This window comes from Streptopelia decaocto (assembly GCF_964273445.1).
Source record: "Streptopelia decaocto genome assembly, chromosome: 21".
Lineage (NCBI taxonomy): Eukaryota > Metazoa > Chordata > Aves > Columbiformes > Columbidae > Streptopelia > Streptopelia decaocto.
The window spans coordinates 1,150,009-1,434,458 of NC_138676.1; the positions used below are offsets into that span (position 1 = coordinate 1,150,009).

Genomic DNA, 284,450 nt, shown 5'->3' on the forward strand with positions numbered 1-284,450 from the left:
CTGTAAAACAGATACTGTCTGGGCTACAAAACAAACAAGCAGCTCCTTTCAACAAGAGCTGAAAGCTCTTTCATGTTTTCCTGAAAGATGGAGGTAGGGTGGGATTCAAGCTTTGGAATGAACAAGGGGAACAGCTTCCTGCATCCTGTGCTGGAATCACTAGGAAGCCTCTTTGTGGGTGATAAAACTTAGCGCTTCAGCAGACTTAAAGTGTCAAGATGCTGACGATACTAAACTCTAAATTTACCAAACATCCTGGGGTTTCATGATGCATAATAATGTCGTCATTCTTTGACGCGCTAACATACAATAAGGATATTACAACCTAAGCTTGCTTTATTATACTGTATAAAACAAAGAACAAAAGGATTACAAAAGGCAATATAAGCATTTTGGACTGGTTTGCAGTAGTGTGCACGCTTGCAGGTTGGTTGTTTTTCCTGGCAGAGGCGGCGCATTGGAACTGCAAACCTTTCCGAAGCCGGGAGTGACCCGGACCGTGTGCGACTTTCCAGCTCTGCTGTGTATGTCGAAGCAGTACAGAAAGGAGTAAGCTGCCTATAAGGTAAGCTCTGCGACCACGACCTGTCCTAGCACTTAATTAATGTCAGAGAGAAGCAGCACTAATGAAACTGCACCGCTGCCAGGACCTATAGCGGTATCTCCGTCAGGGGCTGCACAGTGTTATGCAGACCTGGTTGCTTGGAAACATCTATAGAGCTCAAGCTGACAGCCCTGGGCAACACCAGACAGTGTGGGAAAAGCACCGGAGCAAAGAGAAGTGCAGCCAGCAGAGCACATATAGAAACCCAGGCCGTGTTAGCTGTCATGCATTTTTTTGATAGCCACAAATCTCCTTGGCAGTAGACAGTCTATTCATCCTGCAGCTGTTGCAGGAACTGCGTAACGGTTCAAGATGCTGCTCCTGTGAGTTTAATCCCCCTCTCTCCTTTTCCTCTTCCCTGTGATGTAGGTTTCCGCCAGCCCCCGGGTGTTCTCAGGTGCTTGGTAGCATATCAGACATGCCCCCTCCTTTCCTCTGTGCCCTCCCGTGGGGTGGACCCCCTGAAAATACCCCCAACGTGCCCTGCTGTGGGCGTTCTGTGCTAGCCCGCCTGACGTCAGCCTGCGCACCATAGGGCTGGCAATAATAACTGCCTGCTGGTGGACGGGAGGCTGCTCGAACCAAGAAAAGGAGTAGATAACATACACAGGAGAGAGGGGGAAATGGGGGCACTCGCAGTTACTCTGCCTCTAACAGCAGTATGACTTGGAGAAGTTCTGCTATTCTAGAGGCCACAAATCAATCACAACTGCTCTGCTCAACTCACTCTCTTTATAATAGAAATCAAACACATCCAGGAGCTTTGGGATCAAGTCACCATGGCAACCCAAGCCTAGAATGGCTGCAAATGGTCCACCTTACCTTTCCCATTGATCTTTATCTTTTGTGAACGTGGTTTACCTTCTGCTTTGTGACAGATGAAAACCTGAACATATTGTACTTTCCCTTGATGAGTGTACTTGTTTGCCTTGTGGCAAATATAAATATGCACGAGTGCATGTTACCTTTGTGGTTTGGCTGAGCACTTTGTTTGGTGTGACATTATTATTCAACATCTGGATTAAAAATATGCAGTCAAGATTTACACTTTTATAGCCCCTTTGATGTAACCGCCATGAAGTTGTTGAGACATATGTATGAATACAGGTGGATGGAAGCCGGAATTCCCTTGTCCATGGCAACTCCACAATATTAAAATACTACTAATTCCAGCTGGAAGCAAAAACTTACTACTTTTCAAAGAAGTGAACACAGAATATTAATGAAATGCAAGTCTTCCAAACACCTATGTGTCCTTAGAAGCCAATTCCGAACCAGTAAAATCCTCCAAAGCTTCTTGCTTTGATATAACTTAATGAAAGCAAGACTTGCTGTACTGATTCAGGTGAAATGGAATTGTATTCCGTAGTTTCATCAGAGGGGAGTAAGACAATGTCAAGCTTAAGTAAGCACATCTGAATCTGATCCTAAATGACCAGGGAATCAATTGTTTTGGTGATAACATGTAGTCTTTTGGAATGAGCTCATGTGGAGGTTTGCAACCAAATCTGCTTTTGCATCTTATCATTTACAGCACCTCCTGATTTCATTCAAGATGGGAAGTAGAAGTCGTACTATCAGCAGAAGCTGGAAAAACCCAGAACTCACTATAGAGGCTCGTCTAACGTGATCTAAGCTTCAAGAATCCCAAACCCACGACAAGGTATTACCCCTCACAAATTGTCTGATACATGCTGCTTAACCCGTGCCCTCCTGTTTCCCCTGGAGAGCTCCTCAGAGCCAAACCACAGCTGTGTCATTTGAGGATGTGTGTAATAGGAGCTGGATGGGCTTTATGAGTCCGGCTGTGGCAGCTACAGCAACTTTTAGAGATTTTCTGATCTCTAACCAAAGAATTTGAGGTAGATACAGCAAAGCATCCGCATTGTTGCAAATCTAAAGGTGGACTGAAATCAGTTCCGAGCTTTTGCTATAGACGGTCCCATCCGCAGCCTGACATTATTCTGGCAAGTGGAAATGCTCTAAGAGGCAAGAATGTTAACAAGCCTAACTTCTTATGTTGGTTTTTTTCTTCTTTTCCTCTATCCTGCACCTCAAGTACAAAGCGAACCTTGGCCTATGTTCACAGGTAGGCCCTTTCCAAGAGGCTCTCAACTATCATAAGTTTTCCTGAAAAGCTCTTAGCTAGTAAACTCTATTAAGAGCTTCAGGCTGAGCCCATAAAATACTGGAAAGATAGCTCCTTGCTTCAGAGAGGCCAGATCCCTAAGACCATATATAGCAGTAGTGTGGGATGATTACAGCTTTAGTTTATGAGATGGTATTTAGCCAAAACGACCTTTTTGAGTCATTTCTGTGAATGACTGTCTCCAGCAGTGCCTTTCTGGGAAGCTCCTTCCCCAGTGGGGACACACTCATCAACAGTCTGATCCGTTACAGATGAACAAGCACTCAGTCAAACAGCTTGAGCTGAACTGTGAACTCCAACTGGAAAGTTACCAAGAAAAAGAACAGAGGAAAAAGTTCTCCTCTTGATTCTAGCCTGCTGTTTTTCTGTAAAATGCACTAAATGAGGAGTTGATAACAACATTCTGCAGCCTTAATGAAATTACAATGAGTGATCTACATGTGTGTCTCCAAGCATAACAGCCAAGGTTTTCTCCGAGGCAGAGCAAGAAGGTGACTTGGCAGCTTTTCAGACCACAAGTTTATTTGTACGAAGTGGTCAGCATGGGTCAGCAGCACGCATGCAGACTGGAACAACAGGAATAATAGGATAAGTTGCTTCTATTTTGAAGGAGAACTGGATAAACATGTTCTTATTTCCAGTATTGTCTCCTGCACGCTACTCTTTACATGCAGTAGCAACAGATGCACGCTGCTTATCAGCTGAGCAAAACTTTTCCATTCTGCTCACCTTCCATAAGCCATTATATAGGCATCATTTCTGCAACTGATTTGTAGCTTCAACAGCACAAGGGAAAAGACAAGCTTTAGCGAAAAAAGAGATAAAGAATCCTGCATTTAATGTATTGGCTAGAGTAGGATTGTTGTCTTCCTGACTGTGAGATACAACCAGGAGTGTTGCTGCAAGAGGGCTTGAGAGCAAAATCTACCGTGCTCAGCAGCCCTTAGACAGGAATCCAAACGATGGAGAGGTGTCACGTTTTGTTCTAGAGGTCAGTGACCTCCAAAATTTATTACAGCATTCCATCAGTTACTATAAAGTTGCTATGTCGTTTCAACAGGCAAAAGATTCAGTCTTACCTATTTGGAATCCTATACTCATTTATTAATAGTTTTATGAAATCTTGTTCAGTTTGCTCAATTATCCTAATTTCTAGAAAAACTGAACGAGATCACAGGAGCCGCAATGATACCATTAACAAAAAAAGACCCTTATTTTGCAGCAAGATCCAAGAACAAAATTCCCCAGCTGAAGCTTTGCCTATAGCGCTGCCTTTAATTTTGCTGTCTGAGTGCAGATCGGCAGCACCTTCCTGAAGCGCATGTCCTCATTGTCACCAGCTGAGCAGCCTGGGCTCCTTCAGAAGGAACGGAATGGGAGAACGTGCTCTGGGGGCTCCCGTGGTGTGTGGCAGCGCCTACTGGGCATTCAGTTAATGTGACTGCGGAAAGTCCGTCAAAGCTTGTAACATGGATATTGGGTCCTCACCACCAGTTGTTTCATGCTCTGTCACTAGGCTGCACTACTTGCTAAAGGAGTCATAGCCACAGCCTCTTCCTTACCTCAGGTTCTTCTAAGTACATTCCTTTAACGGTTCTCAGGCTGGCAACAATTAGCTAGGGATGCTTACACAAGTGTGTGTGTGTTCAGGCAGCTTCCTATCACCTACTGTTCCCCTCTGAAGGACAGTCAAGTGAAACCTTCCATATGTACACCCTAAATACAGCCATCATGAAAAGAACAGTCTCTCTAACTATCGTCACAATAACATGGATTTCAGCTCCTCCCAACTCATCATTTGTATTTAAGTCTTTCTGATGTATATTCCTATCCCACCCACGAGCACATACATTGATTCTGGAAATCAATGCTTTAAACTGGAAAGACGTCATTTATCTCAGCAGAATTGTGGCATATCCCTTGTAAAGATTCCAATAGATCTGTAAGCCCTAGACTTTATTGGTATAGATGGCCACATAACTGAAGTATTATCTTAGCAGAAACTGCTTCAGGGATATAGATGGATTTTTGCGCAATGAAATTGTATGATCAATCATAGGATTCAGCTGCAGAAAGCAAAGCCTTGTTGATGTATTTCTGCCTGTAGAAAGACATTTTAAGCAGTTGCTTTCTGTCTGGAGTGTCATGAGTTTGGAAATCCTGATGCAAGGATTATACTTTCCTAGTTCAGCCAGATGAGGCTGATTCTGATGAGGACCCCATTTTTGTAGGTGGTGTAGGGCTCCTTGTAATAAAAAAGCTTCATTTTGACAATATGTCCAGAGCAGCCACATTAGAGGCAATCTGAAAGAGAATACCCTGCCATCTAGCACTAATATTCCAGAAAAGAATAACAGCTCTTCCTTTGAATGACTGGCACTTGATTTTAATAGGCCCAGAGCACATAAAAGCTCCCACTGAGATAAGGCAGACATATTTAAATCAGTCAAACGGAATACTTTCCCATCCCTTCTCCCAACCCTATAGGAGTACATTTATGATCTAATATATTATTGACGAGGCTGACTTTTATAAAAGTGCTCTGGCATAAGTGGTTATAAATGTGTATCGTCTGCTCTGTATAATACATTAACTCATTAAAATAATTGTCTTAATTTGATTGTTAAAGTGATTAATAGGACAAGTGTTAAAGGAAATTAATACTCCAAACTGAAGCATAACTGCAGCTGAAAAGTAACCCTGCTGAATTGATGTGGCAACAAGGTACGGGCTAGTGGTTAATGAGCCTTGGGAAGCTAAATATAGAATGGTATAGAATGGAAGGCAGGAAGAAGACAGTTCCTGTGTGGAGCATGTCTGGAATGGCTTTGTGACCTGAACCCGGGGTCCTCCATCCAGCTCAAACGCTTGCCCAAGGACAACCAGCCCATGGCCTCTGCTGCTGTGCCCATCAGTCTCGCCAGCTAGGGAGGAAACGCCAAGACTGACTTTATCTCCTCTAACGTGGTGGAGTAACAAGCTAGGAACTATTTAGAGAAACTGGATGTATTCAAATTCACGGGGCCGGGCGGGAGGCTCCAAGGGTGCTGAGAAAAGCGGCCAACACGACAGTAAGGCTAAAGGAAGAGGCAAAGATGCAGTTTGGTGAGGTTTTTACAGCCTCTCCTGCAGCACTCGTGTTTAGAAGCCAAGGGTGGACCTCAGGAATGGGCTATGAGGTGGGTTAAGAATAGGCTGGTTCACCAGGCTCAAAGGGTAATGGTCAACAACCAACATCTGGGAATCCACATCAGGGCCCAGTAAAGCATCCTCTGCTTTCAGCTCAGGATCTACCGTACTCTTCCAGTAAATTCTGCTCCTCTTCCACAGGCTAACAACAGCAGTGACTCTATACTTGGCGTTCTATTTGATCCACGTAAAATGAGAAAATATTACATGTATACTCCTTTAAAAATCCCCCCTAGATAACTGGTTGCCAATCGGTTTCTTCAGCAAATCTGTGACAGTGAGAGAGATGAGTTCCTTGCAGAAATCTCCCTTTCTCGTATATTAGATTTTGGAAGGATACCACAGCCTCTTGGACTGAGTAACTGAGTTATACAGTGTGTACGGTAATATCCAACCATATATAGTAACACTGAAGAATGTCAAACAGCCATTTATTACCGAGATAATAGAAATCAGAGCTGTTTTCTCCCTGTGTGAGATACCCATTTACTGCCCTCTCTCCTCCACTACCATTACGCTCACACATGCCTTTCCAGCTAAGCAATAATTTGTATTAAGGCTTATTATGTGCCATCTTTATTTGGAAATAGTTCATATTCAAGTATAGAAAATAAGGGAACTTCAGCCATTTATGTAACAGGTGTTGGAGAAGTCCCTTTCAATGGTCAAAGCAAAACTGCAGCACAGAGGGAAGGAGCAATGGGAGAGGCTGGATTATTGAGCTTTAGCGAGCAGATGGGAATCACCTTCTCATAAGAGAGTCTCCCTTCAGTAGGTCCTTGTTAGCTCCCGGGTACCATGTAGACTGGTCTGATTGCCCATATCTAAGGGAACACTCCTCGTCGCAGCTGAGGCCCCAGCAGTGCAGTGCAGAGCTAGCGCAGCTCCTTGTTCCTACTCCCCTCTCCTCCTCAGCTCACGAGGGACAGCCAGGGGCAGCTTGAGCTGAAATTCGGCTGCAAAGCATTCCACTGTCCCAGAGAAGAGCAGAGTGCAGGACAAACCCTGGGCTACCCAGTCAGGAGAGCCAAGAAGCACCTAAGCTCAATGACCTTGCACCAGCTGCAGGCTTCTCTATGTTAGACTGATTTCCACTTGGATGGTTAAAGCCAAGCCCTAATCTGTTTACAGCTTAAAGAGGCCGGGAAGGGGTAGTGTAGCAAAGCTGGATCGGCTAAAAAATTTGCAGCTCTGTGTGTTCATGTCTGGGTCAGGTTTGGCACTGACTCCGGGGAGGAAATGTTTGTCTCTGGAAAACCATCCACAACTGCCTTTTGCAAACTGTTTAGTACCTTCCTCCCCAGCAGCGAGTCCGGGCTGGGGATGGAGCAGCGGACTGGATGGTGTTCTTGTCTGTCCCACTCTCATAACTCCTTGGTCCTGAAGGACACAAAAGTATTTTTCTATGCCACTGCCTGAAAACTGGGGAATCTTACGCTGGCGAACCTCAGTCACTGTGCCCCCGGCTTAGGAAGCGTGGAGCAGGGGCATCATTAACATGAGATGTACCGTGTGTGAAATCACCCGAGTCTGCCAGCAATGTGAGATTCACGTGTGAAAATGTTTTTTATCATTTAGTTATTTAATTATGGATGCAATTGGCCAATTTTTTTTGCCCCTTTCAAAGCTTTGGAAGAAAGCACTTTCCCCCTTGGCAGAACTACAAATCTGCATTGAAAAGTCACTCCCCATTTTTCATAGCAGAGCCATGCGGTGTTTTTGCAGTTACGTGAACTCCGACATTTGTGTCTGCAGGGAGAAAACTCTTTGCTGGAATGCAAATCACGGTTCCTGTCTTCAGTGAGGGGTTTCCTCTCCCTCACTGTCCCGCTCCTCTGATGCCACATCCCACCTTTCATCACTTAAACAATCGAGAAACTGTCATTCTGTTCATCCCAGCATTGGTATATCAGATGGCGACAAGAGGAAGGTTTCATACCTGCTCTTGGTTAATTTTCAGCAGCTATGGAAATGAACACACAAATGCCTATGATTGAAGGACCACTGAATATTACCACAAGCCATAAATCCTTAGGAAAGCAGGTATGAATACTGATCACATTGCAGCTGCAGGAGATAGAGTTTCTGGAATAGAAAGCAAAGCCTCACTCTGGAGCTTTATGCAGCTTGCTTTTAATTCCATTTACAGTTATTTCTTGGTTTTATACCCTGTTTTATTGAAATCAATTTTTACTTTAATGTTTTTTGACTTGGGGATAGATTCTTTTGCCTTGAGCACATGAGTGAAATGCTACACTGTAAAGCCCCAGTTAAAATTATCAAGGCAAAGACTGCAGTGATGGTTTTACGAGTCTCTTGGCATTCCTCCCCTAAGTGTTTCTGGGCTAAGAGTATTTATTTTGCTTAGTTCAAATGGAAACTCATGCCTCATAATTTGATTAGTGTGTCAAAAAGCAGTTCCTGCCTTTGCACCTGTCTCAGTACCGTTCTGCTGTTTACCTGCTCCTTGGGTTTTCTCTCATTAGCACATTTTCAGAGAGTTTTGTGATGGATTAATCAGCGTCAGACACTAAACTGCTCTGCGTGGTCTCTGGATAAGAGGGATGTAGGCAGAAGCAGGGCGTATTTCTCCTGGGCACGTAGACCATGACACCAGGCTGGTGGAGCTGCTCTGATGGCAGGTTTTGCCTTCAGCAGAGGAAGCTTTAAATCACAGAATCGACTGGGTTGGAAAAGACTTCAAAGATCATCAAGTCCAACCCTTGGTCTAACTTTACTAGATCATGGCACTAAGTGCCATGTCCAATCTCAGTTTACAAACCTCCAGGGACGGCGAGTCCAGCACCTCCCTGGGCAGCCATTCCAATGCCTGACCACTCTCTCTGCAATAATAAACTGAAAGGTACAGCTCTAATAACAAGAAGAAAGCAGGAGAGGTTTCTTGAAAAGGAATTTTAAAAGCTTCGGATCGATAGATGATTTACTTTGGAATGCAACTGCACGTGTTTCAGAGACGATCCCCCACGGCTCATGATGTGGCTGCAGTCTTTCATCACCGGCCTTTTCCAAATAACTGCAACAGGATGCAGAAAGTATGTATTTCTTGTTAACCACCTTGCTACCTAGTGTTTAAACAGGCAGAACCACAAGGGCATGGAAATAAATATTGGATTAATGTAATATTTTGAGACTGCTCTGCACAGATAAGTTCTAACCGGGTAGACCACGGTTTCGCAGCCCTTGGCAAATGGAGCAGAAAACATTGCACAGCTCATAGCCTACAAACACTTGTGAACCCTAAAGCCATTGAAGATTTTATAACTCAGTTTAGACAAGCCCATTTGAACAAGTATATTGAATTTGAAAGGAAAAAAGTCAGAATAAGAGTAGCAAACCATGGGCAAAAACAGAAGACGACAAAAAGGAACAACTCTTTTTGCTTCTCATTCATGTGAGGTCCAAATTAGACATCAAGATCCTCTTGCTATAAACTTTATGTAACCATATAGACAGAGCATGGGTGAATTACAGCATTATAATGTTTACAGGCCTTTTCTGCAGCTAATCAAAACAGTGCCTTGATGGAACACACGCTGGAGAGACAGAACAGTGCGGGGGGAGAGGGGAAAAGAGCACAGTGCTGAGCTCTTCGGCGCCTAAATGCTTCAATGAGGGCCTGATAGGAGAGAAACTAAAACTAACAAAACCAAACGAACAAAATTCCAACAACAATGAAACCCACCGCACACTGAAGGCAGGTATTGCCTGTTTCCCATACGTGTAAGTAAAACTGATACGTTCTTGGCCCAAATCCAAAGTGTGGGCAAGAAGCAAAGTCTGTTTCTTCTTTTGTTCCACTCTCCATCCCCCCCGTCCCCGCCTGTCAGTGCAGATACCCCTGGAAGTCCAGGCAGGCAGGACTTGTTCCAGAAAACCTGCAGGAGTGGTCACTAAATATATGTTAGTTCCTCAGAACTTTTACATGAAAATCAACTATTTCAATTGTTATGTTTTTTCTTTTTGCAAATGTAGCCTGTTCGATGAAAACATCCGATGATCAAATCAAAACAAAGCAGATTTTGACTAACAAAAATAACTATTACTTTATATGCGGTGGGGATGAAGGTTGTCTCCCCCTTGGGTAGATCTATCTACTCGCCAGCCTTGCTGGCCAAGCTCCAACGTTCCATCCTCACTTGCTCCCTCATTTTCATTCACGTCTTTTGTGGGTTGTTTCTCCTGATGCATTTGAGCTCTTTGGCTCGCTGGGGCTTCCTCAGCGTGTCTGCACTCTTTTTCCAGAGTATGCTGGAAGATACATCACACCAACATAGCTATTCTTAGGTAGACAGCTGCAACATTTATTTCAAGCATTGGTTTATGGAGCTGAACTGGCTAGCCCACAGTGCTCTGATGAAATAAGTTTCTTATCGGCAGTGAATAAACCAAACCCAAGATATGGGAAAGGAATTCCCTGGCTAACACACTTCCCCGGGTACTGCAGCATCTCCTTTAGCTAAAGTGAGGCCAAGCGCTCCTCCTTGTGACCGAGACAGATGTTACCGGCAGCGAGCTGCTGCGGGACAGGCGGGGGCACTTGGCGCACCCGTCACACTGCTGACCCCGCACTGCCCGCGTCCCTGCGGCAAAACCAGGATTTAGGACTTTCCTAGAACGTCCTGCTATGCTGATGAGAAAACTGTGTGTCCGCACGGGCATGTGTGTGCATGGTCGCTATCTGCTCACCTTCCACTCCAGCTTCAGCTCTTCTTGTAGGCAACTCTGTAAAACCGTTCACGGAGCAACTATGTGAAACAGATTACAACGTGTAAATTGGTTTTCCTCCTTAATCTTAAAGGATTGCTTCTGGGATAAAAGAGAAGGGCGGTATAACAACCTTTCCCAAAAAAACTCAGCTTGCGCAGCTTGGAGAAGCTTTCTAAATAGCTGCCTGTGGTATGACATGGAAGACTATGGGAAAGTGATGGCTGGAAACGTTCTTGTTAAAGTTTTATATAGCAAGAACTTCATTTTTCAACATGTATTTCATTACATCCAGAGTGGTGGCATCGCAGAGAAGAGGCAGCAACCAAAATGCATTAAGCAACAGCAGACAGACATTGAGGAGGCGGCAGAAATGGGTGAGCTGCCGTCTGTAGCAGCGTGGCCTCCTGACTCCTGTGACATTGAATTTGCAGCACGTGCATCCGGTCACACATTTTATTGGCAGTTTCCCTGCTCTATCAATTTAATTCTGGTGGTCTTCAGCATCTACGCTTTAGATAGCACTACTTCCACATGTATTCCCCCAAATGCAACCAGGCCGTTCACAGTAAAGGATGTAAAGAAACTGCATTGTCCTGATATTCGGAATCCAGAAAAAGGAAAAATAACGATTAAGCGGTCTAAGAGTGGCAGCTGAGATGTGTGAACATCAAAGGCGACAAAGCCTCTTCTCTCCGTCTCTAACGAGCTGCTCTGCGGTGCAGCAGGGACACGGTACCGAGCATGGAGCTGGGGTGAGCGAGCTCATGTTCAATTGGGCAGCCCCTAGGGGATCAGGGATTCCCAGGTGCTGAAAATGCACCTGGTTTCTTTGCACAGATCCCAAAGCAGCATCTGTTTTCCCTCCTAACACAACAAGAGAAGGGAGAAAAACGTCGATCTCAAAAAAGATCAAGTATTAAGGATTCCCTGGTACGGATGACAGGAGTGGAAGCGAAGTAGGGACGTCTGATTCGGCTTCAGAGAGTGGCACATACACTGTGCATGCAACAATCTTCATAAGTGCCCCCACCCTGAGAAACAAAACGTTCCAGGAGAGAAGTGCTAAACTCCAACTTGCAGTAACTAAAATGACCATTGATTATAATCAAGGGTGTCTAATCAGCCCTGAAAGCACCTAGAGGTTGAAAAACCAGGCTCCTTATTTCTGTTCCAGGGCAGGACAGTTTTAGACAGACAAACCTGCAAGTGTTTTGATTATGCTGCAAGACCTCAGAACCACCCTGAGGGAGTCTCTGAAAGGTCTCACCCTATCCTACCCAAAACAGAGATAAACAAGAGGTGTCCGCAGCCTTCACTCATGTTTGCAGGAGCGCTTTGGAGCGCGCGGTGCACTGTACTGCAGGGAGGTTGACGCTACAGGAAAGCCGTTCATTGCCATGGGTGCCAGCACAAACCCTTCCCAGCACAGCCCGTTGCGCTGGTTCTAGCCCAGCTTCCCAGCTGCTCCTCGCGGGCCTGGGGGCAGCAGATCGGTGCTGCGGCTCCATCTCTGACACACACATTCATTTTGCACCTTTGCTGTGCAACCAGAGCTCATTCTACAGAAAGGTGTTTAATCAGGTTTGATGCTGCTGGCTTCTGTTGCTCTTGGACACCCAGCTGGAGACTGGGATTTAAATTTCTAAAAGCAAGTGCTGCAGCCTCGGCACCAGAGAGTCCTTGGTGATGGGAATACGGCCAACAGCAAAGAAAACGGATAAATCCAGCGAGGCAGCTGCTCGGCTGCAGTCATTTGCACCTGGCTGCTGTGCCCGTAAGCAATATCTCTTGCATAGAACTGAAGGCAGCCAGATGGGTAAAGGGCCAAAGCGATGAGGAGTCAGGAGACATGGGCATGCAGCAGACATATAACAATAAAATCTGGGTGCCCAGATGTGTGATGAAGAAGAGAGGGAGGCAATAGGCTATTAGTGGAACTGCAAATTCTAGTGGTAGCTGAGACAGATTTTAAACAGACTCCGGGCTTCTAGAGGACCGCGTGAAGTAGGTGCAGGCACAGCACAACCTGCATGAAATCTGTGAGAACAGACTTTGGCTGTATCTCGCTGGGGTGCTGGATCACCTGGAGTGGAGCAGTTTGCACTGGCTCTTTTAAAATGGTGTGGCTTTTCTATTTTTATTTTTCCAACGAGCAAATACACATTAAATGAGTTACGGTGGGTGTTTAAGGACTGTACACCTCTACTATGCAGGCCTTCTGTTAACTGGACTGCTATAATCTGCAGCCATCAGCTCTGATAAAACAAGCCTGAGTACACGTGACAGAGGGGGAATCATGGACCAGGACCCAGTTAGGGAGAGGGAGCGTGTGAGCAGTGAATATGTGCTAATTGTAACCCAAACCTGTTTTGCTTTGGTGTTTGAAAGCCTGTGTGCCTGATGCAAGGTGATGGTTTTTTGCAGATTCCAGAGGAAAGGGGGGAGGAAAAATTGTCTTTTACTTCAAGAAGCATCGTTATATCAGTAATAACGTTACATCAGTAATAACATCATGGAGCTTTCAAGCATAACTTGGTTAGAACCTTATCTTCTGTATAACAACTACAGTCACAGACTGCGTCATAGTGAGATTTGATTAAGGGGTGATGTCAGTCCATTTACTAGGAACAACCTGGATTTGGGGTGCAGATAAGAGGTTTTAAACTGCTTCTGCGTGGCTTGAAGAATTACATTTGCCAAAGCACGACTGTGTCTGTGTCCCTTTGGGAGTTTTGGGTTAACTGCACTGCACTGGCACCCTTCTCCCTTTGCCCCTTCTCCCCAGGGAAAGCAGCCTGACCACCAAACCATTTTTCTGGCTAGAGTACTACAAACCTCCCCTGAAACCATCACTCAGCTGTGACTTCCCTCAGCCAGCCAGGCTCTTCAGAGAAGACACAGTTCTACCTCCTACCGTCCCATTGTTTCCTTCTGTCCTTCCGTACTGAACTCCCTGTGCTCCAGCCCTTGCCCAGGTTGTGTGTGTTTTATTAATCACAACAGCCTTTCTGCGCAAACTGCTTCATCCTTTTAGGCAAACGCTTTGAAGTTGTTTGCAGCCGCCTTCAGCTTGAAAAAGCGAACCAAACAAACGAAAAACAGAGTGATGACTTGGCTCCTGCCTGACGTGAACGTACACGCAACTTCCCTGCTAATGTTATTTTCTATTAAATGGGACCTACCATCTGTATAATATGTGACGATCTCCTAATTTGATACAGAAGCATGCCATCAAAATTATACCCTTTCTATTTGCAGGCACCACATGTTTTTTCTTCTTCATATTTCCCTCCAAGAGCACAACCCGCGTGCTGCCCTCAGCCACCGCAAACCCGCCAACGCGAGCGCCCGGGAGAAAGTTCCTACCAGGCACGAATAGAAAAGAACCTTTCGCTTATTTTTGTTTCTACCTTCAGATGTTCTTTATTATCCCGGTGTATTTGCAGCCTCCCTAGGGGCCGTTGCTGGAGTGACAGTAAATGAGTTTACTCAGATACTGCTGTCTGTGATACACTCTAATTTTAGACTTTGTCTCCTTGGATTCTGTATTCAGATGGAAAAAGAAAAAAGTGACAAGCATTTCTCTCTCTTTTCTGTATAATCTACATTCAGAGGGTGGGAGCAGCTCAGGTTTTTGACAGAAAAGGGAGGAAGATGGGGAAAACTGCATCCTAGAGTCACAGTGGCAGCTGGAACAGCCAGGCTCTGCTCCAGGTGCTGCAGCAGGAAGCCAATAGAGCTACTCCCTTTCACTCTCAGGAAACGGAGCCACCACCAGGCTGCTCCCCAGGGACAGAATCATCATAAACAGAGATATTATTAAAAGGCTGAGCACGGGAGGATGAAAACAGGCTAGTGAGGAAAGATAACTGGAACAGCAGCATGAATGGCTGGCAGGGGAAGAGCGTGGAGGAAGCAGAGCGACACCGAACCCCGGTTCCAACACCTCCAGCAACCACAGGCACAGCTCGACTTCCCTCGAGCCGTCTGGGCCCGAATCACGCCCCTGAGGAACATATCAGAGCTGAAGAAAGTGCATCCCCACCGCAGTAAAAGGGCACGAGCTTGGGAACTGGGACCTGAGGGCAGTGAGAGCGAGACTGGTATCAGGAGGTATTTGGGCACATCTCAGACACTGGCAGCTGCTGAGACCCTGAAGACATCCCTCCCTACACCTCAGCTGTTTTAATGAAGAGCTGATTCTTACCGAGTCAGAGGCGTCTATTTCAGTTTCACTTCCATTTTTCATTTAGGGAAAAGACAGACCCACCACGGATTTCCTTTAATGGCCTTTTCCAGGTGAAGCGATCACAAGCTTATCTTTCCTTAGGAAAGATAAGCCTGTGATTGCTTCCTCTTGCGGCAATCCAAGCTGGGCTGCATCTACAACAAATGCCACCGAGATAACCGTGTATTTGCTCAGTGTTCTTGTGCGGGTGGCTAAAGCAAAAACACAGCCATGGTGACAAACAGCCCAGCTGACAGCAATAGTCATATAGCTGGTTTTCAGTAAAGACCAACTACCCTGTCACCACCTTTTTCAGAATAATACCGAATTGCCTCTTAGTTTGTCACTGTATACCTGGGATTTCTGCCCATTTCCTTCCAGAAGGCTGCGTAAACCTTGGGAAATAGCAAATATCATTAGGAACAATCACACCAGGTGCAAATTTCTATTAGGTTCATTGCAAAATAACCAGGTTGGACCCTGTGGGAATTGCAGCTGGTAAGCAGAGCCTGTTCCCCAGGTCTGTCTGTTCCACTTAATGTGTGTTTCCAATAACGTTATTCCATTACAGGAAACTGGAGTTAGAAGCCGTTTTGTTTAGTGTGTTATACAAATTCAATTTGTTATAGAGCCGGGTGTATAAATTAGAAATGAGGAATGTTGGCAAAATTAAATGCTAAGGCCTATGCCAGCTCCCGGTGCAGCTAAGGTTGGTCTGAGAAATTTCAGCCACCAAGCAATATTTGGTAAACTAAAGTAAAGCCACAATATAAATACATAAATAAGTCAGTAATAGACAGCGTGTAGATAGACGTGAATATCTTGGATCTCCTTCCCTCGCCTTGTGTTACAGAAAACTGGGAGGAAAGCGTTAAGAAATCAGGATTTGCTCCTTTGGGGAACAGTTTCCAGCCTGATCAGCTGCACAAGAGGCAGCAAAGCAACCTCACCCCACAGTCACCCCTTTAGTCTTGTCTGCCCCCCACATATAGCACTATAGCTTTATTAACCTGTGACACAGAGAATGCACGCTTAAAAGTCTCTTTTTCTGTCCAAAGAGCAGCGACATAGTGCTTGATTTTCCATTACTCCGGGTAGGATCTTACTCTGTGGTTTCTTGCTCAGAAGAGCATCCCGACAGTAAGACTGGGTGGCAACTCTCTGTAGCTTCATCCCGTGTTTTGGGAGCAGACTGGTGCAACTACAACACGACAACACCTAATCACTGTTTCTTTCCTAGGGGAAATGCTGAAATGCTGCATGTTTGGGTAGAACAGCTAATCCCACCAGGGAGGGACTGTTCAGAGCATGGGGAACGCAAGGAAATAAGCTTAGATCTGTAACACAAGAAGCCATGTAGAATGAATTCCTTACAACAAGAGGCAGTGGGCAAGAGCTTGCAAAGCAGGACTTGAGTCCTGAAGCTCTCCGCCATGTACGTTAATGACTCCCAGACACGCTCTATAATGCAAAGCAGAGGCTGGCTCCTGGAGCTGGACGTTGTGCCTTTGTACGTTGCAGGATAAAAGTTGAGCTAAAAATTCCAGTGTAATCTCTTCTTCCATAAAAATATTTCATCCCTTTCTTACCAAGCTCTCGGACTGTAGGTGAATACAGACAAAGAAGCACAACGTTCTGTTTAGCTCTCTGTGGCAGATTAATGGAAACTGCAGAAGCATTTACATGTGTCTGACTGTTGTATCCTGTATGGACTTGATTCTCACACGTCAGTGCTTTGCTGACCCACACATTTTTGAACCTGGATGTACCCGGCTCATGGGAGCTTAATTTCTTGCTTTAACATGCTTTGTCCTTCCTTGAAAAAACTACAGCTTTTCTTGCTTTAGCTTTGTTCCCAACTATTTCCATCACAAAAAGGAACAAACTTGCCTTCAGTACTGGAGTCACTGGAATCTGAGTACCTTTGCTTTTGTTCCTATAGCATCTCTTGCAACTGTTGTATCTCCTAGGTCATGGGGTTCTTTTGAGGAGGAAAGAGTCTTTATATGCTTCTCTGTAAAGAAAGAGGATTGGGAAGGGGAGGGAGTCGGAGGATGTACCTTTGTTCGATAGCCTACAGATAAATTCAGGAAGCTCACCAAGCTGTGAAAGCTACACGGATTAAGGAAGGGCTCTGCATGTAACCAGCACCACAGGGCAAGGAAAAGATTTGGGACAACACTGCAGTCGTGCAGAGGAAAGATATTAAGATGTCCATGCCTGAGATAGCTTGCTGGGAAAACTAACACAAGGCAGATGCTTGGCAGGAGAGAGACCAGCGGCTGCACCAGAGCTCTGACTGCAACGAGCAGGAGGGGGTAGATCAAAATATTAAGGCAAAATAAAGAGGCTAAAGCTATGTAGGTGAGAAAGAAGCCTGTCCTTGACCTATCCAAGCTGCAGCTTGGCCCAGGAATTTAGAAGTTGTTGTTGTTGTTGCATAATATTAAAACTGTGCAGCAAGATCACGCCAAGATCCTATGCTTTTTTTTTTTTGCTACAGGGCTGAAAAATAGGTTATCGATGGGTTTGTTTTGGTCCTGAAATCTCCCCCTGTATAACCAGCATTTCTACTTCTTGCACTAGAGAACAAAGGGACTAGAATGGCCCCCTTGGGGACCAAACAGTTGGCATCCAAACAAAGGCTGTGACATTGCCAATTAATGGTGTATATCCATTTATCTACATTTTTGCTGCCTATTTGTTATTTTTTTGCTTTGTCGGTGGCTTTTTGATTGACTTTTTTAAAACCCTACACCAGTACCAGTAACAAGAACAGATCCTTGAGTACGCAGTGCAGTTCATTCAGAGCTCCTTTGTAAGCTGCCTTGTTTTAAAGCAGCCTCGTTAAACCTCTTCAAGTCAGCCCCATGTTAAAACACCTTTGCTAAGCTGAGGACCTAATCACCTCGGGCTCCTCGGGTTCTCCCAAGCCGTGTGATGCAAATTCTACCTTGCTTGGGTGATGTTGCAATACGCTCATTAAATTAATAGTTACAAAGCGCCATCTATCTCCCTGCAAATCGAGGATGTGCTTTGGAGGGGAAACTCCTCTAGATGAGCAGGTGGAGCAACTCTAATTCAAGGAAATAAAGCACTTCTCTGCTTAATAGTCTAGATGTGCCAGCTGCATAACAAAGAGGGTTAGATGAGCATGGGGAGTTCTGAAGTGACTGGCTGGAGTGGAACTGGAGAGGGCAGGACTCTGGTACGTGGATATAGTACTTATCTGGCAGGTCTGCATGCTTTATTAATCAGGCTAATTATTTTAAAAGCTATTACCTTTTACTTCTCTCACTGAACCTGGAGTTAAGTGTGATTCAACTGGCACCGCATTCTGAGATTCATATCCTAAAACGGTGTTTTTCCAAAGAGCCCAAGACACAAGCAGAGTTCCTTATACTGTTTGCTTGCAGTACCAACGGAGTTTATAAATCCTTAAAGATGTTCCAGCCAAAGTTCTCAGGGGCAAGAAGCACAGTATTTTGCTATGTGCTTACATGCACCAATGGCAATTTTCTTCCTGTTGTAGCTGTACCACAACCATGCTTTTTAGGGAGCAGAGTAGCTCTGTATTTTGCTGTGCATGCCAATTGAGAAGTTGGTTTTGTAAGCTAGAGGCATCTAGAATTTCTGTAATGTGATTTATCCATAGGGATGTAAGATTTGGGTCTTGCTGGTTATGTGACAGCAGCAACTGGAGCCTGCGGAGCCACCAGCGCTGTCCCAGCCTGCGTCTCTGGCCCTCAGGGAGCTCCAGTTACACACATGGTCATTTCTGCCTGCGGTTTTTAAAATAAATGTGCAGATTTTATTTATTATTCAGCACCCGCAGACTGCAGTGGCCAGATGGCCAGGAAGCTGAGCGAGCGCCACGTCCAAAGGGGCCCTGGACGGAGTGGTATTTCATAAAGAATTAGAATTCCCCGCGGTGACATGAAGTGTGCCGCATTTAATTCCGGGTGTAGCTGCTGGCCTGGCTTGAACTCCATTAGGGAGCATAAAACAAATGAAGTGTAGTGCAGAACCTGGAGAGCTCGGCCCACTGAATCGTGCGGCCGCTCGGCAGACGGGCAAGCCCGGACCCTGATGGTGTTTGTTCCAGAGAACGCTGGCGGGGAGGGCGATAGGGCCAGAACTGGGACAGGCAAGGCGTTTAAGAATAGGAAAAAGGGCGATGAGAAGATGGTAGATCTTTCTCAGCCATCAGCTCTATCACTTATCTCCTCCGCTTGCCTCCGTACCCGGAGCAATGGATCCCAGCTCAGCCCACATCACCGTGGACAAACCGAGGCTTCTTCACTCATCCTTAAAAGCAGCCTCTGGCATAACATCTGCAAAACACTGACAGCACTTCCTCCCTTGGTTCCGCCTTTTTTTGGATTCACAGCTTTGCTAATGCCCAATACACTTGTAGGTTCAGATTACCTCAAAGCACCTTTCTTCTGTCACTGACTTTTGAGGTCTCTATCAACACATCTAAACACACAAAACAGAAGGCTGCAAGGCAGTTTTTACCCAAGTATCTTTGGATATGCACATATAATGTCTATAGCTTGTTATATTTTGTCTCTTTATATGGAGGAAGGAAGTGCACGTATTTTCCTCATACAGTGCACTCTCAGGTCAGAGCTGCCGTTGGGGGGTCCTACTGCATAGGAAATACCTAAATTAGCAAATAAAGTGCTTTGCTCAACTTCCATTCTTTCTAAACATAGGGAATTTTGAGGATTGCAAGGTGTCTCTGCTATCAGACTCTGTGTACATACTCTAATTTAAGACATTCACAAAAGCAAATAGGAAAAGCCCTGTGTAGATTCACCTGGGGTGTCAGAATCCACCTTTCTTCCTCCAGTGCAGAGACCCTCCAGGGCGCTGCCATTGCAGAGCCAGCTGCTGTTGTACAGGATACTGCAGCTCTGCCAGCCCTCATGGTTAAACCATGAGCTACCTGATTTATGCTTTTAATTTGACTTTTTCATGATCTCGATACTTTCTATGCAAATTGCTGAGTTTCTGCCTGCCCTTCACCACCTTGTTAAAACAACTCATCAATTGTGTGGGCTTCCCGCACGCCCGGTGGGAGCAGAGGAGGATGTTACTGACAGCCGGTTACTCACAGCTGTTTACAGCTCTCTCCGGCTCACTTGCAAAGCAGAGATCAGATACGGTCTGGGTTCGTAGTTTTCCCTAAGAGCCTTTGGCTATACAGGGCAACGGTGATCACTTTATTCTGATCTCTTGACTTGCAGTAGCAGAGGCCAGAATATTTCACCTGATGATTTTTCCAGACAGGGTTCAGCAACATGTGGTTAAATGAAGCGATGAAGTTACTCTTCGGCAGGGACTCTTTCTAACCTAGATGTGTGCAGCACCTTTCCTGCCTCCTGCTGTCTTTCACTTGGAAAAAAGGATCTGGCAACACAAATCTTCGCAAGTGCAAGGGTTTAAGCAAGTATCAAGGGTGCCGTGCATAATAGAACAGCCTGAAGAGCAGTAACCACAAGGCTGTACCCAGGGCGCTCCTCCTCTCTGGATGTACTTAAAGCATTTACTACCAGGGTTTTGCCAGCTCGGCCCATTTTGACCAGCGTGGCTTGGGCAGCACTCACTGCTAATCCCTTGGCAGAGGAACAGGAGATAAGATAAGCAACAACCAGTGCTTTGGAAAGCCTGTAATTGCCACAGTTGTGTGCAGATTGCCTGGTTACTATAGTCATTACTATAGTTTGCAGTAATTTAGCTGCGTTGCTACAAAGCTCGGATGAGGACGGTAGCTGTGACTTACCTACTGGGTCACTAAAGATACTGATTCAGTGGCAGAGCTGTAGGCACAGCTACTACTGTACCAACCAAGGGCCACCCTAATAGACATGATAAAAGTACTAGAGATATACAAAACTACTCTGTTCTCTTTTGCTCTTCGCTGTTGTGCCTAAGAGCTCCTCCTCTGCCCGTTGCTAGCGTGATATGTCATTAGGGATTAGAATAAGGCTTTTGGAGCTGTGCTTGTGTCTTGTCCTTCCCTGTTAAGCACTTGATGGGGAAGAAAAAGTTATTTACCAGTCTGACTTTTTTCCCCACATTTTTTGCCTGTGTGCATGTTTTCAGAAAAGTTTAAACCCTGCAAGCTGACCCAGAGCAACAAGATACACTCCAGGACTAAAAGCTCTCTGGTCGTCTGGGTCATCCAGCCCATCCACTGACACAGGAAACTAAATGGCTCTGAAAGGGCTTTTCATTGAGACGCTGGGAAAGGCCAGCATCTTGCTGCCCCACACTAATTCCTCTCCACATTGTTTTCTTAACCCACTGAAGCCTCTGCTGAGCTGTCTATAAACGAGCCACTTCCCATTCATATTAGTATCCCATGAACAGCAAGGGAGGTGGCACTGGAGCTGATAGGAGCTGACCCAAAGACAAGGGAGGCGAAAGCAGATTAAAGTTGATGGGCAGGAGTGGACTAAACAACAGAGAAATTAAGGGAATTTAGTCTGATCAGTCTGAATGGATTAATACTAACAGAACAGGCACAGAAGTCTGGTTGTGGTTTTAACTTTTCCATCAGAAATCAGGCTGTCTGCAGGATCTTACTGTAGGCTGTGCAGATAGACTTATTCCAACTCTTAGCTTATTTAAAATAATGAAAACTGAGCTTGTTTTCCATTTTCCTCACTTCCTAGTAAGAGGGGTTCAAAGGGCATTAGACTTCGTTCTTCTAACTGTGTGAGAAGGGGAGAGCCAAGGGCTAACAAGGGAAAGACTCACTGACATGCCTTCTGGATGTGTCTCTCAGCTCTTATATGGAACATAATGTCATGAAGCCCATACAGAAAAGAGTCATGTACATAATTTATATGCATTCAAGAAAAATATGACTCCTCCCTTCTGTTTCCTGACTCAGCTACAAGCATTTCCTAACAACCAAGGCCAAGGAAAAGCATCAGAGCACCAGCAAGCTTTACACTCAGCATCAGGTGAAACCACAAGGGTTAAAATCCAGGTCTGCTCTCCACATGGCAGCGCTGCACACCTCTGCTGTCACACTCCCAGTTTTATGGGCTCTGCTTTATAGATGTTTAGCACATTTTTATATATAGCTTTTCCTCTAAATTTAAAGACAAGGGTATTTTTCACAGCAGCCCAGCTCCCATTTCTTGAACTTCTGCAGGAGCTGCAAGGAAGGAGAACCTCTAAATCACTAGGAAGCCCTGACAATGCAGACCCTACTGTGCAAAACCGCTTTTAAAAAGCACTTACTTTTTATGGTCTAATTTAGAGCGACATTGAACATTCTCAAGAATACCTTCCAGTTCTTTCAAGTGTTCTGCCCTGTTAAAGTGTCTGAAATTCCTTTTCTGCATTAATTCCAAGCCAAATGTACTGTGTGCCTCTTGGAACTGCACCAAATTGCCAAACTTCAAGTCATCATTTCTAGGATAAATTACCTCTTCATCAGGCTGGATATGAAATGAATTCTGTAGGGACACTGGGATCAGGATTGCTTTTGTTTCGCATGTACTAATGCTGCACTTACTGTTTGACCTGTAACTGCTACAGGAAGCATTATCACGGTGGGGGAATTATGTGGAACTAAATGCTTTTAAGATCCAAAATTCAGCCAAGAAGCCACAACGGTGACAAGGTTTTCTGCAGCTTGTTTAAACAGAAAACATTTACACAAACAGTTCTTCATAGAATTGTTCAGGTTGGGAAAGACCCTTAAGATTGGACTGTAACCAGTCCTTCCGCACAGCGCTGCTCTCACACTGTTCTTCTGTATCAGTTGGAGCACATTAAATCCTCCTTTTTCTTTCTCAAAGAACTTCCCCTTCCTTGATTTATTTCTCTGGCAATCTACTTAGCGGTGCAGACCGACTGGGGATTTGGGAGCTGACAGCCTCTATTTACCCACTGGCCGAAGCGCCACCTCTTTGGCATTTCTCCAGCAGCGCATTTCAGCTCCTGCTGGTAGCAAACCAGCAATACCAGGTCAAGCGCCTGCATGTGAAGGGGAAGGGAGGAGGAACCAGATTTCATTTTGTAGCTTTTAAGGAAGTTTTATAAACTGTAGCTAGTAATAATGTTTTGAAAATGCACGAAGAGTCCCCAGCTAGTGCCTCAGTGAACCTGCAGTAATGTTTTGCCTCTAAAGCATTTAGAAATGTATGAAAAGTGTTATTCAAATGAATAAATAATAGGTCTTAGACTGTTTTGCCTGAAGAGTCACATAGACTCTGCATAAGCCGTTGCATCCACAGCCCTGTGTTCCAAGCCCCTCCTCAGCAAGCGAGGGACAGAAGGGCGGTGGGGAAAGGACTCATTAGCAACGCTTCGAGCCAGGAGTCCAGATAGGATCTGAAGCTGAGCAATGCGGGGACATGGCTTAAGGTTCAGTCTGCATGAAGAGCACATCTGTTTTTGTCCTGAGAGCCCACCTTGGCTTCACCTGCCAGCTGCACGCGTCGCAAACCAACTGAGCTTCCCCTTTTCCAAGCACAATGTATCCAAGTGTTCAGTCCAAGTAAGACTTCACACAGGGAAGGAGACATCTGCTGAGCGTTTGCACACGTGGTGAAAAGGGAAGGCAGCATTTTTCTGCCATCCGAAAGCAAATTCAGTATAGCTGAAGGGCGAAGCACACAGTAAAACAGGAGGGAAGCAGCAACGCCAGGCAGCAATAAGCAGGGATACGCATGTTTGCCATTAATACTGTTGCAGCTAGGAAAGACGCCCACATCTTTCTAGCACTGACAGCAATAAATCAGCTTAAGAAGGGCGGCTGCAGAGACCCCGTCCCTTTCTGCCTTGTAAAAAAACTGCTTCAGTTCAACCTAATGCAGAGTTCTGCAAGACACAAAATCCCATTGTGTTCTATAGAAGGTCATGGGTATCGTAAGTCCTTCCAGCATTGAAGCAGCTCCTCTCCCCAGACTCGCATCATGTTCTGTTGGTTCCCTTATCTAGCTGAGGTTGAAGGGAAAGCGGTTGTTCACCACAACAGCAAAACTGGTTATGTAAAGCTTAGAAATTCCCCCCCATTTTCTCTGGCTCATACAGCAACAGCACATGCCAATGCCTGACGCCACACAGCTTTTGGGGTGCTGCATTTGGATATTTTTAGAAACATACAATAATACTACATGATACATTATTAATCAAAAGGGATAGTCCGGAGCTCTTCCAGACAAAAGTGAGAAGATTGACTTTTCTTATCTGTAATATATAACGTATATAATGTATAATATAATAGAATGCACAACGTATGGTACGGTGTCTCTATAACACATTCCCCTGCAGAAGCTGAGATTGATTTCTGGAAGTACAGTCTCATTCCCCGTGCAGCTCAGACATTCGGTAGCTCTTTTCTAGAATGCCCTTACAGTCCCACTGCTGGAGCAGCTCCTTCAAGCACCCAAGAGCAAAGCATGTAGTGTCAGACTATATATGCACTAAGACCCAACATCTGATTACATTTATGCAAATGCCTATATTTAGTAGCATAACAGGAAGATCACTCTACTGCCTGCAAAGAACTGAGCCCCTTTATTCAAACAGATGTGTCAGTGCTGAGCAGCTAATAAGATCTCTTTGTAATCCGGAGGTATGCAGGATAAAATCAGGGTACTTAGCACTTCTGTTGGCACAGGAACTGCTTGGTATATTAGTAGCAGGCAACTTAGTGCAGTTGGCAACAGAAATATTTAAGTACTCTTCAGAGTAACTCTTGATCGTGGCAAAGGAACAAAAACGTACTCAAAGTCTCAGTCTAGTTACAGCTGCCAATGCTGTTTATTGTAGGACCCAGCGGGACAGCAACGTACCTGCAAGGTGTTCAGCCAGGGTCAACCCAGCACACCAGATGAGATCCATAGGGTGCTGAGGAAGGGAGAGCTTGGCAACAGAGAAAGCACCATCATCATCTGCCTCCCTAGGAACAGAGCCTGGGGGACCTTTTAAGGCTAAATGCAGCTGTCACCTCCGTTTAGGGACTTGAGAGCATTCCAAACTTGCATAAAAGTTTGGTTAGATACAAGATCAGCTGCAGGCTCCCATTTGCAGGGGCTTTCTCAAGGCTTTAGGTGTATTTAACTTAGTTTTTGTCAGCCTGAGAGAGGACTGCACTGAGACAGGGAAATCTCACTCTGATTTACCTCGTACAGGAGAGAGAGCTGGGCAGTCATATGGATCAGCACAATTCCTGACAACTAGTCTAGGGAGGAACCAGGAACATCAAATATACGTAATATAATAATATACAATACTTCACTACCTCCCACCATGCCTGGGGAAGCGTCTGGGATTCTATGGTGGACACTAGAATTGCTGTTTTCATTTTTCCCTAATTAGCTATGAAATTGTGTTTGCAACCTGCTAAAATGCCCACTTAGACTGATGGGCAGCAAACATTTGCCCATCTGCCAAGCGGTTTTCCGGTTGACATTTATTTAAATGGAAAAAAATCAGACTGCTATTCACATCTGATTAACAAATACAGACTCTAATTAGCCCATGTGATTAAGAATCATTTGAGAACTTGCTCCAACACATGTATAAAACCATCGCTCCTTTACCCAGTGATGATGAGGATGAGAAAGAATAGCAGTCCTATCTCCAGCTCTACAAAAGAAAAGCATAGATGTTTAAGGGCACATTCAGAGCAAAGGGTCAAGCCACTGCTAAGTATAATCCACTGATAACCTGTGTGATTTTCCCCACCAATGTATTTTTTGCGTGAGAGCCAGAAAACAGGCAGCCAGGGTTGGGGTGAGAAAACTCACCATTTCTGACCAGCCCACTGATACCATCTGCCCGTGTTCCCTTAAGATTTGTAATTACAGAACGAGAGATGGGTCTCATATCTGGTGTTCGGGATTTAACTTCCCTGAGAGAATACGGCTGAGATTCAGCATCTGGTTCTTCCTGCGCAATGAAAAAGCTGCTTAAATTTTACCGTAATAGTATCTTCTTTTGGCATTGTGCTACGGACCATTGCAGTTCTCCCAAGAGACCTGAGCGTTGGGGAAAGTGTTCGTTCAGTGTTGCTAAATAACACCTTGCCTATTGTTCATATGATTCGATGCAACTATTATTACAATCAATTTGATTTGTAATGTGTCCTGTCTCATGAATCACTTAGTTATTAACCTTAACAATGTCAATGAGCTGCTAGTGTGATTGAGGCTCAGCAAATTAAGGTTTGGGGTAATTATTAAGAGCTCCTTTGTACACAGGAATATATTAATACATTATTGATGCCAAGTGATTATACTCTTGCAATGAGTGAAGAATTCAGAGTGACTGTAGCAGAAGATATAAACCCAGTCTGAGCAGCCTCAAATGACAGCAGGTACATTGGCATATTGATTACAATTTCCTTATATTGCTCTTGTCATATTTATATAGCACTAAGCAATTTCACATGGTGATGCAGAACTCCCATTTAGCCGTCTGTTTTCCTCCCAGATAGAGTGACATAGGCTGCAACGAAGGCTGCTTATCCCAGTCCTGTGCTTCTAAAACCTGCACTTTTTTAAGGGGCTTTGCAAGAGCCAGCAAGTGGTTTTGAACAGACCTAGAGAGATGCCTCGCTGGAGTGAGAGATGGCGATGCTTTCTAATTGGGAAGAAAAGGAATTGTTTTCTACGAGTTCTCCTCTGTGATCTCATCCCTTCCGAAGCAGCCAAAAATATTAAGGCATCCTTACTTAGAAAGGAGCACATTGTTCCTTGCGTCTCTTGGTAAAGAGAGAGTTGAGGAAGAGGTCAAGCAGGAAAACACGCTGTAACATCCACATGCCCCAGCAGGCTCCCTCGAGGGCAGAGCACGTCTGTCCAAATCCACCACCCAGCCCAGGGCTACAGCTCCAGGTGAACCCCAGCTTCTCCGGTTGTTGGCTGGGACCTTCTCAGGCTCACTCTTGTCCTCTCTAGCGGTGAGGAAATGAGCTGTCCCTAATAAGTGGTGACACGACAATTTTCTCCATCATGTCAGTTGTCAAGGGGGCCAACAGATTCCCCTCACAACTTAGGACTTCACCGCGAGCCTCCATGAGGCATGCTGAGGAGAAATAAATCAATTATGGAGCCCAGCATCTGCGATCTGCTTCACGGCAGCTGCCCAAAACAGATGACGGGCTCTTACCCATCCACTGTGCTGCAGGTCAGGGCTGGGAGAGCTGCAGAGGGCAAGGGAAAGATCTGGCAGGGTGATGTTGGTGATTACAAGGCTTTACTAACACTTGTGGCTCGGTGTTGACAGCCTCCCTCGGAACAGAAAGCTCCGGTGATGCATGGCTGAGCAACGTGGTGGTGTCACTCCACTGCAAATGGCACTCGGCCCCTGTCCCTGCTGGGGCTGCCGGTGGAGGGTATGGGGGCTGCACTGCTCAACAAAACCTACGGGTTGCCCACTGTCAAAACTGATAGTTCCTACCCACGCCAAGTACCTGGTTTCTAACCGTTACACTATGGACACGCAGCATATGTTCCTGTTTAATTAAAGAAGACGAAGCTGAAAGCAAGCACCAGGGAAATGGTCTTGTGGGATACAGAATCAGCTCAGTCATGGAGTGATTCTCAGTTCTGAGCACATGGGCCAAGGGATCCCACACAGAAATTTGCTCTTCATCCTCAGAGGCCCACTCACTGAAACAGCTTTCCCTCCCTCTTTGTATTCTTCGCTTGCATCTGTTGTTTTCACAAGAAAAAGTGCTTTTACAAAAATTTCACAGCTTAGAAACCCCTCCTGAAATTAACCATCTAGAGGATTGAATCTCTCATTTCTGGGGACGTGTGTTGTGGCCCGATGCAGGGGAGCTGGTGCTGATGTCATAAATTAGTGACTGTCATTGGAGTTACGGGCTTTAATTTTCTCTATTCCACTTATCATTCATTTACTGATGCCACTAGCTGCTTGCAACCTTTATTAGCGCAGTCAGTGGGCAACTTTCCCAATCAATTAATGTTATTGTTTTATTTCTTGGGGCTGTAAAATCACAGAATTTACAAGAAATACATAAGGCTATGAAGTACCCCACAGAAGTATGGCAGAGATGAAGAGCAATTAGATCAGCTAGAGCCACCGAAATCCCATCCGCTGAGCACGCTCCACTAGAATACCTCTCTCTTTGCTTCGAGAAATATTATTAGCTTAAATATCACAGGAAGGGGGGAGCAAAACGTGATGGTTCTTCATATTAATTCCTCTCAGATACATTTGAAAGGGAAATTGCAACGAGCTTTTCTATATCAGGGTAGCTTTCCTAGGTTACTTCCCTAGTCTGTTGTCTGCTTTTAAAGGGGGGTTACAAGTGGCAGCTGCTGGGACAGATCAGAAGTGATAGTATTTTGCAGTCAGCAAGTTTTCTTCCTCAATGTCCAATGCTTGAAGGTTTTGGGATTGTCAGATTCCAATCAGATTCCAGGTAAAACTGGAAGAGTGGCAAAACTTTTGCCTTGTATGGAGTGAATGTAGAACTGGGCAGTTTAGAGGCAGGAGATTGAATCCCAGTAACTGCTGTTCAGTGCTGAAGGTGCTTGAGTAGAAGAAAGGAAATCTCTTCCTGTACAGTCCCTCTGCGTGTATTTTCCTAAGGTACATATATGTTGATGCTGCCTCCACCCTACTAGACCTTATGTGAGCGGACATCCTCACCAGACAGCAGTGTCCCAGTGTCTGTCTGCTTGATGGATGCCCCTATGATGAGCACCAGTGGCTTCCTTGCCCTGCCAACCGCTGCAACACCCCCGGGTTCACCTGAGGCAGCCCCTGACACAGAGCCAGGTATAAAACCCGTTAGCGACCTCATGAGAGGTTAAAGCAGCATGGAAATCTGTCAATAATTTGTTTTCTGCGGCTTTTCTGAACCAGTCCTTCTCTCCCCTCTTTCATTCTCCTCCCTCCACAGGAACAAGGGGGTTTTCTCCTTCCTCAGGCTTCTCCCAAGTTTTCCTCATTCCCATCTTTTTCTAAATTGGGACCACACCAAGATGCTTTACATGGTGAGCATTGACTCGGCATTCAATAGCAAACGTGTTCTGATTTTCTCCCCTTGATTAATTTTGTTAGGGAGGTGATGAACTCCACCTCTGACCTCCCCTCCCTGCCTGTCAGTCGCCTTTCACTGGTGCAGGCAGCTTTTAAGCCACTCGAGTAACTCAATCATCCCTGCAGAGCTTTTTGTGGTTGGGAATAGAACATCTTTTGTCCACAATGGGGAAGTGAGATTAATGTCTCTGAGTGGCCCCAGTGATTTCAATATTCATGTTGGGGGCAGATGTGCGAATACTGATAGAAAGACCTACAGTGTCACACTGCAACATTGGCAATTAACTTCACCTGTGGTCCTTGAAGCCTCCCCTGGGTAAGCTCAACCACATGGGAAGGGTAAAACTGCTTTGCTTTTATTCATTCCCCCCATTTCTCACAGATAGCATCACCTTAGTGTTCCAGCAACCACGCGCAGAGCCCTGATGGGGTGGTGTAGGCACAGACTGGTACCTCTTCTCCTAGTGCTTAAGAAACCCATGAGGACCACCTTTCTGAGGTACTGAGGGCCAGGGGTACATGAGTGAACGTGACTTCAAGAAGCCACATGTAAGCTCAGGTAGGATTTCTCATGTATTCTTGTCTGGAAGCAAGAGGCCCTCACCACATACCCATCTCGTTTATTCCTATCCAGTTCTCTGTCTATCACCATCAGCGTGGGCAGAGCTCCACATTTCTCTGGCTTTTAGTAATTTTGCTGCCAAGGCTGCAGGCCCTCCAGGCACCCATAAATGAGCAGAGCTCCCCCCTTCCACCTTTCCTAACACACATCCTTCCTGCTCCACCACCTGTCAGGATTTTTACCTTTCCTCTAGCTCCCTGGTGATGATTCTGTAATGTTTTCCTGAACCGATTAACTCTTTGCTACCTGAACACTGGAATTAATTCATTCAGGTGCCCAGCAGCAGCACCTGGAATCCCTCGATGTGCCTAGAAATGCTTCTCTCAAGCACTGTGCAAATAAGGACTATACAGACAGCTGTGTCACATCATGCAGCCAGCAGGGGAATTGCTGCTGGCTACTGCTAAGAATATTTATAATTTGATGCCTTTCAATCTTGCTTAAGTAAAGGCAATACTATTAAAGCCACAAGTGACAAGCCTTTTCCCCCAAAAACAAAGTGCTGTATCTGTGGGAATGAGAGGAAAGCCGCTTCTGCACCAACCCAGAGACCTGAGCTATGGATCTTTTCTGCTGTTCAATGAGGAATGGACAGGCTCTACCCACAAAAAAAGAATTGCCTGTCAACAGAATGTCACTGGAGGAAGAGAGAGAGCACTTCAGAGACCTGCGCTTTCCCTGGGTTGTTCTATATCAGGTTTTACAGACATGAGGAATAGTGGGGAAGCACTGATTTAAGACAGACTTGGCTCACGTTCCCACACGTCTACATGCAGAGCGCCTGGGGACCTCAGCAACAAAGTTCTGCTAGTTCTTGTGTTACAGAAGCTGACTCTCACAGATGGAAAGGCTGCTGAATGGCCTCAAGAGCGTTTCCTTTTGATGGTTCTGTATGCAGAGGTATTTCCTATGCAATAGGACACAAAACTGGTTCCTAGTAGAAGGAATGAAACTGGGACACTGAAGTAGTACTGGCCACAGATATAAGACACTTAAACACACGAGTGGCAAGTCGCATCCTCAGCTTTTCTCTCTCTTTTTCCTGGGAAGGGTTCCAAGGTAAATATTTATATTCCTATCAAGAGGTTTTCTGAACACCACTTATCATTAACAGCTAAAATCTGCCCACCTAAAAGGCTACAAGGCAATTTGTTGTCTGCCTCTCTCAGAGCTCCTTTCGCAAGGCTGCAGGTCAGAGGCTGCCTGGGGTGTGCATGAATGCACCCGAGCTCCGTGCAGGAATTGATAGAGTTTTCGGTGATGCTGCAGTGTGGCCATTTCCCTCCATGGGTTACTCTGGGAGGCAATACTCCAAATGCAGATGCTGTATACAGCATCATTTGCTCACATTGTAGGCGTACCTTGTTACAGTAATTTTCTAGACTAAGGAATGGGCTCTGCATACCTTACACCAGTATGAATTACACATGAACAATATGTTTTCCAAAAATACCTGCACAAGTGACCCTCAGGATCTTGACACCGCATAGCAGGGAATACACAGAAGTGTATATCATGCTTGAGTTTTCTAGCAACTGCTGGTTTATGAGGATGAAATTGGTACAGCTTGTTAGTTTCAAAGCCAACCTCATTTGGGCTGAATATACACATTCACAGAACCACAGAATGTTAGGGATTGGAAGGGACCTCGAATGATCATCTAGTCCACTCCCAGATTTGATATGTATTTATGACACACATGCCATACTCCGCTGGGGGCATTTAATTAGAAAGGGCTTCCTGAATTTCCCACTGGAAATGAGTGTTAGAGGTGTGCTGGAGCACACTGACCACAGGGCACGCCGGTGCTGTGCCCTGGGGAACGGGCACGCCAGGACAGACAGACACGGCCCTGTAACTGGGGGGAAATACACTGCAGGACGAAAGCAGAAAGCCCTGCGGCTTTGCCTCTGAGGATCACTGCTTGGAACACAGACACAACCGAGAACAAAGATCTGATGTTTACAGTATCACAAACCTCAGCGGGATCAGATTTTCCTCCTCTGCAAATGTGGTGGTTATTAATAGGAACAGCCTGCGCACTCTGGGAGCGGCTCTTGCAGAGATGATGTCTCTGGCTTTAGCTGATTTTTAGTACTTGCTTAAGCCCTCAGATTCTCTCCTGACAAGTTCTCCCCGCTCGTTTGCCTCCCTGAACCGACACAATGCCACCTCAGCCTTGTGTCCTCACTGGAAGCCGAGCACAGGGGTGGCCTTAGCAGGGAACAACCCAAAAGACACAGTGCCATGTCTGCAGAGAAAATATCCCAGTCGTGACAGTGCCCAGTCCTTCCAGGTGCCTGTGCCCCAGCTGTCCTCACTGCAATCAGATCACCCTTCCCAAGAGTGCTACATGGATAATGGGAACAAAAGGCCCTTCTTGTAGGTAGGACAAGGGACACCAGACGTTAATGTGAGGAGCCCCAGCCCCTGCATTTCCCTGCAGAGCTCCCGCCGCTGCAGCGTGTCACTGCAAAACACTGCATTCAGGACACAGATCAGTAAGGGTGAAGATCTGGCACTTCCCACCTAGTTTTATGAAATCCTGTAGCACGTATCCTGGAAGACAACAGTATTATTTGATAATGAAGCAGTAAACAGTCTTTTCCTGATTCTGTGGATGTTTATCTCTCCCCTTCTTTAACACCTGAAGAAGTCTTATAAATCAAACACACGCTATTTCAATTTATTATCATTCTGATTTAATCAGGACAGCTCTACAGAAACTACACCATGATCAAAGCAAAGGCACTGTGTGCTGTCCTCATTTATTTGGGGTTTTTTAATACATATATATGCACAAAGCAAAACAACTTTGCATCAACAGCAGGAAAGCAAAGCAACAAATAAGAAAAATAGCATAGCACTCAATGCTGACAAGGTGCTAAAATGCACACTGCATACAGTCCTGTTTTGTGCTGGAAAGGGATGAGCAGCAAACATCCAGAGGGGCTGAAGACAGGGAAAGCATTGTTTGCATCAATTCATTCTGAAGCGTTTCAAGAAATCAGAACTTCTCACTCTAACTGCTTATAAAATGTGACTATATTTTATCACTATTTGGACACTCAGCTTAAGTAGGAAGGCACAGCATCAGACACAACTCAGATGGAATATTGGCTATGTGAATAAAGCACGGATGAGACTGATGATGTAAGGAACCCTCAGACTGAACAAGCATTCTCACTGCCTGGGTGCACCAGCAGCTGGCACTAAATTCACTGCTATCTGCGCGAAGCTCTGGCTGAAGGTACCATCTGGAGATCAAGCACAACATGAGCAGCCATTGGCAAAGCAGAGGAAGACAGCTGGAACCAAGGTCTGAGGAGGCCTTCAGTGGGCACAATAAGTCTTCAAATTGTTTGTAGGGACAGGGTCTACCATAACCGTGAAACAGCTATCTGCTCTCCTGGCAGGCTGAATCCAGCAATATACATAAAGCACAAGCATGGATGATCTCTGATGGTGGGACTGAGCCTCAACAGCTCACGCTGTTTATTCTGGTTGGCTTGTCAATAGGCACGGGCATGTTCCCAGCAATGCATGGTTCACCCTTGCCTCATCTAATGTGACAGATCCACCGGAGTTGAAAACTGGCAAACAACAGACAGGGAGACCATAACCTGTGGGTATAACGGTGGCTTTGGGCATGATCATTGGCTGGTGTTTAAAAAATAAAAAGGTAATTTCTAGTCTCAGCATAGAAGATGTCATTACAACCGCTTTAATGTGGCCATGAAACACAGACAAGCTTTGAAAGCTCATAATTCTTTCATAGAGATATTGTTTAAATATTTAATGCCCACATTAATGATATTCTAATCCTTTTGGAATATGTGAATTTGCACTCATTTGCATTAATTTTGACTTGCTGGCAGTTTCCTTCAATCTCCTTATAAAGATACCATAGACAATGGCTTGTTGTCAATGGGGGTGTTTACCAATTCCCACCACAACGCCTTGCCAACAACACCAGCGCTTTGACAGCAGCCTCTAGTGCAGTGAGATAAAGTTCATAAATGAGGCTGGTGTTGCCTTTTAATAGAGAGCAGGAACGCCTTTTTTTGTTGTTTTGGGTTTTTTCAACACTGTGCTGTTCAAGATCCCAGCTCATTAACAGTGTCAGCCCCCGGGCAGGCGGCTGACAACAAAACATTGCAAGAACCAGAACCCTCCTTCCGAGAGAGGGCAAAAGCTGGGCTGGGACGTGCTGCTTCGAGTCCCCTCAGCCCTCGCCATGCTGGGGTGTCCCCTTGCCTACAGGTGGCCCTACGGGTGGCCCTACGGGTGGCCCTACGGGTGGCCCTACGGGTGGCCCTACGGGTGGCCCTACGGGTGGCCCTACGGGTGGCCCTACGGGTGGCCCTACGGGTGGCCCTACGGGTGGCCTGTTATGCGGGCAGGAGGGGTTCGGTGTCCAGCAGCACGCCGCTCAGCCACCTTTCCACCCTAAAATACACGAGTGCGTATCCACGTCAAAGGAAAAGTGGAATGCAATTTAGGGGAAAGCCCTCAGGATTCTCCCTGGATTGCGTTTCATTTTGTTTTAATCTTGTTTTCTGAACAGCCAATGTATTCTATCTAGAGATCCAGGGCCTTTAAAGTTGACATGCCAGATGCTCCAGAATTCCCAAAGCCTCAAAAATTGACATGATGTAGAAACCAGCAGGATGTTTGTATGAAGTCCTCTTCTCAATATACCACACACCTCTGTTCTTGCTAAGGGAAATTCTCTCACCTCAGAAAGACACTTAAATGAGGAAGAACATAAAATACCCAAGTTCTTTCTTGTTCTCCTGATGCAGTGATCAAATGTGATGGATGCTATCTAACCTCTTTTCCTTGCAAATTGCTCAGAACTGTTGCAACTACCTTTAGGAAAATTAATTTATCATTGCTCTACCCTGCTGGCTTCAGCTGGAAAATCAATGAGCTCAATAGAAAAGCTTGTGCTGGTTTTATGATTCAAGCCCCACTTAGGGTCTCCTGCTCTCCTACTGCAAAGCAAAATACAAATCAAGAAGTCTCATGTTTTTTAAAACAAGTTTATATGGATCTCTTATCTCTGCTAAGCCTATTGACAGCGACAAACGGCTGCAAAACAAGCACAATAGTTTGTGTGTGTGTGCGTGCACGCGTGCAAATACTTTTTGGAAATTGAAAATCATTTGGAATAGCAAGAAACATCAAGGATGTTTTTTCTCCGATACAGAACACAGTAGGATCAGGAGCTCAGTTTGCACTGACACGAATATGGAGATGATGTGCAAAGGTGATGGCATAGACAGGATCAAGACTCAGCCTTCGACGATACACAAGGAGCTACTCCAAGTCTTTGTGATTTGTGTCTTCTCTGGTAAATATACCCCAGAAGAAGGTGTTATCTAGAGGTACTCTTGTGTTTCACACATTTACTGGGGCTTCACAGCCACATATTCCTTATTAAGTGCCAGCAAGCAGTGAGTTAATAGGAAGAGTTCTCTGCAGACTCACTCACCACCGCATAGGAGAAAAGCACTCTAGGAATTACAGACCGAGCTGCATGAATTATGTCTGATTACCAAAATAACACAAGTATTGTTGGCACGCAGGGAGCTGGGTAAGGGCTCAGAATGATGCTCTAATACCATTAACAAGGAGCCGGCACACTTCCCCTGGGGATCTTTGACTACTGATCTTCCTGCCCTTATCCTTCCTTCCCTGGCAACAACAGAACATTACGAATTCAAGCTGCTGAGGATGTCGATCAGAAGTTAAGGGGTTAAACAGCCCAGCAATAGGGTGACATCCCACTCAGATTTCAATTCATTTACTTGATGCAATTCACATTGCAGCAATAGTCATTTGCCCTGTTGCCATTCCCAAATCCCATTATTCTGTATTTAGTTATTGCAAATGTGACTACAATGGAGGGAAACAAAACTCTTTCCTTTTGCCAGATCCCGTTGCCCATAATTTCACCAGATGCGCTGAGCCAGATGTGATTTGGACTGCTCTTCTAGAGTCTGAGTCACTCATAAAAGTGATAGATACGTTATTTACCTATAGCACTACCTCCTAATTACACAGAGATCCAAAACCGCCCTGAAAAGTGAAACCATCTTATATTGCCAAGTTGTCTGTCCCTCCAAGGACTGATCTGCCTTTTTTCTTCTTCCAGGGTTTGGCCTCAACACAGACAGTGCTTGTTTACTACTTTATTACAAGAAAGAACGTGAAAAGGAGGATGCAAGGAATAAAGATAATTTCTATTTAGCCCAGCTCCACGCTTTGAAGCCAGTGATGCACAATTGGTGCCCTGCGGGATACCCGACTGTCCTGCTGTGTCCCGCAAGGGTCTCGGGCTGGCAGAAATTGGGTTTGCCTTCTCATTTATCAGTTTAAGGCAGAGGTGAGATGTACAAACCTGAGTCCTCTTACCTACACCTGCCTTTTGCATCAACAGCTTTAAGATCTCTACTTGGATACTCTCTTTTCTGTTGTTGGTTGTTTGGTGGTGTTGGGGGGAGTGTGGGAGGTTCTGCTTTTCCCAAAACCTGCTGGGTTCTGTGTTGCAGGTGCCCTTTTCCTTCTCTTTGGTAAATATCACATTGTATTCTATGTCCTACCCATGGCAGGCAATTTAACCATCACCACTCTCAGGCTTGTTAGCAACATGTCATGGCTATATTCACCTGCCCCAATTTCCTGCACACTTACTGTCTAAGTAGAAATTATTTACCAGAACCCCATTCTGTTGCTGCTCTGTGACACATCCAAGCTCACCTGCCATTGTGACAGATGTGCTGAATGTGCTTAACCAAAGGATGCAATGGGTACATGACTACGATATAAGTCATTAAAGAGAAGTGGCCTGTTCTCATTGCAGCACTACTAACTGGAAGCTGGTCCTCTGCTTCCACAGCACATTTAACCACATCTTTATGCATAATGTAAATGGGATTTCCTAATTCCTTTGCTTGCAATCACTGGAGGTTCATGGTCTGCGCTTTACTGGGGAATTGGCAGCACCAAACATCTGCATGGGCTTGTGACTGTCAGCTTCCAAGGCAGCCGACTGACATGAGCCTGTCCCATGGGCACTACACCTGATTCCCTTGTGTTGTTAAAACTGAAGCAAGACCCTATGATAACAGAGAATGCACCCAGTTACCATAGGAACCACAGAAGATTACTCAGCCTGTTTCAAATAGTGTCTTCTCTGTTATGACAAGTGATGTTTCAAAGGAACTGTAGATGAAAGCCTTAGTAACATGAGCCGAAGCTAGCAGGAGCCTCAAAAGCAAATGCACATGCATATTACAGCACGTCATGTAGATGTGTTGGCGCATCCTTGGAGGATCTCTTCCAGACATTTCCAAGTGTTTTGCCCATTTTGCCTTTGAATAAACCCAGCACATCGCTGTGTTTGGTGGATGCAGGGGGAGCCTGCTTGCATACAGCTGCATTTATATAACCGGACAACAAAAGTGCACTCCGGGCCCCACTGGAGCCAGACTAGATTTAAAACACTGGGAGTAACAAAGTACAGCAAACCAGCACATTTGCAGGTGGCCTAACATTTCCCTGAGGGTGAGAGCACAGTTCAAAAACAGAATGAAGTTGGTCAGAAGAGCATCACCTTGAAGAAGCTACCCTGTGCCCAGGGCTCTCATTGTACAGCAAGGAAGCCAGGCGTTGGCATGATCACAGGTGCCACTGACCACAGCTATCAGCATACCAAGCCTCATCTAGTCCTGCAAATCCACCAAAGTTGCTAAAGCAATGGTGGCATTTGGACTAATTAAAGGGATTCTTACCACTGCTTCACTGTGGGTATTAAATATTTATGTGCAAGGGCTGCAGAAAAAGCAGCCGCACATGCTCAAAGGCTGTGTAGTACAGTACTGCAGGAGCTTAATAGACTGCAGACCCAACGGCACAGCCAACAGAGGAGGGATTTTCTTCCTTGTCCCTAATTAACCCAGGGAAAAAAAAAGTACTGAGTCAAGGTAAAGACTCACAGTGTGGGAATATCCACACCATCTGCTTAGTCTGGGGACACAACTCACCCCACCTGCTGCTCACAAGCAGCACAGCACAGCAAGATAGATGGAGAATAAGCAGGAGGGTGCTTTTCCTAACGCCTCGGTCCCTGCTGCAGAGATCAGCGGGTTTAAAGGCGCCCAGCTCCAGGCTCTTACTCCAGGTTCTTCCTTCGGATCCTCCCGTATTCGCTTTGCCAGAGGGAGCATCTGCCAAACACTCAGCTGTCCAAATCCCTTACACAGGAAAGGAATTCCCCTGGCCCTTTTGAGTTGGAAAGGTATTTTCAGTCTGCTTTTGTTCATACAAATAAGTCACGCCACCATTCATCCATGTGGCAGCCTGTGTGTCACAAATGCTCCAGCTCCGGGGAAACAGCGAGCACCTCGGGTGAGGAATCAGGCCATCCTCCTACTCATTTAAGCACCTCGAGTACTCAAAATTTATACACAACATCCACCTATATTCTCCTCTCCATCTCCTGTACCACAGCTATGCTAGAAAGAAGCAGCAAACCAGAACACAACAGTACTAGTAGGATCACTGAAATAGCTCCCCATTTCATTATAAGATAACACTGGGACTTTATTTAATTGTTTCTAGGTTAATATACCATTCTAAAACTCAGCTAGGAAACAGAAAGAGAAGCCTGGATTGGCACGCCTAGAGCAAACTTGAATTTAACATGCTAGAGTAAGGGGAAAAAAAGACAGATAATATGATAAGTGTCTTTTAGCCTGTTTTTTCCAGGGCCATCGCACTAAGTGGTAGGCTGGCCCCCTGCCAACGCTTGATGTGTCAAGGGTCACGGTGGCTTCGGAACAGCCATCATTTTTTATGCTGAGCTTCCATAATTTGATTGTTAAAGTTCGTAGATTTACATCGTATCGGAGCAGGGGATGCTAAGCTGCTGACTATCAATTTATAGGGCATAGCATTTTATATGCAGAGAAACACTTTGAAGTGCAGACTTGGAAATATTGAAGGTTTGCTTTTCCTTCCAGATCAACAAGCATTACGGACCATGAGACGTGGAGCAAAGGAAGAGACACCCGAGATGTGACATTTTGGGAGGGCAGAGAATGAGGGACTGAAAGTACCTGAGCTTGATCAAAGCCAAACATTTTATCAGCTTTCTTGGGGGAGGGTTTATGAGTTTAAAATATTGCTCCCTGCCTTGCCTGACAATGTGTATCAGCTTCCAGCAAAAGCCGCATGCCCACAGGAGATGCTTCTAAGCCCCTCTTTAAGATACAAGCTAATTATTTGGGGTTTGGAGCTCTGCAGCCTCCCTGTTGCTTTGTAGTAACCTCCACAACATGCCGAGGGGTCCTAATCCTGCAGAGTGACAAACCTCAGCCATGTTCTTCTTTCTATCTTAAGTAAAATGAGCTTCTGCAAACCGGAGTGGACTGCGTCACCTTGGCTGGGGGCGGCTCCGGACGGCAGATGCTCAGGGACATTCTCAGCTCTGCTAGTTTTAAACATTCAGGAGCTGGTTGCCTCAGTCCCTTGTAAAACCGTCTCTTGCCGGAGCTCAGGCTTTAACTAACAGAAGAGCCCCAGAGCTGGCCCAGGAGGCTGCTCCGCAGCACAGGTGCACTGGCATTGTCTATCCCCCACAGCTGTGTAAGCAGCACAGGAGGTTTCAAGCTCCAGCAGATATGTTAATTTAGGTTTAAGTCACAGCTGTGGCCTATTCTTTAGTGTTTATGAGCTACCTTGTCAACTGAGCACCTTGGAACACTTTATTTAGTGCCAGGTTCCCCCAGGTAAAAGTTATTTCAGTGACTGAACTATTGAAGTGCCTTTATCTGAAATGTCTACTAAGTGGATGTGGCTGGATAAAGATGATGTAAAACAGACACGTGCTTTGTCCTCACAGACTCGTACAGTGACTCAAGAGGTGCTGTGAATTTCACCAAGATGCAGACTCACTGCGATCTAGAGGCTCCTTGAGAAACTCCATGACCCCTCTCCAAAGGGAAAAGCATTGTATCCATCGCTATTAAACCCATTGTTGCTCACTGAGAGCATTTTGTGTTAGTTCATGACTGATTAAAATACTCAAATGATCAGGAACAATAAAAATGCATGTTTCCCCAGTGCCAGGGCAGTCACACTGTGAGCACAGTGACAATAGGAAGACAATACATTTGTTGATTATGTCAACTATAATTCCACTGAAATGCATCAATTTTCCTGCTATCCCTTCATCTCTCTTTTGTGCATCGCTATCTGCCTTGTCATTTTTAAAGTAACAGTTTTGCACTCTTGGGAACAGTCTTTGCACTGGCTCAAGATGAGCATCCTCAGAGTGAATGGCTGAGGATGGCAAGGTGAATGTCACCATCCATGTTGATGGTCTTTGAACACAGACTTCAGTTTCCCTGTGCTTCACTCCTGTATTCATTAACTAGTAGTATTAATCTCTTCTTATCTGGATATTTACTATAGTTGTGCTGCTCGTGAGCTCCAGGGCTATAACCGTGGTGTCTGAAAGAACAGTGGCTGAGCATCATTCCACTCTGTTAGCAGTAGAATTCCCCTCAGCCTCATCACTCTTCCCCTCAGAGAAAGGCAGGGCCAGGCTAAGTGAGATAAAATACAGTATGAACTCAACTCGACAGAATTAACGTGGAAAAGGGGGCGACTTGAAACAAGAGAGGAAGCCACAAAGATAAAACTGGGAAAGAACTCCCACCCTGCAGGCATGCAATCCCGCATCCGGCCAGCCTGCTGCTCCGGTTTATTGAGGGCTTTCCAAAGATGGGGGCACTCCACGCTGAGAACTGTTTTCCTACAGCTTTAAGCTGAATTTCATTGAATTAAAAATACATAAAGCCTAAAACCTTGTTTTCTTTCCATTTTAGTGTTCAAAGAAGTAGAAAGAATTGCTACATCAGTAACAGCAGACTGGTGAGAGAATTTATGACTGTAGAAATGCTGAGGCACTGCAATGGAAAGAAACATTTAAGCCTTTCTATTAAAGTTACTCATATTAAAAAGTAATAGAGGTTTTAGGTTCTTCAAGGCTTTACTTATTTCATCAGGGTGATACAAGTAAGTAGCAATTTGTCATAACCAGAAACCTGAACCAATCATCCTGCCCTCGCTGAGCAAGTCTGAGACAGCGTGTAAACATCAAAGTGGGAGAGATGCAGACGCTTTGTGTGGTTCGAGTGGGAGCATCTCTTGGTGCAGGAAGACACGGTGCTCCCCTTGTGGTCCTCCTGCGATCTCTCTCTGCCTCTCAACCAGCACTGAAAGGCTGGTTCTAACCTCTGAGACAGCACGGATGGGGTGAGCCCAGGTGAAATCCTGCTGCCCAAGGCTTCTTAGCACCAGAAAACGAAAGCCAGCAACTGCTCCAGTGATGAGGGCAGCTGCTTTTGATTAGACTAAACTTGCAGAGCACCCAACAAATAACAATGAAGGGGCAAACCTGATAGAAGTGGATGATCTGCACACCAAAAGGAAAATAAATGGGTTTGGACAGGGCACAAGATAAAGCACAAGGGAATGGAATTAAGCATTGGAAAACATTAGGGTGGATGACACTCGAGCATGCTGATGAGCCACCTCAACATAGTATATCCAGAACTAAATCATGGACTGTCTGGTTGTGCTCCAAGAGTCACATTTAGGCTTACAGAAGCACTTCAAAAAGGTTTCTGTGGATGTCAAATTAGGAATTATACAGCCTGGAGCTCAGCCTGTATATGAGAAAAGCATTCAGAAAACAAAATTGATCTGTTCCCTCAAATGAAATGTTAGGAAGAACAGCTATTGCCTGAGATGCTGAGGAAAGTTCGCTGCAAACACATCCTCAGAGGTATAAATAAGTGGGCCTAACAACACTTTCGACTCTCATTTCTATGCTCCAGTCCCCTGCTGACCTGTTCCTGCTCCACCATAACAGCTTCAGTGTTAAAAGAACTGAAAAGGAGGAATGATGGAACTGAGCTTCCCTGGCACCGCATTTAACGCTTTCTAAAGGACACGTGCCATTTACCCTTTGGATGCCTCAGCGTATTGACATTTGGCCTTGTGACCAAATATCATTTTCTTAGGGAGAATGAACTCTAAGATGGATTTATCAGGGAATTTCCCTGTACCTTCTTCTAGGAGGTGTTGGAAATAAGAAAACCCTGTAAGTTAAGTTTCTTTCTCCAAATGGCTAATGGGTGGTCACGTCTCAGCCAAAGCAATCCAGCACTTCTTTCAAAACGCTTTAGGAAGCCTGAGCATTCTCCAACTCTGATGCACACTAGTAGACATTTTTTGCCTATTTTGCTTGTGCTGTGTGATCGGTACACACAGGCAGTTCTGCAGATACAGGGTGAACCCTGAATGCTGGCAAGGGGAGGGCGTTTGCTTCATCCAAGGTCAGAAGTGCCGGAGAACTCTTAATGATGAGACATTGCCATTTGCCCTGCCGATGCACTTGAAGTTGGACTTGTCAGCTCTAATTGATTTGCAGTCCTTTTGGTCAGAGGGTAAGCTAAACTTAAATACCAGAGGGGAAGGTTAGTTCAATATGTTTCTCTGTTATCAGGTCTCTCTCACAGCTCTGAGAGAAAGATGCTTCCTCAACCCATTTGCATTTCAAGACTTGGCCTCTCCTAATAAGTTTGAGCTAGTTTTCATTTGCTATATTTGTGTCAGAATGAACAAGTTTCTCATGACAACATGGGGATTACCAACCCCTGTTTGATGAATGGACAAGCAGAAGTACACTAGTAACTCCTAAAAGTGGCTTCTGAATGGATCCAACCTCACTATTAGTTACTTCTACCATATTTCAACTTTATTTTTAGCAGTTTCCATTCGCTCACCATGTTGCCAAGCACACAGTTCCATTAAGCACTGCCAGAAAAGCAAAATTGGCTAATGTGGGGAAAAAAGGAATGAAAAAATTAGAAGATCCAAGGGCTTGCACGGCACCGTTGCCACCTGATGCTGAGTGTCCCTCAACTGTCTCTATTGCAATGATTAGGATGACTCTCAACTTATTGGAGCTTTAAAACATGATATCTGAATTGCTGTAATTACTTCAATTGCACAATCCTTTCTGGCTTCTTCCTAGGTTATTTTTGGTCTTGGGTCCATGTTTCCAGATTCAAGTGTTTGCAAGGGGGGAAGAACAGATCACTGAAACAATAGGATTTTCACACCCTCACCTGTTTTACAGTTCAGCATCCCTGACCCCCTTCGGTCTATTGGCGTTCGCTCCATCTTTGCTCCTTTTGGCCTTTCTCCTTATTTTTGTTCTCCTGCTTCTTCAGCTTTTTCTTACAGATGTCAGCTCCCATTTTCCTTGTTTCTACTCTTCAATCTCTTGCTTTTTAGACAGATAGTGTTCCAGACACTGTAATTATCAGGTCTCCTTGTCAAGTCATTACATGTGGCTGCCTGAGATAATAAATCCTTCCAGGAGCCATGACAGTTAAGTCCAGTTAGGGCAAGGCATGACTTACTCTACAACCTCTGCTAAGACACAATGCAAACCCATCAGTGAAGAGGCCGGTCCATGCAGGAATCATGCAGCTCATCAGTTAGAGACTATATGCTCCTGCACTGCTGAGCTTTTTGGGGCTCAGTCCCCATAATATTCACCCTTCTCACTGAAAAAATAGCTTAGAAAACTGAGATTTCTCCTGTCTGTGCAAGTAGGACAAGTCTCCAGAGAAGGGGATGCTCTCACACAGCCCCTGCACATTTCCATCATCGCCACAAAAACTGCACATCCATCCTACCTTGCCAAATGCTAATTGCTTTCTTAAAGCATTGTGGTTTTTGCCACTCCCACAGCTTTACACACTAAAAGCTCTTTCGTGTAAAAATAAAACCTGCTTTTGCTTTTGGGTGGGTTTTAATTGGGGGGTGGGGAGGAGGAATCACTTAATATTCCATGCTCTGCTCAGCCTTCCCTGCCCAGCTGAGGACAGGATGGAGTTTCCTGTGGTCACACAAAGTACCACACAAGCAACCGCTGCAAACAGAGCCCGCAGCCCTAAGATAATCTGCATGATGGCAAAGGGGACACGACACGCGTGCACAGCGCTCTGAAAACGCACCTCCTCTGAGACATCAGCCTTTTCTCCCATCAATAAATGTATCTGGGGGATTGGACTAGATGATCTTTTGAGGTCCCTTCCAATCCCAAACATACTGTGATACTGTGATACTGTGATCTCAGTCTTCTTTCTGCAAATACCCAGCTTTCCATCGTGCCACCCCACCACTATAATCCCAACTTGCAGCCCTCTCTTCCATCGCATTGCTATCTACAGCACCATTCTTCGGTTGACACCGGCTGAAATGGAGCTTGCGACATTTTGGTGGGAGAGAGTTGTTGATAAGATGCTGTACAAATACCCTGGTTAAGAGTGATGATACTCAATTTGAAAACATCTTACCTGACTCACCATTCTTAAACCTCAGAATACTACATTTTTTATTCTGGGCTGAGGTAATAACATGTCATTGATTTTTACAGTGAGTCAGCAACACTTTTTCAATGCGACATAACTCGGGTCTTTCCTAAACAGACACATTAGTTACCGCATTTATATCTGTCTCTGTTGCATCCAGGGAATCTGTTCCTTCCCGTTCTACTTTGAACAAAGCCCTGTGTCTGAAACTGTTTGTTGGAAAGGCCGGGGCTCAGTGATGTTGCGGGAACAGTTTGCATTCTCCTTTCATCAGTGCAGTTAATGACAGAGGCTGTAAGAACAGTCAGCACTGGGCCCCTTTGTTTTCAAACAGATTTTTTGCCTGTGTACACCAAAAGATCTAAATTAATCTTTCCTCTTCAAGAATCAAAAATAGCTGCGATAGCCTTTCCCAGTTCTTGCCTCCTCCAAGTCTTTCAGTTACCCTTTTTCTGCGTGACCTGATTGCAGCCTGCCTCCATCTGGCTCTTTGGCAGCGGACAGAAGGGCTGGTTGTGCTGGTAGGACAATCTTTACTCGTTAGCACTTCCAAGAGGCCGAAAAAGGTAGTTTCCTTTGGGGAAATGATCCACGCAACAGCGGCCCTAGCAGCCCATCGGAATATGAATCAGGCTGTAAAAACCAACCGGCAAACCCGAGCTGCAGAGTGCCAACAACTGAATTTGTTCCAGGGATCAGCGGAGACAAAACCCACATTTAACATTTTGCTCTAATAGCTGCAGAAGCTAATCACTCTGGCTTTGAGGAATGCTTATATCCCTAAGTCACAGAATTGTTTGCTCTGGAAGCAGCACCAGAGTGTTTTAAAGTGAGGAAATGAAAAGACAACAAACAAATTCATTTGATTACAAAGCAAGACAAGGCTTGAGATGCTTTGGAAACCAAAGGGCTTGAAAGGCACATGAATGGTCACCTGCCAAAGGCAGAAGCCATCACTAGTTGAGAGCACTATGTGTAACACAACACTTCCAAAAGCAGCATCAGAGAGGACTCTCACTTGCAAAACCTGGGCTTCTCGTTTCTGGGGCTGTGATACCTGCCTCTCCCCACTGGTTTGCAACAGCCCTTTACTCCAGTATTAGACACCCAGTTAGATACTTGAGAAAAGCCGTGGGGATAGGAGTGTGTGTTGTGCAGTAAGAACCAGCTGCAATGTAGCTCAAGCACAGGCCCAATGCAGAGCGTTCCCGGCTCGGCTTCTGCCATCGTAAGGGACAAGGTTAAAACCACAGGCGCATGCGAGCACTCGGGCTTTTGCCAAGGCACCGCTGCTCAGCCTTCACTGCCTCTAGATACATCCAGGTTTGTGAGGAAGGACAGATCCCAGCTCAGCCTCCTTCCTCAGCAGCTCCTGTGCCATTTTAGAGAGAGAGAGAAATGAAAAGTACACTTCTGATACTGTCAAAAACATATGTCTTTCAGGTGTGCTGGCTCTTATATTAATTGCTCTCCTCTCTACACTTTATTTGAAGTTAAGCATGAGTTGATTTCTAACTGTAATCACAATTATGGTGTGTTACCCTGATTAACAGAGGGTTTGATTAACACATAAGGTGCCACTGTTTTCATTTTAGGAAGAATAGATTAAATACATTTTTACATCACGGCTGAAATGATAATTCCGCTGCAGAATGCAGTGCTAATGCCAGGCAATTAATCCTTTATTTTGGCAACTTACGGTAATAAATTATTACTCATGGCACAGAAAGCTCTTCTACAGATTAAACTTAAGGCTGTAGGATATACTTAGCTTCACCTACTATGTGGTTTAGCTTCAGTGTCCTTCAAACACACTTTGATCAGATGACGGCCACGCTGAACCGAGGTACCGGCACCACTGTTTCTGTGGGGCTTGTGCCAGTGGCCTCGGAGGCAAAAGAGTCTCAAGCTCTATTGCTGACCCCTCAGCTAAGCTGGTTGCAGTTGGTCCAGGGAGCTTGACACTAAACAGCGAAGCACAAACGAGCTCAATAACGAAGGCATTTTGCAAGTTCGGTGCTGGGCAGAAGGACACACAACACCGCAGCCTCACTGAGACCTTGGAAACCTGGCAGGGGGCACAGGCTCAGCCAAAGGGTTGGATCTGTTTCTCAGAGCTGTGTGATTGATATTGCTCCATATTACGTGGAGTTTCACCATTATTTGTATTTATTTATACTGCTGCCCTTAACTGAAATCAAGGAAGGGCCTTGGAAGAACTTCAGGACCACAGACATTTTAAACCCAGTATTTTCTAAGGGTACAATTTTAGAGTCAAACTCGGGAGCACTCTTATTTATTTTCTTCCTGGTAAAAGCAACCTCAGAGGGGGAAGGCAAGGGAAAAGCAGCTCAAAGCCTTAATTATGAGGCAGCTGACTTTCAGAAGGCTAAAATTAGAATAGCTCTGCACACCAAAAAGCCACGGAACAGCATCTGCTTTCATCTTACCTGGTTACTCTGTCCCCTAAACTAGGGGTGGGAGAGAGAGCAGCAAAGGGCGTGCTTAAAGCCTGTTGTCCACCGACACTGATAGACCGTGTTTAATCTGCTCCGATTGTTGCCAGAGCCAGGAAAGACATAAAGCTTTGTCTTTTAGCCTAAATATTACAGCTAAGCCTAAAGTTCCCAGTCATCCCATTTTGCCCCCGCAGTGGTGGTTATTGCTGGAGCGGTCCAGCTTCCCACAGTAAGTGATGGCAGCACCACGTTGCACAACCAGCACCACTACCTGGGAGCCCACACTCAGCACCATGCACCGTTCAGACTTTGTCCCAGCAGGCCTGAGAAACTGTTCCCACTGTCAGCCGCCACATTCCTGAGCCAACATCACAAGAGCCTTTTGACATGCTGCCAGACGCAGAGCAATAATGAGAATAAATCATTCTCTCCCTGCTGCTATCATTTCATAGACAGCTTCATTAGCTCAGCTCACCAGTGCAGCCTTAACGGGGGTTTTAATAGTGATTAGTGATTTTTTTTTTCCAATACAGTTGCATTTTGCAGTCCAACCCGTATTTCAGGCCTGCATGGTGAGTATTGCTAGATAACTCTTTTTCCTTTAACAAGTGGCACTTCTGCCAAGTGAGGGAGTTTTAGGAGGATCAAAACTATTTGCTAATTCAGCTCTATTTCATAAACAAATGAGGAAACTAGTAACATCATTGGCCAACCAGCATGTCTGTCCAATAAATGATAAAACTGCTTTACTTTCCCTTATTTTGCTTAGTGATTAAAACCTGAGAGACACCAGAGGGGCCAAAAAACGCTACCAAAAACCCACCAAACACCTCAAACAAAACCCCAACCAACCAACCAACCACCAAAATGTAGTGCAAATCACCATAGCTTGTGAACTGAGTGGAACCACCTTGGGTGTAACTGCAGGAAGACACAGCCCCTGGTGTTGAAACTGGATTTCTTATTTATTCCTATCCGTGGAAAACTACACAGTGGTGTCGCTGAGCCAGAGGGCCCAGGAAAGGAATCCCTTCCACACTGCATTTTCCTGATGACTAAGTCGTAACATTCTCAGCCAGGAAAATAATCACTGCAAAGGGGCTGATAAGAACGTGCACAATTGCCACATAGAACCAGAGACCTTTTTTAGTGATGTTCCACTCAGAAGAATCATATTTACTTGGACAGAATGGCAGCTGCAAAGTACCAGAAGAGCTGATAAAATTGTTCTGGCTCCGTTGTCCACCACAAGAAAGGGCTGATCGATTCTCCCAAGGTGTTTGTAAGGCGGCCGCTGCACCCTGCCTGTGTTTGCATTGTGGTGGTGGGCAGTGGATATGCTTGAGAGGAAACAATAGGCAGGGAATAAACAAGAGAGATCTGATTTTACAATGGGCACATCTGCTGAAAAGCAGCTTTGAGGCCAGACTTCCTAATCACACTTTCATGGATTGGTACTGGAGCAAAATCAAAGCTCAGTTCTGCCTGAGCGTGGAAACCAGGGCAGGGCCACAGCAGCTCCTTTTTCAGCTCTAATGCCCATTATTACATGTAGCTCTGTCTCTTTTTGAACAAATTTCTCTTTGCAACCAAACTCTTTCCAAGAAGAAAATAGGGGCTTGTTCAAATGGAAACATTTGGTCCATTTCAAATATCTATGGAAAAATTTAGAAATAATTCAAATAAGTGGTATTGGCTCTGGTATATTCCATTTCTTTCATTTAGTTTTCTCCCCTTTCCAACTTAGGAGACTTCTAAACTTTAAAATATTTTAAAGTATATTTATAGCTATTAAACAATACCTCCACCTTTTCTCCTTCAGTAACATTTCAATGAAGGGAAACAGCACAGATTTCAGCGTCGCAGAATTACTCGAGTCTTCTTCATTCCAGGCCCACAGAGAGAGACATTTGAAAACTTCTATTTCCCATGGGAAACATTCTTTTGTGTGCATCAGTACCACCTCAGCACACCCACAGAAGGGGGAAATCAGTGCTGCAGGGGATGTGGAATCAGAATGCGAGAGATACTGCTCTTATCTTGCAGCTGGACACAGCAGCGAGCCTGCAGCACAACAGCGGGGTCATGAGATTCCTCAAATGTCACTGAAGCTCCACAATAAGACTTTATTTCCCCCTTTCTGAAGGTGTGGATAGGAAACCCCTGCACAAAGAAACACGCAAGGGCAAGACCACTTTCCTCTGCCAGTTTTAAATCATTTACTACCCTTGCCGATTGTCTTAATAACAAAATAATATGACTTCATGGAATCAGAAGCCCAGCTCCTTTCTGATACCCCACTTCCTTAGGGCTCCAACCATCTTACCCCTTTCCTCCCAATATAGTATAAGGCATAAATGTTTTTGGAATAATCTAGTTCTTATTCTGTTTCTGTAGCGTTTTACATGACAGATTGCAGCAGCTACTGGAACCCAGCTTCTAAGTAACACTTAAGAGAAGTGTCCTGAGGCTGAACTCAGAGTCATCCTCACACAGTTGTGGAATTTGGCAGGAGCGGTGCCCAGAACCACACGAACAACCACTTTGGCAACTGCTTTGTCTGAGCACACTGGTGATCTACACCAACCCTGAGCACACACTGCTGAAGAGAAGTCTCTCCATTGCCAAGCTGGGAACCAAAAAGCAAAATACTCATTGCCACACCAGTCCCACACTCAGCAGCAGGAAAGGAGGAAGCTCCGAAGTTCTCATCCTAAATGTTTACTTTTTTATAAATATGGCCTTAATTACAATATCGACTTCAAAGCCTAAAGGCCTCTATCTCCTGAGAATTCTTTGAAACCATCTTGCTTTGAAAACAGACACATTCCACCAGAAAAGCCAAAGCCATAAAGCATCATTCATATCTCTGGGTGGCTTTTGTTTAAAAACAAACTGTGTGGAAACGCTTGTATTGTTCTTCTGGAGATGCAGGGTACAATTTATACACAGCATAAAGCTATCCAACTTTTCCACAAATATTTTTCTTTTCATGGGATTGAAAGCATTTCCGACTTCCCAAAATTGTTTATATTTGGCTTAGTCTTTCCCCATACTATCTAAAAGGAGATATATAATCTACCAAGCAGCCACTTGTGTGTTCCCATTCAAAGCCACACAACCCATTTCATGTTTCACACAGTCCCTCAACTCTTCACCATAAGATGCCAGGATCACGGGATCACAGTGTCAGGGATGGAAGGGACCTGGAAAGCTCATCCAGCCCAATCCCCGGAGCAGGAACACCCAGATGAGGTTACACAGGAAGGTTCCTCAATTATAGTTGGGTATGCCTTGATACAAAGTTAATGAGGCATTTAAAAAGTCCCATCAGAGCTACAAAAATGTCATCCTTGACCTTCTCTACCACCTCATTAGCCTTTAGGGCAGCAGCTCTGAGTAAATTAATTGATTAAAATCAAAAAAACAGGAAGAAGAGTCAAGATTATTCAGAAATTTCTATTCATGGCTTCCATCACTAGAGCACATTAGTTTCTTTTTCTCTTCCTCAAAATCCCCATGTAACTAAGGGGCTGAGTAACTGTTTTGCGTTGTGCTATCAAGCCCAAGGCCTGGCTTCTGTTCTCCAAATCCAATATGTTTCCAATATTCTCCCAGAGAACACTGTAGACTCACAGGCTTCCGCCTCTCTATTCTACCTTAGGCCAAATCAGTTAATCTGTGCTAATCTTAATCAACTGTTGGTCGTCTTCACATGCAGTGAACCTATTGGTCTCATCCTCCTGGGTGTGCTGGGTTTACCCCACTCTTCTGAGTGTGCACATGGCTTTCGTCTGAGCATCGATAAAGTAACAACTGGGTCCAGTAACACAGCTGCCTGGGTGGGCTGAGACACAGTGAATCATACACTCCAGCTTCCTATTAAATGCATCTCTTCCGAAAGGAAGCCTGAGAAACACGTCCCAGCCTCACACACAGTGTTTCTGCCAACATTACATTTGCATTTTTATTTCTAACTTCCCATTAGCTGCTCTGCAAAGCTTTTACAAAGCCTTGAATACTGAAATAGAATTCTTTGACTTTAGGCCAGTGCAAAGTGATCCTCAATTAAAGTGCAGTTGCGTACATTAGGAATGCCTCCTCCCCACATTAACAGCTTTGGCATGCAAAACATGGTGACTGATGGCACAAGACCCCTTATTTACACCTTAATTACCCAATGCTCCTAATTACCAAGCAGGAAGAATTGCACTGCCCTTGTCACACCTCTGTCACCTTCAGTATTTAAATAAGAAAGCTAGTAATGCTTTGAAGAGTTTGAATGCTTGTTTGGTCTCCCTTCAAGAGCTCCTGCCGACTGCACTGAAGACCCAGATTCTCCATGCCTGTAAATCAGACACAGAGCTTCTGTACCCAGGAAACACAGGTAGATGAGTGCTCTGAAAAGTGTGTTTCTCCCCCTTTCGGATAAGCATCACCCAGATTTTGGAGCCAGCTGAGCAGTGTGGCACACGCCTGCTCACAACACAGACCCACGCAAACATACATCCAAGTGCCTCTGCTCTTCCCCTTGGTTCCCCCGACTCCTCAAACCAAAAGTGACCCAAATTAGAGACCAGCTTTATTCCATGTGTTAGACAGTCCTTTGTGTGCTAGATCAGTGTGATAAAACCCCTAATATTCCTGAATACCTACAACAAATCTTCCCTTAAAGTTTAAGCTTCGGCTTTACTCACTTGGTGTTCCTGATATATGGATGTTTATTGGCACCAGCATCCCAGACAAGACCAGGACATCCTTTGACCACTAAAGAGCAAAGGACACTAATTTCACCACCATAGCAATGTTTACAGAAATATATGTAAGTTTATTGGATGGGAATATTTCGATTAATACAAATTAGCACCAGTAGGTGCACAAAATGTGCGTTACTCCCTATTTTTCAAGGCAGGACCAGCTCTTAAAGCCATGAAATTCTCCCCCTGCGCTACCATTCATCAGGATGGACGTTCACCACCCATCTGGGAAGCACTGAGCCACGCTGACATGAGGGGCTTGTTCCTTTGTTGGTTTTCTCCGGGGCTCGCAGTGACATGGGGCTGCTTGGCCCCGTCGCCACACAGCAGCCTGTGCAAACTCACAGCGTGATGCTCTCCATTATCTCCGGCCTGCACAAACAACTCCTGGGCTGACCTTTCAGAAAGAATCAACCCATGCCAAGCAAGAATGACATGACTAATCTAATCCTCTGGAAACAATATTTGCTTGGCTTGAGCTCCCCAGGCAGTTTTGATATGATGCAGGGGGAGGGTGGAGATGAAGGGGAGGGGAAGAACAGCACAATCTCCTCCTAGGGGCAAACTTTTCCTATCGAGAAGAAAAAGTACTCGACCCATTTCCATTTCTTTTACTTGTTTCCTTTCTTAAAACCAAAATAAATAAGTGGCAGGCCAAAAGCTACATTTGTGCAAAATTAAGACACAGGCAGGGTAGGGAGGATTTTGCAGACTCTCATAGGATAATGCTTTGCACAGGTTAAGTTCAACAGCCAGAATCTACTTGGAATTAGAGGCTCCTCCAGACAGCAATACAGAGCAGGAAACCAACACTGATACTCCGTGTGACTCCTTTTCCTACATCTCTTGCCTTATTTTATCTACTAATTAAGTGCAAGAATTAGGAGAGGTACCAAAACCACTCAATAAAATATTTGTGCCATCGAAGTCACTGAGAAATCCAGGGTCTGTGGAGTCAGGACTCTACCCAGAGATCTATAGGGACTATGTGCCCAGCCTGGAGCGCAATTCCTCAATCTAGCCCAGAAGGAGAGAATAAACAGGCCTGTTCTCTGTGCAGGGAGAGCAGCCACAGATGTTTCTATTTCAAGCAAAACCAAAGACAATTAAAAAAAATAAAGCAAACAAAAAGCAAACACACACAAAACACAACACACACATCACACACACAATCCCCACCAAGCCACAGGAAAAGGGACTCGAACTCTGAGCGGCAGCACATCCAGGTAGATAAAAGCTGCGGCCAAACTGAATCTGTTAGCCCAGAGCACTCCCTTCCAGCCACTGTGGGAGGGCAGATTGGCTGCCAAGAATCTCCAAAATGTGCAGAGAACCAGCTTCTGCAAAGGCTGTCTCATCCTGCGCTGGGCATATGCTTTTTGCAGCAAGATACAGGCTCCTGCTGCAGCTGTGGCATCGGGAGCAGTGCAGCCCGGTGCTGAGCCTTGCGCAGGTTCTGGGGGGCAGTCCGCAAGCTACCCTGTGCATCCCTCCAGAGTACCGTGCTTTAAAGGAAAGGATTAACTTCCCGCTGATGAGCAGTACTCTGTTCCCTTAGAAGACTCTATACTTTAACCACGAGACACCAAAGGGCAGCTTGTTCCTGCTAAACACAAACCACTTAATACCAAAGTATGCACAACAGCCAAACTAGTATCTGCAGAGGACAGCCTATAGAGGCTGACAGAACCAGAGATGGCATCAGGCCAATCAAAGTGAAACGTTTTAATCAAATTCAGCTCTTTAAAACTTCTAAGCTGGAGCCACAGTCACTTTGTTATGAACAAAAATCCTAGTTTGGATTTCTTGTCTGGTTAATTGCATAAATAAAAGTGTTAAAAAGATACGTTTTCTTCCATAAATACTGCAGAGCTCACGGGCTGATTTTTGTGGCCAGCACCATGTGTGTTCCATCCTTACTTCCAGACACACTGGCACAAACCCATCAACTGCACGAATGGCGTAACTGATATACCCTAAAGCCCATGTCCACAGCAGACCCCCGTCCGCTCTTGCAGGCAAAGCCTGTCAGGATCTCTTGCTACTTATATACATTGTCCCCTCAACAGCCTTTGTATGAGTCACAGGGAAAATGGGACTTTTTCCACCCCCCCCAAGTGCAAAGTCTCTTAACACGGACAAATATTTAATCAATCTGAAATGTGAAGGCAAAATAAACAAGCAATCCCTATGCACTGAATAGTGCCAGAATTCAGAAGAGCAAAGCTGAGGCAGCAGAGTCAGAGTCAAGGAGAACACACAGTAATCGCAGAGAAGTATTTCCTCCAGTTTCCAGTCGGAATCTACCTACAGAGTTGTGCTCTGGTTCCTGGGGATCCCGGTGGCCACTAAGATCAGCTTGCTTGTGTCAGGAAGCTGTAGATGTGGGGTGAGCCACGGCAGGCAGGTGGGACACGGGTAGACGACAACGGGGAGAAAACACATTACATGGAACCAACTTGCTGAATGGTTTTGATCCAGCAATCCACAGTTTAACACAACTGCTAAAGCCTCGTGTACTTGACCAAATCGATTACATACAGAGTCTAAAGCCTACCTAGGAAGTTATTTCCACGTTATACGAAAGCCCATATGACAGTCAGGCATGCATTGAGCTAAACAAATTAGCTTACCTTAAGTAAACCTCAGTACCTGTCTATGTGCACCCCACCAGCCTATGGCAAAGGAGAGGTAATTGAGCTTAACCTTTCTTCCCATAAGCTAAATTCAGTCAGATTTGCTTGTGTTTGGCCAAGGTTACAACCCATAAAATCACTGCATCTGACACATAATTAGTTACTCATTAAGTGGCAATAACTTGATCATGCACCTGCAGCCTTTACTCTTCCATCTTTCTAATTGTTCAGCCCAGCATAAACAATCAAACCTAACAAAGGAGAATATTTTGTTGTTGGTAGTAGGCATGAGAAGAGTCAAGAGCCGGCAGTTTGAGCTGCAGAATTACAAAGTAGGACTATGAACTGCTGCCTTTTTCTTCCCTACTCCTCTCGCCTCCTTTTTTCACTCAAGAAAAAAATCATTAATTTAGCAAGAGTCATGAGTTAATTGTGGATAAATTGATAGAGTTTGCACAGGAATTGGAGTTCAAGATTAATTAAATTTGAGTCGTCTGGCTGAATAAACCAAGGCTGCTGCTGTTGCGTTCCTGTGGGTGTGAGGGGGCAGAGCATTTAACACCATTTTCTGCAGCAGGGTGTCGGACTCATTTTCACTGGGGCCACATCAGCCTCGCGGTTGCCTTCAAAGAGACGAATGTAATTTTAGGACTGTATAAATGTAGGAGTAGTTACATTTATACAGTAATTATACAGAGAGTAATATTAGGACTGTATGTGTGCGTGGCCCTCAGTGAAAATGAGTTTGACACCCCTGTCCCACGGGAAGCCCCTAGAACCTGCTCTGCTATGCGCAGCAGCTGCTGAACGTGCGACCTGCTCAACAGATGCAGCACAGACGCTCCAGAAAAAGAAGCTGCAATACAGTCGGCAGCAATCACCTCGTTAGAGAGAAGACTGCTGGCAATCCCACCCAGGAGCATCCTCATCTGATCTGACACCTCATCTCCACGGCTGTTTTGCAGGACTCGAGAAGGTGCAGGGCAGGTCTGCCCTCTGGCCAAGAAAAGCCTTCATTTGGGGTTATCCCAGGTCCTGCTGTTCACATGTTTATTTCACCAGGTGACAGCGGATGTTATGAGCGAGGTTTGTATACAAACACCACAGCGTTTCAAGCGAAAGTTTTCAAACATACCGAATGTTTGCCCACAACCCCAGCCGGCTGCAGAGCAGGTCACAAAGCGGTCCTGACAGATGGACCTTATTGAAAGGATCTGAGCGGCTGCAGTTATGAGGAAAGACTAATGGATAGACAAAGCAAATGTCTGTGTTGTGAGATAGCAGCTGGAGTAAGATGTGGGCTCTGGAGAGCCATGCCCAGCAACCAGAGCTTCTGGCCTGATAGAGAAGGAGAAGGAAAAAAAAAAGACCTGAACATCAAGAACAGAAACAAGAGAAGTTTCCCTTTCCTCAACATCAGACTCTTGCCCGCAGAAGCAAGGGTTGGAAAAGAGACAGAATCAGCCACATCTAACTCATTGATACATTGGTAATTGCCGGATTACATCACAACTCAGTATTCAATTTGCTATCACAAGCAAACCACACGTTTTAGTCTCTGATTTTAAGCCCCAGCCTGTTCCCTCAGTCAGTCTCGCTCGCTTTCCCTGCACTTGCCATAGAGCCCAAGCTGACTGGCAGCTCTCCGCCTGCTGTAATAGCTGGCAAACTGAAGTGCTACAAGGATTTCCCCTCAAAAATCAAAGCTTTTACATCATTTACATAAGAGATAAGTGCCTTTCTTTGACAGTGATGCAGAGCTGAAGTGGCTCCTTACGTACTGTGCGTCTTTATTTAGGTATGGAGAGCACAAACATGTTATTACAACATAACGTGTTCCTAACCTTTGTTTATAAAGGCCTCTCCTCCCTGGGGAGGATGTAAAAGCCTCTCTGAAGGAGCTACGTTTGAGATGCCAGCGAGAATTTGATAGCTCAGGCACATCTTCAGCATCTAATCCGCTAGAAAGTTTGCCTTTATTTTTCCCCCCCCCTATCTTTGGTTGCACATTTCTTCCCTTTCTCTCCCAATGGAGAACTAAAGATAACAAGGCTAAAGCCAAACATAACACCAAGTTTTCCTAGATAATAAATAGGCCTGCTAAGTCTCAAAGCAGCAGGGATCAGCTCATCTCGGAGACATCTGGGAACCGAACGTGTCAGAATTCAGAGCTGTAATAACACCACAAAGTGCTATCGGAGATCTCGTACAACAGGGAACTCCCTGAACTAAGAACTGATTCCTGCTTGTCTTACAGCCATGGCCAACGTGGAAATGCAACTGCTCTTCTCCCGCCGTCAGCAGTCATGAGTTGGGGCTGGGAAGAAGAGTTTGTAACAGATACCCAATGCCATACCACAGATATCTGCAGGCTTCAAAGCCATTGAACACAGCAGACAGCCACCAAAAGCTGCTTTTGAACTGTACTGGAGGTCAAAGTCCTATAGCCCAGGGGCATGAGCTCTGTGTGTGTGCCCTGGGCTCAGGACCCACATGGAGTCGGTCACTCACTGCCTTTCCTCAGCCAGCAGCCACCAGGTTCACTCCACCATGCAAACAGTACAGACAGCGAAGCAACACAGACCACAAATTTGAACTCCGAGTTAATGCAATAGGACAGATACAATCACAGAATGTTAGGGATTGGAGGGCACCTCAAGAGATCATCTAGTTCAATCCCCCAATCATTTTATCTTATTTCTCCTCTGCTCACAGAACTCACCACAAAAAACAGTCACAGGCAGCTTCATGTTAGAATCATTCCCACTTAGACTCATTGACGCTGCCCCTTCACAGAGTGGGTGAGCAATAGCAGCGTTTTAGATTTCATTATGCTAGCAAGTATGCATAATGATGTATCAAGCTAAACACACACAGCCACTTACAGAACACAGCTATTACTTCACAGTTCAGCATGAGCAATTTTATTAGCGGAAATAGCACTGCAATATTAGTTTCCTCATCAAGTTGAGACCCCAGATCTGACAGTATCATGTGTTTGTTTGACTGCCAATGCATGAAGTCTGCCAGCAAGGCCTCCACCCAAGTTTGTACACAGCATTGGCTTGGGGGAGGTGGTAGTGGCTTCATCGCACATCAGCCAGGCTGTCTAGAGTACAGATGTTGTGCTGGTAGCACAGATAACTGATCTCAGTGAAGAGAGGTGGAAACCACAAGGGTAACATGTAAGGAACAGGAGGGCACAACTGCTCACCTAATTTATTCCCTGCTGAGGCAGCAACTGCTCCTGCAAATTAGCCGCTCAAACAGGAGACTTTACCAATGTGCTTTTGCAAGGTCTTGATGAACTGTAATTGTCTCCCCCACCCCACCAGTCACTTCTATTAGCCAGATAACCAAGCCCATCACTCAGGGCCCCGTTTTCTCAGGGTGCATTGGTACATCGGACCATGTTGTACCGTAAGACTGCAGCTGCAGGTGCAGCCCAGCACACTGCAGTGCCACAGGCTTAGCATGAGTGCAAGGGAGACGAGTCAAAACACCCACCCCTAACAGTACAAATCTTTGAGCTGAGCTAAGGCCACGGGGCAGAAAATGCCAGGTCAGAGCTCAAACCGCAGTTTTCCTCACACTGCAGATAAAGCTGTATCCATGCTGAGACCGATTTTGTGGTAAGGATGGCCCTTTGGCCAGAACAGCAGCTGAGGCTCTCTCTTGCTCTGGTTCATATGGCCAGGTCTAAAATAGTGCCTTCAAGCCACAGGCAAGCCTTGGGCTGGGTGTAAATGCAACCCAGAAAGCAACAACTCCAGATCTTATTGCCCCCAGCCCCCTGTTATTCCAGCTCCTGACCCTGCCCCACCTCAGTACTGTAACTCTCCCATAAAGCAATGACAGAACACTCTTAGCCACAAACTGAACGACTGGAGACTCTTTCCACTGCATATGAGGGGGTACTAGAGCAGTGCTTTACTGCTGCCCTGCCCCAGAGCACATAAACATAGTGGAAAAAAAGAACAAGGGAGGGAAGAACCAGTTATTTTCTGCCCCAGCCCGGCTCAGGTCCCCTCTCCACCAAACACCTGCTGCTCAGCCCTCATCTTGTTCTCCAACAGACATCCCAGTAACCGTTCTGTGCAGGAAACCCCCACAGGGCATAAGGATGCCACAAGGGAACTGAGGGGCCTTGTATTTGTTTAATGAACTGAACAATCTATATCACTGGATTAAACAGTCCCTTTTCACGTTAAACAGCTTCCCCCATCCACCACCCTTGGCCTGACTGGACTTCATTCACCGGTCTGTTTTTAAAGACATTCGGCAGGCCAGGCTTAATTTATGAACAGAATCCAGCATCTACACTTTTCCTTGGTTTTTGCCTTTAAAAGCTGCTCAATTTGAGAGCCAAGCCAGGAGATTTACAGGAGCACTTAGTGTTGCTGCACATATTCCACACATATGCTGTGTTTCCACCTTGCTTCCCTGCCTGCTGGTGGAGATGGAGTTCTGCTCTTTCTTTTACAGCTACGGCTGTTCTCCCAGCCTGTCCTGTCACTGCCTGACAAAGCAATCACAAGCCCTCTTGCAACCTGAAGGATTTAGCATATCTTAATGGGTGTGATGTTACTATTCATCTCAGTCTATTGAGGGAATAGCTAAATAGATGTACTAGCTGAGAAAACAAATGTCACCACTCTGCAAGCTGCTCAGTGCAGGAGCAGATGAAACCAGCTACAAACTGGCAGAATCTCTCCAAGTTGCATATCGAAGCGCTTGCTTAGCTCCATGCTGCCACTTCGTTTTCACAGCAAAGGTAGTTAATGTATAGCTACTGTGCTTGTATCCTACATAACGCTGCATCCTCAACAAGGAGGAGTCCTTCTTGGACCTCTGTGGGTTTCCCACCCTATGATCTCACCTGCTGGGAGATGATACCACCAGCACGTGGGAGGAGCATACAGGAGCCCCTTCCACAATGAAGGGCTTGCTCCCATAGCTCCTTTATCTCAGATGGAATTTGATAGCAAGGACTCATCGGTTGGTGCTGGAGCAAGAAAAGAGCTGAGGGTAGGGAAGGCAGCACAGTTTCATAGGTGCCTAGGTACGAGGAGGCCCCTTACAGCATCCCATAACCTATATTAGCCATTTTACGTGTAGGCACTACTGGACTATAAATAATCATCCCAATAATTAAATAACAAAAATGTGAGTTAGCTCACCTGGTCAAAGACACCGACTTTTGGAGGAAGTGTGACAATAACTGGACTTTTGAGTTGTTAAAAAGTGGGAAAAAAAAAATACCCACCACCATTCTTTAATTTAGGGCCAGCGTGACCTGGCAATTAGTCATAGGACAGGCTCCAGCTCAATTAAGACAAACAGCACAGGGTAATGGAAATGGTAATGGGACCAACAGGAACAACCTGAGTTATAGTCTCAATTTTCTCCATGGCTGATGGATTTGAAATAAGTTCAAAGAAGGTCAAGTGGTTGACTTTTCATTTGCTGATCTCATACAAATTTTTATATCCATTTCTCTCTCCTTGTGAACTCTTTGGACTTGTTATCATTGTTCTGTTTCCCAGGGCCAAAGTCCCCCCCAAGCTGTAACTATGATGTGAATGAGGTCAAAACTGAATCTTAGGGAGGGCGACGTGCACATTTTCTTAGCGCAGCCCAAGGAAGTATCATTTACCATTCTTTCTGCAAGTTATCTTCTGTCTCGTGTTTCTCGGGCATTTCCTGTTCACATGAATCAGCTCAGACTTGAAAAGGGAGCAAAAAGTAAAGCCCAACCCTTGCTGATAGTCTTTATAACTCTATCCTATGACTACGCGGTACAATGCAAAACAGACCACAAAACAGGGTCTCGGTACATTCGAGGGAGGTTTGGGCTGCATCTGCCCCCTGCTCTCAAAGCCCCCCTTGAGGAGCGGCTGCTCACACCTTGGTTAAATGAAGGCTGGGACAATGGTGCAGTGTCCTGTTTCACAAGAAATGTGCCCAAATTGAAGGCTCCCTAAGCCATACCTCGCTGGACAACACTCACAATTACATGCAATTCATTTTTTCACTAATGACAGAAGGAAGTAGCCAAAGAGATATGAGAAAGCCAGCAGGAGTGCCACCTCAAAACCTCTGTCCCTGGAGGCAGCTCCTTTTTACCGCCCAGACCAATGCAGCTCCTTCAGTATTTGTGCAAGGCAACAGTGTCACCCAGTGGCTGCCCGAGCGCCACCACCCCCCTCGGGGGCACATCAGTTTCCTTTTCCATCTACTGCAAGTCAGGAATGTAGCAGGAATTGCAATGGTTGTGCGCTGCTGCGGGGCTGAGCAGCTGAGCATCAGCACAGGCTGCAATAACATCGTGTTCTCCAGCAGTGCTGACATTTGCTGCCTGCCCAGTATCCCTGACATTACACAGCTCAGTTTGGTAAGGCACTATAAAGCAGCAATGCAAAGGGATCTCCAGCCACACACAGTAGCATGGTGAGGGCTAATTTTGTAAATGCATGTTTCAGCCATCCGGAGCGCAGCTGCCAAGTGTCACAGGCAATTAACCTTTTGCCATTTTGCCTTTGATGTGCTCATTGCAGCAGTTCGTGGGCAGCCCATCCCCTGCAGTAGCAAACACTTCCATAGCTTCTGTACAGATCTTCAGACTCCTACTGTAGCATGGTATGGCTTATCTTCAGACTTTAATTGTTTGCTAAACACGCTTCTCCCCAGTTTCAGTTCTGAGTTCTTTGGTTTCCAAGGTAGGAATTAGTGAAACTGGCCCTCTGACCTCTCACAGCGGTACAAGCTCTGCTGCTAAAACCAGTGAATTGCAGAGCTCCATTTCTGCAGAATCAAAGTTCTCTATTTAACCAGGGTCTCCATGGAAAGCTGGTGCAGCCTTTTAAGTCCACAGCTAAAAGCCACTTAACCTTAAAGGAAGTAACCACTCCCTTCTCATTGGTTCTGCATTGGGCTCACAGAAATGCCAGCTTAATTTTACATAGGGCCAACCAGAATTTTGCTTATGTTTTTGAGAGCATCAATCACAGCAGTATTTATAGTTTAGAATGTGGAGACTGCTGTCACCATCTTCCATCATGTCTGATGAACAACCACTTTGCTAAAAGCCAGCTATGAACTATGAGCTATCCCCAGCCTGGACTCACTTGTCATACCCAAGCACAAACGCTACATTTGTAGTGGCAGAGCATCCTCTTTGTCCTTAGCATAACAGAGTCTTTGTCCACAAGTGTCAGGCTCTCAGGTACTGATACTGCCCTGTGGAAAAGGTTTCTCTCCCTCCTTCCTGCAGTGAGGATGTGTGCTCGGTGAATTGGAATAGGAATGGAAAAAAGGGCTAGAAATTCCTGCAGTTCCATTTGATACCATCTGTGCTTGCATTGGCTTCACCGATTCTGAGTATCCTGGGATGCTGGAGAGAAGGAACTGACACTTGCCGCTCCTCTAACCAGGTTTCAGCGCAGCAGACGCCGCTGCCCTGGGATGGCACCGCTGCAGCTCAGGGCGCTGCCGACTGCTCACAGAATCACAGAATCGACTGGGTTGGAAAAGGCCTCAGAGATCATCGAGTCCAACCCTTGGTCCAACTCTAGTCCATTTATTAGATCATGGCACTAAGTGCCATGCTCAGTTCAGCAGCTTTGCGACAGGAGCATGAGGGCTGGTGTGAGCGGAGCACGGCTGCGGAGCCTGGAAGCTCCAGAAAGTACAGCAGCTATAGCGCTGACAGCAATGACAGCTGGTTTCCCAGGAGCCCCAGTGGCATCCAAGTGAAGAATGATGCACAACTGTCACAGATACTGCCTTCCACCTTGGACACTGACGGCCTCTTTGCAAGATCCAGCCATCCAGAGAGACATTTGTTGAAAGGTTTTGGCCCAGGGCAAAGAAGAGAAAGCACAAGGAAATAAGGGCAGTGAATGCACACTAAGCCCTTTTCCTCCTGTTTGGGGTGGCAGGGAAGGTGCGAAAGGGACAAAGGCACCACTAAGGAAAATGACTCATTAAGAGGTATCAGGATTTCTTTACCTCTATCAGTGTAAAACAGTGCAGTGATAAGAATTGTATTTAACTTCACACTCCAGCCGGCTGCCAAGGGACTCCTGAGGTTAATGCCTCCATTTAAATGGAAATTGAGTGCCAAATTATTAGCACCTGTTTGCAAAAAAGGTCCCAACAAATTATTAGGAATTTTTGTCAGCACAGTACTAAGCAAGTGTTCCAGGTACAGCGTCTCGACAGGCCAGACCTGAATGAGGGTCAGTCCCTGTCAGCAGGACCACTCTCCAACAGGCTGAACATCTCGGCATGAATAGTGTCCCCAGGAGGTTTCCCTGGGCACAGAGGAGAAACTCTGGAGTAGGAGCCGGTTCAGAAGGATGAGGTCAGTCCTCGAGCTTGGCAGACAATACGTCAGCCGAGAGAAATGGCTCATATAAACAGAGGGGCAAAGCAAACTGGAAAGACTCTTAAAGCAGTTTAGTGGTGCCTAGAATGAAAAAAGTCTGAGTTCAGATTATTACACTAAAAAGGTTCTTAGAGCAAAAGAGGAAGCTGAAAAATTGAGTGCGTACACAGAGTGATGATACACGCAGCTGCCTCTAATGGAGCCGTGAATCTAATATTGCAGGAGGGGCGGATCCTGTCCGGCCATTAAACTGTGTAAGAGCCACTGACTGTCCCCAGGCTGGAGCCACCCAACACTGCAGCAAACACTATAACGAGGGAGTTCATCTTACACAGCGGAAACCATTCAAGATATTGCAGCAATGTTTCATCTGTCTTTAAAAACTCCCCAAAATCTTCTGCATCTAAATCCGGAGGGACTGTTATCCCATGTTAAACCTTACTGAAGTGAGGCAACATTTGTAAGGAATTGTGCAGGCGGCTGCAAGAATCGTGCCTATGACAGTACCAAATCCTTTTATAAGGAACAGTAGAAAAACTAATTAGACAGTTTACTTCTAACAGTAATCTAACAATCAAGCTATTACAGCTTTTTTTTTTCTAAGAACATTCGAACAACACATAATTGACAGCTAATAAATTCAAAGAAAACATTTTTCTTAAGTACAAGCCAAAAGCTTTAAGAAAGCAGGGGATGTAGTCTTGCTTTTGTTTGCTAGGCCCTGCTAAACCCACACTTCATCTGTTCTTCTAGGCAAGAGCCTTGCCCAGCTTTAATCAAGTTACTCACTGCAAGGCAATGACATCCCAGAATAAGTTATTTCTCTTCTTTCAAACTCACTCTTACAACCAGTGCAGCTCCTATCTTGGCTCTGGCCTGAAGCTTAACCTGCTTTGACAAAGTGCTGAGTGCAGGGGGAAGCACCCTGGGTATTGCCAACAGAGGGGACCAAAACAACACCAGTGACTGCATGGAAGAAGAATTTGGGTGGAGAAGGAGCCTTAGAAGGGAAACACTTGGAACTGCTACTGCCTGCAGGAAAATATCAAAGAATTAGATCATTTTAGAAATATTTACAGTTTCACTGCATTTCTGCAGGAAAAGCTCCTGCTGCCATGTTTCATTCATTTCAGACTTGGAAGAATAAATCTCATCATCAAGGACTGGTGCTTTCTTTTCACAAGGAGAAAGCATGTGCTCACACTTAAGATAATTGCAAACATTCATTGCTTTAAAAATAAACCCTTCTGCATCAGGAGGAGCTTTGAATCCACGCCTGCAAGTGGCTCTGGTTTGAGCAGCCCTAGGAGGATGCTGCTGGGGCAGCAAGAGGGGCCCAAACTGCGCACCACACGGGGCAGGGGATGAAACAATCCTCTTAAAGGAAGAAATTGCTCCCTGTAAGCATGGGCGCTACTCTGAGGCAGAGCCGGTAGAGGATGTTCTCCTCCACTTTAACACCACCTGGTAAAAGCAGAACTACAGCTTGTTCAGTGCTTGGTTGTCACCCTCTCACGTTCAGCTCCCAACACACTGAGCCCTTGGGGAGTCGTAGAACCCCTGTATATATCCATACATCTCCACATCCTAGGAACACAAGCGCTGCATGATCTTCAAGATATCACACACCTGAAACTTGGCAGAAGCCAAGAAACCACCCCCATTTCATGGCTCTGCTCAAGAGTTTAACTGCAAAGTCCCTGTCTATCCATATACATATAAAGGCCTGAGACCAACAGTCCAAAGCACATGTGTTGTCTTTACCAACAGAACCGAGGTGATGGAGAATGTGAAGGGAAACATTATGCACACGCAGAGTGTACATCTCATCTGAGGAGATGTAACTGAGAAGCTGACGCCTGTCTTGCTTTGAAGAGAGCTAATACATCACATTAACAGCGGCTCTAAAATTATTATGTCAACTGCATCTTAACGGAGAGTCTCAGTATGAGCAGAAATTGCTCATGCAGTAATGGACTCTGCAACACAGCTCTGGCAGCAGGAAAGTTCATTAGGAATGCAAATCTGTTGTGCTGGGAGCAGAAGGGGGATGGGTTTCTTTCGAATGCCCTCACCGCAAGCCATTTAAAATCGAAAACAGTAACAGGAACCAGAACGCATCCAGACACATCTGCCTTGTCCTACCCTAGCAAAATGAAGAGTTTAGAAATGCCTTTTTCTGGTTTTATTTTAATTTTTGTGGCTGCTTTGGTTTGAGAAGAGCTGTGGAGTTAAGAATTTCCTGCCTTGGCAAGAGTCTAAGGAAGAAGAGCCCTGCCCCAACCTGGCACAGAGCGCTCTGCGCCCAGGGAACGCGGCGCCAGACGCTCCGTGCGGTTGGTTATTGAGACCGCTGACAGATACACCAAGTCACCCACATAAACGGTTCCATGTACATGGCTTGTGAATGTCAGATGGGATAGAACATGACAAGGAAACGCTGCCATTACATTACATGAAGCAGCCTCATCACCCCCCCCAAACAGCCCTGACAAACTGCTGACTGGTGAGCCTCACGATTCTCACCCTTTAACTGCTTCAACTGTGGCTTCATTCGAAACCTAAAACCTACGTTCCCTTTAACCTGACAGAGCGTTTAGCTTGTTTTTAATTGTTGTTCTAATCTTGACAGATTAGCACGTTGATAAACACAGAAGCTGCTCATTTTTATTTTAAGGTCTACCTATAAAGACAGTTGCAAGCTGGTTTTGTCCCTTCCCCACCTGGCCCTAGTCCATGTCTGTCAGAAATATCAAGACTGTGCCTGAAAGCTATTCTCCTTGTTCTGTGCTAAGTGCTTCTCCAGCCATTCAAGTGCTTGCAAAAGAGAGATAATTACAAATAAGGAGTATTACAGAGAGGGGAAAAAGTGATGCGTTCAGGGTTTTGCTTTGTATCCTTACCAGATCATCAAAAACAAGTAATTGTTAAGGAGAGAAGCCTCCACATGGCACCACCTTCCCGCTTCAGCGAGAGCTACTTGTGTTTCACTGCGTTAAAACAGCTGAATGTATTTACTCTTTGACACTCTGGAATTCAGACCTCCTGGAATCACAACCGGTCACCCTGCGGACTCAGTGTCCTCCTCACTGGTGGCGCCTCAGTGCAGACTTGACATGCTAACGCAACATCATTGCGGAGAGGTGAGCCACCAAAGCCTGTTTGAGACGTGCAGCCAGGAGCTCAGCCGCACTGTGCCAGCCCAGAGTTAAGCCCGCACTAGCAAGCTGATCCCCTACGGAGCTAAAGGGAGGTTTTTCTTCAAGGCCACTGCAGTGCCTGCCTCTTCATTGCTGCACCCATAAGCCACGAGTAATTTCCCAGTAACCAACGGTTTCACTGATGCGAAAGCAGCTTGAACCAGCAGTGTTCTCCTGCATTCTCCTACTGCCTCTACAGCTCATAAAACACACTGCCGAAAAATGTGGCGTGGTTGGACATTTTGTTGTCCCACGCTGTCTGATGGCCACACAGGGATTTTTGGTTTCTGTTCCTCCTGAGCTTCCTCGTTTAAGTACATTACAGCTCTCAGAATATCTTCTTGCTGATTGCTTCTGCACATGTGGAAATATGTCACATTTTCCTTTGCTACTTGTCTGTCTGTCAATGGACCTGTCTTTCCTGCACAATACAAAGCCACTTGTGGTTTCCTTGACAAACAAAAAGAGCTGAATTTAACCAGCCCCTTATGTGGAGTCAAATACCAGCCTGCACTGCTGTAAACTATAGACACAGGTTTCCTTAAGACAGCAGCCATGCCTACTGCAGGAGACTCCAGAATAACAAGTGTTAAGGATAATTTTTCAATCTGTTCTCATCAAATAAGTAAACACACAGCCAAAGCAGCAAATGGTTGCTAGAACGAGCATCAGTGTGGCTAAAGAATGGGGTTACTGTCACCACTGATCTCAGCTCTGAAAGGTGTTTGCATGCAGCTATTTCCTCATTCCAGAAAGCAGAAGCTTTGCTGCTTTGGCAAAGGAAGGTATCTGCACAGGCATGAATTTAAATATAAATGGAAAGCACAAGCAATTCTACATCATGGAAAAACACAGTGTGCGCAAACAGATGGGTTTTACAGCTTGAACCATTGCGTTTCATTGTCTTGTGCTGGCAAAGTCCAAGTTTCTTTATGACACAAAAACAATTGTGGGTTGCTGACAGGCTGTTATTTTGCAAGAGAAAAGCAAGTGGGCAACCACAATGTTGGGCATTCTGTTCAGCCCAGAGGACAACGCTCCAAGGTCAGCCTGGGGCCAGACTAGTCCAAATGTCATGTTTCACCCACGAGAGACGCTGTCAATGAAAAACTTCATGTTTCCCACAGGAAAAAGTGAGAAGAAACCAATCAAAGTTCTGAAGAGAAAGCATCGTGTGACTTTTATTTCAACTTCAGGTAGCAGCTCTATCACATTTTAGCGCCTTACTCCCTTTTCAATTCAATTCAATGCATGGTTTTGGAAGACCTGGAACTCATCTTTTATATTTTTCTCCCTCTTCCCACTGTTAAGGTGGAAAAGCATGTTCCAAAATATACCAAAATCTGCCTGCAGCCTTGTTCTTGTTTATTCACACTTCATTCTTCAAACCAGAGGGTGCCTCATCTCTTTGCACCTGCCCTGCACAGGAGAACCAAGGTGGGTGAGCCTGTAACCAGCACAGAAACCATCTCTGTGCCGGACCAGCCGTCTGGGGAGACCATCAGAGCTCCCACAAACAGCTGGAGAAACACTCGTCAAGGGTCACCTGGGGCAAAGCTGTTTAGGCCAGCAGGATGGACTCAACACCCTCACAATAACAAACAGATGCATTTTTATGGTACTTTCAGGCAAAAAATAACTAGAGACCACCCCCCGCCAAATATATATGTATATATATATATATATATAAGAGAAGGGCTGAGAAGGATGTAAAAGCACCTGGCTTGTGAGGCAGCATACAAGCAGCTCTCCCTGTCCCCTTCGGTCCCCTCTGTCCTCGCTCCCAGAGGTTAAGGGACAATGTCCAGTAGACAACCCATTGCCAGCACCTGGGGCTGTGGTTGCCCCTTCCTCCCGGGCTTCCTCCAGCAGACACGCTCCAAGCCCATGACCCATGGGCCATAAATAGCGCCGTTCCGCTCCCGAGCGGCAGAGCCGCTCTTTGGAACGGCGCCAGCGCTCCGCATACTCCTTTTATTTATAGCCTCTCTGACAATTTGTCTTCCTAAAACTGCCGCTGTGTTATATCTATTATTTAATGTTTTGTCTCAGCGATACTCTAATTTACACCAGGCCCTAATAACACGTTGAAACCTTCCGCTGTTATTTTCTTTGCCATTGTGCTGTTCAAGAGCACGAGTCACAAATTTAGCCACAACTTTGGAGAAGCCCTGATATATTTAGCCTGGAGCATTCACCCTCCTGGCTGTTGAAAGCACTGGTGCTCTGCGCTGGAAGAATTCCTGCTCTATCATGGCTAAGGGAACAGAAAGATATTCCTTTCTCCCCTTTATAAATGAAGCTAAAGGCACATACAGTGGGCAGGCCCTCCATGGGGGGCACATTGGTGTCTCAGTAGCAACAAAGTCTTTTACTGTCAATTCTTTCTGCTTTTTCAGCATTGGATACGTCACTGACTTTAGGATTTGGGAGCAAGCAGAGCCCTAAGGCATTTCAAACATTAAATTGTTATTATTTTTCCAAACCAAGAAGAAACAGAGTATTGAGAAATGGCAGCTTTTTCACTGACTGAAGCCTCTTGGAAACATTTGTTCCCTTTAACGAAACTTCAAAATGCTGATGTTCCTCTAAAACCTAAGGGCTCAAAAGCCTTCCAAAGATGGATCAAGAAGATTACGTATTTCTATTATCCAAGTCCTTTGATAAACACATTCTGTTATAAGGGATCTCTCTTTTCACAGTCCTTGCTAATTCAGTTACCACAGAACTTCCAGCCTTACTTGGAACCCCCCTGAGCTTCTCCATCCCAAACAAATCCCCATGGTGTCAGTGTCTCAGAACTCCTGGTGCTTAGAAATTGCATTCCAGTCTATGCACTGAGCGCATTCCTGGCCCACTTCATTTCAAACAACAACCACTAGACAGTCCATGTAAGAAATCACAGGCACACCCGTATTACCGGAGCTTGATTTGCAGCTGCAAACACAACCCCTTATTTTCTCCATGCACCCCCATGGGATTTCATTACCATTTAAAACCATTATAATTTCTTCACCATGTCTTACGTTCTACGGTCCTATGGGAAAAGCTGCCTGGTCAAGACCGAAGGAGGCCATAACAATATTTCTAGAGATTGAGACAGGAGTATGAAAGTCCCTCTTCTAGCAGCAGGGACACATTTCATTGGGGAAAACACTCAAGGATCTCAACTTATTATAGCACAAAACACTGGGACACTTCCCAGGAGCCCTAGACACACCTGCTCAAAAACTACATGAGCACATACACAATATAGGACACGCTTTGGAATCTGACTACCCGGAGTCTGCTGCACATTAAATATACAATACTTCCTCGAGTTTAATACCCATGCTCCCACACTTTGGAGCATAGCTGTGCACCAGCCAACATACTTGAACAGCACAGATACCAAAGGCATTACTTCATAGATAACACAAATATAAAAGAAGCACTCCAGTCCTACCTTGTGAAGATCTTCTCCTGATACAGCAAAGCCCAAACTCACAACCCGGCAGCAAACAAGATGAAGCAGCATAACAACCAGCCTTGGGAGTGGCTCCTTATAAAGGTTTCAGGAAGGCTAAAGCCAATTATCTACACCTCTCCCACCCCTTTTCTGAAATGGTTAAAGTGCTCGGCATGATTAGCTGCTAATTGTTAGCAGCTGTACCCATTATCACTTTAATTGGTAACTAATTGTTACAATTAATGTTGCCTTGCCTACCCTGTCTTAAGAACTGTTTGTTAGGGAGGGAAATGTTACACGTTAATGAACTTGCTACCAAATTTTAGCATATAATTAAATATTCCTAATCTGTTGCTATTTCCCTCTGTAAGCAATTAATGAGCCGGGGTCAATTAAATGTGTGTTAACCTGCACCCTCGTCTGCTGGCATGGCAGAGACCTTTATTACATCAAAAGGAAATGTGAAGTTGCTTCTCATCCTCAAAAACACACAGGCAACTAAAGCGCTATGAGCACATTTTGGACTAGCAATTGCTGACCATCTTTTCCCTTAATCCAGCATTGCCTGTAGCATACAGTCCTAAACTCACTGCATTTGTAGTGATCAAACAAGCAAGTCAGTAACAGGAAGGGACTCTTGGGTGTCCCATTTTGTTTTAAGAGCACAGCTGCTGTGCCATTGCTGGTGGCACCTGCTGCTGGAAAAGCGGACAGGAGCAGACAGCTGAGGCTGAGCAGGGATTTGCATCACGCTGCCGTGTCACAAAGGCCCTGCTCGGCTTCAGGTTGGTGACAGAGTCTGTTCCCACAGCAGCCGCATGGAAAAGCCAAGGACTTGCTAGTGAGCTCCAGGGTGCTCCTATGGTCTTGGTGGAAAATGGTTCTGGGAATTTGCACTGTCAAATAAAATATGTGAGGCTGTGGGGCTGGTTAATTTGCTTTATAAACATTCTCATGCCCCAATTTTCTCCTGGAATTCTGATGAAAAAAAAATATGCCATTGTTTGCTCTAAGCTTTTGTAGGAGAGTAAAACGCACTTGGCGGTCAGGTTATCCATCTCCCCCAAGAGCCGCCTGCACAGCTCAGATCAGGAGAGGGAATGAGCTTTCACTGCAGCAGCCAAGAATTTACACGTTGTCCCACAGGATCACCTAACTACGTGCACACCGTAACACAGGTGTGTCCAAAGAGAATTTGCCTGCACGTATGTAAAATCTTGGGGACACCGCACCATGCAACACACACAGCCCTTCCTTCCCTGACATTCACACCTCTATACCACACAGGACACCTCTATGCCATGCAGGACACCTCTATGCCACGCAGGACACCTCTATGCCACGCAGGACACCTCTATGCCACACAGGACATTTGACGTTATTTCTCTGAATGTTATTATCTTAACCAAGATGCTGGTTCTGTGCTGCCTCACCACCCTCCCACCAGCCCAGCCCACAGCAGCGACGAGCTGTTATTTGTTTCTCACTGTTCCCAGCAGCCAAAGGACTCGGTTTCCCCCATCCACCCGGCTGTTAGCTCCTGAAATACCATTTGCTGCCGCAGCATGGAAGAACTCAATTACTGGACCAGATCAGCAGCTATGTGTGGGATTTTAAGACACTGGCAGCCTCTAAAGCAAGCTTAAGAAATCTGTTTTCTCAGCTTGGTTTAAACTGAAAAAGTAATTTAGTAGGTGCTGTGCTTGGAAGAATCACACGGATCCACATGATTTAACCCTCAAATGTGTCTGTTTTGTCATACACAAGAGCACCTCCCATGCACTTGTGCTAAAGAAAGTCCTAATTTTTAAGGGTGCAGCCTCCGCTTGTGCACACGGGCGGGTGTGTGACTGCGCTCACACTCAGACCTGCTGCTTTATTCATGCATGTGCATCCTTGTTTTCAGACGAATGTGATTTTTGTCTCTCTTCAAGTATTTTCCTACACCAGTATGGCTCTTTCTGAGCAGGGGGCTTTACTTCCAGTGCAGAAAGACATTGGTGATGAATATTAATTGCTTTTACATCTTGTGATAAGGCCAAGCACATTTCTGTGCTTTGGCTCGTTGCTAGGGAACTGAGAATGGCAAGTCATGGATTTCATTTGCTTCAGGGCCCACTTGGATTGCAAAACAGCATTAAGCCACAGAACAGGATTCGCCTGTTAATTATTTGGAGTCTAAGAAAAGAAAGCGGGGCGGGGAGAGGAGAAATGAGTGTTTCTTCTCTCTCCTCCCAGTTTGGCTTTCAGATTACACAGGGTCATTAATCCCCAGGACCAGACAGCTTCTTGCTCACACATGATACCTTCCCCTGGAGCAGAATAAGAACGCCTCTGCTTGTTTAACAAAGCTCCGCTGAACTACAGCAAATGGCTATATTTAAATTTAATTGGCCAGAGATCGTAAGCGTAATATTCTCTAATTTCGCTTCCAGTTTCAGATGTAAACAAGCTGGCAAGTCAAGCTCATGCCATTGTCCCCACCTGCAAGCTGCAGTGCTGGCGGAGCTGCTTCCCTGGGAAGAACCGAAGGGGAATGGAGGTACCGGGATCAGCCCTGGAAAACTCAGGTTACAACTGAAATTAACTTCAAAATGAAACATCATTTCACAATTTAAAATGCAGTGATTGATTTTTTTAAAAAGATGAAACAAAGCACTTTTATTTTTATGCTGCATTATGAAATAAATAGATGCAATTTACATACATTCCCAAAATACTTCAATAAATCCAAACAATCTTCAGCCGAGAAATACTTGATCAAAACTTTCCGCCAGCTCATGTTTTGTCATCTCTGTGGCTCGATTCTATGTTTGTAAAGTATGGATCTCTCTTCTCTGTGTTGTCTCCACAGTTTTTAAAGTTTCCAGGCCTGGGACTGTCTCTGCGTTTTGCCCATGTATCATGTTAATACAATAACAAATAACATTTATTTAGCAGTAATTTCAAGGGCATCTGACTCATAATATATAGATGGGCAAGGCTGATACATTCCACTTCTTTTTCCCCAATTTATTTGGAATTCTCTAAAATTCCATCATCACAACCCCGAGTGAACTTCTGCCACCTTGTCTGCAGTGGGATTTCTATGCTGGTACGCTGTTAACAGAAATGGTCTCCTTTCTCCTTTCTTACCGTCATTGTTCTCCAGACCTGCCTGCCATTTCGGTCTGAAAAATAACAGAATTGCCTGTGGCTTCAATTAGGCAACAAAACATCCACCTCTCTGGAGCTCTGTGCATTTTTTGTACCTGAAAATACTTGGCAAATGACAGTAAGCAAGTGCAAGGGACATAGAAGCTAAGAGGAAGCTTCTGTAATGGAGGAGCAGTATAATGACAAGAGGGTGAATAATAACAGCCATTAATAACAAGACTGTAATTAGAGGTCAGCTGGAGAAAGGCTCGGTGTGTTCCACTGACTGGCTTCAAGGCATGCAGAACAACAACCCTGGATGTTCACCGCAGAGTAACACGAGCTGTGAGTACCTCGTTTATCCCAAACACCATTGCTACCCCATTCACAGCATGGCTGGCAGACACGCGGCTTCAAAAACTGACATTGGCCAATGCTCCACCGGGACCCGGGGCCTGGCAACGGGGCTGATCTATCAGCGAGGGGATATGGAGGTCTCTGCGGTATCGCTGATTTGCCAGAGGCTGAGTAAACAGGACACTTGCTGAGCCCTTTCAGAGCAGGAAGCGGATTATTTTCCGTCCAGAGTTGGAGCGATGGAGCTGCATCCCCATGCCCACAGTCACCCTGGGCACATGCTGGGACATCCAAGAGGCTGCGTGTACCCAGTCATCCAGAACAACAGCCAGGGTGTAATTTGGGTTTGGAATGAGTGCAGCCCCATCCCCTCTGGAGTGATACATGGGTAGGACTTCTTCCCCTCAGTTCCAGCAGGACAGGGAACTGCTGGAGAGGGTCCAGCGTAGGGCAACAACGATGATTAACGGAGTGGAGCATCTCCCTTATGAAGAAAGGCTGAGGGAGCTGGGTCTCTTTAGTTTGGAGGAGACTGAGGGACGACCTCAGTGGGACTAAATCAGTTGGACTCTGTCCTGAGACATGTCATATTAACCACCCTGCACCTCCGCTCTCCCTCTCTGCACCACAGCAAGGTGCTGGGGAGGCTCAGCACCCTGCTAGAGCTGGGCAGGGCTTGAGGTGCTGCAGAGAGATCTGGACAGGATGGATGGATGGATGGATGGATGGATGGATGGATGGATGGACGGGCTGAGGTCAGTTGTATGAGATTCAACAAGGCCAAGTGCCAGGTCCTGCACTTGGGTCACAACAACCCCATGTGAGTTCTAAGTATCTAACACTTGGACTTGATGAACTTAAAGGTGTTTTCAAACCTCCCCAGAGGTCCCTCAGCCTGCTTCTCAGGCAAGGCTGCTCTGTAACGTCTGGTGATGAACTGCAAGTGCCCTGCTAACAGGTTTTATGGATTAGAAGGCATTTAATGAACTACGAGTGCAGCTCATTGAGAAAGACAAAGGGGTCTGCTTTCCAGATGCTGTCTGAATTTGTTCCAGCCTTTGCCCAGGAAAATCAACGGGTGCATTTCCAAGGCCCACCTCTAGAGAGCATTTTGCATTGGAGCTCACATCCATAGTGACTGCCCTATGGTACCTCAGCAGCTTCCCCTTATCTCCCAGCCCAAGACTGTGCTTGCCTGCTTAATTCTTAAGCACCTACAAACCACCCCAGCCCCAGAGCAGCTTCTCTGCTCGGGGTTTCTCAAGGAGACAGAAGCTAACAGGGCTCAGCTACCGATTCGTGAGCAACAGCTCCTGCTTCGAACCCGCTCCTGCAGATCTCCCTGTGTTAACCAAGTGGGGGAACTTTGCCTGGGGAGAGAGGGAATGCAGCTCCAGCAGGTGAGAGCATGGGATGGCTGCTGCATGATAACGGCGTTGCTTAGCAACCTCTGTACCTGCGGTCCATTTAATTGGGATGTTTCTGAGCTTCTGATGATGTCAAGCTTGGAAGGGTTTCTGCAGGCAGGGGGTGACCATGCAGTGGTCCTGCTCAGGTACCAGCTCTGTCTCATCAGCATCAACTAGAGAGCTGACTTCCCACAATGACCTTTAAAGCAACGCAGAATAAAATCTGCGAGCTACTATAAACCTAGCCCACAAATCTGGCTGCTTAAACTAGCCCTATCAACCTATCTTTCAAGAGGTTTTGGGATCCCCTTAGAGGCTCTGGCTGGAGGATGCACAGCCTTATTTCAGCATGCTATCAGCACATCTGCACTGCCAACAGAAACGTGCTCACTGCACCCGCATGCCCACGAAACACTCCAGAGGGACGGTCTGTCACTCCTGCTCCTCAGGAATGATCCAGGTCACTCTCCCCTCTGGGTTCAATACTTCATCCCAAACATTTATCATGTTCTGCTCCAAGCCTCCTACTTCTGTGCACATTCATTCTTCCTGAAAACTGCTTTGTCTTTAAAATCTCTAATTCTCTCTTCTGCAGCCCAGACTTGCCATAGTGTGGAGAAGCACCCAGCATCTCCGTTGCATTTTCTCTCCGGTCCGTATCAGAAGAAAAGGTCTGTACAAGGTGCATCTCTGGGAGTTGCTATGGTTACAGCACGATGTTGCGTAGCAACAAGCTAAGCTGAACATCACCGAGGCATTTTTCCTTTCTAAATTTCTTCCCCTTGTGTATCCATCCAAATGAGTTAGATTTATCTCCAGCCCCAGCACAAACACAGCAGGGAACATCTACCTATTGATTGTGTAGTAAGAGCATTGCTCTGAGCAGCGTGACAGAACGAGGACAGGCAGCGGGGCTGCAGGTGCCTCTGCCGGGTGCAGCACATGAGGGCGGGTGGAAGCTGCCACAGTCTCGGGGTGATTTCATGGGGATACAGATTGGAGATCCTGCATGTGACACCGGGCTGTGACAGAGCAAGGTCTCAGCTGAAGAGCTGCGTTAACATCTCCGAGCAAACATTCGGAGGCAGTTCTTGCTGCGCTCCCCGAGGGTTCTGGGGCTCGCTCAGCTTCAGCAGCCTGCTGACACCGGGGCCATGGGAGGGCACTCTGTGCAGAGCCAGGGAGGCCATGCTAAGAGGCCCAGCAAGAAAAGGCATCCAGCACCTCCAAAGCACCTTTCTTCAAACCCAGAAAACTTTTCCTTCTGCCTTTCAGGCGGCAGAGCTTTTCAACACTACCACTTCTGGCAAAGAAAACATCCACGCTCCTCCTGGTCCAGGAGGTAACTGGCGAGTGTGGCTGACATTCAGGAGCTCAGTTCAGACTTCGCTGTGCTGGGGAGAAACTTGTTTTCTCACCAAGGCTTGTGCGCACACTGTTGCTTGCTCTGACACTCATTCACATCCACGCGTGTCCAAGCCCCCCCACACCCGTGCACCACCCGGTCCTGTGCTTCTTGCTGCTTCACGTGTCCTCAAACACTCCCAGTGCTTCCCTTAGTGTAACTGTATGCATATCTGCACTGCTGCCATCGTGAGCACAGATGCATTGCTGCCTGCATTTATTCATCTGTGTGCACATCTCCTGTAGCTTTTCGCTGCAAGGCTGCTGCCAGCTACAATACGACTCCCTGCTATTCCCAGGATGACACAAACCCTTTGGAATCCCGCTACAGAGGCACAGCCCAGCTCAGTCACTTGTTATCTTCGTCAAGAAGCTACTGTGGGAGGGACTTTTATCCCATTCTACTGTTATTACTGCTCTGGGAGGAGATGTCTAACCAGATATGACTCAAGAATAATGGTGAGCCTAGTATGTACGGAAATTATTTCCTTTCCCATCCGAGCGCTCACCTCTGACTTTCAGCCCACTTTATGCTCCGGTTTCATCCTATTGTCTGTTTGCTATATCAGTTCTTCCCATCTGCCTTCTGTTCTCTGGGAAAAAAGGAAGAAAAGGCTTTCTTATTAATCAATTATTTTTTCTTCATGTGCTTTTAGTGTGAGGGGGCCAGGTAGTGGCTGGAGCTCTGGGCCCCTGTTCTTTACAAGATTCATGTCCAGATTTGGAATTGAAAGGTTCAGGTCTTTCACTCATGGTCAGACAGGACACCCCGACTTCACAGCCAAACGCAGGATGATACCCCGAGCACCACCAAAGAGTCAGCTGCATTTCAGCAATGGCGAGCATTCCCACTAACACTTTCTCCAGCCACCACTGCAAACCCCGGCAGGCTGCTCACAAGCCCACAAACACCAGCGGCAGCTGCTGTCAGCAGTTTCTCTGTGCCCAAAATGATTCAAATACTCCTCGTTACACCTCTCCTGTGAGTACAGCGTGCCCCAGAAACCACGTCTCTGCAATCTGCTGTACAACCCCAGCCAAACAACCACCCTGTGGAAGGGATACGCAGAGTAAGGGCATCCTAGATGACACTCAAGCAATTACAAACAGCAGAATAAGCTATGACTGCAAGCCTGTCTGTGTATTTCAGTGGCTTTTCTGCAACTGGGGACAGGCAATTTGGAAAATCCAGCCTGATGTGCTTTGCAAAGCCCAAGGGGATCCTTGGCAGCACTACCTGCTGTCTAAGCAGTGGATACAATTATTACCATATGAGCTGTGCTAATGCAGCAAGCACGGCTATATTGGACACAACGTTCATTGCTGCTGGTGTTGTTTTTAATACATATTTCACCACGCTTGCCTTTGTTGTATGACAGCTCCTGACAGCTCTGGTTTCTGTTGCACTGACCTAGCAGGCAGAAAGGGAATCTCATCCTGCTGGAAGCTGGCTAGAACAGCTTAATGAATACAGTCACTGGGACTGGACTCAGCCGGTGAGCCGGTGCCAGTCACAGCATATGCTCCCCACTCTGTTTTAGTGCAGCGCCAGTAGCATGTTTAAGTGCTTTCCATAGGGAAAAGGAGTATGTCAGGAGAGTTCAATAACACAGGGCTACATCAATGTCAGCTGCATCTGTACAGCACACTTCCCACGCCTGCAGCTCCCACTCAAGTTGTTCCACCATCAGAAACCTGGAGATTTTTCGTCACCATCCGGTAGCTGTCGTAATAGAGTTGGCACTGAACTTGCCTCTCGCAAGTAAGGCCAGCAGAGCGGCGTGTGCTGCCACCGGTCCTACCGGCCACCACCGGAACCGGAGCACATCGGCCCGGCTGGAAGGCGACGCACGAGTGCGGTACCGGAGACCTGCCCTGCATGTCTGATGGGGGAAAGCAGGGAGACAACAGTGTCGCATCCCAATCTGATTTCACCTTTTCCTGCACAGCAGTGTGAGTATGTGTGTCAGAGCTGGGTGTGCTCTCTGATGGGAGGAGACTGAGAAAAGCTGCCTTTAATTTACCCCAGAGGAAGAAGGAATAGAGACCTAAAATAGAAAAGGGAAACCAACCAGGACAATGACGGGGGGGCAGGGGGAAGAGGAGTCCCTTAATACCAGCACACATCACTGGTGCATGTGTTTGTTCACTGAATTGCAGAACTGAATTGATTACCTGAATTCAAGTGATGACAGACCCTTTTCCCTCCCAGAGGACCCACTGGGTTTTATTCTTAATGTTTTACGTTTGCTTGCCTGTTCGTTATTTAGAATTATATGCTAATAAAGAGTACTAACATGTTCAATATTCTGACTGATGAGTGAAGCCTTACAGACAGAATAAAAACCCTAAAACATCCACTCACCAACCACACCTGTGCTGCACACCAGGGGTGATCCAGGCACTCTCAGATACAACGGTCAGGTCTCCCAAACGAAGCCGGGGCAGCGGCTCCCTGGCAATAAATGCAGATGCTCGTCACTTCCAGCTGGGGCAAGGGCTGCTCTTCCAGATGAAGGATCTCAGCTGGTTTGAGGTCAGGCTTAGACACCAATTAAAACACCAACAAACAAAACCTTTTTTTTTTTTAGATGTCATGCTGAGTGAGGTCTCGGGAGGCCAAGCTATACATGCATTTTAAACCATGGATGTATCGATGAGAGAGCTTTGCTGGAGGAATGCACATGTCATGCTGGGAGCAGATGACTTGAGCTGACTTTGCTCCCAGCTGCTGAGCTGTATCTTGGATCTAAGGATCTAAAGTCATGTCTGTTGCAGAATCACCGGCAGCATTGTACATTTCCTACTTCTCCATTTTTGCTGCTACTGATGCCTCCTGTGGACACTCGGTGTGCCCTCTTCCTCCCCAGCACTCCAATGAGAGCTCAGTCTCTCTGCTGTTCTTCTGCCACCTGTTCAAAAAGACACCACTTCAATGTTTCATGCAGAGTGATCAAAGTCTGACTCAAATGTCTGACACACAAGTTGTAGAAATATCCCAGGAGATTTTATCCACGGTGCTAAACCCAGAGGGACCGCGATGCAAAGTGCTACTGAAAGTTATTTGTAAGAGAAATCTGGCAAAAGAAAAATCCCGTCCCTCTAGTCCAAAGCTGGACGGACAAGTCTTTAGAGGATTCTTGTCAGAAGGAAGTTTTCCAAGACATTTGCAATTATACAATTTGCAATATACCTGCTTGCTTTTAAACTGTAATGGTACCAGAAATGGTTCATCTACAGCCTGTTCATTCTCTGGAAAATGTTTCTAATGTAATGAGACAAGAAATGTTTCAAGATGTTAGTGTAAAATTCATGAGTCTTTTCGAGGCACAGGCTGAGCAAATATAAAAGAGACCAATGGCTTTTAAGTCAATTTAAAAATAAGAAGAAAAACATTTCTGGCATGGAATGTGCAGCAAAGCCTCACTCTCTGCGGTGGGGACCGTTTTAAACAGGACCATAGTGGCTGTCAGGAGAAGGAAGAGCCACTCTGCTTCAAGTAAGATTTTCAGAGGCAAAATAATTACAAGACTTAGGACTTTGTGCAACAAATGTCATGGGAAAATGCATGTGCATGCATTGGAAAAATTCACGCTCAGCTGCAAAGAGTTCATCAAGAACCGCTGAAGCAATTGCTCCTTGATTTGTTGAACCTATGTTTTCATTGAGTTTTCCCAACACTGAATATCAGAGTCATTGGCCCATGAAGAAATACCAAATAGTAAGGTGGAGAGGCAGAATATATTCCCCCAGGTAGTGGAGCTACTGAACTGAGAAACGCATGCTGTGGAAGGTAAATGAGGGACAGTGTAAAAATGGATATGGTCTAATCACTAACACCACTGAGCAGCCGCATCCTTGCCTCTTCGTGCCCCACCTAAAATGCCCATTTCAAAGCCACCCTTGCCTTTGGCCGCAGTTGCTGCTCATATGGAAGCCGCAGCAGACTCAGCCAGCACTGCAGCCAGAGAATGGAGGCTGAAAAGATGCTAAGGGATTCAACCAAGGTCATGCAGGAAGTCTGTGTCAGAGCAAGGAACTGGCATAATGGTCCCATTCACCATCATACTAGCAGTCCTCTCGTTCTTGGCTGCCTATACCGAGGCTGTTCGCTCCCCCAATGGTGAATTTTATGCTGAAAGTTTGCTCAAACACCTGCAAAAAACCCATCACTTTATTTTCCTTCTTTCCAATTTATTAATCTCAATTTTGCCCCTTTAAGGCTCCTGCCCAAAGCACACGAGAAGAACAAAAAAGAGCAGCATTTCTTCCCTTCATATTAATGTTTCAAAGCCAGCTTTCAAAGCCAACAGTGACTTAGAGTCACTGCAGCAAAGCTGTAAATTATGCATGACAGACAACCCTTGCAGGCCACTCGCGATCAGAGCGGGGGTGGGGAGTGAGGCTTTGCCAGCGCTGCTCCGTAGTCCTGCCTGCTTGCTTCTGCAAGGTGCAGCCACACACAAAAAAAGCCCACGCATCCCTCAGAGCCGCCTCTTTCCTGTCTCCTTCTCACTGCTTGGCACCCACCAAATCCTTTGCTTCGGAGCCGCTGAAGCTCCAGATTTTGGATGCTGGGCGGGGGCAGGTTTACAGGCGCCCTGCGAGGAACGCCTCTCTCATCCTCATGAGCTCCGCAGCTGTGTAGACAGAGAAGAGGGTGGTGGGGAGAAGGGCTGCGTTCCCATTGACAGAGATAAGACAGCGACACGTAGGCTTTCCTCTGATCAGTCCTCCAAACGGAGCGTAAACGCGGCTCGCTCCGGCCGCCCGAGCTCCCGGCGCGGCAGCTGCCAGAACCCGCCGATTCCTGCGCTGATCTGGGTGCAACCGTTCCGAGCGGCTCCGGATGCTGGTTGCCACGAAGCCGCGCTCCCCGCGCTGCTCGCCCGCCGGGGAGCGCCCGGCTCCCGGCGCCCGCACGCACACGGGGCGCGGCGCTGCCCGCCCGCGCTGCTCGGTCCAGGGTCGCCACCTGCTGGCGCTGCGGGGGCAGCCCGCAGCCCTGCCACCCCCGCCACCCCCAGCCCTGCAGGCAGAGCTGGGCACAGGGAGAGATCATCATATCATCCAACGGGTTGAGTTGGACGCGACCTTCCAAGATCAGCTAGTCCAGCCCCTAAGGATGGAGCCTCAGCAGAGCGCTGGGGTGGCACGGTGACCTCTAGCTCTCCAGCACTCCGAGGTGATCCACTGCGTGTTCCCACATCCCAGCACCTGTCCCATTACTATTATTTTTTGTATTTCCCTGGTGCTAGCCAGGTCTCCCTAGGACAATCGGTGCAAGCAGTAATTAATACCACAAACTCCAGAGTGGAAAGATCAAAGAGCTGACCATGGGCAGCTGTAACTAAGCAGAAACAGAGCAGATCGCAAGTCAGGGAGGAAATGCGCACTGCAAAGCCTTTCAGCCATAGCCTGGGTTTAGGTTTCTACCAGTTTCTTTGATGCAGCATGCCTAGGAAATGAAAATGCTGTAGCTGCTCATCCCTTGCCCCTGGTCAGGTGGGATGCTTTGTCTTCACCCAGAGTGAAGCTCCCCAAGAGGCTCTGGCCCTGCCTGCACACCACCGCTCCCCGCTCCCCGCTCCCCCTCGGGCTTCAACAGAGACCCGGCACTCAAACTTTCCTCTCCTTTGCTTTTGCAACTTCCTCTTGCTTTCCTCCTTTCAGCGACATTGCTTCACTTCCATGGCCACACAGAGCTAACCAGAAGCCCAAGGCTTCTGCGCATGGAAGCCTTTGCTGATACAAGCAGACTGTTAGGACCTGGGATGTCTGTGCTTCCTTCAATAGGAGAAATTGGAGGGCCCTGAGCTCATACAGAATCAGTCCTATCCACAAAAGGAGAGAGATGTAAAACAATTTCAGTGGTTCCCTAAGTATTAGAGATATCTGAGAGAGCTGGGTTCATCTCTGTTTTATAAAAGGGGAAACTGAGGCCCTGAGCGAAGCACATTGCTCAGCTGGGTGGCCAGGGTGGACCTTGGGACTGCTCCCAGCTTGTATAGTAACACCAAGACGCCCTCACCTGCCACCGCTCTGAGCCTCTCTGGGCTCCTCACCCTGCAAAGCATCAGCCAAGAGGGCAGGGAACAGCCTGTGCTGTCTCCGGGCCCAGAGCTCTCTGGGTACCATCAGGCCCAAGGAAACACTGGAAGTGAATGTTCACCCTGGTGAGCAAGTTGCCATGGTGATCCTCTGGCGATGCGGCATAGATACAGGGGGCAGTGAAAATGACTGTAACTAATTTAAGGCATTAAGAACAATTAGCGTTTATTAAACAGTTTATTGAAAGACGCACAAAGCAAACAAGTTAGATTCTTAATGGATAAAATAATGAAATCTGTTCTTTCTAATGCGGATAATAGACAGTGGAGAAAACAGTCCACAGGAAGGTTAAACTGTATTACCAACCATATACAAACAGCAAGTCTCATTCCTCAGCATAACAATTTATCACCTGTTCATTTGAAATGAAAACGATGGCCTGTTAATCCGTCTTATCCAGAACAAGAATTTCTGAAGATGAAAAGGTTGAGAGGAGTAAGTTAGTTGCAGATATAATGCCTTGGTTCATGGCCATAAGCAAAGATCACTGTGGTCAGGATTGATATGGCATTACCAAAGAGCAGGAAATCTGTCATTCTATCAGTCAGCACTAACTATGAAAGCTGATAGTCTGGAGATGCCCTCCAGCACAGGAAGACCTTAAGACACTAACAGTCTGACAGCAGTGCTACATATACTTTGTTTTTGCATCCATTTCTAAGTATTCACTACTGCTATTGCCAAAAAACGGGTGTCAGAGCCAGTACAGTAATTTTAAGCATCGTCTATCCACCCCCATCTTTATGCTGGGTTTAACAGCACTATCTCTCTGCATAAACTCTAATAATGAAGTGTGTGTCATGCTCACTTTCAGTGGGTCACCTCAAAGAGATTAACAGCCTCCTCACGCTGCAAGCACTTGGAATGGTTCCTGGTTAAACATGCTCTGGATCTGTGCGGGGCTGTGCTTCACACTGCAGTGCAGGACGTGCTCAGCCCAACAGGAGCTCTTCTCTGCAGCACTTTCCAGTGGACATGTTTCTGCAGCCGTTCCTAGCAAGCTCTGAGTGCCCAGTGGGCAACAACCAACCTCTGCAACCCTTTTGAAAATATTTGTCCTTCTTTATTCCTCAAATCCTCTTCTCGGGGCCTCCCTGCTCTTCGCGAAGGTCACTAACAAGCATGGGGATATTTCCCCACTAATATGATGCCACATAAGCAGAAAGCCAAGTGTCCAGTCCCATTGTGGGATGGTGCAGAATTTAATTAGGTCACTCCCTGGATACATTAAACACAGATGTCGAGATTCAGGAGATTACAGATTTATTGGGCATCGATTGAATGAAAAATCCAATAAGAGCCAGGAGAGGCACAGATGACTGCTGCAGCCTTTGCCAGCTCTCCCCGAGGGCAGCCGAGGGAGGCTGTAATTAACACTACACAGTCCTGACAGGCAAGAGAAAAAGTTCTGGCCAGGCCAGGATGTAATTTAACATCTATTTATTCACCAGCACAATTTATTAACCAGAACAAACACAGTGCAGGCAGATTTGTAGCTAATATGTTATGATTTCTCTGTAAAGGGTTTCAGGAGCACACTACGCATGCTGCTGTTCTCTCTCCCCAGAAAGCTCCAGTGCAAGCAAGCTGAGCCTCCAGCTCAAACGCCAAGACTGCAGAGACCTCTGCAGACAGAGCTGCTGCCTCCTTGGTGGGCAAGGAGCACTGGCTGTGCCACTGCCACCCATCCAGCCCTGGGCAGTTGCACCAGCACCAAGCGCGCTCCTGCAGCAGCAAACCTGGGCCACGCTGCTAAAAGAAATGCTTTAGCAAAGCCCTGCATACGTGCCCTTGGATGAGCGCCTGCTTTTAACACTGCTAGCGACAGGAAATTCTGGCTCCAATTACATCGATGGCAAAAGTCCCACTGACTCCAACGAGCCAGAATTTCAGCCTGGTTCCCATAACCTCAAGCTGCAGCGTATATAGCTCTGTCCAAACCCAGTTCTGTTGATCTCAGTATAGCATTCATGGAGCACTATCCATAATGTAGATGGGCTTCAGAGGCTGGCCTTTCAGAGCGCTGGTATAGACAATTAGAAATACCTAGGCACAGCTGTACAGCAAGAAGGCAGGCATTTCCAGCCAGATTTCAGGTGCAAGCATTCAGCTTTCCTGTACATTAGGGACAGATACTATTTCTTCTGTGATATTTGATCAGCCCATAGCATTATGGAGGTATGAACTAGTCTGGGTCCTGCATCAACTGTCAAGTGCTTTTAAAAATGACAAGTGATGCACCTCCCTTGGGATTCACGGCTGCATGCTTCCCTTTGGTTTATATTTTCTGCTGAAATAAAATAGGTGCAGCTTTACCAGAGGGGATGGATTCTGCCCCCCCCCCCCCCCCCCTATTTAAAGCAGAACTAGTTCCTTCTCCTCACTCCAAAGACATTACCAAAAATGGAGATATAGCTGTGGAGGGAGCTGTAAGGAGGAGATTAAGTTAGAGAAAAGCATGAAAAATGAGGACTGGTATTGCTTGTGTTGGCCCCTTGCTCTGTCTCCAACAGCCAAACCATATTTCAGTAGCAGCATCCTCTGTAAAGCAGGGCTGTATTCATGTGGTTAATGGAGATGAAACACCTTGAGACCAGCAAGAGGCCGAGGAGCTGCATTTCTGATTGATGAGCATCACATAAGCAAGCCATGAGTCACAGGGCGCTGGAAGCCTGGGGTTTGCAGCACCTGTCTTGTCCCAAATGAAGCAGATCGAAAAATCCTATATTAGTTATACCCAAGAAAGGGGCAGTTTCTCAGTGGAGCTTGAGGGGCAAAACCATCCACTGGGAAGTAGAAAGAAATAACCTGAGATTCGGGCGTTATGTCTGGAAACCAGAATCTCCCCTTTCTTCACAGCAGAAAGATAAGTCACAAAATGAAAATTTATTCTGGCAATAGGCATCCAGTTAGTTTTGGGGGGAGGGAGGGAAAGCTGATGTCTGCTCTGTTCTATTTTCCTAAAACAACTCCTTACCCCTTCTTCCGTCTCTGCACAAACACGCCCTCCGTTCAGAGTCTCGACAGACGCCCAGGTGGTTTGTTCCCATTGTCATTGACAAGAGTGGCTATAATCCTATTAATCAGGCTGTGGGCTGTGCCAGGAAACACAGCGACTCTATTCGTTACTGTGCCTGTGAAAAGGTAATACCGGCTACACGCAGAATACTGAGCAGCTTCTAATCTCCGAGTTGAAATGATCGCTTCAAGTTAAGCCTGCCTATTGAGTATAGTGAAACCAAACTGCCGGGCACTGGGCACTGCCCCAGCTTCCAAAACTTCTGGATCAGTTATTAAACCTAAAGCCTCAAACTTAATGTGTTTTGTATGAGAGATGAGCAGCAAGGAAAAGAGAAAATATACGAAGCCAACAGCAGCAAGGATGCGTCGTTCCTTCCATCGCTGCACATCCTGTGTGCACGCTGTAGGGCTGGGCTGTCAAATTCATTGTCAGTGGGGCCACATCAGCCTCACGGTTGCCTTCAAAGGGCCAAATGTAACTTTAGGACTGTGTAAATGTAGGAGTAGTGAAAATGAGTTTGACACCCCCTGCTGTAGGGACAGCAGCTAGTACAGCATGCCTTTAATCTCAGTAACAGCCTTAGGCAAACAACTAATGGCCAGATAAGGGTGTTTAACAATTATAAGGGAGCCAGATTACACTTTTACTGCCGAAATGTGATAGGCTTCTGGATATCTCCAACAAACACTGTCTGAAACACCTGCTGAACAGCCAGACTTGTGCAGTGTATAATCAGGGGTTCTCAACATTATTCCTTTGAAGCACAAAGTTCACGGCTAATTTCAGCAGCTGGTTTGTGCTCAGAACTGCCACCAGCCCACAGAGACAGCCTGGCTGGCGTGTGCTCCGTCCTTTCTCCCTCCTCCCCGCGGTGTTCCCTTAACCGAGGGTAAATATCAGCTGCCTGAAAATTCCTGTTTGTTCTTGGGAACGTCACTAATTCTAACAGTTCAATTTTCTAAAAAAATAAAACCAGACAAAGAACAACAACAAGCAGCCAAAAAAACCGCCCCACAACACCGACGCAACACACCACGCACCAGATCTTGATGAGTCTAAGTTAATTGCACTTGGGTTTTTTTTGTTTCCAATCCTGTAAGTTGTATCCAAAACTCATTATCTGCTCTTCTCTATTACCATAAGGGTTAGAAACCTTTCCCTTAAATCAAACCCCTGTATTTCCACCAAAAACCTGACTTGGGGATGAAGAGATACAACACAAATATTGCAAGGCTTGAAAGACAGTCAGGAGGTGTCGGTAAGCTGGCTGCCCACGTGTGGAATAGTAGAACAGCTCTGACAACAGCCAGGATCTGTATATACAGCTTGTCTACGTTTGAAAAGAAAGAGACATCTCTCTGCCAGACGGCAACCTAAGCCTTCTTGAAATTATTATCTGGGAATTTACTGAGAATGGCCAAATGATTTTGCACACAAATACGACACAGACCATACTGAAAACTCCTACGGAAGGTGGAGCAAGTGCCCAGGAGTTGGGCGCTAATTGGGCACTAACTAGTTGGGCACTAACATGTGATGCATATCATCTCCATTTAGGCCAACTGACAAGCATTTGAATGGGACTGGCCATGTCTGTACAAATCCCAGGGCACTTCATCACACAGGCACCTCTTTGACTACATGCCTCGTTTTCTTCCCGGTCAACCGTCACACCAGCTATTCCCTTCCACACACATTCTCCCCTTTCTGCATCCTGCATGATTTATATGGCATTTAAATAATAAATCGCATGGATGTTGTGCAATTTATAGCACTCAAAGTAGGTCATTAAATAAATCACTGTAAAATTCATATAAATGAACCTAGATCTTGCAGTGAGAGGATTTCATTGGGAAAAAAAAAAATCGATCCACAGAGTTTATAAAATTGAAGGATTGTCAAGGATTTGTGATGTTTAAGTACTGTGTATATTTAGAGTAAGAACACGAGGGTGATTTATGCAGGATGACACCTTTGCTTCTCCTCGTGCAGCGGGATGTCTGCAGCTCTGTCCCCAGCCTTCCCTCGGGAGCGTTCTCATCTGGGGAACACATCGCCCTCGGAAGGAAACAAAACCTTCCTCCTGAAATACCCCAGCAGGAATCTTACACTTATTCTTATTAGAGCCGTGCACAAGTAAATGGGTATTTTGTCAGAGAGTTAACCCTGGGTGTGGCTGCACTGCGAGCCCATGGGGTGATAAGCTCCAGCAGGCAGCACTGGGAATTCTCAGTGCCCAAACCAACCCACGATCCTCAGAAGAAGGTGCCCAGGTGCGGCAGGTGGTAGCGACGAGCTGCTGCGGGGACAGCAAAAGCGCTCACAGAGCATTCAGCGGAGAAGCTGCACTTCGAGAAAACTTCCAAGAAGTAAGCTTGCACCTACCAGCAGCTTAGTAATGATCAGCCAAACACGAAACATCACCAGCTAACGGCTCTGGCCAGGCAGCTCACAGGACCGTGGGGAGGAGGGACAGAGAAGCTAAGATTACACAGCGATCTTCTAAGTGGGCTTTTGATGTGTATTCTCGTGTTGCGCAGCACGGTAAGCCTGGAAGTTCAAGAGCCCCCGGCGTGCTGCAAAGATCTGGGTGCTTTTATTCTGCCCATTTTAGAAAGCATTTTCTTTGCAACGCCAACTTGCGTTCACGGCCGTGCTGCTTTCTCTGGGACTGGGGTCCCTGTCACTTTGAAGATCCTAGCTATTTGACTGCTTTGAATTAATTTGTTTAATGAACCTCAGGGGGACACTGCACTAAAGCATTCCCAAACATGTTCAGAGCTTTTCAGTTTCGCCATTAATTAGGGACTCCTTTGGGGCTAAACACAAGAGGTTCTGCTGCTGTGTCTGGAGCCGGCAGTAAGCCAAGACAGTGCTGAATCTCCATCTCAAGTGAAGCATGTTTAATGATTTTCCTCCTCTACTTTTTCTTGTCGCCAGCCAGCGCAAAGTTGCCAACTGCCAACACAAATAACTCAGGTCCAGGTGCTCTGAGACAGAGCGAAGCGTTTTATCAAAGCATGAATAAAACAGCCAGCCTGGCACGCAGGTTCCCTGCAGCTTCCCTGCTCCCCACACCCTGCAGCACCCCAGCTCCCACTGCCACGGACAGAGAGGGAGCAGACAGGGTACGGGGAAACCCGGGGGCTGGGAGGGTTGTCCCACACCTCCCCTCACTGAGCTGCATCAGACACCCACCCTTGGGGTCAGCATTGGACTTAACAAGTTGCGTGGGTTTCCACACAGCCACCAAGGAAAGGAAGACAGTTTCTAGGGGCAGCACCCACCTGGTTCCACACAGGACACTGTGGCCCACATTGCCGGGGTGCTGGGCCCAGCTGGGGTGGGTGCTGAGCCGCTCTGCAATTGGGCAGGCAGAGGGAGGGCAGGTTTTTACCCGTCTCGTAGAAGGGCACACGGGAACCAGGACGGCAAACCCGGGCACAGCTGCTGGAAAGCTGCTGCCACCTCCTGGACAGCCGGTCCCCAGCCAGCACCCTTTTCCTCATAGCTGCTTTTGCAAAGGACTATTGCTCCTTCCTGCCCCAAACCCCCGGCCCCGGGGCTGCCTGCGTTCCCCTGCAGCCCCCGCCCCAGCACAGGAGCCTCTGACAGCTGCTCTTGCCTGTGGCTTCTGGCCACCACTCCTGCCAACAGGGCCGTACCCTCTGCATTGCACAACAGCGCTTCTGTACAAACACGCTTCCTTGCAAAGGCAGATAAGCCACGTAACACGGTGACAAGATGCCAGCTGAGCTCCTGTTATGCTGTTTGCATCTGCAGGGCTCAGATCCCACCCAGGCAAACTCCATTCCCCAAGGGCTGATGTGTGTCCTTGCACCAGAGCTGCTAGAGACAGCACTGAAACACCTGCACTGCTCTGGATGGATTTCCCTCCCTTGCCCATGGCAAGGTTTGGGGACAGAAGGGACTGTAGTGGGAACCCCAGGAGACCACTTAGATACTGAAACAGGAAGGAGTGCAGTAGTGGCACCGGGACAGCCAACAAGGCTTTATTTGCAGAAATGCTCAGCAGACATGAGGACAAGAATGACTATGGTCCAGGGTGGGTTGCAGGTGGCAGCAGAGACCTCGTCTCTCCATCTCAGAGAAGGAGGAGGTACAGGAGACAAGTAAATTCAGTTACTGTTGTGTACCCCTTCACATCCTAGAGAGACCAAACTCCTGGCTGCTATTTCTCCTATCTCTTGTGATCGAGGATCGTTTGGAGACCAAACCTCTTGGGTGGTCCACAGTGCAAACCAAGAGATTTGCAGTGACCTGCAAAGGATTACTGCTGCACCTGGGCTGTCTCACCCTGCTGCCTTAGGCAGCTTTGCATGAGCAAACAGTGCCTATCTGCATAAGGATTCACAGGCTTATTGCTCCAGAATGACCAGGCTCTATTTACCCAAGTGCTACACACACCCTTCAGCAACAGGTTGCGCCTTCCAGGATGATGAGGTGTAACTTCATGCATGTTCTGTCTCATAGGTAAACACATACAAGGCAATCCCACCCTGCATCACCTCCCGGCCTCCCAAAGGAAGCGTCTTGTGGGTTCAGCGCAAGAGCAAGGGGAGCTGCCTGAGGAGGCGGCCGGGCTGGCAGGAGGTCAACATGACGGGAAACTGCGCTTGTAAAACCCACTGGAGGAGGGGACAAACATCCAGAAGTTGACATAAGGAAGTACAAAGAAGCAACGGAGGCCAAGCAGGAAAATTGCCATCTTAAATTGCTCGCTTTAGGGAAGCGCCCTTTCGCAAAGAGTTTGTCCTTCAAAACGGATTCCTCCCTTGTAAACTGCCAGAGCAAACCTGCCCTCTCTCTCCTTGTAGCTGATGTAGATAACAAGGAGGCTTTCAGGACCTTACCCCACAGAGGCAAATGCAGGGAACCATCCACTTTTTCTAAGCCAAGTCTGGATAAAGCCCCTTCAGGTCTAACAAAGTAGCATAAAGCGCCCTAAAACTGAAGGTTCCTCTGTCTAGCTGTGGGAAAGCCCACGCCAGGGCCAGCCCGAGAGCCCGGCTGGCAGAGAGCAGGACTGAGGGGTTTCCCTGCAGCAAACCTGGGACACATAGGGGGACCAGCAGCCCCCCAGCTGCCTCCAGATGCAAAGGGCGTTCCTTGTCCACTGTGCAACTCCAGCAAGCCTGACCTGCTCCCTCCCTCTCTGTTGGTCTCTCCTCTGGTGTATGGAGGCAGGAGGTGGCGTGTGGCAGGGCCCCCATCTGCTTCCTGGAAGCTGCAGAGAACGGTTGTGACACTGGTGGCTCCACAGCCCCTGGGCAGCCCAGAGGTGCAGAGTCCACTCCAGCTGCCTTAAGCCACCCCACACCACAAGCAGGACAAGGAATCTTTTAAAGCCAGCTCAGCAGTCCAAGCAGTATAAAACATCCTATATTTATAAAACACACTGTTTGCAAAACAGGCCAGTAAATCCCCATGGTCTTAAATCCTTCACCTAGAGCAAACAGTGCAATGCAGAGGAGCTCAGAGCAAACAGACCTCTCCTTGCCGTGAGCTGGGCAGTCCCCGTCTGCCACGCAGGGCCAGCAGCGAGCTGGAGGGGATGCCCGGGTGGGAGTGTTGTACTGGGGCCAAGGCTGCCCAGTGCTGGGACAGGGAACACACAGGACTCCCTGTGTCTGCTGCCTCTGCTCCCCTCTTCCCTCAGCACTCTGCCATGGCTCTAGGTTAGACTCTGCGTCACCCAAATGGTTTTGTTCGCTCCAACCATTGCGCCAGAGAGACAGCCTGATGCTGTTTGGCTGTGACTCACATTTCCGTGCTCTGAAGCAGGTGGTTGCATGCAATTGTTTGTTCCCTGCAAGACTGCTGCACTTTTGCCGAAAGGACACCTCCTCACTTGCCATCTCCTCCTACTGGGCTGCATGGGGGAGGAGGTGGGTTTGCTTTTCCAGCATCTGGTCTTCCCCAGATCATTAACTCTCAGCCAATATACTGAAGGGTTTTGCCTCCCTTCCTGAAGCAGAGCCCTGAATTCAAAGCACTGCTGTTTGCCTAGGAACTCCAGTCCTCCAGCCACAAAAAGGAAGATTAATTTAAGCCTGGGGATGACAAAAAGGAGTGGATTTGCTGCAGGGAAAGGGAGCAAGGACCGGACACCCTCTGTGTCACTCAGCACAGGGGCGCTGAGCTGAGCCAAGCTGCAGCGCCCAGGGACGCTCAGCATCATGAGGTCCCACTTTGAATGAGATAGCATCAGGCTTCCAGGAGCTCCTGTGTATAGAGCTGGAGCCTTTTGAGAAGCTCAAAGAGCCACGTGGACATCCCCCAGGGACCAGCAGACTGTTGCAAGGAAGCAAAGAATGGCACAGGTTTTCTCCAAAATAGCCAAGACTTGGCTTGAAAGAAGCCTGTGGAAATTACGGCTCTAGCTTAAGTTTTGCCCACAAATACACAAAGAGAAAGGACAGGGAAGGAACCACATCACTTGTGCTAACAAAGAGACAGACAAGATAGTCATTTCTGTCTGCTTGCCAAAAGGGAATAAATCCCAAGTCATTCTCTATGGTGTAATACCTGCAGTGTGGGCGGCAGGCAGGGAAACACCCCTGAATAATTTCCAAACTGTTCTTGAGTTTACTGTGAAACCACAGCTGAGGACCGTGGCTGGGGAGCCCAGTACCCAGAGGCTGGATTTATTTTGGCATCTGAAACCCCAACTTCAGAGCTGCCAGCCCAAAAGGGGCCAGCTCCTGCTGGTTTTCGGGCTGCTCTGAGCACGCTGGGCAGTTCAGGCCTTGCCAGCTTCCGCTCCGACTGTCCTAGTGCTCTGTCCGAGTATTTTGGGTACTTTGGAAGCTCAAACTCCTTATGATTTTGTTATTCAAATGCTTCTTTATAACACACATGCGAGTCTCCCATTGCAATTCCTGCTCCCTACCCTTCCTCTAGTGGACTTCACACCCTTTTGATTTGCTTCATTACACAGGCTTATCCCTGTCCAAATTAATTACTATGAAGTCACCTTTTCAGCTAAAAATATTCATTCTATTGCTTTCCAGAACTCTCCTCCTGACAGAGCTTTTTCTGGCTCTATCCCCCCTCAAAGCCTCAGCTCCCGCTTTCCCACAGCAAGTTCAACCTCTTCAAGAACCAAGCAGAAACAAAACTGAAAAGCCCCACTGAGTTTAATAAACATTGTCACTGCCACCATCACTTGCAAAGATCTCTCTTTCCCTGGATAAATTTCTGAAGCAGAGTCTTCCTTGTTACATATGTGATATGATCCAATCCTGCCTTTTCTTTCCCCAAACTAATCCTTTCCAAGAGGCAAACGTATGTATTTTCAACTCTGTTTCTTCCAGTGATTCAACTCCAGTTTCTTCCACCCTCACTGACTGAAAGGTGCCACGGAGCTTCTGCGAGGAGGCTTCAGATGAAACTGCCCAGGGCAAACAGCGTCAGCAGTGAAGTTGCGCTTGCCAAATCCTCCACTTCCATTTTCATTTGCTGTTTCCCCATTCCATTTGCTCTCATTTTACCAGCTAACTTCCCGGGTTCCTTCAGGTGCTTGCAGAAAAAATCGTGCAGCAAGTGGGGGTTTGTATTTCCAGGGGACTTGCAGCCCTGCGGTCCCTTCAGAACACTCTTTCCTGCTTCTCTGCATCATGGGGAGAACACGCAGTGTTTCTAAACCCAGGATTGCGCTGCTCACTGAGCTCACATTGCCCGGAGAAGCTCCCAGTAGGGCAGAAGGCACGGAAGAAAACCACAAGGAAATGAGGCCCTGCAGGAGTATTTGATTGTGTGAGCTGGAGCCAGAAAACCCCAGGTTCTCTTTTTCTCCACACTCTGCATTGGGATAAAGTTTACTTCTGACCAGCGTTAGCATCACTGAACATGTATCAGCTCTTCCAACACATCCTCTCCTTCTCTGGCCTCTTTCCTGCTGCTCTCCTTTTATTCCGCTTGTCCTGAACTCATCTATTCTTTTTCTTGCACTTGCCCTTTTTCTCCCACTTCTGTTCAACTTTTGTTTGAAAACTTGAACACAACGGCTTCTTTCTAAGCCTGGGGGCACTGGCGGAGTGGTGAGCCCTGCCCCAGTGCTTTGGGGCTGGAAAAGGGGAAGATGAGCATGGGGGGGAAATCCAGACATCTCACTTGCCCACCCACACGTGTGACTCAGCAGAGCATGGGAGGAAACTGAGCAGGTGAGCTTGACAAAACTACAGCATGAGGGCATCAAAAATGCCTCCGGGAGCTTCCTGTGGGCTGCCAGTGACACGTCTGCAAGTGTAAGGCAGATATGGGGAAAGGAAGGGTATAGCCTCCTCCTTTCTGAGGCGCCAGTTCATCTGGAATACCTATGCATTCAGCATATTGCTCACACTGCTCGAGATAACCGCCCTCGGCACAATTAGCACTGGCAACAGGTTCTGGAGTGATCTCCGTTGCAAGGGAACTGATTCAGGATCATCGCTATGTCTAATTACTGGGTGTCACACGCCCTGGGTTTCGCTCTGGACCGTACCCGCTGCTCCTTTCCCAGCACCGCAGGAGCCGTGCGGAGGAACCCTCCCTGCTCGCGGAACTGGGGCAGCGCTCACCTTCCCCAGCGCTGAGAACTCACCCCACATCGGCACCACCCCGACGGCTCAAAAAGTGTTTGCAAAATCAGCTTCTGAAAACCCCAGCCAATGGACTGCAGCAGAGAACGAGGAAATCCCCACGAGACCAAGCAGTGAAAAGAGAAACTCGATCTTTTTTTCATATAAAAATATTTGAGGGGTTACAGCCAAAAATGACATGTCATGGTACCACTTGAGAAGAATCACATAAGTGTTCTACCCCCAGCAAGAACATGCTGTGTTCATCCACGAATTGCTATTGGGAAAGGGGGTTACGGTCCAGGGTCAGAGAGACCATCCTTTGACTGACTCTTGGCCCTTCACTACCCAGCTTTCTCCAAGCAGCAGCAAAGCCTATATTTAAACATCTCTAAAAGGATATACCCCTGCTGGATTTTCCACACTTTCTGGGATTGTTTGACCTTTAAGGAAACCCTGGACCAGGGCTGGAAACAGGGCTGCAGGTGCTCCTTCACCCTTCTAGAACATGGGCTACTGCAGAGGCTTACAGAGACTATGAGCATGCAAGCACAAAACACAGTGTTCACCATAGAAAGGCAGCTCAAGGGATGCGGGCAGGCAGAGACTTGATTTCCAGCCCATGGGTTCCGCAGTGACACGCACACTGTCCATTTCAACCCCTTTCATCTGGTCGCCCCTTTATTTTAATCAGTTCACCCAGAGGTTAAGCAGGTAGGAGGAAGTAAACTCTAAAAGTACGAGTGAAACCTCCCATCGGGGGTGTGCACATGTGAGCTGGATGGGGAGGAGCAGATATTCATATTTACCTCATCAAAAACGGAGTATAAATAGGCTGGAGAGCACCAGGCTTTCTCAGTTCCCAGGTGCAGGTGCGTGAAGCAGAGACGTCAAAGGGGATCATGGCAGCTTTCCTCTCTTTGGTGCAGCTCCTCTTCATTGGGACACTAATCGTACCAGCGTATTCAGAGACAGAAAGATGTGGTTGGCTCCTGAATGCAACTGCAAGCGATTTCACTTTAACCACGTTACCCACAGCATACCAGGCAAACACAACCTACCTAGGTAAGCCGCCTCTCTCTAGATCTCAGACTCTCCACACTGCACAGAAATGCATCTCCTTGCCCCTAACCCAGCTGGTTTCTGGAGTCTTGTGGTATTCTTTGATGTGCTTAAAACGTGTGAGGTCTAACACTTTCTTATATATAATTTCAAGCAGGAGATGGGTAAATGGCACTGCTTGTTACCTCTTTGTTCCTATTTCACGTTCATGTCTACAGGTTCAGTCCCAAAATCTCCTTCCTTCCTTAGGGTGCTTTTTCTCCCTTAATCTTTTTGCCTAAACTTGCATGGGAGGATGTGAATGCTCATAAAAACACAGAATTTGGGGGGAATTTGATTTGTGGTTTTGTTCCCTTCCTGAGAATCCACCCTTCTCGGTAGTAATGGCTGTAAAGACAAAGGTGAAGAGGTTGCTTTGATGCTGGCAGATGCTCAGCATCAATCATAGCAGATGGCTTTTACTGTTACAAGGAACATAGCCACAGAGTAAATGGCAGCTTGACCCTGTTTCCCAGAGCTGACAACAAACCTCCCTTTGCCTTGAGGTTCAGGAAAACCCAACCGCCGAGAAAACAGTGGAGGAGAGACACCCTGAGCCCTTCCTGCAAAAGGGAGGTCAGTCTGCTGGCATTAATTGGCACGGGTTCCTCCAATTCTCACCCAGGGGGCATCCGCCACAGTTGTCAATATTTGTTTTAATAGGGACATGTTTTGTTCACTGCTGTTATGGCAGTTTCACCTGGAAGTCCTGACCCACAGGGTGCTGAGGGCCAGGCCAGCACCAGCCGCACAGCGCACACAGAGCTGGGCTGGGAGGCACAGCCGGGGCGTCACTTGTTCCTGGCAAGCAGATCCTCCCGCTTCATTTGCTTATTGTCCAACACCTGCTCCCAACAGAAGCGCGGTGCACGGCAGCACTGTGCAGAGCGGTCACGCTGTGACACAGCCACCCGGAGCAGAGGCGCAGAGGAGAAAGGGGTTGGTCTGGCACGCTCGGCTACGGGCTGAAACGAGGAACTGACTGCCCAAAAGCTTGTCCCCTTTAGCAGTTCCGCCTCTGCCATTTGCATGAGATACAGAAGAGATTTACTGCCAGGCAGCTCTGGTTTGGCTTACAGACAGGGTACCCACAATAGCACGGGCTGAACCTGGTGACTGAGGAGGGGGCAGATAAGGGGGTTCTTGCGGCTGGGGGAGGGCTGCGGTACATCATCTTCTCCTTGCAGGCTTCTGGTGCACTCATATCGTATAGAGAGCACGGTGCAGATACCTCCTTGGCTGAAAACCCTGAAGCACGGACTGTGGAGGTGGCTGCCCTGCAGAACAGGCACCTTACTTTGTCTAATTTGCTCTGTTTCCAGTTACAATAAGGGACAACAGAAACGCCAGTGACAGCACGAATGTGACCAACTATTTCCTGCAAGCTGTATCGCCAGAAAATGCCTCCACAGGAGAATGGAAAGTGGCAGACAAGGAGAACTGCAGTGACATAGACACGGCAATATTAAATGTCACTCAGCAAGCAGCAAACTGGACGTCTTCACTTAGTAACATTTCTTCTGTGGAAATCAGGTAAGACTATACTTCACCATTAAGTGTTCGGTTAGGGCAGTATTTATCTGTGTAAGCTCTTGACAACACCCAAAATCAAGGACACACCTCTAGAGCAGGGGTTGAAACGAACCTCTTGTGCCTTCTCGAGATTTCCTCTCGAAAACCCCAAGGAAACAGTTTCTGCAAAGCCTCACTAGAGGTCACACCTCGACAGGCTCGCCGTTTGAAGACTTGCTCCCACCAGCAGGGAGGTAGATGAATTCCGTGGAAATGAATGGACTGAACACGCCTCTTGTTTCCATTAACACCAATGGAGTTGCATTGGTGGGAAGTATTTGCCAATTAAACCAGTCATTAGCCTGATTTGCTTTACCTGTGTGAAGAAAGAATGTAACAGTTCACGGCAAGAGTGATTCTCATTACAAGGAGCAGATGGTCACAGTAAATTGCCCCCGTTATACAAGGCATTCCCGTCCCTTCTAGAAAAGGGCAGTAAAGCAGCAAATAGCCACAGTGAGCTCAGGATGACTTCAGTTCCTGCCTCTTTATCTGCTCTTAATGTCCCCTTTGCATCCCTACATGGGTCTACATGAGACATTTATCTTCTCTCCTTTGAAATTGTTCTCCTCTCTCTTTGTTCCTTCCACAGGGCATATATTGTCTTCGCTAATAGATCCGCCGTGTTCAAGGCTGTGACTCTGAACAAAGGTAAATAAGCCTCAGCCGGGCAGCTCAAACAGCAGGGTGAATAACATGTCAAGCGAGGGCTTCATTAGTGCTCTGGTGTCTTGGGAGAGGGGAAAGATGGACCCAGTGTTCCTTGTTGCTGAAGAACATCTCATCTCTCCAGTAGTCAGGAGACCAGGCAAAGACACCAGAGTGTCTCTAGACACTGGAGTTCTAGAGCTACACAGAGGTTTTTCAGGCTATAATATTGAACTTAAAACCTTTTTGAGCTTCCTTTTGGCTTAACGGGACATTAAATTGCTACAAACAAGAGTGGATATTTCAGATATCCATGGGTTTGACCCCACTGCTTTGAGAAATCAGATTTAAATGCAGCCTCTTGGAGCTGCTCTGTAGCTCAGCTGGTCCTCTAAACTTCTAACCAGCCCTGGGGGTTTCTTTCCCTTTCAGCACCAGAAACAACCACGCTGCCATCATCTACCACCCACAACTCTGTCTCTGTGGTCCAGAGCAGCTCCTTCTTCATAGCGGTCATTCAGCTGCCACTGCTCCTTGTCACAAGCAGACTGCTCTCCTAAACATCGGGTAGCGAAGACGACCCATCTGTGCTGCCCCTTTCCTCCATGGCTGAGGTTTGCACAGGAGGGCAGGCAGCTGATCTGCTCAGGAAAACTACTCACCTCTTCGTGTGTCAAGATGATAACTGCACTTCTACATTAAATTATAAAGATCTGTTTGAGCACAGAGCTGACAATCCCCTCACTCCCCTTGTCCAGAGCCAGGAATCCCAGCAAGATGAGATGTTTGGTAGCAAGTCAGAGATCACTCCGTTCGAGCCTTTCGGTGAGAGCAGCAGAACATGGTCAAGAGCAGGTCCCGTCTACCAAAGAAACGCTGCGTGAATTAATTCCTTCCTCGTCACCTGAGGTTCTGTGAAGCACAACAAAGCATGAAAATGCTTAAGAGAGAAAAGGCCCTTTTCATCAGGGCCCCAGGGTCTGCTGAGAAGCTCAAGGAGAGGTCAAGTGTGTGCGTGTCTATGTGAGCCCCGGTGACAGTCCGGCACAGACACCCCCAGTACATTCACCAAAACCACTGGAAGCAGAATTGAACCCGGGAGGGGAAATCCTGGGTTTAGGATTCACATGCCTCAGCCAGTTTAAAACCTCCAGGGCAAGCACAGAGAAAATAAGCGTGGCCACCAACCTGGGGAGGAAACCCCTCACCAGGACAAGCTGGAGATCCTGCTGGCAGGATATCCCCCATAAAGGTGCAGGCCTTTGGAATTAATGCTCCACACTGTGATTTGGTCCAGCATCCTCTAAATTTTGTTATTTCACTGGGTGCCTTACAAAGTTTCTCTGGTTTTCTTCTGGCTTTCTGGAATGGCAGAGGGGTTCTTTTAATCAACAGCCAATTTTGTTGTAGGGCAAGATTGTAGGGCCACTGAACGTCTTGATTATTTTATTATGGTTTGTATTTTTATGTGGATGGTGTTTATTTAGGAATTTTCAAACTTCTGTAAAGTAATTTTTTGTTAAACTAATCTAAATAAATTAAAGAATCAAAGTTGCCTCTTGCACTTCACATTATTTCCTGGCTTGATTGTGATGTGGTGGGGGGTTGAAATGAAGCAGGTAGGGGTCCTGTGAACATCCCCAGAGACTTCATTGCCTTCCAGGCTCTGTGCACATACACAAAACAGCCACGTTACAGGGGCAAACTGCAATTCGGGACTCAGGAGGTGCCGCTGGCCGGACTCGGACGAACGGCTCCCGGAGGGAGGCCCGTGTCCCACTTACAGCCCCTCATCAGAAGCAAAGCCTGGATTGTTTATTAACTCGGTCATTGTTGGGGCAACAATGAACTACAAATAACAGCCTGGGGAGTGGCCCGCACGACTGGCTGGCAGAACTTGGCTCAGTCCCACCTGCCGTTTTCCGCCTTGCTGATCCTTTTGTAACCGTGTCCCTTTTTCGCTCTGCGCTGTTACATAATCTCCGACGTCGCGGGAAAACAATCGATTCCCACTCCCCACACTACAAAAGCTGGCGCTGGAGCCACAGTCCTCCTATGGTCACTGTCTTTTCAAGCACAGAAAAGAGAGGAAGGTTTTCCCTCCTAGCAGTGAGGCAGAATGGGAAAATGCTCCCTAGAAACAATTAATAAAAAAGAACAGCTGTGGCTAAACAGCTTCCCTTTGAAACCGAGTGGCCTCAAGCTTTCCTTTGCTTCCAGTTGGCAGAACCAAATGGTCACATTAACTGAAGCACATGGGCACGAGTGCAGTGCATGGTTGGCTTCTTGCACAGGCTCCACATCCACCCAGTCCCTGCCCTGGCACCGCCCCTCTTCTGTATAACCTGAGAACTTATCGTTCCATGGGACAGGAACTCAGTCCCTTCTAGAAACAACACAGCGTGTTTCTGTTCTTCCTGCCATTATACTGCTATTCAGATTGATGTGCACTAGAGCTGGAAGTCTGGCTCCTACAGTAGCTCTCCTGGCATCAGCTTGGCCCTTTTCACTGCTGTCTTGGACCCCACTAGCACCTAAACAATTCTTCTTCAACTTCATCACTCAGTAACTAAGTTACAGCCCAGAGATGCTTAATGTCTGATTATGTGAGTTAATTACTTCCTTATATAACCCTCCCTCCCTCAACTGTGAATTTGGAGGCTTATTCCTACAGACACTTCCCTACATGGAGCTCACATACACCTGCCAAGATCAAGACCCCTAAAAGCATGTTAAGGGACAGAAAACACTGTTAATTTCTTGAGACACAGACAATTCCAATTCCAGCTCTGATGTTGCCAACCCCCTTCACCGAAGCCACTACCCAGTCAACCAATTTATTTCCATCTTCACAGATCTACTGCTGTTTAAACTGGAGAGATCAGAATAAAGGATATGAGCGCATCTCCAGCGTGCGACACAGCAATAAATATAAATGCCCAAGCTACTGTGGGACATTGTTGGGGCTATGCAGTAAAACACCAGGAATGGTTAGTGATTTCTGGGCAAGCACCTGACTTCATGCTAATAATAGCAACAGGCCATGCAATATAGATATAACCATTCATTCGCTTGCTTTTTGTCAACAGCTAAATTACTCTTCCAAGAAAAGGCGCCATATGACACCCTTTAGAATCCACGTCTCATTGAAGACACCAAATGCTTTGTGAATCAGCAGCAGCAGATACCATCCACTACAATTGACATCATTTTAGGAAAGTGAAATGACCAGGTTATTAAAAATCATAAATTAATCCAATGTTTAATTAGAGAAAAATCAAAGCTTTTTGTGACAGGACACACATTTTGCCAAGTTCTCTCCTCTCCGGAAAGCTGCTCTATTTACCGTGGCACAACTGTAAATTTCACATCAGCTTGGTGGTTTGGGTTTGCAAAACAAGAACATCTTGAGAAAAAGCAGACAAATCACCAAATTCTGAGAACCCAAATGGCTAGATTGCTGCAAGAATTCTTGTGAAACATCCGTATTTGTCCTTAAGCAACATATAACCAATGTCTAGGCGTAGGACACAGAGCGAGCAGGCCCGCAGTAATCACTGCAGCAGAGCCTCTAACGGAGCTGGAGTTCAGTTCATTTCTCAGAGATGGTTTCTTCTCCTTTATACACAACAATGTTCTGGTCTGTTTCATACACTTTGACTTTATAAAGAGTTCCCACGGGCAGGAGGTTCTTGAGGTTTTCCCAGATGAACACTGCAACGTTCTCTGTGGTGCTGAGGGTGAAAAACAAGCAGATTCAGAACGAACAGCAAGGAGATTTGAGGAAGCCCTGCCTAGAACGGGCCAGGCGAGACGCTGAAGGCCACAGGGTGAGCAGCTCTCCCAAGAGAACACCCTGAATGTAAGTGGGGTTTGAACTATCACCCACCTCACCACCTCAGCAAAGTACGGCACATCCTTATCCAGGTTTTTGTGGTCAAGCGGTTCCATGATCGCCTCCTGCAGACAGAGAACAGTGACAATCTCGTCCCAGTTGGTCAGTGGACTTAAGGTTCAACTTACCCAGCCCTACATCCAGCTGTTAACTCCCCAGCTGGAGACACAGTACTGCCTCGCATCACAGTGCTAGAGCATTTTAGTCTTAAATCATTCCTTAATTTCTTCTTTATCTCCCACCATCATCAACTGACCGTGCCTCCACCCTGGTACCAGACAAATTGCTAAACTCTAACCAGTTCTCCCTGGGGATGTGTAGGAAATAGTGCTATTACCTGCATGCATTCTTTCAGGTCTGTCAGGTTTATAACCATTCCTGAGACTGGGTCAATCTGCAGGGAACACAGAAGGGAGATTAGTAGCCTAGCTACGTGACTTTATTACCAAGGCTGCTCTGAGCCTGCACAAATCAGACTGAATATCTGTGCACTCGGAACATCTGAGCCACAAGAAAAATGTCTTTGCGCCTTCACACACTGAGTTCCAACTCGTGTGATGCTCCCAGAGGCTGATAGAGCACACGAACAACTCCAGGGCTTCCACTCTCTCACCAGGGAGGAAAAACTCCCTGAAAGGTGCCCCACAGACCTGGCCAGAGCCCATACATTGTGCAGACTGGTATGTGCCCAGAGGATCATTACAAACCCTGGACTTCACTACAGTCACCTGCAAATCCTTGTTAGAGACGAGGTGAACAGGAGAGCAATTACAGAAACCTGCTATAGTGATGTGCACAGAGCTTACACAAACACCCTGGGAAACCCAGCAATTGTGCTAGAACTTCACTCCTAGGGACCCATCTATCCTGCCACCCTAAGGCATGGAAAACAAAACCAACGTGGATCACACTTACCTCTCCACGCACAGTGACTATAACTGGAAAAAAAAGGAAACATCAGGTCACGATGGCACCATAAACACTACAACAAAGTACACCAGTGATTGGGACAGACAAGCATGCCACGCTTCAAACTCCCTGATGCTGAGAATTCCTTCTAATTCTAAAATAAACCCCCAAACCAGCCACTAAAGCCATGGCAGACTGAGACACATCTGGCCCAGCTTTCCCATGGCTTATTCTGCATTTGACCCAGCCTGCCGGAGAGCAGCCTCTGTCCATGACTACAGGTGTAAGCATGGAAGTCAGCTCCTTACCTTTATAGTTGTGTCCATGACCATTTGGATTGTTGCATTTCCCAAACAGCTTCAGGTTTTCTTCATCGCTCAATGATTTACTGTGAGAAATACAGACATGGCATTTCAGGATCCCTTACAGATGTTCACAGCTTCAACTGTGGCTGCTTCCCAGCTCTTCCATCTATTCACTCTCCTAAATTTAAGCCACTCGCTTCTCCTACTCAGGAGGCACAAACAGAACCAGGGGAGTATTTGGACCATAAAGAGACGTCGTTGACAACAGGGGAGTTTTTACTATGGTTTAGTAATTATATATGCTGGTTTCATAACAACTGCCTTATACTGCTGCTGTATAAATGCTAATAGCTATTCACATGCTCATACGGCAAAATCACTTGGGGTCCTAGGGAGAAGAGCCTGGAGCACACTATGCATTTGTTTATTATTAACCAACAAAGCCTAGGGAGCTTCTCCAATCAGTATAAAACCCAGCTTCTCTCTCTGAAGCTTTCCTTTGAAGCAATTCAAGTGCCTACTCCGAGGAGTATTTCAGGTCAAGACACTCTTTAGGAACATGTAAATTCAGAGAAAGGCGACAGATTAGAGGCACAATGAGGTGCTTACAAACTGCAAGTATAATTAACCCCATCTAAAAACAGAGTTCCCCTTCTCTTTAGACCTAGGTAAGCAGTGACGTCTAAAACCGGGATTGGCTACTACAAGCCGCACAAAATGCACCAAAGCAAGGAGAACCGGGAAGTGACCGCCTGCAGACGCGCACACCGGCGGAGCCGGCCCCCGCCCCCGTGTGCCCGGCTCCGGAGCGGCGTCCCGCGTTATGCTAACGCGGCCGGCCCGCAGCTCTGCGAGGCGTCTGTGCCCTTCACCGACGCCGCTTCCCACGGCGAAGCAGCGGCGGGGGGACCCGGGGGGCCCCGGGCTGCCGCGGCCGCCCGGCGGAGGGACCCGCGTCCCGAAGCGGCGGGGCCCGGCGTGCCGGGGCCGCTCACCTGTGCAGCCGGTGGCAGGCGCTGAAGGAGACGGTGCGGGAAACCCGCGCCAGCCGCGCTGCCGGCGGTGCCATCTTAGGGCCGCGGCGGGCGGGGCTTGCCCGGCTCCTCCCGGGACCGGGGGCGGAGCGGCGGCGGCACCGCCCGCGGGAGCCGCACGCCGGGCAGCCGGTGGGTGCGATCGGGGGCGCCGGGGCGGCCCCGGAGCCCATCCCGGAGCCCGCCCCATCTGCTCCCTCGGGCGCAGGGCTCAGCTCCTCGGACACGCCGGCGGGGTCTCCCTGCGCTCGCCTTGCCCGGGCACGCCAAGTGCAGCTGTGTTCATTTGCCACAGCTCGGCTGCTCCTTCCCCCTTTTGATTGTGTTCCCTGCACACGTACTGCGACCTTGTATGAGCCGTTCATAAAGTGAAACAACAAAGAAAAGGCTTTTGAGAGCTACCGTGTCAGGCTACAGGAGGGAAGCTCCGCTGGCTGACATGGTGAGCCAGCAGCAGGTTGGCAGGACTACAGCATCAGCAACGGGAGGTTTTTGCCATCTAGTGGCTTCGTGAGATCAGCTTTGGCGTGAGCCTCTCCCTCTGCCCTCTCACAGTGCTGCAGGCCTGCTGTACAATCCTTGTTTCCCTCCCTTATCTTTTCCCAAGACCTGTATGGCAGGTGCAGAAAGGTCAGAGAGCAGATAAAGCGGGCTTGTTTGGGTAGAGTGCGGCAGCTCTGATTTGGTTGTATGCTGCCTGGGCTGGCCTCCAGAATTTCAGCAGTCAAAACAAACCAAACAAACCAAACCAAACAAGCCAAACAAAACCAAACAAATCAAACAAAACCAAACAATCAAACCAAACAAAACCAAACAAACCAAACAAAAAACCAAAACAAACCAACCAAACAAACACAAAGTAAGTTGGGAAATACAAAGCAAGGGCTTTCCTTCAAACCCTAGGGCACAAGGGCTGAATTTTGCTCAAGGATGTGGTTCAAAACATTCCCCAAATTTCTCACAATGAAGCAATATAGAAAGTCCTTAAGCTACGAGGGGAACTCATTGTCCTCAAAGCCTTCACTTCTCACAATGTTCTTAAAGGCAGAGCCTGCAAGTGAACTGCTGTAGAAGGCTTGTCTCAACACACCTATCCACCTACACTTCAGAGCTCCAGAACCGTAGGAGCCTGGGTGATGAAGCAAGCATAGAGACAGTGTTCGAGTTGGATCTGCTCAACTTAAGATCAAAAGGACATTGAAGCCAAAATGGAGTTCTACGTGTTTCATATCGATTTATTTAGGAGGAAGGCAGGAAATGTCAGCCACCAGAGCTGCATCCAGCTCTGCTGTTTAAGTAGGAGCATGGTGGTGACTTCATGCATGTCTACAAGACCATGCCGTATGATAAGTTGTGTATCAGGGTTGCAGGCGTTGCCTCTGGTGGCACAGCACGAAGTTGGCTGTGGCTCTGATGAGAGCAGGGAAGCAAAGAAACTTCACAAGCTTTTATTTGAGGGCACCGTTACTGTACAAAGAAAAGCACTACAAGTACAGCTTCTGCGAGTCTTTACATCTGCTTTCTGGGCTTCACTGAAGGCAATCTTGACACAATGGGGATGAAATTGCATACATCCCTTCATTGAACCTACATGTTACTAGTTGGTTTTACTCCTCTCTTCTGCTTTACACATATCTGCCAAAGTCACTGATCAAAACGCCAGTACTCTCTTCCCTTCAGAGCACATAGCTATGAAGGGAAAGTAATGCTCATCTTAGTTTCCATTTTCTCCCTTGCAAGCCTTACACGTGGCAGCCGTTGTGAACTGCTGCTAACTGGTCTATCGAGATAGTCAGAAAATTAAGATAAAGCTGTGGGCTGTTTGAGTGAAGGGGCTTCTGCCTTCCTCAGACCATTTGCTGCTTATTGTTAGTGTAGCAGTAACTTGGGGGTTATGATAGAGAAAAAGCAGTTCCTTCATGCAGGGCATAATGCAAAGGTGGGAGGCAAAAGAAAGCAGAGGTTGGTTTCTGAGCCCAACCTGGCTCTGAATTACGGGAGATGACAAGGTCTTCCATCAGTGGGAAGTAAAGATGCCGTGGAATCCATAAGGCATTTGCACTGGGACTTCTGCTCGCCCCAGTTCTCTGAAGGTTTCTGCATCCAGGACAAGCAGGAAAGCACTTTGGTTCTGCAGGATGAAAAGCAAGCCAGAATGAATGCCTAGGCTGAACTTCCTTCCACTGCCCAACCCACTCCATCTGTCACCCACAGGGGAGCCCAAATGCACAACCAGGCCATACAGACCAAGACTGTAGGACAGTTGGCCGGCAGCACTGATAGTCACAGATGCCACAGATGCCACATTGACATTCCGAGGCACACTCCTACTTGAAGTTGGTCTGGCTGTGCTTGGCAGTTGCAGAGGCACATGGTGCTAGAAGCATCTGTCAGAGAGCCTCAAATTCAGCTTTGCAATTTAGAAAGTATAACGAATATTATGTGACTTTGAACCAGTAGCAAGAAGTTACCTCGGTGAGGGAGACCACAACAGACAAGATGACTCCACTGTCTTCTGCCGTGGCATTAGGCACTGGCACAAACACAGGCTCCGAGGGGTAGGATCCATCCTCCTGCCAAATCTAGCAAGCACAGTAACATATGGATGTGTTTCATTTCATTAATACTTGTCTGCTCTAGTCAGCAGAGTTGCAAGTTGAGGTGCTCCCACAAAGATACCCAGGCATACTGCAAGACGAGTGTCCAGAGCAGAACCATTAAAACGAGCATCTCTTTCTGAGGACTCCTAACTCTCTCTAGCCTCAGGAAAGTCTCTGAGGAATAAACATTTAACACTTTGGAGATCATTATTCCCTGTTTAAGTGAGATACAGGAAAAATCCCAGCTTGTGTTTGAAACTGGGAAATATCCTAAACTTTGTTTCTTTCCTGAGCCACAAATGCTTTGCCAGTTTATATCCAACTGCCCATGCTGCTTGGGTATTTCTGTACTGTCTAAGAGATGGCTCTTTGGCCTGGAAGACACATACATACTTTACCCAACCCCTTCTGTTCCATCATCTATCTAAGAACCTGGAGCGATCTCTCCTGGTGAGTGTGCCACATTCATGAAGTGCTGGGTGAGAGATGAAATCAGGAACCTGCTCTCAGACCCATATGAATGAAGATCCCTCAAGTGCCTAGTAAATTATGTATCTTCAAGGCCAGTTCAGTGGAATGACTCCTATTGCTGACAAAGGATAACATCACTTCACCTCACCTTGAAATTCTTGGTCTCCACGTCAACCTTGATCAAGGAATCTCCAACCAAATGCCGAAAACCACATCCATAGAAGTAACGGTACCTCCTGCCATTGTACCGAGAGTAGTTGATCTGGGGGAACTCCAAGCCCCCAACCTTTTCAAATCCCTCAGGGTGGAGATTTTCATGTGTGCACCAGACCTAGAAGCAGCATGACACCAGTGTCAGTTTAGCTTTGGCTGGGCAGAAGACCTGACCGGTCCCATCAACCCACTGTACAACCATCACGGAGAAGAAATGTTTAAAGGTGAGCCTGACAACCACACGGAGGCGAATAGAAGCACCAATTCCATCTCCCTTACCTGCTTCACTCCAACAACTGACTCATCGTTGCAGACCACAGCCATAAATGCCGTTACGTAAGTCTTTGATACATACCTTGCCATCTGCATCTTTCACAGCCCTTGCCAGTGTATAAGAAAGCGGGTTCAGATTCTTGCCCACAGGTGTGTCTGCATTCACGTTCAGTGGGAGAACAAAGCGACGAGGGAAAGCTCGGGATATTGAGTCATAAATCTGTTACAGAGACAGAAAGTTACAGTGATGGAGAGAGGACAGTGGCATTTTGAGCTAAGTGCCCTTTTTGGGAACAATTCTGAAGTTTTAGACATTCCTCCCACCCCTGAAATATTCTTCTTCTTTCTATTACATGTTTTAGCAAGTTCTGGTAAGGGTTCTGCTTGTTCCAGTACTTTACAGTAGAAAACAAAAAGCTTGCTAAATGAGTCAGCATTGCTTTGACAGTAATTAGTGCTGTGTTGGGTATGCAAATCACTGCTATTCTCCAAATCCAGCATTGGGAACACTGTATCTTATTCAGTTAGAACAGACCTATATTGATGGTTTTTGCAGCCTGTCCACACATGTCCTGCTGACTCTGTGACTCGGGCTCTTCTTGCCTCATCAACAGGCAGCCCTGAGTGGGGCACATTCAGCAGGTTGCATGAGAGGAATAATTCCACCCCATTGCCATTAACTCTCTGTTCAAGCCAAGTTCAGAACCCATAAGACTTCCAAATATTATGCCTTCTAGTTAAAACTGGTGCCAAGGACCCTGTTTTGGTGTTTTTCAGTTACTTCATCCTGTAACTGACCAGTTCAACCTGAAACTTCACTTTGATCTTATGTGTTAATCTCAAAACCCTATTTTCAAAGCTTTTATGGTTTGTGTAACCACAGTAAACTTACTGGTTGAGGAACTCTACCAGACAAAATATAGTTTACTTAGCAAGAAAAAGCCCTAAAATGATTTGGGGAAAGCAGACAAAGCATGCTCGGGCATGCCCTGGTCTTCTGGTGCAGCGTAAACTTAAGATTCTGTTCTGAAATGACTCGACTCGTGTGTGTATTACAGTTTAATGGCTATGCTACTTGTCAGTTAAAGAGCGTGGGTGTTGGAAACACACACTCAATGTTGACAAAAGGAAATCTTCAGATGGATCAGATTGTAGTTCTTTAGTGCTCAGAGAAGGTTGAACAAAAGCTGGAAGCAGCTTCCAAAGCAAATGGTCTTATTAACATTTTGCTGTAACTGAAGTCATGCCCACCACATCTTCGCAAAAAAAAATAACAAAGGAAAGCAAACCAAAACGACCCTATGGGGACCCAACTATACATTTTTCAGATCAGAACAGACTTGCTTCTGGAGAGCTCAGGACACAGAAAGTTCAGATTCGTCTGAACAGGTGGTAGAAATGCCTGCCCATCCGCCACAATGGGCTGGGTTACCCATAAACACACCTGCAGAACAAGAAACTGAGAGCACCCCCACTATGACCTATGCAAAATAATGCCCCTTACTTGGCTTTAAATGGTGCTTTTGACATAATAAATGGTGCTTTGACCATAATAAGTGATTTATGAGTATGAGGACGCTGTGGTGAGGTGAATGTAAAGAACAATGTAGGGGTTTCTGTGATTTACATAATAAAGGCTGGTTTTCTGAAGGGATGCCTTTAAACACCAGGGTTTCTTTTTCCTTTGCCTTTTGAAAGTCATGCAAAAGCTTATTTTGCATACTTTCTCGAGGGAAAATTTTGTTACGCAGGGATATGGAAAACGAGTATCGTTAAAATGAGATTTTAAACCAGAAGTACATCTTGCCAGGCTGATGGAGACCTGTGTCACACACCAGTTTTAAAACTTGCAAGGAAACACTTCATGGAGATTATCTGCTAAGAGATTTGAAAGCAAAGAAAAATACCAACACATTAGTAGATCATAATTGTAGTTTTTCCATATAGCCATGGTTCCTTTCCTTTCCTTGTGGTCCTCCATGGTATTCTCTGTCCCACTAACTTGCACCTTGCTTCAGAAAAGTGGCTCGACCCCCGTGGGCGCCCATCAGATCCTACGCACCACGAAGGCAGAGATCTTACCTGATCCAGACCTTCCCCACTCCTCCGCAGGTTCTGCAGTTTGTATGTAGCCAAAGTTGTTCCATCATCCTGGCAGCACAGGTCAAGGACCACGCAGCCGTGATCTTCAAAGGCGTTGATTTGGTGGAAAGTAGCGAAGGGCTTGCTGTACCACTGCCCGGGCAGCACCTGCAGCGACCACCAGAGAGGCTGCATTTCCTCTCCAAAGATCCGAGCCGTACCTCAAAGAGTCTTTTCTTGTCTCCCCCATTTAGTTCCCCACTCATTCCTTGGTGTTTGTCTTGTGTCCTTGCATTACTATAGAATGGCTGCTTTAAGCCGGTAAGTAGGCAAAACCAGACTGCTGCCCTGACTCCATCTCTAAAGCATCATTCCCAGGCTGTAACTGGCCTCTTTATACTACTCCAGAGTACTTGGTAACTGCATTTTGGTCCCTGTGCTGCTGTGCCAGGAACCCCAAACTGCTTATTTCTGCCTGTTCTTTTAGGACTGGTAAAGAAATGAATCAATAGAGAGGAAAATGCAGAAGGCAATCCCTATTCTAGTAAACCTACACCCATGCTTATAAAGCTTATATCCCAGTGCTTCTGGATTGATTCCTATAGCTACCTGTGGCTGCTATCCAGCGCTCTTCTCTTGGGATCTAAGATTGCAGCTACAGCTGCAGAACTGCTGGAAAGGCCCAAAATCCACCTACCTCCCCAGTGTGCTTGTTCACCACATGGAAGCAAGTGTTGTACTGAGGCTCCCAGCTTATCCCGTCAACAATGGCTTTCCCACGAAGCTTGGAAGTGATAATCTGCAACAGATTTAGCTTGATGGGCTGCTCAATGAAAATGATGTAGTTTTCACTCATTCCTGAGAAGACAAGGAAGGAGACATCATGAGATAATTTAAAAAAAGAATCTCGGGGGCAGAGGACAGTGAACAGCCCTTTCTGCCGTGCAACAGGCTATATAAAGAGTTTGAGACAGAAAACATTCTTACCGAAGCTGTGATAGTAGGAGGGTTTCAGCTTATCCATTGGAGCAATGGAGCACAACACTTTCGCTCCCTCTAAAGTCTCACTACAGTTGGACTTTTGTGGAGGGACCTGAATGATATTATAGCTGGACCCTGGAAAGGAACACACCAAAGTTCAACACCGAGGTGTGAGACTGTCCACATCCGTGACACCAAAGTCAGGCTCTGTTCTCCTCTGTTTCCCTAGAATGCCAGGAACCGCTGTGACCGCTAAACTGAGCAGAAAATAAAAATACAGTATTCAAGTCAATAAAACAGAGGGTTGCCTAGCAAAAGAACAAGAAATAAAACAACGCAAAACCAAAACCAACCAACAATGCTTGAAAAGATCTTCTCAGTCTGGCAGACTACCGTCTATCCGCAATACATTCCTTATGTGAACTTCGAGAATGCTGCAATAACAGCATCAGGAAGTTCCTAGCTTGTGTACCAAAGGAAATGAAAACTTTGAGCCTTGGTGATGACTGATGCTCGTTTCGCAAACCTGAGCATATGGGCAGGAAAGGATGGCATCTTTGAATAATAATCTATGGTTTGGCCTCTCCAGCTGAAAACAGCAGGTGCTGCACAGCTAGACACTGCTAAAGCCAGAAGGAAATTGAAACAGCAAGCATGAAAAATGGTCAAAACTGGGCAAGCGTTCAGTGAACTGAAACCAGCCTGAGGTATCAGAATAAAGGGCAATGGCTGTTTTCGCAGCCCTTGGGCACTTGAAAAAGGCTTTCATGTAATTAACAGTCCATGCTAGCTCTGAGCAGCCATGCTGGTGTAACTAGATCACAACTAGACGTAATGGTCATTGTTTTGGCAACTAGAAAAATATCCCAGAAAATTCAGCTTCACTCTAAGATAGCCAGGTCACTGTAATAACTTTCACCTTCTCTCCTGTATAAACCCTTATGGTCCTTATTAAAAGCCAATTATTGTAAGCGGCAAACACGTGGCTAACTGGAACAATTCTTCCGAAGAGGCTTTAGGGCTGGATGGGACTTAAAAATCATTCTCCTGTTTTCCATCAAAGCTTGGGAGAGGAAGAGTGGAATCTGGTGGATATTCACAGGCCAATGTCAGAAGCATCTGAAACTAATTGCTGAGAGAAGCCATTTTATGGGACAGACTGACATTCTGAAATAAGAACTAATATGGTTTGCCATCATTTTGACACAAAGAGAAACAGCAATTCCAAGGTCTCTTTAGACACTGAAGTTTCTTCAGCAACTGCTCCTTGAAGCAACAGCAAGAAGCGCCCTGTACACCCTGCCCACGAACCAGTCTCACCGTGTTTCCCGTAGGAATTGCCCATGTTGTATGTTGTCCCATCGGGCTCATAATGAGGATGAGCAGTGGCCCCATTCACTGCAACGAATTTGCTCCAGTCCACCTGCAAACATCAAAGTGTTTCTGTCAGTAACAAGTTCCCTGTTGCCCTGTAGCAAGCCACAGGCTTTCTAAATGTCGGGTTTGGGAAAGTCTGAGGAAGAATACCTTGATGATTATGGCCCTAATGTGGGATCTGGACTTCAGCTTTCATTTTCGCAGTGATCCTCCCGAAACCCTTGACACTGAACACTGTTTCTCTCCGGTTTAGTCCTACCAGTAAAATGGGACTAACAGCTCTAGCTGTTCCTCTAGGAGCCATGAACATGACTCATGGCAGGAAGTGCTGACACAGCAGCAATGTTGCCAACATGAGCATTGTAGCTGGGACCCTACGTGATAATGACAGACAGGCATGAGTGAAGAGACAGTCATTGCCCCAAAAGCCACCAACTTATTTGAAAGCACCCCTAACTAAGTGACAGTGTTTACCCTCCTCACAGAGAAAGAAGCTGCTCTGTCCACAGCTCGAAGGAACAGTCAGGGCAAATGTACGATTGTGAGGACTGTTCACATGTATTCCCAGTTCCTGGTTTAGGATACGGTTTGGGCTTAGACAGTGGAGGGGATGTGCTGGGAAGAAAGTCTGAAGGGAAAAGTTGGAGGAAGATCAAACCATGGAAACGTTAAAGCATGGAAGATACACTTCATTTCTAAAGTTTAAAACTTTCCAGTATCCACCTGAGACCCTTTGGAAGGCTGCAGCAGAAAAACTGCCACACCACCAGAAGCTTATGAAACCATGTCCTTCTAGAGCATCTCAAATGGGAGAGTCTAACCATGAAATCATCCCTTCCATTTCTTCACTTAGCCAAAAAAAAATACCAGTCTGCATCTAAAATGCAGCTGAAGGGGATTTCTTTTAATGACAAGGTGGCTCAACAGAGCTGAACATTCAAACTAAACATGCCTACGCATGTTTTCATCACTGCATTATGGTTTACAAACCAGATAAAATAGCAAATCGTCAAACTCTCCATTTCAATATGACAGTAACACAGTGCACTTCATAAACAGATTCTTCATGACTCACAACCGATCCCATAGGGAGGAAGGGACACCTGGGATGCTTCCCTTGAGATCTGAGGGTGTGCTAAGCCTGGTATTCTGTGGTATTAAATAGTCCCTGGTAACACACAGTAGTTAACACTGGCACCTTCCTCACTCCTTTCCACACTTGTCCAGCCCAGCAAATGCCCAAATCCCCTCTAAGGCTGCAGGAAGGGGGACCTATAGCTTATGCTGTCATTTCACAAGCCACGTTTCTCCCTCACATACAGCCACATTCCTGTGAGGTGATGCACAGAATATATAGGAAGACTCCTACGCTGACTTTTTATTCATTTGCTAGCACGGGAGCAAGTAAAGTGGCAGCTGAACTTTGACTTTATATTGACCTCACCACCAATTTGCAGCAGAGGTTTTAGGCAGGACTTTGAAGGGCTGTTTTGGAGTGTTTAGAGCTGGGGGTGTAAGGAGGTGCAAGAAACCAACAGGAAGAATGAGGAGATAGGATGTGAATACAGATCTGAGATCAGTGATGGTAACTTGTTCCTCTCTGCACTGTTACTCTTCACACACTGATAGGTACAGACAAGTCCAGACAAGCAGTGGGTGCACTGGAGGAACGCCAGCTGTACCCAAACGGAAATGAGTGTATCTGTCTGTCCCCTGGCTTGCTACAGCGGCAATGACTGTGTTTTCACTCTCAAGAGCTGCCTTATCGCTAAGTAGATGTTTCAGGGACTCTGCACACCGTGAAGAGATGCTTATGGCTATGGCCCAGAACTACGCTGATCATTTCCTTCAGAATCTGGGTTCCCCCTGCTGCTCTTAGAAACAACAAGGAGTGATTCTCCTGCAGCATGAGCTAACCCCCTTATCCCAGCTGCACAAACCTTTTCCTTCGTTTCAAGCGTTTCCGGATCCACTTTGTACATGAAGATGTTCTCATTGCTGACATAATAGTCTCCTTTATACACAACGTAGTTCACACTGGCATTGTCACTTGGTTCTGAAATGAAATCCCAAAGCTGTACACAAGCTCGTGTCACATTACAACAAGTTAGACATGTTTAAACAAATAAACCCATTTGCAGTGACACTAATCCCTCTGTGATTGATTAGAAATATCTCGCTAATCTACAAAAGCACTCAGGAAACTGTCTGCACAGGTGAGTTCAGGATAAAAGGACAAGAACTGGTTCTTGTGGGAATCACTGGAGTGATGCCAAGAAAATCTTCGTACTTCCATATGCGCTTTGGTTCTGACCTGTTATTTCTTCGTGTCTCTCTCCTTTCCTCCCCAGCCAAAGTCCTCTCCTCTGACGGCCACAAGAGGAGTGCCATGCTTGATTCACAGCACTGGAAATGAGAGGCAAGGCTTGAAGCTACAGCTTGGGCTGAAGGGAGGGCAGGGATGCTATTTGTGGGGCAGGGCTTGGATAGGGATGCTGCTTCTTCCTTATTCTCTTTAGAACTGAATTGCAAGATGCCTTTTCAGAGCTACACATGCACAACAGCCAGAGCTGCTCTCGCCGCTCCGGGGGGAGCTGAGACTCACTGGCTGGGTGACTGAGAACAGCCGGGGAAAAACGATTTCCCCAACTGAACATTGTGTGTGTGGTAAACACCCAGCCTGAAGCTGGTACGGGAAGAGCCTGGAGGACAGTCCTTGCAGCAAGGAGCAGCCTACATGTGTCACATAGGCAGAGTCACATAGGCAAGGGTGTGCTGGAGCTTGGGAAAGAAGACAGGGAGGGTAGACAGTTCTGAAATGTATTGAGAGACACGGGGAGCTGGGCAGACCAATGAGTGAAGCACCTTTGCGAAGCACAGATGATATGTCAGAACAGGATCCATCTCCTCGGCGATGATAAGAAGCAGAATATGGTCACACACCTGAGCAACAAGTTGCAAACTTTATGTCTGTTCTGGTTTTAGCGAAGAGTACTTCGCTTGCATTTAAGCCTGTTTCTTTCCTGACATACACAGAATCCTATAGGAAATGGTACTTCCATTCCTGTGTAATACTGTCTCTCACCCTACTCGTATCATCTCCTGCACCTTTGTACAGGAAGGGAAGGATTATCCCACTTAGCCTACAAGCTTAGCAAGGCAAGGTGTTCTAAGGGCAAAGCTGTGTCTCAGGTAGAACAGCGGATTGTAACGCTCCTTATCAGGACTGCACATGGTGTTCTTTTGGGAAAGACTTTTGTTGGAAATTCGCAACAAACCGTGGAATTGTGTGAGCTGAAGCCACACTAAAACATTACACTGAATGTGCCTTGACCAGCTAAGTCTGACACCAACTTGCATTTCTGTTGTTGCTCCAAGGGGCCATCGTCTAAGGAAAACACGAGCAGCAAATAGGCCTGCCAGACTTCCTCACATCCCGTGCAAACCTCACCACAAGTTCCCCAAGAAAACCTCAGTACACTTCCTATTTCTTAGAATCCCTCTTACGTGGCATCTCGAAGCGTGACATGAAGCGCTCAAAGACACTCTTGCACGGGTCTGGCATTGCCAGCGTCCCAAATTCCGAGACCACAATGCGGTTGTGCTGGCTGTTCGTCAGGTAGGAACTGCTCTGCAGAAACTTGCTCCGGTATGTCACCGCGCCATCCTGCAGCTGGAACTGGTGCAGCAGGGCCATGCCGTCAAACCAATGGTTAAACCTGCAGGAAAAGATAAATCAGAAAAGATAAGCAAGAGCTGGGCACTGTATAGTGTTCTCCCTCTTGCCTTTAGGTTGATTATTGTTTGTAAAAAGCTAATGCCCAGAGCCCATGACCATTTAAACATGTTATGAGTCTGGAAAAACATTTGAATTTAGTGGAACAAATCAAGAGTATTTGCAGCTGCGGGACCTGAAGTTAGATGCTGATTTTCAATGAGATTTGTGCTCCCTATATCACTTTTGAAAGTGGACAATGGGAACTTCTGAAAACACTGTGAGAAAGTTTTTTGGGTGAAATAATCTATACTGGTAAACCAACCACTCCGCAGACTTCTGCATAGGGAACAGAAACGGTGCTTTACCGTACATCTGTATGTACAACAAGAACGGAAATTACTACCGAAAGCCCAAGCACACAAGAAGGAGCCTCTAGCTCTCAGCTGTTTGCAGGACGCTATTCTCTCCGAAATGAGAAGTCTCTGAGACCCTGAGAAAACCTTATGGTCTATCTCTGGAAATAGGATAAAATGATCACCTTTGGCCAGCTGCTGCCATCAGCTGTTTTTGGAGGAAGAGCCAGGTTTGTCAGTCAGCTAGAATGGCAGATTCCAAGCCAAAGGCAGTAGTTGCCTCCTTGAAAGAACTTATTATTTTTTAAAATGAGATGGATTCGATTCTAAAGCAACTCACGCAATGTAGTGCAATCCTGCCCTGGATTTCAGAGCACTCGTGGGATGAACCTTTGTTAATGACAAAGGACTAGGAGTGTGGATGTTTTAATCCCCGGCTCCGTTCCCTCATTATATCGTTCTGAGTAGGTCACAGCCTCTCTGTGACTCAGCTGCTCCAACCTTAATAAGCTCACCGTGCTCCTATTTTCAGAGAGCCACGGGGAGTTTCCAGATGAGGGAGCAACTGTTCTTAAAGAATGATAACACATGCATTTCTTCCTTGACTTACTTAAAAAGAAACTACAACATGCTCCAAACCATGGTGAGACATTTAGGGGAGGTCCCTTTAGAGGAGCTCAGGCCAGAATCATTTGACAAACTCACCAAACCTGGACTTACTTCTCCTCACCAAACTCAAACTTCCCAGGGCCATTCCTCAGAAGATTGCCCTTAATCCATTTGGGAATGTGTCCTTTGATCTTTGCTGGGATGGGTTGAGGGGTCTCCTCTACTGTCTGAATTAGGGGGGAGATGCATTGCAGACCCTTGGGGCTGGGGAAGGTGATTTGCTCTTTTGCTGGGCTGAGCAGGAGATTCTTTGAACCTGCAAAGAAAACAATGAGAACAAAAAGCACTTAAATAAACAGGCAACTGTTGGAGCTGGAGTTCGAATGTCTAGGGGAGGAGCATTCAGCATTCGGCTGCAGTGGATATTCACACTAAAGCTGTGTTCCTGAAATACCTCACCCGTCCAGAGGGAGCTGAAAATCCAGTGGATTTAACTCTTCTGTCATTAATCCATTAGGGACACCTGTTCTGCAGCCCAAAGGAGATAATAAAAATACATGATGATAAGAGCAAACTTTTACTAAAGAAGCTGATAGTTGGAATGTATTTCAATAAGTAACTGGGAGCAAGTTAACATAGGGATATTTATTACAAGAACCTATGAGGTCGCACAAAGAAATCTCTTCCAAGTTGGGATGATACACAGAGTGATGTTGAGGGGGAGCCCCAACAATAATCCCACAGTGATTTCTGAGCAGCAGGCTGCTCAAGAACGGGCCAGGAAGGCGCTGGTGTGAGTGCTGCAGGTGGAAGCCACAAGCAGGACGTAATTAGGCACCTCGTAAAGCAGCACACGTTGCCTTTACCCCACAATGCTGCCGAAAGCAAGGCACCTGCATTCTAAAACACCCTCAGCTTTACCTTGGTATCACCACCATGGGTGAGTCAAAGAAATAGAAGAGACTGTACATACTAGGACATTTCCCCAGGACTTGTAATCTAATCAGCCATCACCCCAGGAGTTTCCAGACATGAAGCGGTGTGCAGAGGAGAGAAAAACACCCGCAGCTCCCTAGGAAGAACACACAGAACAACAGTAGTCCCAGTGGACTACCCTAAATGCAGGCAAGCCACAGCTCGTCACCTAGCAAATATTACAAACATGATGCCCTGCTTCCCTGAAAATAAGACAGGATCTTATATTAATTTTTGCTCCAAAAGATGCTTACTTTCTTACACGTATAGTTGTCTGGACGCTATTTAAATTGACTTTTTAAATGAACTGCAACTAAAGCTTATTTTGGGAGTGAGGCTTATATTTCGAGCATCCTCAAAAATCCTGAAATATCAAGGTGGGGCTTATTTTCGAGGTAGGGCTTATTTTCAGGGAAACAGGGTGTTAAAACCCTGAATCTTGGAATATGGGTTGTCAACTATAGGCTGTCACATTTCCTCTGCAGGGTGCATGGAGGACTGTGCGGAGCTGGCACTGTTTGAAATGCGGTAGAGCAGATGCTCAGAGGCTGCAAGGTGTACAGGTCAGTTCTCAAACCCACCAGCACTCTCTGATTTCACAAGCTCCGAAAGGCAATCGCTGCCTTTTCTCTCTTGCACAAAACCAAAGAAAACAAACCCACACCCACCAAAATAAAATGGAAGTCAAGAAGAACACAAATGAAACTGAGCTGAAACACATTTACAGGACATGACAAAACAAATGAGACAGATTGAGCTGGTAAGTAAATAAGTAATAGCAGAACACGATTATTTCTGATGGAGCCTCTTGTTTGGATGAAATACCTCCCTTATTAGACATAGTTAGAGGACAAAAGCATCAAGCAAGCATGAACTGATTGGAATGCTGCGTGCTACCAGCACACGGTTAGTTATTGGCTCCAGTAGCCTGGCTTGCAAAGCCTCATCAACACAAGGATTGTTTTAGCAATCCATTTAGCTGCAGAGGTGGATTTACCTAGAAAGTGCACAGGCTGCTGCCTTCCCTTCCAACGCTATCGCCTCCTCACCTGTCTCGGGCTTCATATCTGCAAGTCAGGGAAGTTGCTTTGCTACACGGCTCCATCCTCACCGCGAGACTATTGAGCCTTGAGCAAAACTAGAACTGATGGAGACTTCAGTGTAAGTGAAACCCTGATAAAAAAGGGCAGCGTGGGATACAGAAATGTTGTCCCAAACCAGGTGTAGTACAGACAAGATCACACACTGAACAGAGTCCAGACTGATACTGAACCTCATTCTCATTTTTTGCTATGTCAGTAGGTTCTGGTTATACTACTCGCTTTCACCACTGCTGCTTCTCTGACCTCTGTTCTTTAATGCAGGTGATTAAGTGAATCTGCCTCACAACTTCCCTGGGAGCCTCTGAAACCGCGTGTTGACGTCTACAGAGGAAATTTGCTATTTCAGATGGGAGAATATCTCCAAAAGAACTGATTTGGCACACAGCATTTTTCTAAGCTTGCTTCTTCAGAACAGCCACAGACATAATGGGTGTTAGGCACGCAGGAAGGTCAATCGCAAGAGCCTTTCAATGTAGTTCTCTGGCTTGCCAATCCTCAAATCCTTCTTTAGATCTCTAATATGGTAAGTCAGCTAGATAAAGAATTCAGACTGTAGGGCTAAAGCAATTAACCTCAAACCACCAACATCCTCTCCCTCTTAAAATTCAATTAAGTTCTGATTAAATCCTATATGAAGCACTCAATCTGATCCCAACACAGGTGCTTCAGAGTATTTCCTTAGACATAAGGAGGAGAGGCTTTTCATATCAACCAGCACCTGGCCGGTTTAGTGACTGCCACCAGTATCAGAGAAACGCAGCTTCAGTAGACCAAGCTGAAGATTGTAAAGATGCAAAACAGCAGGAAAAATAAGAGCAACATGTCCCTAAGGAGACGCTTTTACAACCGAGCAGTAACAGAGATGGCATGACCGAGGATGGTACAGAAGCTTCCTGGGGAGCAGCGTAATTACAGACTGGAACTTAGTAAGATAAATGTCACAAAAGAGCCTGAACAGAAATGGATCACCCCCTCGCAACTGCCGTTCCAGAAATCATATATATGAACTCTGTCTTAAAGGTTATCCTGTTTCCTGGCACTTATCCCCTCTGGAGGGCTGCTCATTGCTCAGATTATTAGAAAAATCATTTGAATTTGCAGAAGGGCTTTATTCCCAGCAGGGTTCATCCCTCTTGTGTTTCTGTCAGCACTGTTCCATGGCTTTGGTAGTTCTCCCTCTCTCATGTTTACCACATGTATTTAGAGTAAGTAATCATATCACTTCCTAAGCTAAGCAAGCCAAGTTCTTTTCGTTTTCCTTCTCCTGTGATAACCTTGCCATTCGCATGATAATCTTAGTAATCCGTCCTGAAATCTGACCTCGTTAGAATTCATTTCAACATGTAGTCTAGAAAGTGTCTGAGAACAGCCTAGAAAACAAAAGTGAGCAATGACCTCTTCTAAACTCAGCACAACACACACACCAAAAATGGGTCTTTTCCTTGCGTTACATAAACCGCCTCGGTATTGCAGATGCTGGTCTGCTCTGGAAAAAACCATCATGGATTTCCTTAGTGACCACTCTCTACAAAGCAACACAGCAATGCATGGGGTGGGTGTAGTTAAACAGGGTATTTGCAGATCCCTTACGCAACTTGCCCCTTTTTTCGTTTTTTAAGGAATCATTATCTGTGCAACATCCGAGATTTGATCAGTAGCAATAGCAGCAAACAGCACAGACTAATGAGCACATGAGACCATTCCCCCTGTCGGCACAGGAAAGCCTTGCATTCATTCCAAAGAAATGAAGATTACAACATGCCATCCTGCCGTCTCTAAGATCTCATTTCTGTGCTATAATTCCTTTTTACGTCAAACCTTTAAAAAAAAGGCTTAAGATCTAAAGTCCCTTTGGCACACCAGAGCAGGGGCAGCGCCAAACACAGCATCGTAGGCTTTCCTCAAATCTTTTCTAAAGGTTGTAAGCAATTACTACAGAATTATCATAGCCTGGCATTGCTTGTTCATGTACGGTTTCCATTCAAAACACAGCGTGCCGTGATTTCTCTGCCTGTCACAAGCTGACATCCTGGCACTGATTATTTATATCCTGAAAGAGCAGCACGTTGAAAACGTTTGTGTGCAGAAGATACCTCACCTGCTTTGGGTGCGGTGGCAATGAATCAGACATTAAATTGTACTTAAGCAGCAGTAGGTGGAGCAGAAAATATTAACAATGGATGGAGAAAAAAACAGAAGCCATTTGCTGGCCATGAAATTGAAATTTCATTTGCCATAGCAAACCCACTTTGATTTTAACCCACATATTCAAGTCCAAGGCACCCAGGACCAGACTGAAGGGCAAACTTTAGAAGAGAATGCTCACAGTTAATAACTTTAAAGCAGTGAGAGTAACGCAAGAATTGTGTTTTGCCTGATGATTCATGCAAATTCAGAAGAACCTTACAGTTGATTTGGAAATCCTCTGGTACAAGATACAGGCCACGTTATGATCCCCGTAAATCACAGGCTGGAACAACAGAGCACACAAACCAGCTTTGCCCATTGCCGTAGCTCCTGGTCTCTGCTATGCAGGCTCCTGCCTTCGCCCTCTCCCTGCACCGGGCTCGACCCCCTCAGCTCAGCCCAGTGCCCTGCACTGATTTCTGGAGCTGTTGCACTTGCCTTGTGTCTGCTGGGAAGTCCCCGTGCTTGACTCCTTGTTCCATCTAGGGGGTTGATTTCCCAAAGCCAGGGACTCAGACAACTGCTTCCTCGCTAACAGGCGGAGAAGCAAAGAACAACATAAGCAAAGTGACAGAAAACACGGGGAAAAAGAGTGGGAGGAAAGGAGTGCAGGGTGGCTTATTAAAGGGAGAAAACCAGCTGTGAACTGTGCGTACTCTTGCATCTGAAATACCTGCTGATTTCCCACAGAAACCTGCAGAAATAGTTTCTATGCTTCGGGAGTGTTGTTTTTGTTAAATATTGATTTACACTATCAAGCCCTGGGAACACTTATCCTAGAAAGGCACTATGAACAACTGGTGAGTTAGGGAAATTTTACCAGTGTCACAGGAAACATATCAGATTGAATACTTTTTATTCGCACTTTTTTCTTTTATTATGACTGTTTCACTCAAATGCCTGAACAAATAATAGAGGATTTTCTTTTTCATGATTCAACATTCTCAGCTTTTAGGTAAATTGAGACAATTCTATGCCAGCAAGCTTTTTCAAGAAGACCTTAGTAGAAGGGAGATTTCAACAAGAGACAGAAAATGAGGCAAGGAAATGGGCAAGTTTCTCATGTCACTCAGGTAATCAAGACAAGAAACAGCTCTTTATGTTCCTAGGCAGTTCAGCTTTAAAGGATAATGAAAGAGGTAGAGTGCAAGAGAGCTAAGGGAGCAGAGAGCCCCAGTTTAAACAAGAATCAGAGGTGATGCAAAGTCCCTTGGAGTAGTTTCCCACTTGCGTGTTCAGACCGAAGCTCCAGTACTGTCGCTGCTCCAGGAGATCCTCTCCCTTCCACAGCTCCCTTGCAGAGAGAATCTGCTGCCTGCTGGTTTGCCAGCTCTAAACCATCAGGATCTGCTCGTAATCCGAGAGAACCTGTGCAATGTACTTGTCCGTCCTGTTTATCTTTTCAATCAATAACGGAGAAATTCTGGCTTCTAACAAACATTTCAAATTGCTTAGTTCCTAATTTCTGACGAATAGAAATGAAATTGCTCTACCGACCTGTGTCAGCAGCAACAGCAAACTCCTTTCCGAGGTGATGGGATAGAAGGATTTGTTTGTTTATGCATTTTACCTGGAACGAATTGCATCAAAGAGCAGAGGAAAAGCCGCAAATTAGCAAGCAGGAGGCTGATGGCAGACAAAAGGATTTTGGAAAACATATTCCGCTCGGAAGAAGGCATCGGATCGGAGATGGTCAGGCAGGGTACCGGTGCCAGGATGGCAGTGTGCAGCCAGCACTGGTGAATCGGGTGGAGAGAGCTGCCTGACATCATCATTTCAGAATAAAAGCCAGGAATGTCTGTCCAAGCAGGGCAGGAGGAGCCAGCCCGCCCGCCCTCCGCTCCGCTGCCAGGCCAGGCCGGGCCAGGCGGCCACCGGGCACAGGGACACCCACCTGCGGCCCCAGCAGCGCCACAGCCCTTACCGACCCTCACCTGGGCCAGGTGAGCTGCCGAGCTGCCAGGGCACTTAAAGCATACATTGCCACTGCGGGAAAACGTGCTCCATCACTATCTGCTGCTCGTAGCTGGAGGAATTGGAAGAAAGGGGAGCAGAGGAGATGCATCCGTATATTGAGACAGCCAGGCTCCAAGGTAATTCTTTTAAAAATTCTTGTCACCTGGTCTTATCTTTTTCACCTGTCAAAACCACCTTTTTGCTTTGTTTCGAAAGCTGAGTAACCATTCTACACCTCAGTGAATCCCAGGGCTCCAGGAGTTACGGCTGCCACACCAGGTCAGACAACCGACAGGGAAGCAGCCGCGACAAGCCGTGCTCTGCTGTTCCAGACCGAGGGGGCCACAGAGGGACCGTTTCCCTCAGGATGCCGAAAGGCAGCCCCTGGCACCCTGCAGGTGCGCTGCAATGGCCATGCTTGTTTCATGGTATTGAGCAGCTCTCAAAAGCTGCCCCAGCCCTTGAGAGAGAGCAAGGCAGCACACACTGTACCCACGTCTGTGCTAAAATGCAGTTTCATTTCAGGGGAACGGTCTCAATTGGCCTTTTCTTGGGGAAGAATACTTGCCGAATACCTAAGCTGTCTGTGCATTATCTGTTATTCTTTGATTTTAGCTTTTAGATAGTAGAAGAGCAAAGAGAGAAACTGCATATTAGCTTTTCATCCCTTACACTTTCCAGACTGTGGAGGTGCTCACAGCAGGCTCAGAAATGTGAGAGACTCACTGTCAAAAACTCTTGGAACTTTGAATAAGATGTTCCCACAGTTTTGGGTTTTTTTTAATCTATTTATATTCTGTTACTCATCCGTTGTCTGAGAGGTTCTTGTTAAATTACTAAGTCACTGCAGCTTAAACAACAGGGAGAAGTTAAAAGAAAACATAGTTACCAGCTGAGCTCTGCTGATCAGATTTGGCAGCTTTAAAGCCAATTAATTTTCTGTTCAAGCCTCCTTCAGTAAAACTGGGAAGCGGATAGTGGTGGGACAGGTGCCAACCAGACTTCATGTGCAGCTCCCTCCTGAGAGACGGAATCAACGAGCTTTTAGTTTCACATCAGAAGAACAGAGTGAAAAAACTGGGCTTGTTTCTCCCAATAAATACTGAAATAAGTGAGAGAGGCTATCAGTACAGAAACTCTATGAGCAGGGTAGACAAATTAGAAACAAATAGGAAAACAGTAAAATTAGGACCTAAACCATTAGAAAATAAGAGTGGAACACCAAAGGGCAGCCAAGAGAAAAACGCTCTATACTTTTAGCCAGCAAAGTAATTCAGGAAGGGTCTCTTTTAAACAGGAAGAGGTTTATGTGTGAAAGCAACCTTTAAGTGGGAATTTACAGTGCTGAAGGATTTTTTAACTTCAAAAGAGAAGACACTGTTTTGTTTTCAATGGATGCTTTAAACTTTCTGAACTTACCATTTTAAGCTGGAATTTTCTAAAGCTACATATTTTATTCCCTTTACTTGATCGGTATTTATTTACCTATATATCATCACATAGATTTGTGAAGCAAAAGCAGAAGCTTTGTTGCCTTTAGCAAATTTAAAACACCCATTAGAAAAATCTTGCAACACTTCGAATGAAGGCAGGACAATGGAGGAGTTTGCCTGGGTTGATGAGATGGGTTGGGGAGCAGTTGGGCAATCTGGACACCCATAAATCCACGGGTCCGGATGGGATGCAGCCGCGGGTGCTGAGGGAGCTGGCTGAGGTCATTGCTGGACCGCTCTCCATCATCTTCGGGATGGAAACGGGAGAGGTGCCTGAGGGCTGGAGGAAAGCAAATGTCACTCCAGTCTTCAAAAAGGGCAAGGAGGAGGACCCGGGTGACTACAGACCAGTCAGCCTCACCGACATCCCTGGGAAACTGCTGGAACGAAGCCAGAGAGTCGTGGTCAATGGGGCAGAGTCCAGCTGAGGCCTGTATCCAGTGCAGAGCCTCAGGGGTCAGTACTGGGGCTGGTATTATTCAATATATTCATCAATGATTTGGACGAGGGAATAGAGTGACTGTCAGCAAGTTTGCTGGTGACACCAAGCTGGGAGGAGTGGTGACACTGGAAGCTGTGCTGCCATCAGAGACCTGGACAGGCTGAGAGCTGGGCAGGGAAAATGTAATGAAACATAACGATGTCCCATTGAATTGTAAAATCCCCTTATTACTACCGCAGAGATCCCACTCTAAATGACAGCACATAATGACAACCAACCGGAGAAGAAATCGCTGCAGAAAAACAAGAGTCATCATTTAGAGAGGTATGTCTTGAATCCAACTACCCTGGAATGCCAGCCTGAGCAGTTCTTCATTCTTCTAACAAGTGTGGTTTTACTGATTTTTATTGCATTTTATCAGGTTTTTAAATGGAGCAAACTGCTGCAGCAGCAACACAATGTGTCTGTGTCTTGTGGATCCCCTGAAGGAAGCAACTTATATTATGTGATCCAATACTTAATAATAACAGGCAGATATTTTACAGTAATGAAAACTGTTTAATTTTTCTTTAAAGGCTTACATTAATAACTATGGGTAAATTTCCAAATTCTGGCACTTCATAGATGATGATTTAAAACTCTGCTTTTTGTCCTTATTCTAGATGATCACAAACTTTACAAAGACTTTGCACAATAGTCTAGAAAATTCAACTCCCCAAACATTCTCTTTTTCTCCCACTTTCTTCTGTTGAAACAGCGTTACCCAAACAGATTACAAACCAAGATGCAATTATTAGGGAAAAAGTAAGGGACTGGTAAAATATGACATACACTGGTGGTGACATTTTTGAAGGTCTGTAGGTGCTAAAGATGCAGATAGGCACCTTATGGGATTTTCCAAAATTCCTAAGCATCTAAGGCGCTTACACGCTTAGGCCTTTTGAAAATCCTACTAAGTACATATCTGCATCTTTAGGTAGCTAAATACCTTGAAAAATCTCACCCTGGATGTCCGGTTTCTCTCATCATTTGTTTTAAATAGTATCAGTTTGACAGGCAGCACATTTGCTTGTGACTTTTATCTAATAAAAGGAGGAGAGGAGGATTAAGGCTGAAAGGATTTAAAGAGAAAATTAATACACAGTACTGCGGTAAAGATATACTTATATCTTTTGAGACAAAACAGAAAGAAGATTGCAAGTACATTCTATGGAGATTTTAGTACCAAAATATTTCCTAAGTAGGAATAAAAAATAAAATAGTTGATAAGAAAAAAATCAGAGGTCCCTCTCCACTTACACTGCAAAATTCATGTTTCACAGAAATGTTTCTATACTATGTTCTAGAGTGAAAGATTAGTTATGACAAGAAAAGAAAATAAATCCTTAGCAGTGCCATTAGAAATACCGTGGCTGCTACCGGATTAAGTCATATTGACCTTCCATAGTCTCAAAGCTAAGCAATGCAAAATTCATCCGACTTCCTTCTTCAAATGCTTCCAGTATTTTCTAGGGCAGGAAGCAGAGGGACAGCTTCAGCAATGGTGACAAAAGATGCTTTAGTGTGTATAAATTTAAATTAAGTCACTACTTAAGTTGTTGAAAGTTTCCTGAACTGCTAGAAATATTTACATAGGACACTCCTGAAACATTCATCACAGCACTCAGCATGGTTTCTGTTTCAGTCCACAACATATGCTCCAAGATTTGCTCTGTCTTTCTGCCATCTGACAGGCTCCATTTAGCTCTGCAGAGTATTTGTGATCACAGCGAACCTCTGTTTCAGACTCTCCCTTTTCTGTTTTAAGTGGTTTTCTATGGTCCTTGCTTCTTCTAAGATTCCATCGAGTTCTTCAACATAAGAAGCATCCATCGCTGCTCTCTCACTTAATTGAAAAAAATCTAGTGAAAATCATTACTAAAGACATTAAATTTCTTACTACTTAGAACTACTTTTCTGCTTTAATTAAAAATGTGTTGTCAGCACTCACTTTTTGACCAGGTTAGTTCTCTGGTACAACAGAAAACAGCCTTTTTATTTTAAGATCTATGTTCAATAGTTTTCAGCACTAATTTCTCTAAACTGCAGCCACAGGAATCCATCTTATCTAGGTAAATTAGAAAAGTGCTGTACGAGCAGGACAGTTAACTTGCCTTAGAATGCTGGCATATTTTGATAACAAGTTCTTAATTTCTTTATTCATTTCTGCTAAAAGACAAAAAGTAATTTTACTTAAACATTTCAACAAATGTTCATCTCAATATCCCATTAAGTAATTACACAGTTACTTTCAGTGTATTTAATACATCACCGTTCAAAACCTTGTCCAGTGGTTCAGGTTTGTGAAGGGACTGCGAGCCCTCGGAAAAAGCCAAGTCTGTGCTTTCAAGGGAGGACAACTGAGGATTTTCTGAAGCTTCATTCTAATAACAGAGCACAAAAAATTACAGGTTCTAGGACTTTAATACTGATAGAGTTTAACTAAAAAAAGAAGTGTCTTACAAATATCTCGAGAGACTGTTTTCAGAGAAAGTACAAGTGGTGTTGGGTTCGCAGCATCAGCAGCACCCATTGTGAACAGGCACGGCGCCTCAGTGCTGGGGGGTGGGTGGGTAGTGCCAGTTTGAGAAGTTTGGCTCATGTCAGCAGTTTGTGTACTTCCCAAGGCCGCTCTGGAGAAGCCCTAGAGAACCGTGTTGCAGTGCCAGCCCAGCTCTGCTGGACTCGAAACACTGTGAGGAATTTTACAGTCTCCTCACACAAGAAAGTCAAAGACGTTTCCCCTGAGCTACACAACCTGCCATGGAGCTCTCTGCTCCGGCTCCTTCAGAGGAACCCGCAGCAATGCCAGAGGACACGGGGGTGCAGGGGGTTGTGTGGCTCCCCCGGGGCCAGAAGAAGGGTCCAGGTTCTCCCTCCTTTTCTCATACAGCACTGCTCACCTCCATCTCTTTTTTACGCTTACATCTGCTTTCATCAGATTTTTGAGCGTTGCTTGTCATCGTTGCCTCATAAGAAGTACAGTATTGTACCTCTGTACGCCCCTCTGTCCCCTCACTGAGGCGGAGCCGCCACGGCCGGCCCGGCCCCGGCCCGGCGGCTCCCAGAGGTGCCTCGGCCGATCCTGCCTCGTCCGAAAGGGACCAGCCCCGTGTCCCCACCCTCAGCACACGGGCAGCGCCCCCGCCCCGCGCTGCCCGGGCCGCTCTCCTCACACGGCGCCGGCCCAGGCCGCCTCGAAGCCCCCGCGGCCGTTGGCGGCCGTTAACGGCCGGTGCGCGCGGGCGGCCTTGCCCGGGCCGCTCCCCCGCAGAGCTGGGGCAGCCGGGCCCGCCTCTGGCAGGCTGGCTCGGGAAAACGGCCGCAGGCTCACCGCCGGAACCTCTCCTGCTTCAGCCATGCCAGGCAGGAGCGGTCCAACCAGGTTACACAGCTGACTGAAAGCGGGGTGAAACTGACTCGCTATGTAAAGTGTTGCGCTGTCCACAATGACGGTCATATTTCGTCCTCTAAGCATCTGCGACAGTTCTAGTCACAGTTTGAATCACTGGTAACGCTGTGGGGTGAGTGAAACGCCAGAAGAAGCTACATGGGTCTGATTCAGAAAACAAGCCGTGAATTACATCTGAGAGGCTACTGCCACTAAAATGAAGCTGAAGAAAATCATTGGGAGGTTGAAACTTAAAAGGCTGGAGCTGTTTCTTTGGAAAAGACAAGAGGCAGTTTGATCGTACTTCACAGGAAGAAACTACTTGTTACAAAATGGCTATCGGGAAAATATACAGAAAAGGGTACCCAGAAGCCAGTTAACTACACACTGAACACCCCGTGAACGCCAAAGGCAGCACTTACACTTCGAGAAGCTTCACACTTGGAGCCTGCAGCAGCCAGGTGTGAGTCACAGTCACCGCTGGTTTATCTGTTTGCAATTAACAGATATGTGGGAAACAATTTACAGCTGGTAAATTAGGAGCTACCAATCGGGCTTCGACTACTGGCCGGTTTCTGGTTGTCTGTTTGCCTGAAAGGACCCCGAATTCCTGCCCTGAAGCTATAATTGGAAGATTTCCCACCAGACAGCAGTGATATATTTCTTGTTATTGTCAGTCCTGAACTGGCTTCCCCCAAGGCAGCCGCAAAGTTTGTGGGCAATTTTTGAGTGTGTGGAGAAGGGGAAATCTACATGCCGACGGCTAACACCTGTTTCAAAACTGCTACTTGAGACTTTATTGACCAAGCAAACGGGCTACAAGGCGTCCTCTGACGACATCTGTGTGAGATCAAGAGATTCGTACAAAGCTTCCTTTGTAACCTCAGATCATGATTTGCCTTCCCCACCGACGAGGGGAAGTGCCGCAGAATAAATGCAGACGTAGACAGATATCTTGGGAAAGAGCCCTGATTTCCTCTGCACTTTTTCAGTCGGCTTTTTTTGTCCTATAGCGAGCCAAGCCGCCAGAAAATCCCCCTCGCTCGCTCGCTCGACCAGCCGCCCCGTCCCGCAGCAGCCAGCTCGCCCTCCGCCCGCTCGCAGGAAGGCATGCGGGCGGCACCGCACTGAGCCTGGCCCGGGCAAGCCCGAGCGCCCAGCCACACGGGACTCCGCAGCCGCACGGCTTTCGGCTCCGCCGCCCAAGGTACGCGGGGATGCGTGCGCCGGGGAGCGGGTCGGGATCGCGTCCCGCGGGGCCGAACGCGTGGGCTCCGGCCGCGGGAGCGGGCGGCGGCGATCCCCGCCGCGCCTGCGCTCGCCCTTCCGTCCCGCATCGTTCCGCTGCAGCCCACCGAGGAGCGAGGTAGGACCGCGGCGCCCTCCGCCCCGGCCGGGCAGAGCGCCTGCCCGCCGGTGGGTGCCGGTGGAGGGCGGGCGTCCCGGGGCCGCACCGGGGCGGGCGCTGCGCAGCGGCCCGAGCGCCGGCGGCTCCGCGCCCGCGGGGTCCCGCGCTGCGCTGGGCTCGGCTCCAGCGCGGGGCAGCTCGCCGGGTGCGGCGCTGCTGCGCAGCGCTGGTTCTCCGCGGGTGAGTCGTTGCGCGCTGCCTTGAACACTCAGCTACAAATGCCTTTTAGCTTCTACCGTTCCTTTTAACTGTGCTTGGTAAAAGATCTAACCACCTGTGACTGCACATCAGGGGAAGAACTGTCGTAGTTTTATGTGTTTTACACATTAAATCAAGGGCCATCTTTTCCTTCCATCCTTCAGCGATCATTCCTGCCTATGCCTTCTCTCTCTGCTTTAGAATTAGAGTGGTCCTTGACTTCTTGGTTTACTTGACTGCAGATGAGACATGCACTATGTAGTCTTGTGGTATCTCATTTCAAAGACTTGGGGTATGCACGTTTGGAAATAAAAATGCATTCCTCTGCTGCGAACCTGGGTGTCTCTTGTGCGCAAACCAGCCAGAACTATAGACCATATAACAAATACGATGAGAACAAATCACTCTCAAATACTTCCCTCAAAGTGTGGGGGTTTTTTCCTCCCTGAAATGACTGTTGTCATTTCCAAGGGAAAAATATCTTCTTCTTTCTCTGTGACTCTGAGGGGGAATAGCTGTGAAATCGAGCTCAGAATTCAACCGGAATTAAAGTTAAAACACCATAAGCAAGTAACAGAACTTGAAGACTGCTTTGTGACATTCTAAATAATGATAAAAAGAAACAGAGGAGACCAATCGCTTAAAAAGGCAGTTTTCAACAGGTAGTCAAACATGCCATCCCTGTTATAGTATTGTGTGCTACAACAGAACTAGCCCAAGACACTGTTCCTAACTCCGAACCCTCTCCATGTGTTTTTGGCAGAGTGAAGATGAGCGATGAAGACATTCTGGTGCGTGCAGTACAATTTGGAGAAAATTTCTGCCTCTATTTTGAAGGTAAGTCTTAACTCACTGCTGAAGGACACACTGTTATCTTTCTGCGGGGAAGATCAAAAGCTGAGACACCATTAAATCCTTTCCTGGGGCTGGCATCCCTGGTGTTCTGGGATCCCGTTCCCCCATGTTATTTGAGCAACCCTCAAAGCAGTTACAATCCCACCCCCCTGAGAAGAATGACAGTTTTTAGATCGTGGAGCCAGGCTGTTCACTGCAAAACCAATCTGAGCTTGAGACAGCTGTGTTAACAGGTCACTACTGTATCATCTATGAACACCTTAAGCATTTAATAACTTGTTGTTGTTTGAATACAATTCCTTTATCAATCTGATTTCACCTCATTTTCCCATAAGCTTCAGTTTCAAGCATTGTTAGACAAACATCTGAGTCAGCAAAATATTTGTTGCTTCATCTAATACATTCCTGTAAAGGAAACTCCCAAGTGTTGTAATACTGTGCGGTGGGCTTGAAGTAAGTGGACAACTTCCAATCTTATAGGAAAATGTTAGTCAGAAAACAGTCTCTTCTTTAGAGGCAACGTTTAATGATTGTTTCTTGTTCTTTTGCTCACATAAAGGTGTTGATGAAAACAGAAATTTACAGGCTATTTACTCCTTGGTTATAGCTTTAAACTGACCTGAGCTGTTCACCCTTCAGTAACCCGAAATCATTTTGCATGCCTCTTGGTTTGGTGGTAACTCCAGTTCTCAAATGACTGGTGGTTTCACCATTCTGTTGAGTTTGTTATGCTCACAAATAAAATACACTCTGTGGTTAGAATAGTTCAGCTTGGTGAATGAGTGATAGCGGGGTACAACTGAAACATGCAGATGGCTGGCTGCCTTCCCATCGTGTAGAACAGAACTGGCTAGAAAGCGCTTTCTTTTGTGGGTACAGAGCTTAATGTTGTTTTTCCTTTTCTTCTCTTTTTTTCATTGCTCACTTGGAACCAAGATGATGATGGTAAGGTCACAATTTATTAACTTCATTAGCAATTTTACCTGAACTAACCTGCTCACTCTCACTAGCCCACAAATGCTTTCTGTGCCTTAGAGAACAAGGTTTCAAACTGATCATGGCTACTGTAAAAATAAAAAAGAGACTTGCAGCTCACCTTCTCCTTCTGAAGTTGATGTTGCTTTATTTCCTCCTAAAGTACAGTTTGGTGGCTTCCCTAACGTAAGGACCTTTTCATGCAATTCTAACTGTTGGGCAGAAGAGAACTGTTGCTTCTGAACGCTCATTAACACACAGCAGCTTCTCGTGCCGGTTTATACAGACTGCTGCAGTCTGGGAAAACCTCCTGGCACCTGGGCTGGAAAGAACTACATGGCCTCACTTTTATTTGAGATTTCCATGCTAAGAACCTCTTTCACCTGGCATCCTTATCGAGGAGATTAAGCCCATAGGGATCTGTTAAGATCTGAGATTACAGCTAAAATATTTGACCTTCTTTGCTTACTATTTCTATAGGGCTGGAATGTGACGCCTTTTGTAAGGAAAAGGTTCTCCACCGAGTCCTTCGGAATGTGAGGAGCCAGCTGCTCGTGGTGCGACCAGATTTAGACATGGCGGCTTTTGAGGATGTGACAGATCAGGAGATGAAATCTGGTACGCCGTTTTCAAATATACGCTATGACCATTGCCCTGTCTGTTCACTCGAGGTGTGCTTTTGTTCTTTGTAATCACTGACTCTCAATGAGAGTAAAAACTTCATTTATAAGCATAAAGCTAAGCTAAGAGAGCTGAAATCTTGTATCTTGGGGGGGCCTCAGCAATTCATTCAGAACTATATTTACGGAACATATTTATTTACAGTTATAATGCGGCTTAGAGATTGCTATTTAGAAATCCAATGCTCATTTTATGGGAAGAGAGCAGTTGCCAGTGGACCAGTAAGACATAATACACTGAGCTGTTGCAGCGCTCTCCTCAGCACCTGTTAATAACAAACCATTTCTGTGCAGGCAGTGGAATGCACTTCAACGTTCACTACTACAAAACGACCACACCTGCAGCAGGGATGCCTGTTGCGTTCAGCATCCAGGTACAAGATAAAAGCTATTACATGTGTTGTGAGAAAGAACATGGAAAAACCATTGTTCGATTTAGGGTAAGTATCTGCTTTCCACACCTTATGTATGTATAAGTATAGGCAAAATTAAGAATTCAAACGCGTAAGAAACAAAACTGCTGCTGCCTTATGCTGGGACTAACCCACCCCTTTTCTCTTCCTCAGGAAGGAGAAGTTCCCACAGAAATTCCTGATGAAAGTAATGTGATTTTTTTCAAAAAGACGTTTACATCTTTTAGCTCCAGAACATTTAAGTTTGAATACTCGCTGGAACAAGGAATGTTCTTGGCCTTTGAGGATGAAGGCTACTTGAGAAAATTAATTCTAAAGAAACTGGCAAGAGAAGATGAAGTGGATGAAACCATGGAAATAAGTTTACAGGTTAACTCAGAATGAAAGTTACAACCTATGACGTACTTCAACAGTTTTAAATATGTTTGGGATTTTTCTCAAATAAATCTTACTCTTCATTCACCTGAGATGAGCCTGTTTTGTGGTTTTAGCTACATGAGTCAGTACGAAAATGAGCATCACCCTCTTCTGCTTCCTCCTAACAGCACGACACAAGTACCATTAGAATAAGGACAATACATATTCATAAAAATATTGTTTGTTTTATAACATCTAATAACTCTATGAATTAGTATTTGAATTTGATTTTAGGTGGAAAAAAACCCCACCCTATCTGCAGAGAAAACATTTCAAATAAGCCAAAAGCAGTAAAAAATGTTCAGAAGTGCACATACAGTTTCTGTAAATTCTTTATTGTATGGATTAAGAAAAAAGTATTCCCTTTATACATCAGCTCTCAGAGGCCCGAGTTACAGGGTGTGCCCTACATCCAGTTCAGTTGTGTTGTCAGCAGTTTTCTGCAAGTCAAATTTGTTTTACAAAACAGGAAACCAAGCAATGGTTATTTTAGAAAACATCAGTAAAGCTGCCATTCCACGGTGCCTTCAGCTGGGTAACTCTGTCATTGATAATTACTCATTAATTCCTCCAATTTACAGTGCAGCTTAAATCAACTTTCACCTGGACATTACCCACTCTAAGTCTACTTTTTCTAACATTTTTACTGCTGTTGCACTAAATCAAAAAACGATGGATATTTATTACTAAAATGCGAGCTCTGCACTTGCTGCAGTATGTACTCACTACAGACCCATGGTTATTAATTTCTTTTGCATCAAACACGTTCATAAAAATGTTATGAAGCAGAGGCAGCGGTGAACAATCGTGTTTGTCAGGGACTCGGTTGCATCTCAGAGACTCCACAGCATGGCAACGGCCCTGCAGATACCCACGTCGTGATAGTTAAAGTAGCAGAGGCCAGCAAAGGTAAGAGCCGACAGTACATACAGACCCGTATTGGCCACTTTAATGGGTGTATCTCCATGGACGTAGTCAGTTATAACCTGTCCGAGACCCCTACAGAAAGAGACAGAAAAGAGCTGAAATGAGGAAAGAGCATTTCCCCACTTACAACCACACAGTTCATGCGAGCGCTCTAACAAGATGACTCAAACGCATCATTCGTTCTCACCTGCTACTATCAACCTTTCCTAAAGAATACCCAGTTCCCCACTCAAAAAGATGCACCTACTGAAAAGAAACCAACCAACAGTTCACATATTCTATTACAAATATACATTTTTGGCTCAGAGTTTTCTTAACAGTACTAAAGAAACAAAGTGTTGAGCACAGCTCTTTCAAACAACAGAATCCGCAGATTCTGCCCCCAAGAAACAGTGGGCAGCTTATCTGGCTTCCCTTTCCAGGAAGAATTTTTTCCTAATATCCAATCTAAACCTCCCCTGGCGCAACTTGAGGCCGTTTCCTCTCGTCCTATCACTTGCTACTTGGGAGAAGAGACCCTACAACCTCCTTCCAGGCAGCTGTGAAGAGCGAGGAGGTCTCAGCCTCCCTGTATTTAATACAGCCCCATTGTGCTTACCAGTGGCCATGGAGAGTGAGGGCTGCCGCCAGCGAATAGTCCATGGCTGGTCCAGGGAACAGGTAGGCGGCTGGAAGGAGACCCAGCAAGAGGACACTGACCGCTCGCTCACCCGTCCAGTGCAAGGACGCAGCCTTGGAACTGCCTGCAAGGAGAAGTATTTTTCAGGGCAAAGTTCCTGCCTGAAGTGCTGTAACCTTAAAACCAGACACCTCACCCTGATCAGCACCTCACAATTACATGTTTTCTCCAACCCAATTACTAAACTTTCATCCAAGCAAAACCTAGATGCCTTTGAAATACTGCTATGGATCTACTTTACAAAGCCTTTTCGTCTAGTGAATTTCTTCAATATTATGTACTATTTACTACTCCCACCTTTTGAGAAATGGCTTTGAGATCCAGATAACCACAACTGCAAGCTCCAGTGGATGGCACATCAAGGTAACCGTGCACAGCTCTGCCCAGAACCAGGACTGCCATTTTAACTGTAAACAGCAGGTGAAACTTCTGGCACCATCAAGTCCTACATGGCCTAGAAGCAGCCTAAAAGCCAAAGGATTTCAGTCCTCCATTGACACTCTGCTGGGCACAATCTGAACCACATGACAGATGTCCCTAGGAACAGTTAACCAGTTAGGGAGCCCAGGAACCAACTCTTACCTTTTAGAAGCATGCAAATACTATTAGGGAAGGAAAAAAAAGCCAAACCCAAACATCTAGGAAGTTCTGGAGTGAACCCACACCCTAGCACCATAAACAATACTTTGAACCAGAATGTCAGCATCAGCCCAGTCTAAAAATGTCAAGAAATCACTCTGTACAATTACTTTGATAACAGAATAACCCGCCAAAGTGCCTACCTAACTCACAGATATTATCCATCCAGCTAAACCAAACGCAAATGTTCTTCTTCATTTTTGCAAGGAGAAGGAAATGTAGAAAAGTGACAAGACGAGAAATGCAAAGGACCTGAAGTAAAACATGAAAGAGAGCCAAGCTGTGGACTAATAAACTGTCCCTGTAGAGCTCCATGGCCAAGAATACTTCCCAGCACACGCATGAAGTCTGTTGTCAATATGACATCCAGAACAGAAAAGAAGGAAACAGCTTAGCTGTCTTTACACCAATTTCTTTTACAAGTGTTTCATCATCCTTTCCACTTCTAAGTTGCATTGTAATGGCCTCAAAACATCCTCAACTTCCAGTCAAAACATTTCTCATATTTAATGATGCAACTGGCATGGTTATCTGTCATCACCTCTGTGTGGTCTTACCGCGTGGAGAACAGAGAAAACAACCCAAGAAATCCTGTCTGTCCACGGGCCAGACTTCGCAGATGAACCTCCCTGGATCAGCAGCTCGGCTGCTCAGGAAGCCACAACTGCAGCGTTTTCACATTGTTACAGCTACTGATATATAAGAAAAGTTACACCTTCTTCCTGATTTCTTTAAAAATCTTTCAACCTTCTTTTCCACTCCAAAAACCCACCATCTTTGTTAATAAGCAGAGACTTCATTTTTAGCATTCAGTTCTTAGCTCCTGTTTCGAGACTCGCAGCACTCACAAGCGTGAAAGTGACACGGCCGCTGTGGGTTTGAAACTCAAGCAGTGCCAAGTCAAACCCGCTTTGTTAAACCAGACCTGAGCGGAGCGCAAATCAACAGCCGCGCCACCCGCCGACAGCCGTCCGGTCACAGGGGATGGCGGCTCGTTCTGCTCCTACCTGTCGCTTGCCTCATGTGGGAAAAACTACTGCGACTATCATCGATGTTTTCTGCTTGGCTGCTCCTACCTGGCTCAAGAAATCGACAACCCTGACCAGACATGGGCGTAACAGGCACATGAAGAAGAAACGCAGCGTTTGGCGGCACTTGGAGCAACGGTTCCGAGGACGGGGGAGTAACGGCTCAGCACCGGCTCAGCACCGGCTCGGCACCGGCTCAGCACCGGCTCGGCACCGGCTCAGCACCGGCTCGGCACCGGCTCACAGACCCGGTGCGGCCCCGGGGTAGACGAAGCCCCCCCCGCACACACACACATACATACATACATACATACATACATACACACACGCACACGCACGCAGCCCCGCAGCCGGGGGCGCTGCCCCGGGACGTACCGTGGCGCTGCTGGGGGGGACTGTGGCTCTGCCGCGCCGGAGCGCTCCGATCGGCAACGGCCGCCAGGACCGCGGGGCGGGGGCGAAGGGTCCTCCCGAGGAGAGCTGCGGAGAGAACGGGGACGAGGGGTCAGAGCAGGCGGGCCAGGGCGCCGCGGCAGCCGCGCCGGCGGGCACTCACCCATCTGCGCCCCGCGGGGCCGCGCCAGCCCCGCCCGCAGCAGCACCAGCGCCGCCATCGTCCGCACCGGCCCAAGGGCACCGCGCACCGGAGCTGGAAGCCGCTGCCGCCGCAGACCTTCCGCTTCCGGGCCGGGGGCGGCGGCGGCGCGGGGTCCCGGCTCGCTGCGGCGGGAGCGGGGCGCTGAGGAGACCCCGCGGCCGCGCCCGGAGCCGGCGGGCGGGACACCGAGCGCGACACCGAGCGCGACACCGAGCCGAGCGGCGCCTGCGACCGCCGACCCAGCAGCGGCTGCGCAAAAGCCGCTCAGGGCAGCGAGAGCTGAGAAGATGCTTGGTCGCATCTTCAAAATGCACAATGGCCACAGCAGACCCTCGCCCGCACGCTTGCTAATGAAAAATGTTTGTACCGGGAAAGCTATACAAAAGAAACACCTTCTCGAACGCCTCCCGTGATGTACCTAAAGCAGCTGCATTGTTACTGCATGACCGGCCAGCAGAGAAGCGGCTGCGGTAAGAGGGCGAGCGCTGACAGCCAGCCCAGGCTGCAGCGCCGCTTTCCCAGCGTGTTCTGCGTTAGCCAGCAGACACGGGCATGCAGACAATGGCTTTTCTCCTGCAGTAAAAAGAGGAACGGTAACCAGGACTTGGAATGATGCCCGAGGGGCACTGACACTGTTTTGTGCTTGGATGTAGACTAAAGCTGGAGCTGCGCTTGGTCACTGACACACACCATCCACATTTCCCCCATGGCTCCTTTCCACGCCAGCCTCCCTTACTTCATGCTCCTCTGAGCCCTCCACAGCCACCTGCTCTGATCAGGGAGAACACACGGACCACCGAGACCTCTCAGGACTGTGCTCTGTCCCTGGGCTTTACTCCAAAACAATGACAAAAGCATCTAACATGTCTGGATTTATTTATTTTGTTAAAGGACTTGGCTGTTCAGCTGCAGGGAGAACGGCACAATACCAGTTTCTCCAGTAATACATTGGGCAGACCAGAGACAGAACACAACACCCACCAAGGCTTCTGGCAGCACCATCGGTCTCAGGAAAGGCAGACACACCAGCCAGCCCGTGCCAGGACTTGGAGAGAGATCTAAACAAGCCAATGCACTGGTATCTTTTCTTCATCATTATGGAAGGACTCACTGCACCTTCAGCTGGACTGAGAGTGTTCCCTCCTGATCCCCTCTGCGTCCAGCTGACCGTGTGCTGCCACCACACAGCTCTGCTCTGATGGAGGATGGGAAGACAAAACCACCACAGGGGGAAATCCAGTGACATTTCCTCTGTTGTGATTTTTATCTCTCCCCTCTCCTATTGCAAGTCTTGGTCATTGATTTGGTAACCCAATAAAGCAATCTGGTAAAATGTAATTAAAAAAAAAATAACAGTACAAACATGCCTGTTTTCCCCGTGCAGCAGCCTGTTACATTTTTGTGTACCTGGGCACAGAAAAAGAATCTGAAGTTGGCCTGTCAGACAGGTAACTGCTCCCCTGGTTTTTTGAATGTCAAGTGAATGAAAACCAAGGGGGAAACCAAGGAAAACCTACTGCAGGCTGCCAAGGCTCAGTTTCCCCCCGTGGGCTGGCAGGATGTATATAAACCACAGTGTTGTAATAAGTTGTACCATAGGGCAGTGCTGAAAGGTAAATACCCGCCTCTGTCCTCTACCTTATGGTTTGAGCTGCAGCCTAGACTCATCAGTCCTCATCTGAGCTATCCTCTGATTTTTCATCAGCGGCCACTTTCCAGTTCTTCCTCTTGTTCTTCTTCTCTGGTACTTCACTGTGCCTCTCTGACACAGAATTGTGACGTTTCTTTCTCTTTTTGGGGGGCCGTTTATCTTTTTTCTCCTCAGATTCACTGTCCTCAGAGCTGCTGGTGGTTGAGCTGCTTGCATGAGAAAAGTCTGTTTCCTGCCCAGAAGAGGTGGGTTCCCTGGGAGGCACTTTCTTGGTCTTTTTCTTGCGCTTGTGTTTCCCTTTCCAGGTACTCGAAGTCTCCTCTTCTGAGCGCTCAGTCTCCTGGGAAGAATCTGATGATGTTCTCCCCTGCTCCTTTTTCTTTTTCTTTCGCTTTTTGTGCGATCGCTTCTTTTGTTTCTTCTTGTGCGACTTCTTTGTCTTTTTCCGTTTGTGTGACTCCCGGGCAGTTTGCTTTCCCAGGTGAGATTTCTTCTTCCCATTCATAGCATTTTGTTGATCTCCTTCTTGCTGGTCACTATGAAAAGAACAGAGGATGACCAAAAGGAAGCGGACAAGCAGGGACACAGCACTTGAGCCTTCTCTGTGTCAAAGTTTTAAGCAAGCATATCAATTCTAACCCTGGCTAGAGCAGGAAAGCAGATGCCTGACAGATATGGTGGCTGCAGTTTTGTTTCTTATTAACAGCTTGGTCCACACCTTACTAATACCCCTGTTTAAGGTATTTGAGCCAGAACCAAGGACTATGCGTATTGAAAGCCACTGAGTGATGAAAACTCATTTATTACAGGTTACTTCAAATCTGTAAGCCTGACAAATACTGTGCTTGGTTCTGTTACACGTGCTTTAAAAAGAATTAATTCTGTCAATTAATGTCTAATTACTATAAAAGATACAATCCCTTCCTAAGGCTCAGACAAGGGGTAACTGCATTAATGGACTAGATTTTTTTTCAGTGGGTCTCTGTAACTTAACAGTGCTGCTTTACATTCGAGGCTATCTATATATTAAAACGCAGTTTGAAAAATTCCCTGCATAACCTGACAGAAGATTCTGGCTACATTAGCAAGCCTGCTTGCCTTACCTATCCGTATCGAATTCTTCAGGGTACAACTCTTTATAGCCACTGTGACCCCATCTGGAAGAAAGCAGAACCATCTCTTAGAAACAAACAAGGCATTTAAGGAAAAATATCATTCTGAAAAGACACAGCCACAGAATAAACATGAGTTTAGACAGCAAAGCAGGCATATCAGAACCTTCCCAACAAAGAAGGAAGGAAATGTGACTGATTTGGTCAGTACTATTTAAATACACCTTATGTTCTCAGTCTCTTTTCGATTTCTAATTAGGGAAAATTACACCTCAAATTTCTTCACAATAAGTCCAGAGAGCACTAACTTGCATTTCTTGAGATTTTTAAGTTCCTTGGGCAAAATGATAAATACAAACCTTAGTTTCTAAGCTTAGGGCTGAGCTGTGGCTGCTACCGTGACTTGGGAACTCAATAGGTGAACTCAAATGGGTATACTGTAACACTGCAATAGTTCGTCCACGTTACTTATTCATTCTCAAAATGAGATCAAGCATTATGTTATAGGAGTACATACTGAAAAGTCAAATGTACTAGCTTTTTTGTACAGGGCTCCAGAAAGGTGTTTTAATTACAGTTATGATCACAGGACATTAATTCTTCCACAGACCTGTCTGGCATGTTGGCTTCACATTCATACAGCTTTTTATTCCAGGATCGGGCCCTAAGGAGATCATCGTCGACTGAATCGAGAAATTGGGAGTTCCTTGTTTTCCAGTCAGCCCTGTAGCCGTCCTCATCAAAGCCATCGCTGCGCATCCGACTGCTGCAGAAAGAGAACAGGTGTCCTTCAGCCGCCAGCTCTGATGGAGAAACGTTCTGAGCAAGGGGTTAGGCCAGCGAGAGCAGCAAAAATCCAGCAAGTCTTGGATGTCCATCTACGCAAGAAGACCAGCTATCATTTTAACAGACAGTCAGCATTATCAGCTCTCACTAAACCAGTTCGGTAGCTAACGCTGGCTTTCAAAACTCACTACAGCCCTCTGTGCACAGCAAAATTCTTCACAGAGACGCTCATAATGCAAAATGAGAGGAAGGGGTTATCTTGCCTATCACAACAAATGCAGTTCTCTTCCTCTAGCATACTCTGCAGGAGCAGACTAATAATACGCAGTGAGACACAGGCGGGTAAAACCAGCCAAGGGGAAACTGAAGTAGTAGCACTGACATACTAGAATTGCAATTTGGTCAGGTACTGGGACTAAGACCCCAAATCCGCAGAAAGCACCAACAATTTTGAGTGATCTCACATGCCTGTGGCTTTAGTTTTGCTTATCGCTGGCCATACCGCACTTCCTGCGCCAAGCAGCAGCTGTGCACTCAGCGTAGGGCTGAAATGTGTTCTCCCCTGAGACAATAAAGCCACTTCCTGCAACATTCACGCTTCTGAAAAGTCGTCACAGTAGTAAGCCCACCTCCTCCCCTTCAAAACCCCAACCTGCCCACCAAACCCAGCTTGTTTTCCTGTAGCTGGTAAGGATCCTCGGGCACATCAGAACGATCTAACAGATACCACACAAGCAGCGGTCCATACTGGTGTGTTACAACACCACAGCATCCCCCACCACAACAGTTTTGTTTACTGCTAACCTAAACAGCCATACATTAGACTTGCCTCACTACCCCCATTGCTTCAGAGAGCCCGGCCTACTTAGTGTCGTGTTTTGAAGACTATACATCCAGATGAAGAGATAAAAGGTCAGACCTAAGCATACGTCTGACCTCTTCCCGGGGACTCATTGAGGAGAAAATAGTTGTATCTGCAGTCTATGTAGTCTTCATATATTGTAAACACATAGTCATTACAGAATGCTCCTAAAGCGTTTGCTAAACACAAAAGGGTCCAGCAACTAAGTCAAGACAATGATCTCCTCCATACAACTCAAACCCACCTGGAGGTGTCCGACAGCATTCTGCTTTGCCTTCTCCAGTAAGTCTCTTCTGTCTGCTTCTCCCACTCCCTTATTTTCCACATTTCTGTCTCCTCCTGAATCTGAAAGTCACAGAAACAAGTGTAACATTAGGGAAACTTTACAGGCATGTAGCACGTAACATCAGCTCCTAGCTCAAAACTAACAGAATTCACAGCAAGATTTCCTACCATAATGAAACAGATTATTATTACTGACTATAACCAAAAGGAAAATCTCTTGATGGAAATAACCTAATAAAGCACATAAGGATAACAACATCAGGCATGGTGGGTTTGCCTGATTTTTCTGTATCGGCTGTTCTGGCTGCCCTGTCCTGTCATTCATTATCATCCCAAACACACGTACTGTTGGAGAATTCAGTACATAAATATCACCTGGAAGGACCAAGCCAAAAGGAGAGGTTACGCTATAGGCTGAGAAAACACAGCATGCAAATACAGAGTAGTCTAGCACAGATTTGTGTTGATGCACACCCACTGTAAATGAGTGATTTGATAAATGTGTGAAATAAATGAGTTAGACCTGCCACATTATGTCCAAAATTAATTAGTTTGCCAAGGTTAACAGAGTTTCTTAATCTTGCACTAAAATATTGCCTGTGCATGTTAACACAAAGCTCAAATTCTTTGATGCGATTAGAAGTACACACACAGTACAACGGCAGCAAAAACGACACAAAACCCCTGCAAACAACAACGGCAGGTTTGCCACTTTGAAAAAGGCAAAGCGTGATTTTCACCAAAGTCCTGAGCGAACAGGTTTTTCATTGGAAAAACCTTACAGGTAAATACACGCACACGTTGCCTCGGCGGGATGAGAATTCAAGCAAAACGGCGTTAAAGTGAAAGTGAGACTAACGACGTTTGCGCGGCTGATTTCCACGAGCGCCGGTTCCCCCGAGCGCCGTTCCCCCGGGCAGCGCACCCGCTCTCCCCACCGCCCGCTCGGAACCGCAGCCCCGGGCCCCGCACACGCCGCACGGCACCACGGCGGCGGTGCCCGGGGCGTCTCCGCTGGGACCCGCGGACACAAGGAGGCTGCAGGAGCGGCACGGCCAGGGCCAGGGCCAGGGCCAGGGCCAGGGCCAGGGCCAGGGCCAGGCACAAGAGCCGCGACAGAGCAGGAGGACGCGGGCCCGCCCAGGCCAGCAGCCCCGCCGGCCCCGGCCGTACCTTGTTGTGCGCGCCCGTGTGCCGGATGACGTTCCGCAGCAGCACCTTCCCCACGGGCACCCGGGACATCCTCTCGCCCTACGCGGCCCCGAGAAAGCCGGCCCCACCGGCACCCCCGGGCCCGCCGCACCGGGTCGGGCGGGGGCCGCTCCCCGGGCCACCCCCGCAGCCACGGGCAGGAAGGGACGGGAGCGGCCGGGCGGAAGTGGTCCCCGCGAAGCGCCTCCCCCTGGCAGCACCCGCCGGGGCGCTGAGCCGCTGCGACCCCCGAGCCGCGGCGACCACGGGGCGGAACAGCGCGGCGGCAGCGCCGGGGACCCGCGGCAGCGCCGGGGACAGGCGGCAGCGCCGCCGCGGGGCCGGGCTGGGACGGCGATGGCGGGGCCGGAACGCGCGGAAGCAGGAGGGGGACGGGAAAGGCGGCCGGACCCGCAGAGCACGGCCCTTCCGGTGGCGGTCGCTACGCGACGGCTCAGCCATGGCGGCCGCGGGGCTGGCCGCGCAGCTCTGGGCGCTGCTGGATGAGATGGCGGAGAACGACCCCCGGGCCTACCGCCGGCTCCTGCTGCAGCAGCGCGCCGAGGCCGAGCGGTTCCACTCCCCGCCGGAGCCGCACCTGTGCGTGCGGGCCCGTCCCGCGGTGGGTGCGCGGCGGCTGGGGCTCGGCCCCCGGCCCGGGCGCTGGGAGCGGGGCCGGCGCTGGGGGGGCTGAGCTGCCGCTCGGTGTCTTGCAGGGCGCTGCCAGGGGGCCGCTGTTCATCAACATCTGCAGCTGGAAAAGGGTCCCGGCGCCCAAGGCCCCCACGGACCCCACCCCTGTCAGCGCGGGGCCGCTGGAAGAAGCGTCTGGGGAAGGAGGTATGTCCGAGAGAGCTGCCCCTCGCTTTCGTCCTGCGCTGCTGCACGGCGTGGCAATCTCACACGGGTTCTGGCTCTAACAGAGGGTGCTGCTGCGCTGCGGCCAGCTCTGAGCTTGGGGTGGTGGCGGCAAGGCAGGGATGGGACAGGCACGTCAACAGGGACTCTGAGAGACCTTCCTTTTTGTAAAAAAAATTAAGAAACAAAAGAATTGCACACATCTAAACCCTGAAAAGGACATAGGCACTCGGAATCTCTTTGATCGCATATACTCACGTTGACTGGGATTGTTTTCCCATGCCTGTCCTTGAACACAGACTGCAGGATCAGCACATGGAGAGGTGTCATCTCTAGACGTGGGTGACAGAATTTGCTCTCTGCCCAGAAGCCACAAATACATTTAATTTGCTTTTAAATCAAGTCATTATAAAGAACATGGCACCACAGCAATAATTCTGACACATAACTCATTTTTATAGACCTTTACAGCATTATAGACATTGCATATAACCCAGATGTTCTTCAGAGAGGAGAAGAAAACCCAGAAGAAAGGGAGCACCTGATCCGTTTGACACTTAAATTCGTTGAGGAACGATACAACCTTATTCTTTCTGATCGGTACACCACTGAGCCATTCAAATTGAAAGGAAGCCTGGAAACGATGCGGCAGCGTCTGAGAGGAAGGCAGATGCCAACTCTAAATCTCAGTCAGAACACAAAGAAGGGTATGTAGACATCTGCTGTCACTTTTCTTTGAGGACCTATCACATTGTCTAACAAATTTACTCTCTCTAATCCCGATTCTTGCCATAAGCACAAAGCAAACACTTCTAAGAATTTGGAATAAGGCAGTAGTAATCATTATGGACATTAGCTGCATTAATTTGTGGTGGTTTACCATTGAGAAACTGTAGTGACAATGGAGCAGCAAATGTCCTTATTCCTATATCCACTAGACTTGGGAACTCTGCTAGGGTTTGCTCCTTCGAGGTGCTCAGTTTCTCTTGCTCTAACCTGAGCCAAGGGGGTTGCTGGTATAGCTCGTCATCTGAAAACAACAACTTTTAACCTATTGGCAATAAAACCAAATCATGGGTGAAGGATGAACTGTCCGTAACATCCTTCAGCTGACAAACTGCTCATTGCAATTACAGTTAAAACTTCTGTGATACCTTTGTCAGGTGGCATAATGTTACAGTTCTTAGTAACTGACACGTGTGAAAAACGTCTTTTTCTTCAAAGAACTGACACTCGATCAGCTGCTACAGACTCTGGAAGCGGAGGACTGCCGCAGTGCTCCTGCGCTGCTCGGGGAAGAGAGCGGAACACAGCCCAAAGCGCATCTGATAGAGGAAATCACCAGTACGGAAATGCCAGAGGAGCTAAGTACCCCCATCTACAACATTATCACCATCAAGGATGCAAACAGTAAACCATTCAAAATTGAACTAAAAGTTGAATTGCCTAAGGTTAGCTCTGTTTCCGAGTGTGATCTGAGAATTTCAAAGGTAAGAAGGCAGAAAGAATAACCTCGTGTTTTCTGTCTAGTATCCGATTCCTAGAAATGCTCACTGCTAATTCATTGTCAAATAGTTAATCACGTATTTTCATTTTCTTGGTTTAGGATGACGTGATCATTGAAGTCCCCGAAAAATACAAATTACAACTAGACCTGCCAGAATTTGTGGATGAAGAAACAGCTACAGCAGTATTTAACACAGGAAAACGGGTGTTGTTTATCACACTACCAGTTGCCAAGCCAGATCCTTAAGAACTGCATTCTGTCCAGTTTGTGTTCACGTAGGACAGAACAAAACCAAAGTCCAGAATAACAACCCTGACTTTTAGATGATGACGGGTTTTTTTCATTGACGTTCTTATTTTCAGGGGTGAATACCTCAATTGCCTTTAGAAGACACATGTACAAAAGCAAGTCTGGAGGAACACTAGCACCCCCCACCTTAGGAAAAATATAAGTAAAGATTGTAAATATTCAAGGAGTACTTGAACAGGTGTAACAGCTGTAGTAAAGAAATAGAAATGCATACATGCTTTACTACACCATTCGTTTTGCCTGAAGGTACAGCAGTAACAGTTGTGAGGTCTCATGTCTAAATAAATTGATTAGTGGATTCAACTAGAGCAGTTCTCGTATGTATTGAACGCTGGGACCACCAGCAGACATGTGTCATACACAGCTCGACAAGTTGCCCTGCGTGCTGCTGTTGTTCTCCTTAGGACATTCCCTGCTTAACTGGAATGGCTTTGTAGTCTTTTGAGCCACTGAATGTGCTTGACCTCACTTCCTAATGGTTTGGTAATCTCGGAACCAGACCAAAAACCAACAGACCTATTCTGTACTCTTCAAAAGAGCATCCGGAGATTTGAAGCTCAGGAACGCTAAGTGTGAAGCTAGCAACCAAAACCAACCTTGGAGCACTCAAATCACAGCTTACACTAATACACAAAATACAAACTAATACAAAGCAACACAAAACAGCTTCAAGGATCACCAAACATTACCAGAATTAATCGGGAAAGAGCCAAACAAAAGTCGAAGTGATCTTAGTTTCACAATTGTTTTTTGTAGTATGCCATCCTTATGGCTTCTATGACATGTTTGCACTACAACCATGTTTCTGCACTGATATTTGTCAGAACAGAAATGGAAACAAATTGGTTTTGAGCTTCAGCTTTAAAATACAGGCTTAAAAAAGAGCAGGAACTCCTCGCTTTCCTCCTTTGTTTCAGAGCAACTTAGAAGGCTGCATTGAAATACTGTTCAGTGGTTATGGGTGCAAGTTCAAGCTGAAACTCTATCCCTGCGTGAGCCGAGCTGTCCCGTTGCAGGATGCAAGCAGTACTAGAAGTCACTATCAGCACTCTAAGCACACACACTGGATAGGGTTTTTGAGTTGCAAGCATTCCAGAGTCTTGACAGTCGTTCAAAGTGTCTCCATAGGATAAACTATTAGTGGTCCTACTGCAGGAAGAAAGTGAAAGGCACCCGTAGGCAGAACCTGAGGTTCTGGTGAACACTGCAGCAAGAGAACCAGGAAGATTAAAGCTCACTGTTGCATGAAATTAATAAAGCATGTATCATTTTGGAACATCTCCGATCCCAATTTGAGGTTAATAGGGTGAGTTTCACTATCAGACTGACAGGCTGAACAGCTCTGTGCTACAGCAGTACAGTAAGCCACGCACGATAGAAAAGCACTGGAACTTGGTTTAGTAGTTGTCAATTCCAAACATTTAATAGAATACAGGTTCACTAGAGCAAGTCTGGAACCAAGATACTTTAGATCATTAAAGAAAAAACAAAACCTTAATGAACTTTTTTGCTTAAGCCAGGCATGAAAACCAGGTATCACAGCAACCAGACAGTAAATAGTTCCCACAAAAATATTTAATTTCCACAGTATTTTCTTTCAATATCTTTAGTGAATTTTGTAGAACATTACAGGAGACGGTACTTAATGCAATATACAGAATAACACGTCAGCTTTCAATTGCTCTTTTTTTTTCAAACTTCTCCCCCCTCAATTCTCCCGGTCACTTTGTAATTACTATACAGTCATCCTTTTTACATCAACATGTCCATGTGAAAAGTGGAATTTCAGAATGTTCAGCATTGCACCCCTTTCAGGATACAAAGACTGGGGTAACTGGACACAAGTCCAACAAACTATTAAAGCATTTCACGTAGAACATAGACATGGATTCTGCAGCTTACTGAGGCTGGAACAACATAGATGATTCAGGGAAGAACCACGGTACCAGTGATTAACTCAGAGCTTCCTATGTTAGAATGCTTGAAGTATTCCCAACACTCGAGTCACCACATGATTAATATCCTCTGATGGGATTATGAGCACGTGTGACTTGCCTATGCTGGGTTCCAACATGCAGATTCTCCTGAACATTCTGCAAAGCAGTTACTCCCGTGGCATTATAGCCTGATATTAACTTAGCAAGAGGAATAGCAATTAAAGAGTTTTCATACAAAAATTAAAGAGTTTTCACTAGAGTTCTCATACAAAAAGCACATGGAAGCGAAAAGTCAACGACAAGACAGCACATTCCCTGTGGTATCTGAGAGCTGTGACCCCACAGTTACCAGTGCTCTTTCACCTTAAAGTGCTCAAAAGGGATCACATAGCTGAGAAGGTCCAGAGCAGTGCCAAATTCCAAGAGAGATGTGGAATGCTGGCACTTGGCCTTTGAGAAACGATTCCCAGGCACTTCAGTCCCTTAGTGCATCTGTAACACTTGCCTGCCCCAGCAGGAGAACAGGATAAAAAGGGAATTCACCTTCTGCTAACTTGTGTGTTTCAGTTACCATCTCATCAGAGCGCTTGTGAAGAGATGTTTCTAACTCAAATTTCTGAGAACGCTAAGGTCATGAAATTGCTCGGTATGCACCGCCCTGTTCACCCCAGTTTAGAAGAAGATGGCAGCAACAGCATTATTGCCAGTATTGCCAGTACTGTGTGGATCATTTTTAAATCGGGAATGCCTAATGCTGATTTGGAGGAGTTTGCAAGTTAACTAACTGTATAAAAATACAGTATAGCTGTAATATTGCTCTGAAAAGCACTTTTGCAAACTTTTTCTGTACAGACTGGTAATAACATTACCAGATATTATAATACAGATTTAAAATAAAAAAGGAACTCTTTGAACAAGTCTGAACACTGAAGTCTAAATAGCTTGTTTAAAACAAAACAGTGTGACCCAGGAAAATTTTACTTGCATGGTTAAATTATAGCAGCATAGTTTCTGGTTTTTCAAGGAATTTCTTGAATTCAGCAAGCCACTGTGCGCCAACTGCGCCATCGACAACGCGATGGTCACAGCTGAGCGTCACGGACATCACACTGGCCACATCAAACCTGAAAGGACAAAGAAATAAACCGGTTAACAGAGTCCTCTGCAAGTCAGTGCCACCAGCAACACAAAATAGCTTTTATCAGAGAACCAGGAATAGCTGCGGGTGCTTGGAAACAGTTGTTTCTCCCTGTGCCCTTCTAAAAAAGATTACACTGAGAGCAGATCATATTCATTCCTTTCCTACAGTTAAGAATGCATCTGTATGTTCTCTATAGAACAGGAAGCTCATCTTTCTTTGTATCACAAAAACAGCCCCACACGATCAAAGAAAAAGAGCCGTTTTACCCGGTAACCTCCAGTTTCCCCATGTGTCAGTGACAGATACCCAGGACTGTTAACAAGTTTAAATAATCCTAAATGTTCTCCTGGGTCTACGCTAGTTCAAGCTTCAAGCGAGGTGATGCTATGTACGGGACACCTGAGTTACAATCCATCCTTTAGGTTTTCCTTAAACGCAAATTTAAGCAATTGTTAAAGAGGAACAGGTGCCTAAACTGTTGTGCATCCCAGACTTTTTGGCAGCTTTACCCTGGTCCCTCCAGGAAAGAAACAGCCTTTTCTTAACTTGCAAAGTAGTTGCAGGAATAAATGTGTGGCAGATCACTCATCAGTCACTGCGTTTAACACCCATGTGAACCTTTTATGCAACATGTCACTGTACTTCTTCTGCAGGTACTGAAAGCAGTATGTCAACAATGTTTTTTAAATGATAATCTAATAGAAGTGTTAGGAAACTAGCCATTATTGCAAAGCCTGAATTCAGAAGCCCAGTATATGCAGAATCAGATGAATATTTACCCTTTCTCATTATCAGCTGGCACCAGCCTTTTCTCTGAGGAACCAACCGCAAGGATGCAGGCCTGAGGTGGATTGATTATGGCAGAGAAATTCTTAATCCCATACATTCCTAAATTGGAAATTGTGAAAGTACCACCCTACAAGAAAAACACGTTCATAGTAAAATTCACAAGAGCAGTTTCATGTGCAGTATCAATGAACATGGCTGAAACATCATCAAGTAGGCTCCGCTCATTCTGAACAGGGCTTCTGAACAGAAGTCAAGGGCAGCAATGTTTAACAACAATCCAAATTTCTCACCTGGAATTCATGAGGCTGAAGTTTACCTTCTCGGGCTTTAGTTGCCAAAGAAACCACGTCCTTACTAATGGAAGCCAGGCCCTTTATATGTGCGTTAAACACAATAGGGGTGATAAGCCCTGCAGGAGTACTAACTGCAACGCTAACATCCACTACGTGATTTCTGCAAGACACAAAGGACATGCCAGTGACTCTAGCAAGATAATAAAGAAAACCATTTTCATGACTGTTCAAACAACTCTAAATTAGTACCAATCCTGCGACAATTATTTCGCCTTGCATACTAGCCTTAGATGCAAAGTTCTTAGCACATTAACAAAAGCCCCTCAAGCTCTGCCTTATACCTGTTCTCCTCCCTCCTCAACATCCCAGCAGCAGGTCTGCTATTTTGCCATGAACTCTCTACTGAACAAAGAAAGTTTCTGGCTTCGACCGTACCATAAACTTACTGCCTAATAACTGTGTCCATCCACGAAGAATTTGCCTCAGGCACCTTCAAGCACGCCAGAGCAGCAGCTTTAATTATGAAGTCATTGACAGAAAGCTTAATGTTATCTGAGACCTCCTGTAAATAAAAAGATTTGAGGCATCAGTTTGTCTCTTACACATTACCTGTGAGAGAATGCAGCTTTCCCCACACACAGATTCTCAGCATGCCTAAATGCTTTACCTGATTGAGTTCTTTCCTTAGCACCAGTACGTCTCCCATGTTTACATCAATGGAAAGGTAGTAGTGAGGTATTGTTTGTTTAGACTGTAACAACCGCTGAGCGATGACCTGCAGGTATACAACAGAAGCGATGAAAAGAAAGCCATTTAGAAAATTAATGACTGCAAATAATGATCTCGGAAAGGAGTAAAATCCTCTTACCTTCCGAATGTTGCTGATAGGGATGTCTGTGAAGGTCCCCACTGGTGCTGCTGCAACTGCAGCAGCTGAAGGAACTGCCTCTAGTGCTGGAGCCTGCAATCAGAGAAACACAGCTTAATTCACAATACTAACCAAATATCAATTGTAGAGACTAATTCAGTATGTGGGACAAGTGCTGACCCTAAGCTGCCTCCTGCTTAAGAGCAGCAGATATTTCTACTCTCTAGTCTCACCCCTTCAGTACCCACTGGGTTCTTTCTAAGCCTGTACTTGAGTATTAAATGTAGTAGAAACGCAGCACTGACACGTACCGCTATGAAGCTCCCAAACCAGGAAGTCCTGCAGGATGTGTTTTTTCCATGCAGCAGCAGCGTGCACTCTGAAACTGCCCTCAGCTGCACCCATTCCAGCAGCACACAAAGCAACACTTGCATCATTTCATGTAAATGATGAAGAATGGTGTAAGAACAGATTTGTGGCAATAGTGACAGCAGGACGTTGGTTTGTAAATCCGGTTTTCACTCTAATTGCCTCTTTTCAGAAGTGTTAGATGTGTTGAGACTGGCTTTAGCTCGTAACAATGAGGTTACCTTCCGTAACAATGTAGCAACCAAATGAAGGGTTGGGAGGCACATCTTTTTTTCTTGGTGAAATACCAAAGGGACAAGTAAAGTAAGGAAAATTCATCTGTGTTTCTGACAGGTTAAGCTTTACAACCTAACAGTCACCATAGCCCCCAGAGCATCGTAACTCAACCAATTCAGCAATCACAGTTCCATATAGTATTGCATTTCTACAGAGCATTTCCATCACTATAATAAAATACCCATTCTTAGAGATCTCAAGCCTACTCACTGGAGCAACCTTTGGTGGCACAAATGACTCTATATCCTTCTTTGTGATTCTGCCATCTGGTCCAGTACCTACAATGGTCAAAGAAAAACGTAAGAGGATTTCAATTACTTGCAATAGGCTTCTAAAGGTGCCAGTTTAATTTCACCCAGAAAAGTCACTTAACCTCTGGTGAGGGCAGCTGTGTACTCGGGATATTCCCGACAGGGAGGAAAGAAAAGAATAGGCAAGTTACACACCTAGAGAGACAGACACTTGAGAGTGAGAGCAAAAAAGCAGAAGGGCAACCTACCTTTCACTTGGGCAAGGTCAATTCCTTTTTCTGCTGCCATTTTCTTTGCCAGGGGACTAACCAGAACCCTTCCTTTTGGGGGAGGTGGCCCAGCTGTGGCGACAGCTGGACTGGGAGGAACAGCAGGCTGGGGAGGAGGAGCAGCAGCAGGAGTGGCCGTCACCTTCACAGAAGAATCAAAGCCATTAGCTTCAGGATCATTCAGCAAAAGCTTTGAAGGTACAGTAAGAGAACAGGGCCATCTGACTACCAGTTAAGGGAATACCAATAGTAGTCACTGCTCTGATAGAATTTTCAGATTCAGAGTTTTCCAATGCCAGAAATTAAATCAAAAACTTCCTGGGAAGGAGGCCAACTAAGCTGTTGAAGGGACTGTCATGAATTACTACTATCTGCTCCCGTTTTTGGAGGGCAAGCTAGCGATCACTTCTCTTAGGTCACCTACCATCAACACACGTGTTAACCTTACATTCACAGAATTATAAACGTCATTGTTGGAGACAGGGCTTCATACTATCAAACCAGCAGAATAGGTCAGACCTCTTAATGGTCCCTGTAACTTCTCTCACGTGCTAAGAACGGTCCTTACTGGTGGTGGAGGAGGAGGAGCTTGCGGCTTCATGTCAGTTACTGCAGTGGCTTGGTAGTCAGCAAAGGCTGGAATATCAGATTCTTTCTCCACAATGATGCAGAGAGCTGTTCCTAAGGGCACATCTCTTGTTCCTTCAGGTACCAAGATTTTTGCCAAATAGCCTTCCTCCTGCACTTCAAAGCCTGCAAAGAAAAAAAACCAAAACCAGTCTGGTGGCTGATGCAGCTGAAGTGTTCCTGTAAATGCTGCTTCTAAAGACCTGGGTAGCTAAAGCCCTGTCCTACATTTAGCAGGCAAGAGAATTCTTTTCAGTGCAACTAGCAGGGAAACATCTCCATGCACTGTATATTTACTAAGAAGGACTGATGAAGAAACTGATGAACTGTTTTGGAAGCTCCAATATTTAGCTTTCCAATGGAATGAGAAGTTAACAACACTTGTTTTAATTGCCCCACAGCTTCACATCCTGAGCAGTCAGGAAAACAGTTGGTACAGAGGCTACTCTGGATCCTCCCCTTTTAAGGGGACCTCATCCATTCTTGGCTTGGAATTGACTCACCTATTGTGGCTTTATCTGTCTCAATTTCTGCCAGTAAGTCTCCCTCATTCAGTTTCTCTCCAACCTTCTTCTCCCATCTCTGCACTGTGCCCATTGTCATGGTAGGTGACAGGGCAGGGAGAGTGATCTGTGAAGCCAGAGAATACAAGAGAATCAGATTCTGGTAATCAAAAAGGAACAGAAACACAGTTTTAACTCCTGACTAAATGATGCCAACCTACAGAAGTAGCCAGTCTTTAATGCACTCCTAGATAAGGCTCCATTACGGCAAAGCACAGTATTGTCCCACATTGCTAGTTTGGCTTCTTTTATCAAGGCCTAAGCAAGAAAGGAAGGAAAATCAAGGGGCAAGAAATCTACATATCAAAATAATTATTACCACCATGACACTGGGAGTGTTTTGCAGCTGCTCCCTGCAAGGCTAAAAGGAAGACTGAAGCAAGTAATTCTGTAACAGAGAGGTTTGGCCCCATTAAAAGCTATACAGGCTTGTCTTCCAATAAGCACTCAAAGATGCTGCAGGTTTGCACATGCAACAAACACAGCATGAGGGAGTACAGCCCCAGAGCAAAACTGGACAGATAGGGCAAGCAGTGGGAAGTAAGCAAGTTTCGTAGCTAAAGCACAAGTCAGATTAAAAAGCTTTCAATTAATTCTTTGTTCAACTACTGACTTTGCATAATGTCTCAGACAAATCAGTTCCCACATATATCATCTGTGGAATGAGGTTTGGTATTTCAAATGTTCTTTTTCAAAGGAATGTCACAGAAATACCTCACTAAAAAGTACTCAACTGCAACACTTCAATACCTAAGCAAGGTAAAAAGATTATCCGTAAATACAACTCATTACTAGCCACCCACAAACACATCTGATGCGTTCATCAGAGTATCACAGACTCGAGTTCTGCGCCGAGGTGTAAGCAGAGCCTTCAAGAGACTGTTCACACTTAGCACAATGTCTTCTTACAGCAGAACTGACAAATCGCTCCTCTACCAGCAGCTGGGATGCTACAATAATTTATTGAAAAACGTTTTCTGGAACCTCCCCAAACACTTGTTTTAAACATGCAACAACTGAAGTGGCACACACTCCTGAAATTATAGCTAATAACCTCCAACACCAGATGGTATTTATGACAAAGTGCCCCGGAGCTAGAAATGCCAAGGACAGAAAAAGAGTGTAACAAGCCTTAAAACACCAGCAATGCTCTCTTACCTGCATATGAGGAGGATAAGAACTGCCAGGAGCCTGAGCAGAAGGCTGAGTTGGTGGTGCGGGAGCTGCAGCTGGAGGGGGAGGCACTGAGGCTGCAGGGGGGGCAGATGCCGCAGAATCCAGAGTATAATTTTTAAAGGCATCAACATATTCAGGCCTAGAAAAAAAACACAGAACCGAAAAATCAGATGACTATCCCTAAGCCTTTCACACAGGGCACCCAAGAAACTCTAACAGAGAAAATTAAACTCCAGGGTTAGCAAAATACATACTTTTCTACTGTGATACATATTATGGCCCCAATAGGAACATCTCTTGTTCCTTCTGGCACCAGAATCTTGGCCAAGTAGCATTCCTCCAGGCTCTCAAAGCCAACTGTTGCTTTGTCTGTCTCCACCTTTGAGAGAGAACAGAATATTGTTATGGCAATGAAAAAGACAGGTGAGCTCAGAGCCTTCCAGTCTGACAGTGTAGGGTCACAACACACACAGTTCTGGAAAAGTCACGCTGGGAATCTAGGAAAGTACACTCTCAAACAGCTTAAGTGCTGCTCCTGCTCAGAAAGAAGAAAAGCAGCAACTGGGCTTGAAAGGCTGTCAGCCACTTGTTCCCAACAGCATCTGCTGGGATCCATGATCTCAAACCCAAGATCTGGGCAACCCGGGACAGAACCCAGGATGCACATGCAGCTCAATGGAAATACAGCACAGCCTGTGCCCCCAAAATACCTCAGCTATGAGATCCCCTTCATTGATCTTGTCACCCTCCTTCTTCTCCCAGCGCGCAATGGTGCCCATCTGCATTGTGGGAGACAGAGCTGGCAAGGCCACCTGCGAGGAACAGAGCACTATTACAACCCAGACAACCCCCACATGTGCAGCTGAGACAGATCTCAGCACAAGCTGGGGCAGTGGGCACAAAGGAGGGCCTGTCTGCAGATCCTCAGCACATCAGGGCTGCCTCCGACCCGCTGGTGAGATTCCAGAGTACAACCGATACTGTGGTGACAAGATGGGGCTGACCAAGAAAGGGAGAAGCTACACCAGGGGACCGAGAGGATAAAAGGTCTAGTGGTGAAGGAGGTGGCGCAGGGACGTGGAGCACGGTGGCCACAAGTGTATTAGAACCGCAGGAGTGGGCAGAGAACTGCAGTTCCCAGGTGTCAACTGAGCCGCCCAGCGAGGGGAAGCAAGACCCGACTACAGCGAGGGAAGGCGCTGCCGGGAGGCGGAGGAGGGGACGGCACCCGGTGGCTACAGGGGCACCAGCAGCAGGGCTTATGGGGGCACCCGGACGGCAAGGGATGGGCGCCAGGGGCGAGCCTCTCACCTTCTGGTGTGCGGGGAGACTGCAGCAGCGGCACGGGACGAGCCGGGGCCAGGCGGCAGGCTGCAGGAGCCCGCCGGGCCGCGGCACCGGGCCGCTCCACGCTGGGCCGCGGCCCAACGGCACAGCCCCGACACCCCCCGCCGCTCCGCGGCCGGCCCTAGCGGCACTGAACGCTCGGCAGCTCCGCACCGGAGCAGGAGCTCCCGCCGCCCCCCGGGCTACGCGTCGTGCCAACACCCGCCACATGCTGGAGCCGGAGCCGCGGCCCCGCCGCCGCCGCTCGGTGACCTCCTCCGTCCGGGCACGGCGCCGCACGGCCGCGCGCGACACTGCCGCGCTGCCGTAAAGCGCGGCGGACGGACGGCGGGGCGGAGTCGCCGAGTGATGGCGTCGTGGCGGCCTGGGGACAGCGACGCGCAGCGGCGGGGCGGCGTGGGGCCGCGGGAGCGCGGGGCGGCGTGGGGCTGTGGGGCCGCGGGAGCGCGGGGCGGCGTGGGGCCGCGGGGCCGCGGGAGCGCGGGGCGGCGTGGGGCCGCGGGAGCGCGGGAGCGCGGGGCGGCGTGGGGCCGCGGGAGCGCGGGGCGGCGTGGGGCCGTGGGGCCGCGGGAGCGCGGCCCGGGCAGGGGAGGCCGGCCCTGGTGTCCGCCCCGAGGCCGCAGGGCGTCCCGGCCCCGGGGAGCCCCCGCGGAGGACACAGCATTCGGGAGACACGCGCGTCCCCGCCCTCGTGTGACGCTGCTCGCCGCCCTCTTGGGTTCTCCTTGTCCCTATAGCACCTGGCTCCGACTTCTTCAATATCCCGGTTCCGTGTGGGGACACAGGACTCCAGAATCTGTTGTGTGCAGCGGTTGTGGTGACAGCTTGCGCCTGGGATTCAGCAGCACAGGCTCCCCAAGCCGAAGCGGTGGAGGTTTGAAGGGCTTGGGAGCCCGAGGATTAAGTAGCACCAGACACAATAAAATCCCATCACATGCTTTGCTGTCGTTTCAGCCACATTTAATGATTTAGGAGCGGCTGCTTCTAAGTGTATAGGAGTCACTGTGACGGAGCTCAGCCAGCTGCAGCAGTTTACACTGGGGGTGGAACTGGTGACGTTTGCTGTCACCAGGGCAGTTACAGAGAGCTTGTGCTTCAATTTCGTATTGTTCGTGCCAATTTTAAAAATGAAAATTTTACCGACACTCTCAGCTTGCTCTTCGGGGCATGTGGTTCTATGTCTGCTAATCTCACAAGTGTCAGAAAGTACGTGCTGCTGTGCACACGTACACACCACGGGGCTTTGCACCTTGTGGGGCATTTGGATGCTGCAAGACGTGTGCACGCTGCAGGGCTCTGCACCTTGCAATGCTTTTACACACCATGGGGCACTCGCACCTTGCAATGCTTTTACACACCATGGGGCACTCGCACCTTGCAATGCTTTTACACACCATGGGGCACTCGCACCTTGCAATGCTTTTGCACGTTACTGGGCTTTGCACGTGGTAAGACTTTTGCGCGTTGCAAGGCTTGTTTTGCACGCTGTAGTGTGTTTGCACGCTGCAGGGTTTACACGCTGTAGTGTGTTTGCACGCTGCAGGGTTTGCACGCTGCTTGCACGTTGCAAGACTTTTCCACTCAATACTGTGTGTGAAGGTAGCTGAGAAGCTCTTAAGGTTCACAGACTCTCTATAGGCAATAATTCATCACACAGGACTGGATAAGTAGGACAAGAAACAATGGATCAAATATATTTTTTTCCCCCCAGAAGTGACAAAGGATAATTTTTACTTTTTTTTTTTTTTTAAAAAAAAAAACCCTCACATTTACCTTAAAAAAAAAAGCCATCAGAAAAAAAAGATTACTACTCAGAAATGTCTATTTACATCTGTGAACCAGCTACTCATTTACTCTAGTTCCACTGAATTAATAATCACTTGTACCCATAGACAACCTGACCAGGACTTTGTATGACTCAAGTCTACTTTAACAAAATTAAATATCTGTGTCTCTTCAAGTGGAGGGTTACAAAGTAATAACAGTTTCCCTGGTGATATGCTGTGAAAGTTGAAGTTTCCTACACTTTGGCATCTTGTCAAATTAAGAAACATGTGCACACACAAACCTCGAGATTCACTCCTGAGCAATACAACTTGTCCCCCCAGGAACAGAAAAGCACGCTGCAGAGAACAGGTGAACTACGTCACTTACAATTCATGAAAGACCAGAACACATGCACACCTCTAGTCCGGAGAGGCTGGTTTTGTTTGGTGTCAGATAAAACCCAATGGATGAGTACAGGAAAGAAGGGAAGGTCAAGGCTAATCCTTGTCCCATCAAATCAACACAAACTGCTTCTGTGTTCAATGGAGTCAGAAGCTCGCCCAAGGTTTTCAAACAGTGACGTCCTCCAGTGGGGCAGTGAAGGCAGCTGTGAGCAATAACAAGACCTCGACACAAATTTTGCAAAAGACAACAATTTTTTAAAGGAAAAAATAAGAAGGCTCTAAAATACTTAATTAAAAAAAAAAAAAAAAGGCACATTTAGAAACAGAGCAGAATGGCTCGAAGCAAAGCAGGTTTGGTGGTGGATGAAGTACAGTGCTATTGGCCTTGGGAGTCTGTTGGAAACCAAGGCTCACATCTAGACACAGGTCTCTGGTGAAATGAACTGGGTACCCTCGGCTCAGTTTGGGGGTTTATGGTGTGTGCGTGACAGTAACAGCATGACAGACCCTTCTTTATGGGAAGCTCTGAAATGAGTGAGGGGAAAAGTGGGTCCTGACATAGAAATCCTTCCAGATGAGGGATTGCCAGGCAATCCAGGGTGGATGCAGAGGTTTGCAAGCAGAGGGCAGTGTTTCATGCTAATAGTGCTAAGCAAGGGCTCATTCTTGAAGTGAAGGCCTGGAAGAGTGTTATAATGTCACTGTTGGCGTTGAGAATCCTTGGGGAAAGTCAGCTGCAGTTTGAGTCCCCAGACAGTTCTGCTGCTATGGGTTCCCTTAAACAAGACCTTCATTTGGCAGCATTTTGAAGGCACTGGGACGCCAGATGTTGCTCCAAGCATTTTTCCTAAAGAAGTTGGTCCATAGCTAGAAGTCAGAGCTCCTTTTACACATGACAGAGTAGTCATCTCAGTGGAGGTAGGTAGGTTGATTCCATCGGTACCAGGATCTGTTTGAAACACCGGGAATAAAAGCTACAATTGCCATGTTGTTAACAGTTCCCCTTGAAATAAAAATCATTATTATTTCATTGGTAACCTTACTTCGACTTGGCAGCCAGCAAATGATCCTTTGCTCCTATACGAAGCTCATAGCAAACCCCATCTTTCTAAGCAACGTTGTGCCTGTGACTTCACGAATTACCTGGCTGCTGGGCTTCCTCCACGGAAGAGAAGGTCTGATTCACAGCACAGGATGAGCCGTGACTCAGAAAAGGCAGCAGCTCCGGGTAACACCCTCTGCTCTCTGTTGCCTTCCTCCTAACACAGCATCCGTGATGCGGTGTGCGATGGGCAGCAGAAAGTACACATGCAGAGGCATGTTCAGCGAAATGACCATAAGGGCTCTGAGCCCATAAGTGTGGCTGAACGCTTTTGTAGCATCTAAAGGCAGGGCAGCAAAAAATCCTTGTTCTTGTTTCGTCTGCCACTGAGGAACAGTTACTCTGCAGCAGAACTCTCTGGGTGGCACTGCAGGAGAGCAAACTGGCTGTGGAGGGGGTTACCCAAGCAGAAACAGCAAAACAAGCCGCCTTCTGCTTCCTGCACACAAGGAGTCATTTTAGGACAGTCCTTATGGCCAGTGTTTCTATTCAGGTTTTTGGTTGGAATGTTTTGTTTGTTTGTTTTCCTTTTGTTTAACCATTAGAGTTTTTCAGGCAAAACTTGATTTGCAATTTGTCTTCAAGCAGAAGAATAACCATATCTCAAGAATCTTCATCTAAGAACGTGCCACCATGTAGCTCCACGTGGCTGGAGTCTCTAAGATCCCATTGCTTTTCTCCCAAGCCCTCCGATGCCCTTGCCAAGGACTGACCCGTGGGCCCCGCTGCCTTACCCTGAAGAGTTGAAACCAGACGAGTTCATTGCAGCTTTGGAGTTGCTCTGGGCTGTGCCGGGGCTGCTGGCATGGAGTGCACTGCCAGGGGACGAGGGCCTGCTGGAGTTCCCTGGGGAACACGATGATGTTACTGCACAGCAGAGAAAGCAGAATAAGGCTGGGATCTCCCTTTTCCTGCCTAGGACAGCCCAAGCCCAGACACTTCCACTGTCTTGTCCCTATCCTGTCGTTCATCTGATTCCCTGTCTGCCCTGCAGCAGCGAGGCAGGATCTGTGCCCCAGCCCCAGAGAAGGATGGGGTCTCCAGGACTGCCCTCTCTGTACCACTTGGTTTCTATCCATGCGAATCACACTTCTCGAAGGAGATCTGACAGTCTTCTGCTGAAGAAACACAGTAACCTACCCCCAAGCACTTCTCTTGTTTTCCTTCTAGGTGTGCCTGGCTCCCAAACCTAAACACCCCAGTAAAATTTGCCTAGGATTATCCTAGGAACGTTACCGTGTCCAAGAAGTCTTTGTTCCAGCCAAGAGAAACACTCTGCTGCTCTTATCCCTTGTACACTAGTTACACGGGGATACTTTCTCTGGCCGAACCCAAGGATCTTATTAAGAGTGGCCTGCAAATGTGAGCTAGAAACCGAATAGTCAGAGAGCAAGAGGAGAGGAAGGAGGGGAGGAATGGTGAGTGAGGCGCATTTCTCAGGGCTTACCAGTCCCAGGCATGGTGCTGTGCACCGGATTGACCGAGAGGGGCCCCAAGGACCCTGAGGTAGAGACCTGGAGGGGAACAGAAGCAAACAGTAAGCAGTTGTCACTGTGAGGGAATAGATCACAAAATGCCACTCCGTTCACATTCCCTTTACAGTGTGCTGGCTCCCAGGCAGACTCCTTATCTACATCTGAGGGTCCCAAAGACATTTCTGTTCATACTCTACTGTGGAAGCACCATTCTCATATCCAGGGCTGTGTGAAAAAATCAGAATGAGTATTACATATGCCTGACACTTTCTACATAGGTCTAAATGTATGGATCAGCCATGGAAAAGCCTGAAATGATCAAACACATGCCAAACTTTCTGGAAGCCCAGAGATCCCTTTGGTAGGAGCCATTGTCCTTCAGATGTTTCAGACTGGATGCTACTAGTCAGAAACATCCCAGCTCGCTCTGGTCTTGGGTACAAATAATCCCTTTTCCTTCAGGGAGTTCTCGATGGGTGAGAACTCTCAGGTGACAATGAGTAATTTGGTGGCTGCAATCAAAGCAAGCCTGGGGCTTTTGTTGTTCAACCATGATACTTTAACTACAGGCAACATGTTGTTCAGAATGACTGATGAGCAGAGGTGTACTTTGTACAATTCATTCACATGAAAACTATTCACCAAACCTACTACTTTAAAACTCGCAGCTTGCAAGCAGCATTCTGTGTTTGTGACTGAAGACCAAATGTGCTGTGCAATGAGTGACTGAGCTCCCTGTGATGTTTTCCTGCCTTCCGATGGATGGTTCCAAAACCCAGAAGATTTCAAGATAAAATATTGGTTGCTAATATGTGCTCTCCCTTCCACTCACTTGTGCTCCAGCACTAACAACACTGCAGGGAGGCTCCTGCCACTTTTCTATGGGGAATCAGCTAAGCCACTATTAACTAGCAGAGATGCAGTAGCAGCTTGTTATCTACACCAGACACGCTTTCACCAACTCACAACTGTTTCTCTTGTCCTCATCCTTCCCAGCAATGAAGATACACTTGCCAAAATGTGAATGTACAATGTGAGAGAAGGACAGCTGGCACTACTGCAGTGTATTCCGCATTTCTGCACAGATGTCAAACAAACTAATATGTAAATGGTTGCCATTAGGTTTCAGAGTTAACAACTAAACTGACATGAGTGTATGTAATTCTCATTCCATGGAATACTGATTCCTCCTTCATTAACATTGGAAAGCTTTTATTTGCCAATCTCAGGGTGAAAAATTTTGGGATAGCATCGCTATTTGGATAAAGTGTCCTTCAATTTAGCTGAGCTGTAGCTTCTAGGAAGCATCTCTTTTCTTTCTATTGTTTTCATTAATCAAATAAAAAGTTCTGTAAGTGCAGGCGTGAGATTCCATTCAAGTTGGGATGTTGTGCATATATGAGATCCCTGGCCAGTCCAGCTGCCTCCCTGCACAGGTGCAGCTCCCCACCGAACTGTGGGGTGGGCTCGTGCACACAAGTCCCTACGTTTCAGCAAGGAGACGTCCTGCCCTGCTTCATTTTCCAGCAAACCCTGCAGTATCCTCCCCCACCTTTTTTCCCTTCTTGTTTGGGACAGCATGTGGAACTCCTTAATTCAAAGTCTCTCACCAGTCTGGAATTGTAGATAGGTGATTTGATGGGGGATGGCATCGGGCAGCTGATCCGTTTTTCCTTCTGGCGCCGGTTGCAGAACCAGACCCGAACCACCTCCTTTTCCATGGAGAGCTGCTCTGCTATCAAGGATATCTCCTCTGAGCTGGGCTTGGGGTTCTGCTAAGAAAAGGCAGGAGGTTAAAGAAAGCCCCCAAAAGCTGTAATTTACAGCATCAGTAAATGCTCTGCTGCTGGAAAGGCAGAGGGCAAGGGTGGGGTTGGCTGTAAACTGCAGGGGGGAGAAAACTTGCCTCTAAGACAAAGAATAAATATTTGGGTGAGAGATTATGTTCTGCGAACCAGAAAGTGCCTCTGATTCAACGTCAAGTCTCATGGACTCAGTTGGAGATGAGTCACAGTACCTGGACCTGTTATTGCATAAAGCACCTCTCTCTTTGATCTTAACAGCACCCTGAATCATCGCTTGGGGGGAGCTGGTGGTCCTCTTATCGCCACACAGAACACACGAGCTCCGAGTGCTGTTTCTACACCCACCTACATGATCTCAGAAGAGCCATTTCTTCTCTTTGTTCCTCCATCCCTCATTTATTAAGCGAAATAATACTACTTGTCCTTTCTTCCAAGTCACTTATTTTCTGATGCATGTGAGAGCATTTAGCTCTAAGGGGTCTGATCTGAGCTGGAGACTTGAGGGTCAAAAATACCTAGCACAGAGATGCCAAGACATTTTTCCCATTACAAAGAATGACTCATACTAACTAAAAATGAGATGCCCACAATGACCTGACAATGATTGTCTTTTGTTCTCATTAGCAGCCTTAGGAGGAAATTTTTATATGATCAGGTGCGAGGGAGAGAGCAAATAAATGAGGGCTGGTAAAAAACATGTTTGGTGAAAAACCTTCAAGGGACAAGTTAGTCCTACTGATTTAAAGCTCTGCTTGCTCTCTGTAGGGATTTTTCTTGAAAATCTTGATGCTTGTGAAGTAAAAGTCTCCACTTCTAGAAATGATTCAGCAGCGATATGTGGAGCAGCTGGTTCTTTGGTCTCACCAGACCTACTTAATGGGGAATCCGTTCCCATGCTGCCCCATGGCCCCACAGTTCCTGTGACATATACCCGTGACTCACAAAAGGAGGCAGGTGCAGATCAGCTTTGACCAGGGCACCGAGCAGTGGGCAATGATACAGACGTGTAGTGAAGAAATAATAATTCTATTAAAACAGTGTTTACCAAGGAAATTTTTGGCTGATTTCTTAGTCTTCGACACTTTTCCTATTAACCCCTTTGAGCATTTTCTAACTTGCTATCAAAACAAAGACATCCCCTTTTTCGAGGGCTCAGTGCTGCCGTGACCTGGGAAATGCCAAACCTGGGGAGAGCTCACAACACATTGAAAGATTTCCCCTCACATCTTGAAATCTTTTCTCCAGCGTGGAGCGAATGTTGGTCTCAATGCTGGTTCGCTTCTTTCTTTTCCGCCCAAACATCTCATTCACTGAGGGGTAGGAGTTGGGAGTGCTCATGGAAGAGTCCAAAGGAGCGGATTCTGGGGAAAGAGGGAGTGGAAAAGAGATATTCAAGAAGATAATGAGTTATTTTCATTTCTAGATCCTTTTTAGGATCTATGGCATCTCCTAAAATAAGTAAAAATGTTCCTACATTGTGGATCCTTCCTCTGATGATGATTAAAATGGCACAAACAGTACCAAATCCATCAATTGTCTGAATCTGGAAGGAGATACAGGTGCTAAAATTTTAATCAACACGCTGTTTTTCCCTTTTCAAGCTTGATTTCCAGGCTGCTCTGATGGGGACCACACATTTTCTAATGACTCCTCAGGGCTGATCTCTGAGCACTTCAGAATGAGTCCTTTCCTGCTCTTTCCTGTTTGCACAAGGAGGGACTGAATGGACTAGCCCAGTGATTTACACCTGACCATGCGGCAGAGCAGAAAGGGCTGCCCCAGACACCAAACTGCAAGGTGAATATAAACCTATATTGCCAGAGAGAAAGGACAGATGTGGTTTGATATCTAGGCTGCTGTGCAGCCTGCTGTGTGACCCACAGACCAGAGCAGCCACAGATCTACGAGGTTTTATCTCCATTTCCCATTTTCCTGGCTTATAGTGGAGGTTCCTGGATGGATCCTCTTGTCCTGGCCAAGACTGGGGGCATGTAATGTCACCCACCTGCATCACTCAGCCACTTCTCCAGCAGAGGTTTGAGCTTGCACATGTTCTTAAAGCTCAGGTTGAGAGCCTCGAAGCGGGAAATGGTTGTCTGGCTGAAATCATTGCCGTAGAGCTTCCCCATGGCAAGTCCAACGTCACCCTGCCACAGAACATCCACATCACAACATGAGAGCTCCCAGCTGTTCGACCACCTCCCAGGCTGCTTCCAGAATAGACGCAGCCTGGTTCCCATGATCTGCCTGCCAGAGAAAGGAACTTCTCTTGCCACAGGAGTCTGCCCCACACCCCCGAGCCTTTGCATGTTGAAGAAGGAGTGGGTAATGAGGTTGTGGTAATGAAGTACTAAGAAGGATTTGTCTCTTCATGTGTTTGGAAGGGGATGCTCCAAAGAAAGCCAAACTGTGTCTAATCCAGATCTTCCTCAGTCCACTACTCTGCCACAAGCTCCCCCAGCCCAACATGTCCACATCGCAAGTGACACCCCCCTTGCCATTGATGAGGCTGCTCACCTGCGTGAACCCCAGTTTGATTCGCCTTTGTTTGAAAGTCTTAGCAAACTTTTCCAGCTCCTCCAGGTCACTGGGCTCCTCAGATGCCCCAGATGGAGTTAGGTGCTTTGCCACTTGCAAATGCTGGGGTACATCCAGGTGGGGTTCAACCGATGAGCCAGGGAGTCCAGAACGGCCCACAGCCTGTTGAAACAACAGAACAGGTGCACGGAGTCACGACGATAGAAAAGCACACCGCTTTCTCTGCCATTTGCCCTCCACGAAGCAGCGCTCTTGTAGACCGGTGCTTCTCAGGGTGGGACTGTACGTTGGACCGGACATTGGGGCGAGTTACCTGTGATGCCAGGCTGGGTCCCGGCTGGGAGAGGAGAAGGCTGCCCTGTTGCTGAGGGAAGGAGAGGAGGTTGGGCTGCAAAGCTGAGGAGAGAAAGAGAGACAAAGCTGATCAGACCAGCTCCTTCATCAGCTGAACATCACTCTGCACAGGGAGGACTCGGGATGCTCTGAATGGCGGGTGTCAGCCAGCGCTTGTTCAAAATACGAGCATTTCAGCCGTTACAGAATGCGGATGGCTCTGAGTTGGATTACAACAAAAGGAAAGGTCCTTTTAATGGCTTTTTAGCCTGAAATGGACTAATACAATAATTATATAGGTCAAATATCTCACCCACTGACCCCTGTGTGGAGCTTATTAACCTGAGACTGAACTAGGGCACAGACATTTTACACAGGCATCTAACATTTTTGATGCTGAGCAGTGGAGAATTTACTACATCCTAAGTGGTGATCTCTCCCAGTGCTTAATCACTGTAGCTGTTAAAAATGTGCATCTTATTTCCAAGAGAAGCTTTTCTGACTCCAACTTTCAGCCACTTGATCTTGTTAAAAATAATCCTGATCCTACACCTAATCTCCTGAGCCTACCCGCTCTGCTTTCTGCTCTACATTTCATTTTGAAGTGTCCTTTTGAAGGCGTCTGACCCTTTCTTTTCTACCCTACTGTATTTCAAATAAATTGAATTTCTTTTGGAATACATAAACTGACATAACATGATGAAAGTAAAAAAGATGAGGAATCTATAAAAGTAACAAAACCTACTATTTATGAAGGCTGTGCAATTGTTTGGTTGACAAACTGCCAAGTTCAAGCCTATATCTCTTACAGGGAAAGTCCTAAAGGATTAAATAGTGACCAAGACAGCGTAGTTCCCTAGAATTTAGTTACATTCTCCAAGTCTGCTGTGGGTGAAACCTATATAATTTAGTGAGGATTTATAACCTTTCTTGAAACAGTCAATATATTCTATTGATTGTATCTGGCAATTATAGGGAAAACTATAGACTTTTATGGACTTCTGCTAAAAGAAAAAACAAGGAACAAATATCACCTTGGAAATCAATCACTCTACCCTCTTTCTTTCTGCCTGTCTTTTTAAATTTAGATCTGAATGTGCAGGATCCCATGTATTTATTTAGATTGGTGTTTCAATAAGCCTCTCTAATGCTGGAACAACTTTGAATTTCAAATGCAGGTTGGTAATGAGGTGCACATTTTTAACAGTGGTGGTAATTAATCACCGGAATGGCTTGCCTAGGGACATGGCGGGTGATCTGTCATTTGGAGTCTTTAAAACCATGACTGAACACCTTTGTGAAAGCTAAGCCCTAGCTCAAATGAAAATGATGAACTGGATTCAGGAATCACCGGTTCGACAGCTGATGAGCCAGGCTGTGTTTTCCTAAGATGAAGACTTCAGCAACAACATTTTGGCTGATGGTATCCCCAGCATCTACCGGGCTGCTTGTTTCCACCTTTATGGCACAGAGCTCTCCCCCCTCATTCAAGTGTGGCAGCATTAGCCATTCGAAGGGCTGCATAATCAATCAGATCAGGGCATAACTAATCAGACCTGGGAACTTATCTGGCTTAAAACCAGCTTTAAACACTAAAAGGAAACAAAACCTGTGTCCCCTGGAAAGTTTAAGCCCACAGCTGAGTCACTTTGGCCATGAAATCCACAAACTGATGTACCCATCAGTCAGAACTCAGGAAACCTTGAGGGTGTGTGTTCCCATGACAGCCTGAGGAGCAGCTTCAGGAGTATTTTATGCATCTCTTCGATACGAAGGATGCTCTGCCTCTATTTCTACCAAACAACCAGTTCCATAAACCGATCATGGCTTCACTGTCACTCTGCAGTGGCTGTGCATGCACACAACAAGAGGTCATTAGAACCAAGCAATCATCTATTCCAATGGAAGTGCCATTGCACAAAAAGCCAGCTACTGGCCAGAATATCTCATCTTTATCAAGTCTGGAATGAAAAGGGGTCATGGCCAAACAGTGGCCACCTGTGGGAGCCAAAGGAAGTCACACCATAGAAGAAACTCTAAGTCTATAAAGGGAAGCAAGTTCTCTCTCTCCAGTATAATGTATTTCCTATTATACATTAATAAAAGCAGACAGTAAGCAACAGATTATCCTTACCCTGCCATTTCAAACAATATACATTCTAGATTATTGTTAAATATACATATAGTAATTTCTTTATACATCACTTACCATCAATTGGCAGAGAGAAGAGTTTATATACTCTCAATGAGAAATAGGTTTCCCACTTGCCTACAGTATAAGTTTCCTTTTGGAGTACACGTACAGTGGATTCAAGCTGTTAAGGTTTTAATAATTCTGAGTTTTGGTTCATATAGAGGGCCCTCTGTGCCGAAATAAATCAAGAATTAAAACAAAGGACCCAGGTCCCTTTGCGTCTGTGAGGTTATGGATCAAATACTATATTTTCCTGTCCACAAGCAGCATAAAAATTCATGAAAAAATTACATACCTGTATCCCTGTGGTTGGAGAAACGTCATTAAAAAGTATTGGCGGTAAAAATAAAAACACTGGGACTTTCTCTAGAACTGAGTTCAGCCCTCAGTCCTTCCCCCCCTTTCATGGAGCCAGTTACACGGTGTTTCAGAAGTAATTAGACCCCATCCTCTCCTGCCCATGGCCTGGAGCGAGATTTGGGAACAACCACTGGCAACCCCAAACCCCTCAGCTGTCACCCGCAGGCTGCTCCTGGCTAGGCTAGACCTGTTAGTTCCAGCACCAACACCATCCTTCCAGCAGAGCGGCTCCGCGTTTGCTCTGCCCTGAGGTACTTAGAGAGATCAGCTCAGCCCCTGACCAGCTTTGTGGAAGAAACGAAGAGTGCGAACCCAGGTGGCCGGGACCCCACGCGGGCTCCTCGCTGTTGTGCTCACAGCCAGATGCTGTCCTGGACTTGGAGGTGCCATCGCTACCAGGTCTGCAGATGCTCACCCCAAGGTGGCACTCGTGGTGCACACAATGCACAGGTGCCAGGAGCATCTCTGGAGCCAGACCCTTCCCAGAGCAACTCCATGCGGAAGGGATCATCCCAGGAGTGGGAACCAGCACCGGCGCAAGAGCTGGGGATGATGCAGCTCGTAACAGAGCAGTGGAACAGACACCATCATGCTGGGAATGTAACTGGTCAGATCAAAAGCAACAGTTGTGAGAAGGGAGGTTTTTCCTATAGATGTATCTGCTTATAATAATGTCCCTTTTGGCTGTTGTTGCTCTTACCTTGTTGCCCGGCCTGAGACTGAGACAGAAGAAACTGGGGAACTGACTGCATATGACCAGGAAGCAATACCAGCTGCTGCAGGGTGTGAAGAGAGCTCATATCCTATGGGAAAAAGCAAAGGGAACAACAAAACTCAGAGATATGTCTGGTCTTCACACAGCATTACCTCTCTTATAAAGCTTCCCTGCTCTTTTGCAGTGTCCTCGACCCCATTCACCCTTTTCATTTAAGTGCCTACACACCAGATTTATGTAATTCATGCTCTGGAGAGTTACAGACCAGAGGTACTCCGGGATCTGAAGTTTTCAGCTATATAAGAATTCCGTGCACACACAGACATCCACATGGAGAATTGTCTACTTTAATCTGGAAAAGCTAATTCTTGAAAAATGACATTTTTGAGTCACTGGCAGTCAAAACTTTTTTGTTAGAAGCAATGGTAAAAACTCCAGGATTCCTGTTTCTTCCAGATAACATATCTCAGAGAGTGAACTCACTAAAATGACACATTGCCCCCGACTGTCCCATCTGACGAACACCAAGGGCCTGCTGCCCACAGAAGGCTGATATCCTGTGCTGAGATGGGAAAAAGAATCAATGCCCAGCAGCTCCTGATTCCGTGTGTCACCAGCAAACGCATTGCAATGGACACGGTGACCAGACCAAGAGTGTTTCCTGTTCTTGGCCGCGTAGCTGCCAGGAATTCCCCTCCCTGCATCGAGCAGAGCAGGCAATAGGTGCTGAGAGACGAGGATTACATCCTAGCGCTCTTTCTCACTGCCAAGGTCTTTTGTTGGGATTAGGGGAGAAGAGTTTCCGTATCCTTAGGGTAGACAGGGAGGAGGAAGGGGGAAAGGAAAGGAAAAAACCAACCAACCAACTCCGATAAGACCAGCTCTCTTTAGAGGTACATTTTTAAAGGAGCTCATTCCTCAACGAGATGAGCTCTTTGGGGTTCTCAAGAGCTGTTTTGAAGCTTGGGGAACTTGAACAGTCTCTGAATTGTCTAATGGATGAATCCATGTAAAGCCTTCTGCAGAAAAGAAAGAGGCTGAGGAGGAAGCTGAGTTTTGCCAATGCAGATTCACTTTTCCAATCTAGCGTCCACCACATCCTCAAGACTCCTTTTGCCACTGTCCAAAGGCATATGTAATTTGGCAGGTGTCTCAGAACCAGCCTCTTCTCCAGGGGGTCACTAACCAGTGCCATTTCAGACTTCTGGATCCCCAAAGTCACTTACCCCCGCAATTTGGCTTCCGGGCATCATTGATGATCCCTGCACAAGGTGACCTGACCTAGGGGGGATTGTAGATTGCAAGGAGTCGCTGAGGTCTTCGGTTTTAATCTGAAAAAGAACAAAACAATTGTAGCATTAGGGAGAGGACACAAGGGGATGCAGGAGGAATGGGGGGCTAGAAGTCTGGGATCAGAAAGGGGTTTATTTCAGAGAGAAATCAGAGGTCAGGACTCACTGCTTCCAGCCCTGGCTTTGCAGAAAGGCACAATCATTCTCCACTCCTGCTCTCTAATCTATAACAAGGACATAGTTCTCCTGCTCTGCCAAGAGGAGGCTCGCAGTTTGCTCAATTAAAAAGAAATTAATTGAAACACTTGAGGAAGTAACCAAGTTCCAGTGAAAGATTCACGTCTACAGAAATGTCATCATTTCTGAGTCCACATCCTTAAGAGAAGAATTTACCCAGGGACCAGAACTAAATCCTTGCATCTGGTTTATTCCATAGCCTTCATTTTAATTTCTAACATTGCTACTACATTTAAAAGAAAGGAAAAAGGAACAAACAAATAAACTATTACATCACTTTGCAGCAGCTGAAATCCTTTGGTAAGGCTGACGGGAACAGGAGAGAGGGGCACCTGGTTGGGGATTTTAGGTTAATTCCTGAACACCGTCTATGTGCAGGTGCCATGCACAGGAGACAGAAAAGTCACACAGAGCTCTTCTAACACATTTCCACTAAGAAAAGATCGAAACAAACCATTTCCAAACTTCAGCCCAAGTTGTTCCTAAGCATGAGAATGCCTGGCACAAGACTCGCATCGTAAGTCCCATTCTTCACATAAGCCTTTCCAGTGCAAGAAGCAGCTCCAGCTTCCACAAACCCAGGAGGACACCAGAAAGGACAGGTCTTGAAAACCCCGTCCACAGGCTCAGCATTGCAGATTCACTTTTACTACTAGGGCTGAACCTCCTGATGTCCCATCGAATTACAGCGGAGCCCAACATCCCCCAGAAGACAAGCGGGACCGTGTTTGCTGGGGAATTCTGCGGTGCTTTGGGCTTTGGGTCATGCAACCTCCTACCAGCAGAGGGGGACAAGAAATCCAGCTTTTAAAAACAATGGCCCAAGTGAATATTTTTTGGTGGAGGGAAGTTTTATTTCAATTTGACTCGAGCAAACAAAGACACAAATCTCCACAGGAGAAAACACGATCGCAAAAGGCTCAAAAAGACAGCTGGCCCTGTAACGTTAACCTCTGCATTTCAGAAGGTGCTATGCAGAGGGAAGGGAATTACAACATCTCCTTTCATTACAACTATAGCTCTGGACACCGCCGAAACTAGTTTTGCAATAATACTAGCTCCTTGCTACAAGAGTTATACATGCTATGAATTCCAGTTCTTTCCTACCTTTCAGGCTGGCATGATCATCCCTCTTAGTCTGGTGAAAAAAAATCAGATGGAAAGATCTTCTTGATCACTATCAACGTGGATAGTGTCTAAGTTACCAAATATTAGACAAAAGGCTCAGGAGAATATACCGTTACCCCGAGCCGTCCATTCATTGCAGGCAAATGGTTTTACGCACGTTTTTCTTTCTGAGGGTGCATTTAAAAAAAAGCAATCGGAGCCAGAAGTAAAAATGAAGAAATAAAAAGAATTACCCCTGCTTGCAATTCATGTGTGTCTGCCTCACACAACGCGGTCATCCGAGCCTCAACAGTCCCAAAAAGACAAGTCATCCACATCCTAGAGAACAAGGCACTTGATCCTGCCTAAGTTATGATCCCAGGAGGAGTGGAGTGTTGAAGAAGCACAAGCCATTTCCAAACTGAAATCAATTTTTACAGCTGCCAAGCAGAACGATCTGGAAGCGTTCCAGGGTGAAAGGGGTGTGTAGCTGCATCCCGGCATCGCACAATATGAGAACGGCAGGTCGGTTTGGCAAAGGACCGGTTCCCGATTTAAAAACAACAACATCTCCCACTGCTCCTTCCCCCATCCCTGGAATTCTCCGGCTCCCTCCTGCGCAGTGGGCGGGAACCCGCTGTTCTTGACAAATCTTTCTGCCCTGCACCTATTTTCATTGGGTTTAGGCTCAAATTTACCTCTCCCTCCTCTTCCTCTCCCCAACAGGCCTGCAGCTGGCTAATTGTTCATTAGCAAGAGTTCGGGGTATATCCAAAACTTTTGGGATGGTTTATGCAAATCCCACACTTTCATTTTTTTCCCTGGTTAAACCGGCAGCATTAACAACTATACATTAAAAAAACCAAAACCAAAAACCCCAAAAAACCACACACATTGTGGGCGAGGCCACTCAGTATCATGAGACTCCCTTCAAATAATGTAAATTTCAAATTAATAAAACAAGAGGAGGAGTTGCCTTCTCCTTTCCCACTGTATCTGACTCGTATTTGCAGGCATTTTCTACAAATATTATAAAAGTTTGTTTTAAGGAACCAAAAAATGTTGAAATTATCACAGAATCACCTCGTGTAGGTATCTGGTGAGAACCCTGCTGAGGCATCGCGAGCGAGCAACTTTGTTAAAAACAGGACCTCGGTTTTATGCAATGATCAGGACAGACAGGGAATGGGGAACAAGAAGGAGAGCAAACCTAAGTTTCTTCCCATTGAGCTTGATTTGGGGAAATAGCGCTATCTGAGGACAAATGAACTTGTGAAGGAGCGGGATCGAGCAACGCACTGCAAGCACATCCTGACAGTGGGAGAGGTGCGGAGCCCGGCCAGCTGGGAACCCACAGGCACCTCGTTCCCCTTGGGCTGCAGGGGATTCTCCAGGCAGGGCTGGGAGCAGCCTCCAGCTCCACCCGAGGAGGTGACGGCAGGTGGCGGCACCCATACGGATTGCTACCCGGGGCTTCTCCGGGCTAGGAAAGGGATCGCACCTGCGAATCTCAAGTGGATGTTTTCACAGCCTTAAAATAGGGTCAGCTGCCCCCAAGCAATCAGAGTGAAAAACACAGGAAGGGTGACTGAGTGGAAAGAGCCTTCTCCTGAGTTGGCTAGCACATCTGCTGGGGCTGGCCAAGGATGGGTTGTTTCTTACCTATCTCTGGCCTAAAAACAAAAAGCAAAACAAACTAAGAAACATATTGAGGGCAATGGAAAATGATCAAAGCTCTTCAGCTTGCTTGCGTAACCGATTTGTGGAAGGTGTTTCATAAACATTTCATAAGAAGGAGAATTATGAAGAAAACATCTCCCAACCTGCCTGCAATTACTGCACAAACTCTTCCTTACCAGTAGGAAGAAGGGGAGGAAAAAAAAAGTCTATCTGTTTTGTAACTGATCTGTGAACTTTTGGCAAACATTCGGCTCATGAAAACATCCTGCAGACATATTGCAAAGCTGTAAAAAGCCAGCCCTACATGAGGATGTTGGAAAGATTCACCTTAGCAGCTCTGATTTCACCGTCTGGAAGGCCATATTCTCCTGATGGATGGACCGACCGAGCCACATTTGATCCAGTGGACTGACGGCCAGATGCCTTTGGCTGGGCTGAACTCTGGCTGCAGCTCTCCTTTTATAAGCCCAGTTTGGAGTCACTGCTCACTGGTAATCTGAATTGGTCTTTCTCATCTATTAGCTGCCAAAGCAGGCAGCCTGAATGCAGTCCCGAGCCACCTCCTTCTGCCGTAACATAAGCACCACTCCATCCTCCTCTCCGCAAAGGTGGGACTCACTGACTCATTCAGCACCCAGAGCCTCCAGAATGCTTTCCCCCAAATTTAGATGAGAGACGCCCAAACCCTGCCAGAGTGAGGCCACTAAAGCCGTGTCAGCCTTCTCCAGTACCAGTTCCTAGGCAGGAACTGCGGACATTATTTTAAGTTAGAATACGACTATATTTGTCGTGTAGTTTCTATTTAGATGCTAACCCCTTTGAAACAGGTACTTATCTGCCTTTGTATCTGGCTTATCTCATAGTCAGAAACTCACAACTGTTTAAGACTTACTCATATCCCTCCTTTCATTGCAGAGTGGTACTCACTGGATAGGAGAGGTTCAGGTGCACACAGACTTAAGAGGGTCTGAACAAAATGCCCCTTACTGAACACAAAGAGCACGGCTCTTGGGGGCTGAGTCAGTCCCAAAGCGCTGTTCTATACAATAGAGCTGCCCCAAAGTGATCTGCCTGAAGTCAAGGGAGGAAGTTCTACAGTAGGAACAGGTATCAAAATAGGATCCAAGGCTCCTGCAGTTAACTGAGCCTTCCCACCTTCCAGTGGCACAAGTGTATTTCTCTGTGAATTACCTGCACACGTGGGCACTATAAAATAAAAAACACACTAATAATAAATTATAGCAATAATAATAATGGGCTTGCAATTATTATTTCCACATGTACTATCCTGCACGTACGGCAAGGCTTTACAGAAACCCAGGAAGAAAGAGAAACCTTACGTCGACGCAATGATATTCACCATAAAACATTCGCTATCCTTTCATAAAGTGTGGAGTTTTACAGAAGTTGTCAGTGTGTTAAAAGGGGAGTTAATCCCATGCTGAATACCTAACAGAATATATACCCTAAAACTCAGTAAAGACAGCACACTAAAAAATTAAAGCGTTATCCCTAACCTCAACACACCTGCATCACAGCTATATGAGGCCTTTGAGTTTATTAATTGAGGCCCAATCTGATATGCTTTATCCTCTGAGCTTCAGTTCGGGATGTTAATGGTTGTGCCTCAGCTGTAGTAAAAGAGGGGGTGGGAAACCAAGACTTTAAGAGTAACTGAACTACACGCTTCATAAAAGAAAACAAACAGAACCACACTCAGCTTTGCATCCACAGGCTTTCTGATGCAGCACTTCCCTAGCATTTTTGCTTTTAAACAGAGAACGGGAAAAAGAAGTCACCTCTCTGCTCTGTGCTGAATGATGAACCTCAAAATGACCACGTGTAGCACAATGTGTTTCTAAAGCAGGTGGTGGGCACGGAGTGGAGAACCCAAACCAGAGGTGGCACAAGCACCTGGACACGCGCATCCTGACAAAGGGCTGCTGACCACATCAGGGACCGCAGCCTCTGCAAGAGCCGCAGCAAGAAGCCAACAAGCACTTTGGGAAGGTGATCTGCGTTCACGGAGAGCAGAACTGGCAAAAAGGTACAAAAATGCAACCACTTACAGCATCTTCACTCTTACTATTGGTACTCAGGCGTGTGGTACCTTCTCTGCCAAGGCCTGTGGACAAGCCAAATTGGAAGTATTTACAAAAAGGGGAGGTGAAGATGACATTTTCTTGGTCAGATTGATAAGAACCTCCAAAGAGCGCATGGAAAACCACTTTACCACCACTAAGGCTGTGATTACTCTCTTTTCTCCATTGCAGGACTGGTTCTGCCCCTTCCTCCCCAGCCGTTCTCAGTGTCCTTCTGCCGCAGCCTTCTCACACATTGCAGCTCTGCTCCCTGCATCTCTCTCAATTTCACTTGCCCAACTTCCAGAGCTCTCCAGAACTCCACCTCTGCCTACACCTTTGTGCTTATCTTCTCTGCTGCCACCCTGGGCTGCATCCCTGCCCCTTTCCTTATCAATCCGATTTCACGTACACCAGGCTTCATGGCTTCTCCCATGCCCTCTTGCATGCTCACACAGGTTTTCTGGAGCCTAATCATGTTGCCTTGAAGTCAGTAGCAAAGTTGCCTTATTGGGTTTTTCTGGGGCCAAGACCAGACTTTTAACTCTTCTCCAAATTCCCTGCGTGAAAAATTTCCTGTTTCTATGGATCTCTTGTCTAGAGGGAGCAGGCTGTGATTCTTCTGGATTCTCTGTGCCTTTTGGTCACAAACCATCTAAACACCCGGCACTGCCTCCCTGCTGTACCGTACCAATGTCCCTGAATCAGTCATCAACGAGGAGGGCAGGGCAATGTCCACCTGGCGAGCTGTGGAACAAGTAGCCCTCAGTGGCAAAGCACTTTCCAGCACATCCCGCATTTGAAAGGAATTAAGTTGGAATCAGGCAGCTCCCGTGACCAGGGCTGGCTCCATCCCAGCTCCGCAGGTTCCTCCCATTGGTTCATGGTAGTTTTGGCACCAGTTGCCGCGCCCCAGGGAACTGGGACACGAGAAGAGCAGCTAGAGGGATTGCATTAAATACACACAAGTAATATAATTAAAAAAGAAAGGGAGAGTGAGAAAGAACAATTTTGCTGGAGAGTAGTTTCTCATTTTGGGTGGAAGGAATGAAGTCTAGTGACTGAGGGGAAGAGGGAGCTCAGCGCCAGTTCTCAGCTCCCAGCTCGGTGGCTCTGGGCAGGTTCTTTGTGTTGGGGAAGCAGGGCAAGAGGGTTTCTTGCTGGCATCAACCAAACATCTGACTCCTAAGGGGCTGAGCAGCTCCGGCTCAGCCCACTGATTTCACATGGAGCGCAAGGAGATCAGCATCTCTGGGAAGAGAGAAAGTGCACTCTAATGTCAGGCTCCCAAAATTAGAGGCCTTGTTTGAAACCCCATCACCTTCACCTTTTTATGCTATGACTTGCCCTTCTGCAAAATGGGTGTAGGGCCCCACCCTTGCTGGGTGGTGCAGGCTTTTGATTGAATTCTTGGAGCTCACCAGATGAAAGGCCTTCAAGAATTTGGAGTCCTCTCCTTATTACCAATGAGCCATTCTCTAGTAGGCAGAAGAGTCATATGCATGCACAGTAGTTCGTGCAACTCACCACTTAAAAAGGTGCCGGGCAACCTAAATAGTGGTTTGACAGTGACAACCATGCCTTGAGCTTAGTTTCTGTTGTGGAAACAAATCTTATGTCCCTTTAGACAGGTCCATTAAACTAGGACTTGTCCCCTCCAAGCCTAGAAGGTATTTCCCAAAGGACAATAGAAGCCCACTTGGAGCAGGGAATTTGTACAGAGATAAGACCTGTCTCTCCCCCATCCCTAAGACACCTTTGAGACAGCTGAACAAGATATTTTGCCAGTGGACCAAGGCAACAAGTCTAAGAAATAACTTACAAATATGGGTTGTTCTTTAGAAGCACGGAGCAAGAAAGCAGGAGTTTGTCAATGGACTGCGTCTGGATCTTAAGGAACAGACACAATCCAGCCAAATCGGAAGAGATGCTGGGTTGCTGTCAGCTGTTATTGGCCAACAAAACATTAATTCAGGTATTTCAGTCCATCTCTTGAGAAAAAAATTGTACAAGCCCAAATCATTCTTCCTACTCGGCTCCCCCTTTCCCTCATAAGCATCCCCAGAGACTCACTGGCCTGTTTTGGAGTTCATTCCCAGCAATGAGATTCCCAATCTGAGCGCCTCTGCAAGGTGTCAGAACAAAACAAGCCTGAAGAAGAGGTTCCTCTGCATATCTGTCCTAAGCAAAGCAGTGCCATATATAGAAACAGAGGACTTTCCCTGAAGCCAGGGCTTTCTCTGATGCCTTCCCAAAGGACTGCATTTCAATGAAGAACCAGCACACATACAAATTTATGCAATCAGTCTGTCCCTAGGACAGAACAAGGAAACTTCAAAAGGGAAAGGCCAGGGTAGTGTTCAGCTGAGACACAGTGTCAGTCAAGGCAGATATGGACAGCCGGGCTAATTTCCAGTTGGTGAAGGCTCAAGAGATGAAAAGCAGATGCAAGACTTAGGCTGATACCCTGGGGCAATGCAGAGAAGAGAGAGTGAAATCTGAATTGATCCCCAGAGGGGAGAAGGAAGCAGGATGTGAACATCCCCTTGAGAGGAGGGCAAAACCGGCCTGGGATGGAAATCTGGAGGGCAGACTGAAACCTGAACTACCCACAGGGAAAAGCCGAACAGGAACAGAAATGACATATAGGGAACACATGAGATTGGGGGGATGGGAACACAAAGTGGAATGAATAACTATGAGAGAGATCCCTGGGGGGAGGGAAGCCCTGATGGAGCAAAATTAAATCTGCAGGGAGTTTTGCATCCCAGATATTAATAACAAACTCCCTAGCAAGTTAGGCCCTTTTTTTCACCTTCAAAAGGATGGAGGGGAGGAAGAACTTGTCTGTGGTTGAGCATAAGACTGTGATTCAGAGAACTGGAGTCCGTATCCCAGCTCTACCAGGGAGCAGGTCCCTGGATTACAATACACCTCTGTGTCCACAGGCAACTGTCCTATAAAGCATCCACTGATTTCAACTGCAATCGCGGTGCTCAGCATCTTTGGGAAAAGCCAGGTAGTCAGTCTCCGTCTGCCTCATCTGTTAGACAGGGTTAAACACCTCCCTACCTTCCTGGGGCACTGAGATGCTAAATTCATTAGCAAAGTACCTTCAGACGTGTGGGTGGAAAGTACCAAACAAGGTCAGAGGATTATTAAAAGCATTGAAGAAGAGCCACCAGTGATTTTAGGTCTCAGATGCAGTTGGCCCACTTTAATTTCTCATATCATGCATCTACAGGACATCAGCTGTGAAGACTTGAGATTATTCACTCTATTACCTCAAAATAACTGCCAAAACCCCCACATAAACCTCAAAAATTAAAGTTCTCCTGGACAATGGCTCTTTCAGAAATGAACAGGGCAGGGAGAGGAGTCAGATAAGGAGGTTCTGAGGGACAGAGAGCAGGGAAATAAGGCACAGCATCCTTCACTTGACTGACCCACTCCCTCACTGCTCATTTACTCTATACTAGCAGACACCCTCAACTGGCCAAAAAATGTCTACCCAAGGCCTACTGACTGGGAATCTTAAGCAGCTCAATTATTTAATACTGACTGTCCACTGGAACATTTTGAAAAGTGTCCCTTGCAGTCATATGCAACAGTCAAAATGGGAATGTGTTCAACCTGGTGTGCAAATGTAAGCGTTGAGCTAATGTGCATATGAAACATGAGGCCACTTCAATTACATATCTTATTTCCGTATTCTGTTCTAGATGCTTCCCTTTGTGTTCTGAAGGTCTCTTCTGCCTCAGCAATCCATCTCCAAGCTGCCTCCTTTTCCCAGGTAAATCCATCCCCAGATCCTATTTCTAGGAGCCCTTTTGCAATGATATCTATCCTTGTTACATCCCCCGATTTCTGTGAAACAAAGAAATTAAAGGAATAGGAGTAAAGAACCGACAGGAAAATTCAAGCTATGCTGAGCCCTGGGCTCCCAAAACCATCAGCCCTAGCTCTGTGTATTCCAGAAGGCACCAATATCTCAGAGATTAACTCCGGACACGGGCTGAACTACCTGGCTTTCCAGAACGGCTCTCTGCAGAGCCATCTAGAAAAATCAGACAATGTAGTGTTTCCTTAAAGGCTGAACGTTGCATACACCAACAGGAAAATAAACTGAACAAAACCTGGTGAGACTGCAGCAGCATCGCCTGATGAGGACCACATTATAGCAAGGAGAAGTTGATTTCAACACTTTCAGACCTTTTCCTGGTCCCGCTCAGTGCCCTTTCATGGCAAGACTCCGAAGCCACATTTGCCAAGTGACTCCGTTCTGTCCCTGCCATGCTCTGGACACTCTCCCAAAACATCAAGAAGCAGATGTCCTCACCCAGCTTGCCAGCACTGAAGGTGAAAGTTTATTACTTTCTCTTTGCATTTCCCTTGATATAAACAGGAAACTACTAGCATTAGACTCACTAAATAAAAGGCCAAACCAGATAGGCAAGGCAGAAGATGCTGCTTTTTCCATACACACCTTTTCCCCCTCTCATTCACATACAAATTACTGTTGCATCCAGGTGGAGGAGAGCCTGGAGAGGGGAGGGGGGGAAGAAATGTTTGCCAAATAGGCTGAGGGATCAGAAGGCAGCTTTCTCATAAAGCACAGGGCTGACCCACAAACTGCAAGAAAACCTCAAACTCCACAAGAGTTTCCCTCCTCCCCGTTTTCAGGGTGAGAGCAGCCGCAGCAGGGAATTGGTAGGCAAGTAAGGGGTCTAACCAGGTCACTCCACCCTTCTCTTCCCGCCTGGAGCACAACATGGGAGGGAAACAGACCTGAAATGTAGGGCATCTACAAAGACTGGGGGAGAGGCTTAAACGATGTGAGATTTATGATCTTCAAAGTGATTAGCGCCCAGGACTCCAAATAAAGTCAAAGGGAGCTGAGCAGCTCTTGCATTGGGTTTGGAGTTGGGTTTCAAACCATGCTTCTCTGGCTTCAGTTTGCAAACTTGAATTGCAAGGTAACGAAAAAAAAAAAGCCACCCAAAACCAACCTCAAAACCCAAACCAAAATTAAAAAACCCACCAACCTCCACCCCTAATGAAAGATCTCAGCACCTGATTTTACATGAAAACACTTTGATATTTCCATATCTCCCTTCTTCCTTTTTCTCATCATTTGAAATCTATTTGCTGAATCCAAGATGAATTCACAAATAGTTGAGGTCAACCTGGAACGTGAGCATATAGCCCATGTGCATTTGGGCTCATGCTTATTTAAGATAATAATAACAATACTGGCTCAAGTCTATACGTGGCCTTGAGAGAGCCAAGAGAGGGAGACAAAGAGCCATTTGCACACGGTTATGTCCACTCACATAGACTGTTCGAACCCCATCCCGCCAGCCCCGCAAACCCCTGGTGTGGACACCACCTTTGTTCTGGGAAATCGCGCCGGACTGGAAACACAAAGGAAACCCAAACTTGTTCACAGGCTTTTGCTTTGTAAACCTTGAAAAGTCCCCAGTCAGGTTTGCTACTCGGTTACACAAACGGAGGTGCTGGCAAAAATGAGAGAGATTTTGTGGCGCCCCTTCAGTGGCAGGAGAAAAACGAAAATGGGAAGTGAATGCTACCGAAGGCTGTCAGAAAACCACAGTCTCTTTTTTGGGAGGAGAAGGTTTCTATCAAGCAGACCCTGGACCAGATCCTACTGACTGCAAGGCTATTTGCCTCCACAGCTTCACCAGCATCCGCTCATTCGGTGGCATGCAGAGGACTGGGGCCTTAGGGATAGTGGGTCAAATCATCAGCGGATGTAAATCAGCATTGCCTCACCACAATCAATAATGTTTCCTTGATTAACCTCAGCCCAGCTTCCAGTTCTAACATCTTTGTGGTGTTGCCATCGGAAAAGTTTGCACCGTGTAACGATCTTGTACTTTCATAGCTTATTTCTATCTTGAGGGAGTTTTCTTTTATCGCTAGTTATAAGTAGATTAGATTTTTCTCTTGGCATGTGGGGAGCCTGTGCTTTGGGCTCTGCAATTCACAGAGCTGGAGACACAAGGCTTTTTGTTTTCAGCTGGGTATTCCAAAGACCTGGAAGATGGCTGAACATGTTAAGACACCTTTGATAGGAAGTTACAATCCACCCAAAACCAGAGCAGCCAAAACAACCAAACAGCAGCTTGCTGACATCTGTTAGACAAGAGCCACCAGGGCAAGCTTGAAGGACAGAAAAGTCACGGCGAGTAGCTTCAACTGCCCACCTGCTGCCAGCAGAAAGCCTGTGCAAAGGAACACAACCTTTGAGCTTGAGGAATGCACAGCTGGAAGCAGGTAGGCTGCTGCACTGTTAAGAGTGCCAACATCTGCTTCAAATACTAGTGACTGCCTGCGGTTTACAGCCCCTTCTGCTTTGCTCGCTCCCTGGGTCCCGCAGCAGGTCAGTGGGTCAGCTCTCTAGACCTCCTCTTTTTCTTCACAAGGTCCAGGTCCAGCTCCACTGGTGGCCACAGGAATACTTAGCTCCCAGCTCCGAGAACATTTTCCCCTGTGTCTGCACAGATTCAAGATCTATATGCTCCAGAGGGCTGTCACCTTCCGCCCCTTGCGATTCCAATGTGAGATTTGGGGATTTCTTAGAGCCACATATGGAAATGTCCAGACACTCAGTGAGACAGGGGTTGCTTTTAGCTGTATGAAGCAGGAGGATAACAGGAAACACAAAGACAACGGTTCCTCACATGTTCATTTGCAATTAAGTCTTGCTTGCCCTGCAAGATGCACTTGCTTTTGTCTGCTGTCCCTTTCCCCACTGCCTTGCAAAGAGGAATCTGCTGTTGTAAGCAGGCCTGGTCTTGACCTACACACTCGGAGACCTCAAACCACCTCATCTTCAGTCCTTCCTGATACTCCTGTGGGTCAGCCTGGTGTTCTCAGACTTGCTTACCACGGGGCTTTTAGCACCAGTGTCACAAGCAGTAGAGATGTGTGGGGCTTTGGGGTGGGATTTGCACATCTGCCCGTGTAACCGGGGTCCCTTTTGTTTCTAAATGACAACGGAAAAAAAATAAAAAGCCAGAAAAGGCCTCAAGCAAATGGTGATTTAAAGAAACTCTATAATTAGCTGAACTTCTATGAAATAGGAAGGCCTGGAAACCAGAAGTTTAATCCGTCATTCTGTCCCACAAGGGGAACCACGGAGAACTTATGTGGTCTGTTTAATGGTAGCTTCTGACCTAACAGTTTTTATCTCGTAGCAGTAGCTGCCAGGGACTCAGCAAGATGGGCAATTAAGAAACAGTGATTCAAGAAGGCAGGAGAATACCTGGAAACCCAGGGAGCATCTTACCTGCCTGTTGAAGTCCAGCCCATTCTGTTCATTTCCTATAATGAAACAAACAGAAAAATATATCCATATTAATGACAGTCAGCACTGATGTAAACTTTCCAGAACTTAGAAGACATGTAATAAAAGACGCGCTCAGTTTACTGTGAGAGCCCAGCTCAGTTTACTGTGAGAGCAAGAAGACAAGGAGGAAGGTGGAGTCAATGCGGATGCAGCAATGGAAATACAAGGGCAGATTTTGCAACGCTTGGTGGTATCAGCCTTTGCTGAAGTAGAACAGAAGTGCTTCTGCCTGGAGGTACCTGGCCAAGCAGCAATGGGGGGGAAAGCTCACTAACTACAAGGGAGAACGCAGCAGAGGTGAGCTGGAGGATACTACAAATCCCCAGGGAAACGCAGGACCAGGGCACTGAACACAAAGCAAGAACTAACTGTGGGAGAGGCTGGCAAACAGGTGGCCAAGGCTGTTAACCAGGGATCTTCAGGAACCCATGTGGCACTGAGTAATTACGGGATATCTAAAGGAACAGAGGGTGCCGTGGGGTTGTGCTCAAGAGGCGTCTCCTTGATTCCAAAAGAGATTGGCAGGCACAGGGGGAAAATCAGACAGGTTTCAGCCTGAAGGTACCGCACAGGCCCTCACTCATTCCACTTTGATGATAAACATCCCCCCCCCTCCATCATGCCTGCCAAATTCATCAAAAACATCACAGAGGAAAGGTTGTACGCTCCACAGATACGAATACTTTAAGGGATTCCACGAAGCCTCTTTAGTTGCAAAGGCAACCCCAAGAAACCCCTTTCCTTCTCTTTGCAACCCATTCCCTAAGTCATTCTCTTCCAGTCCAACTGAGTTTGTGATAAATAGTCTTGAATTGTTCACACCTCACTGGCACAAGCCCCCAGGGCCTTCTCCTGTTTTCTTCCAGCATAACGTTCCCCATCAAGCACAGCCTGTGCACTGGGATCTGATCAACCTTCAACACATCGTGTTTTTTCAGGAGTTCATGTATCTCTTGCAAAAAGTTGGAAGGTGGTGAGGAGGCTGTAGAGACAGGAGTGCAAGCCCAGATCTCCCCTTGACTTGCCTTTTTCAACCGAACAAGCCTCTAGCCTAATCTAGTGTGCAGTTTTTCAGCTTACACCATGCACATAATATTCCCAGGTGAATCAGCACGGTTCTTTGAGATCCTCAGGAGGAGCGTGCTTAGTACAATTATTCATAGATGGCAAAATATTTTAGAGTCAACAATTTCATGGCACCCTATTCTCTGCTATCTAGTAACAGCTCTGGAGATTTAATCTGCAACATGTTAATAGCATTAACTGCGGAAACTGAGCTGCCTTTGTTGCTCTTGTTAGGCTGAGCTGTAAGTCTTCTCTATCAAACAATACCAGAACACTATTCCACAGCAGAAAAAGCTGCTGCCGCCCCTGTCCCGCTCTGAAATCTCCTCTATCTTCTCAGCATCTGCAACTCAACCAGGATCCATCTCTGCGCTTCTCCCTCCTCCTGTCTGTGTTTCTGTTGTGCTAGAGCCTGTCCTCCCCTCCTGCCTTCCTCCCAACGTGCTTCCCAAAGCTTTTGCTTTTTGCAGTGTCAGGTCTTAATCTTCTTCCATGTAATTCACTACTCCGCTCCAACCCCCGGCTTGCCACACATTTCTGTGCCTCTCGCCGTAACCATCTGCACCCTGACCATCTCTCTCCAGCTGCTCCCGCCCCAGGAATTTGTTCATTCATTGCGTTCCAGCTCCATGCCCCAAGAGCCAACAACTGCACATACAACGATGGGAATGCTGATAGTGTTAATAGATGATCGCAATCAGTATCCACACACCTGAGGAGGACTGTGCGAGGATCTTCAAGGCCTGCAGTTTCTACCTTTGAAACCCACAGGGTGTTGATGCAATCTAAAGGCAGTAGCTAAAGGGAAGAAAGGCAAGGAGGAGAGGAGGAGGAAATAAAGCTCCCAGTTGCTAAAATAGGACAGGACGGAAACGGTAATCCTCTGATTTCTTGGATACAAGAGTTTTGCTCACGTTCGGATGCAGCATGTTGATGAGGCAAGATTCAAAGGCCTTGGGGGAAATCCCTAGGACCCTGTGATGATAGCTCTGAGTCACTATCACGCACCCCAAAACTTGGAATTGAGATGCACAGCTGGAATGGAGTTTCACTTCACATCGCTACCACCAGGCCCAAGCTCTCCAGCACATTCTTTCCTCCACTTCCAAGCTTCCCATCTCTCACTTTTCCCTTCTTGGACAAGCATGTGCAGCTGACAGTCTTCTACTTTTTCCCTTCCTCTTCTACAATGCCAGACACAGCCTTCTCCAAGTCCAACCCTCCGTTCCCTTGCACATCCCACCACAGGTCAGCTCAGGTGTTCGGCAGCACCTCAGCCAAGATATTTTGTGACAGTGGAGCATACTGCAAATGTGCATGGAGATTGACATTAACTCAGTCGTAGCTTGGGCGTCTGAGAGAATTGCCCCAGGCTGTCTTGGTAGACAGCAAGGAGAAATAGGCACCTCCAGAGGCCATTCATCCCACCTATCTTAGACGCCTATCTTAACTTGAGATAAATGGCCCTCTGGAGAAGACTATTTCTCTTTATTGACTACAAAGGGACCCAGGGGCAACTAGTTCAGACTTAGATGTCCAATAGTGAGATATTTAAAACTGGGTGAGGTGATTTGTGCTCCCAGTGGTTATGTAAATGGGAGCTGGATACACAAATCTCTCCAGCTTCTCAGCAGGACCAGTGAGTGGTTGTGCCCAGATTTATTTGCAAACAAATCTCATCTTTTTTTTTTCAGTAAAAGCTTGTGTTGGAGTAATATCCAAATGATTCCAGCTGCCAAGGTTTGGGTATGGTAAGGATAACAACTCTTTCACTTAAATGAGTAACATTCTTACAAATATTTTAAAAATAGTCTCAGTTTCTCCCCAGTTTCTGTCAACATTGGGATTCAAACTGAAGCAGCCATTTCTCTCCTTAGAGGAACCGGCTGTTCAAACAACGAGGATCTACACTTAAGATTTAATCTTTTCTAGCTCCAGGAGATAAAAAGAAATAAAAGTGTAAGGAGTAGCAGATTCTCAGCCGCTGTAAACTGGCAGAACTTCACTAATTTTAACGGAGCATTGCACCAGCCAACAATGTGCCTCTTGCTACACCAGCCAGAAACAAAAGGATCCAGCATCTGCTAGATGGAGTCCTTCCCTGCTTAAATTGCATCGAACTGGGCAATCCCTGGGATTTAAACGGAGAACAACTGCTTTGAGCCCCTCGCACTACAGTTCCCAGCAGGCTCCCTGTCAAACAAGCCTTCGTTCCCCTCTTTATGGGTGTTCCAGACAGGGGTAGAAAGTCAGCAATAGGCTCAGCCGGCTCCCCGCAGCGCAGCGGACAAGGGCTGCGCTGCTCTCCTTGGTTCACCTGGCAGCTGTTTTGCATAGCACTGGCATCAGATCTGGTGCGAGTTTGCCTGGGGAGGTTTCTCTGGGGATAGGAGCAGCAGAACAGTTCCGGACGCTTCCCCCCACCCGCTGCTGTTCCCCCCCTGCCTGGAATGCGCTGTTTGCTCTGAAAACCAAAGACAAGTGCTCTATCAGAACCAGCACGATTCCCACTGGAAGCTGCCAAGCCAGTCCGGCACTTGAGGATAAAAGTGCCATATTAGGAGAAAAGTGAACTCAAGATTGCAGCGCGCCTTCATCTTCACAAGGCAAACACAGGCAGGAACATGCAGATGTCACCTATAGGGAGTGACAGCCGCCTGTGGCTTTTCCCCCAACAACAAAAACAGGGCTACAGCCAGGAGGCTAACCTTATCCCCCCCCACCCAACTACACTCCTAATTCACCTCACAGTTTGATCTCAGCTGCACAGAAGGGACAAGGAATTAGAAGGTGATTTCAATCTTTAACAGGTGTTGGGGAATTCCCACAGGGAATCAGTTTTCTGCTGCGTGCATTTGGGAGGGAAATTCAGAACAGCTGAATGGCAGCGGAGGAACAGTGCCAGGCAGACACCAGGCAGGGGATTCAGCTGCCTGCGCTTAGATGTCTAACTTATAGGTGTCTAATTCTGAGCCAATTGCTCTAGGCTCCCTTTAGAGCCATGAAGAGGAAGCAGGCACTTCCAGAGGGCAACGCATCTCACCCCCCAGAGAGACAGCAGAGAGATGAATCACCTTCTGGAGAAACCTAATTTCATCCTTGACTGTTCAAAGAGCCCAGGGTGAGCAGGTCAGGCTTCAGCTTCAAAGTATTGAATACCTAAAATTAAGATTAATCTCGCCTATCCTGGAGATTTTAGCACTCCAGCTGATAAAGCGCAATGCCACTAGGGATTGACAAAACAGGCCAGATGCAGAGCACCTTTCAATGTATATTTTTTAGAAGCTGCGAAGTTAATTTGTTCACATTAACCGATACAAGAATCGGATCTCTCATCTGAAACAACGTGTAAAATTGAAAGATTACTCAAGAGCAGGTAAAGAAAAGAGCGGCAACAATTATTATAACTGTGAACAGCATGACCCACATGCTGGAAATGAAACAAAATGCTCACCTGCACTGAGAAGGATGTGGTTCTATTAAGCAAAAACTATATTCAGCACCAAATGCTGAATATATGCTTGGGATTTCAGTTCACTGCAGAGGCTCAAGCAAACCCCAAGTCACAGATGCTACCGTTCCCAGTAGCCAGACCAGTGACTTCTCCAGAACTTGCAGGAAAAGCCCTGGGTGCTAAGAGCTCACTTAAATCCCCTTCTCTCCATTTCAGTGGCTGATTCTGGTTTCCCTTCAGCTGTGTCCAGTGGCACCTGGGAGCAGGAACTGAGGCTGAGCAGATACCAGTCTGTTCCCTGGATCCTGTTGGCATGCTCGCTGTTCCCAAGGCTCACCTTAAGAAGTAAGAAGCCTTATCCTAAAGGGAGCAGGTGAAAGCATTACCAGAATGGGGAGTTTTCAAGGCAGCCTGATAGGATTGTAGTTTTTGTGTTAACCGTTTGCTCTAAAGACACAAACAGACCAACCCAGAGCATCTCCATGGGAAAGTGAAGGTTGGTTAGCAAGGAAAGCGGGTCTGTGCTGACTCAGCCGGATGGTCGCAGTCTCCAGGGGAAGCTTTCCCTGAGGACTCAGGTGTTTCATTTGGGTGGAAAGCCCTGGGTTATAAAAATGCCCTTTATTTGTCAGCAGTGCCTCAAAGAAATCACATCTTTGAGTCCCACTGCGGCTCTGAGTGCAATATACCCTACGAGTGGGGCAGGGAGGGAGAGCAGGACAGCGAGTGTGAGAGACTCTGGCAGTTTCCAGAAGGAAACCCGAGGGCAGCAGTTGTTCCCACGGAAAACATTTCACCTGCAGGTGCTGGGAGAGGGCAAGTCTCTTCTCTTAGACCAGAGGCAAGAGGCAGATCAGACCAGCTCTTCCTTTGCCCCTCTGATTCAAGTCAAACCAGCCTTTTGTTCCCCTTTCCCCTCCCCATCCTTTTTTATCCTCTTCCATAATGGGATGTTTAAGAAAAAAAAAAAATATAACCCAACCTCAAACCCTAATCACCTTCATTTGAATTTCAAATATCCCCCTCCTGGCCTCCCCCACGCCCCAACTGACTCGGAGCTGGGAATATGGAAATTTCTGCTGCTTGCCTTAAATGTGGCTGTGCTATGAAAATCATCAGCCTTATGCAAATCCCGAGCAGGCCCAATTGCCATAGCAACCAGCTGTTTCCAGCTCGGCTGCTGCTGCTTTCGTTTGTTCAGGACTTGTCCTGGGGCTGTGCATGGCTGCAGGGGGAAGAGACCAGAGAAATCCTGGAGGCTTTGAGGGAAGTTTCACCAGGGAGAGCAAAGGCGCAGCCAAGCACCAGGCTCAGCGTGGGGCCAGGGAAGGCCAAGTTTCCTCAAAAGACTTTGGCCTGACAATGTGTTTCCAGCCCGATCTGAAGAGGTAACAACGAAAGGCAGAAGAGCTCAGCCTGTGCATCCCTTGGCTTGCCTGCTGCGTGGAACAAGTGCCCTGTGCACCCAGCAGCACAGCCTGAGCACCCACCAACTCGTCTCACACAAGCCATTGCGCTGCTCCATCTAACATCCCTTGCTTGTTCACATCTGCTTTTGTCCAAGTTGGAAGCTGACACAGGGGTCAGAGGCTTCATACCCTATTCCAACATGAGGCACCAGGTTTAAAAGAGACCCTACCCAGACACACAGTCAGAATACAATAAACAGCATCTCCGGAGCCTCACAGAAATCAGGGCTCCGTTCTGCCAAGAGATGTACCCATCTCCAGGAAGAGCAGCACCTGCATCAAAGAGCTTAAACCCTGGCAAAAGGGTGGGAGAACAGAGTGGGACCCTCACTTTGGAACAGAGATAGCTTGAATCAAGTTTGTACAAGGACTGTGTGGCAGAGACACAAACTGAGACAACGTCTCGGTTTCCTCCATCCACTCTGATATGGATTTAATGTCGAATGCGCTGGCATACAAGCTGCGGTACCAGGAGGATCTTTTGCTAGGGTGGCAAATTCTGGTGTCCAGTTTCAGAGCTGCCCTTGCTTTGTCTCATCCACTGCCAGGGGACAGCAGGCGTCCTGCCGGAGCAGTGGAGGAAGGTGTCTCCTGCTGGCATCGTTCCACAGGCACAAGCCGGCTGAAGCAGAGGATGCAAGGGTAGAAGAATGACATTCAAAGGAGTGTCCCCTTAAAACGGACACTTTGCAAGAATATAGGAGCAGATGCATCATAGCTCCTTACCATTTTTATTTTCTTGGGGTTTAAAGGAAAGGGTCTTATCCTCAGAGAGAAGATACCTGCTTTACTGCTTCCTAATGCACCCAGATATGTTACCCAGGCTGTGAGGGTTAAACACCCCAGCTGCCGTTGCCACCAGAGCCAGGCGCAAGCCAAGAGCCCGGCTTTCTGGCCGCGAGTGCTCTCCCCATGAAACCGCACTCCTCTACCTGGCTGCAGCTCTTCCAGATCCCAGACCCAGCATAGCTGGGCCAAGCTGCCGGGTCAGCCAAGCACCACTGTCCCAGGGAGCGATATCAGCTGCTCCGGAGGCAGCGATAACGCCGTGGGGCTGTCCTACATTGCACCCACACACACACACCCCGGCTCCGCTCCCCGTGTGCTGGGGTGCCCATCACGCACCCCGCCCTGGGCTCCTGGCAGCCTGGCCAGTTCCCCGTGTTACAGGGTGGGGAGGGAAGATGTTCGGAGTGCCTGCAGCTATTCAGTTACCGATGCTTGTGTTTGAAGAGCTTCCCTATCACCCTTTTGTTAAAGCTTTGGCTTCCCCCCCATAGCCTCAACAGATGAAATCAAAGGGAAGTAGCTTTGCTTGGTGTAACCTGTTTTGATCAAGCAGATAAACGGGGAACAAGTGTCTGACACAAACAAACAGACAGACAGAGGCAAGTCCCACCTCAGCATTTTGTTGCATCAGATACAGAGGGCTTAGATAAACCACAAGAAGGGGGAGATCTCTGCCTCTCGGCTTGAAGACCAGGGGCGACACTCTGCAGTGCCAAGCCCCCACAGTTCCCATAAAAAAAATCAACCCAGAACTTGCTGGCATGGCTTTCATCAGTTTAAAGAGATGAAAAGAGCTTACGGCCAAGCATAAAACTCATGCTTGTCATTACCCCCCATGGAGTCAGCGGGACTGCCTGCGAGCCCAGACACAGCCCCCGCACACGAGGGTCAAACCGCGCGGGCATCGCCGGGAAAGGGGAAAGGGGACCCTGGGACGGGAGGGGCGACCCCGTGCTTGGGCGGGGGGGGATTTGGGGTTTGTTTTTGCTTTTTTTTTTTTTTTTTAAAAAATCCATCTATTTTGTGTAAAATGGCAAAATACCTACAACCAGTAGGCACGGAGGGGATGGAATCAGACAAACGCTTCGAAGCGTTTTCTATTAAATTGGTGTGGATGAAAAATGGGGGAAAAAAGCTCCGCTTTCCTAATCTCCTATGAAAAATAAAGAATTTAGGAAATTTTCTCAAAAAAGACCCCCCCCTAATAATTTTAAACACTTTCAAAGTAAAACAGTGCCCCAAATTACCCTTTTTTCCCCCTCTAAGCCTAGAATTGGCAGAGATATGAAAGGGTGAGATTATGCTTCTGCTACTGACACTTCCCATCAGATCTTTAGGCATCAGTTGTAGATCAAGGGCTTGCTTTACAAAAGCATTTTGGCACCCAACTCTCTCCAGTACTTTTTTTTCTTTTCTTAAATTCTTCTTGGATCTAGTCTGCACCTTTTGGTGATGAAAGGCCTTGCTAAATCTGCACTTCGAAGTATTTTCATTCTTTATAAGCTACAATATTGTTAGTTTGGTAACTGTCTTCTCCATTGGGGGGTAACAAGATTCCTGGAGAGCCGCGTGAATTGGTCCAGTTCATTAGGAAATGGGTCTTCAATTAATGAGTCACTGGAAAACACATTTTCCCACATGAAGCTGGTAAACAAAACACTAAGCTATCGGGTGTTGCAGTAAATATTCCGCTAACGATGTGTACAAGGGAAAGTAAAAGCTTCCAGGGAAGTTCAGTACAAAGAGCTTCGTTGTTTATAAACAGGATGGGCGGAAAGAGGAAAAGAAACAGAACAAAGCCAGAGAGGTAGAGGTTTTTGGTGGAGCACCAAGGCGGACCCTCCGTGGGCTCGGCTCTGATCGCAGCTAAATCTGGTGATTTCGGAAGATCCTGAACAGAACCACCAGTCACGGGGACCGCATTAGAGAAAAAAGGACAATTCAAACAGGTTCCTTGCACCAATCCGCAGGGAAGTGTCACTCTCTTGCAAATGAAGGCGATTTACTCGTTCTGATTTCCCTGCTTGATTTGAAGGCTCCTAGACCAGAGCTAATGCTGCTGCAAACGTTTTTGTTATTTTAAAACAAATTGACTTCACTTCTCTGCTTTCTTCTCTCAATTACCACTAGAAAGAGGTGCTACTGCTGACACTGATGGCTGGCTGAGAAGCTTAAGCTGAAAAACATATTTTATCCAATCAAGTGCAGTGCCAGCTTCTCGCCTAATTAACACCAGTGACTGCCAATACCCACTCTCAGCACAGCCTCCTCTAATCTTGATTCAGATAGTTCTGTGCACCAAGATGCAGAAACATTTCAGGAGATGCTGGTTCCCAGTTTAAGGCCCTGCAACAGCTACTGGGGCTTTTTGAAAGAGCTTGGGGACATGTTTGTGGCTCGGGAGCTTGGGAACATTTGTCAAAAACCAACTTGGGGTCATCTGAAAGGCCTGAGCAGACACTGACCGGTTGACCTCACTGAAGTCAATCGGAGTTCCCAGGTATGAAAAGAACCACATTTTATCTCTACCTTGGGTTATGTCAAATAGCCCATCCTAACAGCTAAGAGGGTAGTTTTAATCTGCTGTCAAACCTCCCCCCTTCCCAAGTTTAGGGCTCTTCATCACTCAAAGAGTAATGATTCTTCTACATTGTCTCTACCAGTTTTGCTTTTAGAAGGTGTTTATTTCTAAGTCTGTAGATCAGCCTCACAGTTTCTAATAATCTTCATTTGTTACACATAGTGGGTGCTAAAAATATTTCTTATTGCTGTTTATTTGCCTAAAAAGTAACCTGACCGTGAGCTTTTGTGAAATTACAGACTCGAGGTCTTGCATTCAAAGGCCAGTGGCAGTCAGAAGTGATGCCAGGAAACATCAAGCTGTTCTGGTGCATATCGCGCCTTGTTGGTGGGTAACCCAGCAGAAACCAGTGCCAACACCAGCGCTATCATCTTCAAAGAATCACCCTGTTCTTCAGCTTTCCGTATTCAAGGGAAACTGGAGCTTCTAGCCATGAGCAGCGAGAGTCTGAGCAGCCATCAGGTGGGTGTGTTGGAAATGAGAAACTCAATGACGCTTCAGGATGAAGAGCAATGAATTTTTGCTGGCACTACCTAGCTGGATTTGATTATTCCTGAAGTCCCTCCCATTTTTCTACACACATGGACACAAAAGGCTTAGTCCCCTGGTAGTTTTGTCTAATGAAACGCTCCTGATACGAGCCCTGAAAAAAACAAGAGCTGCTTGTGCGAAACTGAGCAGACCAAGACTATTTCAATGGCATTATTCCTCTGGCAACACGTAAGTGTATTTCCATGCTAAAACCGCAGAGGACGTTACTGAGACACGCACTGATTCGCTGCTGTTAGAGAAGGATCTTGCACGCTGACCAAGATACAAATACAATCCTTGCCCAGGGCACATTCTTGATCAGCTCCCAGGCTGGTTGGATGAGCACAATGTAGCAGCAACAGGAGTCAAGAAAAGCACAGACAGAAACTTGGAGCACCCATGCCCCCCTTTCCTTTCCTTTCCCTCCTTGGGCCCCCTCGCCTGCTCCTCACATCCCGGCTCTCCTTACCTGGTTCCACCTGGTCAGGTTCGTGCCGAGTATCTGTGGAATCTGCCGCATCACCGCTCATCTTGATCTCTGGAAAACGAGGCACAACTGATTTTAATAACAGGTCACAGTCCCAGGCAACAGGCACATGTGGCTTCCACTAAACAGCACAAATGAATGTGTAATTATAATAAACCATCAGACTTTCAAATTTCTGATTCCTCAACATACAGTCACTAGAATATTCATCAGCTCCGAGGATGCACTTTCCCTCCTGTTGCTCTTTGCATCCCCCTCATTCCTTTCCCCCTCCCCAATTTGCTGCTGTGTTGTCACCTCTCCCATGGCTCCCCTTTCCCAAAGCCGCTGGTGTGCTCTCCGTTTGACACTGTCCTCCATCACACCTGCGGTGGGGACCCCTGCCAGCTTTCCCCTCCTCTTCTGCATCCTGTCCTTGTCCCTTGAGGTGGCTTGGCCAGGCCAGCACTTGGTGCTGTACAAAGCACAGGCAGGGAGCACCAGCCTCAGAGCCGCAGACACAGGGCAGGATGCTCTCAGAGAGGGAAGTGAAGTCTCTCTTCCCCTCTCGCACCCTTGCAAACTCATTATTGCTCTCAATACATATGATCCCTATTTGCAAACTCTTCCCTCTGCTCTCTCACACTCCTCCCAAACCGCGAAGAAGCTGCCATGCTCCTGTTCCCGAGCCATGAGCAAGAGGAGAGCTTTGCCATCAAGCTCCTGCATATTCCCCCCATCTTTATTAATGCCAATAAATTTGTCATTTACCCTTGAAGTGATGGCTTCCACCACACCCGGGGCCACGTTCTCCTTCAGGGACAGCTGAAAGAAAAGGTGGGAATGGTCAACTTTACACCGTATTGCTCATCTCCTCCTTAGAAGGGGCAAAGTACACACCAGTGAAAGAAGGAAGAATTTCTATTCAAATTCAGATGGACACCTCCTCATGCTCTTTACCTTTTGCATGGGAATTTTAACTCTTTCCAGTCTAATTGGGGGGGGGAGAACTATATATATCTGTATAAATCTATAGATATTAAATAAAGAACCAAGTGATTTGCATGTGCTTCCTGCAGCCAGTCCTGGCCAAAGAAGTCATCCGATTTGCATCGGGTAATAACAACAGTGTGGAAGCTTGGCCAGTGTTTGCTGTGGTTTTGCTGGGGTAGAAAAGGCAGGTGGAAGCCTTCTTAAAGGCACCATGCAAACCTTTTCCTCTTTCCTATATATACACCTTCTATTACTTCCAAACACACGGCCAAAACAGTGGGAAGGACCCTATAGGTTTTCATACATATTCCCCTCTTACTCACACTAAAGCAGGCCGGCCTGTTTGTTTGTTCGGGTTTTCTTCTCCCCTATTCAAGCTTCCAGAGTGCAAATTGCAAATCACCTGCTTTTTAGCCAAAATAGAATAGCTTAGTTTAGGTTAAATTTTGAAACCTTTTCTTCAGCAAATGAATAAAGGAAGAAAAGAGTGACAAGATTCTATACCAGAGAGAGCGCGCGTAAACATCCACGTACTTCAGAGACTTCCTTTCTTTAAATTGTATTAAGGAGAGAAGGGGAAAAGGAGAAATGGGTTGTGGGATTTTTTTTCCCTTCAAATAAACCCACTGCAATTAAGACATGAACATTTAGTGGGGCTTCTAAGCACTTCTGCTGCAGGAAGAGTAATTATCATCAGCTATAAACATCTTCGTGTCTTGTAATACTGCCAAGGGACCCTAACTTAGGCAAGCTACAAAGCACAAAGTTTTGCTTGCTGCCAAAAAGTATCTTAAAAAGAAAAAACCCTAGTTCTCATAAAACAAAGTAAGAAAAAACCATAAACTATGTGGAAGTTCGATGCTCGCTTTAGTGAGAAAGTCTGTAAAAAAAAAAAAGTAATGCAGGTTTCATTGTGAGCACACAAATAACAAATGAATGCACGTTAGTGAAAGAAAATTAGCTAATCCCCGAGACCAAAGAGGCCCTTATGGGCATAGAGCAAGAGACAGAGCAGTGCAGACAGAGCTGAGGAGGGAAGATGCACCATGAGGAGCTCTCTGGTAGGAATAAACCCACAGCCCCTCTGCCACTTATAACCCGGGGTGGGTGGGGAGGAAAGGAGGAATCGCCACGGCAACTTCATTACATATCACATGCCGCCCATCAGTTAGATTCCCTCCTCCTGGGGTCAGGAGATAACAACGTACCCTGTGATTTTTTCATACATACAGCAGAAGTTTATTTTCATGAAGATGAATGAATACATTCCCATCAGAAATGTACACAACTTATTGCAGTTTAAATATCTTCTGGGGGGAGAAAGGAAAAAACAAGATAACCCTTTTGATCAAAGCCTACTGATCTGAGTGGGTTGGGGCTGGCCAGTTTTGTGTACCCATGGACAGCAGAGCAGCACCCGTCAGCCTCCAAGGGATACTTAAAACTAGGAGCAAACAGGCAGAGGAATTACATTCTAGTATAAGTGTAGCCAAGATAAAGGCAACCAACAGCTTTTTATTGGTACCCAAGAGTCTTCCACTATAAACCAGCACAGAGTCGTGCATCTGGGTTTGACCCCCCTCCATCTGGAGATAATATCTCAAGCCAGGACAGGCTGTGAGACTTTGAGTCCGACTAAACGGAGGCTCATTCCATACAGCTTTGCCAGCTTGGCAATATACACAGAGTAAGCAGGCTAGTAAAAAAATCTCTGGGAAAATAATGCAACGTAGGACTGCTTAACTCCAACCACAGACCTATTAGGAGCCGCCACAGTGGCCTGGGCCATATTAAAAATGTGTTGCTATACCTCAGCTAGCAAACATACCGGGAGTAGGGGTAGTCTGGTTTGTTCACCCAGACCAAAGAAACTATGCCAGTGCAGACACTTCTCTGGGGATATATCTGCATCTATATTTTTGCTGAAACAAATGGTGTCAGCAAATAAAGTTTTCCCAAGGCCTTATTCCTAGTAGGTGTTCAGACATTGGCACCTAGGGTAAACCAGCCTGATGAATTTAAAAGGAGAAATGAAAGCCAGTGGTGGTGGGGAACTCAGCTTGGCTGAGGCCATAACCTGGAGTCTATTGAGTTATCTGTGCTTTAGGTGCCCAAGCCCCTCTGGAAGCTCCGTGAAGGTGAAGCATCCACATGGCCGTGGTACACGCCAGGGAATGTGCTGCTGCAGGGAAACCCTCCCAGCAGGGACGAGGGGATGCAGAGCCCAAGCAGCTCCTGCACCTTGCATGCTGTGTCTTCCCTGCATGGCCGGGACGGAAACAGAGCACACGTCTGCGAGCAGCTCCCTGCGAGGCTCAGGGACCCCAGACTAACACACCGAGTGGAGGGTGAAGAAACACCCTTCCACCAGCCTTGAGCTCCGGCACGTGAAAGCGGTTGGGCCCAGGCTAGATTCCCTCCTTGCAAAAAGGCCGATTAAAGCTTATGCCCTTCTGACAGACGACAGGGTGGGATGATTTAGGAGAACGGAAGCTCAGCGCACACCCAGCTCTGTGCAGCTCCTGGCCAAATCCACCCTGGGACTGATGCCACTGGCTTTGACAGAGGGCACAGTATCGATTTTGGGAATCTTCTCATGAAGAAAGAGTCGCCCACAAGCAAAGCAGATGGGTGGATAGCAGCCTGCGGGGGATGCGTCCCCAAGAGACACCACACACAAGCACACCCATCGCAGGTGCTCAGACTAGTCAGGCTGACGTGCTGAGCCAAGACCACGAGCCTCCTGCAGCCTCTCCTCGCCGCCAGCCACGCAGCACCAGGGGCTCCCCAGCTGCCCTCCCGGAGCCGGCACGGGGAGCCCGGCTGCCCGGTGGGGCACTGGCTGGCCACGGTGGGGCTGCTGGCAAACCAGAGCCATGGGGAGGCTGCAATGCAGCCGTGGAGCAGCAGCCTGGGCCACCTCTGCTGCCTGCTGCAGGCTGATGCTGTGTTAGGTGATGGCATTGCTGCAGCATCCGCCTTGCCCTGCCAACCTGCATGAGAGGGGCTGCGAGCACCAGGCACAGACACCCGGTCTCCCCTGCACAGCAGGACCGTTGAAACCCTGAGCTTTGCTGCAGCATGCACATAGGCATGCGAAGGGAATAAGACTGGGACACACTGATGGATGTATCTGCTGCCTCCCTTCCAAACCTGGGGACAACATGCGTCATCTCCTGCTGCACAAAGCATCAGACACAGCTCACTCCCGTACCCTCGACACTCTGCTGCCTGCCCCTGACGCAGAAGGGGCTGTCAGGATCTGGCCTTCACTGGTGCTGTCACTCTGCTCCTAGGCCAGTGTCACCCTCAGCTCCAGCGTGCCCAGGGACACCATCCATCCCCTCGATCATGGACACTTGAGCTGAGGGCGGAAGCTGAACTCACACTGTTGAGGTGAGCCGGCGCTCAGCACAGGTCCAAGGGATTTGGCAGTGATTGCTCTTGTTCCCCAGCTAATTGCAGAGGGGAGGTCTGCTCAGAGAAGATGTGAGACTACCTAAGCTGTACCTCTGGGTCAGACCCCCTGCAACTCTTTCTGAGTGTCCCTGTTCATGCATTCCTCACTCAACCCAGCCTCCTACGGCTCCCTCCTCATTCATTTCTCCCTCCTGTTCCCTCTTCATCATAAACTTTTCTCCTTCCGACCCACGTTCCATCTCGCTCTCACTCTCACACAGACTCCCCTCCACCCTCGCCGCATCCCTCCGTGAATTTATCTGCTCTCGCTCCTCCCAGCTTTATCTCAATGACCGGACCCACAGGTTGTGCACTAAATGCCCATTTTCCAGGCACCCAAAGAGCTCTGTACTATGGTCCCTGACCCACATTAGGGCTGGCAGCGTGACCAGTGCGCCCACATTGTGGGCATGGCTTGGCAGCCCCCTAAATAGGATCAGGACAGCATCCGTCCCCAGGTAGGAATGTGGGCGCTTAACCAGGCACTGCCTGTGATAGCCAACTCCAGCAGGAGAAAAGAGGAGGGAAAAGAGGGAGGAAAGGTCACAAGAATCAGAGCAGCCCCGTTTCCTGCCCAAGTCCACGGTTTCAGCTACGTGGTGAGCTCCAGCCCGATCCTTCCTCAAGTGCTCTTTACCTGCGTGCACAGACTCCAGGTTCACCATCCTGCTGGTGGAGGGAAATCCGCGGTGCGCCCAGCCTCCTGCCGTCAGCCCCAGGTTGCCAGGGGCTGCCAGTTTGCCCTCCCTCCTCTGCCACCCGCTGCCTCTCAAACCGGGCGTGGGTCCGCTCCCGAAGGGACCTAGAGCTCCATTGCCTGTTGCCATGCAGGGCCAGGTGAGCATGCGGCGCCGCGCCACGCCTCGCCCCACCTCCGGCTCCCTCGGGTGCCCTGACACCCCGCAGCCTGGCGCCCGGCCCATGCAAAAGCACCCATTTGCATATTAGTAACTCGGGAATGGATGAGTCCCTGCAGCGCTACCAGGGCGTGGGGTGGGGTGGGAAGGAGGGAGGAAGGAAGGCGGTTTGCCCGCCTTCAGCTGCACAGATACACCCCACAGCACCTGCCTGCTCGGCTGCAAGCAGGGGGCTTTGTGGGGGCTAACCCACCAGCCCCAGGGCTGAGCTGTCCCCTTGCGGGTAGGCTTTTGGCTCTGCCCCTTGCAATACATGGGTGAGAGAGGCCAAGGCATTGAGCTAGGCTGGGCAGCAGCCGCCAGCGCCCAGAAGGGAAGACATCTGAACTCCGGGAACAGCCTCTCTAGTTCTGGCCACTCCGGTAACCCTGGGGTCTGCCCAGGGTGAGCCATGAGAGCAACCTGCATGGTTGCATCCCCAAGGTCTGGGCTGAAACTGAATGATGCCCTATGAAACAACAAGCACAAAAGGGAAAGTTGAGAGCAGAACAGTAACCTGACTTGGCTAAAGACACAAGTCAGGGCTAAGACCAGCACATGGAGACTCCTCTTTCCTGACTTATGTTCTCTGCGGTACATCGGTCCCCCAAGAAGAGGAAAGAAGTGGCAGGCAGCCTCTTCCTTCTCCTCCACGTTGTTTAAAGCTGCAGTGTTAACTGACTTCCAGGGAAGCCAGGGAAAAAAAAATCCCCTAATGTTGACTTGATTGGTAGGAAGGTGCCAGATCCTCAGCTTACGCTCTGAGCTGTGAAGGGGACCAACAGTCACGCTGGTGGCACTGCAGTTGCTCTCTGTCCCTGCCATGCACTACCTTGATGACCCCTGCTACCGGCCAGGATAGCAGGATGGCATTTAATGCCTGAACTCCAGCTCTGCTCAAACCCCTCCTGAAAGTGTTAACAAGCTCAATTGGTAGCTGCCAGGTACAAGCTATCACACATTCATCTCTCCCTGGCTAATTCACGTTCCAGGGCTCTCAGCTTTCCCACATACTGCTCTCCCTCCCTGGAAAGACAGGTTTCTCTGAAGAGATGGGTGGGCGGGCGGGCTCTCTGAACCTCACCTCCAACCCAGTCCGACATCATGGGGCTGGAGCGCCCGCCCTTGGCCTGCGTGGTCAGAGAGGACATCCTCAGGAGAGGGCAACACGCTGGGAGGAAAGGGATTGAGGTGTTAAACGAAACTCTAACGAGGAAAAAGAGGAGGAAAGTGGGGGGAGAGATGGAAAGGGGAAAGCAGGGAGGAGGGGAAGTTCCCCGGTCAGACTAACGTTTGCAGGACAGGGCGCAAGGGGAGATTTCTGCGGGATGCGTTTAACACTGCTCCAGGAAGCAGAAAGGTGACACGGGGCGGTCTGCGCAGGCAGCTTTTCCTGAGCTGCTGCAGGGGCTGGACTCGGTCCCAAGCCTGTGGCGGAGCCTCAGCCATTCAGGTCCTGATCCTCGGGGCGTTCCTGGGCAGCTGCTGGTCTGTTCTCTAGTGTTTGCAGCATGACCCCCACGTCTGGGTTTTCCCCATCTTGAAGACTGACGCGATCAGGTATCTCCACTGCGTCAAACGTGGATTTGCTGGTGGCTTCTAGCCAGCTTGAGCAGCCGCCGGGGCAGAGGAGAAAAGCCCTGGAAATGTGGACCACGAGAGGTCTCCTTTTCCCAACATCAGAGCACCTTTTGTACACCCATCGGGAGTTTCAGTTGACACCGATCTTTGCTCCCTGCTTCCTGGTGCTTTTCCCTTGCTCTGGAGCGGTGCAGCCGCTCAGGGAGGCAGGTCCTTCCCGGTGGTACCTGCGGCACAGGAGTCCCAGGTAGCCGCAGTGCCCTCTCCTGGTACCCTTGGCGTCAGCCCTGTGCCGCTCTTTTTTATTTTCCTATGGCCACCACTGGATGATCCATCAGCTTTCGGATCCTCACTGTACGTGTGTGTTCCTCCACTTCTGCTGCCAGTGTTTATTCCCCTCTCGGAGGAAGATAAGCTCCGCAGATAGCACTTGATTTATGGAGTATGGCCTTTGGACGAGCCTTGCAAGAATGAACTGCAGGAAGAGTGTTACAAAATTCCCCACTGCTTTTACCTAGCAGCAGGGATTTTTAGTGGTGCTCCTGGCCGACTGCACCTCCTCTCTGTGCCAGAAAGGTCTCATGTCTCCACCTGCAACAACCGCTTTTTGAGGGTGTTGTTGAAGTGCATCAAGAAGAAGGATTTTTCTTGGGAAAGGCAAATGCCCTGCAGAGCAGTTCTGTCCTGGCAAGGCTGGCGAGGCGGCGGGACGAAGATGCAGCGCTGTTACAGAACGCGGGGCACGGACCGCACGCACCCCGCAGCCCGGCTGCGCCCCCGCTCCGCCGCGCAGAGCCGCGCTCCGCCAGCACCCACTTGTGGAAGCCGGGAAACCTGCACCGCCGGCCCGCGGGCTGCCCTGGGCACGGCCCCCGACCTGGGCAGCTGCTCCAGAAACTCCTGGTGCCCCTGGGGACCCCTTCGAGCCCCCGGTGGCCTCAGGGCAGGCAGGTGGCGCACACTTTGCGGGCGCAGCGGGCTGCAGCACACCCAAGGGACATGCCCTGCTCGCTCGCTTCCCCTCGAAACACAGCTCTGCTGGAGCACACACAGAGCCAGAAAGGCCTATCAAGTCGAGCTGCTCTCAGAGTTCCCGCAACACAGCACTGGCCCTGCTGCGTGCAGAGCCCTAAAAAACTCCCTCTGACCAGCTCATGAAAGGCTCCTCCAGCACCCCACAGATCCGAGGAGGTGGTCTGGTACTGCTGTGCACCATGCTGCTTTCCCAGGGTAGCCTGGGAATGCCTCAGCTCAGTGCGGCCGAAGAACCAGGGAAGGGCTGAGATGTCGCTATGATACAGGTACACCAGAGCCTCACTTCTACAGAACAAGCACATCCAAGCTCGCCAGGACGTGAGCCGATGCTCCCGGAGCGAACTCGTGTCCCCTCCCCAGCAGCCCTGTACAGGAGATAACGGTGGGAATGGGTCACGCAGGGCTCCCAGCACCAAGGCACACAGCCAGCCCGCAATCCTCCCTTCGCTGCTCACAGCCCACCCCACCTCCCCGCTGGATTTAACTCCAGCAACAGGGACAAAGTCCCACACTGTCCTGCTGCAGCAGGAGCCGAGGCAGCAGACACCAGACCCCTATAAATGCTGCCCATGTAAGTGAGAAGAAGCATTTTCAGCTTCCCCAGAAATCACAGTAAGGGGGTAAGTTGTCTTAGAAGCTCAAGCAGAGAAGGGCAGAAGTTGTAGAAATTCTTGTCCCATCTCTGCATTCACCACACTAGGGGGAATCAGTACTCCACATTTCTCCCTCAAGCAGCCACCAAGCTAAGAGCTAGACCTGAGCTGGACAAAACCGCTGCTGCCCTATCTCCTTTCAGCTATAGCTGCGGGGGAATAGACAAAAAATGCTCCATTAAGGCTGCTGGACTCAGACAAGCCTCCAGCCACAACTGCATCACAGCCCCCATGGGAACCCAACCTTCCCTTGGAGAGAAGAGCAGGCACCAGGCTGCCTGGCCCCAGGACCTGCTGCTGGTCCTCACCAGAGCTCAGGCTCCAGGCTTCCACAGCTCTGAGTCAAAGCTGCCTCTGCTCTGAGGGGCTGGGTGCAGGGTATGCTTGAGATGCAGAGCCACCCTGCCATGCCCAACAGCAGGACCATCCTCCCCATCCACAGGTCTTCAATGTCCCAGGCACAGGCTTGAGACGTACCCATAAAGTAACAACTCCAAGAACGCAAATGACCGGATCACACACAGACGACAATGCACAAAGAATCTCTTAGGCCAGGGATGCTTTATAAAAATCAGTTTATTTTACCTTACAAATGATAAATAATTGGTTTTAAAAAAATCATTTCAAGTGTGTTTTACTTCATGTTGCAATATTAAAATACCTTTCCCTTCTCCCCGCTTAAGTGATCAATACAAAAATAATTGTGACCAAATATTTTTGTCAAAAATTCCAATATTTTAGGCAAAAAGGCACATTGTGAAGGCTTTTCACCAGGAGGTACAGGGATCCACAATGACCCCCAACAGCCTCTCTCCCCTCCCTCTTGTTCTGATTGAGTGGAAGAGGACACAGGGACCAGGTAACACTCCTGCAGTGCTTTTTGTCTGGTGCCCTCCAAGTACGTACCGAGGCCACGGTCAGCTTCAGTGTCATCCCTGTTTTACATATGGGGAAACCAAGGCACAGCGAGGCAGTACAATTATCTAAGAGCTTCTTGTGAATAGCTGGCAGAGTAGAACATAAAACCGGACGTAGATGTAGAATGTTGTCTTCTTCAAAACAACAGCGCAAACCCACCTGGGATCAGCCTCCCCCTTTGCAACCACAGTGTTATGATGGTAGTCACAAGTCTCTAGATGTTTCTTTCTTAGTGTGAGCGCTATAGGACCAACACAAAAAGTTGGTCCTTCACTAGTCTAAATGGGGATTAATCAGAGCCCTAATTACCAGCCTTTTAGGGGCAAAAGTAATTGCTGGGATGTATCCCCCCATTATACTTTCTAGCCACAGAGAGGATATAACACCCAGCTGGACTCTAGAAAAAGCTATAGGCAGACTCTTGCTTTGGGAAAGCTTCGTACCTTCCTTGTTCAGCGTATGTGGTCCCATAAATCAGCTGTTTCCCCATTGGGAAATGCTGTTGTGTCACCAGGAGGTCAAGTCAGTGAAAGGGCTTCCTCAGTGGCAGAGTTGACAAGCCAGGTCATCAAGACCATTTCTCTCCCTGCCTTGACCACTCATTCAGGATGCTCAAGGCTGATAAATGATCAGAGCTGCCCCCCTTCACATCTACTAACTCCAGACCAGGGCAAAACACACTTCTCACGGTGCTTCACCTCCAAAACCTGCTTCTTCCAGGAAGCCGGGTCTCCCGGCAGCTGGCAGGAGAGCATCAGCACAGCGAGCTGAGCCCGCTTGTCTCGGGATGAGGCAGCGTCAGGTGGGGAGGAGTCACAGAGGGCCAGAGGGAAGGCACACACAGAGCTCTCCTGGTACAAGGCACCGCTGTGAACTGTGTTCCTCTTTGGAGCAGCCGGCTCCAGGAGGCCCTTAGCATCGTAAATGGTGGCAAGAGGCAGATGAGCCGCCCCTTGAAAGGCCTGGCCTGGCTAAGCTAGGTCTCCTCGTCCCAGAGACATAGCTGCTTCTGTGGCACATAGTAATCAAAGGTGTAGCCCTTCTGGCAGCTGCGGATGCCACATTTGTAAGAAGAAACCTTGCCCGCAGCATCGCGGCTCTTGCAGTACTTCAGCATGCACGGGTACCACTCGATGCTCAGCGAGTAGCTGCAGATGCAGGGTTTCCAGCGGTCCGCACACAGCTTGCAGCGCTGCAGGTCGGGGAGATCAGATGTCTGCGGCAAGACCTCGAACATGGAGCCATCCACCCCTGCGGGAGAAAGCACAGACACTGCTCAGGGCACCGGCCAAAGGACAGAGTCACCATTGCTCTCCCTGCACAGTGTCCAGGACAGTCAAGGAGAACGAGGTTAAACAGAGCGCATTTCCAGGGGCTGTTTGGACACGAGTCTGAACAGAAACCACTGGAGAAGAAAGGGCCCTGGGAAAAGCAAGCTAAAAGGTACGCAAAGCATGTAAAGAACATATTTATTTAGGGTGGTGGACCAGGTGACAGGCTGCCTTGAAAATACCTGCTCGATTAGGTTGACTAGGAGAGCACCACCAAAAGAAGTCAGATATGCTAATAAATAGACTGGCGCCAAGTGCAAGCAAGCGATACACATGCCTTATCCACTGTAAACACAGGGAAGGAAAAGCCAAAATGAGCTGTGCTGATCACCAGAAACCTCGCAGGGAGATCACAGCAGAGCGCAACTTTCTGACTAAAGCAGTTCCAATGAAACCGAAGGAAACTCACCTTTTTCCAACCAAAATTTGACATCTTCTTCCCGGGTGTAAATTGCTTCTTTGGCTTCTGCACAGACGTTGTGGATGTGAGAGCTCAGCTGGGCCCCCTTGCTGAAGTTGACAGCTACGTCCATGCTGAGATGCTCCAGGCCCCGCACCTCCTCAGCCTGCCGCACCGTCCTGGGATTCTTCTGCAGAGGATGAAGTCATGAAAACCCAAATTCTAGTTGCAACAAATCATCCCTTAGTGCATGTCATGATTTCATGCCAACATAAGATGATGTACACATGGATGCTCCCCTGTAAATACACCTGCATGCTATCCGGATGGAAGGCACTTAAAAAACTTGTTGATGCCGAAAATGATGATAGTTTATCACTGCTCTCATTTGCCTCTGATCGTTTCTCAATGCTTTGTCATGATGGATGGTCCCAAATCAGTACTTAAATGGGTAATATGGGGCAGGGACTTTGATAGCGACTACTCTAGTCATCTACCTACCCTTCGATATAGATTACATTGAGCTAAATCATGCCTCCTAATATATTAGTAGACCACAATCAATATTACTGATGAACTTAGTTTAATACCAAGTCCCTCAAGCAACAGGGTGGGTCTAATCGCTGAACCATCATGCAGCTGCCTGGGAATGGTATCCAGGCAGAACAGCTCTAAAAACCCCTGCATGTACAGAGGATGGAGCTGGCGCTGAAGCCAGATGCAGGTGTCCCTTACCTGCCGCAGCTTTGCCATAGACTCGCTGGGGATGATCTCATTGCGGTGAAGCCGTGTGATGAAGCAGAGCGCTTGGAACTGGCTCTGGCCCCTCTCCAGCTCCCCTAAGATTAAGGCACGGAAGATCTTCACCTCCTGACGAAGAGATAAATAAACAGAGAGTCACAAATCTTTGCCACCGGTGGGGTGAACCAAGCACTTGGGGTCAAAGAGAAAGGCTGCAGCCAGAAGAACAAAGCCAAAGGTCTCATACTTCTGCTACCTGAGCACAGGGGTGCAGTCCCAGGTTCAATCCCACCTAAAAGCCTGCAGCATAATAACTGGTGTCTGTAAAGAAGTAAGGGGTTTTGCATTCCTACTGTGGCAAGGACAAACTCCTGCCAAGTCAGATCCCACATCTGTGGCTTCCTCAAACAACGGCCTCCGAGGAGCGACAACAATGTCACTTAGCCATCACCTCCATGCATTGCTTAGGGCACGCGGTCCCAAAGCTCCTCTGCTGCCTTTCCTCACTTGCTTCTGAGAAACGGGTATCCTGGAGAACAAATTATTCATTTCTGAACCCAACAGCACATAGAACAGAAATGAAAGTCAAATGGTTAAAGCCAGAAGGAACCCATTATGACCAGCTGCAGCTGATCTCCTTTTCTGCTTGGGTCAATAATTTTGGCATTTTAGAGCTTTAGAGCTTTGGCACATAGAAGCTTCTAACATGGATTGTGTAACAGTCCACGTCCAAAACTAGCTTGGAAACTGGTTAGTTACTTTCATGTAGACTCACAAAATACCTCGTTCAATTACAAAACCTCCCTATATCCTGTTCTGGCATAAATCAACACTGATTTCTATGCAGATAGCAATTCATCTGGCTTCAGGGGCGTTTGTATGCTCTGTGGGAGTCTGCTGTCCCCTGCCTTGGTGTCAGCCCACGCCAACAAGGGCCAAGCAGATGGATCAGAACAGCATGAAGAGCAATTACTGCCTTTTGGCACCCACACGTCGCCATCGCTCCTCCACAGAGAACCGGACAGACATTTGTGGCTAGGGACCAGCAAGCAGGAGCTATGCCGAGCTGCTAAGAGCATCTCTCTCCTCTTCAGCTATTCCTGTTGTACGGCTCATAAGTTCAGCCTCTTCCAAACCGCTTTTTGTCCCAAGGAGGGAGCCTTTCTCTTTCTGCAAACTCTAAGCAGCGTCCGCACTGAGTTTTATTTCAGACCAGCTCATCCAGCCCACTATTTATTCTCTGCCTTCTCTTCCATGTCCAGAAAAGGGTACGCAATTCAGTGTACAGCTGAAAAAACAGCTGCAATCTGTGTTTTCCTCCCCAAGCCAGGAGAAAGGATTTTGCTGGGTGCATTTGTCGACTGACAACTCACCATAACAGTAGGACATGATGGAGGTTTGGGAAGACAGAGGTACCAAAAATGCTTACAAAATTGCTATGGAATCTTCATTTTTTGACAGCTTTAATGAGGAGAATTCCCACCGAGACACTGGCACCAGTGGAACGACCCACGTTCTCATCTACATTTAGTCCAGCTGCCTTCCAGCTGTGCTGTTCCGCTGTGAGCTCCCACGCCGCGCAAGGCCCAAGGACGAGTAGGCTAAAACAAGTAGCCAACCCTCGCATATTCCTCAGCTGTGGATTTAATTTGTATTCACTGTGAACAATCAGCACTCAGTCCAACCAAAAGCAAACGGGGATAGCCATGTTTTACATTCGGGCCGAAAACCTCTCCAGGCAGGAGATTAAAACCAGTGCAGTACTTCCCAGGTTGAAGGCAATTTTTGTAAAATGAGAGCATGCTGAGCAACTGATTAATCCTTCTGATCTGCCTATTTAAGAATTAGCCTTCAGACACCTAACCCTCTTTCCTTCTCACAGCTGATACGTACAAGATTCACAGCACATTTGTTGATATCAAGAGAGGCACGCCAGGAAAGACAGGAATGGTCCAGGTTGGCCAGCACTGAAACAGCCAGCGAGCCAACAAACAGCTTTAATCAGGCTGTTTTGCCCAAGGAGCCAGCTCCTATGGCATGCGTTGTTCTGAAGGAGAAACCCCACCTCTACCTGGCTCCAAGCAAACCCAAAGCAACCCTTACTGTGCATTTGAGAGCACGGAAGGCTAAAGCCACGCTGGCCCGTTTTCTGGGAGACACGCGGCCCGCAGTGACCGTTCTCTCCTGATCAAGAACTCTGCCTCCTCTTTTTTCCAGCGCCGCTTCACTTCTCAAAGCCTCGTCTGGTTTTCCCCAGCTTCTCTGCCCTGGCTACACAACCTCAGGTGGAGCAAGAACTGAAGCTTGTCACATCAAAAATACATCATGCTTCTCGCACAGAAAAGTCACTCAAGTTTTTCCTACCCAGAGGTAGCCTTCCCCCCCCCAGCCACCTCACCTCTTTCCCACCAGCAGCAGCGGGGTGAACCAGTGCCAAGGTGGGTACCCGGCCAAGGCAACAAACGGCAGCACCTTTATTTCTGGGTTTCCACAAAATTTCCCAGCAGGGAACAAGTCCCAGCAGAACATCACCTTTGCAATGCAGGGACTCTCCGGATGAACTCATCATGGGGGCGTTGAGAATCCTTGGCCCTCACCTGCACTTGTGTGTCACGTACAGTTACTGCTATTGTTTAAATTTGGAAGACAAACCCTTGGTGCCACAGAAAACAAGCAGTTCTGCAGCCACGGCTTTCACAGCAAGGGGAGGGCAGCTCCTCTTTCCTAAAGGCAGAAAAGGTATCAGGGCACTGAGCATCCAACAGCCCAGGTTGCCTGTACCTGCCGAAGGGACCTCTAGAAAAGAAACAGCCTTGCAGGAGGAGCATGGAAAATACTGAACCTCTTCCCTCCTTGCACCATCCTCAGCGAGCTCCTCCAAGGACTGTCATCTGGGCTGCAAGAACAATTCAACCTCCTCTGCTAGGGTTTATCCAGTAGAGACTTACAAGGCTGTGTGGTCTAGATCTGAGCCCAGCATCTCGGCTTCACAGTGAGTGAAGCAAACCAGTTCCCAGGGAAATAAATTACTTCAATGCCTTCCTCCCCGCAGCCCATTCAGCTTTCCTGCCAGATTTCTCTCCCCCAAGGACATCAGTACTGCTGTGGGACCCACTTCTGTCTTTGCTGTCACATGCATGCTCAGAGTGGGGGTACATGCAAAGGGGACATTGCTGCTCGGGGCGCTGGTGACACTGGGCCCAATCCCTCACCCCGCCAGCAGCCTTTGCTGCGGTCAGAGCCGGCCCACACTGCCCCGGGGGAACAGCTACAGCTGCCCAGAAAGCCATCGTGCTTGTACAACACAGAGAACGTGTTATTACATCCACACTGGGGGTCCAGCCAGCTACGTTAGCCTGACGGGAGAAGGGTTATGTTTTTTAACCCCTCTCCTACTGGAAACGGCTAAAATGAAGACAGTTTGGTGCACCACCTCCTATACTCACGTATCTATAAAGGTGAATAGAGGATGTGCTGGGAGAGGGGGGAAAGACTCCATGTTTTTAGGAGCGATAAGGTTTGACCCTGATTCTTAGAAGCACTGAGCAGCCAGCAACCCCCGCGATGCTCTGAGATGCCTGGAAAACACCCTTTTGTTAAGCATCCTCACGTTCAGCACCCACAGCCTGAGGGATGCCTGAAAGTAACTGTCAGGAGAGGCTTTTGAAACTGGATCCTATGTAACAAGTGATTTCCCCGAAGCCACGGAGCAAGCAAAGGGCAGCTCTGGCTGCCAGGCAGACCAGCCTGCGCTCGGCCAGTGGCCACCGCGGTACAGCGGCCATCGACCGCGCTTGAGGTCAAGAAGGAGCATTTTTAGGTACCTCACTACAGCTCAGGGTAACAAACACCACTATGTATTAACAAGCCCATTTCAAGGATGCTAAATGACACTTCTTGTACATCTTTGGTATCTCTACAAAGAGACTGCTTTTAAATTACACGGAAATAAACACTGGAGAGATACTTTCCCATATCACCCGGTCATTTAGCACCTAACACAATGGACCAAATTCTCAAAACATCATCCCAGACTAAAACGTAACACCAGCTTTATTAACAAGAAAAATAAAAGGACTAGCAGCGCAAGCGTTAAAATACCATTAGTCAGGCTTTCTCTCTTGTGTTTCCAACACAACTTTTCCAGCAAAAAGAAGCTTTTCTGTATCTTTGTGCTGACCTTGGAATAAACCCACCCACATTGTTCTCAGGCCACTGTTCTAACAATTGACAAGATCATGCTATTCAAATTAGACACGACATTTAGGGTTGTTGTCCACCCTCACTCTTCTTTGCAATACATTTTGTGCCTGACAATACTGAACATGAAAAGAATAAGTGTTTTCAACACATTCTTTCAAATGACAAGAAATGGTCTTCACTACTGCCCTGCCCAGGAAACATCGAGCCCCAGTTTGGACTCCCACTGAGCGGTTTGTACGGCACTAGAGAATGAGGAAAACAGAGCTGGTGTACTCTGAGGACACGAGTCCTTCAGGTGCAGCTCTGGAGGGGACGCAGGGGCTGAAGACAAATGAAATCCCACCTCTGCAGAAGACCCAACCACTGCTCCGGTCCCACCCAGCACCCAGCAGCGGCAGAAACGAACCATGGTCTCATTACAAATCCTTTCTTCTCCAGCCCCTGGTCTAGCAGCAACTCCTCATCAGGAAAGAAAAAATCCACCTTTGGACTAACCCCCTGCAGTTTAAGCCAGAGAAGTGGAAAAATCATTTGTGCAAAACCCCAGCACTCTGGCTACGCATGAGCACACAATCTAGCTTGGGAGAGCCAGATCAACAACCCCAGCTGCTTTCAGCAAGGCTGAGAGCCTCGAGACCTCCTCTCTAGAGAGAAGTTGTGCAATGTTAGAGGGATGAGCACCAGAGCAGAACGGGGAAATGCCTGCGTGCAGCCAGAACGGGGCAGAAGGGGAAGCCTGGCCAGGCAGCTGCCTGCTCACATCATTACTTAGCGTACTGCAAATTCATCTCCTCAGCTCTCTTCAGCTATTTTCCAGCAAAGCCATAAAACAGAGAGCCAGTACCCAGCTGCTGTAAAACTGAATGTTGGGAATGGACTTCTGCAAGCCTGATGCATACAAAGCCTTCCAGGAGCAGGAGCTAAGGGGATGCACGGAGCTAAGGATTTAAAAAACTGAAGACACCTTCAAAGAACCTGCCCTCAAAAGCAGCTCAACTATCATAAGGAAGAGCGTGAGAAAAAAGCTAACATAACACTCTGTTAGGTTTGTAGATGATATTTGAGAGCAAGCTCCCCTCAGGAAGAGCTGAGAGTGAAAAATACTGGAACAGTCAACAGCTCGGGACTCTGAAGTCCCCAGGTCACATTCTAGGTTCCCAAAGGGCCTACCTACAAGTTCTGTAATGAGGTTGGATTTCCCTTGGCCAGGAAAACACTGTTGGTATGCAAGCTTGCAAACTGCAAGCTTAAGAGCCCTCCCTCAACTTCCCTGGCATGTTGTGGCTTCTTAGTTGTTGTTTTTTTGTTTTGTTTTGTTTTTTAAATGGGACTACTTCCTCGCATGTGTGCTGGAGTACACCGTGCATACCATCACATCCAAAATCACCGTGGCTTCTGCTAGCGTCTCAGAAAGAGACAGGCTTGACCCTGCATCCTCCAGATGGAAGACGACCATTTGAAAGGCTTGAAAGGACACAGGGACCAAAGAGCACAGCGAGAAGGGGAACAGGCACCAGAACAATCCCTGGCAGAAGGCTCCAAGGTTCGCAACAAGTTGGGACACAACACCTTCCTATCCCATAGTTTTGAGCTTTCTCCTGCCACAAACCAGAGTCCACCTGAGCAAACAACCTGAATGGAGCGTTGTAACAAGATAACACTGCCGTGCCACTCCGACAGCCGTGCCATCCATGCAGCAGCAAACAGCTCTTCCCCGGGCCATAGAAAGTTTGCTGCAGCCAGCCAAGCCTGGCATGCTCCAAAGAATCCCACAAAACACATACACCGGATTTCTGACCCGATCCTCTCGCTAAGCCCATCTGCCGACCCGTAAGGTGTAAAGGGCCAGAGTTCTCATGCTGCAATCTTTGATCTGCAGCTCAGGCGGGAATCACCGTGGGACACGGGACGCGCAAAACACATTGCGGGCTTTCCCACCGCTACTCTCCTCGTGGCCGAAGGACCAGGAGAGGGGCGCGGTTCCAGCGCACACGTCCTCCTCGGGGAAAGCAGAGCATCCCTGGGAACTCCCCCGGCATCCCCCCGCGCTCGCTGGGGCTGCCGCTCCCGCGGGGCGGGCGCAGGCGGCGGGAGCTGCCCGGCGCTGGGACGCGATGTCGGGCAGGAGCCCGAGCCCGAGCCCTACCTGTCTGAAGTCGGCGGTGAGGGTGACGAGGGCGCCGTCGGCCGTGCGCAGCTCCAGGCTGATGCAGTCGGAGCCGCTATCGGCCTGCAGGCTCTCCTCCGTCACCTGCCCGCCGGGCAGCCGCACCCGCACCCGCAGCTCTGCCCGCGCCGCGGGGCCGGGCGCGCCGGGCAGCGGGGCCAGCGCCAGCCAGAGCAGCGCGGGCAGCGCCGGCAGCCGGCGCCGGGGGCCGCGCATCGCCCCGCGCCCGCCCCGTCGGGGTGCGGAGCCGGGGCCGGCCGCCGCGGGTTCAGGGCAGGGCCGGCATGGGGCGGGGGGCAGGCGCGGAGCGGCAGCGAGCGGAGGCGCCCGGCCGCGCCCCCGGCCCGGCTGGGGAGGCTCGGCGCAGCGCCCGCTCCCCCTTTTCATTCAAGCCCTCGGCGGGCTCTTCCCTCGCCCCCCGCCCGTCACTTCCTTCCCCGGGCCCGGGGACCGGCCCCACGGAGGCAGCGCACCGCCCCGCCGTTAAAGGGCCAGCGCCGGGCCGCGGAATAAGGGCGGGAGCGCCCGCCGAGGGGCCGGGACGGTCAGCGCTGTCCCAAGCAGCGTCCCGCTCCCACATCCCGCTCCCTCCTGGCAGCTGGGTTCCGGGGGATGGAGAGCGACATCTTCTCCTGGCACTTTTGGGGCTCTCCTGCAATTGATTTGCCTTTCTTTTTCCCCTTGGAATGCACAACTACCTACAAACCGCAGTTGGAAAGGAGATGGGAGGGCAGCAACAAAGCCCGGCACTCCTGCCTGGACAAACGCACACAGAATCCTCCAGCCATGTGGTTGCTGTAAATCAAACGACATTTACATGATTGCTGAGGCTCTCAAAGTGCACTGTTACACGTCTGTTGTAAGGCATGCTGGATGTATTCCGGCCCCTGAGGATGTAGTGCGGGCTACTTCGGATTGTCTTTCACAGGCATGTGGACCTGGGTGACTTCAGACTCTGCCACTCCCAGTCAAAAGGCTCCCAATCTGCCCTTCACCCACCCAGTGCTGCAATCATTTCCAGATGGGCAGATGCTCATGAAGGGCCCCTTTGATTTCTAAAGGTCCCGCTGCAAACACAAAGGTCACTGTGGCAGCAGGAACAGGGCCTCAGAGAAAGAGCTTCACAAGCAGAAGCACAGAAATAAATAGAAATGACCATTTAAATCCACACTTCGAGGCAAAGAGATCGCTTTTGTCAAAGCGGTGCTTTTGTGGGACTTCACACAAGTTTTAACCCTAAATTTTCACAGCCTCGCGCAAATTGTCTCCTTGAAATACTTTTCAGGACAACAGCAGTGCTAAAAATAAGAGCCGAGAAGAAAAAGTGAAGAGGTGCAAACAGGAGAAAAGAAATGATTCAGATACAAAAAGAGAGGCACAGCCTGCAAGGTAGAAACATACAGAAGACAGCTCCTGGTGACAAAAGCTGCAAAGGAAAAGGCCCCACTCACAGTGCATTTATTCAGAGGAGATTATGCAAAGAGACAGGAGGACCCCAGCAGGGGCTGGAGGGAAAAGTGCCATGAGAACAGTGGGTACTAACAACCCTTGGAAGGCTTCCAGTCCAAAGGGCTGTACTCGCTTCTTGGCCCAAATCGGGGTTCAACTTGCCTGTTGCACAAGGGTAACCTGAGGTCCCTCAGCTTGCCACTGGGCGCCGGAGCACAGCGCGGTCCCGTGCTTGTACTGGAAAACAGGGGATGAAGGGAGGTCAGGCTGCGCTCCTGCAGCTCTACGTGTCTGCAGGAACACGCTTTTCCAGCTGCAGGTTTTAGCAGTGCCCACTGTGCACCTGGATCCTGGGCTGCGAGAGGTAGTTCAGGACTGTCCTTCTCTGTGCTGCCGAGCTACCAAAGTTGGCTTCAGTATCACTTTGCTCCTGGTACCTTCTAGAGCAAAGGAAGTCGGAAAGCAAGCTGTCCCAGAGAAGTCTTTCCAAGGCTCAGCATCTTGCCAGGAATGCTGTAGTCCTGCAGGCTGCAATTTGAGCAGGGCACAACTGAACCTTGAATCTGACCTGGGAAGAGCAGATTTGATCCAGTCCCCAAATGGATGGACACACACACAAGAAATACTGGAGGGCGGGGTGGCGCTTCAAAACACTGGCAGGCAACAGAGTTAAAAAGACCAAGTAGGTCTTTTATAGCAGATAACAGAAAAGTAATCAAGGGGCACAGGAGATGAGAACTTTGCTGAGATTTGAAAGAGTGGGACAGACAGTGCTGGTCAGCAGCCCAGCAAGGGACACTGAACAGGTTAGCGGTGGGTGGAGAGTTACTGGCCATTAAGGGTAGTTGGAGAAGAGTAAGTACAGCTCCAAGACTTTGAGACAGGTCTGAATGGCCAAACCAATTCTTTACAGGTGTCAATCAGCCTCTTCTGCCTTTGCTGACATGGGACAGCTCTTCATACACGTAATGCCTTTTCTGAACTACAGGAAAGGTGAAACATGCCCTACAGTTCAGTGTTCCCATGGCAGGATCAGTTGCTGAGCTGCATTCTGTGGAACTAAATGTTAATGGTCTGGGTCAAGAGTTTCTGGTATGTGTGTGCGCTGCAGTCTTTTTGCTGGGAGGAAATTTCCATTAAAATACCTCAGCCACATTTGAGGACAAGGTTAAGGAAAAATATGCTGTTAAAAGAAAACACTCTCCACTGTGCTTTGTTGTGAAGTTCCAGCAGTGCCGCGTGTGGGAGCAGGCGGTTACAAACTGACATGGGCTTTGCCTGGGTGCCTTAGATGCATCCTTTGTCACTCCTGGGGAAAACCACTAACATTTGGCCAAGCTACAAATCTTCATTCCTTCTTCCTCGCCTCAAAATTACATTTACAGAAGCTCAGTGTCACATTGGCACCTTGGAAAACAAGGAGGGGATCAGTGCCCATGAAGACCTGGACTGAAAGCCAGCCCTTGCTGCAGTTTAGAGCCTTAGTAGCCAAGGGAAGAATAGAAGCGGAGAGTGTGAGAAGTCCTAGAGCATCCCACAGCAGGCTCTGTGGGTAAACTGCTTGCAAGAGCCCTGCCTTCCCTGCCTGTGAATTTATCCGGCAAACAAAAACGTTCGCAGCCACCCTGTTTTCACCGCTTACCACCCACTTGCTGGTGCGTGCATGTCAGGCTGGATGATGCATAAATACCTGCGCTATCTTCTGCCTTTATCCATTCCAGGAATACATCTGCCCTGTCCATCACTTCCCCCCATTCCAAAACATCTTTTCCTCTCTTAATCCAAAATCACAGTGCTGCAACTACCTCTTATGCAGTCTAGGATGCCTCCCACCCAACCCCCTGAACACGGGAGCATTTAAGACCAAAGAATGAAGGCCCTTTCCTCTTTCTGTTTCACCCTAACATGAGTAATCGGTCAATATTGCAGAGGCCATTAGCATCTAAGGTTTACCCTCCCATGGAGGAGACAGCAATAATTACTGCTACTTTCTCATCAACTTACAGTAAGGACAGTTTTCTTATTATGAGCATGAAGCGAAGGTATTTAAAACACCACAACAACGGTACCGCCAATACATCAAAGAGTGAGGATGTTTGTTGTGAATGAGCTGCTTTTTCTAAGAAACAATCCCGGTAATTCGGTGCGGAGCTGGACAGTGGGAAAGGGCAGCTTGCTGCGAACGGCCCCGCCGCCAGCAGCTCCTCTGCACCCCTCACCTTCGGAGGGGCAGGAGGCATCTCCCATCATTTGCCAAAAGCGAGCCCTGCCCGTGCTGGGTGGCTGGAGGGCTGCAGGGACTTTCATGCAGGTGCAGCACCACATGTCTTCCAGATCTCAGCTGATCTCAGTCCCACACAGCTCTGCTGTTGCAGAAACAAGCTTTATCACCGCCAGCGTGGTTCTCCTCCAGCCGACTGCTGAGTCAGCAGCCACACTGGTTCCCAAGAAGATCTAGGTCCTCCGAGTTGTCCCTGCTTCTTCAAATAAGCCTCTTGTTTGCCATTTCAAGTTGCCTTTGCCTTTAGCACCACGTACTCCGTAGGGCACACATTCAGTGAAGAAACCATGAAGCAGCCAGGGAGCCCCGGCTGCCAGGGAGAACACGACCCAGCTGGGAGGCTGCAGAGCTGAGCACAACTCCTGGGTACAGGAGGAAATACAGGCGGCGAGTTCTTGCTTCATATATATAATCGGGAGGCTGACCGAAGTCTAAATAAAACAACATCAGTGTTGAGTTAAGCAATACCCTTTAAAACAAAAAGGATGCAAACCTCCTATGCAAGGCGAGCCTAGTAAAAGAGATATTATAAATCTAAGTGAAGACCTTAAATAGTAAAGGGATATAAATCTAATTAAAGGGATATAAATCTAACTGAAGAAATACAGTGTGAATCGAGCCAAAATGATATCCATCTATGGAAAGCAATGCAAATGCAGTAGAAACACCATAAATAAAATCAAAGCAATATACAGGATGTAATGGAAGCGATCTGAAACTTAAATCAAGTGATATAAATATAGCAGAATGATATAAAGCTAATTAAAGTGATTTATAAAATGGACATTTCGAAAAGAATCACAGCCCACCGAAGATGAGAATAGCTGAAGAGAGGGACAGGACGGGTTTATGAGCAATAAAAACACCTGCAGCTACAAAGAATAAGAGAAGGTTAATTAGGCGCTGTGCTTCAGGGCAACCTGCAGTTGCAGGAGGGGTCAGGAAAGCTCTGAGCACGATGCTGAGCTGCAGCCACTTCTGACCCATGTTAGATGAACGGCAACAAAGCAAAATGGTGATGCCTGAATGGGGGAAGCAACAGAAAGAAAATAAAGTATTCTGGGGATTTTTTCCCCATTTTGGTTAGGAGCGACGAACCGTCCTTCTCCTTCTCCTTCTCCTTCTCCTTCTCCTTCTCCTTCTCCTTCTCCTTCTTCTCCTTCTCCTTCTCCTTCTCCTCTCTCACATGTTAAAGGCAGAGCTGTCCCAAATCTTCTGGATTTGCAGAGGGAGACAGTGGTTAATACTTTTCTCTTAAACTGGAAAAATCTCATTGGTAGTTTCCATTTTAACCCACTTCCACATAAAATAAATGCCTAAGTACCTTCTGGTTTTCACTTAAGCGATGTAATAATGGACCTACTATGACCACAATACAAATAATTAATAAGGCTGTTGCTTGCCTTTGGAAAAAAAAATCTATTTCAGAAAACAGTTATATCTGCTCAAAATTCTGTCTTCCTTTAACTAAAAGAGAGCTCTTTCTTTTCATTCTGAATAATAAAATGTCCTCGGTTCAGCTTTACAATTGAGCTTTTTCGTTCCAATCTTATTCCAAAGCAAAGTGCCATATGTTTTATCCTGATGATTTCAAAATGTTCCTGTGATTGAAAGTCATTTGGCACTGGAGCATCTGCAGGGGTCTGAATTTCAGTTTTGCAGAGTAAAGGAAAATATCTATTTTGTGGAAAGTTACTCAAAACAGCAACTCCCCCCCAAAACCCCCAACTCCAACAAATCTGCATTAGAAATCAGCCTGGAGGGAAATGCAAATGTTTTTCTTGCAGATTTAGCTGGAAATGTTTCCTACACTTTTCCGGAACATCCATGCAAAATCAGGCACAGTCTGTTGGACTGGCGGACCCGCTCAATTAAATAGCTTTAAAAAAGAAGTTAACCAAAATGTCTATTCCCTTAGTCTATGGGCAGAGGCATTACATTCTGTGTCACCTCATCTTATGTGGTCTTAAAGCTTATTGGAAATAATCTTGTAAATGATAGGATATGATATGATATTAATTATATTATTCTCAGCAAAGCCATGGGGGGGGGTCTAACCATGGGGATGGCTTGAAACTGGGTTAAACAGCTGGGAATAACCAGGGGAGAGTGACTGAACAAGCCACCCTTACCAGAGCTGTTTGTACCCCGCTTCTGTTTTAAGGTGCATCACCAATATTCAAGCCTGATTGATCCAAGCCTGACTGAAATTTCCAAGATGGAAAGAATGAGATGTGACACTTGGAATGAACGAATGAGCTGGAAATTGGAAAATACGTCTGGTGACTAAGAGCTCGAAGTTACACACCAAGCCCAGCTCCCGAGAGCCCTGGTTCCCACAGCGGCACATCAATGCCTCCTGTGTTCTCCTTTGGCTCTTGGTAACCCTTCCAATTACTTGAAACCAGCAATAAGCCTCATCGGTTGATCACAGCTCTTGACTAACGCTTGTAAATCTTTGCCGGGTGCTGCCAACAAGCCATGAAACTAGAGATGACAGAAAGAAATCCCCCCTGTGCCAGTTCCTCCCGTCCCTCCTGCAGCTCCCGAGCGCTGCTGCTGCTTTGGCTCCAGCTCCCGGGTGCTGCTGCTGCTTTGGCTCCAGCTCCCGGGCGCTGTTATTCTGACGTGTGGCTCCTGGAAGCAGCCCACCCCCCCTCGTCTCTATTTTCCTAGCTCAAGGCCCTCCTGCCTGATGTCCCTCGCAGGCAGCAGGATGGAGACAGGCCAAGGGACAATCTGTTCCTCATTGAGGTCATCCTGCAGCTCGCTGCTGATGTGGCGTTTGGGGGATGGAACAACAACAGCAACGAAAAAAGCAAAAGAAAAGGAACAAAAAGATCTCTTCCTTGCCTGGCTGCTGGGAGACTGATAAAGCATGGGAAGGACAAGGCCAGCAAAGGAAACCTAACTCTTGCAAGTAACCCTTTACACCACCCATCCTGCTTCCAGACCGGTGGCTCATAGACATGGCACCTCACCAGCTGGGCACAGCACCAGGACTTTAGAGGAATATTTTCCATATCCCTAGTCCATCTTTCCAAGGTCCTTTTCTGTTTTGTCTCTCACCCGGTTATTTCAGAGACGGGGCTTCCCCAGCACGCTGGGAAGCTCTCCCTCCGTCCCCGCGGGCCAGCCGAGCTGCTGGGTCATTTTAATGATCAGATAGTTTCTCTGACTCTGGTGAAAAATCACAGCTGTCTGAGAGTTTCCTGTTGCTTTGCCTCCCCACTGAGGAGGTGGAGAAGGCAGGAATACAAAAGCTGAGAAGCCTTCAGAGTTGGGAAGCTTTTCTCCTCCCTCCAGTGCATCCAAGATGCTTCTGCCTTCCCTTTCTGTGGCACGTGGGAGAAATCAGCAGCATCTTTTGAGAAGCTACCTGTTCCCAAATCCCAGAGCTCCCAACCGTCTCTCATGAAGAACTGGGCTCTGAATTTCAAATGCCCTGAAGTCCAAAGAGCTTTTTGGCTCAAGCTGATGACTCTGGAGTTTGAGATGTGTCTCTCAGTCATGCTGTGGCGTGAAGCCAGAGCCCAGCCTATTAGATGGTGCTTCATGGAAGCAGGGAAGCGTGAAAGGAAGCAGAACGGGGGCACGAGAGCTGAAGTAAGACAAGAGCTACCACTGGGAAGATTGGAAATTCCCCTTTGTGTGCCCAAGATGCTGTGGCGTGGAGCTCAGACCAAGGACAAAGAAAGATGGTCCTGCTCGCAGCTGCCCTACCAACCACTTCCAGGCTGGGCAGCCCACGAGTCACCAGGAGTGCCAGGCCTAAGAAAATACATCACGCTGTTTGTGGGGTGGCAAAGAAAGTCTGCAGCCCAGAATTAATTGAGCATCTCTCAGCGCTGCAGGAAAAATCACCTTATGTTCTCTTCACGGCTCTTGGGGCAGGATTGCAAGAGAACAAGAATCCCTGACTGGGATGGAGCCACAGAAGGGTCAGGGCAGCCTTGTGTGTATTAGTGAGAAAAGAGATCCCTTTAGCTGGAGATAAGAGGCACTGAGCACAGCAGGAGGCAGCCAGCGCCTGGCACTTTGTGCTCTGCCTGTTCAGAGCAGAGGAAGGTGAGCAAAAACTCACGAAGCACATCTGCACAGAGGGGCCCCCTCCCTGCAAGCACGCTCAGAAAAGGCTTTTGCAACAGGGGGCTGGATTAGTGGGGAAAGCTGCAGCTGTGGTGACGCCAAGAAGGTTTGTGGCAGCACTGGCAGCAAAATCTGCATTGTGGAAAAGAAATCTCCCCTTCCTTCTCAGTGACGCTGCCACTACCTGCCCCCGGGAGCAGCTGGGGGGTCTGTCCCAGCTCAGCGATGCTGGGGGTTTCCCTGCTCCGCTCCCATGAGAAGAGGCCAGCCCAACTGTACCAGGAGGTGAAGAATGACCCTTGTTCCCCAGCTCCAGGAAACCATCCCACTAGTTTATGATTCATGGTTATGGAGTGTGGAGGTTGGTACGTGCATGTAGCCTCTTGCATGCTAATAACAGCTGAGGATGGAGATGGGGGAGGTGGGAAGCGTAAGGGGATGAATTCCCATTCCCTGGTATGAAGAGATTGAGACAGCCCGCTGAGTCAGCGCAGGGTCAGCAGGATGAGGCCAGACAGGCTTTGATTCCCTCAACAGCTGGCTTTCAGCTGGTGCTTGCCCACTGCCCAGCTCACCCCTGGCACAGGACCATGTGTACAAGGGGACCCAGCTTACCCCTTTGCCTCTCTTTCTCCCTGTAACCTTAGCTGGAGCCCTTCCCCACAATCACGTGGCAAACGTGGCTCTGTTTCAAGGGACAAAGTGCAGGAGTTTCTCATTAACAGAGAATGAAAACTGCCTGCTGTGATCCAGCTGCAGTAACGCTGCTGGAGGAGGGAGAAAGAGCCCTGTGGAGGAAGAAGGAGGTGGAAAAGGAAATCGAGCAAGCACAACTGCCTTCCAAAGCCTGAGCCAAGAGCTCCGAGCCTGGTGCTGTTGCCCTGCACTCCTTTCCCCACGCACCCCGCTGAACCCCCACTGACCCCAGCATGTCGTGTTGGACAGGACCTTGTTCTGCTCCCTGACCTCCTTGAGGGATCACGGCTGCAATGACCTTGACCTCAGTGCAACGCCCAGCAAAACCGCTTTGGATACACAGCGTCCTCCATCTGGGACTCCCCTGTCCTCCCAGACACCTGCAGCCCATCCCAGGCTGTGGGGAGTGGGGAGCAGGAGGAGCGCTGCCTTCCCAGGGGGTTTGGGAGCAGGGGGCTCAACAAGGAGCAGGAGAAAGGGAAGTGGTTGCTGTGGTGTTTACATCTGCCTCTGTTCTCCCCACCATCCAAAAAGAAGAAACTGAAATTTGATTTCCCTGAGGCAGCTCCCAAAGAAATTACTTGGCATTCAAAGGAAAAGGCTTATTTATTTTTTTTTTCCCACCTACAGACTTGGCTACAAAAGCAGCCTTTCTGCAAGAGGAAAAAAACTCTATATTGTTTGCTAGAGCCCACTGCTGCCAAACAGATGGACCCACGTGGGCCAGGGCTGGGAGTAGGAGTGAGATGGGGCAGGAATAACGTCACCCTGTATCTGGTGTCCGGGTTGCCTGAGCTGGGGGTGATGCACAACTGGAAAGGTCAAATCTCATAACAGCCTGAAGAGGGGGATCTTCCTCCTGGGGGAACTAGGGGAGGAAGGAGAAGCATCTGATGAGCAAATAGCCAGATGGTTGGCAGTGGGGTGGGAGTCACGGGGCAGTGGGATAATATTGAGAGGTATTTAGCCCAGCTTCACACCAGTGGGGTCAATGACTTGCACGTGGCTTTCTTATACTGCAGAGGAAAGGAGGTTTTATGGTAGGATGTGCTATGTGCACAGTTCCCATGGGAATTGTGTTTATTTGTGGCTGTTTATGGCAAAGTGAAACAAGTAACTTTCCTTTTACCCCCAACACTTGCTGGCACTATGCAGCGAGCTAACCCAAACTGAGCAAGGACCTGGCAGCATCTGCCGCAGCTTCCCCCATCCTCCCCTCCCCAAGGGAAGCTACAGACAGTAGGATCATTCCTGTGCCGTCCTCGCAGCAAACACCTCTGCTCTTCCCCAGAGAGACTGGTGGTGCTGGCCAGGGTGGCTGCTGTTCCCACCTCCCGGTGGAACCTTTTGTTGGGGGTGAAGGGCAGGTTTCGAGAGACAAAGCCCTGATCCTATTGCCATGGAGATGTTAATTCAAGCTGAGTTCAAAGGAAATTGTTCCAGCTAAAGCTAACAAGGCTGGCAGGAAAGCCCTGCTGTCAGTTGAAAGAGGCCAGCTCCTCGTAAAAGGGGAAAGGAGGTGGGGTCAGAAAGAGGGGCCCCGTTCGGAACACAGACTCCACATAGACACAATCCTATTCCTGCCTCCAAGCAAAGCCTCCCCCCCCAACCAACACCACCAGCTGTGAAACGAGGTGGCAGAAGATGCCAGGCAGCCTTCTTGTGCCTGGACCCTGCAGGACAGCTCGGGATGGAGGAGCTGGGAGAGCAGTCTCTCCCCAATCCATACATGTCCAGTTCTGGGCCCCTCAGTTCCAGCAGGACAGGGAACTGCTGGAGAGGGTCCAGCGTAGGGCAACCAAGATGATTAAGGGAGTGGAGCATCTCCCTTGTGAAGAAAGGCTGAGGGAGCTGGGGCTCTTTAGTTTGGAGAAGAGGAGACTAAGGGGGGACCTTATTAATGTTTATAAATATATAAAGGGTGAGTGCCATGAGGATGGAGCCAGGCTCTTCTCGGTGGCAAACAATGATAGGACAAGGGGTAATGGGATCAAGCTGGAACACAAGAGGTTCCACTTAAATTTGAGAAGAAACTTCTTCTCCGTAAGGGTGACAGAGCACTGGAACAGGCTGCCCAGGGAAGTTGTGGAGTCTCCTTCTCTGGAGACATTCAAAACCCGCCTGGACATGTTCCTGTGCGACCTCACCTAGGTGTTCCTGCTCCAGCAGGGGGATTGGACTGGATGAGCTTTTGAGGTCCCTTCCAATCCCAAACATACTGTGATACACTGAGGCTGCGGCAGCTCTGCAGCCAGCTGCTGGGCTCCCTCTGCTCAGGTCACCCTGGTACGGGGTGGTATGCGCTGGTGACAGGTCCCAAGCAAGGCTGGCTGCCTCCTGCTATGCACCACCAAACCCTGGAGGCAGGGGGAGAGGGAACCCTTGACACTGGTGCAGAGCTCCTGCATTGCTGCCACGCACGCATTAAATACACCGTGGGATAACCAACGCCTTCCTCGTGAGGCTGCAAGGGACTGCTCGAGGGCAGGACAGTGAAGGGCAGGACAGCTCTTGCTGCTGAAGTCATTCAGGTTTCCACGGAGCCAATGCAGTTTCAGGTTTTAGTGGAAGTATTACATTGGGTGTAATGATTAATCCTGGCAGGTAAGACTTGTCGGCTGCTGTAATACCTTGTGTTCATTCCTGGTGTTTAGGGAGTGCTTTGACTTTGAGAGCCGGGGGTGAATATTCACAGCCCCTCTGAGGATGGGTGGGACTGACCTGGTTATTATTTGGCATAAGGGCCCCTAGAGAGCATCTGGAGAGAAGGCAGGCGTGCTCTCCCACACAAGAACATCCTTAAACTGACACCGAGGAGGTGACTCGTGGGGCTGCAAGGAACACAGAGGCCACGGGTGGGGTGGCCAGGAGAGAGTGCAGAGCTGCGGGTCAACAAACGGCTTTGAAAGAGGTGATGAAGCAACCAGCTGCCAACCCCCCCCCCGCCTTGCAGGAGCACTTTGAACATCCACCCTGAGTCAGAGCAGGAGCGGGCCTGCTTGGGGCAAGATTTGGAGGAGAATTATGAGCAGCCCAGCTTAGCATTAGAGGCGTTAACTGCGGTGTGCTGGTTTGGTTTGGGTTTTTTTTTGTTTTGTTTTGTTTTTAAAAAAAACACACCAAAAAAAAAAAAACCCAAAACCACACACAAAAAACCCCAAAAAAACCCCAAAACAACAACACACACACACACACACACACAAAAAAAACACCCCAAAAAACAACAAAGCAAAACAACCAACACCAAACCAAACTCAGAACAGACTCTTCCCATTAAGCTAGAGGATCTTCCCATGTGGTCCTCCAGTGCTGAGAGGCAAAGCCGGCGCTGGAGTCGAACTGCTCCCTGACAGCCAGAGCAGGGAGAGGAAGAGAAGTGGCTTTTGTTTGTACCAGGCAACCCTGGAGAAGCTCCTGCTGTCAAACAGGGAGACCTCAGAGTCCCTGGCCACTGGTGGACCCGGCGGTACCTGCAGGAAGCTGCTGGCAGCACAGCTCCCCTCCTGTCCCCCATCTCCACCGCCTTCCTCGCTGCTCTCCGCAGCCCCTTCCTCCTCGAGCTCGCTCGCCGGGCTGCTGGGCTCAGAACTGCTGCCAGGGAGCAGCAAGAAAGCGCTGACGGCCACTTAGCACTGCGGGTTGCACATCCCGCTGGTTTAGCAAGACTTGGGCCTTCTCCCATCTCTTCCTTTCCTTTCATCTTCCCCTGTTTCAAGGCTGTAGCTCGAGGCTGCAGCTGCTACAAAACCAGGAGAAATTTGCTAAAGGACAGCAGAGATCTCCCACAAATCAGAGCATGAACTGTTGTCTCTCTCTCGTTAATGTTCCTCTCCTCTCACCATCCTTCTCCCTTTTCCTGCCACCTCTCCCCTCTCTCTGCCTCTCTTCCTTGCCAGCTGGCTCCTCTCCTCCCGTGTCACTGCTGGGAGCACAAGGGGCTCCCTCCTGAAGCAACGCTGACTCTTGCCCTGCTCAGCAACGTGCCTGAGCAAGAGCAGAGAAAGTAAGGAAAAGGGGAAGGACAGACTCATGCTACTGTGAGCTAGCGGGGCAGTAATAGAGAGTGCAGTCAAGTGATTGCAGATAACAGCAGTGACACCTGACATCTCTCTAGCCTTGTCCATCTTCGCACCATAACCTCAGGGGTGAGGTCCCAGCGGCAGGAGAGCCGAGAGGACCCAGGACCTGGGCTCTGGTCTGAGCTGCCTCTTCAGCGTGCAGGTAGGAAACCTCCAGCCGCTGATGGGCACAGAGAGCACGGCCACCCCGCCTGCCCGCCCTGCCACGGGCAAGGCACCGCGGAGAAATGGGCTGATGGCGAACGCCCCGGTGACTCAGATGGGAACCTGCACAACAAAACCACGGGGTGAAGCAGCTCCATGGCCGTGGCTCCCAGCGCAGCTGCACACGTGAGCCAAGCGGTTTCTCAGATGCCCTGTCTGCTCCTCCAGGAATGGGAAAGGATCTACTGGAGCAGTACAAGGAGAACTCATATCGTAACACTCCCTTCCCTGAAATAGCTCAAGCTTCATCGTAAGGCACGCTAGAGAGGTTTTGGTTGTGGTTGTTTGTTTGTTCACTCCCCCCCTGCCGGCTGTATTTACAAGCTGAATTATTTTAGAAAGAAAAATGACTAGTTAGACAGAAAAACAACTAGTTCCTCCTAGGCAGCCACAGCTAATTTCATTTTCCATTTATATGTAGCCTTAACACTTCTCTCCTGCAAAATTTGCTCTGACATCCTGCTGAGGAGTGAGGCAGCATTTCTGTAGTCATCTACAAATATCTCTCCCCACTCCACCCCCTTTTTGATTTTAGGTATTGAATTAGGTGCTCTGGCCCTGTGATAATGCTGAGATGACACAGACTTGCTAAAAATCCTGATGAAGGATCTGTGATTTCCTCCATTCTTCTAGAACCAGAGGGGTGAAAGCATTTCCCTACATCCTCCCCACCAGACAGCAAGCTCTGAATTTTGTTTCCACCAGAAACTTGGCAATTTCCCTTCTAATACCTTTGCCTTCACTTGCCCCACATTCAGCCCTTTTTCCCGCTGATGATTTCCGAGGCAATATTCAGCCCTGCCTTAATCCCTACCCCACGCTGACTGCAGAGCATCACCATTTCTTCCCTCCTTGCTCTGTTTGTTCTGCACGCGATGAACTTAGGGCTGGTTATTTTAATGTCCATTGCAAGGTTGGTCACCTTGGCTTTTGGCAGCTCTCATTGAGTCCTCCACACGCTGGCCTCTGAGCTGCTGCTTTCTCTGCTCACCTGGCCTGTTTCTACACCCCTCGCAGGCATCCTGATTACTTTTAGCACCCTTTTGAGGTGGTTTTTCATCTAGCTAGAACTAGAAAGTTCCTTTGGAAGGTGTCCCCACCCCGCACCTCTCAAACATTTTGAACATTGCCTTTTTGATTTAGCAAAATCGCAAGCCTCGTCTGAGCTCCCGAGTCCAATTTTCATTCCTGTGGATTTCTCTTAGCCAAGAAGGATTTACCTGTTTGAAACTGAGGACCTTTGTTTGCCTTTCCGTTTCAATTTAATTGAATCAGCAGTTAATCTGCAAATCCAAGGTTACTTTTTCAGCATGGTGCCCTCATCGCTTATCCAAACTGAGTCCCGGGCAATACCCTTCCTCACTGGTTCAGTGGATGCTGGTGAAGAAATTCACCCACTATCACATGCCAGGATATATTCCCTACTGGTATTAGTGACATTGATTTTTCACGCTAATAAGAGACTTTTGCTTCCTGACTAATAACACACTTCCTCAGTTTGTATCAGGCGAACAATTATACAGGACTGTCTGTCCATGTCCCAGTCTCACCCTAGAAAGGTACAGCACATCCCCTTCACTATCCCAGCACCAGCCCATCTTTCTTTCCCCACTAACGTTAAATCTAACAGATTCCTTTTATGGCATGTCAAGACTTGGAGAATTCTTGCTATAAAGCTCTGTATTGCCCCTTCTACCATATATGCCTTCCGGGAATCATAGTTATTTCAGATGTTGACTCAGAGCAAGGTTTCCAGCCAGCCTGCTGTTTCTGCACCGCATCAGACAGATGTTGCATTGCATGGTGCAATACACCCTCTGTCTGGAAAGCAGGGCATGCTGCAAATGGTGATGAAATACAGTTCCCTAAACTAGGGATCCACCGAAACCAGGATTCAGCACAGAATGGACAATGCTTTACCTTCTTTCTCTCTTCAAATTCCTCCAGCTCCAAAACCCAGAGTTACAAACCAAGGGTCTATGCTTAGATCTCAGCTTCTGTTAAACCTCCCTCTCAGTCGCTAAAACAGCAGCTACTAGATATGTAGGCACAAGGAGCCAATGCAAACACGGGGCAATAGTACAAAGCGTGCTATGCACCAGTACCTTCCTCCAACACGTGCCAGGGTTCATGAAGGGGTACAGGAGTGCACTTCAGTGTCATTACGTCACTGCAAGAAACAAACCAAAGCCATGAATACAGAACACCAAGAGGATTTTCTTTTCACTGTTTAACCTGTATCTGAGCTCCTCCATAAAAATCTTCCCTTTCGCCTACTGATGTTTATGCCCCCTCCCCGATCTTTGAGGTATTGCTTCAGCCTACTTAGGTGGGCACCAGGCCAGGCTGCTGGATCGTTCTGTTTGCTTAGTTTAGCACTGGTTCCTGTCAGGAGCTCTGCTGGCTGAACACACCGTTTGTGGCCATATGTGGTGTTATTTGCATGGGGAATGGAAGAGAAAAATATATCCTTGTGAAATATGAGCTGAGAGATAAGAAAGACACAGGCAGAATGGGGTGGGAATGTGCCCATCTGAGAAAGCCATCCCAGTCCAGACTGTGGGAGGAATTAGCAGAGTGTTCCCGCAGAGGAACGCTGCTCTGCAGGCAAGCTGCGAGGGTCTGCGACAAAGCCCACAATGGGACAAGAAATTGGACGGACTTCTGGAATCGCTGCAGGGAAGCTCTGCTACCAGCTGGGAGACTAATTGAGTTTCTGGGTGGTTGTTTAGTGGTTTTTTGTTGTTGTTGTTGGCTTGTTTGGTCGTTTTTGTTTGGTTTTTTCCCTTTCCCCCATCCTCCCTCTTCCTCTCTTTGAATAGAAGAGCAATGCAGCCAAGGGCTCAGCTCCAGCCAGATTGTACAGGGCAGGCTGGGTCACCCAGTGGAGGAGGAAACATCAGGGAAAGCTGAAAGGGCTTTATTAGGCTGTGCTGGAGCTAAAATGCTGAAGAAGAGCACAGGAAGCACTTGAAATCCCCAACAGGTCCCAGCCTGTCCGCATCCAGCTGCGTTACCTGTTGTGAAGCAGAGCAGCCCGAGGACTTCTCTAAAGCCCACAGCAGCCATGGCGAGTAATGCAAGCAGGGACAGACAAGGGCTGAAGCTGGCAAGCGCTCTGTTATCCTCCTGGTGCTGAGCACAGCCGTACTCTGCTCTCTGACGGGTACCCAGCAGCAGCGTTGCAGCTTTGTCACCCCCAGTACAACCAATCTCTTCCCAATACAGCCCATGTCCGTACCCTGATGAGAGATGCTGTGCCAGTGGCAGTGCCAGCTTTTGGAGTAAGATGTTAAACCAACTGTCTGACAGCTTGGACTATAAGAATTCCCTTGGCAGCTTCTGCCAGTGCTATCTTCCTCCCTCAGCCAAATTCCAGGTTAGAAACTGAACAAAGCAGTAGTGATGAGCTGCCAGTATTTTAATGAGCGGTTCCCAAAGACACCTTCCTAGCTCTGCTTGTGATGAAACTCTGCAGCGCAGGTGCGCGCGTGTGCTCCCAGAAAGGGAGCTCTATTTACTTCTCGCTTGTTCAAACAGCAGCAGCTACAAAAACCCTCTCTCCTAACCATCACTCAAGCAGTGAAGTGGCTTATTTGGCAAGGAAATTGTCATCAAGAGCAGTTTGCTGGAGATGTTTACACTGTGTTTCTGAGGGTATAATGAGTGTGCTGATAAGACAGTGCAGGAACTAGCTGACTTGAATGAGGGGGGAACATGTTGATGGGGAAGCTGCTAGCTGTATTCTGCACAGCGTTTGGGAAATACCCTGCTGGCAACCTACCAAAGCAACAGCATTTACTCTTAAGCATTTATTTCAGGCTGCTTAGGGAGAAGGTATTTCTAGGACACGAAAGCAGGACTGGGAAAGCTGGGGTTTCCAGGATCATGTTTTATTCCCCCAGGAAGGAAGCTGGAGTGTCTTCCTTGCTGTAAACACAATTATCCCTTCCCAGCATCAGGGGCATTCCAGCAGGCAGGAGGAGAGGGAGAGGTACAGCCAAATTAACCATAAAGGCACTCACCCCACTAGCCCTGCTCGGGACCTTGGGGAACAGGCATGGACCCAAGGAGCAGAGCAAGGAGGGGCTGGCTCCAACATGGGCACGTTCGCATTGCTCCTGCTCTGCCCTGGGGCTGAGTTTCAATGGCAGCGGGTTTACCTTTCTAGCAGACTATACCTAGTTAAAGCTCCAGTCCTGTCCTCCGTCCCTCCCTCCCACCAACACCTCCTGGGATGGACATGTCCCTCCAGGATGTGCCTCTGGACAGGTCCAAGCATCCCCCTTAACCCTCGCCCTGCTCAGTCCCCCGCGCTCGCTCCGACCCCAGCTGGGAATGGAGTTGTGCCAGGACAGGCAGAGGGAGACAGGCCTGTCCTGGCTGGGAGGGATTTTCCAGCATGCCCCCATTGCTGGAGCCCCTTTCCCCTCGGGGCTCCCCACACCCGTGTGTGGCCCACGGAGGACACCTAGCGGCTGTGGGACCGTGCCGGGCTGCCCTGGCCCCGCGGCACCCTGCCTGCTGCCGAGAGAGCACCTCTCTCCCCAAACGCCTCTCTCCATCTCGGGTGCTCGCACACAAGCCCAGGGAAATCACCCAGCCCTGGGATGTGGAGGGTGGCCAGCAGGGTGGCACCAGCTAGCCTGGGGTCTCCCCGCCACCACTGGGGTGCTCGGAGAGCCCTGCTCTACAAACAAGTCACTAAAAGTGGGTTGAGAGAGACCTCCCCACTCACTATTTCATTTTCCCGTGCTGGATCGGCAAGATGTGAACACTGAGCCCAGGAACAGCTGAGCACTAAAGCTCTGCAGGTGAGAGACATGGGAACCTTCCAGCAATGTCCAGCAGACCCTCATCCACCACATCCTCCCTTTTACAAATCTTCAATGGAGTGGTGAGCAGTGTGTGCTCTCCTCAGTGGGACTGAGGTGTCCTTTGTGCCTGCCCACACATACACGCTGCCTTTCCCCCTTCCTGCTGCCAGGATCTCCAGGAGGGGTACAAGCAAGTGGATGAGGGCAGCTCCCTGCTCCCCCTTCCCTCTCCTGCAGTGGCAGAGGTGGCTCTGGGTGGCAATGTGTCCCCCATGACATGGGGAACCCACCCTGAAAGGCTGTCCCAGCCAGCCCAGAGGGCAGGACAACCACTGCCAGGGCACAGGGAGACGGGCAGGGAGTGTGAGCCCTTCCCTGCACCAGCAGGGAGCTGCAGCTCCCTCAGGCCTGCAGCTTTCTCACCCAGCCTTCCTCCACCCCCTTGGCTTCCTTTCCTGGGTGCCAGCCAGCCCCATGACGCTATGTCAGGCTGCGTTTGGGCTTGATGGAGCCTCAAATGCAATTATTGTAATAAAGGCCAGCAGCTAGTGCATGCATGGAGCCAACCGGAGCAGCAGGGATGGCTCCCTGAATTGCCCAAGCTCCAGGTGTTCCCTGCCCATGCACAAGCAACATCCCCTCTCCACTCCCTGGCATTCCTGTGGCCCGTGGAGCTGCAGTGCCAGCACACAGCTCACAGCTGCCTGGGAATCTCCACCATTACTCTACCCTCTTTCACAACTATACCACCAACAAGGAGGTTAAATCCTGCCTCTCTGCCAGCAGCTTGCTGCTGCAAAAGCAAGCTCTGCCAGGAGGTAGCGAGGTGGGGAGGCAGGAATGCATGAACTTTGGGCCCTGTAGGTGCTAGGTGCTTTCTAAAGCACTTCTCCGCTGCTCACATGCAACTGCAAAAGAAAAGGAGTTCGCCAACGTGACCAGCCATCCCATTCTGTGGGGCCATCAGGCAGCCGTAGTGACGGTGCTGGCTGGCATGCACTGAGTGTGGCAGATGCCTGAGCCCAGGCTGTGCCCCTTGCTGCTGCAGCCAGTATCCAGCCTGCTACCTTGCATCTTATTTTGGGCACTTAACTCCCCGTGGACAGCTGCTGCCACAGTGACAGAGCTGCCACCAAGTCCGGAGGAGAGCTCCACATGCTAGCCACACAGCAAGCCCTGCCCTGGGGGGCAGCTGAGAGGATGGGATGAATAGGCAGGCACCTTGCCTGTGCCACCAAGAAGCCCATTCTCTGCCCTGACTTAAAGTTAGGTCCCGCTGTGGGCATTTTTTGAGCTGGAGAACCCTTCAGAGGTTTGTTTTGCTGGGTGGGGGTGGAGAGAACAGCTTTTTCTGCCACCCGGCCACATAGGAGTGAAGCGAAGATGCCCCAGTGCAGTTGGCAAGATGACGGAGGCTGGTTACAGGGTGGCTGTGAGGGGGATTCAGAGTGCACAGGACCCCCTGGGCTGCCCAGAGAAGTGAAGATGCATGTGGAGGGAGGCAGGAGCTCGGACAAAGAGCTGGGACAGCAATGGGACTGGGGGAGGATGAGGAGAGGTGAAGTCTGAGCTCCTGCCATTTAGCAGCAGGGCTTGGAGGAAGGTGTAAACAGGTGCTGAAGAAGCGTGAGCTCAGTGCTAGTGATGTAAGAGCTACCGCAATCAGCCTGTCCCCAGATCCTTTCCAAGGCAAACATGAGACATTTTCCATCAGACACTGCTCTTCTCAGATGCCAAATTTCACTCCTATTTGTGCAAGCCAAGGCCCGTGTCCACATGCTCCTGTTGAGTTGCAGATCCCTTCCCGAGCCCCAAACACTGAGCGGCCCCTGACAGGAACAGATAAGGGACCAAGGAGGACAAGCTGTGTTCAGGACAGCCTGCCGTCTGCTCCCATCTCTGTCTGAATGCCAACAACCAAACCACGGTCTGTGCGCTGCTCCTGGACACAAGCAGCCTTGCTGGCCTTCCCCGCAGCGTGCTGATGCTGTTGTTTTCACCAGGAGAAGGGGATGGAATGACACAGTTGTTTCCCAGGCAGTTGCCACCACCCTAAAAACACAGGGTGGGATTCGGCTGCAGAGGGATAATGCTGACCAAGGCCAAGCAAGTCCAGGCAAGGCGCACAGCACAGCGCTGCTCCTGATGAGTAAGAGCAACCCTCCTCGAGGTCTGGTCCTGACCCTTGCCTTGCCTCCGCTTCTGTCAAGTTATCCTTTATTTATGGTAGAAAGGGGGGTTCAGGCCCCACGTTCACTCTCTTACATCTAGGTTTTGTTTTTCCCTCCCAGAATGGGTCTGATTTTTTTTCCTCCTTCTCCCTTCTTTTCTCAGTGTTTTCCCTCTTCTTTGTCTCTCCTCCTTCACCTCCGTCTCATTTTTCTTTTGCTGTCCTATTTTCTTCTTCTGTTTTTACAGAGGAAGCAAAGAGGGCAGTAAATCAAGAGCCACATGCGCGCACGCACACACGCTCTGGATATTTGTATTGCTCAGTCACAGAGTGAATAAGCGTCCTTGTTTCAACATGTTTTCCCATTTAACTTCCCAGGGGCTTTTCACAATAAGAATTCCTCTGAAGAGCCAGACACAAGAGCTGAGCTCACAGTCATTCACTGTGCATGGTGGCCTCATTCCTCAGGCTTCCCCCCAGTCCCGCGCCCTGATTTCCAGGAACCCAACAATGACACAGACCCAGGCACACCCACCACCTCCCCTAAAGCCTCCCTGATGGGCAGCAAAGCCCAGCAAGGTCAGGCTGCAGTTCTCCGAGTCCTCATGCCAGCCAAAACTCTGACAGATGTTTCTGTGCAGGGCAGAAGCCACAGGCAGCAGAGACATTGCCTGCTGACGTTCTTCCATACCCATGGGTCTGCTCAGACCAGCCCTGCTGCCCTGGAGGGATGATGGTCCCTCTAAGCAACTGCCCTGCAGGTTGGCCCATCTCAGGAGGCTGAGATGCAGGGAGAGATGACTTGACATACTGAGGCTCTTGCAAGAAGGGAAGAAAGATTTGGGGCAGATGGCACCTGCTCTTAGTGAGGAAGACAATGACCAGGGCTAGGGCTGATCCCACAAGGTTGCTGCCACCCCCAGCGCTTCCCCAGGACTGTGAACAAGCACAGCCTAAGGGGAGGAAGCATCTGCTCCCTGCTCTGCCGCACATGCAGAAGTTGCCCCATCCCGCTCTCCCTCCCACCGTGCTGGGCTGCTCGGTGGACACACGGGCCTGGGCACCTCAGGAGGGACAGAGCCACAGGTTCTGTCTTCAGGTCAGGTCAGGGCATGGCGTGCTCCTCCATGCACAGCTCTCCGTGCTGCCCTTGCTAGACACAGCCACTGCCTGCAGGGAAGCTTGGCTTGATGTTGCCAAATACAGGATTTCAGAGTATCTTGTGACTTAGGGAGCTCTCTGTCCTTTTTCTCCTTTCCCTACCTCATCTTTATCCATCCATATTTCCCCTCTGCCTTCTCCAGGCTCATCGCTATGAGTCACATCTGTCCCATCAGATTCACCTGTTTTCACTCCCAGACCTCACCGGGGAGCTCAGACTTTCACCTCCTGAAGGCAGAGATGATGGAGATCGCGTTCCCTGCCCTGCAGTTTGATGCAGGCCATTTTGTGCTGAGATGCAAACCTACAGAGAACTAGACCTAAAAAATTAATTCCAATAGCAAAATATGCTAAAAGTTATAATTTCCAAGCATCAGAGAAAAAAGAGTATCCTCATAGACAAAGAGATCCCAGGGGGCTATAGACCCATACTACCACCTATACCCCAGGACCAAATCTTTTTCTGGAAGGTACACAACCTGTTGCAGCTATCCAGATATCAATAAATTCAGTTGTGCCGGCTGCAAAACAGGGAATGTTTCATTACTTCTTCTACAGCCCCCGAAATGATAAGATTATGTGAACTGTCAATTTTACATAATAATATCTCTCTCTTCTAGCACGCTTTACTCCTGAAGATCTCAGAGCACTTCAGAGGGTTATCAACAGGTTGGAGCAGAACAGAACAGAATGATGATGTCCCAAGTTTGCATATGGAACCTTCCTTCCTGATCCTAAATTTGGAGATTGTGCTTTAGTGCTGAGCAGACACCTGAGAGGTGCAACCAGCTCCACCCAGCTTCCCCATGGCAGGTTGTGCCAATCTCCAGTGCATGAAAAGGAGGTGGAAAAGAAAACAAAGACTGAAAACCAACGACACAGAAACCAGGTTAATCATCAGAGGGGGGAGAAAAAAAACCCTTCCTGGCCTCTACGGGCAACCAGCAGAAGTCTTGAAACACAGGCTTAATTAATGAATTACAAACAATATGAACATGGTGCAACAAGTCTTGTAAGCACATTGAAGGCATGCAGTATCATCCATACACTGTTATGCAACGTGTTGATGACTGTAGCAAGTTCATATTGAATCCAGTTCGGATCCTGGTGCCCAAGACTTTATTTCAAAGGCTATCCCTGAACTCAGCTCCTGTGATGTCTAGAAATCTTCTTCTAATTTCTAGCCTATATTTTTTAATGAACAAATTCACCCTATTTCATCTTACACTAGCACTGTCCTTTAATTCAAATAGATTCCCTTCTTTAGCTGGTGTTCCCTTTCCTGTCCTCCACATGAATTTAATGCTGAGTAGTCACTCTCCCCTTCAGCCTTTCCGAAGTTGAAGGCTCAGCATAACCACTAGAAAGGGGTGTCCTCCCCCAGGCAGCACATATCCTCCAGTAAATGCCTTTGTCCTGTCACACACCCTCTCACTCCTTCAGTGAATCACCCTCTTTCTGCACGCTCACTGAGTATCGTTGTTACACAACGGGCACTTATATCCTGCCTGTAACTTGTTCCAGTAATTAAGATTCCCCATGGTCGAGCTCATAGCCTGCAGGCCTGATTTAAGCCCTCAGAAGCTTGTGTTTGGCCTGCCATGGTACCTTGGAGGAGCGATTCAGATGCTCACACTACCCTAAAAGTCTGAGTATATGAAGCCAGGTCCTGACCATCTTCTCTGGGGTCTCAGTTCAGCATGTCCCTAAGAGGAAAATGCACTCCCCAAATAACTGGATCCTCCTGGTTTAGTTTTCCTTCCTTTCATCACCTACTCCAAGACACATGGCTGCTTATAATATGGAGGTGGCGAGCCTAAGTTGTCACAAATATCTGAACTTCAGTTTATGCCGTAGAAATTACGCCTATCTCATAAAAATCAGAGCTCTAAGAGTATCTGTAGATCTGCTTTAAGCACACCATTGTTTCTTCACCATGCACTGCACACAGGGATCGCTCTGCTGATCCATCTGGATGCATTGCTGACTGAATCCGATACGTGTGGAAGCAGCATGAAGCCTTGAACTCGTTCTGCCTGCTCCGCTGTTACACCGGCAGCTGGGTAACGCATGGTCATTGCTCAATGGTGTCTACACGCTTCGTGGACTGATTCCCTGTGCTTTCTGGTCACAGGAACAGCCTGCATGCATTTCAGCATGACATCTTCTAGGCTCTGGATTTATTTTATAACAAGGTGTAAGAAATGAGAACGGACGGAAAGTACGCAGCATGTGAAAGGGAGTGTGGATTAGTGGGCAGAGCACAGAGTAGGCAATTAGCAGACAGGTTCCCGGCTCCTAGTTTGGTTGGAGTTGTTGTGAGAACCAGGGCCAGTGAATCATGGGCTGGTTGATCTAATTCTCTTGTGACTCTCCATGACTTCATCAGTTATGGGTGTTTGAAGCTCTGCTCCGGAGCCTGGCCAGAGGAGTGCCCCAGGCTCGGCTTAACTGTTTCTATTCTATTTAGTTCAAAATTGACCCAACTCCTTCTACTTTTCCATCCTGGGGACTGTTTTAAGGTATCTATGAAGATTTTTGTGCAGCACTCTGCACAGTGGAAACCCTTTAGTATAGCAATAAACTAACCAAAATTACTGGTGCATATACGATGAAAAAAATGAACTTCAAAGCAAGAACAAAAGCATTGTATTATATTAAAAAAAATCTAGGATTTGAAGCGTCACAATCAAGAAAACTGAGAGAATGCACAAGCAAAAAGGCTGCATAGCAATTTCAAACAAAAAGTTACATTTTTGCTGAAAAATATCGGTCAGTTCCACAGTACATGCCTCAGTTTCCCTAATTGCTACATGGGATTAGCAACCCAGTCCTATTTTGCAAAGGTGTTGTCAAGTTTAATTTATGAACCTTTGAAAAAGGCTCCAAGTTCTTCAGATGAAAGACGCTGCAGATGCCAAACGTGGGTGTGTGTTCTGAGTCAGACACAGACACGGGCAGGCGGTGTGATCGGCTTGGCGCACCGCACAGATAGGAGACGGGTGTCCTCCGCAGAAAATGTGGGGATGGCTGGTGCAAAAATCACAGGTGAGGCACACACAGGTATGAACTCATGCTATAGAAATCAGGAGCCACCCGATGAGAGAGAGGTGCAAAGAGAAAGCCTGCAATAAAGGGATATCCAGTCTGTACTTTGGCTTCTAAATTGCCTGAAGAACATGTGTGTGCACGAGCCTTCTAAATATGATTTGGGACTGAAGCAAAATTGTCTAACAAGCTACCCTTTAACTAACAAACTGCTCTTTAACTCCAGTAGTCCTCCTGTGATTCCCAGGCAGAATTAGCCAGGGGTGGCTACGAGCACCACTAAGACCACGTGCACCTCACTGTACAAACAGTAGATTTCCCAGGAGAGGCTGGAAATAACAAGAGAGAGGTGGGTGCCATCTGCAAACAACTTTTTGGCATGAAAAGGACATGATGAGGTGCAGAGATGATGGGGAGAAGAGCGGGCTTGGTCTTAGGCTACAGAGCAAAGGCAGGATGTGCCCAAGGCGCTAATGCCAGGCATGCAGGATGCTGCAAGAGTGAGCTGAGGTTGAAAGGGGACCAGTGGAATTGGCATTATGCACATGACCTCTCTCTTCCTGTCTGACACAGGGAATTTAAACTAAGGATTCTCCCAATTTAAGCAGCAAGGACAGGTGCCACCCAAGGTATTCGAAAGCCAAAGCAGAGCCTGTAGATTTGTGGAACATACTGACTGTACTGCAACAAATGGAGGAGCTAGCGCCACGTCTGGCATCAGGGTAGGTCTTGCAAAGCACAGCCATAACCTGTCTTATTAGCGGGTGCCTATCATATATGCCTCTACATGGACAGAAGAATCAATAAACCACCTCCTCCTAAGTCCATTTACTCCTGAGTCTGTGTGGAATAACCAGGTTAAACTCATTTACTCTGAATTTGCATCAGTAAAACCAAGATGAAAAAATTCAGTCCGTAATCTTCTGACAGCCTTACCTATTCCAAAATCTTAACAGTGTCGGGAAAATAAGAGAAACCAAGGCCTCCCTCTTCCAAGTTAGACCTCTTCATATAGATGTTTTTTGTTTCTTAAGTATTAATCCTAGCTTAGAAAAGCTCTGCTGAGTCTTTTCTGTACACGTGAGAACAGATGCCTCCACCCTCCAGTAGTTTTAATTACTTGGAGATCTATAGGACTGTTGATGTTACAAAGATCAGCTCAGCCCAGGAAAACAGAGAAAAGAAATACATATTTGTCAGTCAACCACCCTCTTTTATGAAATTTGGGTTTAGAAAATAGCATTGCCCTTTCCTATGCCAGAGAATGCCTTCTGACTCACGAAAAACTACGGTCCTAATTAATTAAAAACCTGTCCATTAGAAGTGACTGCAGAAGGCGCAGTCTTTCCCAACAACTATTATCCAAAAAAATACTGTATACTGGATCACTTCTCATATGTAGAGAGCCTTAACAACATATAGGCAGTAACTAGATCTATGAGCCGGGGTCCCAACTGCATTTCAGTTGAAGAGTAAAAGTTTTCTCTTTCCTTTTCTCTTATTTTGAGTAGACAGAGACCTTAGTAACCACATCTGTATGCCTGACTATCTCATTCTCGCATCAGATCCAAAGCGTATGCTGCACCTCTGTTTTCTCCACACCTAAAAAACAGCTGCAAAACACACACCTGGATTTTTCCTTTACTACTGAGGACCCTTCCAACCAAATTATTCCAGGCTAAGAATCACATTCTCCAACCACACCATCACTGCATCCTGTGAAAATTAAATTAAGCACAAAGCTTAGGCATGGTTAATTTACAACCCGAGACATTAATCTCAGAGGAATGTCCCTGAAATTCAGAGCGTAATCCATGTTAAACTGATATGAATGGAAGGTCAGCCTCCTTCTTATGAAGCTGATGGAATACACCCATGCTTATAAAGAGCCTTTTTCTTCTGAAAGCTATAATTCCAACAACCTGAGCATTTCCCAGGAATACAGCTACTGGAGACATCTATTTTTAAAACTCTTCCTCAGTTATTTTTTCTTGCAAGAAATATTTTGGCCATCTAGCTATAAAATATTTCCTTTTCCAGGTACGTCTCTCCGTTCAGTGGACATTTATGGGAAGAGCTACATAGGGCACACCCAAGCCCTTATTTCAGTGAGAACATACAATGAAATAGGCAATAGAATTTTATTCTACGAGTCACATTAGGGCAGATTGCATGGCCTGTGGGAAAAATAAAACTAGCCAATTTTTACTACAGGTCAGCTGTGTTCTTCTGATACATGGTTGGGCTATTTCCAGATCTAGATGGATGGACCTTGCACGAACCTAATGTCAAAATCAAAATAAAGATAATAGGGTCTTTTCACCCCAGTATTATCCATACATTCCCCCTCCCTGTCTTACTGAATACAGTAAGCCCTTGGGGGAACCCAGTTTAAGAATGCTTTATTCTAGGCATTCATTTTAATTACAACCATAATTATTTTTGTGCATGTGTATGACCCAGTTAACAAACCCATCCTCAGCATCTCCTGGTCTCCCCAAGCCTGCCCGTCTCCGCGAGGAGGTAACCTCAGCTTCTGCCAACAACCAGCAAAATTATTTTTGAAACAAGTGGTCAAACTGGTTGCTACGTCTTAATGAATTTTTTCTTTTTAAAAAAAACCCCATTTCTATGTATATAAACAGCCCTTCCTCCCAAATCTGGTTAGACAAGAATGTTCCTGGGTGTGGACTGCCTTGTATAATTAACTGCACAGCTGTAGCTTCTGATCCCTGGTAACGTCTGCTTCTTTCTTTTTCCCCGCATCTACCCAGCAGAATCCAGGTGTCCTCCTCCTCCTCGCAGGAGCTCCAGGTGCGTCACTTGGGCAGAAACCTTCCTGCATTCCACCATCATTCCTTGCCGAGACAGCGACCAGGCAGACGTACTCACTTTATAGAGGGTTGGGAGACAAGAACTGGAGGAAAGACTGAGCAGTGAAGCCAATTTGCCCTGTTCAGACGATGGAAACGGGGAGCGCAGCAAGGACAAACGGTACTACTGGGAAGCCAGAGGATGTGAAGAGTCCACCTGCCCCCAAAAAGGAAGAAGAAACGAAGAAGACCACAAGCCCTGGCGGAGGTGAGAAGGAAGCTATGAAGAGCACTGGTGGTGCCTCTTTGGAGACAGGGCAGATCAAGAGCTCCCTCTTCTCCGGGAGCGACTGGAAGAGGCCCATCATTCAGTTTGTGGAATCGTCTGATGAGAAGAGATCAACCTACTTCAGCATGGATTCGGCGGATTCAAAGAAGATGCAATATGCCAGTGGACAGATAGGAGACATGAGGAGACCACCTCTCTCCTTTGTAGAGAAAGGCGACCTCAGGAAGCCCCTCTTCTCCTTGGATTCCAAAAAGAGCTTTCTGCCTGGTGAAGGGGAAGTGAGGAAGTCGTTGTTCTCTGGGGGGCAGATGGGGGACCTGAAGAAAACTTCCCTCCCGCTGGTAGAGACAGGGGACCTGAGACGATCTACCTTCAACAAGCCTGACAGAGCAGCTGGGTCACGGCCAAGGGTGAAGCTCGAGGATGTTCTGTGTGATTCCTGCATTGATAACAAGCAAAAAGCCGTGAAGTCCTGCTTGGTGTGCCAGGCTTCCTTCTGTGAGCTGCACCTCAAGCCCCACCTGGAGGGAGCAGCTTTCCGGGACCACCAGCTGCTGGACCCCATCAGGGACTTTGAAGCAAGAAAATGCCCTGTGCACGGGAAGACCATGGAGCTGTTCTGTCAGACAGACCAGATGTGCATCTGCTACCTCTGCATGTTCCAGGAGCACAAGAACCACAGCACAGTGACAGTGGAGATCGAGAAAGCAGGAAAAGAGGTAATGACCTTTTTGTTGCATGTTGCCATCAGTCTTTCCAATGCACCTCAATATTATGCCGCAATTTTTGCTCTCTAGCCTACAAGTCTCTCCTAAAGTCATGTCTGCAATGTAATTCTGGAGTGCAGGGGTGGTGGATGTGAAGCATTTAGTGGAGAACCGGTATTGCCCGGGTTCTGCTGCAATGGGATTGTTGTTTTCCTGATGGCTTGTTACAGCAGCACAGCGCGTGTTGTGTAGCAGATTGGGTTGGGGGAGTGGAGAACCTGGTTTCCACCCCTGGTTGTACCACTGACTTTCAGCAGAAGATCAAGCAAAGCCCCACATGCTAAGTTTTAATAAAACCACCTCAAGTGTTGACAGCATTCGTGTAGTGTTACCCACAGCCAGAAAGGCGGGACACCGCTTAAGCTCAGGACCTCCAGAACACAGGTATTCAGAGCAGTGGCTGCTCAGGTTACTCATGGCTGCCAGGTTACTATTGAAAATTGCCACCTCAGCTACTTAAGAGTGAGATTGTGGCTTTCTGGTTTTCTTTTCTGCTATGGATATAACAGTGTCGAGCCCCACCTATCAAAAGACTCTTTTGAAGCTTAAACGAAGAAAAAATCCTGGTGCAAACACACAGATTATAATTTCCCCTGAAGTGTTACTACAATAGGTTCAGAAGATGGACATCTAAGGAGGTGAAGCTGGTATGTGGAAACAGTGCTTAGTCTAATGAAAGGTCTTCCACCTTTGTTTGCTGAAGTCTCCTGCTGTTTGCTTTCTGGGTGGATGTATGATTATTCCACTAGCTCTAAGTCAAGATCAGGGTCTCCCCATGTTTGGTGCTGCACATCACCATAAGTAAGAGCATGTCCAGGCCTAGAGACATTCTGAGCTAAGCAGAGATTACAGAAAGGAGACCCATGAAATGGTAATGTAAGACAATTTGCCTAGAATGACACCGCTCATGGCAGAAACTGGAAGGGCGCTAAGATCTCCTAAATCCTAGTCTTAGGCACAGCCCAAGCCAGCACTCTGATGTGAGGAACAGGAAAATACACATGCTTGTTGTTGGAAATTGTTCAGTTACCCTTAACTGGAAAGAACAGTTTAACTCTTTCTGAGATGCTAAAAAGATTTATCTCATAAGGCTGAAAGAGCATCTTATTTAGGGTTAATCTGTGTCTTCCTGTGCAATATTTTTGTCTTCTCTTGCCATGTCACCTCCAACATGGAACCAGACAAGGTTTCTTCCATGTCTCAGTCTTTCCTAAGGAAACTCCTGCAGGACTCGCTACCTGCTGTTTGTTTCATAATGGCTTGTTCTTGTGTTTTTGATGTCAGCTGTGAACATAGTCTATGCCTAACTCTCATAAAGCTGTGCCTAGCGCCTCTTAGCTGTTTCTGCTGAGAAGGGGTTAACAGTTACTCCCTGAAGAATGAAAGCTGGCCAGAGCTTTCTTCCTGTGGTTGGGTGGACCTGGACCACCTTGCTTTAAAAGAGGCAACCATAGCTGATCAGAGAAGACTTTACCTAAGATTTAAATTATGTTTGCTTTCTTCCTCAGAGTCCTTGTGCCACTCTCGTTAGCGCCGTGCTTTAGCTCCTGTACTGTCCTGTTTCTCCTGCTGCTAAGCCTAAAGGATTTAGGGCTTTATCAGTATGAATCACACACATGTGCAGGTTTCTCCTCACAAGTTTTGATCGTGTTGTAACTTGAGTAAGTATTCACTCGACAAAAACAATTAACAGGATAGCTATTGCTTACAAATGTTTATTCCTAGCCCTGGTTTATTCAGCATTGGTGGAACCTTAGCAAGAACCACAAAAAGGAATGAACATTTCCAGGCCCCTTCTGTGCACCACCTATCCTTTTCAAGGCTTGCAAATCAGCTGAGCTGCAATATGACCACAAATTGGAGAGTGGCAAAGTGTGGCTGGTGCTGCTGGCCTTTGTGGAAAGAACAAGCAAAAAACCCACATCAGCCCCATCCCTGCCCCATTTTCCCAGCCTGGCATCCATGCAGCTCCAGGGTAGCTTGACTACCTCCAAATTTGCTTACTATGCCCCTGGATTGGTGACCACAATACAGCTGTATCCAGACAGACCCTTTCTCCTAGTGTTGGTGGTCAAGGCGGTTGGTTTATCTGCAGGAATTTCCTAGGTCCTGGCTATACTGCAACTCCAAACCTGGACAGGGTTACAGTAAATCTAGGGGGGAAGAGGCGAGGGGAAGGTGTCCTATGCTGCAATGTACTTGAGCCTAACTATCAATCTGAGTGCTCAGCAAGCTGGTGGCACAAAACTGTCGCATGTTTTAGGTACATCTGTTCCTTTCATATTGCAAAATCAATTATTTGCTGAGTTGATCTTTGCTCTAGGCCTGTAGGAAAGAGAGATGCTGTACTCCACTGTTGGGAAAGCAAGGTACAATTTAAGATTCTTCTGTAGAATTAGGCAACTCCCCTTTTGTTCCACAATCCAGACAGAGACAGTACACCTTAATAGAAGAGGAATGCAAACAAGCCAGTATGCAGACACCTACTGGTTAGAGCATTTATGCAGGCAGTGGAAAGCCTGATGTCTCCCTGTCTGTGAGACAGAGGGAAAACATTGCAGCATCTTCCACTTTTCAGCAGCCTGGGGTGAGAGTCATTCACCCCTCTTTTCCTGGTGTGCTGCTGATCAGACACAGACAACTTGGCAGGGAAGACAGAGACTTTATTTTTGAGTTTCCACCCAGTTGTATTTGTTTATTTTACCTACCAAATCTTTAATGCCTTCCCCAGATCCACGCTGCATTAGTTTCCTACTACAGATTTAAAAGAAAAGTAACCCCTGCACCAGAATCAGTACAAGAAACAACCAAGACAAAGGCTGAGAGGCTGGGTAATAACCTCACACAGTGAGAACTGTCAATAGCAACTTGTACACTCCAATAAAACCCTCTGGCCAGCTTGATTTATCAGCAGAACGAGAGCCCCCCTTGCAGACAGCATCCTTCATTTTGAAAGGGGATCCTTCGTTCAAAACCTGTTTTACAGGCCTATTCTCTAAACGAGACACTTCACACATGCCTGCCAGTCACAGAGCTGTAAATAACCTGGTGTGAGTAGCCAGCACCAGCCTTAGTGCTCAGCATGTCAAGTCAGCTCTAGTGAAAAGCACTTTGATTTTTTTTTTCCTTTAATTCTTCACCTTTAAAGAAAAGTTCACACTGTACGGCAGGTTTGAAGAGGCAGCAGAGAACTGCTGTGCAGAATCGGGAGCTGGGTGTTCCTCCATTCAACAAAGCGACTTTGGAAAGGGGAGACTTCACAGAGTCTGAACTGGGCTTTGAAGTCGGCCATCCACAGGGTTTTCCATCTGAACACTCTCCGTGTTGCTTTCGTTGTCTGAATAGAGAGCAAACAGGAGTGTATCAATGTGCCAGTGAAGGATTTTTGGCGTGTCCCACTGACACAAGGTCAGGGCATGATGTGGCCGCGACACCTTATCTACACTAGTTGTGGTCGCTCTGTGGACACAGCTTAAAAATAGATGCTCTTTGCACAGAGGTGGTGTGGTTACCTGCAGGACGTTCTTCCTGGCCAGAAGCTGACCTGCTATGAATTGTGACTTAGAGTAGGTTTGCCTGCATTCTGCATTAATGCCTCTACAGCGAGGACAGAACTCTGGGAGAGCACTCTAGTTTGCAGATAAGGAATTCTCTGCAAACTGTGCAAAGCAAAGAGCCTTTTCCAGCCTCCTCTAATGCAGCGACTAGTGGCATTTTTGGTGGCAGAGTCTCCAGAGACTGACACCCACTGCTGCTTAACAAAAGCTTAGAAAGAAAGACATAAAGGCAAAACCAGCAGAAACAACATCCCAAAGAATTTGCTGATTTCTCAGCCATGTCATTCCCAATACAGGCCCTGTACTGGGATAACTAGTTTAAACGCTTATTCTCTAGCTTCATTATTGCATTTGGCTGTTGCCGTCTGGTAATTAGCACAGCTCTCCCAGGCTGGTGACACAGGGGTGTTCCCTCGTTCAGGGACTGCGTTCCCAGAGCATTAAGACATGATGATGCTTGTATTGCTGCTTTGCAAAAACGAGTTGCATCATGACGCAAGACTCATAATCTCACATCTCAAGGTCCTTTACAGCACAAGGGCTGGGTTTAGTGGTGGGTATTTAAGTACACAATTGGAACTTTCACTTTGGCCTCTTGACTGTCCTAATTAACTTAGACTCTAGTAGGGGATTCTCTCTTAGCTCCAACACTTTCGGTGCCAGCATTTTTCAACCTGCTATAGTCAAACTGAATAGTCTAAACCTGTATTTCCCAGATCATCTTCACTGTTGTTATTTCTGCACTGTAGGGACTTCTCCCACAATGGGTGGAGCTGCTCTATTATCTTTCAGTAGGACCTTCTGAACCCCAAGTCTCACCAAATAGATTTGTCCCGGGTGATCCATCACATAAGGGGATCGGGGATTGTTGACCCTGGAAAATCTGAGAAATATGAAAAAAGCTAGAAGTTTCTTCATAGGGAATGAAGCTGAGAAGTTGACTGTCCCAAGTACCTGTAACCACCCTACTGTAAATGTAACGCAGGGTATATATGGGCAGCTTAATCAACCTCCCAGCCACCCCCATACAAAACAGGCCTCAAAACCATCATGAAATCACCTTTGCTGAACCCCTTATGTTGTGTTCCATCTCCAGAGCATCCCTGCCAAATCTGCCTCCTTATGCCCATGCCACCAGTTCTTGTCCTATTCCATAGCCTCCCTTGACCTCTTTTAAACATTTTTTTTCTATGGCAAGACTAATTTCAATGTTTGCACTATCATGCAATGAAACACCTCCCTTCACCTCCCTTGCCTTTGCTAGTGTCTGTACTAGTGTTTCCTTTTGCCCTCGGTATAAGCGTTGTAACACAAGCCAAACCTGGATGACATTTGTATTTACATTCTGGCTATTGGAACTATCTCTGTAATTTCCATTTGCAAATCATAATTCCCAGTCTCAACTGTAGTGTTGGTTTGCTCTTAAATAATTGTTTCAGCCCGTCCCAGAGGCACCCAAACTACCTTTCCGAGTGAAGGGATATTATAACTGCAACAAGCTATCACTTTTGAGCAAGTAATAGTTTGCAAAATTCCTTTGAGACCCATCTTAATTAGAAAGTGCTATAGAAGTATAATATTGTTATCACCACCTTTGGGCTATCACCTGAATTTTTTCCCTCTTACCTTTCTTTTCAAATCCCTTGTGTGTGGGAGTCGCTATGTGGCTGCAGAAGGTCTGCTCTTCTCAAAACAACCCCTCCAGTCCCAATCTGTATGATTTCACGCACATTCTGCTCATAGAATGTCCTGATGTTTAGGGATGAGGAGGGAAACAAGACCTCCCATTGCTCCGGAGATGTGCTTTTTACTTTGTTAATGATTAATGCCATCTGGATGTAGCTCAGTGGCTTAAGGAAACAACTTGCACTACAGTGTAATTTCTCACGTCGGTTACTGCAGTGCAATGGATATCTGGATTTAAACTGCTTTTGTCTCATTGAGATGGCTGGGTATTTTGTGTCTTCATGCAGAGGACATCTCACATTGCACATGAGGACAGAAAAAAGCATGTATTCCTCCAAGTCACTGTCTTGAAAATGTGAAAACTATAGGATCAAGCTCATGCCTTTACTCTCTTGATCAGTAATAGAGTGAATTTTCTCATCTTGATACCCCTATGGTTCCCTGATGATCCTGTACCGCAAAACCCTTCGATGTGTAGTCTGAACCCCTGTGGAATATGAGCTCACGACTGCATTGAGGGTATATGGATAATATTTAGAAGGCAAGTGCTCTCCTAACTCTCAACAAACAAGGACAACCACAATGACAATGCGAGGATGCAGCTCTTCTGGCATTGAGATACCTTCAAGTACATTTGCCTTTTTTGTTCCCCCTTCTGTTTTATAAGGCAATAAAACAACTATCATTTTTTTTCCCAGCTCAAGAGAGTGTTCAGTAACTGGCAGCAAGACGAGAGCCCCAATGGGCTGACCTCCTTGGTCTGAGCTGGTTGGCGGCTTGTTGCCTGCTCTTCATTGTGTGGTGCTGTTTTCTACTCCTGGAGTGGGTAATTGAAAACTTTAAAAACCCCACTCCCAAGGTCAACTGTGATCACAAGACAAGACCCAGGTTTTCATGTTGTATTATGTTCTTGGATTTGTGGAAAAGCAGTGGAAGCTACACCTTGTGTTTTTGCAGCAAGGAGACCTCGCTCTGTTCGCTGCTGTGGGAGCAGGTTTATCCATTCTGTTGCCTCTAACTGTTGGCCTAAATTTAAGTGCTTTTGGGTAATACAACCACTTGCCAAGGGATCCCACATGAACAGCGTGTTTTCAGGACTTTTTTAACATTACATAGGTCAGTTGTGAAATACAGGTAATTTCTGCCAACTGCGTAGTTCCTAAACAGCTCTGGGGATAAGCGTCTCACAGCCAGATTGCCTGTAGTTATAGTTGTGCTGTGACCAACCTGTAAACACATGAAACACAGCAAGATCTTGAAATGCATAAACAAAGGCTTTGTCATGATCGGTTGGGCAAGGACATGGTGAATATGAGCAACCAAGGGAGGGGCTGCCCAGGGTTAACGGCACAGGGCATCACCACGTCGCCGGGTCCCGGTGCGATGCGGGACGTGGCGTGCACACCAACCGGCGTGTTACACGCGTGTTACTGCCCAGCCCTCCACCGGCTCCAGGCCTATAGACCGTCTCGCATGCAACTGCAACCGCCTGGCCTGAGCTCCTCTGGGAAGCGAGGTGAAATGGAAATGAACCCCAGGGAAGTTGCTGATCTAAGCCAAGCATGGCCGGCTGCACCTCCTCCCTCCTCCTCTTGTGTGTTTTCTTTTTTTCCAAGCGTTCTCCAGCTTCATCATAACATGAAAGCTCTCAATTCAGAGCAAATTAATCCACGATCCTGTCTAAACAGAATTCCTGCCGGAGGCACCGTCCTCTTGTTGCAACACTCGTCAAACGTCATTCCGTAATTACATGAAAACTGTTATTGCTGCAGAGACACACCCTGGGATGGGCCTTTAACTGCATACACAGCTGAATTTTGAAACCGGCCTCTTCCCCATCCAGCTAATGAGTCTAATGTGATTAAAAGCGGCACCGTGACGGTACTCTAGTAGGTGGGTGCTGCTGCTGTCTCTGCTGAGGGAGCTGAATCTCTTGACCCAGCTCTGGGATGCTGTCCAGGGTCAGCTCATGACCTCCATTCCGAGCAGTGCCAGGAACCCGTACCTCCCAGCTATTGCTGCTCAGGGCCACATGCAGGAGTGGAAGCATGGCGCCTCTTTGAAGCCAGGCCACCCTCAGCCCCATTCACGAGATTCCTCTCTTCCCACAGGCTGAGCTTTCACTGCAGAAAGAGCAACTGCAGCTGAAGATCATCGAGGTAGAAGATGAAATAGATAAGTGGCAGAAGGAGAGGGACCGTATCAAGGTGCGTATGGGACATTCTTTTAAGTTCACTTCTCTGTTTCCCCTGTACTTGTCACTGTCTTCCACTCTCACATCCCTCTCCTCCCTTCCTCCATTTCCCTGACGTATCCACCTCTTACTCATTCAATTCCCTTACCTGCTCTATCTCATCACTCTCCAAAACTCACTCACGCCAAATCTTGGAAACAACAACTCCTACTGAAGTCATCTTGCAACACAGCCTGCAGGAGATCAAGAGGAGGCAGCACATCCTTGTTACACCATATCTGAGGCACCTCCCTGCTTCGGGCCCCTTGCAGTTCAGCTCTTCCATCACCAGTAGCCAGGCTGATTCAGACACAAAGGTGTTTTGCTGCTTTGTTTTTTACTGCTAGACCACACACAAAATTAAACTCCAGAAGGGCTCTGGATTGCCCAAACAAAGATAAGGCAGCAGGAACAGATGCAGTCACACCAACAAACATCTCGTTTATAATGGAACAGCTTATTTCCATACTGACATAGGGCTCCTTTATAATTCTTTCACCACACTACAGGTCAGAATATAGTGTTATTTTTTTTCATTTATACCCTAACTGAATAAATCAGTGAAAACACTATTTGGAGACACCCCAGAAAATTTGCATAATATTAATAGGCAAAGCCATTCTTCTCCCTTTTATGTGGTACACACACATTGGCTTGCTTTTTGCCTGCTTTGTTATTATTATCATTACTATTATTATTATAATTATTGGAAATCTGACCTAGAAATTTCAACTCTGAATATAGTTACATCCATAGTCCTTCTGAGAAATATTTCAGAGGGACCTAGAGGTCAGGTTTGTAAGAAGTGTTGCAAGTCTTATAATGAGGAAAAAAACCAGCATAGACTACACACACGCAATGATTGCAATAACAAGTATTAACTCTCTTTGCACAGCTTTTCTGGTGCTAAGACCTAGAGAGTCTCCATAGTCATAGTCTAAATGCTGAGAATGCTTCGATGTATCCCCTCTGTATTCCTCTGTTAGCAAGTGACTCCCTGAGAAGTTCAATGTTTTATTTCTCCTGCGTCTTTCCTGCTACCTCCTCTCTGCCCCTTCCCTGCACAGAACTACACCACCAACGAGAAAGCCACCGTGGATCAGCATTTCAAAGAGCTGATCCGTGACCTGGAGAGGCAGAGGGATGAGGTGAAGGCTGCTCTGGACCAGAGGGAAAAGATCGCGTCGGAGAACGTGAAAGAAATCGTGGATGAGCTGGAAGAGAGGGCGAAGCTGCTGCGGGAGGACAAGGAGAACAGGGAGCAGATCCATCAGATCAGTGACTCCGTGCTCTTCCTGCAGGTAACCGAGATCGCATTTTCCTTTCCTCTTTTCCCACGAGGGCAGGATCTGTCCCAAAGACAAATCCCAAGTTGGTGTAAATGCATTAATCTTCTCCAGTTCAATGCACATGTATGACGGGAACTGACGCTGACATTTGAAGCAGCCTCTGTTCTGCTGGGTGAGGAATGAACTTGGCCATGCCAACGCCTGTTTTTTCTGTGGATGGCTACAGCCCACAGGCAGAACATCAGTCTGCCCCTTCCATCTTCACTGTTCTCCTTTGCACTTCATACTATTTGGAGCCTAACATTCCTAGGATTTGGCCTCCGTCTCTCGCGTTCCTCAGTAACCTCTCCTCCCTTCTTTTTGGCAGGAATTTGGGGCTCTGATGCGGAATTACGTCCCCCCTCCGTCTCTCCCAACATACAGTGTGCTGCTTGAAGGGGAGAGCATGAGCCCATCCATGGGGCTCCTCAGAGATGACCTCCTGAACGTCTGCATGAGGCACGTGGAAAAGATCTGCAAGGCAGACCTCGGCCGCAACTTCATCGAGAGGAACCACATGGAGAACGGTAGAGTATGAGAGATCTGCCCTTCCCTCCCTCTCTGTGCAAAGCGTAGCTCGGAGTCACGGGAGATAAAGTGCGATGAGCGTGCTCTCCCAGAGGAGAAATTAAGCAAGGACCATGGGGAAGTGGGAGAAACACCACCCGTAGCTGGAATTCCTTCTGGAATATCAATTATTCTACCAGACCTGTGTGGGGATGGAGCCCATTCAGCTGTCAGGGAGTCTGGGTCCAAACTAGCGCAGCTTCCCTGAGCGCTGCTCTGCATCACAGCTTCACTTCGGTGGCTCACGAGCTAAATCGAGAAGGCAGTGCCAGAAACGTGAATGTAGCCACCCCAGTATGGCAATTTTGAAAACCTGTCATTAGCCGACTTGTACAGCTTGGTTAGTGCTCTTGTTGTGCTGCTATGACACAACAGCCTGTTCCAGCCACTGAAGAACATGAAGTACCCTGCAAGCAGCTGTCACTGAAAATCTAATAACAGCTTTTCCAAGCAAAAAGGTCCCCATTTTGGCTTTCAGGTTAAGCTATGACTTGAACCGGCGTAGCTCTCTCTGACCATACTTGTCTGCATGTTCCACTAGGGAAAGCTTTGTGTTCTGAATGCCCTGAGCCAGTATATTCAGGGAGCACACAATACCAAACGATGCCCATGCTTCTGTGATGTTTAAGGATGGATGACCCTTCTTAGGCGAACGGAGAGATCAAAGTCAATACTGCAGCAGTGCAAGGAATCTTCTATGTTTTAGAACTTAGAAATAAGTACTTTCAGTGTCCTCCAATTAGTTCTGCAGAAAGGACTCACCTTGCATCGAGCTCACACATAAGATTAGGAAGACTAGAATGGGACTCCACAATGCGGTTCAATTCCCAGCTCTCCCACAAACAGCCTTTGTAACTCTGATCAAGTTACTTAATCCTGAGAAATGACCTCTTGCACCAAGAATAATAGGGATCTGAATTAAACGTTATCTCACCAGGCTGCTACAGGGATATAATCTATTACTAACTCTGGAGCCCCAGATACCAGAACAATACCAGATAATAAAGGTAAAGAAGCTGGACGGGTAACACAAGGATAACCTGCATCCTGCTGTACAGGAGGACGTGTGAATCTAAAGATGCAGGAATAAACTCACACCCAGCTCTCACAACACAAGCAGCTGAGGAGCTCTGCTGCAAAGCTGCAAGATCACTGCTATTCCATTCAAATTCATGGTACTCACTTGAGGGGTTTGCATGCCTGACTACTCACAACACTTCTGAAAACAAGATGAGTAGCATAAAAGCACTTTGCCTTCAAGTTACCATTACTTAGGAATGCTGAGCCATTTTTTGCCAATCCTGAAGCAAATACATTTTACTTGGCCATTTGTACAGCTCAACAAGAGTATCCATATTTTCAGTAGTTCTGCATAAAGACTGACTACTTCTTGATCACTTGATCACTTTTAATTAGGGTGCCCTCCACATTACTGATGCCAGAAGTCCTCAGGGGTACTTGAAATCCATAGGAATCAAGCGGCAAAACATTTCTGAGCAGGGCAACAATTAACTACAGCCAGAAAGCTGTGCGCTTTCAGAAACTTTACTGGGCATTTAATGGACACAGCTTGGAGCCTGCCTAATGAGAACAACAGTGGCATCCACTCAGTTGGGAAATGCTGTTTAAGCTGAGTCTCAGAAACTTCAGAGCCCTCCGTTCCTCAAATCACAGTTACACATGAAAGAGGACAGCACTCTGCATCTAGTGACTGCAAGGAAATAACTCCACAATTACTTAATGGATTTAATTAACTCAGACTCCCCCTGAGTCATTGCAACAAATTCATTTTCAACCAGCTTGATCTTCTACTGTAAAAAACATCCCAGGAAGAAATATTACATTAATGGAATAAAACCTGCTTAATAGCAGACTCCAAAGGGAATCCACTTTCTTTTAGTTGTCATAACAGGTACCTACTTAGTAGTGTGGCAAGGAGGCAAATAATCAGAGAGCATCCAGGGAGTTTAAATAACACAGAAATAAATTGGAGAAATAACATAAAAGTTTGTTCACTGACTTAAGAATCAAATAATTGAACTATTTAAGCACGGGAACCAAATTACCTCCTTGCAGAGAACAACAGATTTATATAATACTTGAGCCTTAAAAGAAGGTATTTTTAAGAGCAGCTGTACTGGTAGAACATAATTTCCTGTGGATCAATGTCAGAAAACCAAATCTGGGCAAAAGAGGAGGTTTCGCTTCACTTTGCATGAAGCCTGAACTAAATGCCCTTGTCCAGAAACCCAGGGAGCTAGAGGTGTTTGCGACTCAGGTTTAGCATCCTGCTTTAAAAACTGAAGAAACCAACCCATTGAGCCCTCCCAACGCTTTCCGGACCTTTGTCGTACCCGCAGTTCAAGATCTGCTGGTGGAAAGCCAGCTCTGTGCACAGGTTGAACACATACAAGAAGCCAACCCCAAGCCACCGCTTTTGAAGTGGGATACACTTTTAGCCACACAGCAGTATTTTGGTAGGAAAATGGCTCAACCCTCAAGTTTCCCTATGGATTTTTAGGAGATAGTGCACCTTCCTCTTCTATCCCCGGCTGAACCTCTGGGCAGCCACAGCGCTGCGTCACCTCCCAGCCAGAAAGTCACACAGAATTACACAAAGAGAGGCGCTTGTTCTCAAAGGGCAGAACCACCTCTCCTGCAGCACCTGAGGAAGCAATTCCAGTCTGTTATCCCCTTCCCACTCCCCTTGTCCTTTCCCAGGGCCACTAACCTGCCTCCTTCAGCTCACACCCTGTTCTGCTCCTCCAGGTGACCATCGGTACATGATGAACAACTATGAGTGGAACCAGCCCGACAACTTGAAGAGATTTTCCATGTTCCTGTCTCCCAAAGGTATGGTACCCTAATGGTGGCCAGGCTTCCTCCAAACACAGCATTGGAAAGGAACTTCATTAATGATTTGTCCCAAAATTTCCTTTCCCTTCTGTTTCCTGCTATTCCCCAGACAAGATAAGTCCCTCTGCACCAGTTTATTCCCACTCTTCTCTCCAGCCTACAAAGCTTTGAGAAGTTTCTGCCTTTTCATCTCAAACAAGGCAGCAAATGTTCTCATCTCCATGGAGAAGAGCTGGAGAAACTGAACTCTTTCAAGGGTGTAGTTTGGGAATATAGCGGAGTTTTAGCATGTGTTACCGGGTTGAAGTGAGTGTTATTCTCCACCAGAAACTCACCCCACTGTGCTATCAAGCGTGAAAGGTACACTAGGTTTGCTCTGCATTAGGGTTTTACTTTCACCAGAAAACATAGTTTTTCACTACACTGAAAGGGCAGAAGAAGTGAGGAACGTGTCCTAAAACAGCAGAAGCCTGGGATCACTTTCTGAGCTCTAACACTGACAATAAGAGCCCTGGTGATTTGCTTATGTCCCTATTGTTACATGAACACGACAAGATAAGTCTTTGGAATGAATGAGTGTTTTCATCACATTCAGTTGTAAAATAGCAGTTGTCTGTTTCTAAATTAGTGTCAGGACCTCCAGAGGTAGAAGCAGAGGCTGCATAAAGCCTAGGCAGGGCAATGCCTGTAGAAACAGAAGAACAGAAAGGCTGGCACAAAATAAGCAACCAAATTTCCTCTGGTCCCTAGAGAGCAAGGCCCTGCCTGGGTCTGCCAGGTGTTTACAGCTGCTGTTCTGCAAAGCCAGATGTTGGGAGGTGAAGGGATGTGCCAGCAGTCAGCAGTGGCACTGCCCTGAAGGGCCCATAGCTTGCTGGCAGCCCTGCAATATAACCGTAGTTATTTAACTCTCTAGAGCTTTCTATGCTCTGTGTGTCATGTAGAAGTCCAGCACGGCCTCCAATTGCATCTTTTCTAAGGAATTCCGTAAAATGGGAGGTAAAAAGAGAGGACCACCCTTCGCATTGCATCACGTGCGCAGAATACTTGACTATCTCATGGCTGTTTCATAACACACCCTTTTTCTCGCCGGGCTGGATCACTGCAAATTCTGCCAGAGGCCGCGGCAGCAAGTCTGCTTGCTGCATGGAGGAATGCTCCCCAAACAGTGCTCTGCACGAATTGCAGTGGCCTGTACTAAGAAACTGCTTGGATTCGAGCAGAACCTATAGGTTTTTAAGCCCTGCCTAAATTCAAGGAGACTTTCACTGTGCTTGTCATTAAAGACAGCATCACAGAGCATCTGCCTGCAGGGGTGACATAATGAGGCAGAGGGGGAACATAAAAGGTTTCAAGTGCTGCCTAAAAGATAGAGGAACAATCTGTTCAACTGCTCGAAACTCCTTTCTGTCCTCTTCCACCGAGCTTGCTTCTCCTGATGTGGCAAACAGTTTGGTCAAAGCCAGGAGAAGGTTGGGAAGATCATCTTGTGCCTTTGGGAGTCTTTGAATGAGGAGCAGAAGGGACTCGGCACACAGAGAGGGGAAGATAACTACTGCAGTAGAAACACTGCTGAAACAGGGAAGCAGTCCACAGGATGGCAGCATAACAGCTCCAAGTATTCATCTCTTTTTTGCTCTTCTGGGAGTCCAGGGTCTCACAAAAGGGTGCACCAGCACCAGGCTGCATCACAGCGTGATGTTCTGGTGAAACCTGGAGCACGTGCCTGTCGCAGTGGCTGAGGCAATGTGTGCCTGAGCAAGAATGTTCCTCTGCTGGTGTCTCTTGAGCTCTAAATCCCAAGCCTCTGCCTGCAGGTCTCTTTGCAGAATAGTCACGTTGAATAGACAAGCCCGAGTTAGCAATTTAATGCGGCTAAAACCAGCTCTGTGGCAGTGAGAGATCTTTGTTCTGTAAATGAGAAGTCTATTCACCATTCCCTAGAACGCAGAGAAAAAAGACCAGGCTCTCCTCTGCTCCCTGGACTCAGATTTCTGGTTTGGGGCTGCTTCCAAATTGGTGGGGACTGTTTCATAGAGCAATGCCAGACACAGGCCTTTGGGCCAGCTCATCAGGAGCCAACTGCTGAACTGGATGCTCTTGTTTTACAGCCAGTTTCAACCCACGATCATGGGAATTTTCCTCCTTCCAAGCGACTGAGGAAACACTTGGTACGGGTAATTCCGACTTCAGTTTGAAAGGATCTAACCCCCCGTGCCACAGCTTTCTAGCTAGCTAACCAACCTGTTCTGCTTCCATCCTCAACTGCCCTGTCACCTCTCAATCACTATCTCACAGATAGTGATTTCTTAGCTGGCTCATCAGCACCGTCTGCGTACACCCGAACCCAGGCTCTCACTGCTCCAGGAGACAGGAGGGAAAGGCATCCCTGCTCCTCACTGTTCAGACAGTGAAAGGAGAAGATGGGAAGGTCAGGTGCCAATTTGTAAAGATCCTGAGATATCCAGCCAACTGCAATCGATGGGAGTGCCAACATCATCCAAGGCAACCTGTGGAGGTTGTGGCAGAACCAGGAGCAGACCCCAAATGCCCAGTCTCAGAAGCACAAGGCTGCCCTTCTCCATCACACATACACCTTCCACTTAGCTCATAAGTTCTCAAAGAGCCTGCCCACTGCTTGGACACCATCCAGTGCAATGGGGAGGGGGTGCTTTGAGCTAGTGTACCCAGAACCAGCAGCAGCGAGTCATGCCTTTTCTTCCCAGATCCCCACTTTCCTTTTCCTCACCTCTGTTTTCTTACTTTGCTTCATTCGTGCTCAGAGGGTCCTGCCTTGCCTTCCATTCAGAAGCACCTACAAGCACCCATGGCCACTCTACCTTGGGGAGCACTGGTGACTCACAGCCACACCTAAGTCATTCCTGTTTTTCATGCCACAGGCAGGGCTGTCTCTTCTCATCATCTCTGCTCTCAGACTCATCCTGGCAGCCAGGGCCTGACCCCAAGGAGGCCAGGAGGGGAAGCCCTGCTTTAATTTCAATGGGCTTTGAATAAAGCCTCAGCTGCTTGGAGGCAAGGGAGCTTGGGCAGTTATGTAGTTTTGCCTCATTACTCCAGTCTCTGGAGACGCAGTTTACCTCCGAGGAAGCTGCTGCTCTTCAGTCACACCTGCACTCTGGGTCTCTCAAGAGAAAGGCTCTTGCTTGCCTGCCTGGAGCACTGGGATCTCTTTGCGCTTGCACACTGTGTGCATCGGGACCCCACAATTGGCTGCTCTCATCTGCCTTTTCTTACTAAGAGCAAAGGGACAAAGCTATTAGTTCCCATTTTCCCCCGAGCTGGTCGAAGGCAGTTTTACAGGATGTGTCTTGAAATGTTTGGCTTCTCCACTGCAGCATGCAACACCACGGAATAACACAACCTCTTCTGTCTTCCAGTAGGCAATGGTACTAAGCTGCCTTTTCAGTTCTCCTCGGTTGGACAGAACCCGCCTGGTGACTTCAGCAAACAGTCTGACGGGAGCCTCTTCACTAAGACCGGTACTAGGCATTTAGTGTTTTTCCCCTTCCTTCTGCCTCTTTTTTAGGTGATAAGACATTTAATCCTGTTCTTGCCCCCCCAGAGAAGGCCTGGAGCAGCCCTACACCTGGCCCATATCTCCTGCCCTGACTGTCAGTCTCTTTGATACATGCATTTCTTTACATGAGCAACTTACTCAGCTGAACCAAGCAACAGGAATTTATTAGAGTATTAAAAAGTTATATCTAGTGAATAGTTGAAGTGGTCTAAAATTTTTGTTTGCAATGGGTAGAGATGAGAATTTTAGATGATTTTAGAGGAGTAGGGACCAGGGAAAGACACTATGAAATTATGTTCATGTCAATTTACCTTTCCAGCTTCATCAGTGTTTTAAAACAGCTATCGTCCTGAAAGAACCAGAGCCACCGAGCACAACCTTTAAAAACAATGTGCAGTAGCTGCCTGTCCTTCTTCATCTGAACCGGAATTCCCCATTCACTGTCTCATCATCCTCTTTGCACTACCCACTAGTTCAAGGGCACCAGAGGTGGAATCCAAGAGCATCAGCACCTGCCAAGCAGAGTCAAGCCTGATTAATTTGTGAATGGGAGGTGGTGGGGAAAGGCCACTGCCTGATAAGCACTGAAACTGGTTGTAATTCAGCAGGGCTGGTATTATTTTTTGAGTCAGAAAGGAGCTGGTGTGGTAGAAGGGGGTTAGGGCTTATCAGGCTGCCAGGGGTATTGTCATTAATTTTCTGACATGAAACCCAGGCCTCAGCTCTTTGCGCTAATTAAACAGACTATACTGTTATTTGCAAGAGTCAGAATGCTTAGTTTGGGACTTGGCCTAAATTTAATTGGATTGATTGCATTCCACCTCTCTGCATTCCTCATACATTTTAATTAGACAGATCTTCTTTACTCCCTTTTCCTAACCGATTGGGTGGTGGAATAGGCATCTGTCTGACGGCTGCTGTGTCCCACCCCAGAAATGGCTGCATTTCGATGTTAAGCAATGCAATACTAATTATGTGGCACTTCCAGTCCTGCTGCTCATCTTGACGCTGGCAAGGGGAGACGGGGACGGCGGCAGGGACCGATCTATAACAGGCTGTTTTATGTTGTCACAGCTTACCCTTCAATAGTGAGACATCAGTCTACAAAGGTGACGCCACAGACATGGAAATCCTCTAAGCAGTCTGTATTGGTAAGAAATATACCCTTGGTGTGCAAGCTTGTGCGCAGCTTCAGCAAGAGAACTACCTGTTCTAGGGCTACCTGAGACTTCAGAAACCAGGGCTTGGGTTCTTTGGAGATGGGAAACTAAAAGCTTCAAGTCAACAGCTTTTTCCTGTGGTTAACTGCACCCCCAGAGGGATGCAGATTAGCCCCCCCCCGCCACAGTTCTGGGCTGTAGGAATAATCAGTACTTCAAAATGATATTTGGAAATATTTTGCCCTGATCTAAAACTTGATGCAGGTTTCTAGAAGCTATATGAATACTATAGCGCACGTGCCAGTATCTGTAGTACTTCTCCTCCCTGCGGGGATATCGCATAGTCTAAGTAGTCTGTGACATCTAGGAAGTATAGATTGTGTAAATGACACTAAAGACAAACATATAAAAGCACCCTGCTAATTACATCCTCCAGTGGGCAGATGAAGTATCAAAGTATCAAAGATGAGGAGTCAGAAGACAATCAGAAATCACTAGAACGTCTGTAAGTCCCTCATTTTGAACTGTCAGCACAAAACAGGTAACAGTGCATTACGGGAGGCAGAGGACAGTGATTATTTTAGGTCTTGTAATCTTAAATAAACGAGGTTGACCAAAAGTTAATGCATAACCACAGAAACATTAATTTATTTTACTCAACATGCATTCGCACTGTGCTGCATTAAGATCTTGCATGATCTGAATTAAGATTGTCAAGTTTTTGCCCCATCTCTGCAGATAAAATCTATTTTTTTGAATTGTGATTACACATTTGTGAAAGATCACTTACTGCTCCCTGGCAATCAGATTCGTAAGAAAGAGAGGGTCGAGAATTGAGAGCATTCCCAGGCTGAAGGAAGAAAACAGAGGAAATACACAACAGTTAGAAAGCAGCTGCCTAAGAACTGCAGTGGTATTTCTGTGCCAAATTTTCGAGGCCCAACCAAGAGATGGATGCCAGTGAAAGGGACGTTCCTTGGTAGACTGTATCACTTTCAGAGTTTCTGAACGTGCTACAGCAAAACGTGTCTCCTGGGAACAGAAGGGTTTTGCAATATCTTCTGTCTTATGTTTGATCACTGCCTTTCTAGATCATCTATTTCATCCCACCCGTGCCCCGCAGAGACTCTTCCAGTGATTTGAGATACCGACCTGTCCTCCCTTGGGGTGGTGTTACAGGGGAGGTCTGGCCGGGAAGGGAGGTGTCTGTGTGCTCTGAGCAGGGGGCACCGCAGACAGTCAGTGCGCTGCCCTCCATCAGCACCACTCACGCCTTCCTTAGGCCCCATAGGGAAAGCCCAGCCCGGGTAACTTCTCCCACCAGTCGTTCTCGGTTTCCCTTTCTCTCTCATGCATACACTCATAGCGGCTGTTTTATTTTTATAGCCTATATTCACCAGATAGCCCTGGATCTAACAATTCAATTGATAAATATAAGCATTAAAAACCTCCAAATGGAAATACATGCTCTGGAGTGCAGTAGCTCTGCATTGGTCAATTGGGCCAATAACCTAGCTTTTAAAATAGCCTTAAATATGTACTTAAGTAATACACCTTCTAAAAGCCCTGTAAATATGAATTTTCACAAAGGACTATATTGTTTAAGGAGGAATGTCTTTTTAATCCACAGACAGTTCTTTAAAATGAATCCCCCTCTTCCATCTCTTAATTTTACTGGAAATTAAAGCCGTAAAATGAAAAGACTTTCAACAACAGGGAACATTGAGCAGGAGGTGTTGGGAGTCAGCACTGAGTAGCAAGATGGGTTGGGATCACTCCGCTTATGCTTCCAGCATCACACTGTGCCTGGTATTAACTCCCGCCCTGCACAAAACTGTTCCAGCACGTTGCTGTGAGGTCTCTCCCACCTTCTGCAAGTGAGTTCTGGGCAGTGGATCAAACCTAAGACAGATCAGACATTACAAAACCACCATTGTTCTGGATCGCCTTGGCTGACTGCTTCGTTGGTGTAAGCGTATTCTCAGCCAGGCTAAAGATTTTGCCTTGAACAGTGTTTTGCAGTCATCCCAAGCCAACGCTGCACAACACAGCTTTGCCACATGTTGCTTATTTGTACTGGTGCAGATAAGAATGAAAGTCCAGGCGTGGGTCCTGATGAGAAGAGAAACACTTAGGGACTGCAGTAAACAGAGAGACAGAACACAGCAACTCCTTTAGGCTCTGCCCCTGCCTCTGCACTTACACTTGTGTTTACACAAACACTTAGTATTGGGCCCTACCACATGTGAGGTGCAAATAAACAGTGCACCGTTGTGTGGGAATTTCCATACACAAGCGTTTTGGCTCGCCAGCCAGAGAGCACAAATAAATACCATGCAAGTCAGTTGATCACTTGCATAACTGTGCACGGCTTTAAGTGTGAAAACTCCCATGAGTTCTCAGGGTAGTGAGCAACTAAAAGGCACTGACAAAAGCATAAAAATAAAGGTGACATTCCTCTTCTCGCAGAAACCTCTCATCAAATCGTGAGTCACAGTCTGAGATTTTAGATGATGCACAGACTCGTTTGGCGCAGGGATGAAAGTCCATGCAAAGCATGCGTATAAATCAAAAGCAACACCCTTTGCATTTGATCACTTCAGCACCTCCAGTGAGGTGCAACGAGGTGGTGTTGCTCTGCAAGAAGAAAGACGGAAGGTGTTAAGATAGGAATATATTAAGATATGTATGGTTGGGCTACCTAGGAGGGTGAAGTATAGGCGGTCAGCAGAAGAAGACAGGCCAAACTCACATGCCCCAAATTCTCCATTGCAGTCACATTACCGCCCCTTTTACGTCAACAAAGGCAATGGAGCCACTTCCAACGAGGCACCTTGATCCCCGAAGATTTAGGGAAGAGCTGGCAGCACTTGGAGTGAAGACTCAGCTGCGGATTTTCATGGATGTACCTGCTACTATATTAACCTTACCGCTCTAATCTCTGCCAGGGAGAGGGAAGGTGCAGAAGGGAAATGCCTTTACTAGAGGAAACAAGGACTTTTTCCAAATCACCTTGAAAGCTCTGCAGGCCTTAACAACGTAACCCCATCCTCTGCTGTCACCTCCTTATTCCCTCTCAATGCCCTTTGCTTCTGCAGAGCGAGCTGCTCTGCTCCTCCTGGGAAGCATGCATGCTTGGCTAGCACCCCCGACTCTGCTCTACCAGTTGCCCCCTCGTCCTGAGCGTGTTTAAATGACCATAGCTGTTAAATCCTGGTGAAGGTCCCAATTTGAGGGGCCCAAGGGTCTTTCTAGAGTCGAGGGGCCACAGCTTCTGGGAGCAGCTTCCCTTGCCCCAGCCCTGCCTCGATGGGGACACCCAGCCCTGCCTCGATGGGGACACCCAGCCCTGCCTCGATGGGGACACCCAGCCCTCAGTGGGACCAGGGTCCCCCCATCCCACACCAGCACGCTTCCCCAGGGCCACAATCAGCTCAGCTCTGCTCCAAAAAGCCAATGAACAGGACCTTCTCAGAGCTGTCTCAGCCCATGGCCAGCTTGGTGGAGGGCAGAGAGGCTCCTTATCCCATTAGAGTACCCCTCCAGCCGCCTTTCCAACTTCAGAAATAAAATCCATCCTACTAATATTAGATTGATTAGATGCCATAGATACTGGGTGCTTTTTTTTTGTTGTTTTGTGGTGGTTTTTAAATTGCCCCGAACCAAAACTAATTTATATATTGTGGCTCAGGTGTTTTTTCTGCAATGGGAATTAGTACCATATGTTTTTGCTCAGGATGGTATGTTTTTATTCGTCGCCTGGATAGACAAATCAGGCCAGGGCTGGTTAATCTTCCCGTGATCTCACTGAGGTTGCTTTCCTTCCCCTTGGACAAAACTAAGGGGTTAGATCCATGCTATGCAAAAACCTCCCCAGGCCAGTCAATGGGAGCACACGGCCCATTGCAGGATCAGAGCTCTCAAATGGTGATAAGCAGCTGCAGAACAGAGAACCAAGACCTGGCAGTTACTCTTCATGTTAGTTCTGTTCAAGCAGCTTTTGGAATGGCTTTCCCCCACCTTTCCTACCCCCAAATGCTTGCAGCACCTTGCTGAGAGAGGTCATGCCTAGCGCTCCCTGAAAATTACTTTCTTGCTAATCTCCATGCAAAGATATTTTCTGCTTTTTAATCCGACATCTCAGACAAAACTTCTGAGGCTGAAAGTTGGTTGCTCCAGAATACTTGAAATGGCATTTTTTTTTCCTTAATGACCAGAGGAAAAAGGGATAGCGTGGTATGGAAGAACGTGAAGAAAGGGAAACAAGGGTAGAGCTGCTAGGAAATACACTGAAATGTTTGAGCATGTGTGTGAAAGGATAAAACAAACCGCCCCCAATCTCACTGTTTGTTTTGCCCCTGAGCAGGTGTCCAGTAATCACTTGGGTCCCTTATGCTCCAGTAAAAGCTTCCACTAGCTTCTTTCTATTCTCCAAAACGTGGGCATGACACCTCCTCCAAAACTCAGATATTAAAATCCACCCCCGTTCTTTGCTGCCCTAAAGCAGCCCTGCCCGGTGCCAGCCCGGGCCCGCGCTGCCCCTCGCCCAGCACACAGACGCCCGGCCTGGGGGAGCCGATGTCCCCCTCCTGCCATTGCTCTGCCCTGCCCCACCACTGCAGCCCCCAGCCTGTTCGCTCCCCTTCCTCCCCTCGCTTCAAAAGCCTCACTCACACGGCTTTTCACACTGGCTCCAGGGACAGGAGCAGAGCTGCTCCCGTTTTCTTTTAGCGTGGGAGGACGCTGTGCCGCCCCTTCCAGCCCCACTGGTCTCCCCCTAACCCTCTGCCCCCCCGGCGGAGCGTGGGATGGGGCACAGCTCTGGTCCTGCTCTACCTTGTAGTCCGGGGAACTAGCAGCGCGGCTTCGAGGTGTATTGTGCATGAACTGTTTTTATCGTGTTTGTCTTGATCAGCAAAGCAAGAGGAATTCCGCCTCCTCAGACAGGACACGACTGCGCTGATGTAAACGAGGCCCTTCACGTGTGCAACACATACTGCAGAAATAAAGGAGAAAGCTCCATGTCTGACCAAAAACCCTGCGGACGAGGTGTTTCTCTGTCTTTGGTGTTTTATATGCTCGTAAGAGTCTCAGCGAGGTTGAGTCTCTTCCAAATATTCTTTATATGAGTAAGGGGTTAGGAAAACCCCTTTTGCCAGCTCCATTGGGACCCTCCACCCACTTGAACCCTTCTAGGGACACAGACCTCTACTTCTGCATGGCTCCAATTTCTTGCCTGTATCCCGGTTTCTCTTCCTTCTGAGGGCGAGTATAAATCCCTTTGGGCTAAAGATGCGGATTCAAGGCCAGACATGCATAGAGGTAGCCCTGACAAATGCTTCAAAAAGCAATGGTGCATGTAAATCTGTGGGGATAAGAACAGAAGCAGGCAAGGTTTATTCATTTACCCCAGATACACTAAGGCAGGGAGCTTTCCAGTGGATGCCTGGAATATTTCTCCTTCCACGTACTAGATACCAGTTATTTTCCCCCAGACACTGTCAACAGTCATTTCTGCAGAGCAAGGATACTACAAATACACATGAGAAGCCAGTAAATCCTCCTTGTTTACCCCACATGGGAGTTATCACAGAACAGAGCTCAGCTCTTTCGCATCCATTTCACTCAGTGCCTCGATTACTGTTATTACTGTGATTAAAAAGCAATCAAAGAGAAATCTTCTTCCTGTCCTGAAATTACTGCAGACATCTCAGTTCCACCACTTAAGCGTGAGAAGAGCGAGTTACACGCGCGCTCTGCTCTCCCGAACCCTGTGACATGAGGAACAATGCTGGAGCTCATTGGAGCAGTCGGAGGCATTGAGCTGGACCGGCCGTGCCGAACGAGCCTCGCAGCTGCAGGGCTGCATCGCGCCTGCTTAGGGAATCTAGTCAGGGCGGCCCCAGACACGCCGTAATGAATTTTGCAGCGGGGAAGTGCGCTCTGAGCTCAGCACACACCCAGCTTGAAGACCAAGGACGGCCAGCCCGGCTGAAGACGACAGGACTGCTCATCTCCCTGTACTCAGGCAGACCAGAGGGGTTGGCACTGGGGTCAGGCATCAGCGCCCCATCCCAAGGAGGTCCCTGGGAGTTGGGTTGGGGGTGACGGGTCTCTCCGATCCACCCAGCGGCTGCAGGAGGGCAGCAGACACTTGGACACCCAAAGCTGGGCTGTCAGAGCAAGGCTCAACAACAGCGTTTACAGGCAGGGTGACTCAGAGGGAAGCGCTTGGATGCCGGTGACACCGAGCGCGTGCTTTCCTGCTCTTTCACCCCCGGCAATTTGTGGTTTCCTGAAAGTTTAGGCTTCCGAGTCTAGTTTCGTGGCTCAGAGGCGGCTGTTTCTCAGCACAGACTTTATCCGCAGACCCCCCCGCTGCCCACCAGAGCAGCGCCAGGCTCTGCCCCACGCTCTCGCACGGCTGCTGACATGCAGCCCGACCTCTGCCCACAGCAGCGCGGGTGAGCTCGCTCCACGCACGATCGCGCCGCTCCCCGTGGGTCCCGGTGGCGGCCGGCAGGGGGCAGCGCGATTCTGGGCTTCTGAGCTGGAACGTCACGGTCTGTGCCACCCAAAGGAAACACGAACACCGTGGGGACAGACCCCCTTCTGGAATGTAACTTGGCTGCAATAGTCAGCTAAGAACCGAAACAAGCAGCTCCCAAAGCTGGTCTTCGTTAATAATTCATTCCACTCACTCAATCACTTGACTTTGGCACCAGAGCAAGACAGGCCACTGTTTTATCTTTGTACACACCAACTATAAAGTTTTTTAAATGAACATCTCTTCAGAGGCATAAACAAGAATAATAAAATGTAATTGCTTGTGAACCTTTAAATTTTTGCAATATTTTAATGACATAAATTTGCCACACTCTTGCACAAAGATAACACAGAAATAAAGTGTTTGAATTTGCTAATTAGCAGGCATAAAATACAGGGACACACTCTTAATAAAACTATCGGGATGCTCAAATCAAAGACTATGATAGCTTCTGAATTTTCACTGCCAAGAATCTGATCTGTAGACTTTTAGCACTTCAGGCTATAGACCTTGAAATGGTGCAGGATAACAGAGCATTTCCTCCAGACCACGCTGGAGCCAACAGACACAAGTTTCAGGCTCTTGGACATTTGATAAAGTTGGGGCCAGCTTAGGACGTGCCTCCAAGAGGCAGTTAAGTTGCACGGGTGGGTTGCACGTGGGACTGGGGCTGGAAATGAGTAGGAAACACACAGGACCTGCAGATATGATACAACCAGTAATTCTGCTACCTGTCGCAAGGAAAAGCTTCTTTATCTTGTTCAGCTCTCCTGGACAAACAGAAAACACTCTGTTCCTCGGATGAGTGAGGCCCATGTCTCTCAGTCCCACCAGGTCCCTGTAACCCAGGTGCCACAAGCCATTCTTCTTCTCACATGCCATTTGGCTGCTGTCAGAAGCAAGAAAGCTGCTTAACAGGGAAACCTTTAAAGGCCACAGCCTGGATATGTGAAGCCTCCTCCAAAGAAAGTATTTACTTCACATTTCTCTTCCCGCTCAGGACCTCCAGGGGACGACAGCTCCATAGCCATGCTCTCCTGCCTGCTTATGGATTCTGTGAGTACTTTCCCACTGCAAATCCTGGAGGATTTAATATCCACTCTGTAATCTACTGGCACCAACAGGCATTATCTAACTAAACCTTAAATTGAAAATGCTAGTCTTTCAATTTTCCCCAAGCCATTGTGAAAAAGTCAGGTTCTTGTAGTGTGATATAATTTACTCCCACTCTGATTAAAACACACCAGTCAGCTGTTCCTGGCAAGATACTGAACTGGTTGATGATGTGAGGGCCAAAGGTACGTGAGGACCTATGTGGAGCAGTGGGGACTGGGTGGGGAGGAGAACAGGCAAGAGGGACCTGAGATGCACATTTAGTGCAGACAGACATATGGCAGTGACACAGACTTGTGACCTCGACCTTTCTGTGCTGCCACGTGCTCCCAAGAAACAATTCTTCTGTAGTTCTTCCTCCCTCTCATTCATCATACTTCATTTTGGCTAAATAACCAGAGTCTAATCACCAGCCAGCAATATTAATTTTAAATTTACAATTTTATTAGGGAAAAAAATGTCCCAGTCAAGCCTGTTGCATATATCAGGTTTCCACATGGACAGGGTATAGGTTCCACTCCATAGTAAAGCAATCCCCACCGACACAGAGCAAATGGAAACTTTTAGGAGGAAATCAGTCAGAAGATGCAAGAATAAAGACAATGTTAGAGTGAACTGCAGAGCAAGTCCATCTGGCTCAGGAACCCATCTGACAGCACCAGATGCTTCGAGGGAAGATGCCAGTGGGCAGATGTGGAATAAACTGTGTTGAGGGAGAGTTATTTCCTCCTAACCCCGTTGGTTAGTACTTAGCTTATGTCCTTAATTAATACCACTGTTAGTAATCTTAAATCCTATTAGCTACATGTCTGATGTGGCTTCTTATTAGTATAACAGCTGAGCATCAGCATTGGGGTCTCTGCTGCATTTATTTTCCTAACACTTGTGGCAAATGTGAATCCCCATTTTCCAACCGCAGGGAACAGAAGCACAGAGGAGGTGAGATTTGCTTAAGGTCAGAAGAGGAGTTTGTAGCAAGGCAGGAACTTGAGGTCTAATCTCCAGCCGGGAGAGGATTATTTTCCTCAAACATATCTAATCCCATTTTGAATCCACTTGTCCCTTAGCTCAAAAATACGTGGCAGCAAAGAATTCTATAGTCTAATCTCATAAAAATGCTCCTCCAAGAACAACTGTTGTGCAGACATCTTAGCACATTTGAAAACCACCTGGCAGATTAAAGGTGTAATTAGTGCAGGGAACACAGAGTTACAGCACAGCTCCATCTTCTACCCAAAGAGACTGCAGGCACCACTGGGAACCTCGGCCCATGAAGGCGGAGGACATGAGGGATATAGGGATTTTCCCTGCCCTTCTTGCATAGCACATTGATTGGGATGGGAATCACACAGGCTGAAAGGTGCCTCTTGATCAAAACAAGGGGAGAGGCAGCAAGGCAGTGTTGGGGGTGCAGATGGACACCTACAACATGGCTTTTCAATTGATGTATAAACTCATCATGGGAAAACAATGCTGACGGTGATACACAGGATATGGTTAATAAGGTTAATATTCTGTGTGCAATGCTTAGGAGATGATGGAAAGATGTAATAACCTAAACAGAGCAATGTATTTTCTGAAAAAATAATAGTATGAGGAAAGGAAGACTTTTCCCAGCTGAAACATTTATTGTTTGATATACTTTATAAGAAAAATAATTTCAGGGAGGTGTAATGAGTGAATATTCCCAAATCCATTAGCTTCTGCTAAAAGAACAGCTGCACAGGAAATATAGGGAAAAAATAAAGACCATAAACCTCATCCCAGCATACTCTCGTGTTCAGTAGGCATAAGGGACTTTTGTCCTTCATAACTCACGTCATAAGCTTGTGCTTTCATTACCCAGAGGAGTGATTAATCCCCATTTGAATGCCTCTAGATGCTCCACTTCCAGTCACATCTAACTCAGAAAGTTCCACTGAAATATGTGCAGTTAAAGGTCTAGGACAGAGGACTGACTTAGACTTATATCAACAAGGTCACAAACCTCTTTGTGTACAAACCACCCTAGGACAGCAGGTCTGGGCACTCATCTCTATAACCACAGGATCTAACTCCTCAGTTTGCACTAAGTCTCACCAAGACATTCCATATTGAACCAGCCATGCAGGAGTTCAAAGCCGGGTGCTGTATTATTATGTTTTATTAGCATGGCTGTTAGGAACACAGGGCATCACTTTTCATCATATGCTGATAGAGTTATGGCCAGTCAACTCCATTATACTCATCATTAGGAGTTTTTTTAAGGGTAATATCTTCTCATTTCATAGATAAGACAGGCTAAGAGTGTGCACATAGTCACAGTAGCTTGGCTAATGAGCAGTAATTTGTTAAAGGAGCAATTTATTTCAATAACTAGTCCATACTTTCCCTGGCAAAGGGAGAGTCTCTACTCTTCAGTTTCTAAGATGCTGCTGTCATATGTGGTGAGGCAGAATTTCTCTCTTTCTGCTCATTGCAAATGACTAAAACACAATGCTAAAAGAGTCACAAAGCCAGCCAGGCAGTGGCACAAACCAACGCACGTAAACTGGCCCGTTTCTACTCTGACAAAACACGATGGGCGCACGTCGGTGCCCTCTGGGTGACCAAGGCACTGGCCCTTTCCCCTCCTGTTTCAGCCACCCCGCTCCCTTCCCGCGTCCAGAGAGCTCTGGAAGAGCCCAGCACAGCAAGGAGGGAGCCTGCAAAGCTCCTCTCCAAGAACAACCGCTTATCAAGTAGAAATCACACGAGCACTCTTGATAAACAGCAGGCAGCCCCGCTCCTGCCAGCTAACAGGATTAATCTAAATGCACACAGACACAGCTGGGCAAAATTAAAACCTCGAGCAGAGACTAAATTACACCACTTAATGGCAAGACATCTCCGAGGCTCCCACTCCAGCCGCTGCAGCCATGAGGAGGAGGAGAAGCCGCATCCCTGCCCCCCGGCCGGCACCGCTCCAAGCAGAGCTCAGGGGTGAATCCCAGCCATCCAGGGCCCCAAGAGCAATGGGCAGGAGAGAGCCAGGTCCTCATAGACCTGGAGTCACAGCTACTGAGGGTGAAGAGCTCAGCTTTCGAAGCAGCAGCAGCAATGGCAAGGTCTCTTACAAACAGAGCTGACGTGGCTCTGCGGTTAACACCACAAAAGACTTGGGCTCTGCTGCCAACCAGTTAATACCAGAGCGAGTGTGCGGTTCACTCAAACCACAGGCAGCAGCCTGTAACACTGAAGAGAAAAACCTCCGCACATTGCAGCAACAGAGTGCAATGAAATGAAAATAAGAAGTGTATGTTCGAAAGGCTCGTGTCATTTTGACACGGTTGAAGGTAAAAGTCACTGATGCAGTGCTACACAAGGATGGCCTGTGGGTTTTCTCCTCCCCCCTATAAAAGCCAGAGGATCTTTAGATTGAAAAGGATGGAGAAGATCTATCATAGTTTACACAAGTGGAGGCCCCTGTCTGTACAGCTGGAGATAGGAAGTGGCAGAGCTGCAATCATGAATGTGTTTTGAAAACGAAATCCGAGCGCAAGGCTCCTTCCTGACTCCATGCCTCAATTTCAACCTGCACACATCTCATTTATCTTGGTTCCCACAATAAATTCCTTTATAGAATTACAGAAAGATCTAGCTGTCATGGCTAATGCCTCAGCACCAGTTTCCCAGAATTTACAGCGCTGTGGGCCAGTAGATGCAGAAAATATTACAGTGGGCACCAGCTGGATGGGTCTAAGTGGACAAACTTGTGAACACTGGAAATTGTTTGGGTTGGATCTGCCCCATAGCCAGAACCTCTTTAGAACCAGCACGGAAGGCTTTGCGTGGGCTGGCTCTATTCATACAGTGCTCACTAGAAACAAGAGTACAAGTCATCTAGGAAGTAATTGCCTGACTCACCTCATGTGAATTTTCCTAGCAAGCAGAAGCTGAATCTCCTGTCTCTGAGCACACAGAGACCTCAAGATGACCAGGAAAAGGTCACACCAAGCTGTGGCAAGCTGCCCTCCCACTGGCCACTAAACCAGGACAGGTTGTGAACTCCGCTTGAGCTCCAAATGTGAGCTATTTCCCAGAGTTTCCTAATTATACCTGTGCACTTAAATGAAACATCCTTCATTCTCCAGAGGCAACGATAATGTCTGTATGATAATACCAGAACCTTTGTGGTTTCAAATAAAAGAGTTCCAGAAACACTCTTAAATTATTGTAGCACATGACAGAGGTCTTGGTGAGAGATGGGTGTCCCCCTAGCAGAAATGACAAGCAATATCCTCCTCTGAGTAGCTCAGGGAGCTCCAGGTGGCTGTGGAGCAGTGATGGAAGGTTGGATGAGAGAAGGAATGACCAGATTTTGAGAGACTTTGTGAAGAACACAGAACCCCCAGACAGAGAGCTGCTTACGAGCTTGCCTGCACCGAACTAGCAATAGAAGTGAAGCTTCTGCATTTAGTATTGCAAGGGGTTGCCAGTTCTTTATGCTGTTAAAGTTCATCAGACTAAGTCCAGAGAGAAAAAGCTAACATTGGTAAACCAATACTGGTCAGCATGATTACGGCTGGGTTGTGGCTTCTAGATGGAATCTCCTTTTAATTTTGTTCATATCAATTGGTAAGAATTATGCCACCGGGAAAACATGGTCATGGGGCAAATCAATCAAGATTCCAGCTCAAATGAATTTATTGTCTTTGCTCTTTTTATTTTCCTTTCAGAGTATTTATAATTTTGCTTGTGGGATGCAGTTGAGCCACTAAGAATTTTCCTGTCTGGAAGCACGTCCCTGATGGGCTGAAAAGGTGGAGCTGAAGCAGTGTGGAAACTCACTTTTGTGCAGGTAGCTGTTTCCTCTTTAAGGACAACGGTACATCTGTATTTCATAGCAGGTGGAAAAGATACTTTCTGCTTAAAGCAGATGGGTTAAGAGTTCAGGAAAGGAGGATGAAAAGAGATCATGGGGGGAAAGGTTCTTGGAGATGCAGGGATTTGAGAGCGGAGAGCGGCTGGCGCTCAGCAGACAAGAAATTACACAGGGCAATTTGTGCTAAGAACTGTTCTGACCCATCTTAAATCAGTTCTTTAGAGCCTCCCCTGAGGTACCACAGTCATTTCCTTCAGCTTTTACTCAAAGGGCAGACTCTCCTCTAGGCAACTTCTTTTTCACAGGTTGTTTGGGTGATCTGAAATGGCAATTACATTACCAGTAAGGCCCGTTTCCTTTATTTCTGCCAGTCAGCATGTTACAAACTCTGTTACCTGCCCTAGAACACAAGTTCCTGCTTGGGGCTGTTGTTTCAGCAGCTTTTAAAGCCCCAAGTGCCCCGTAAACCTGATGTGATGGGCAGAGCAGGGAGCTCTTTGTCCAAGGTGACCCTGCGCACATCACCAGGGGGACACTGTTCACAACAACACCTCTGCGGCTGTAGCTTGTCAGTCCTTCCAAACGCCCAATGTCTCCAACAGAGAACGCTGTGCATTTCTGTGGCATTCTGCAAACGTCTGTGCAGCCAGACACACAGCACCAGGACCCAGACAGGATGGACATGGACCCCTCTTGTCTATTATTCCTTGCATCATTTTTTTAAGCAGCACTTGTTAAACTGTTTTTGACAGGAGTTTCTAGTTCTAACTCAAAAAGAAACACCCCAAAAACCCCAACCCCAAACCTCTCATTGCTTGGTTTCTGTAGAAGGGGGTTGTGCAGCACCCTTGGTTAGACGTACACACATTGTATATCTTTCAGATGTTAACCATTCACACCATTGTATGTCCAGGTGCTGGTCATTTTAAAACCAGTTCTGTTTTGTTTTCTTTCATTCATATTCCTCTTAATCGAGTGATGCTGAGCTGTCCTCCCCCTTTTTCACCATATTTGAAAAACAAAACCAGACAACCGCTAGTTTGCTTTGCACGTAATTTATCTTTTTCTTTCCTAACAGATAAGAGAGATCAACCTCATGGTCCTGGCGGCAAATCAAGAAATCCCGCAGCACAAATATCTAAAAATGCGTTTTACAATAGTTGTCTTGGCATTTATGTATTTGCTCCCAGTCTCCCCATCTAATTAGACTCTGAATCCCCTATTCACTTATGCTGGCAGAAAGCTCCATCATTGTCATGTTTGGGGTCTGTGGCTATCTGGAGAGCTACAGTATAATCCCATTTAAGCCATTGCTGGAGGATGAGGCAAAACCAAAGAGAATTGGATACTCAAGTGAGGAGGAGTCTATTTGCAAAGGCTGAGGGTGGCCAAGGCAGTGCTAGTGCAATTAGTGACCTGGGGCAGTCTCTGTGCAGGGCTCAAGTGTGGGGTGAAGACTGACCACCACTCTGAATTAACAATCTGTTTGAAGACCTTTCACATGATGCAGGAACTAAATTACAATGCAATCCAAAGAGAAGTTACTGGGCACCGAAAGATAAAAAAACTACCATTCGCACAATCTGTAGATGCAAGTGGAAACATCAGCACCAAACCACAAAGAGAGCAGAGGCAGGAGGAGCTTCCAGCAGGTCGTGCAGGGACCTGGATTGTCCACGCATTCAGAACTTCAGTCAGCTGCTGTCTCCACGTGTGGGACAAAGCCAAGGGGAAGAGGATCGGTTCATACATGAGCTGTCTCCTGTGCTTGTGCAATATAAAGTAAGCAACCTGGAAACAAAACTGGAGCGAATGTGGCTGTTGTTCGCAGCTCTGATAAATGATGGGCTCACAGAGAAGCCAAGACATGCTCAGGAGGAGCAGCCTCTGAGATGCGGCCACAGAGACTTGCTATGGACATCTCTGATGAGGATATGATTTTCTTCCCATCCTCTTGGTGTGCATGCACTACCACCCACATGAATATTGTCAGTGCACGTAAATCTACATAAATTAGCACCCCCTCCCCCACCTCAACATCTAGTAAAGTTCTAATCAGCAGAAATAACAGATTAAAGGACCAGACTGTTGCATTGAATCATGTCTGTGCATTTCTTTGAGTCCTGTTGAAGTTACTGTGGTTCACACCACTTGATGGGGTAATGCAAAGATCCTCCCAGTGCCTTGAGCCAGGATGTTTTATGACCTGGTTCTATTTATTCGTACTCACAAACTAACCTGTGTTATAAATTATAGCAAAGGGAGGGGATATTTTTCTCCTTCCTCCAGAAATCTTTACATTCATCAAAGTTAATTGTAATCAGCTGTCAGCACCCATAAATAATCAGATATATTGCTGAGACACAGAATAAATCCACACAAATTATGCAAACAAGTAGGATGTTGAGAAAGTTTAATCAAAGTTTTGATATGGAATTGCAATCAGCTGAAAACTGCCAGTTCTTAAAGCTGCCCTGTCTGCAGTCATCACAAGCCCCCTAAAACCAGGAAACAGTGGAAGCTTCAAGGGTTGGGTGTTGGAAATAAGATCAGCAAGGCACTAGTCTCCTCTATGTATCTTCAGATCTATATTTATGTTGCCATCAGCAGCATGACAACAGCATCATATCTTGGTACTGCCTAAAACGGACCCAAGGAAGGAGGGGGTTTAAATACGGGATAACAAGGTTATCCATAGTTACTCTTTCTGAAGACTCCTTCTATTACATGAAGCACCAGGACTAAGTATTTTGCAAGCCTTGAGCACTACACTTTGGCATTTCACGGGTTGCTGGAGTCATACCAGCTCGTCAGCTGCATAACGAACAAGCCAACACTGAGCCTCGTTAGCACCCATTGCAGGTGCGAGTGTCACCTTTGGAAGACACCTTGAGTGTCATGTGGAGACCACTACAATTGGGCCATGGGATGGGGTAACTCCCGTTTGCCCATCCCCTCTATCCAGTCTGACCCACAGGGAGTTTCAGCAGCAAAAATCAGCGACCATAGCCCATGTGATGAGAAAACCAACAGATATCCAAGCGCATTTCCAAATGACTCCTCTGCGCCCCTGCTTGCAAAGCCTTATATGTTTTGAGGCCATTTTTCTGCTTGTTATACACTGACAAAACCCTTCTCTCCTGGCTTTGCCACCTCACTGAAACCCACTATGAAAAATCCCCAGCTGCTCTGCCCAAACCGGCACCATTAATATTGTCTCAGAACATCGAGACTCCCATTGTGCCAAAACCACCCGCTCTATCTGTCCTTGCTTTACGCTGCTGCTTGCGCTGCTTTTTGCTGCCTTCTTTGGTGCAGAAACATTGCGAGTACCACTGGAGGGCCCACAAGTTGTTTGACGGAGTCTATCCTATATTTGCCACCCCCTGGAGTTAAAATATAATGAGATCTATAAATAATAAATAAATCAGCAATTCTTTTTCATGTCTCTAGAAAGGCTATTCTCTAAGGCTACGTAGCTTTTAGAATTTTTAATGGAAGTGCAAAGGGGGAGCCAGAGCTTTTCTTCCTGATTTTAAAGATAAACACACCATTTGTGAAGGTGAAGATTTAAGAAAATAGTTTAAAAAAAAAAAAAAAATCAAGAAAATGAAATCTGATGAAATAACCTTATCCAGTGCAAAAGAAAGATAGAGGACAAGTGGACCGAGTTTCCCTTGGCAGCTCCTAAGTGAAACATTTACTCTCACCAGACAGATCAAGCTGTTTAAATGCATCTTCACATGCAACTGAATGCTTGAAAATATAAGCTCAGTGTCTGACACATCTATAAAGAGGGAGACTAAATGGGGAAGAGGAAACTGATACGTACTTATTAGCAAGGGTCTCTTGAGTCTTTCTGTGCTGGGGAAACAGGACACGCTGCCTTTAGGGTCTTTCAGTTCAATGTGCAGGGCAAAGGGTGTTAATAATACAAATCTCCCCATATCTGATAGATGAATATAGTATGTCAACTCAAGCAAAATATCAGTGACGAAACTAGCACATGTGAGTTGAAGGAGAGCGAAAGAAAAGCCAATATCACACCCCCAGGTTGTGTCTCAGCAAAGCCTGCTCTGCCTGCTTCCTTCCTAATGAGGCATTTTACAATGCTGATGAGAAAATTCCCTGGTGGAATAGGAGCACTGGGGATACACTGAAACTCACACACAGCAAGGTGAAGGCAGGCACAGAGGAAGGGGAGCGAATGCAGAGAAATTGAAGGGAATTAAGTTGACTTGCTCTACTGCTCAGACCTCAACATTTGCAGCATCTCTTTACTTCCATCAGCCCCCTGGCTCCCCCCGAGAATAAACCAAACCAATGCACAGCCCTGTGGTTTTCATTTATGAGAACCTTCTGTTCAGTCACCCCTAGTCCAGCAGGGCTGTTTTCCTTTTGTTTTCCCTGCCCGCAGAACAACACTGCTAATCCTACAGAATAATGTTAATGTAATCAATATGATTATGCCCACGAGAGAATGTCAGCCACTGTAAAACAACACAGCCAAAGGGATCCAGTGAGGGAACAAAAACAAGACCAGGAGCCTATTTTCAGACTCGTTTTGTTCTTCTGTCATTTTCTACCCATTTTTCCCCTGTACTATGTAAAATAGAAATAAATAGAGTAGAATTCTTGGGCTCTCCCACAGAAATCCAGCCTTTTGTTAAGTCCACATTCTAGAGAGACCCTAGTTTAGGTATCTTACCTCAGACAGCCTGAAAAACATCCCTTCTGCATTGAACCCCAGGTAATGCTGCCCAAGCTGCCTGCCAATGTTTGGCTGTGCACAGCCCTTCTCCTACAGGTTACCAAGTTCCTGCCAACCCCAAGTGCACAAACAAGGAGAGGTTGAGAGCACCCTTGTTGCGGGGGGACACGGCATCTTTGCTCCCACCCTTCCACAGCGAAGCCACAACCAGCTGTCCCCAGACTCTTGGTCTAGACACAAATGCTCGTGTTCACAGGGGCAGGGTGGCCACGGGGTGAACGCGGCATGCGGCAGAGCTGCCCTGCTTGTACCTTGCTTAAATAAGCAATCAAGGAAGTAGCAACCAGGTGCCTCTTGCAGCCTTTCTGTGCTGGCAGGTTATTTATATGCAAATTTCTTCTCTGTGTTGGCTGCTTATAAACATGACAGAAAAACCTTCCGTGGAAATGGGATGAGGAAGAGGTGTGTGAGGGCCTTTTGATCCAGCCCTGAGAGTTAATGCAGTATTATTCACAACCATTTAGATGCTTTCAGACAGGAAGATATGCATTTCTCTTCCCTCTGACCAGCTAAAAAGACTCATCTGTCCTGAAAAGACCCCACCTCACCCCCCTGCTGGCCCCATTTCCCATGCTGGTCAGCAAGTGCCTTTGCCATGGAAATGTGACCTAGGCAGCACTGAAATAAACTCTAGCCCCGATTTGCCTCCAGTTTATGCCAGGGAAGGCCAGCAGCCTTCCTAAAGGCATAACTAGGCTCTTCCTAAAGGCATAACTAGGCTCTTCCTAAAGGCAAGCTGAGCTCTGCTGGCACTACCCCCACCTCCATCCTGCTCGTCCAGGCACCTGCTTCAGTTTGGGCTCCATACATACTCCTGTGGCTCAGCCCCATCACATCTGACAGCGAGACAAATCCCTGGCTTGGGGTTTTGGAACAAAGATGTTGCTTGTAATTTTCTGTGTGATGATGATGGCGAAACACTGGCAGAAGTTGATAAGCACTGAATCTGCTGGTTCCAAAGAAGCTGTGATGATCCAGCCGTCCTCCAGAAACTCTGTTTTCAATAGCAATTTTAATCCCAGGTTAAACCAGGAGTGTTGGTGTGAAGCTGGTCCTGCAGCCAGGCTGACACAAGGACCTGGTTTGGTTTACTCATTTCCTGTCCTCCCTCTACCTCTTGGCTGCTGAGTGTCTTCCAAACACACAAGGCTGCCAAGCCCTAAGAAGCTTATTATATCATTTGTTTGGCATTTTGGAGCTTTCTCATGGCCTGGAGGAGCAACCTGCAAACACGCATAAAGCCAAACCCTTGCTCTCCTTCCCTGCTCTCCTGAAAACACCCTTGCAAAGAAACCAGTGAAGCAGCAGATTTACCTGGGGGCTGCATCCGCAGCCCATCGTGATAAACTACCCTTGCTCCTTGCATCATTTCTGTGTTCGCTCTTTATTCTCCTGGCATGTTTAAATTAAACCAAGAATACAATCTTTCTATTGAGTTCTTATTCTTCTCCAAGCAGCAGAAGGATTGAACTGTACCTGAAGCTCCTAAACAAAACCACTATACAAGTGAGATATTTAATTTACAACAGTAATCACATTATAACAACAACATCCGCTCCAGTGGTACTGAGGTATAAATGGGCCCCAAAATCTCTATATTCAGATCTTCCCCCTCTCCTTTTTTTCTTTTCTTTTTAAATCCTTGCCTCATGAAAGCCAGGAGTACGCTTTGAGGACTGCTCCAGAGTTCAGGCCTGCTTTAACACTTCAGCTGCTTGTGACAGAGGATACGTGACTAAGGAAGCACTGATTTCACACAGACACATAAGCCTGAGAATGGGCTCAGGTCTGAAGCCACCCTTCCTGCTCCACCTCCAGCCTGTGCTTTTTGGTGAGAGCAGAGCTTTAGCCTGGCAGACCGTGTCACCTCTAGTATCTCTTTTCCCTGGAGCAATACAGAAACAGCGAGTTTATGGCAGGGGGGCTGCTCTGTGGGGCAGATGAGCCTCCTCTCAAGCCCGTGGCACAAGTCAGACCTGCACACCTCTGACAGCAGCAAGGAAAACGGATGGAGACCTCTCCTCCCTCTCCGGACTCACTCAGCAGATGTCAAGTGAACCACAGCAGGGCACAACCAGGCAGAGGGAGCAGCAAATGAGTCTGACGAGCTCCGTTTGCTACCCTGGTGAGTGACTTCCCCTGCAGACATGGGGACTGTGATCTCCGGAGGAGCCTGTCAGATAACACTAGGAGCTGCACGGGGATTTATGCTGGCAGGGGCACAATATTTCACTTCGATGACACTTGCTTTCTTAATATTTTAATCATGCTGTTAACCTCAAGACTTGAGAGACGCAGGCGGCTGCCACCCTTCCCACTGTGCCTTCCACCGGCGGCGCTGAGCCCCGCGGAACGCGGCGCTGAGCCCGCAGAACGCCGCGCTGAGCCCCGCGGAACGCGGCACTGAGCCCGCAGAACGCGGCGCTGACAGCGCTCCGCACGGCACATGCGGCTCCTGAGCCCTCCCAGCTCGTGCGTCACAGCGCACATCACGCCAGAGACCCATTCTCAACCATGGAAACCAACAGTGCTCATGTTCTTGATGCAAGACAGAAAATACGAGGAGGAAAGTCAAGGTCAAGATGGCCAGGGCTGCAGGACTCCGCATTCCTTAATAACCACAGATAGCGAAATGCCACAACGTACTTGCTTTCCAGCCCAGCCCATGCTGCATTCTTACAAAAGACTGGTAATAAAGGCATCAGAGAGAGGCAAGAAACCCTCAAGTGTTCAACCCTGCATGCAGGATTCATAGGGTCATTTATTGCCTAACAAATTCCCTGCTATTTCAGTGACTGAGGAATTTTGTTATGTCCTTGATCTGTTTTGCTTTCTTCCCTCAGGTTACTTTAGCCTGGGAGCATTTTGTCTTGTTTTAAATGTATTATCCTAGCATGCGCATGTGTTAGGAAAATGCTTCCAAAACTCATGCATAAAGAGATTTTCAACATGCTTGTGGACACATATATTATGGGACCACATATCTGCAGAGGACTATATCTGATGAGCCAGACTGCTTCTAGTCCAGGGTCCTGCATTATATCAGTATAAGCTGAAAATGTACATTGATCATATCCAGGTGGTGTGTTCATCTGATCCTCATCCTGTTCATGAGAGTAATCAGACTATCTTAGATGTATGAATGGATATGAAAGAGGAACCCATTCCACAGCAGAGAAGGGCACAAAACTATTAAATGCTCTCCTAATACTGTAATTTAACAATCAGAGGGATGAATACTGTAATGTAACTGAGTTTTCCAAGCTTGCAGCTTAATAGAGTCTTTTCTAGGAGAAAGGAAAGGCTCTGAGGACTCATCTCCAACAGGCTGTGCAGACTGACACTGGGCTGAACCACAGCAAACCCCACACAAGGGATATTACAGAGTAAGTGGGAGGCAATGGCCAGACATCTGGCAAATGGGCTGTACCCAGCCCTGCACGGCAGAACATTGCAGGCAGGTGTCTGGTCGCTGGCAGGACACAGGGTGATAAATCCTTCCTGACACCGACTGCAGTCCTGCTCTCCACCGGTACGTTTTGACAGGGGGAGAATTGAATAGTGTCACTAACAGACAAGGGAAAAATTACAAGGTTCATTTAGAAGGCAGTAAAGAGGGAAATTTCTGTTTCCTTTTAAAATCACAACATAATAATTATTTCATAGGGGTTTCAACAGGGGAGCAGGAGCCAAAGGGACCTCAAAGCCTTTCAGTGTCCCGCTCCACAGCTGGGATGGGCACCTGTGCTCTGGATGAGACCCCAGCAGCCAGGGGACTTCAGGCAAACATGAGGACTGGTGTGTGTCCTCCACACCTCCAAATTCCAGCTGAAACTATGGCCTCTTTAAACTGAAGCACATTACAAATGGATAACGAAAGACCCTTTTCCTTACGGAGCTTATATTTTCCTAAAGGAAACAGGACATTGTGTTATCAATTGGAAACAAAGCCCCCTGAAGACACTGGATGACATGACCAAGGCCTTATCAGTAATCTGTAACAGTGAAGACATCTGATTCCAGGTTAGGCCCAAGTTTAGGGTGAATGTAAAAATCAGGCTTCTGCATGGTGGGTATCTGCATATATGCTCTATGAAATAGTGCATGCACACTCAGACGTTAGCAGACAGGAGGGAAGATACACATGCCAGTATTAGAGTCAAAGCTGTGCCATTAATTCCTGTTGGCTACTCACATGAAATGACTGTGATTTCAGAAGCGTTACTGAAAAAGTGGAACAGACATCAGGCATGTGTGCAAGCACTGATTTGGGCCTTTGAGTCAGTGCCGGTTGGTACGCATGAGTGAGGACAGGGTCCTGGAGAGGATGTGAATACATTCACTTGCCAGAACTATGGAATCACGGATGGAGCTGTGCAAACCATACATAGCAAAGTATGCCTTTGAATAGCACTAAGCAAAGTAATCACAGGCTTTCTCAGTTAACTGTTCTCCTATTCTTCTTTCCATCACCTTGTAAATAGCTACGAACTGGCCTCAGCTGGATATACAGGGAGATGATTGATGCAATCAACTTATATGTAATTAGTGACCAAAGCAATAAAGGCTGTCTCCTGGTGTTTCATTGGGGATCTAATAATGATACATACATCATCTATAGAGACATACACGTACGATTTTCACACACATATATTTATAGTTATGCCCATGGTTAGATGATTAAGAGCCATGAATAGTCCTGATCGCTCTGTTTTGCAGTTGTAGTAGGAGTTTTGAGGGAATGCCAAAAGCTGATTGCTCCTACAATGCAACAGTTCCTGTTTGGATCAGAAAGGCCACACAAATACGCATTAACTATTACTTAAATCCATTGTGCAATTTCTACTCTGTTCATTTATTCAGTTTTGTATTAGTATATTTTTTTCATAATACGGACAAGAGCTTCATTTGCTGAAGCAAAGTGTGATGCCACAGAAATCAATGGCATAATGATAAATTTTCTGTAGCTCTGGATCCGATTCCTGATCTTTTATCTGAATTACTGTATTGATTGGTGGAAAAAATGGATTGCAAATAAAAATACAGGACAATTAAATGCTATGCAATTAGCACTAAGCCTCAAGGAAGATGACTTAAAGACAAAGGGCAGAACTCAGTCATCAGCTTTTGTTCTTCCTTTCTTAAGGATATAAACCCTTGTGTTCCAGTGCTCAGGCCAGCCTCTAATGGGCGTATGACTTTAATGGGAACGGGTACATTTGGAAAAGCTTCATACAGTGGGTTCATCCAGGCTGAAAAGTGCGTCAAGGACAGCGTATTTCAATCTAAACTAGAAGGACCTCTAACACGCCACCGGGAACAGCACCAGAGAACAGGGAGCATTTCGAAGGCTCTTTTGAGGGAGCACGACAAGAACGTTCCTGCCAAAAAACCCAGTTGTAAATGAGTTCCGTAAAACTCTGCAACCAACAATTTGTGGAAGGGGAAGAGAAAGGGCAGTTAGATTTATTACTTCAGAAATAACAGCAAGGCACCCACAAAAAGCAGAAATGTTTTGGGACTGATTAAGCTGGACCTTTTGGCTATGCTATGGTAACACACTTGGCTAGTATTATCCTGGAGCAAAGTTGTATGTTTATTTCCAATACATGAGCACCTATAAGTCTGATAGCTCACCGTTAGCTGATCTGTGGCCATAGGTCACTCTCAAATCTTCATTTACGTCAGGTAATGCCATGCATCATTGATTTCAATTGAGGAGATGCTTATTAATAAGATATAGTATATTGAGTAGTAAGACTAGCAGAAAAACCATCTATGTCATCATAATGATCCAGAAAGCTGGAATAACTCATCGGGTCACTATATAACTTTCATTATATGCTTGCCACATCTCTCACTGTTAACAGCTTGCTCAGGACATCAGAGCTTTACTGCAGGTCTGAGGATCTGGGACCCGGATGGGAAATGATGCGAAGATTGCAAAGGCTTCTGTATTAGAAGAGGTTAAAAATATTAAGACTAGATTAGTTTGGGGAAGAGATGAATAAAAGATGACATGATAGAGGCATGTAAAGTAATAAATGGCACAGAGAAGGTCAGCAGGAGGCTCCTGGTTTTACTTCTCATAATACAGAAATCCAATTAAATTAAAAGGCTATCCATTTAAAACTTATAAAAGGAAATACTCTTTTCGCACGCGGTACAATCAGGCAGTGGAACTGATGAACATGAGGAGTTACAGAGGCAGAGGATTTAGGATTGCCCCAAAAGAGGGAGTGTCTACAGAAGCAGAATATGCATCTTTAGCTCTTAGGATAACAGGTTTCAAGGGAATATACACTTATACCTTAGGTTATACATTAAACAAAAGAGACTTGGTACAAAGCTAAGAAAAGCTGGCCCAAGACTTTATCCTCAGAAACTGGAGTGCTGTGTTTTGCTGTTGCAAGTCCCAGACTAAAGCAGCCATCAATCTGAGCCCGGTGACAGTGACAAAGGAACCAAATATCCTTAATTATGTTCTTGAATGAAAAAAAATGAGCCTTACAGTTAAGTGAATGAACCTTATTTATCTTTCTGTCAGGAAAATGAGTAATTATAATAAATTAAATACAGTTTTTAAATCCAAACCTTTAGAAGGCACCTTCTTCAAGTTAAGTAACCGTGAGAAGACCTAGCTAATAAGTCTAATGCCTCTTGTCTTGGGATATCAGATGAGCAGTCACCAACACACCTACTAAAATCATGATGCAATATTATTTCACCATTGTCATTATTTATTATCAGGTCAGAAATTGCTATCCAGATTAGGCTCCTATTATGCCAGGAATTGTGTATACACATGGCAAGATAAGTGCTGCTAAAAAGCACTTGTGATCTCAATTTAAATTAAGCACAACAGGTATAAGTAACAAACTAATGCAGGCAATGAAAGAAGAGGAATAAAAGCGATAAAGATAAGAAGTGCCCAGAGGCTCCTTTTTTTTTTCTTTCAAGAATCATAGTAAATTAATTGCCCAGAAAAAAAGTGTCTTAGACACTGTTTTAAATGGATACATCACTGAAAAACAAATTCTGAGGTTCATAATCATGCGCGTTTATACAGGAAGTCTGATGCTGTGATTTATGCTTATCCAATCAGGGATTTAAAATATGCCACTTAACCACAGACGAGTATAAAACTGCTCCAAATACACTTCCCAGACAATCATAACTGACAAGCTTTAGGCCAAGCTTTAGCAGTAGAAACTATTTCTGAATATCCTGTTGCCAATAAGCACGTTGCAGAAAGTTGCATTTAAGGAGCATCCGCAGAAAGCTGAGTGGATGAAACCACCAGCAAAAATTCATGTCAAATAAAGTGAATGAGGACTCGAATGGAACCGTTTTCCATTTGAAAATGTTATTTGTTCAAAACCAAAGTATGTTGTGAAACTGTGCTAATTTTGGCCAGGGGTATAAAAAAAATAATGACGATGAGCTGCCTTGGTTTGGCAGTTTTAGAATTACACTCTGATATTTCTTTGTGAGACTATTCAAATGCCAGTTTTTCACCTAAGAAAATAAAGTACAAACATAAACACTGAAGCAAAAATTTCCATTCGGAAAGCTGATCAAGTTCCACCTAAAAACAGGTTTGTGGGGTTTGTTTTTTTTAATCTGTTCCTGCTATATCACTGCTTAGAAAAACCTTCTTATGCCTGAGCTAAATGTATTCACAAGCCCATCTGTTGGGTCCTTTTTTAGCTTAAACAAGGTGACACGGGCCAAGACCTACGAAAAGTCATCTGCAGAACAAATAGTACCTGACTAGGGATGGCTACAGGAGGGAATCCATCCGGTGCCAGTTTATTCAAGCTCATTTTGCCTAGAAAACGTAAAGATTTTGAAACATATCTCCCTTCCTCCACTCCATTTTGAAATGTTGAAGCAGAACGTAAGCAATTCTGCGCTCGTCTGGGTTGCGCGCTTGCCTTCCTTGTGCTGGGCTATTCCTGACTGTCCGGAACGTTTTACCTGCTCATTCAAGACATTGCATTACAACAATCAGATCTTTTCTCCAACTGGACAGCCTGTGTGGCCAAAGTGCTTTAGTGCCTTTCAGTATAATGGAAAGTAATTTGGTTCCATCTCTAGAATTAATATCTGGCTGGGGAATCGCACTCGCCCAGTATTCTACTTTTTTACCCTGTTTCTGAGCTTCTCCCTCCACTCCTGCTGGCAATGTCCTGCCTACAAAATCTGCGGATGCACCGTTCCCTAGAGACCACGCAGGGAGGTTTTGACAAAGGTCTCTGAGACAATCCGCTCGAAAAGTGACAAAAATGTAAAACCCCGCTGAGCTAAATGCAACGTGAAAAGGGCAAATCTCAAGTCAGCTCAGCAGCACCAGTCCCTGCTCTGCTCAGCAGGGACCAGGGCTGGCCTGCTGCTACCTCTCAGGTTTGAGCAACAGGACTTTTCATTTAGTACCCAGGGGGGGAGAAGGTAAAGGTCTGTGCCTGATGACATTTCTTGTCTCTGATCCCATCTGTGGCCACCAGAAGTTCGCTTGACATCTTTAAACGTGTCATCTGTCCGGAAGGCATCACACTGCCGGCAAATATTCCTAAGTGGCTTAGCCATTCCAGCAACTCAGAAGCAAAAATGTCCTTTACCCTTACCCTGAACATCTCAATTAAAAGGCAGGGCTGAAGGTGCTAAGAGCAGATGTGTTTGGTACTGTATGTCCCTCTCTTGACTACACAGGCAACCTACTGCTTTAACCCATGCAGAGACAAGAATGGTACACGGTCATTTCTAGCAAAGGGAGAAATAAACTCTCACAGATTTCTTGGGTGGGGAGATCCCTATGAAGATGTGGCTTCGGCTTTAGCACTTTGGGATCATACCAAAACCCTGCCCTGCTGGGAATTCTTGGTTAAGACAGTGGAGTTAACCCCCAGAAGAGCTTCATCCAGCTATTGCCCTATTAAGGTGGAGCTGGCCAGCTCTTACAGGAGCTTCAAAACTCACATTTCTATCTTGCCATGACTTGGTGGTCGTCCTATTTCTATGAGGAGAAAGGAGGAGCTAAGGGAAGAGCGGCTCAGTCTTAGTCTGCCTGGGTTTCCAAACAGCATCATGAGAAAGCCTCACTCTTGCTTCTCCTCGGAACCTGGGTTTATCTCCGGTCTGGGAGCAGTTCAGCCTAAAAAGACCAAACAAGGAAGCAGGGTATGTATGTGTGTATATATATATATTAACAAACAAACACACACACACACCAAACCACACACAAGTGGTAACTACAATCAAAACGCAACATCATTTAAAATAGGCACGGGTATATGTGGCAGATATAATACCTCCAGGAATATATTTAGGTTGAGAATGAGAAGGTTTCTATCCACCAAAGTGATGAAGCTTTGGAAGGGCAAGAGAGGCAGGGAGGCCAACAAACACAACCTGGCTGCTTCCAAGGTGGACTCTGAGCATCACTACATCACACTTGCACAAGCAGCCCTGAAAATGATGAGGAACTGCAGACAGGAGGTGGGGAGGGATAAAAGGGAGACAGAAAAAAAACCCTTAAGAAGATCATTTCAGATGAGAAAGCATCATCTTCCATGGTCATATTACACTCAAGATTATATACTAAGGTACAAAAATGTCTTTAAGTGTCAGGCTGGGGCATTTAAAGTCCTGGTTTAGAGATCTATAGATCCCAAGAGCAAGACAAATCTTCATCCGTCAGCAGTCCAACCACAGGGAAAGTCTGGACTCCTGGTTTCCCGCTCAGTTTTGCTCTCCTTCTCTCCTAAGCATTAATCCTGCATCACTGACTGTGGTGAATGCGACCTATCGCATGACCCTGAGGGTGAGAGAGAAGAGAGATTATGTAAAACGAGGAACATGAAAGTCATCTTTTTTTTCATCAAAAATATCCTCCTGAAGTACTTTTTCATCAACACAGAGAAAAGATCAGAGATAAGAAATAAAAGTAAGTGGTTTCTTCCATTTTGGGGGAGTCAAACCCTGGTAATGTGCATTAAAACTTTCACAACAGAAATTATTTTTGACAGCAAGAATGTCTTTTAAATCGTATTTTTGCATACTCTAAAAGTGTCTGTGAGCACACACAATCTCATGTGTGTGCACACTTGCTTGCAGAACAATTTCAAAAAAGCCATTTAAAAAAAAATAAGGAAGAATATTTCTCATAGAAGCAACAGAATATGAGGAAAAAAACATACTCCAAAGCATTCTCCCCTGCCTCCATTTCTAGACACGGAGGTTCAAATCCACTTTCCTGCAGATTCTGCCACAGAATTTGTAAGCCATGGAGCTACCAAGGTTCTGTGCTGCTTCAGCTCCCAGCTGTGCATGGGCCCTGTTCTAACATCTGGCACAAATACGGCTCTTTTCAAATGAAAACCCTGAAATGCCTGGGACTGATAAGCTAAGTACACCACAAGGTTTTAAATAGACCCAGCTTTCAAGTCATAATTTCCAGTAAATAATTCACTATTTCATGTAGAAGAGGTGACATTTATTACCTATATTTTTATGGAGTATTCGATGAAATTTTATAGAAAGTGTTTGGCTGCTGATGAATCAATCCCACCAAAAAAGATGATTTGTGATGTCTCCATTAATGCAGGTGCATATTCCTATCAAAAGGGTTCACTGTAGCCAAGCCAGCTATTCCCCAGCAATAGCAGCATTAAATTCTGCTGGAAACCGACAAAACCAGGCCTTTATGGACCCGTATCGTATACCTGCCGCTGTCGTGTTTCACATTTCCCAGCAATGCATCACACCCAGTCCGCATAGAAAGTGTGTGGGTGAAACACCATATGGAGAGACGAGAGCAATTAGGGAGACACGAAACATCTATTTGGAGTCAAATTTAGCCAGGAGTCAACTGTTTCTGTTCTTTTTTTCTAGGAAGGATTCTCAGTTCATGTCAGGAGAAGGTAAAGGGTAACGAAATCTCACATTGTGCTTTCTCCTCCCCATATGAGCTTATTTACTCATAATATCAGATCCAGCCACCAGCTTTCTCCACAGCTCTTGGTGTACACCAAGTAAGCTGTGGGGGTAGCACCTATAGCTGTGTCTCTCTAGTTATTAACTGTCTACATCATTCTCTACATACAAAGCTTCACAAGACGCAGCCTTTTTTCTCTATTGTTTTGTCGCCCATCTCCAAATGTGGCCACCACCTTCTCTTAGAGCTCTGAAGGAAGGGGAGAAGATTGGTGCCCATCTTCCCAAACACCTCATTGCAAGAAAAATGATGCCATTTCAGCGTATCTTGGTTTCCAGAGACAGTCACTCTCTTCTTCTCAAGTGGACAGAAAATATCTCTTTGTGTTTTTAAAGACACATAAAAACAATGAAGCCTGAAATGATGTGTAGGTGTGTACGGTGTATGAAGGACAACTTCACTCAGTCCTACAGGTGAATAATGGCTCTTCGGGTAATTAGTATCTGATTTTTTAAACAGATGAATCCCTTTGGCTGAGGGCAACTATAAGGCTGAAATCAATCCTGAACAAGTATTACATTAATTTCAGAGATCCTTGTCTCTGTGGACAAAACCCCACTGTCTTCCTGTGAATATTATAATGATGAGAACATTAATATTTGATAATTATGACTTTGAAAGATTAAATGAAACATCACAATGATGAGGAAAAGGCAGCATGTTAAACAAAACTCCTGTGTAGGCTGCCAACACGCATCTGTTGACAGACCCAGACTGAAATCATAAAAGCACGAGGAAGGGAGAGGTGGTTTCTGTCTCTGTCCAAAGTGCCGGAGGTGCAAATCCGAGGCCAGGACTGCCGGTGATAGAGTTATTCAGACAGAAAAGGCATCTCCAGTGATCTATAAGAGAAATGCTTAGCCCCTTTCTGTAATGCTTTTCATCCTTAGAGCTTTTCATCTTTTCAGTGCATGCTCAGGGTTTTGATTTGCCCCATTATGCTCATAACAATAAAAAACACAGAGCACTTTTAGAATCTTTCTTTGAAGGATCTCAGAATGTCAGGGAGAACATCTGCCTAACTTGTGATACAGACAACTCTTCCTATTGCCATCAGAGAGTTGAACAGGACAGGGGTGCAGGTGGGCAAGCCTTGAAGTCACAGCCAACATCTGAAGCCAAGATAAAGACTGAGCACCTGAAACTACAAACAAGAACCACGGTAGTTTCCAAAGACGTGAGGATGAAGAAAGGATCAGTGAGGGAAGGATCAGAAGATGGCACTGGATGAAGCTGAGAGGTAGGAAATAGGCTATAGCCATCAGCTACCCCAGCTGTCCTTCCAGAAAACAGCTCTTATCTTTCCAACGCCCTTAACAAAGCTGCTGCTCTCACCCGTCCATTACCTACAGCAAAGAACAGGAGCACAGACCTGCTTGTCCACCAGGCTGGTGGCTGGAGATGGGTAGAGCTCCTGTCCAGACCCAGCAGCCTTGGTAAGGACACATCAGATTTTTGCCTCTTGCCTCCCTGGATATGCCCAAATCAGGTAGAAAGAATACTTAAAAGAGGTAGAGACCGAGCTGTTCACACCTGTGTCCTTTGCTAGAACAGGGCAGAAGTTTAATTGCTTGCCCAGCCCCATTCCAGGGCATGAAAGAGACATGTTTTCTTCCTACCTCTCTTCAATTTGCTTGCTCCAAAGAAATTTTATGAACAGAAAAACCTTACTACTGTCTAATAAACACAATCCTCTTAGAGGAAATCTGACAGGCGCTGAAGGTATCCTAATGGATGTATTATTTCAAATATTCCTTTCTGTTTGATATCTGGCAAGCAAAGAGGAATGAGATTAGAGGATGCAGGGGACACTATAGCTGGCCTTCCTTCCCACCTCTCCTACTCAGATTATTGCCACCCCCACCCCGTGGGTGACCTCTTGAATCTGGACCTGAACTAAAATTTATGACCCTTTGATAAAGTGAAGAGTTTGTGTGTGCTAAATTCCTTTTCTTCTGACCAAAAAATAAGTTCTTAAATAAGGCTCAATAAAATCCTTTAAGCTTTTATCTATTTTTATATGGAATTTAAGGATTTATGTCTTTTTTTCCCCCACCTCCCTGGTGGTTCCTTTTTGATTGAATTACATCAGGAGCAGAGAGTCGCAATGTTCATTGTAGCCATAATAAAGTTCCCGTTAAACAATAGGATCACAGAAACTGCATTGCACATCAGGAGTGATTTCAGTGGTGATAGGTCTGGGTAAGGATACAAACACCTCTTTCATCTTCATCATCATGAAGATTT

General features: G+C 47.2%; 12 protein-coding genes across 15 annotated transcripts; 4 read left to right on the forward strand and 8 right to left on the reverse strand.

Moving 5' to 3' along the window:
* Nucleotides 1–93,659: 93,659 nt before the first annotated feature.
* Nucleotides 93,660–97,835, forward strand: LOC309448630 (uncharacterized protein). The gene is made up of 4 exons (XM_082070347.1): nt 93,660–94,005; nt 95,364–95,574; nt 96,206–96,264; nt 96,694–97,835. Exons 1-4 carry the CDS (start codon nt 93,843–93,845, stop codon nt 96,819–96,821), a joined length of 561 nt encoding a protein of 186 aa, XP_081926473.1. The 5' UTR covers nt 93,660–93,842; the 3' UTR covers nt 96,822–97,835.
* Nucleotides 97,836–99,504: 1,669 nt separating this feature from the next.
* On the reverse strand, nt 99,505–102,486 carry PTS (6-pyruvoyltetrahydropterin synthase). The gene is made up of 6 exons (XM_082070359.1): nt 102,366–102,486; nt 101,374–101,453; nt 101,072–101,094; nt 100,494–100,550; nt 100,151–100,221; nt 99,505–99,995 (listed from the first exon to the last, which is right to left on the reverse strand). Exons 1-6 carry the CDS (start codon nt 102,437–102,439, stop codon nt 99,854–99,856), a joined length of 447 nt encoding a protein of 148 aa, XP_081926485.1. The 5' UTR covers nt 102,440–102,486; the 3' UTR covers nt 99,505–99,853.
* A 1,156-nt stretch (nt 102,487–103,642) lies between these two features.
* BCO2 (beta-carotene oxygenase 2) lies at nt 103,643–115,317 on the reverse strand. Its single transcript, XM_082070385.1, has 11 exons — nt 115,193–115,317; nt 113,909–114,120; nt 112,342–112,457; nt 110,345–110,447; nt 109,031–109,159; nt 108,741–108,901; nt 108,044–108,211; nt 106,044–106,181; nt 105,624–105,806; nt 104,876–104,986; nt 103,643–104,535 (listed from the first exon to the last, which is right to left on the reverse strand). The coding sequence occupies exons 2-11, from the start codon at nt 114,096–114,098 to the stop codon at nt 104,422–104,424; spliced, it is 1,413 nt and encodes a 470-aa protein (XP_081926511.1). The 5' UTR covers nt 114,099–114,120; nt 115,193–115,317; the 3' UTR covers nt 103,643–104,421.
* A 9,660-nt stretch (nt 115,318–124,977) lies between these two features.
* TEX12 (testis expressed 12) lies at nt 124,978–126,239 on the reverse strand (the record flags this gene model as incomplete). The annotated part of the gene is made up of 4 exons (XM_082070522.1): nt 124,978–125,118; nt 125,387–125,442; nt 125,549–125,660; nt 126,180–126,239. 4 exons carry the CDS (start codon nt 126,237–126,239, stop codon nt 124,978–124,980), a joined length of 369 nt encoding a protein of 122 aa, XP_081926648.1.
* Nucleotides 126,240–127,634: 1,395 nt separating this feature from the next.
* On the forward strand, nt 127,635–131,660 carry IL18 (interleukin 18). Of its 3 annotated transcripts, none has more exons than XM_082070334.1 (5): nt 127,635–127,874; nt 129,037–129,110; nt 130,584–130,721; nt 131,078–131,223; nt 131,350–131,660. In XM_082070334.1, the coding sequence occupies exons 2-5, from the start codon at nt 129,044–129,046 to the stop codon at nt 131,578–131,580; spliced, it is 582 nt and encodes a 193-aa protein (XP_081926460.1). In that variant the 5' UTR covers nt 127,635–127,874; nt 129,037–129,043; the 3' UTR covers nt 131,581–131,660. The 3 variants fall into 3 exon arrangements, with proteins under 3 accessions (XP_081926460.1, XP_081926462.1, XP_081926461.1); XM_082070336.1 differs by lacking the exon at nt 127,635–127,874 and adding an exon at nt 127,914–128,033; XM_082070335.1 differs by lacking the exon at nt 127,635–127,874 and adding an exon at nt 128,109–128,255.
* A 267-nt stretch (nt 131,661–131,927) lies between these two features.
* SDHD (succinate dehydrogenase complex subunit D) lies at nt 131,928–135,584 on the reverse strand. The gene is made up of 4 exons (XM_082070333.1): nt 135,443–135,584; nt 135,262–135,366; nt 133,139–133,283; nt 131,928–132,612 (listed from the first exon to the last, which is right to left on the reverse strand). The coding sequence occupies exons 1-4, from the start codon at nt 135,498–135,500 to the stop codon at nt 132,447–132,449; spliced, it is 474 nt and encodes a 157-aa protein (XP_081926459.1). The 5' UTR covers nt 135,501–135,584; the 3' UTR covers nt 131,928–132,446.
* A 759-nt stretch (nt 135,585–136,343) lies between these two features.
* Nucleotides 136,344–141,494, reverse strand: NKAPD1 (NKAP domain containing 1). Of its 2 annotated transcripts, XM_082070331.1 has the most exons (5): nt 141,354–141,494; nt 140,140–140,240; nt 138,858–139,013; nt 138,239–138,292; nt 136,344–137,671 (listed from the first exon to the last, which is right to left on the reverse strand). In XM_082070331.1, exons 1-5 carry the CDS (start codon nt 141,420–141,422, stop codon nt 137,152–137,154), a joined length of 900 nt encoding a protein of 299 aa, XP_081926457.1. In that variant the 5' UTR covers nt 141,423–141,494; the 3' UTR covers nt 136,344–137,151. The 2 variants fall into 2 exon arrangements, with proteins under 2 accessions (XP_081926457.1, XP_081926458.1); XM_082070332.1 differs by lacking the exon at nt 141,354–141,494 and having other exon boundaries at nt 138,858–139,125.
* Nucleotides 141,379–144,182, forward strand: PIH1D2 (PIH1 domain containing 2; the record flags this gene model as incomplete). The annotated part of the gene is made up of 5 exons (XM_082070330.1): nt 141,379–141,993; nt 142,088–142,211; nt 142,691–142,936; nt 143,454–143,719; nt 143,836–144,182. 5 exons carry the CDS (start codon nt 141,379–141,381, stop codon nt 143,980–143,982), a joined length of 1,398 nt encoding a protein of 465 aa, XP_081926456.1. The 3' UTR covers nt 143,983–144,182.
* A 1,259-nt stretch (nt 144,183–145,441) lies between these two features.
* DLAT (dihydrolipoamide S-acetyltransferase) lies at nt 145,442–154,243 on the reverse strand. The gene is made up of 14 exons (XM_082070328.1): nt 153,916–154,243; nt 153,315–153,416; nt 152,859–152,983; nt 152,587–152,743; nt 151,369–151,495; nt 150,807–150,991; nt 150,218–150,380; nt 149,929–149,996; nt 149,074–149,166; nt 148,873–148,980; nt 148,652–148,767; nt 148,203–148,365; nt 147,903–148,039; nt 145,442–147,106 (listed from the first exon to the last, which is right to left on the reverse strand). The coding sequence occupies exons 1-14, from the start codon at nt 154,159–154,161 to the stop codon at nt 146,977–146,979; spliced, it is 1,920 nt and encodes a 639-aa protein (XP_081926454.1). The 5' UTR covers nt 154,162–154,243; the 3' UTR covers nt 145,442–146,976.
* Nucleotides 154,244–156,811: 2,568 nt separating this feature from the next.
* POU2F3 (POU class 2 homeobox 3) lies at nt 156,812–196,065 on the reverse strand (the record flags this gene model as incomplete). The annotated part of the gene is made up of 14 exons (XM_082070286.1): nt 156,812–157,071; nt 157,959–158,091; nt 158,672–158,738; nt 160,310–160,471; nt 161,729–161,865; nt 162,510–162,651; nt 163,022–163,204; nt 163,356–163,438; nt 166,630–166,732; nt 167,871–167,975; nt 180,354–180,388; nt 190,772–190,840; nt 191,540–191,593; nt 195,858–196,065. The coding sequence occupies 14 exons, from the start codon at nt 196,063–196,065 to the stop codon at nt 157,032–157,034; spliced, it is 1,521 nt and encodes a 506-aa protein (XP_081926412.1). The 3' UTR covers nt 156,812–157,031.
* Nucleotides 196,066–199,943: 3,878 nt separating this feature from the next.
* OAF (out at first homolog) lies at nt 199,944–209,499 on the reverse strand. The gene is made up of 4 exons (XM_082070303.1): nt 209,125–209,499; nt 202,770–202,904; nt 202,044–202,224; nt 199,944–201,554 (listed from the first exon to the last, which is right to left on the reverse strand). The coding sequence occupies exons 1-4, from the start codon at nt 209,359–209,361 to the stop codon at nt 201,280–201,282; spliced, it is 828 nt and encodes a 275-aa protein (XP_081926429.1). The 5' UTR covers nt 209,362–209,499; the 3' UTR covers nt 199,944–201,279.
* Nucleotides 209,500–236,102: 26,603 nt separating this feature from the next.
* Nucleotides 236,103–256,771, forward strand: TRIM29 (tripartite motif containing 29; the record flags this gene model as incomplete). Its single annotated transcript, XM_082070360.1, has 9 exons — nt 236,103–236,960; nt 244,363–244,458; nt 245,552–245,785; nt 246,141–246,339; nt 249,149–249,232; nt 251,347–251,412; nt 252,634–252,735; nt 253,848–253,924; nt 256,709–256,771. The coding sequence occupies 9 exons, from the start codon at nt 236,103–236,105 to the stop codon at nt 256,769–256,771; spliced, it is 1,779 nt and encodes a 592-aa protein (XP_081926486.1).
* Nucleotides 256,772–284,450: the final 27,679 nt, after the last annotated feature.

What these genes read in the sequence shown, in the direction of transcription:
- SDHD (XM_082070333.1), bottom strand. Translation starts at nt 135,500, where the DNA reads ATGGCGGCGCTGGTGCTGCTGCGGGCGGGGCTGGCGCGGCCCCGCGGG. An exon ending in GCCCCGCGGGGCGCAGATGG is followed by an intron (nt 135,367 to 135,442) that starts GTGAGTGCCCGC and finishes TTCTCTCCGCAG; the next exon opens with CTCTCCTCGGGAGGACCCTT. An exon ending in CTCACTCTCCATGGCCACTG is followed by an intron (nt 132,613 to 133,138) that starts GTAAGCACAATG and finishes CTCTTTCTGTAG; the next exon opens with GGGTCTCGGACAGGTTATAA.
- BCO2 (XM_082070385.1), bottom strand. Translation starts at nt 114,098, where the DNA reads ATGGCCCTGCTGCACCAGTTCCAGCTGCAGGATGGCGCGGTGACATAC. An exon ending in GTCACGCTTCGAGATGCCAC is followed by an intron (nt 112,458 to 113,908) that starts GTAAGAGGGATT and finishes ATTTCATTTCAG; the next exon opens with AACCAAGTGACAATGCCAGT. An exon ending in TTGTGGTCTCCCTCACCGAG is followed by an intron (nt 104,536 to 104,875) that starts GTAACTTCTTGC and finishes TTCATCCTGCAG; the next exon opens with AACCAAAGTGCTTTCCTGCT.
- LOC309448630 (XM_082070347.1), top strand. Translation starts at nt 93,843, where the DNA reads ATGGCAGCTTTCCTCTCTTTGGTGCAGCTCCTCTTCATTGGGACACTA. An exon ending in GGCAAACACAACCTACCTAG is followed by an intron (nt 94,006 to 95,363) that starts GTAAGCCGCCTC and finishes CTCTGTTTCCAG; the next exon opens with TTACAATAAGGGACAACAGA. An exon ending in ATTTCTTCTGTGGAAATCAG is followed by an intron (nt 95,575 to 96,205) that starts GTAAGACTATAC and finishes TTCCTTCCACAG; the next exon opens with GGCATATATTGTCTTCGCTA.
- IL18 (XM_082070334.1), top strand. Translation starts at nt 129,044, where the DNA reads ATGAGCGATGAAGACATTCTGGTGCGTGCAGTACAATTTGGAGAAAAT. An exon ending in TTTCTGCCTCTATTTTGAAG is followed by an intron (nt 129,111 to 130,583) that starts GTAAGTCTTAAC and finishes CTATTTCTATAG; the next exon opens with GGCTGGAATGTGACGCCTTT. An exon ending in AGATCAGGAGATGAAATCTG is followed by an intron (nt 130,722 to 131,077) that starts GTACGCCGTTTT and finishes ATTTCTGTGCAG; the next exon opens with GCAGTGGAATGCACTTCAAC.
- DLAT (XM_082070328.1), bottom strand. Translation starts at nt 154,161, where the DNA reads ATGTGGCGGGTGTTGGCACGACGCGTAGCCCGGGGGGCGGCGGGAGCT. An exon ending in TGCCACCAAAGGTTGCTCCA is followed by an intron (nt 149,167 to 149,928) that starts GTGAGTAGGCTT and finishes CTCTGATTGCAG; the next exon opens with GCTCCAGCACTAGAGGCAGT. An exon ending in CCAGCTGATAATGAGAAAGG is followed by an intron (nt 147,107 to 147,902) that starts GTAAATATTCAT and finishes TTGTCCTTTCAG; the next exon opens with GTTTGATGTGGCCAGTGTGA.
- NKAPD1 (XM_082070331.1), bottom strand. Translation starts at nt 141,422, where the DNA reads ATGTCCCGGGTGCCCGTGGGGAAGGTGCTGCTGCGGAACGTCATCCGG. An exon ending in ATGCTGTCGGACACCTCCAG is followed by an intron (nt 139,014 to 140,139) that starts GTGGGTTTGAGT and finishes CTCTTTCTGCAG; the next exon opens with CAGTCGGATGCGCAGCGATG. An exon ending in GAAGCCAACATGCCAGACAG is followed by an intron (nt 138,293 to 138,857) that starts GTCTGTGGAAGA and finishes GCTTTCTTCCAG; the next exon opens with ATGGGGTCACAGTGGCTATA.
- PTS (XM_082070359.1), bottom strand. Translation starts at nt 102,439, where the DNA reads ATGGCACCGCCGGCAGCGCGGCTGGCGCGGGTTTCCCGCACCGTCTCC. An exon ending in TCATGGACACAACTATAAAG is followed by an intron (nt 101,095 to 101,373) that starts GTAAGGAGCTGA and finishes TTTTTTTTCCAG; the next exon opens with TTATAGTCACTGTGCGTGGA. An exon ending in TAGTCACTGTGCGTGGAGAG is followed by an intron (nt 100,551 to 101,071) that starts GTAAGTGTGATC and finishes TGTTCCCTGCAG; the next exon opens with ATTGACCCAGTCTCAGGAAT.
- OAF (XM_082070303.1), bottom strand. Translation starts at nt 209,361, where the DNA reads ATGCGCGGCCCCCGGCGCCGGCTGCCGGCGCTGCCCGCGCTGCTCTGG. An exon ending in TCACCGCCGACTTCAGACAG is followed by an intron (nt 202,905 to 209,124) that starts GTAGGGCTCGGG and finishes TCTCTTCGTCAG; the next exon opens with GAGGTGAAGATCTTCCGTGC. An exon ending in CTATGGCAAAGCTGCGGCAG is followed by an intron (nt 202,225 to 202,769) that starts GTAAGGGACACC and finishes CATCCTCTGCAG; the next exon opens with AAGAATCCCAGGACGGTGCG.